Source organism: Pecten maximus, chromosome 6 (genome assembly GCF_902652985.1).
Source record: "Pecten maximus chromosome 6, xPecMax1.1, whole genome shotgun sequence".
NCBI classification, from domain to species: Eukaryota; Metazoa; Mollusca; class Bivalvia; order Pectinida; family Pectinidae; genus Pecten; species Pecten maximus.
In genome coordinates, this window is record NC_047020.1 from 10,775,845 (window position 1) to 11,018,770 (window position 242,926).

Sequence of the window (242,926 nt, forward strand, 5' to 3'; positions counted from 1 at the left end):
AAGATGATGCATCTTGGATCCAAACAAGTGTCATCCTACATCAGCATTATAGTGCGAAGTAATGGTGCTGTTTCCAATAACGCCAAAAGACCACATTCGTATGTGACGTAATACTCAATGAAATATAGATTTTGAGGATTTGCAAAGATCTTTTGATGAATATTTAACATCCGCTTCTCAAGGACCTTTTTCATAATTCATTCTGTATCGAACTTTCTTTTCCAAGAAATTGTCTTTCTAGATGGAGTAGTGACTCAATTCCTGGTTAACAATGTATGTGTTGAGTGTGGTTACAAAATCTTTCAACAAGCTAATGCCATGTCTTGGCCAACTTGTTTTGATATTGGGCTTAATTCATCGAACAACCTATAAGATCAGTTAACGATACTGTTAAGAAGAACGACACATATTACATTCATACAAACATACGTGTACATAGCTATGGGCCGTGGCTTGGGAAAATTCATCTCTCATTGATATCGGGGATGATATGTTTAAGAAATATATTCCAAAATACTACTTTATTTATCAAGAGTCGAGACAAAATGCAGGGCATGTTCAATATATTTAATGTTAGATTATAGACAAAAATGTTGATTTTAAGAAAAACGAAGTAAATTGTTCTTAATTAATCTTTGTATCAACCCGTACTCCTCCGATGTTAAATGTTTTTAGTAATTGTCACATATATGTATTACACGCCATGTTAGAGGACCTCTTGTTACACTCGATAATGTGTCAGTGATACCAATGAAACCTTGAAACTAATCCGAGAAAACTTGCTGCCGAATCCTCTATGTTATTTCATTAGGGACACAAAAAACATGATTAATTTTATCCATTACAACACTAAAAAGCGAGCAACTTCAAGGCTATGGAGCCTTTCTTTCGCCGCATGACTGCTTTTTTTGCTGCCTGTCTTTTGGCACCGTCTCCGGTTTATACCTTGGCTGCTCCAAGGACGCATACCCCTGTACAATACAATCCGTCTGTCTATCGGATTTGTGTCGTGCCTATCGATCCGAAGACAATATGATGCAATTTCTGTGTTTAATTTTCAATGCGAAAAAAAAATATTCCAACTTGTCTTATACAATAAAACAAAGGGAGATTTTTCTTTGTTTTCTACCGTTTATCGATTATCGACACGAACCCACTCAGCTAAAATGCGATTAGTTCGTAATGAGGCGATATGTCAACGGTACCTGTATATGTGATAAAGCTATTATTTCCGACCAAATCTCGCGAGATTTACCTATTGTAGGTTCTCTACCTTCTCTAAGCAACGCCTATCGTCACACGCTCTGTTATATATTGCAATAACGAGAATGATTTAAGGATTGTACCTCATTTTGACTACGTATACGGTAGTATGCCCGCAGTTGGCAACGAATATTTGGATATGTCCGTCGCCAACTGCGGGCATACTAACGTATACGTAGTCAAAATGACGTACAATCCTTATATTTATATCCAACAAATCGTCTAAATACAGTAAGAAGAAACTAAAATAAAGGTTGTGTTACGACGTTGGTAACTACGGCAGCCGTGGCTGCTAAGATAATATAGTTCCCGTGAACCTACGTAAAGACACCAGTACTGTCAACAAAATTAAAAGAAACAACTCAACATTTTTGTTTAATAACTTCTACGTTTTCAATTAATTGATATATTCACAATCCCCAATTTCCACCTCAGACTAACTAAGCACATCGTGTATTGACACAGATTTAGTAGTGACGTGGTCAAGTGTTCTCTAGGAACTGTACGCTTCATCCATTTGTTGTTAGCTTACCTCATGGAGAAGTTACAAGTATTAACCCATTTCCGTTGAAATTGCATTGGTCAGTCCTTTCAAAATGGCGCCGTTTTGTTGACGTTCCGGTAACGTCACAAATCTACGACGTTATATTACCGATTCCCGCACTTATAAATCCGCTGAGCCTTTTTTTCACTGCGTATATGCATAGCTGAAGAATGTTTTTATCATCGCTTAAAGTGAAAATATTCTAAAATAACTAGCAAAGTATAAAATGATTATACGTTAATTAGCAATATAAAATATAAAGTTTTATCAAAATGCCGCCGTTATACGTATAAACTGTGTATATATACAAATTTTGAGAGACGGACCCCGATTTGATTTAGCTTAGTCGGAAAGGTTTACATAGAAGGTTATATTGGCGTTATATGATGTTGTAGTAAGGATGTGTTAACAGTTGTATAGTATTAACAGTATAAGTATATACCGTAATATTATTGACGACACCTTTAATTCCCGACGATAAATTGCATCATGATATCTTGTATTGGACAACAGGATATAAACCACGTATTTCATTAAGACTTATACCGTAATCTGCAACCAGATGTTGTGGTCTGTTTAAAAAAAAAAGTACGAATGGTTAACGGTGGTGTTGGGGTTAGATAATGGTTAGTGGTTATGTTGGGGTTAGGTAATGGTTTATGGTGGTGTTGGGGTTAGGTAATGGTAAATGGTTATGTTGGGGTTAGGTAATGGTTAATGGTGGTGTTGGGGTTAGGTAATGGTTAATGGTTATGTTGGGGTTAGGTAATGGTTAATGGTGGTTGGGGTTAGGTAATGGTTAATGGTGGTGTTGGGGTTAGGTAATGGTTAATGGTTATGTTGGGGTTAGGTAATAGTTAGTGGTGGTATTATGGTTAGGTAATGGTTAGTGGTTATGTTGGGGTTAGGTAATGGTTAGTGGTTATGTTGGGGTTAGGTAATGGTTAATGGTTATGTTGGGGTTAGATAATGGTTAATGGTTATGTTGGGGTTAGGTAATGGTTAATGGTTATGTTGGGGTTAGATAATGGTTAGTGGTTATGTTGGGGTTAGGTAATGGTTAATGGTTATGTTAGGGTTAGGTAATGGTTAATGGTGGTGTTGGGATAAGGTAATGGTTAGTGGTTATGTTGGGGTTAGGTAATGGTTAATGGTTATGTTGGGGTTAGGTAATGGTTAGTGGTTATGTTGGGGTAAGGTAATGGTTATGGTTATGTTGGGGTCCAGGTCCTGGTTCATGGTTCTGTTGGGGTTCGGTCCTGGTTCCTGGTTTGTTGGGGTCAGGTACTGGTTCCTGGTTTGTTGGGGTCGGTAACTGGTTCCTGGTTCTGTTGGGGTTCGTCCTGGTTCTGGTGTGTTGGTTTGGTCTGGTTCCTGTTCTGTGGGGTTCGTTCCTGTCGTGTTTGTTGGGTTCGGTCCTGGTTCCTGGTTCATGTTGGGGTTCGGTCTGGTTACTGGTTTGTTGGGGTTCGGTCTGGTTATGGTTCTGTTCGGGTTCGGTCCTGTTCGTGGTGGTGTTGGGGTTCGGTACTGGTTCTGGTTTGTTGGGTTGGTACTGGTTCATGGTTTGTTGGGTTCGTCTGGTTCCTGGTTCTGTTGGGGTTCGGTCCATGGTTCCTGGTAGTGTTGGGGTTAGGTAATGGTTAATGGTGGTGTTGGGGTTAGGTAATGGTAAATGGTTATGTTAGGGTTAGGTAATGGTTAATCGTGGTTTTGGGGTTAGGTCCAGCCTACTACTTACAACCTTTCTTTCTAATATACGTAATGAATAGAATTTATTATATTTGATTGAGAAGGCTTTTGAGGATGACGAATATAAGTACGATGACAACAGAGTAACGCGGAAAAATCAAAAATTTTAATAACGTTGAACTTTTGTTTTAAACATTCCATGAAAAATACCGGGGCAGAGTTATTGTTTATAAACAGGAGAGGCTAGCTATAATACCCTGTAACTACAGACGGGCTGGAAACCTCAGTCGTGTAAGTCTGATCCTATTTAGGAGATTTAGGTTTTCTGCGTTATTAACGCTAATCCACCCAGGTTGTCACCAGTGCCAGATTACAATAGTGATGAATACATAGTTATACACCCTGTGGGACCACAACTGTTCTCTAGACGTGATAGTGTTGTTTCGTGCTCGCTACATGACAGTACTGTTTTGTGTTCTGTACATTCAAAGTTTGAGATTCTTTGTTGGATGTATATATCCGTCCTGATGAGAAGGTAGGTCGTGTAGTTTGAAATGTTGTCTCTGTCGATAAGATAACTATTGTGTATACCTTGCTATGATTAATAAGACTTATTGACTATAGATTGTTTTATTCCATGCCGACATGTACGTATACACCTAGAGTTGCTCAGTATTATATAAATACACCGTAGATTAATTGCCTGTTATACTGTCCCTGTCAAACGAACCCAGTATTGATCGGGAGGAGCGCTGTACCTGCGGATACACTTTATATACAATGTGTTGACTTTTTCCATTATGTTTCATTATGTGTTATAAGGCCTCGGATATCAACTGCCTTTAGCGGGAGTTTCCACCCGGACGAAATTTCAATTTGTTCACTGTATCGTTGTTGTAATTGACCGGGGAGTGTAATTGATTGTATCCAGGTATTGTGTAGGGAAAATGACAAACACGTGGTACTGGCACTCAGCCTCCGGACCATTACCGCGGCGGGAAGGCTCTAGTCGCTATCTCTCTTAATAGTTCAGTTCTCATTGTTGGGAAAGTGACTTCGGAATTTCAGCTTTGGATTTATAGCACAAGTGAGTATTTCTTTTATATTACTTCTTATTTTCATAATTTATAGAAATGACTGATGTTCAAAGACGGCGGGAACTATTATACGACTTTCTGACTTCATCGATAAAGTTATTCCAGGATAAAACTAATTATCAATTTGTAAATTAAAGTACATTTCAAAGGATTTATCAAGATATTTAGGTTTGATTTGATTTTCGTGTGACGGATAGCCGTTAATTAAACACGACAAAGTGTGTAAGACGTCCCCTTTAAATACTTATATATGCATTAGTGTATATATATGAAGCGTCAGTAATATTTGAATGTGGTACACGTTTTCATTATGGTGGCCGGCTAGGACCACCTCGTAATCTCGCGACCTCGCAGCCATATTTCATTCGTTTAATTGGTTATATATTAATATAGCATGGTAACACAAATGGTGAAGGAAAACAATTGCATGACTCTACATACATGTATATTGGTTATGTACAAATGTATGATTAGACATGATGGATTGTTTGCTCTGTCGATCTGTTTTGTCGATTATATACTGAATTTAATGAAATAAACAAATTACATCATGCACCCTGTTTAAACCGAACCCTCCATAAATTGGAAACTTGTGAAATTTGAGACGTTAACATTCCGTGACAGTGTTTGGTATAAACAAATACTCAGACTCTGCCCGTCTTTGCTTGATTCCGTTAGTCAACATAATTGACGACGCGAGGAAAATGTCTTTAATATTAATATTTAAGTATACAATCATCACTTTCACTGTCCTTTCACAATCATATTAAAGTTTGGATCCTGTTAAAATATTTTGATTATAATATGTACATAGTCTGATGTTATCCGATATCACCAGGCAAAGGATGAACCTTTTTGTTGACTCTTTGAAAAGATTGTCGCGAAAGCTCAACTCAGACTTGTCAAATATCCCCCTGTGTACATACAGAGACGCACTCAAGAACTTAGCTAGTGTTAATTGTGTTAACTAAAATACGTATTGGACTGTCAGACAATAAGTTACACTTATTGTTTACTTTCTTTAGACAATTGTGCCTGTATTGAACGGTGTATGTGATAAACGTGATCGCGGATAGTTGAAGGGCCCTTATCCAGCCTCGACTTCGTTACTATTGATTTTGTTTAGCTAGTATTTGCCTGATGTAGACGTAAACACTAAGAAGGATTTTCTTCTTAGAGTTCATCTGGTATCGACTACTTCAGCATTGTGTTTCATACATCCATGACCCCGTTATTTATAAAATCACCAGTACAGGTGAACGTTACGGTCTTACTTTTGAAATATTCAGAATAAAAACAGTATTTGTCTTTTTGTGATTCCGAGAAAAATGGTATTGAAAATATTGTAAAACTACTTAAATAAAAAGTGATGTTTTAATTACTCGGAGAAAACAAACATAATACATTGAAATGTTAATACCGACAATCAAACGAGACCGTAATTCTACATCAAATAAAATGAGGGTAAAACTATGAACGGTATGAAGGGTAATAGGATCATGTGTTCCGGGAGAATAAGCGTCTTCTGCTTCATCGACGACGCCCGTCATACAAATGTAGGTCACGGCGACACTCGTCACATAAATGTAGGTCACGGCGACACCCGTCACACAAATGTAGGTCACGGCGACATCCGCCATACAAATGTAGGTCACGGCGACATCCGCCATACAAATGTAGGTCACGGCGACATCCGCCATACAAATGTAAGTCACGGCGACATCCGCCATACAAATGTAGGTCACGGCGACATCCGCCATACAAATGTAAGTCACGGCGACACCCGCCATACAAATGTAGAATACGGTACTACTGGGCGATTTAACACCAAACACGTCTGATTGATATCGCACAGGGAAATGTAATGTTTCCCAATGAAATTATGACGTAGACCATACCATTTTCCTACGGTCTCCATCAACATGCATGTCTCTAAATCCGTGTGGTTATTTCCCCCTCAGTAGTTGACACGTCACAGAAATCAGGATAAGGAGAACAAGCCCTTGGACAGGGTATCCACATGGACATATAACCTCTGTTGGTTTTGGAAGCAGGGCATGGTTTTTGAACGTGTACTTAAGGTAATCGTGCTAGACTTGTCGATAGTCTAACGCACGGAGCTTAACCTAAGTGTATGTCTTCAGTGGAACTGGTCCTAGATATTGAAGTGATACCGATAAGCAAACAGAATCTAATTATATTTGTATGGAAATGCTTGGAAAAGTAGGAGAATAACACCGGTTGTTCCGGAAGAGTAACCGTCCTCTGTTGGTTACATGCCTCATGTGTATGGTAAAACCACAGATACAATATATCTATGTGGTGCGTAAGGCGCCTTATGTGTATTATGAAACAAAGGTACAGTTTCGATGTCTTGGTTGACGTCTCTACAACGTCTCTCTGTATTGGACTACGTGTACTATAAAAAGCGACAATGTCTATAGTGAGTAAAACGACTTGTTTTTGCTTTAAAACAAGGGTATTGGATAGACGTTTTATATTTACTATAAAACAAAGGTACACCGTGTACATTATGTCTCTGTAGTGAGTAAGACACATTCGATTTATTATGTAAAAGTGGATTGTCTATGGTCTGATTGGATCAGATATTTACACAATCACATACTTCTCTATATCGTCCCGTACAAAACAGATATACAGCTGGTCATTTATCACTGGATAAGGTTAACTGTTATTAATATAGATTTAACCAATATTTAAAGCGCTTAGCTATAACAAAGTAACTTGTTTTAAAACTGAATCCGATCGAAACAGGAACAAATACGAGTGGCCCAACACTATCCTGCCTTTAAATGGCCTGTATTAACACACATTGGATATTATATTAACAGTAATCAATTCAAAGTTCATATAGTATGTACATACAACTCGGAACGATTCTGATGAAAACTAGAATTCTGACAGGAGATTCCCTCCGGCCCATATCGTATCGTAGTACACGGTGCAGCCGATACCTTTATTAATATTTTCTGCGTTATCTCGATGTTCTAGGGCGATTCTTATCTTTTATTGGTGAATAAGTTATGATGCATGATTGTTTATAAATATTTATAGCACAAACATGTGATCGGTTCTGTAATTGATAGCAAGCGTTACGGTATACAAACGATGATTTGATGGTCGGGTGGCGCAGTGGTTACGTACTCGGATTTTACCTAGGAGACCGGGGTTTGATTCTACTATCGAACCTGTAATATTTAAGCAATGAACAGTGGTTTTAATGTTGTTATAGTCGATATGGCAGCAGGATGTATGGTGGGCAAATGACATGGGACCCATTAGGGTTTCCATGCTACATTTGCCCACCATACATCTTGCTGCCATATCGACTATAACAACATTAAAACCACTGTTCAATACTTATATTGACATTGTCTTACGATTTTCGTCAACTTTGAAAAAAAAACTAAACCAACACAAAAAAAATCCCGCCTTTTTTTAATGTCACATGACCCACTGGGTGTTATAGCCTGAGACACTGGGTGTTATAGGCGTATAGTGGCAACTGCCTCTTAGCATTGTGTCAATGGGGAAATGCGGAGCAAATGTAATATATATATATATATACACGGAAATGATATAACTACCTACATTAGAACATACTGTAGATTATTATGTGTCCATTTTCCATGTTATAACGGAAAGGTCTCCACACGTGAACGTCCGTAACTAAATGAATCATAGGTCTGTATGAAGTATACGTTGCTATGGTAATACACGTCAAAAATGCAGACTTTTCAATAAAACATGTTTAAAAACAAGTCCGACATCTCGATGATGTCCTGTTACAAAATATCAGTGATGCCTTTCAATCAATGCCTCTATATGTATCGACCTGCTTATCACTGTGATCATCTACATTGTCTACACCTGGTATATTACACCTTTGATAAAATATTCATTTATTTCAGTTATTTTACTGAATCACATTTAAATAATATCACCCGACACGGCTAGGGTCTGGCTGAGTACTGGCGTAACGTGACATTGAGGTCAACAGTGGAACTGAGAGACATAGTACATATACTCATTATTATTATTAATAATTGATTATCACCACTTAGAATCCGAAACTATTTCCACTTTCTAATAATGGATTCTCTGATGAGCAGAACACCCAGGACAGTTTGTTTGTTTGTTTGTTTGTGGTTTTATTTCCTCGCAACCGCCATGGTCATATGAAAATGAGTGTCCAGACGGACAAAAACAGCCAGGGTCATACAAAAACTTGAGCCGGACGAATACCAACAGAGAAAATCCGTTACTATAAAAAAAAGAAGATGCTGTCATTAAATTCAGAAGACAATATTCCTAGTGTTGTTAATAGGGTAGTAGGTGGCATGGTATCCTCCTTCATCCCTTTGGAAGTCGACACCAGTCGCCTCTAACGGCCAACATGCATTGAGATACAGCAAGTGTAATCATCGGGTTCTCCAAAGTCCTATTAGTAAAATACATTGGATTTCTCTTACAGCATTTCTACTCTTTCCTTTTGTACATATGCCCACAGTTTGTTTCCATTTGATCAACAATAGGACCAGAATCTCATTATTAATGTGGCCATACTAGATAACCGAACATGCACTTTCCCAAAAGACACAAGAACTAGTAATCATTACATGTATATCACAATACAATCTCTCAGACTACACGTCAAAGATAAATAATCATTCTATTACAATACAATCCCTTGGACTACTTTCAGACTACACGTCAAAGATAAATGATCATTCTATTACAATACAATCCCTTGGACTACTGTAAGATCTGTCTGTCTCACTGAGGTTGCATTCTAGAATATCAAAGACGTTTTCATAATCAATGTTTTCAAGTCTTTATCAAAACTCCTGGTTTCTATCCTTGGAAATATAAAGTCCAGGTAACTATCGCATTACAGTTGTATCGTATGATATGTGGATTTGAATAATTTCAAAAATGAGTTAATCTTGAATATCGGCTCTTGTAAAAGTCAGAAAGTTTTATTTTTCGCTGTATACACTACCCCACTCCATACTTAAACCGATGGAACGCATTCCTCCTCCTATTATATAGCTTTTCCAAAGAAAGGCGAGGAATATATACAGGGGTGTGTTTCGTATAAAACAAAACCACGAACAAGATACAGATATAGTGAGAAATAATGACAACGAAGGAGTTCGAGTTTGATAATAATCATGTTTACCTGGCAGAACGATATTCCAACAGGCGGGTTTCGTCGTAAAGCAGAATACCATTATCCTTCTGGAACGCATGGTCGTGTGCTAATTTTCCAAGTGATTGAATACGAATATATCATTGCACGGAATCATGCTGTAACGTCATCAAAATATAAAGAAATGACGTCATAGATATGATATGATATAGATATCATTTTTGTATTTCTCTGCAACTTAGTTTTAAATAGTGTTTTTCCCGTGTGCGTCTTTTGTATAATCCTTTGAAAGTTGTGAATAGCATAACAGATTTACTAACTGTATTCAATGCCATTAAATATGTATTTGTATATAAGTATTTATATATAAGTATTTACATTTATGTATTTGTGTTACATATTACATTCATAGCGTATAACTATATTATGTCGGTAAAAGAAAACACTGCCATAGCTTACCATGGCTATGTTATAGTATTGTTTATGACAAACAAAAATGTCTGATATAATCAACATACGACCTGAACAACAAGAGTATCATCTCACACATGTTCACAACACACCTCTAACATATCTCACACAGGTTCACAACACACCTCTAACATATCTCACACATTTTCACAACACAACTCTCACATATCTCACACATGTTCACAACACACCTCTAACATATCTCACACAGGTTCACAACCCACCTCTAACATATCTCACACAGGTTCACAACTCACCTCTAACATATCTCACACACGTTCACAACACACCTCTAACATATCTCACACAGGTTCACAACACACCGCTAACATATCTCACACATGTTCACAACACACCTCTCACATATCTCACACAGGTTCACAACACAACTCTAATATATCTCACACAGGTTCACAACACACCTCTAACATATCTCACACGGGTTCACAACACACCTCTAACATATCTCACACAGGTTCACAACACACCTCTAACATATCTCACACAGGTTCACAACACACCTCTCACATATCTCACACAGGTTCACAACACACCTCTAACATATCTCACACAGGTTCACAACACACCTCTCACATATATCGAAAATGATCACAACACACCTCTAACATATCTCACACAGGTTCACAACACACCTCTAACATATCTCACACATGTTCACAACACACCTCTAACATATCTCACACAGGTTCACAACACACCTCTAACATATCTCACACAGGTTCACAACACACCTCTAACATATCTCACACATGTTCACAACACACCTCTAACATATCTCACCCAGGTTCACAACACAACTCTAACATATCTCACACAGGTTCACAACACAACTCTAACATATCTCACACAGGTTCACAACACAACTCTAACATATCTCACACAGGTTCACAACACATCTCTAACATATCTCAAACAGGTTCACAACACCTCTCTCACATATCTCACACATGTTCACAACACCTCTCTCACATATCTCACACAGGTTCACAACACACCTCTAACATATCTCACACGGGTTCACAACACACCTCTAACATATCTCACACAGGTTCACAACACACCTCTAACATATCTCACACAGGTTCACAACACACCTCTCACATATCTCACACAGGTTCACAACACACCTCTAACATATCTCACACAGGTTCACAACACACCTCTCACATATATCGAAAATGATCACAACACACCTCTAACATATCTCACACAGGTTCACAACACACCTCTAACATATCTCACACAGGTTCACAACACACCTCTAACATATCTCACACATGTTCACAACACACCTCTAACATATCTCACACAGGTTCACAACACACCTCTAACATATCTCACACATGTTCACAACACACCTCTAACATATCTCACACAGGTTCACAACACAACTCTAACATATCTCACACAGGTTCACAACACACCTCTAACATATCTCACACAGGTTCACAACACACCTCTAACATATCTCACACAGGTTCACAACACACCTCTAACATATCTCACACAGGTTCACAACACACCTCTAACATATCTCACACAGGTTCACAACACACCTCTAACATATCTCACACAGGTTCACAACACACCTCTAACATATCTCACACAGGTTCACAACACACCTCTCACATATCTCACACAGGTTCACAACACACCTCTCACATATCTCACACAGGTTCACAACACACCTCTCCCACATATCTCACACAGGTTCACAACACACCTCTAACATATCTCACACAGGTTCACAACACACCTCTAACATATCTCACACAGGTTCACAACACACCTCTCACATATCTCACACAGGTTCACAACACACCTCTAACATATCTCACACAGGTTCACAACACACCTCTAACATATCTCACACAGGTTCACAACACACCTCTCACATATCTCACACAGGTTCACAACACACCTCTAACATATCTCACACAGGTTCACAACACACCTCTAACATATCTCACACAGGTTCACAACACACCTCTAACATATCTCACACAGGTTCACAACACACCTCTAACATATCTCACACAGGTTCACAACACACCTCTAACATATCTCACACAGGTTCACAACACACCTCTAACATATCTCACACAGGTTCACAACACACCTCTCACATATCTCACACAGGTTCACAACACACCTCTCACATATCTCACACAGGTTCACAACACACCTCTAACATATCTCACACAGGTTCACAACACACCCTCTAACATATCTCAACACAGGTTCACAACACACCTCTAACATATCCTCACACAGGTTCACAACACACCTCTAACATATCTCACACAGGTTCACAACACACCTCTAACATATCTCACACAGGTTTCACAACACACCTCTAACATATCTCACACAGGTTCACAACACACCTCTAACATATCTCACACAGGTTCACAACACACCTCTAACATATCTCACACAGGTTCACAACACACCTCTAACATATCTCACACAGGTTCACAACACACCTCTAACATATCTTACACAGGTTCACAACACACCTCTAACATATCTCACACAGGTTCACAACACACCTCTAACATATCTCACACATGTTCACAACACACCTCTAACATATCTCACACATGTTCACAACACACCTCTAACATATCTCACACAGGTTCACAACACACCTCTAACATATCTCACACGGGTTCACAACACATCTCTAACATATCTCACACGGGTTCACAACACACCTCTAACATATCTCACACAGGTTCACAACACACCTCTAACATATCTCACACGGGTTCACAACACACCTCTAACATATCTCACACAGGTTCACAACACACCTCTAACATATCTTACACAGGTTCACAATACACCTCTAACATATCGCACACAGGTTCACAACACACCTCTAACATATCTTACACAGGTTCACAGCACACCTCTAACATATCTCACACATGTTCACAACACACCTCTAACATATCTCACACAGGTTCACAACACACCTCTAACATATCTTACACAGGTTCACAACACACCTCTAACATATCTTACACAGGTTCACAACACCTCTCTCACATATCTCACACATGTTCACAACACACCTCTAACATATCTCACACATGTTCACAACACACCTCTCACATATCTCACACAGGTTCACAACACACCTCTAACATATCTCACACATGTTCACAACACAACACACCTCTCACATATCTCACACATGCTAAAATCACACCTCTAACATATCTTACACTGGTTCACAACACACCTCTAACATATCTCACGCAGGTTCACAACACACCTCTCACATATCTCACACAGGTTCACAACACACCTCTCACATATCTCACACATGCTAAAATCACACCTCTAACATATCTCACACAGGTTCACAACACACTTCTAACATATCTCACACATGCTAAAATCACACCTCTAACATATCTCACACAGGTTCACAACACACTCTTAACGTGTCATTTCACCAAGATTCACAACACAACTCTTGCACGTCATAGAACGTATAGATGATGTCGTGTTGCAAAATGTCTGTGGTACCTTTCAATCAAAGCTGCAATGTATTCTAATGTATCGACCTGTTGTATACTAGTTGGTAATTTGTACCTTTGAAATGTTCCTTTGAAGTACTCGTAGTATAACTCTTGTTAATAATATCACCTGACACGGTTAGGTTCTCATGGAGTCGCTGTGATGGCGTAACGTCGAGTTCAATAGAAACAGTGGAGCTGAGAGTAATATTTACTTACACTGGCTGTTTTTATTAATAATTGATCGTCTGCAGTTAGACACCGAACAGCAGTCGATTTCCAGTAATGGATTCTGATGACGTGTATCTAACACCCTGGCGGTTGTTGTATTGGCGTATGTCGTGTAGTGTAAAATAGTACGGACCTTTAAGAATAAGTAGAACTATTTGGTGTGGGCTTTCTTCAGTTTTCTATCATATTTCCGTCATTTTAAAGCCTGATTCGTCTGCATTTGTTTTACTTATTAACAAAGAGAAGCTGAGTAACTTTAACAAAATATTATTAAATATTACTCAGGCATACTATTTTAACAATGACGAAATCAAAGTGAATACATTCTGTAGTACAAGCTTTCAAATTAAGGACACCAATTAAATATAGTTTTGTGGATCTATCTTTTGTTTTATTAGTTTTCTTTTATTGTTCCTTTTTATTACCCGTGGTATTTTAACCAAATAAAAGATATAAACCATCAAGCCTTCATACTACCTTTCTCACTACTATGAGTTCCGGGATACAGTACTGTTGTGATATTTTATACTACAAGAGTGGAATAGCTGGCATGTGGATGTCGAATGGCTACAGCCTGTGTTTTTGATCAACTTTGAATATTTTTGCTCCCGAAAACGTCTCCCCTATAGGAACATTGAAGTGTTTCACTCTGTACGCTACCGTGCGTCAATCCAATTTGATTGACCACCTTCATTATCTTGTCTAGAGTTTTCTTTCCGGGGAAAAACTAACGACGTTACAGCTACAATGTTGTAACTGTCAGAATGTAAATGTAAACAGTTTGGGTTATAATCTCCAGATAGTAAATGTCATATAGTATAACTGGGACCTAAACCTGGTCGGTATGTTGTCATTACATAGGTACTAGTATTATGTACACCTCATAAAACCTCCCTTTACAATGATATACAGTCCATACATATCATGTCGATCCCGCTTATACGGTTTTTACCACATCTCTCCTTAAATAAATATAAAAAAAGTATAAAAGTATTCCTTGCTAAGAACATGTCATTAAAGCTACAATGTTAGATATACCGAAACTCCGACTTTCAAAATATCAATGTTGATTGTAGTCCAGCATGCACTCTTTGGTGTAGTAGAGTGTGAAAACAAATTATTCGTATCTATTCTAATAATAAACTGGATTATTTATATTAAACATTTAATATATTTTATTATTAGTGGTAACATTTTTAGTCATATCTGTATTATTTGCAAGAATTTTGAAACGTATCTTTCCTCAACACTCTCAAATAAGATCGTAATCAACCACGCCTGTATGTTTCCAGTTAGATGTATTCCAATACTGAAGATGTGCATATTATTATATTAGAACATCTGAACATTTAAAAATTAAGTCACTATTAAACTATCAGTATTGCCATTTTTGAAGAATTTGCATTTATTTCATTAAAAGTTTACAGCAGTCGCAGAAATGAATGCTCGCAAAATGGTGTTAACAGTGAATGTAGTCTTCGTATACATTGTACCTGTCTCGTCAAACATTGTGATTGTCTTGTTAAACATTGTGATTGTCTTGTTAAACATTGTGATTGTCTTGTTAAACATTGTGATTGTCTTGTTAAGCATTGTGATTGTCCTAAGACCCTGGCTGTTAATAGGACGTTAAACAAAAACAAACAAATTATTGTCTTGTTATATACCTTTGTTATACATTGTAACTGTCTTGTTAAACATTGTAACTATATTGTTATACATTGTAACTATCTTGTTATACATTGTAACTATCTTGTTATACATTGTTACTGTCTTGCTATACATTGTTACTGTCTTGTTATACATTGTTACTGTCTTGTTATATGCTGCAATTTTACAGTTATAAATTGTTTCTGTATTATGTATATTGTATATGGTAAATATTTGTCGTACATTGTAACTTTGTAAGTTTTACAGTTTTACTAAGCATGGTAACTCTATCGTAACATGTTCTAGCATTTCATGTTGTCTACACACCAATATCGCTGTTATAAGTAAAACGTGCCTCTTTAAAACGTATTACAATTGATAGTTTATTGTGATAAAATATTTCTGAACAATTAGTCCTCCCGGACCTTTTCCATTGTCAGTAAGCAGATTTCAGACAGGTGCCTGTACTGTGTCACTACCAATTTATTCTTGTATAAAGCACGGCGACATTAATTGATAATTGAGCGGAGTACAGCTATATTTATATAAATATATAAAATTGTAATACCTCTATTTGCTGACGCCCAAGTGACGTGCACACACTCAGGTAAACTATAATAGCCTATATATTTATCGATTAAACGAGCAGTTTATAAGTGCAGTTATTTGTACTGATCTCTCCTGACAAAAGGCAGTCACTACATTCACCGGCATAAAACATAAAGGTCGGGACTGAGAAATAGGTTTGATAGTTTTCCTCATGTAAATGGCTAATAATGGGGTCTGGCTGTATTTCTATATCGGTACGACTTTAATCAAATAACAGTGATTACACGTATATAGGTATCAATGGTGACAAAGAGGGACGAATGTAGACATTCCATATATACAAGTGTAAATAAATCTTGGTGTTGGGGTTAAGACACTTGGACGATATTAATTAGGTAATACCCACACACAATCGTTTACGTACACACCTAAAGTTCAGATTATGGAATAACAAGATGTGAATTTGATCAGATTGTCATTCTAAGCCTGTCTACTATTGTTCGATTTAAATACCGAATCGGCGTGACAACAACCTATTCTCATATATGATGAATGACTTTGTTGAAAGCGTCTAACCTAATATGTAATTTTCGCTCCATAGGTTATTGGTATAGTGGACAATCTAATATCGGGTAACAATGGAGGGACTCGAGGATGGGGAGACCCCTGAGGTACTCGCAAGCGAATATACTGGAGTTCCCACAGACGTACATAACGACCAAAACGCTGATATTCCATGTGAGGCACCCGCCGGGGAACTGCACGCTGAAAATACTAAAATTCTCTCTGACATACACATCGAGGAACACACTGAACTTCCCTCGGAAACACTCGACGAGGAGCGCGCTGAATTTACCCCCGAAATACCCGCCAAAGAATGCACTGACATTCCTCCCGAAATACCCGCCGATGAATTCGCCGACGTTCCCCTCGAAATACCCGCCGATGAATTCGCCGACGTTTTCCCTGAAATACCTGCCGATGAACACTTTCAGGAAAGCAGAGGAAGAGCACCTGGATTTCGGGAGAAGAAATGGATCAAACCAGTACTAAAAAAGCCTAATTGCAAGCGAGAGTCGATCAAACTGAATGTGCGAGTAATATCCCCGGGATTCGACAAAGAGGAAGAATTCGAAATTCCGCAAAAAGTGTATCGCGAGCCAAACAAAAGTACTGTGAACACCAGGTGGGCTTCCAGTGAACGGTCTGGGTTATGGTCACGTGAAGGTAAAAGGCAATCACGACCACAGTCCCGGCCGCAGAGACGGCATACCGTATCTCTACCTAACCCGCCTCTAACAGACCACAACGATAGCAAATTTAGGGACTCAGATGTAGAAAGCCGCGATGTAGAAAAAAGTGCTGAAGTTGACAACTCAAATGATGATGATACTACTCCTAAATTTGGAAAGAAACTTCAGAGAAATAGTATTCATTCGATTCATTATACACCTAGATTACCGAAGCCTCACCGGAGGATTGCTCGCTCCAATACGATACCAGATTTTTCATTGGAAAATATAGACTTAAAGAAGATTCACGAAGACAATGTGATACGGAGACAATTGGAACAAACGTTACGACGTAGTCACACTGTGCCTTTTGAGATATCTTCAAAACCTAAAACTTCAATTTCCTTTGGTAAACATATGAACTCTATCCTGTTAAAGGGAAAGGAGCCATTCCTTTTTGAAGAAGGATCGGGTGATGATATCAGTTCATATATCTCAAATGCACGGAGGAAAAGTGTATCTCAGTCAGGGTTGTGGCAGCTAGCGTCGTCATCTGTATATGCATTCAAGGCCAACAAAAGTCACGACTTCAGTGACGTTGCTATGGCATTAGTGACTAAACAAAATGCTGTCGTAAAGATGCGACATAAAATCGAAAAAAAGATGGACCTTCCAGAAGGAAGGTTTGAAAGAATAGCAGCTTTGAAGCAAAAGATGGAGTCCATTGAAAGAAAGTTCAGATCACTGAAAATGATCAATGCAGCTTCTAAAAAAGCAGATGAAAAGATAGATGACTACGACGAAGAAGAGTGTCGTCAACCTAAATTTTCGAAGCCAGGCGAGGTGAGTAATGTTTTATTTTGTATCATATAAGTCTACTGTTTATACTAGATGTCGCGAACTAGGCCTATCTTAGATGTCGATGTACAGTACGTTTTCGTATAAGATAAATTGTGTTTTAATAATTGATTTGGTCGACGTATCGACAAAGGAAACCGAGCACATCTTGCAGCTACATGAGCTGGTGCGTCATATACTTATACTCCCGTTTGTTATTGACTATCAAGTAGAATGTATACTTTTCTTATTGTCCCTGTGTTCTTAAAAATTGATGTGGTATATTTGTGTCTAGTTTACACATGGAAATGTAAAAGGTGAAGCGAACAATAATATTGAAAATGGTGGTTCCACGAACATTAAGGAATGATGAAGAGAAAAATAATCAAAACTCCTATTTTGAAAATTTTAACCGATGTTTCTGTCCTGTCACCAGGCTATGGGGTTTTTCCGTAAGTGCTGCCGTATGATCATGATCGTCCTCAAGTGGATTGACCTCATCATGGAGTAAGTAGATCAAGATTTAATTATAACGCTTCTGTTGGTTAGGACATAGCTCACGCGGAGAACTGCACATCAAGTCCTATCATCATAACTAACCCTTCATATCCTCTTTATACCAAAATAAACCTACATACTGTCTATTTGTATAAAAAAGGAAGAAGGAAGCTGTTCAATAAGAAATACTCGTGTAGTGACTCTTTGTTGGTTCGCATATTTTGATGAATGAATATATTTTACGTTCCTCTAGACCCAGAATAGGGATATATAGACATGAATTCACCTACATATTACTAGTGTAAAATAAGAACTGATGATACATACAAACTAAAGAGATGACGATTTATGTCTCATTTTGCACGCTGTATTCCTGCATTGATAATCCACAGACCCTGCTTAAGATATACATAAACAAGTTTGTTCTTTACATAAGAAGCTTCCGTACGTTATACGAGCTACTTGTACTACTCGGTTTTATTAACATAATATTTCTAATAACATTTCATATATTGTATATTTTTACTCATCGTATTATGTTTGTTCCCGTTAAAAAGTGTTTTCGTGTTTATTTTCGGCCACTGAACGAAAGCTGTAGTTCAACATATATTACGATGGAAAATGGGCGAAAATACTGATGCTTTAATACGATAACAACTGTGCTACCAACTGACTTTATATCACCGCGGAGTTAATATTAGTGTTTCGTCGTTAACATCTATATATCTAGTGTATTAAGTTCAATAAAGTGTTTTCCCTGTACAAAACTTAAACAACTATCTAGGTACGAGTATTTATTAACACAGTAGAGCCATGGACACCACTTGAAGTTTTAACAGAGTGTTAATTAGGTTCCCGGTGTGCCGTTAATTTGTTTATTTGGTATACTTTATGTTGAAATGAGATACGGTTGACCATATCGCGAAGGGTTATGGTCTGTTTGATTTTCTTTGCCTGAAAAAATCGGGACCTCTTACATCTGTCAGTATATTTGAACAATCAGAACTTATGTGACATGTTTTGAGTAGGATATTTGAAGATAAACCATGGATCAAGTCTTTATATTAAAATGAAATGCAAGTGTTGTCCAAATAAACGCCGTTCAAATACCAGACTTCGAGTTTCTGGCGTTTTGCTGTTCATTTCTCAGTCCTAAGTAAAGCCATTCCGAAGGGCATAATTAAGTATTAACACATTCATATTTCCGTCAACAACAGTACTTCAGAGATAACTGGGCCGAAAAGCTAATGTGTGCGTGTATCTGTCAGATAACTTTACAGGGTCATGTAACATGGACATATATCCATTAGGTATTAAAAGTATAGGACCAGCGAAATATCCGCACAAAAACATCGCCCATTCTAATTTATATAACTGTATAATTGTTTTATGAAAAAACATGCGAATTTTTTTTCCTAAAGTTTTTCGCGAAAAATAAGATTTTTGTTTGCTAAAAATCGGTCGGCAATTTGTATGTGTATGATAAAAATAATGAGTTGGCAGAAAACAATCGTCAATATCGCGCTGATTACGGTTATGGCCGTGAAAATAAAACAATGTAAGGTGTAAAGGTTTTCAGTTCATTAATTCAACTTGAGACAGATTTGATACTCCAAGTATATGTTATCTTTAGTTTTAACTAATTGCACTGAAGTATGATTCGGACTGTGTCTTATATAAATAAACACTATATTGTATTGGTGAATAAACGTCGTTGTTACCGAGGGAGTATGTTCTCCTGTCAGATCATAACTACATGTAGTCACGTATTTAAACACTGGGGGGCTTATGACGTAATGAGGATAGTTGTTATACCGTGCAGCGCTTCGCTTACATTTCAATTTGTACTTTGGGTTATACATGTACATTGTAGGATTTGTAGTGGATTAACGGTTACGATACCATATATATTTATAAGTATGTGGTTCTCGTTGAGCATTTAATAAGGGTAATCTATGCTTAGTTCGGATCACTGTCGAACTTTTACAGGGATTACTTACTTTAAAATCATCTTTGTTTTTACATATTATATCGTGATTTGTATTTCAAGGTTATTTCCGAGATTTTTACTCGCGAAACGAATAACAGCATTTAATTGTAATGGGGTGAATGCTATATATCTATATGAGTTCATGATCGGTCATTTGTGCGAACAAGTACGCAAAAAATCAATCTCTCGAAAAATAAACAAACAACAGTTTCACTATGGTAATTTTCTCCAATAGTATACAGTATAGAACGTGTCACTATGGTAATATTCCAAATAGGTTACAGTACAGTGTCGCTATGGTAATAACCCTAGAAGTATACAATACAATACAAAAATCCTGTTAATAACTTTCGTTTTTGAGCGTAGAAATCCTCGTGTAACTGAGCATTTCTAATGTTGGTTAACATAAATAAAAACATGTGTACACTACGCAACTAGAAGTTAAATATATACATACACGCATTATAATGAATTCCTAGTGCTAAAACTAGATATACCGAGTTCTCTGGTTAAACACACTTTGCTACTCTGTAACATATCGTGTATCGTGTTGTCGTTGCCAAGTAAATGTATCAATTGCTACTTTTCATACTCTTGTATTGTATATATCATTGTATTTATTGTATGGACCATGGACATATAATATGAAACATGTATCAATTCAATTTCAATTTCTTTATTAACTGTGGGCCATATTGCCCATTAGCACATGTTATAATATACAAAGTCGTAATATACGTGAACAGCAATAGAAATTACAAAGTGGAGAACGAGTTCAGAGTATCGACACTCTCACAATCGCTTTGTATTTGTGTTGTGACCATACGTCATTAATATTATATTTACTGGTACTTTCACAACCACTTTGTATTTGTGTTGTGACCATACGTCAATATTATATTTATTGGTACTCTCATAATCACTTTGTATTTGTGTTGTGACCATACGCCAATAATATTATATTTACTGGTACTCTCATAATCACTTTGTATTTGTTTGTACGGACCCATACGTCAATAATATTATATTTACTGGTACTCTCACAATCACTTTGTATTTGTGTTGTGACCATACGTCAATAATATTGTATTTACTGGTACTCTCATAATCACTTTGTATTTGTGTGTAGTGACCAGAATCGTCTGGAGAAGGAGCTCAAGTCCTTCGTGGACATAGCGAACGAGGTGGAAGCGTCGACAGTATCACAGTCCATGTTAGACAGTGGGCTCTCCTTTGACAAGAACATGTACAAGGCCAAACGGGAGGTCGGTATTCAAAATAATAAATCATCTTTATTCCAAAAATGTCCATTATTACGCCATCATTTATCAAATCTCTAAAAATTAAATTCAAAAGATCGTCTAAACTCTACAGCAAATATATAGAAAATGATAACTACCCTATGTCCATAACATCGATTCTGGTTATTGTAAACCGTATTTTATTTAACATACTTTCAGCTACAATATACAATCCATTTGATAATTACTCGAAATGTGGTCCAGAAACAAGTTATTAAGCTTACAATCTGTATTCGATTCTAGTTTATAGAATGGGAAATTAATTAGACACTGTAATAAAAGTCTGTTTATAAATGTATGATTTAGCGTAATATACACTCCCATTATAGTTCTGTTTTTAAAAAGCATTTTATTTCTGATATAAACAAAGCTTGACGGCGTTCGTTTAAGTTCGAGGATTATTAACATGTAAAAAGTTTAAACTTTTCGCGATAAACTACCAATAAAAATCAAACCACCATGAGTTTACATTCAATCGTATACTGTTGTTATTGAAAATATTAATCATGATGGTGTAGACTTATTGAAACTTCTCCTACAAGTAGTCGTATATCAATTATTACAGTAAAAATGGCCGTCTGAATTTAAATGAATTCTGACCAATAAAGATTCAATCCACAAGTAGAGTATACAAGGTTTAACCGATATGTCCTGAAAGCCAGATTATTTCTTGGCACCAGAAGTCGTCTCCCTAGGATAAGGTGAATGTTGTCGTTGAAATTCGATATCTTAAACAATACACACTGTGTTGGGACCATGGTATTTCATGTTATTAACAAGTATACAAGTGGTATGGCACTGTAACAAATATACAATACTATCCAGTGACTCTGACGACGAAATCAATTTCCTCGAGCGACAACCCGCTAGTATATAAATTGGACCTGTCTGTCCTATGTTATATATGCTTCATGATCAGTTTCTTATCAAGTGGTACGTTTACGATTGGTCATTTGGAAAAAAAGATAATTTTTTGATGCAATAAATATATATAAATATAAGAGGGTGTCATAAGTATTGCGTGCTATTTATTTGCAAGCATATCCATCAAGAAAAATATTTATTAAATACTGCTGTAGCTAATTCAGCAGATATTTTAAATTAAATATTAAATATTTTTAATTTTTAATTCAAAAATAACAACACATGCATTTTGGTATATGTGTAACATGAATGAGAAAGGCAGGCTCTTGTCTGACCATTCAGATGTCACAATTACCCACAGATAGTACCACCACTATTGTAATCGTACCGACTGTAAAATATCGATATCCTAATGAAGCAATCAACTTGTTCTTGATGTATATATACGTACTACATATCCTGGCGTCATGACGATAATTAAATTCAATAAAAAGATAATGATGTTATTAACTTCATGTTGTATAATGACATTTTTATCCCCGAATGCAAGGACGTAATACCGATTTAAAGTATACCGCAATAGATTTGATTAAAGGGTTTATCCATTAGGGAATCATTTTGTTCGTATTCACAGTGAATGAAATGACAATAAAATCCTTCATTACATATTATGTTTGGTTACTTGCCAGTTGTACTTGTACGTACGTTCTAATAATACTTTTTTGCCTTAAAATGTTGTATCTGATCTAAATTAACCGTTCATGGGGCGATAAACCAAGCAAAAAAGGCAACAAAAATGAGTTTGTAGCGTTGAATTGACTTCCATGATAAAAATACAATTGTAAAATGTATCTTTCCATAGAATGCGTAAAAAATATATTTGATATCAAATTATTGTAATCTTTAATTTACAGTACCGTATCTCCAACGATAATCTGTAAACATATATGTTGTAGATTTCTTTGACTGCTGATCATAGGAAGACTCTCACCACCAGGTGGAACTTCCGTAGTCAGGAAATGATCCAACAGGTAAATAAGCCTAGCCTTACCCATCATCGATAGGACAGAAGACGTTTATCCTTCTGGAACATCCATCTAACTATTCTCAATGTACTTTTGTAATGATCATCGTGCAAATCTATATTTTGTTGCTACATTTTTTGTATTTAGTTTTAGAGTTAGAATTAAGGCTTCGTTCGTGTCTGTATTCGCTGTTTATTTTCTGCCAGCGCAATTTTGATAATTACATTAGAGTATACAATGCCATGATCCAAAAGTAGAATCCTGTCACTAATGTGTTACCTATCCAACATTTACAGGTGATGCATGGTTTACAAACCCTCCGTTCGCTGTCCGAATACCCACTTCACACACAGGAAAAACTCTGCAAGGTGGCATGGTACCAAACGTACGTGACAAGGCTTTCTGTCACCTTCTATACAGCACTACTCTTCCTCGTTAATATATCTTTTATTATGGCTGATGGCTGCCACAATAGTCTCTAATCCAGTCTGGTATTCACCTTCATATACATCAACGAATACTATAGTAGACTTGACACTCAATATTGTGCTGACTCGCTTCCATAATGTTAATCAGTAAATCTACATCTTAGATAATACTGCTATACCTTATTTCAGGTAATCATCCTTCCTTTGAATTACCTGTTATATAACACTGGTATACCTTGTTTCAGGTAATCTCCCTTCCTAGGAATTACCTGTTAGATAGTACTGATATACCTTGTTTCAGGTAATCTCCCTTCCTAGGAATTACCTGATATATAATACTGATATACCTTGTTTAAGGTAATCTCCCTTCCTTGGAATTACCTGTTATATAATACTGATATACCTTGTTTCAGGTAATCTCCCTTCCTAGGAATTACCTGATATATAATACTGATATACCTTGTTTCAGGTAATCTCCCTTCCTTGGAATTACCTGTTAGATAGTACTTATACAAAGTATTCGTTTTCTCTTTCCAGGCATAGGTCCAAAGAAAGCCATACTAAGACAAGGTCATAAGGCCGAGTCGTTTTACTTCATCCTATCGGGTGTTGGTGAGTAGTGTTTATGCCTCTTTAAGAATATACAGACAACATTCCTCTACCACTTCTTCTTATGGAGCAGGCGTGTATCAATTAATTCCAATACCATACATTGGATACTTCGTACTGGTGTTAATTTCATTTCTTATATATGCTGCTGTTAATTTTGCTGTCACTTACTTATATGGTAGAGGCATGTTGCAGTCTGACGAGAATTCCTTAACTAAGACTAAGATTTCTTTAATCCAATAAAATGTTAAGTTAAGATGAAATCGGGCTCTGGTATTATATTACGAGTTTATCTTCTGTATATTTCATCTTGTCCTTGGTCTGCTCGAGAATATTTCACAACCCGATAGTTGTCTCAGCAAGTACAATGCTCACTTTTGATAATGTCATATACAGAAAAATCTTAACATGTCTGAAGGGAACTTGGTCAACGAGGGGTATCATCCTAGACTCTTAAAACAGTACCTATATATAGGTGGTTTTACACCAGTATGGAATCCTCTGTTTAATTCCTGTATCGTAACACCTGTTTATGTACTCAGTGTAATAATTTGTCATATTCCAGCATACGTGAAGAAGATGATTTATGATGAGAAGACAAAAGAAACACGTGTTAACACCATGGCGAGGCTGACAAAAGGAATGAGCTTTGGGGTAAGTAGTGTTGGATAATAGAGGTTTATACATGACGCAGTGAACCATGATACACGTGTATCACACACGTCGAACCATGATACACGTGTATCACACACGTAATCAATGGTAATGATATATCAAATATATTATAATGTTCACTCACACATCACTGATAATATTTGAATGTTTGCTTTCACTGTAGCATATTATATATTTCATGCTAGATATCACATTGATCATAACTTAAATAATGACATTATTTGATGCTAAAGAGTGTGTTCTCGTGACTTACCTGTAGTTAACCCTGGCTACATCACAAGGATAATAACACGACTGTATAATTATGTCATTATTGCAGTTTTCTTGGGAGGACGGGGTAATGTATATACACATTTGATAATACTTGGTTTTACTCATTTTCTTGTCCATCTTTTACTGATGAAGCAGTGCTGATTGATTGTTTAGTGTGTTAGCTAATGTCAAATAGACCGATTTATTCTCTTTGGTCTGATTTTATTTCAACAGGCCTGTCCCGACATTGTAGCCTGGTTTTGTAGCTGATTCTCTACGTTTGGCTACTCACACTGCCGTTCATCATTCTAGTTTTTCTTACTTTATGTAATGTTGTTGTTTTGTAGATTTCTTTTGTTATGTTTGTATAGTTATAAGATATTATTTTAGGTGTCTGGCCGGTTTTCGTTAATACTAACTAAAGTACAAAGGTTATTTGTTCAATAAAATTACAGACGTTTAGAAAACACTTTAAGAGAAAAAATAGGTTCTAGACAAACGAAGTTTAAATTCTACTTCGAAAGAGGTAAATGGTTGTGGATATAATGTGCTGGCTATGTAGATATCGAGGTAACTGGTTGTGGATATAATGTGCTGGCTATGTAGATATCGAGGTAACTGGTTGTGGATATAATGTGCTGGCTATGTAGATATCGAGGTAAAGTCGATTTGGACAACTCTCGTATTTTAAAGTAGACTTATCATATTTAACATTACTCAATTCAATTTCAGTCATGTTTAAATCAATATAAATATAACATAACAAACAAAAAAAATGTCTGGTAATCTGTTGTAATAATCTTATTTATATCTGTTCTTTAAAGTAAACTGATGATTCCCTTTAATCTAAGTTTCCAAGGTTTGCACGTACGAATTTTGGCACCAAATCAGAATATATTTGATGTTGCTTAAAATGCATCCAAAAGTTGCCAATTTGATTGTATTGCGGGTTAATAATCTCCCGTTTTATATTATAACATTTCTTTCGACCAAACTTCACCATCTTCTGGATTTTGGTACAAGTGATTACTAACAAGTTCTAGATCGAGGAAACACTTAAATATACGTCATATATTTCTTTATTTTCTAGTATCCTTTATACTTTTTACGTACTTATGGGCCTCTTTCCTTCTGATCAATAAGTCGTTAAATGTACGAACCTTGAATTGACAATAACATACCCCAAATCAATACATATTCTACGAGAGTTTCTTTAGATATGTGAATACATGTACTTTTCAAAATAATTATTTTTGAAAGTCGATATACTTTATTGGATTAAATGGTCAATAGCGATGTTCCCAACATACCCAATGGCAGTTTTAAAATTCTCTAGACCTGACACTTCACATTCTGAACTTATCACAATTAATTTATGTACGACAGGAAATCGGCCTGATATTTAACACGCTACGGACAGCTACCGTGGAAAGCGCCTCCTCGATGGAACTGCTCGTGATAGGAAAAGAAGACTTCAACAGGATATTCATGAAGGCAGAAAACCCAGATGAGGAAGCTGAACACGTGCAGTTCCTCCGGTACATATCATCACATCTGCCTCAGCCGTATATTATCTATAGTACTGTGTAGCAAAACAATTACAAATTAGTGAAATTGGTTTATGCCATCACCTATATAGAATTATTGTTTATCTACTTTTACTATCATCCTATCTTTCGCAGTCACAGTATATTTATAATTATCAAATTGCCTCGTCATGATGATTCTTATATAAAGTGTTGCAGTGTTGGCTGTTTAAAAGATTATAACGCTGCAAACACTAATGATTATATTGAATTTCTACCATATTTGTGGGATACGGTATTTATTTCACCCATGGTTAGTTAATTTTCAAAGTTACAAAAGACACTCGCTAAAAATCGTGTTTTTGTAACTTTTCTCGCTTACATTTAGTGAAATAAATACCATATCCAGCAACAAATCCTTGTGATACCTCTATACAATTATGTCCATCACAATTATGTCCATGGTATCAGACTATTCATATAACATTGTGTGACATACAGAATAGAAATAATATTGATGTAGAACAACTGAACGCATTATGTTAAGTTTCGTGGTTCCTTATCAAACCAAATGATACAATGCTTATACACAACGAACATTTGATACATTATTGCGATGTTGACTGGTATAATTAAACTGTTATTTTATCGATATTAAATTGACACCTACACATATTGCCGGTATACCATGTTACAAAAATAACATTAAGACATCTTGTCGATACCAGGCAAGTGCCACTGATGCAGACTTGGCCGATAGAGAAGTTAGAGAACGAACCAGGAGCATGCCTCTTACACTTTTTCAAGTAAGTGTTATTGAATATAATTTATTTCTACATCTTATGGGTATTTTTTGAGAGGAAATGTATTGAAATGTATCCGCTATATTGGTGTATAATTCCAATAGATTATACTATTAGCGATCACTGTTTTCTCGTTGGGGACATCTATTACACAATAAACGTGTTGTTTTGTTGCAGAAGAGGCACGTTGATAACAGAGGACGGGAAAACCAGCGAATGGTTGTACTTTATCAAGTCGGTAAGTTGATAACTACAACATTTATAAAACATAGGAGGTAGCTGATTTGTAAATGTGCTATTTATAAACTGTAAACCAAACACAATTAGCGCTATCAACAAACTCGTTAATATCATGGACATTTTCGTTAAAGGGTTCATGCGAAGTCCTTAAAAACCTCAAATCGACAAAAGCTAAAAAAGCTGGTCAAGTTCAAAAGAAATTGGACCCAATGTGTGACGTCATACTTCCAGAGCTGGGTAACGCGCCATGTAAGTATTAACAGTATTAAATAAATTAATAATTTAAATTAAGTTTTCGGATAAGACACACTATGTTCGCATGTCATCAATTTATATATTTATTTTAAGTTGTGTCTTAAGTAAACTTTTACAAATTGTATAGTTGTAAATCTAAGTTGTGTTCTAAGTAAATTCAATTGATATAGTTTAAGTTGTGTTTTAAGTACTTTGAATGTTTTTTGTAACTACGGTTGTATAATCGTTTTTGTCTATGTATATCTATTAAATCTTTTACAATAATAGCTCGTCCTTTAACTAATATGTGCGATATATAGACAAAATTAATACTGCTATAGTATAAACATACACTAATCCACACAAATTGTCACTTACTCTATCTTATCAGAATTTGAATGTTTCTGATATCCATTTAATTTCTAGCACCACGAGTAAATACAGGCCAGACAAAGAAGAGGAGGGAGTTTGTAATGTCGCCCGAAGTGTACAATGACATGTCTAAGTACTACGATCAGCTCAAAAAGGTACATATGGCCTGTGTGTGCTGAATGTGATAGTCTTAGCTGTAGAACGTAGAACATTTTTGTTATTTTTTTCTATTATTAATTTGATTGTTGATTAAAAACTTACTTTTAACCAAGCTTTTAAGTTCGCTTTGTAGTAAATACACTGATAATGTCACGTTTTGGCTGCTATTTTTCATGGCTTTTACAAAATATCCGCGAAAATATATTAAACCAAATGCTTATCATAAATTCCGTGTTGACCATTGCAATAGTTTAAGCTCTTCTGTATTATGTTCCGAATGCTAACATTATAATTAGGGTATTGATGACATTAATAACGTTATCAAATGTCTTAAGGGGTAGCGTCTCCTACCGTGTAAACCTAGATCAAAGGCGGGTCAGTTCTCAAAATGGTACTTTGGCAGTAAAACAGAATAACAACAAATACCTAGCAATAAAACATTTCTCGGTACGATAATGATGATGACAATTATGTTGTCTTTACCGAATGATACAGGTGTTCCATCCTGAGAATCACGATGTGCTAGGGGTCAAATGTGCAAGGGGTCAGAAGTATGTAAGGGTCGGAAGGAATGCAAAGGTTCAAATATGTGTAGGGGTAAATTGTGTAGCGGGTTGCAAAAGGTCAAAGGTGTGTAGGGGTGTAAGGAGAGCAGGGGGTCAAGTATGTGTAGAGGTAAAGATTAATATGTTAAGAGGTAAAAAGTGTGTAGCGGGGTGCAGGGGTTCAAAAGTGTGTAGGGGGTGTAAGGAGTACAGGGGTTATATGTTTGTATGGGTAAAAAGTGTGTAGCGGGGCGTAGGGAGTTCGGGGAGTTAAAGGTGTCTAGATATCAAGGGGTGCAGGAGTAAAACAATTCTGAAAGGGTCAAAAGTTGGGAGATCTAGAAGGAAAGATACGACAATACATCACCCTAAACATTAAACACACTTAAGGGGTGTCTTCTAAGTCCGTTTGATATGTATTATATAATCAATAAGTTAGTGGTTATTCTGAACCCGTGCCACTATTTGCAAGTATCAAATATTGACATTTAGTGCTAAGGTAAGCTTTGTACGGTATAAAGACTTAACCGACCAACAGTTTGAAGATGTTGCTTAAATGACGCTCACACGTGAATTACGCCTTTATACATTTTTGCTAAGACGATATATGCCGAATAAGATATTAAAACTTCATTTAAAAGCTGTCTCGTTCACGTGATTTTGATTTTGAGCTTTTTGATAAACCGAATCTTACGCTCGTGGCTACATTTTGTATGTATGATTTAACTCGGTAAATAGTCTTTAGTGGCATACCAAATTATTGAATTCGATTTATAAAATCCATATAGCACAGCTACTCATGCAAGATCCTCTACATATGAACAGTAATATATAGAATATAAATCATAGTGCGTATCTATGACAACGTTTTTGACACACTTTACACGCAATCATCATTCACTTGATTTATTTATTGTTTTTTTAAATCCTTTGTTTTGAATTTAGTTGATATTATGATTTAGCACTTTAACTGAATCTTCAGAAACTTATTGGGGAACAAGCCCAAGAAAAGATACGACTGGACAGAATGGATGTTCCGACTCCGGACCCAGAGAGGGTCCGATTAACGCTCCCTCGTATCACCGGGACCAACCACACTGGCCACTTAGTGACTCTGTGTGAGGAAGACGAGGACAATGTGGAGAGTCGCGTCCCTAGCGGATATTCTAGTGTCAAAACATCTAATTTGAGGATTCCTCCTTACAAGTGTGCTAAACCTGAGGACTCCCCAGGAGTATCGCTGAGCCCACTGGATAAATATACGAAATTAACTCTCGGCAAATTGTCTGCACATTTTGTATGTATTTCTTTTTTTCTTTAGATTTTCCGCACTTTTTATTTTTATTAAGTAGTGTATTATTTCTGCATTGACGAGAGCATTTTGTTTGAGATCTAAATTACTTTTATGTGTATATATTTACATATTGACATGTAGTATTATGTAGTAAAACGTAATTACTGAACATCAATGCCTATCTTTTGACAACACACTCGAAGACAAAATGAATCCGATGTATGTGATCACTAGTGACAGCATTAACCGCTCTCCGTTGCAGCTTACATTAGAGATATGTCTCGTGATTAGTTTATTCTATTGGCTACAGAATATGTTATCAATCCAAAGAAAGGAAATGACGTCGCTTTTTGTAACGTCGCTTTTCATTGGCTATCAGAGCTGCCTAGGAATTTCTTGAAAGAAAGTTTTGTCAATATAGATCTAATCACTAGAACTAAGTTGAATGATGTTTAACTTATTAGAGGCACACAAATCAGCTACGTTCACTTATAACTCTCAAATGATAATTAAGATGGCTCGCCTAAGGAATTGATTCATATGTCGTGTCGCATTACAATCAATATAGAAATGTTAAAAATATCTAAAACGGATGAAGCATATAAAAGACTGCATATCATTATCATATTATACGTTAAATACATGGACCCTGTGATTTTAAGATAATTAACATATTTTGAAGTGCAGTGATACAACGTACCGTGAACATTATCCTAATCGTTCACAGATAAATCATCAACTATGATTATCTCCTGATGAAAAGTAGATTAATGAAGAATTCAGATGTCGTCATGTTATCAAAACATTTTCCTTACTCGTATCATTGTACTTATAGACTGTCAATTGCTAGTCACAGTTCTACGGCTAATGAAAATGCAGCAAACATTCAATTACAAATTCCATTTAAAACAAACTCCCTAGTGATCATTCACCGGTTACGTTTGTCACAGATGTTCCCGACAACAGACAAAATCCAGTCAATGAAGCCTTCTCCTCGGGACAGCCCGGACTTCCAGGAACAAGTTACCAGTCGGCGTGAAAACATCTTCGTTATGATAGAATTGTTACATCCAAAAGATTCCTTTGTAAGTATTGTCCGGGCTAGCCAGAGCAGTGTAACACCTGGTTGTTGTATTCTGTTGACAATGGTTGTTTACGTTTCTGAGCATTGTAACACCTGGTGATGTGATTATATTCTGTTGACAATGATATGTTGACATTTCTGTGCAGTGTAACACCTGGTGATTGTATTCTGTTGACAATGGTATGTTGACGTTTCTGTGCAGTGTAACATCTGGTAATTGTATTCTATTGACAATGGTATGTTGACGTTTCAGGGAAGTGTAACACCTGGTGATTGTATTCTGTTGACAATAGTATATTGACGTTTCTGTGCAGTGTAACACCTGGTAATTGTATTCTGTTGACAATGGTGTATTGACGTTTCTGTGCAGTGTAACACCTGGTGATTGTATTCTGTTGACAATAGTATATTGACGTTTCTGTGCAGTGTAACACCTGGTAATTGTATTCTGTTGACAATGGTGTATTGACGTTTCTGAGCAGTGTTACAACTGGTTGTTGCATTCTGTTGACAATGGTATGTTGACGTTTCAGGGGATCAACACACTGACAGGATGGGGGAGTGATGATATCGACGACATGCTGAACGAGTCCCCACCTACCGCGTTGGTAAGTTAACACTACCACAGTTGATAAAGCCTGTGTACACGATTACCATTGGTTCGTGTTTGTATGTCGCTTTTCTATTTAATGGTGATATTGTCCTTTAGGTTTGGTAGTTTTGCCACCATAACTAGAACGATTGACACGATATAATACATTGAAGAGGCTTGTCGAAAATTACGTTTTCACTGATTATGCAAAAATTGACATGTTTTACAAAAAAATATGTATTTCTATATTACATTTTATTTATATTGTGCACTAATCAAAATGGAAATCGTTCATTGTATCTGTTGATGGCTTCCAGGTGAGCAATGGCGCGGAGGTGGTTATGTTATCGAAGAAGGTGTTCCTAAAGTACATGAACGATGATGTGCGGTGTATGTTGAGAGAAAACGTCCGAGCATATCCGAAAGAGACTGTGATGCAAGACAATTTACAAAGGAAGCTGGACTGGGACGAATATAAATCCACTGTGATCCATGACTGGGTCTCTACTAGGACAATACTGCGCGAGATCAACACTATAGTGTAACGACAGTGTCCTTCACGTGTGTGGAGGTCAGACAGACATTTGTGATACTGCTGCTAAATGGCTAGTGGAGTTGGTCAAATTCATCACCAGTATTAATGAAGACATTCATTTCGTTTCCTTCCTTTGTGATAAGTATTCGAAAAAAAATCTGCAAATATAAAACGAAAGGCAGACAAACCGAAATACACTGGTGATATAAAGCCAGGGCCCCGACGAAATACATCCCACTGTGGAGGAGTATGATGGAAACAAACACAGTGGTGAAATGACAATGCGATTAAAACTTTTTATATTTTGTTTTAAATCATTTTTATTCTTTACCTTATTTCATTTATTTCCCCATTATTAAAGTGTTGTGGGTAACATATAATGATTTCATCAATTTCATCGTTCTTATGAGTTGGTAAAACGTCCATACCATTACTTCACTTAATAAAGTTTTATACAAATATACAGACAATAGCACAGTATTCTAAGAATAAAGATATCATTTATAATCTTTCAATCAACTGTAATGCATTGTTTCATCCAAACAACGATAACAACAAATTACATAACAAAACATGTTTAAACTTCTTCGAACGGCCCATGCGTTCTGTAAGCCTTTCTTCCTCTGGTCAGTTAACTTGATAATAAAAACACACATGCCCTGTAAAAGTTGTTGGCCGTTAGAAGATGTTTTTAGTACTATATAATCATCGTTACTCAATACAGAAGTATTTTCACCTTGCTGATACAATGTAAGCAGAGTGTAAAATGGTCCTTAAATGGTCCTTAACAAAAATAAATGCTCAAATAGAAACACGACACCAATATTATGTTTTGTGGTTTAGTCACGAAAATATTCTACCATTATCCGAATGTCTAGTAGCAATATGAAGCTTTTTCCGGACTAGTAAAAACATGTACCGTATATCAGACTGGGCCGAGTAATATGAGTCGGACTTAAGGCAGGTAACATAGTCCTTCCCAGAACAGGTGACAGAGACCTTGTCAGAACAGGTAACAGATACCTTGTCAGAACAGGTAACAGATATCTTGTCAAAACAGGAAACAGAGACCTTGTCAGAACAGGTAACACAGACCTTGTCATAACAGGTAACACAGACCTTGTCAGAACAGGTAACACATACCTTGTCAGAACAGGTAACAGAGATCTTGTCAAAACAGGAAACAGAGACCTTGTCAGAACAGGTAACACAGACCTTGATAGAATAGGTAACACAGACCTTGTCAGAACAGGTAACAGAGACCTTGTCAGTATAGGTAACAGAGACCTTGTCAGAATAGGTAACACAGACCTTGTCAGAACAGGTAACAGAGATCTTGTCAAAACAGGAAACAGAGACCTTGTCAGAACAGGTAACAGAGATCTTGTCAAAACAGGAAACAGAGACCTTGTCAGAACAGGTAACACAGACCTTGATAGAATAGGTAACACAGACCTTGACAGAATAGGTAACACACACCTTGTCAGAACAGATAACACACACCTTGTCACAACAGGTAACACACACCTTGCCAGAACAGGTAACACAGACCTTGTCAGAACAGGTAACACACACCTTGTCAGAATAGGTAACACAGACCTTGTCAGAATAGGTAACACCTTGTCAGAACAGGTAACACAGACCTTGATAGAATAGGTAACACACACCTTGCCAGAACAGGTAACACACACCTTGTCATAACAGGTAACACAGACCTTGTCAGAACAGGTAACACAGACCTTGTCAGTACAGGTAACACACACCTTGTCAGTACAGGTAACACAGACCTTGTCACAACAGGTAACACAGACCTTTGGCGATTATCTTCAAAATTATTTATCGTGACGATCGGATATGTACGTCGTATAATATCGTTGATTTTCCAGCATCTCTGCTTCCGATACCTGCAGTATTAATATGTTCCAGTTATTATCACGACTTCTGCGACAAATATGACTACTGGTGGGGAACGATAGTTGGGAAGAAATGTTTTATGGACGACATCGTGTTCTCATTTCGTAATATTCTATTCCATTGTGCGATATGACGTCAGATATGTCCGATACTCTTTGATATGACTAGTGGTTGCGTTGTCATCCCTGAAGTTCTCATTTTAGGACCCAGATTTAACCTAAGAATGGCGGATGACGTCGTTGAAGCAGAGAGCTTTTACCCTTTTGGAGAACGTATCATTATCCTTGTTCTTTTCAACGGCTGCATGAACATTTACATTTTTGCTGAGAGGCTTCCAATATTTTTTTTTAAAATGATCTGTATCAGCCAACGCGAGGCCAGTAATGAAGAAATACTAGCAAAAAGTCTACAAATCCTATTGTCAACCTTAAATGACCTTAGCTGTTGATAGCAAAATAGGTGACTGGTACAGTGCAGAGTATTCGCATCAGCATGTTGAGATTGGGATATAATGCAGCGTCACAGACCTGCATGTCATCCCTGATGGTTACTGGTAGTGCTGTCTCATCGCGCCATCTTCTCCTCGTCATCCTTTCTAACATCCCGGAGGCATTCCTTCACCTGGCTGATTTATTAATAGCTTTGAATACTGTAAACGTACTTATTACAGACAAAACAGGCAAGCACTGACAGACGACCCGTGTTCTAAAATTAGACACCGACTAAACATGCGACCACTGACAGATGTAATAGACGACCCGTGTTCTACAGGTAAGTAACTAGTGAACTGTTTTCATTAATTACATGAGAGTTGTAGTTATGTAATTTATTATCTTCCCAAAGCCGATTTCAGTATTCTGAATTTCACCATGTTGAAAAGATGGTTAGTGTCGGCTGCCCACCGCCATCGGCAACTTTATCAGAGGTGTTGGTAATAAAAGTTGAGTGTCCGTTGAACGCTGTTTCACATTAACAGTAACTGGTTTCAGATACCTCAGACAGTTCTTAATTTAAGAATAATGTCGCCCGTTAGGGCGTTAGCAATCACATACACTGGTTTTTGCACAGATTTGGCTTTGATGTCATATTTCATATACGTTTGTGGATATCGTCAAATTGTTCACAATTGCATAATCTCTGATTGTTTAAGATAAAAGCCGTTTTTCGGCGCAATGATATACGGTTAACATTTAGAAGTAATGCGGCGTTGAACGGGTATTGCACAGGACAGACTCGATTCCTCGGAAACACTTATGTTTCTATCGACTGGATTAACGTTATTTTCAGAGGAATATTAGCTCTTAAATTCTTAATGAAAGTCGTCTTGACAGTAGGTGAAAACGATTCCAAGTACATTTCTTTCGAAATCGATTCCTGTCTAACCAGTCAGTGTCACTAACTTAGCAATAGCAGACGATGTTCAACTTCACAGGGGCTCGATTTTGGAGTAAGGTAGGCATTTGACATCATTGAATAACCACAAAACTATAATTCAGTATGCATACACAACTGGAAACCATGTCGATACTGCCGAATTTCACAAGATATTTTTGTATAAATGCTGTCGTGTCTAAGTTAGCATTTATGAAAATTCGGCAACGAGCCCCTGTGTGTGTGTGATGACATTGACAATTTGATTACTTAGTTCGTATAGATCAAGAATAGCGCCTATAATAAGTTTGTGTCGAGTCGGTCGACTTCATTTTTATATTATTAAATTTTACTCTCATAATTTGTGTTGCTTTACTTTTTGTGGTAGTTTATGTAGATACATGCTAGCATTCGAAAGCTATCTAGGCCGAATGTAACTTGTTTTAACCTACAACACCTGAAGCTGTATATTCCTGCACTGACCGAATAACTGTAAATTGCAGTATACAGTCTCATAAATGCAATTTGGTTTACTAAGGAAATAGATATATAGGCAAATGCAACACAGAATGTAAATATAATGATGAACACAACAAGGAACTCGAAGTTCGGGAGACATACCAACAATCCTCTGGTCTTCACTAAGGTATCAGAGTCCAACATCTTGCTGGTGTCGACCACATCCTCTAAGCAGCTCACAATAACATGAATCAGTTCACTGAAGGTTTCCAATATGTCTCTATCTACGTGTCTTGCACAAGTCAACAAGTTTGTTTTTTCCCAGTGGAGCCTCCATCTTGATAATCTTCTCCAGGTGTCTCGGACGTTTTGGCGAAGCAAGTACTACACCATAAGCAAGTATCATTCATTCCCATTATGTTTCTCATTACAGGGGTCTGGCATGCCTTGATAATGCTAAGGTTCAGGCAGTGTGCTGCGCAGTGGACATCAATGGCCTTGTCGTTGATTGCTAGGATTCGTCCCTGTACACCCTTCACATGCCCAGCCATGTTTGAACCGCCATCATATCTCTGCCCTCTCAAGTTCTAAATAGGGATATCAAGCTCCTGTATGGTGTCGCGTATTCTGGTCGTCAAAGACTCTCCTGTCACAGACTCACAGTTGAGGAAGCAGAGAAACTGTTCCTTAATGGTATTTACTGTGTCCATAACCGCACGACCAAGGAAAGTTGTTCCCAGTTGGAAGAATCTGTAACTTCGTCAGCAAGGATGGAGAAAATCTTGGCCTTTCTTACTTCTTCCGAGATGTGGTCACGAACCTGTCACCAATAATGCCAACCAACTGGTTCTGTATGTTATTAGAGATATATGTTGCCCTGCTAGCTGTCTGTATATGCTTCTCTAGTTGGGTGGCCTCTGTATCTATGTGAAACTGCAACAACTCATGAAAATTGCCTCGGTTGAAAGCCTCGTCGTTACTGGTTCCATCGTCACAGTGGCCACGTAGAGCAATTTTTTTTTTGTTTTCCAAAAAATAGCAAAGTGGAGGCAATGGACTTGATGATCTCTTTGTTTCTGTTGATTAGGTCAACCATGGCGGACTGGCCTCGGACATCTATAGCTAACGTCGGGATTCTATAAGTTGACAGGAAATCCTCGTTCATCTTTAAGGCTGTCCGGTGGCATGGTCACTCATTATGTCATGTTTTTACTTACCCAGGGCTTCAGTCCAATTCTTGACAGGTTTCTTGATTAAAGATCCTACAGGTCCTTTCAGTTATGCGAAAAATACACAATGTTTGCAAAAGATTCCGTCGCATGATGGGGAATACACAATCCGTGGAAAGGTTACCACCAAGGAAGGCTGAAAACTTCGCATCTTCCCATACATTCAGTCTTCGGGTAATCAAATCTGGTAGATACTGTGCTTGTCCTGGTCAACTTACTATAAATGTCATCTCTGCTCGCAGATGTACATGTATCAATAAATCTAAAGATGGCATGGTCATTGATGTCTAATCAGGGAGCACGCGCACCTGCAATAAAAATCCGAATCAGTAAAGATAATTACTCGAGATGTCTTGAGCATGAATGAATCTTGAACTTTGGTCTTTTTATTTATAATTTATGTGTAAAGTATAAATGTAAATATCGTTTTACTCGCATTACATTAATTGATGTGGACTTTGTTTTCAAACATTTAGTTTATTAATTCAATGAATTCACCAATCATTTCAAAATATTAGCTTTCATCTCATTAATTCAAATCACTATGGAAATACATGTATGACTGAATAATGTTTTTTTTTTAGTTGAATGTACATTTTCGTGTAATGTACAATGTGTATAGACCATTGTCGTGTATAGACTATTTCCGCGTACTTATAGTACTGTATCGGCATATACTTAAAATGTGTATCTACGTAAAACAGTAGTGTTATTGGCCGTGTGTAGAGATCGTTACCTTTAGAATGCGTCTATCAGACGAATATCGTTACATGGAGCAGATTGGTGTCGTTTCAGGATTATGCTACCACTGTAAGTATTGTACAAAAGACGACATTTAAAACAAAATGAGATAGTTTTAAACTGCACCATGTAGCTGTTTCATTCTGCTGGGACTCGTCAGCTGTTCTGATGTATCGATGCCTTTGAGGCGACCGCGGAAACTAAAATAAGTCAAAACCTGGATAGAAAGGGGTAATAGCGCCTTAATCCCATAAACAACACATCAAACAACACATCAAACACATGTATATATTCCTAACCGTGCCACTATTCAAAAGCATCAGGTTACAGCACTGTGGACTGCTGTCCACCAGCAGTATCTCCCAACTCCAATCTCAAAGGATAATACAAAGGACAATAAGATGTTAGCATCAATCCGTTCAAATTGAGAGTTGCATACAATAACACGGAAAAACGAATTAAATAGCACCACACAACCGATTTGTCTTTCAGGGACTCATTAGTGATAATAGGTGTTTTAAATATAACCATAAATAGCAATGAATAGTAATGTCCCACATTACATCACTCTAGCAATCGTAATCTATGGAACGTTTGTGGAAGTTACAATGCTGTGTTGTTCAGATCATTATCTAGGGAACGTTTGTAAGAGTTGCGATGATGTGTTGTTTAGATCATTATTTTTTTAGGGAAGGGAACGTTTGTGAGAGTTACGATGCTGTGTTGTTTAGATCATTATCTAGGGAACGTTTGTGAGAGTTACGATGCTGTGTTGTTTAGATCATTATCTAGAGAACGTTTGTGAGAGTTACGATGCTGTGTTGTTCAGATCATTATCTAGGGAACGTTTGTGAGAGTTACGATGCTGTGTTGTTCAGATCATTATCAAGGGAACGTTTGTGTGAGTTACGATGCTGGGTTGTTCAGATCATTATCTAGAGAACGTTTGTAAGAGTTACGATGCTGTGTTGTTCAGATCATTATCTAGAGAACGTTTGTGTGAGTTACGATGCTGGGTTGTTCAGATCATTATCTAGAGAACGTTTGTAAGAGTTACGATGCTGTGTTGTTCAGATCATTATCTAGAGAACGTTTGTGTGAGTTACGATGCTGTGTTGTTTAGATCATTATATAGGGAACGTTTGTGAGAGTTACGATGCTGTGTTGTTCAGATCATTATCTAGGGAACGTTTGTGAGAGTTACGATGCTGTGTTGTTCAGATCATTATCTATGGAACGTTTGTGAGAGTTACGATGCTGTGTTGTTCAGATCATTATATAGGGAACGTTTGTGAGAGTTACGATGCTGTGTTGTTTAGATCATTATCTAGGGAACGTTTGTGAGAGTTACGATGCTGTGTTTAGATCATTATCTAGAGAACGTTTGTGAGAGTTACGATGCTGTGTTGTTCAGATCATTATCTAGAGAACGTTTGTGAGAGTTACGATGCTGTGTTGTTCAGATCATTATCTAGGGAACGTTTGTGAGAGTTACGATGCTGTGTTGTTCAGATCATTATCTAGGGAACGTTTGTGAGAGTTACGATGCTGTGTTGTTCAGATCATTATCTAGGGAACGTTTGTGAGAGTTACGATGCTGTGTTGTTCAGATCATTATCTAGGGAACGTTTGTGAGAGTTACGATGCTGTGTTGTTCAGATCATTATCTAGAGAACGTTTGTGAGAGTTACGATGCTGAGTTGTTCAGATCAGTATCTAGGGAACGTTTGTGAGAGTTACGATGCTGTGTTGTTCAGATCATTATCTAGGGAACGTTTGTGAGAGTTACGATGCTGTGTTGTTTAGATCATTATCTAGGGAACGTTTGTGTGAGTTACGATGCTGGGTTGTTCAGATCATTATCTAGGGAACGTTTGTGAGAGTTACGATGCTGTGTTGTTTAGATCATTATCTAGGGAACGTTTGTGAGAGTTACGATGCTGTGTTGTTCAGATCATTATCTAGGGAACGTTTGTGAGAGTTACGATGCTGTGTTGTTTCAGATCATTATCTAGGGAACGTTTGTGAGAGTTACGATGCTGTGTTGTTCAGATCATTATCTAGGGAACGTTTGTGAGAGTTACGATGCTGTGTTGTTCAGATCATTATCTAGGGAACGTTTGTGAGAGTTACGATGCTGTGTTGTTTAGATCATTATCTAGGGAACGTTTGTGAGAGTTACGATGCTGTGTTGTTTAGATCATTATCTAGGGAACGTTTGTGAGAGTTACGATGCTGTGTTGTTTAGATCATTATCTAGAGGAACGTTTGTGAGAGTTACAGATGCTGTGTTGTTCAGATCATTATCTAGGGAAACGTTTGTGAGAGTTACAATGCTGTGTTGTTTAGATCATTATCTAGGGAACGTTTGTGAGAGTTACAATGCTGTGTTGTTTAGATCATTATCTAGGGAACGTTTGTGAGAGTTACGATGCTGTGTTGTTTAGATCATTATCTAGGGAACGTTTGTGAGAGTTACAATGCTGTGTTGTTTAGATCATTATCTAGGGAACGTTTGTGAGAGTTACGATGCTGTGTTGTTTAGATCATTATCTAGGGAACGTTTGTGAGAGTTACGATGCTGTGTTGTTCAGATCATTATCTAGAGAACGTTTGTGAGAGTTACGATGCTGTGTTGTTCAGATCATTATCTAGGGAACGTTTGTGAGAGTTACGATGCTGTGTTGTTCTTATTAGGGAACGTTTGTGAGAGTTACGATGCTGTGTTGTTTAGATCATTATCTAGGGAACGTTTGTGAGAGTTACGATGCTGTGTTGTTTAGATCATTATCTAGGGAACGTTTGTGAGAGTTACGATGCTGTGTTGTTTAGATCATTATCTAGGGAACGTTTGTGAGAGTTACGATGATCCGTTGTTCAGATCATATCAAGGGAACGTTTGTAAGAGTTGCGATGATATGTTGTTCAGATCATTATCTAGAGAACGTTTGTGTGAGTTACGATGCTGTGTTGTTCAGATCATTTTCTAGGGAACGTTTGTGAGAGTTACGATGATCCGTTGTTCAGATCATTATCAAGGGAACGTTTGTAAGAGTTGCGATGATGTGTTGTTCAGATCTAGAAATGAAAAAAAAAACCCAAACAAACAAAACAAAAAGACAAAAACAAATAAGGATGTTTTAATACATTTATTTCACCATGATTCACTTACAATTTTTTTAAACACAAATAGTAAATAAGTTTGTTTTTTCTCAGAAGTTGGTAGGAAGCCATGTCTTCAGAACTTACAATGGAAAGTACAGCAGGTGTTGTGGCCATATATGTAACAAAATCACGGACAAATCAATATCACGATGTATTTTTCAAGATTCAATTCTTTAAACAAGGTCAAATATACACATTAACACAGCACTTTATGATAATAATAAAACAGTACTGAAAAAGTTAAAACTTAACACTATATCAATATCTGCCTGAACTTTGAAAAGAGTAAAATGAAACACAATATCTAAAACATGAACTTTAAAACCACCAAGGACATATAACTAAAGATAACATATCAAACTGCTGATTCTGAACTTGGTAAATAACAAATTGCAAAAGTTCTTCTTTGGACTAGAATTATTTTGTAACAAAATTATATACAATTCACAGATTGCCAAATATATACATCAACTCCCTCGTGTAGATCTACAGCACATCATCATTGTGACCACCAACAGCCACACAGTGGTGATCACCAACAGTCACACCATCATTAATATTGTGACCACAAACAGTCACACAGTGGTGACAACTAACAGTCACACAGTGGTGACCACCAACAGTCACACAGTGGTGACCACCAACAGTCACACCATCATTAATATTGTGACCACAAACAGTCACACAGTGGTGAAAACTAACAGTCACACAGTGGTGACCACCAACAGCCAAACAGTGGTGACCACCAACAGTCACACAGTGGTGACCACCAACAGCCACACAGTGGTGACCACCAACAGTCACACAGTGGTGACCACCACCAGCCAAACAGTAGTGACCAACAACAGCCAAACAGTGGTGACCACCAACAGTCACACAGTGGTGACCACCAACAGCCAAACAGTGATGACCACCAACAGCCAAACAGTGATGGCCACCAACAGCCACATGGTGGTGACCACAAACAGTCACACAGTGGTGACCACCAACAGTCACACAGTGGTGACCACCAACAGCCAAACAGTGGTGACCACCAACAGCCAAACAGTGGTGACCACCAACAGCCAAACAGTGATGACCACCAACAGTCACACAGTGATGACCACCAACAGCCACAGTGGTGGTGACCACAAACAGTCACACAGTGGTGACCACCAACAGTCACAGTCACATCGACACACCTTTTGATATTTACACTAACACATGGCAAAGTAGAGACACGTGACCCTGGAATGAACACCTTTACACAGCACTTTATGAACACAGATATGGTAACTATGGTAACTAATGTTGGGATATCATCCTTGCAATGATCATCTGTGTCTTACCTAACCAACGTGACCTTGACCATCTCATATGTAAACTCCCAACATAATATTTACCTTCTGTAACCTTGACCTTTATTTACTTTACTTCCATCCCTTGTAACCTTGATCTTTATTTACTTTACTTCAATCCCTTGTAACCTTGACCTTTATTTACTTATACTCCATTCCTTGTAACCTTGACCTTTATTTACTTTACTTCCATCCCTTGTAACCTTGGCCTTTATTTACTTTACTTCCATCCCTTGTAACCTTGACCTTTATTTACTTTACTTCCATCCCTTGTAACCTTGACCTTTATTTACTTTACTGTCATTCCTTGAAACCTTGCCCTGCCTCACTTTGGTTAATAAAGAAAAGTGACCATTTTACTTTGAATCTAATTATTGTTATTTATGTCTGATTCAAATGCCACATTGATTTGGTAGTGTAAAATCAACAACAATAGTATACAAAGGAAACAATAAATGTATCATTTCAAATAATTATGGGCTTAGAACTAGTACAGTATTGTAACTGAACATGGTATTTCAACTAGTACAGTATTATTACTAGTACAGGAGTGTAACAGAGTGTTTTATACCTAGTATAGATGAGTACATTTTACCTCCATGTTAAGCATGACTGGCCTGTAGTATTCTATGTCGATGTATAGGAGGAACGTAGGAGCATTAAATCCTTAAATGTGTAAATCACAGTGATGATTAGAACCTCACAATAAAGCTTTTCATAATCTGGTGATTAGCTCTTATGATGCAAATGTATCAGTGATTTTTTCATGATCCAGACATCACTAAAAGTAACCAGCACATATTGCTACACCGGTATCGCAACACATAAATAAATAGAAATGAATATACACATATACAATAATACAATAGTAATGCCACCTTGTATATAAACATCCATGACATCAAAATCAGTTTGGTGATAAGGTTTGGTGGTAAAGTTTGGTGATTAGGTTTGGTGTCTGAGGTTTGGTCATTCACTACTTTCAATATGTTGCATTTTAAATCATAAATATTTCAGTAATTCAACACAAAATATGAACTTAAACAAAACCATACAAAGGTACAATGCGATCCATACCAAGGTACAATGCGATCCATACCAAGGTACAATGTGATCCATACCAAGGTACAATCCAATCCATACCGAGGTACAATCTGACCCATACCAAGGTACAATCCGATCCATAGCAAGGTACAATCTGATCCATACCAAGGTACAATCCGATCCATACCAAATTACAATCCGATCCATACAGAGGTACAATCCGATCCATACAGAGGTACAATCTGACCCATACCGAGGTACAATCCGATCCATACCGAGGTACAATCCGATCTATACCAAGGTACAATCTGATCCATACCAAGGTACAATCCGATCCATACCAAGGTACAATCCAATCCATACCGAGGTACAATCCAATCCATACCAAGGTACAATGCAATCCATACCGAGGTACAATCCAATCCATACCAAGGTACAATCTGATCCATACCAAGTTACAATCCGATCCATACAGAGGTACAATCTGACCCATACCGAGGTACAATCCGATCCATACCGAGGTACAATCTGACCCATACCGAGGTACAATCCGATCCATACCGAGGTACAATCCGATCCATACCAAGGTACAATCCGATCCATACCAAGTTACAATCCGATCCATACAGAGGTACAATCCGATCCATACAGAGGTACAATCTGACCCATACCGAGGTACAATCCGATCCATACCGAGGTACAATCCGATCTATACCAAGGTACAATGCAATCCATACCAAGGTACAATCTGATCCATACCAAGGTACAATCCGATCCATACCAAGGTACAATCCGATCCATACCAAGGAACATCTGATCCATACCAAGGTACAATCTGATCCGTACCAAGTTACAATCTGATCCATACCGAGGTACAATCCGATCCATACCGAGGTACAATCCGATCTATACCAAGGTACAATCTGATCCATAACAAGGTACAATCTGATCCATACCAAGGTACAATCTGATCCATACCAAGGTACAATCCGATCCATACCAAGGTACAATCCAATCCATACCAAGGTACAATCCGATCCATACCAAGTTACAATCTGATCCATACCGAGGTACAATCCAATCCATACCAAGGTACAATCTGATCCATACCAAGTTACAATCCGATCCATACCGAGGTACAATCTGACCCATACCGAGGTACAATCCGATCCATAGCAAGGTACAATCCGATCCATACAGAGGTACAATCTGACCCATACCGAGGTACAATCCGATCCATACCGAGGTACAATCTGATCCATACCAAGGTACAATCCGATCCATACCAAGGTACAATCCAATCCATACCAAGGTACAATGCAATCCATACCAAGGTACAATCTGATCCATACCAAGTTACAATCCGATCCATACCGAGGTACAATCTGATCCATACCGAGGTACAATCCGATCTATACCAAGGTACAATCTGATCCATACCAAGGTACAATCCGATCCATACCAAGGTACAATCCAATCCATACCGAGGTACAATGCAATCCATACCAAGGTACAATCCGATCCATACCAAGTTACAATCTGATCCATACCGAGGTACAATCCAATCCATACCAAGTTACAATCTGATCCATACAAAGGAACAATCCGATCCAAGGTTCTACAAAATGTTATTTTCTATTTTTTCATTGAAAATGCTAAACTTGTATGATACAAAGAAAACTAAGATCTGGAGTTTTGAGCTGTTTCACTTCCAGGTAAATAATTTAAACAAACCTGATGTCCTTTTGTCCCATCATGTCATTTTATAAATGTCATTGAATTACGCCTTATAGTTCTTAACAAGAAGTTGACATTGGATGCAAGCCAAACGGAAAACAGATGGATAACTAATTACACACAATCTTGCAGGCACTTTATATGTAGTGAACTAAGATCACATTCTGCACTTATGATATACAAAATAATGTATTAAGTTCTTTAAAAACATATGATTAAATTGTTTGCAATTTGAGTGAAATGAGGTAATGATTGATAATATCAGCAGCAACATGTCATTGATAATCTCAAAAAGCGAGAAAACAAAATCACCTTCCCAATGTCTAACTGTTAGAGTTTCCATCATAGTACTTAACAATACGTTATCAATATTACAGCTAGACAAAGAGCTTGACAAAATCATATTGTACATTTAGATAATTAATTTGTGCACAAGTAAGCATAGTTGTGACAAGATCTCAAATAAAACATTAGAAATCTACAAGTTCTATTACATCTACCTTGTACCTGTAAAAAGATACTCAAAGGTTTCTCAGTATCTATCAAAATCAGAGTGATTTTTAGGTGAAGTGGTAAAAGACATGTCTTTGTTTTTGAGGACTACCATGGTGACACATTCTGTATTAAGACACATCTCCTTAACACATAGATATCAGGAATACCAATACCACACACCTGTTGTATTCAGACACATCTCCTTAACACAGATAACATGAATACCAATACCACACACCTGTTGCATTTAGACACATCTCCTTAACACAGATATCAGGATTACCAATACCACACACCTGTTGTATTTAGACACATCTCCTTAACACAGATATCAGGATTACCAATACCACACACCTGTTGTATTTAGACACATCTCCTTAACACAGATAACAGGAATACCAATACCACATACCTGTTGTATTTAGACACATCTCCTTAACACATAGATATCAGGATTACCAATACCACACACCTGTTGTATTTAGACATATAATAATGACAAGATAATATTCCAGACCACATATTCAAATGATAGGTTAACTTAAAAATACAATTTTAAAGATCCTGCCACCACCCTGCATACATCTCGAATCATCTCGCCTAATTCTAAAGACTAGGCACAGGAGAACAGTTCACAGTGAAAGAACTAACTTCTCATTAATTATAGTAACTATTTATATTCTTACTCCTTCTTTTGCATAGTACTAGAAAGCAAACATGAATATATTTACTGTAAAGAAAACAATGATTACCTTCACTTTATCTTTGACAATAAATGGTGGACATATTCAATTTGAAAGTCAATATCATTGTGACAAATCTTCACTACTTCAGTATCTGAAATTTGCACTAAAGTTGTGTGATGCTGTAACGAATGTTTAACTGTCGAAGTGTTACTTAGATCTGTAGTAAATGATAGGCAAACACGGCTAAAACTCCTATAACTACAGATAAAGCCAAATATTTCCCATATTTTTGTACAAATGTCGGTTGCACTGTGACATCATGCTGTTTCCGTGGTTTTCGTTTCTTCCCTCCTTTCATCTTTCTCTCATACTCCTCTATCTCTGCCTGATTCTTCAGACGCTCTTCCTCTATCTTGGACTTCTCCTTCTCCTCTTCTTCCTTAAAAGACAAAGTCCAACGAAGATATCAGCCAAAGAGTACTACTGAGAAAGTGGATGTTTACTTAAGAGTAAAAAACTTAACATTGTATCAAGAATCAATATAAGTTAAACCAAAAATTAAAAACACTTAATAAGAATGAATGTTTCATTTTATTTACCTTTTTCTTCCTCTCTTTTTCCTTCTGACAAGCCTCGTTACATTCCAGCTTTGCCTGGCGGTCTGGCACGTTTTTACACACCAGTTCCTGCTTCCTACTGCGACACTTACATCTCATAGTGACTTTCTTTTCACACAAACCGATCCGTGGACAGAGTCCCGCATGACAGGAGACACCACACACATGGCCACATGGCATCTAGGGGGAGATAATCGGTATATCATCTAGTGATGATGAAGTATAGTATAATAGTCTGATATCAATCCAAAATAAGAGTAATATCTAGATACTCGTTTGGGGTAAAAAACAAATTTATTTATCATTTGCTGTTTTTTCACCGAGTTAACATCGTAAGTCCAGGAGGTTTGTACATTGAATATGGACAAAATGTTATTCATAGAAAATACAGGATTAGCATATATGTTTAGACTTGAAATCACAGCTCTGTCACAGGGGGTAAATAAAGGTGGTATTACAGTGAGAACTTACATTTTTTGGACACGCTCCTTTACAAGACCTCATTGTGTCTTTTGTGGCCTGGTCTGCCTTCAACCACATATCACAGTTGATGTGTTGTACAGTCAGTTCACAGTGGCACCGCATACGGTTCATCTGTTGGCATGGTGGGCAGTCTCCAGTGTGACACTTCAGGAGTGTACAGTCATGAGAACAACCCTTGGGGCGGGGCTTCAAACAGTGAGACTCACAAACCTCACAAGTCTCACCAGCCTGTAGATTAAACAAAACACATAAACTCTTCCTGTTCTAAAATCTCCCAGAGTGAGACAGGGATCGTCAATTTGTCTTAAGACCAGGGACAGATCAACAATTTCACTCTCACTTAACATCCACGGCATGTTGTAACCCTACACCTATATAATCTACCTATATAATCTACTCTGCATGAAGTTTTAAATCAGGGCTCATCTAAATCCCATGAACTCTTCCCGCTGCTAGACTGTCTGCAATATGTTAAAGTAATAGAGAGAAGAAATTTCCCTTTATAAACTCCAATAATGTTTAAAGGATAGATGTTACAAAAGAAATCCCAATTTTAATCCTAGTTTTAAGTTTTTATCTTCCAAGGATGACATTATGTTTATTATATATATATATGTGTGTGTGTGTGTGTGTACAACTTATTCTCTGATTCAAAGTATGCTGTGTGATAATGGTTGACTCCTGATCATATATTCATGAGGAGTAGGCGTTCAAACATTTTAATTCCAATTTAAAGTTATCCCTCTGAGGCCATTTCCAAAGGAAGCTACCCTTTTCTTCCAAACATTACAAATGACTCTCAGGCCCAAAGGATCAAGTCTGTTTTTATTATCATACTATTTATCACCCTGTCTTTACAACTGAGCAGAGGCATTTGTATCAAAGTCCTAGTCAGAGTGTAACCTATGTATCCACTATATATCTAGTTGGTGTGTGTATATCATATATCTGATTATGGAGTAAGATAAAATGTCCTTTGTATACATTTCTCTTCATGTTCATCAGATCATATGGTTAGGAAGTGCATGTTACCTGGAAATAACACCTCACCTGTATGTTGTCTGTCACCCCCTGTACTTGGTGACAATTCAGAGAACAGGTGTGGTTTCCACAAGACAGCTGTCTTCCACAGGGTCTAAGACAAGAATCTGGCTTTGCCTTGAAACATGGAATGTTGCAAGTCTGAAAATCAATCACAAGATGCATAATGAGGAAAGTAATGAACTTGAATATGAGTGGAAAAGTGAAAATAACAAACAGCAAAAACAAACAAAACTAGAATCATAAGCAAATGGCTAAAACCATCTCATTTGCAACCATGCCAACCAAATTTCATCTATTGTCTAAGAAAATGATGACCAATTAGAAGCCTCCATTATGTTTCCATTAGTAACGGTTCTGAAAACACTTGATGTCTAAAGAGTTGACATTAATAAGTTACACCACTTGACCCAAGTTTGAATAAAATTGATCAAAGGACTGATGAGCTGTTGGCCATATTACAATACCTGTGAATAGTGACATGGTTACCCTGGCAACCAAAATTTCTAAAAAAAAAACTACAAAAATACTAATGCATGCACACCTTTACATATTCCTGTATAGTTTTATTGAAGGTGGTAAACTAGGAGTAGCTAGTCTGTAGCTAGTATGTAGCTAGTATGTCTCACTTATTGTAGCATAAAGGGCTATAACTCTGGTATAACACATCATGAATAACATGTGTACATAGTTCCATTGAAATTGTTTCTAGTATAACCCTCCCCTCAAATTTCAACCATCTTCATTACTGTTGGTATAAAGACAAGTATTTGCCTTTGTAAAGAATGTACACATACCTCATGTCCACCAAGGCAAGTAACAGACACAGGGACCAGACATGGAGGACATATTTTCTCCACAATTTCATCCCTAACTGTAGGGCGACCTTCCCAGGGGCCTGCTCTTGGTACCTACAACACAACAGTACAGGTGTGGAAAGCCAGCCATGTCAGCCGACAAGGTTATCTCATGTATTGTATACTCACAGCACTAAAAACATCAAAAATATTTTATTTTTTTTGTAATGTACTTTAGTTATTTTTCAAGAAAAACTTTCATGAAGAAAAGAACAAGTGCAAGCTCACCAGCAGCAGCAATCACAATATGCATTCATATTTTATGTATGTACTTACAAGCTTTTCAAAACTAAGCCCTAAAATCTTTAAAGTGAGTTTTTGTGTCAAAAAACTTTAAAGTGAGTTTTTGTGTCAAAAAAAGTAAGTCCACAAAATGGTTAAATGCAAAAAAATCGTATTCTTTTCGGCATGATTTGCCATAACATCACTCCTAGACCTCTAATGAACGTATAAACCAATTTAGAAGGGCATGAGGTGTATACTTTTGGACTTACAAGCTTTCCAAATACTTACCCCAGAAACTTTAAAGTTTTGGGGTGGGACGCCGACGCCGGGGTGACAGCATTAGCTCTCGGTTACTCGTAACCAGTGAGCTAAAAAGCAATGTCCTTCACTTTGGTAATATTGTACTTACATTATCTTTGACCTTGACCCTGATTGCTGTGTGACAACCTACGGGACAAATATGGCCACATTTATGAACCTTGGCACACATCAAACGGCAGGGTGGACAGTCACCAAAGTGGCAGCGGTGGGGTATCTGCTCGGGGTGATGACACTTTGGAGGAAGTCTACAAAAAGCACAAGTTATTAATAAACTGGCTAGCTAGGGCTGTTTGTGTAGTACTTTAAAACAGTTTGGCCAGAGTTATTGGTTTATGAAATAAGGCCCACTTAATAAGGATCTTATATTATTTTCTCACAAAAACTTTCAAGTCCTGAATGAACATCTGCAGATCCCTTCAGACTAAAGTCTGAAATGTAATACCAGCACTGGAATACCTTACCATAGACATAGCAATTTCTCACCATTTCAATTCTACTAGAAATATCATTATCTAGATTTCACAGACATTGTTATACAGTGGACCCGCGATAATCCGGACGCCGATAGTCCGGAAAACTCGCAGTCCGGACGGAATAGCACGGGAACGGATTTCCGTAACGTTATTTGTACTCACCAGTCCGGAAATTCGGTTTCCGATTCCGGAAGACCATTTTGGGAACGGAAAGTACTTTTCATTAGTAAATTTCCCCCGATAATCCGGACGATTTTTTCACCACGAGGAGAGAAAAATGTCGGGCAAGTCACCCGTGTCGACAGCTGTACAGACTATCGCTTGACACTGCGTAGTCATAGCGACCGCTGCCAGGTCATAGCCCCGGGTGTTTACCTGTGTTACAATGTAGCTCTGTTTTTATAACGGTACATTGCTTTTCCTTACGATCGACCTAAATGCTACAGTATTAAAGGGTTTTACAGTGTAGACTGGTCTTGCTTTGATCAACTTGACGTACAATATCTATTATAGTTATTTTACATAGTGCTTTTTCGTAGTTAGCAATAATTAATTCACTAACATACAGTATGTGATACGATACTTAATCAATCACAAATACATGTAATAAATTTATTATCGGTAATTAACATCACTAACAATTGTATTGGGTAAACAAGGATATCGGCTTGTAACACCGTTACGTGTAATGACGACTCATTGAAAGATGCATGTTATTAATTACACACATGGTACATTTACGTATTAAGCAGTGATCACAAGAACCGGGTTAATTACACACTAATAAGTCGTCAGATACCGCTGATTTACATCAGTAAGTGTCACATTGTTAAGTGTCTTTCATTTCAGGTATTTAACGTTTGTAATTTCTACTCGTTTGTGAACCTCTGGGACGTAACCCATGTGTGTTGTTTGTAGGTCACATATTCCCGCTATCAATAAAACAACTTTCACTTCACATGTTCTTTTAAAAACATTGTTTATTTTTTAGTTTCTACAAAATAAAAGAAAACAAGAATCATATAAAGAACATAAATATATTTATTTTTTTAAAAGACTGACAATTAGACGTGTTTATGAAACGTCATTAAAATGTCCCGTATTGTATAGAGTCAAGGGAGATAACTCTTACACAACAATTTTTTTTGACCTGGTAGACGAAATTCGGTAGTCCGGAAAACTCGTAATCCGGACGGTTTGGGCTGGGAACGAAGGTGTTCGGATTATCGAGGGTCCACTGTATATGGTAGGATAAGAACTAAGAATAAATCTAATGAAACAGGTTCCTACGTGTTTACGTAAGTCCTCTTAAACTTGTGAGTCTTTGGAGAAAGATATCACACAGCTAATAAAATTAACAATAACTTACTGCTGACACAAGTGGTACACAGATTGTCGTCTACACTACTGTCTATATACACATATATACCAGAATCAAAGTTTGACCTGTTTTCCCCATTATCCATAATTAAAACATAAACATAAAAAAACAACTCATAGAAAGTTGAAACATCACATTCTGAATTATCCCTCTATTTCATCTATCATTGTGGTTCAATAGTATTACCTGCACGATTGTTTACACCTGGGCGGCTTAGTAAACTTCTCTCTACCACAGGGAACTGTGATCCGTGTGGCCTTACAGAAACAGGTGATCTCCACAGTGAGAGGACAAGGATAGCAAGCACCTGTAACGAGTTACTTAATAAGTAAGTAATTATGATAGGGGAAAACAAACAGTGGTAATGAGTTACATAAATAAGTAATTACGATAGAGAGGGGATGACACACAGTGGTACTGAGTTACACAGATTAGTAATTATGATAGAGAGGGGATGACACACAGTGGTAATGAGTTACATAAATAAGTAATTACGATAGAGAGGGGATGACACACAGTGGTACTGAGTTACACAGATAAGTAATTACGATAAAGAGGGGATGACACACAGTGGTAATGAGTTACATAAATAAGTAATTACGATAAAGAGGGGATGACACACAGTGGTAATGAGTTACATAAATAAGTAATTACGATAGAGAGGGGATGACACACAGTGGTAATGAGTTACATAAATAAGTAATTACGATAAAGAGGGGATGACACACAGTGGTACTGAGTTACATAAATAAGTAATTACGATAGAGAGGGGATGACACACAGTGGTAATGAGTTACATAAATAAGTAATTACGATAGAGAGGGGATGACACACAGTGGTACTGAGTTACACAGATAAGTAATTACGATAAAGAGGGGATGACACACAGTGGTAATGAGTTACATAAATAAGTAATTACGATAAAGAGGGGATGACACACAGTGGTACTGAGTTACACAGATAAGTAATTACGATAAAGAGGGGATGACACACAGTGGTACTGAGTTACACAGATAAGTAATTACGATAAAGAGGGGATGACACACAGTGGTACTGAGTTACACAGATAAGTAATTACGATAAAGAGGGGATGACACACAGTGGTACTGAGTTACACAGATAAGTAATTACGATAAAGAGGGGATGACACACAGTGGTAATGAGTTACATAAATAAGTAATTACGATAAAGAGGGGATGACACACAGTGGTAATGAGTTACATAAATAAGTAATTACGATAGAGAGGGGATGACACACAGTGGTAATGAGTTACATAAATAAGTAATTACGATAAAGAGGGGATGACACACAGTGGTACTGAGTTACATAAATAAGTAATTACGATAGAGAGGGGATGACACACAGTGGTACTGAGTTACACAGATAAGTAATTACGATAAAGAGGGGATGACACACAGTGGTAATGAGTTACATAAATAAGTAATTACGATAGAGAGGGGATGACACACAGTGGTAATGAGTTACATAAATAAGTAATTACGATAAAGAGGGGATGACACACAGTGGTACTGAGTTACACAGATTAGTAATTACGATAAAGAGGGGATGACACACAGTGGTACTGAGTTACACAGATAAGTAATTACGATAAAGAGGGGATGACACACAGTGGTACTGAGTTACACAGATAAGTAATTACGATAAAGAGGGGATGACACACAGTGGTAATGAGTTACATAAATAAGTAATTACGATAGAGAGGGGATGACACACAGTGGTAATGAGTTACATAAATAAGTAATTACGATAGAGAGGGGATGACACAGTGGTAATGAGTTACATAAAAAAGTAATTAGGATAGAGGGATGACACAGTGGTAATGAGTTACGTAAATAAGTAATTACGATAGAGAGGGATAGTGCACAGTGGTAATGAGTTACGTAAATAAGTAATTACGATAGAGAAGGGATAGCACACAGCGGTAATGAGTTACATAAATAAGTAATTAGGATAGAGGGATAACACACAGCGGTAATGAGTTACGTAAATAAGTAATTACGATAGAGAAGGGATAGCACACAGCGGTAATGAGTTACGTAAATAAGTAATTACGATAGAGAGGGATGACACACAGCAGTAATGACTTACGTAAATAAGTAATTACGATAGAGAGGAATAGCACACAGTGGTAATGAGCTACGTAAATAAGTAATTATAATAGAGAAGGGAGAGCACACTTACAATTGAGAAAGGTTAGCTGTAGAAGGACAGGACTATATATCTTTTATATTTACATATTATAAACATACATTAAATTCAGCTGTTGAATAGTTATCATATAAACTAGCAATAGTTAAAAAATAAATCCTACTGTTATGGATTAATTTTCCTCTTTCCCGTTTTCGACATGCTTTGTGATATTGTACCTTTGTGACAGCGACTGGAACACTTGTGGTTTTTACATCCAAGTAGTTTACCACAAGTTTGTTCACAGGAGGGACAGTTACCATCACAGCACTGAAACATACATAACATAACATACAGTTCTGGTCTTTACATATAAAATTCTATAATAGCAGATACATATAAAAGCCCTAGAGGTCTAGAGAAATGTTCAGTGAATTATTGTATCATTTTCAATAAAGTCCAAGTAAGAATAGTTATATCATAAAAATTTGATAGAATCCAGTAATGGGAAAGGCCAACACACCTACACCGGCAAAATACCTTCACATGAAATTCACATACACAGTAAAGATACATACCTTCCCCATACACTGATGTCTACCACCGATACAAACCTTCCTCTAACACTGATGTCGGCCACAGATACAAACCTTCCTCTAACACTGATGTCTACCACAGATACAAACATTCCCCTTACACTGATGTCTACAACAGATACAAACCTTCCTCTAACACTGATGTCTACCACAGATACATACCTCCCCTTACACTGATGTCTACAACAGATACAAACCTTCCTCTAACACTGATGTCTACCACAGATACAAACCTTCCTCTAACACTGATGTCTACCACAGATACAAACCTTCCTCTAACACTGATGTCTACCACAAATACATACCTTTCTCTTACATTGATGTCTGCCACAGTCTCTTCCGTTACTACATTTTGTGTCACACAGATACTCCTTGCAGCAAGGAATTTCTTTCTGCTTCTGCCCACATCGGCATTTCTTCTTAATCATCTGTCGACACTGTAAAGATAAATCACTTTTAGATCTCCGGTGTAATACAGTAATACTGAGTGTTATATGATATCACCAGTGTAATACAGTAATACTGACCACCAGTGTAATACAGTAAAACTGAGCGTTATATCAGCAGTGTAATAAAGTAATACTGACTGAATAAAAACCTGTGAGTAAGAACATACATTTCAGAATAAAGCCCCCCCCCCCAAAAAAAAAAAACAAAACAAAAACAAAAAAAACCCCACACCAACCTCACATATCCAATTTGAATATTTGTAACTCATACCTTATATCATCAATAAATCCGTTTACTTGAAATTTCAAAATATTCCCATATTCTAATAAATGTTTAGTTCATTATTTGATTACTGCTTAAAAGAACTTTTTTCCAGACAGTCCTTCTATGACAATACATACTGTTCCACATGGGCCTACATGACAGCGTTGTGAACAGTTGTGTATTCCACAGTCCAACATCTTACCACAGGTATCACCACAAGTTGGGACATCTTCTGTACATGGCAACATGTATTCTGCAATGTTGAACAGTTGTTTCATATTCATTCCTCCATTTTTAATCATTAATATTTCAATTTTCTAACAAATGATAACTTGCAGATAGCTACAGATGTTAACTTTCATGAAAGATCAATAAATATCTAATTGATAAGAAAGATATTTTAATTGTCAATGAAGTAAATATAAAACAGTATGTCAAATGACAAATATTTTAAGCGACACAGTCTTTTCAGCTTTTGTCTTCAGTTTTACCTGTCTTTTCACATGGACATGTCCTTGCCCCTGCCCTGGGACATGAACCACAAACATCTCCATGACAACTTCTTTCACAAACATGGCTTCCACAGTTCAGTCGTTTCCCACAAGCCTATTGAAGAGAGCATGGTGTTTTACCATTATCAACATATGACAGACATTTCAAGTGACCCATATGCCATGTCTGATTTGAGAGTCAGGACATTACAACACATGTGGTACAACACTGGTTCTACATATTCAACTCTGATACTGTATCCAATTAATGCTGACATTTACTGCTTCCTTACTCAATAATAAATACTTTTAGTAATTGCATTGGAAGGAGGCTCTTCAAAACTGTTCATTTCATTTCAATTGAAATAGAACAAGACCCTCATTTCTATATTGACTAATAACTGTTGTAAATCCTCTATAGTTCTCTCCTATACTAACTCCTGATCTAGAATATCCTGGTTTGTCTTCTACACTAAAACTCCTGATCTAGAATAACCAGGTTTGTCTTCTACACTAAACTACTGATCTAGAATATCCAGGTTTATCTTCTACACTAAATACTGATCTAGAATATCCAGGTTTGTCTCCTACACTAAAACTCCTGATCTAGAATAACTAGATTTGTCTCCAACACTAAAACTCCTGATCAAGAATACCCAGGTTTGTCTCCTACACTAAAACTCCTGATCTAGAATATCCAGGTTTGTCTCCTACACTAAAACTCCTGATCTAGAATATCCAGGTTTGTCTCCTACACTAAAACTCCTGATCTAGAATAACCAGGTTTGTCTTCTACACTAAAACTCCTGATCTAGAATATCCAGGTCTGTCTCCTACACTAAAACTCCTGATCTAGAATATCCAGGTTTGTCTCCTACACTAAAACTCCTGATCAAGAATATCCAGGTTTGTCTCCTACACTAAAACCCCTGATCTAGAATATCCAGGTTTGTCTCCTACACTAAATACTGATCTAGAATATCTAGGTTTCTACACTAAGACTCCTGATCTAGAATATCCAGGTTTGTCTTCTTCACTAAATACTGATCTAGAATATCCAGGTTTGTCTCCTACACTAAAACTCCTAATCTAGAATAACTAGATTTGTCTCCAACACTAACTCCTGATCTAGAATATCCAGGTTTGTCTTCTACACTAAATACTGATCTAGAATATCCAGGTTTGTCTCCTACACTAAAACTCCTAATCTAGAATAACTAGATTTGTCTCCTACACTAACTCCTGATCTAGAATATCCAGGTTTGTCTCCTACACTAAAACTCCTGATCTAGAATAACCAGGTTTGTCTCCTACACTAAAACTCCTGATCTAGAATATCCTGGTTTGTCTCCTACACAACTCCTGATCTAGAATATCCAGGTTTGTCTTCTACACTAAAACTCTTGATCTAGAATATCCAGGTTTGTCTTCTACACTAAAACTCTTGATCTAGAATATCCAGGTTTGTTTCCTCCATCCCAAAATATCCACAACAAATATTCTCTCTTTAGAACATCCACATGGTGACTCGTAACTACACAGTACACTCACTTCTTTGTCACTATGCCACCCAAACTTCCAGGTAAGCCACCCCAGCCTCCAGGTAAGCCACCCCAGCCTCCAGGTAAGCCACCCCAGCCTCCAGGTAAGCCACCCCAGTCTCCAGGTAAGCCACCCCAGCCTCCAGGTAAGCCACCCCAGTCTCCAGGTAAGCCACCCCAGCCTCCAGATAAGCCACCCCAACCTCCAGGTAAGCCACCCCAGTCTCCAGGTAAGCCACCCCAGCCTCCAGGTAAGCCACCCCAACCTCCAGGTAAGCCACCCTAGTCTCCAGGTAAGCCACCCCAGCCTCCAGATAAGCCACCCTAGTCTCCAGGTAAGCCACCCCCGCCTCCAGATAAGCCACCACAGCCTCCAGGTAAGCCACCCCAACCTCCAGGTAAGCCACCCCAGTCTCCAGGTAAGCAACCCCAACCTCCAGGTAAGCCACCCCAACCTCCAGGTAAGCCACCCCAGCCTCCAGGTAAGCCACCCCAACCTCCAGGTAAGCCACCCCAGCCTCCAGGTAAGCCACCCTAGTCTCCAGTTACCTGTGAAGCTAAGTTATTCCTACCTGTTGACACTGCCACTGCGGGGTAGCACATGGTCGTACTGATGTCAACTTTCCACAATGACATTTCTGTTCACTGGTTTTAGGACATGAGGCACACTCGCCTGTGAAATAAAAAAAATGAAATTGGCTATAAAGCAATAATCATGAAATTGGTATGATATATTGATAAGTATTTTTGGATGTGTTGTCTTCATATTAATTACCTTTAAATAAACCATGTAATTAATAAGAGACTATTGTGTCCTTTTTTATGTTTAAATACTATCCAATATAATTTCAACAATGATCGACGTAAAACAAGTCAGCTGAAAAGTCGAAAACGCTGTTCCACACACTCTCTCCCACATTTCAATTTCTGAAAGTTGACAGGTATAGAAAAGGTTATGTTTTGCGGTCACAAAGTAAAGTTATGATGCACACAATAATTTTCATATTATGATAGACTTCATACTACTTGATTAGTATTACTCTGTCTCTGACAGAACAACTCTTACCCGCATGACATGGCTGTTGACATTTATGCTGGCCACAAGTCAGAGTCTGGCCACAAGGCTGACCACAAGACCAGGTTTTAGCGCTACATCTTCGGACAACAGGTGCCTTCTTACCACAGTAACATGGCGTCCTGACTGTCTTAGGACATGGAGGACATGGACCTGCAAGAAAACAGAAAACAAAAAAAAATATGTATTTCCTGAAATTTGTGTTTTGAACATTTTGTTATTTTGTTTCATAGCAAGGGGTAAAGGATCTTATTAAGTGGATGCTACCGCCTCTATTTTTCAAGGATGGAATAAAATTTCAAAAAATACATACACATGAACAGACAGATGTGTCTACCTGACATTAATTGGATATCACATGAACAGACTGGTGTGTCTACCTGACATTACCTGGATATCACATGAACAGACAGGTGTGTCTACCTGACATTAATTGGATATCACATGAACAGACAGGTGTGTCTACCTGACATTACCTGGATACCACAAAAGCAGACAGGTGTGTCTACCTGACATTACCTGGATATCACATGAGCAGTCAGATGCGTCTACCTGACATTAATTGGATATCACATTACCTGGATGACAAAGAAGCAGACAGGTGTGTCCACATTCTGGTTTTAGCTGACGTCCACAGGTCTGACCACAGGAGTGAGGAACTAGCCAGGGGTCAAATTTGGGGTCCTCTTCCTTCCCACAAAAACACATGTAGCGAGTCGGACACTCGTAAGGCTTGTACTCCAACCGACACTTCGGACTGTAACAGTGAAATGCTATATGTACGCTAGAGCATTTTAGTCTTGTAGATTGAAACTTAACGTATTAGACCTGGACCTGTACCTGGTAAACTTTATGATACAGTGCTAATAACAAATACAACTATAGTATTTTACAGGAGTTACCGATACTACATCGCCGACAAAAGTAATTATGCTTGATTTAAAACAAGAATAGCCTGTGGTATGTTTATATACAAAACCAAACATAACATACTTTATCATCATCAAATATTTGAACTTCTCTTTTCTTCCTCGAAATTCAAAATTGATAAATGATTTATACATCCAGAGGAAAGTCCATCCTGCCGCAGCTTTATATTTCGCATGTATCTTCTGGTTTTGTAAGAGATCTTTTAAATTAATTTCGTTTATAGGGAGCTATATTTCTTTCATTTACCTGTTTATCATATACATTTCTATACAATCAGTGCCATTTTATGTACTTTGTGATTAGTTGATAAACTTCCAGCAATGTAGTATATTTAAACAAGAGGCCCATGGGGCCTGTATCGCTCACCTGGTTGGATTTGACCAAATGTCAAGATATTGTTCATGTTCAATTTGTTAATACACATACTCTCTAAGGGACTGAAATACCCTATGGATTATTTTTACAACCTAATTGTGTTTGAAGAAACTAAGTCCCTAAGGGTGGGGAAAGACCCTTGGGCCTATTTTTACATCAGAATTGTGTTTATCCCTTAATGTCCAGCGATGTTATACATAGTTATGGGATGGAGGGTCACAGTAACCATTTATGCAAAATCTGTTCCCCTTTCACCAAGGATGTTTCTGACCAATTCAAATTCGGTTCAAATCCATTTAAAACTTTATGACTAGGAGCGATATAAAGACAGATCTCTATTTCCCCTATTTGGCCCCACCCTTCAGGCCCCTTGGGGGTCAGAGTCAATAAACTTTCTTTCCCCTCTTCCCCCCAAGGATATTCCAGACCAAATTTGGTTCAAATCCATACATAACTTTATGATAAATAGCGATTCATAGGATAAACCCCTATTTTCCCTATTGGGCCCCGCCCCTAATGCCCCTGGGGGTTCAGAGTAAAAATTTATACAAACACGGTTCCCCTTCTCCCAAGGATGTTCCTGACCAAATTTGGTTCAAATTCATTCATAACTTTACGACTAGTAGCAATTTAAAGGATTAACCCCTATTTCCCCTCTTAGACTCCGCCCCTCAGGCCCCTGGGGGTTCAGAGTAAAATTTATACAAACTCTGTTCCCCTCCACCCAAGAATGTTCCTGGCCAAATTTGGTTCTAATTCATTCATAACTTTATGACTTGTAGCGATTTAAAGACTAATCTCTATTTCCCCTATTTGGCTCCGATCCTCAGGCCCCTGGGGGTTCAGAGTAAAAATGTATACAAACTCTGTTCCCCTTCTCCCAAGGATGTTCCTGACCAAATTTGGTTCTAATTCATTCATAACTTTATGACTAGTAGTGATTTAAAAGATTAACCCTATTTCCCCTATTTGGCCCGGCCCCTCAGGCCCCTGGGGGTTCAGAGTAAAATTTATACAAACTCTGTTCCCCTTCCCCCAAGGATGTTCCTGACCAAATCTAGTTAAAATCCATTAAAAACTTTATGACTAGTAGCGATTTAAAGACTAATCTCTATTTCCCCTATTTGGCCCCGCCCCTCAGGCCCCTGGGGGTTCAGACTAAAAATTTATACAAACTCTGTTCCCCTTCTTCCAAGAATGTTCCTGACCAAATTTAGTTCAAATTCATTCATAACTTTATGACTAGTAGCGATTTAAAGGATTAACCCTATTTACCCTATTGGGCCCCGCCCCTCAGGCCCCTGGGGGGGCCAGACCAACCGTTTATACAAAATTGGTTCCCCTTCACCCAAGGATGTTTCAGACCAAATATGGATCAAATCCCTTTATTCCTACGGAAGAAGAAGGATTTCAAAGAATTTGCTTTATTTCCCCTATTGGGCCCCACCCCTCAGGCCCCTGGGAGACCAGACCCACCGTTTATACAAAATTGGTTCCGCTTCACCCAAGGATATTTCAGACCAAACATGGATCAAATCCCTTCATTCCTGCAGAAGAAGAAGGATTTCAAAGAATTTGCTATATCTCCCCTATTGGGCCCCGCCCCTAAGGCCCCTGTGGGGTCAGACCCACCATTTATACAAAATTGGTTCTCCTTCACCCAAGGATGCTTCTGACCAAATATGAATCAAATCCCTTCATTTCTACAGAAGAAGAAGGATTTCAAAGAATTTGCTATATTTCCCATATTGGGCTCCGCCCCTAAGGCCCCTGGGAGGGCCAGACCCACTGTTTATACAAAATTGGTTCCCCTTCACCCAAGGATGCTTCAGACCAAATATGAATCAAATCCCTTCATTTCTACAGTAGAAGAAGGATTTCAAAGAATTTGCTATATCTCCCCTATTGGGCCCCGCCCCTAAGGCCCCTGGGAGGGCCAGACCCATTGTTTATACAAAATTGGTTCCCCTTCACCCAAGGATGCTTCAGACCAAATATGAATCAAATCCCTTCATTTCTACAGTAGAAGAAGGATTTCAAAGAATTTGCTATATCTCCCCTATTGGGCCCCGCCCCTCAGGCCCCTGGGGGCCAGACCCACGGTTTATACAAAATTGGTTCTCCTTCACCCAAGGATGCTTCAGACCAAATATGAATCAAATCCCTTCATTTCTACAGAAGAAGAAGGATTTCAAAGAATTTGCTATATCTCCCCTATTGGGCCCCGCGCCTAAGGCCCCTGGGAGGGCCAGACCCATTGTTTATACAAAATTGGTTCCCCTTCACCCAAGGATGCTTCAGAACAAATATGAATCAAATCCCTTCATTTCTACAGTAGAAGAAGGATTTTAAAGAATTTGCTATATCTCTCCTATTGGGCCCCGCCCCTAAGGCCCCTGGGGGGCCAGACACACGGTTTATACAAAATTGGTTCCCCTTCACCCAAGGATGCTTCAGACCAAATATGAATCAAATCCCTTTATTCCTACTGAAGAAGAAGGATTTCAAAGAATTTGCTTTATTTCCCCTATTGGGCCCCGCCCCTCAGGCCCCTGGGAGACCAGACCCACCGTTTATACAAAATTGGTTCCGCTTCACCCAAGGATGCTTCAGACCAAACATGGATCAAATCCCTTTATTCCTGCAGAAGAAAAAGGATTTTAAAGAATAAGCTATATTCCCCTATTGGGCCCCACCCCACAAGCCCCTGGGAGGGCCAGACCCATTGTTTATACAAAATTGGTTCCCCTTCACCCAAGGATGCTTCAGACCAAATATGAATCAAATCCCTTCATTTCTACAGAAGAAGAAGGATTTTAAAGAATTTGCTATATTTCCACTATTGGGCCCCACCTCTAAGGCCACTGGGGGGGCCAGACCCACCGTTTATACAAAATTGGTTCCCCTTCACCCAAGGATATTTCAGACCAAATATGGATCAAATCCCTTTATTCCTACAGAAGAAGAAGGATTTCAAAGAATTTACTATATCTACCCTATTGGGCCCCGCCCCTCAGGCCCCTGGGAGACCAGACCCACCGTTTATACAAAATTGGTTCCCCTTCACCCAAGGATATTTCAGACCAAACATGGATCAAATCCCTTCATTCCTGCAGAAGAAGAAGGATTTCAAAGAATTTGCTATATCTCCCCTATTGGGCCCCGCCCCTAAGGCCCCTGTGGGGTCAGACCCACCGTTTATACAAAATTGGTTCTCCTTCACCCAAGGATGCTTCCGACCAAATATGAATCAAATCCCTTCATTTCTACAGAAGAAGAAGGATTTTAAAGAATTTGCTATATTTCCCCTATTGGGCTCCGCCCCTAAGGCCCCTGGGAGGGCCAGACCCATTGTTTATACAAAATTGGTTCCCCTTCACCCAAGGATGCTTCAGACCAAATATGAATCAAATCCCTTCATTTCTACAGTAGAAGAAGGATTTCAAAGAATTTGCTATATCTCCCCTTTTGGGCCCCGCCCCTAAGGCCCCTGGGAGGGCCAGACCCACCGTTTATACAAAATTGGTTCCCCTTCACCCAAGGATGCTTCTGACCAAATATGAATCAAATCCCTTCATTTCTACAGAAGAAGAAGGATTTCAAAGAATTTGCTATATTTCCCAAATTGGGCTCCGCCCCTAAGGCCCCTGGGAGGGCCAGACCCATTGTTTATACAAAATTGGTTCCCCTTCACCCAAGGATGCTTCAGACCAAATATGAATCAAATCCCTTCATTTCTACAGTAGAAGAAGGATTTCAAAGAATTTGCTATATCTCCCCTTTTGGGCCCCGCCCCTAAGGCCCCTGGGAGGGCCAGACCCATTGTTTACACAAAATTGGTTCCCCTTCACCCAAGGATGCTTCAGACCAAATATGAATCAAATCCCTTCATTTCTACAGTAGAAGAAGGATTTCAAAGAATTTGCTATATCTCCCCTATTGGGCCCCGCCCCTCAGGCCCCTGGGGGGCCAGACCCACGGTTTATACAAAATTGGTTCTCCTTCACCCAAGGATGCTTCAGACCAAATATGAATCAAATCCCTTCATTTCTACAGAAGAAGAAGGATTTCAAAGAATTTGCTATATCTCCCCTATTGGGCCCCGCGCCTAAGGCCCCTGGGAGGGCCAGACCCATTGTTTATACAAAATTGGTTCCCCTTCACCCAAGGATGCTTCAGAACAAATATGAATCAAATCCCTTCATTTCTACAGTAGAAGAAGGATTTTAAAGAATTTGCTATATCTCTCCTATTGGGCCCCGCCCCTAAGGCCCCTGGAGGGCCAGACACACGGTTTATACAAAATTGGTTCCCCTTCACCCAAGGATGCTTCAGACCAAATATGAATCAAATCCCTTTATTCCTACGGAAGAAGAAGGATTTCAAAGAATTTGCTTTATTTCCCCTATTGGGCCCCGCCCCTCAGGCCCCTGGGAGACCAGACCCACCGTTTATACAAAATTGGTTCCGCTTCACCCAAGGATGCTTCAGACCAAACATGGATCAAATCCCTTTATTCCTGCAGAAGAAAAAGGATTTTAAAGAATAAGCTATATTCCCCTATTGGGCCCCACCCCACAAGCCCCTGGGAGGGCCAGACCCATTGTTTATACAAAATTGGTTCCCCTTCACCCAAGGATGCTTCAGACCAAATATGAATCAAATCCCTTCATTTCTACAGAAGAAGAAGGATTTTAAAGAATTTGCTATATTTCCACTATTGGGCCCCACCTCTAAGGCCACTGGGGGGGCCAGACCCACCGTTTATACAAAATTGGTTCCCCTTCACCCAAGGATATTTCAGACCAAATATGGATCAAATCCCTTTATTCCTACAGAAGAAGAAGGATTTCAAAGAATTTGCTATATCTACCCTATTGGGCCCCGCCCCTCAGGCCCCTGGGAGACCAGACCCACCGTTTATACAAAATTGGTTCCCCTTCACCCAAGGATATTTCAGACCAAACATGGATCAAATCCCTTCATTCCTGCAGAAGAAGAAGGATTTCAAAGAATTTGCTATATCTCCCCTATTGGGCCCCGCCCCTAAGGCCCCTGTGGGGTCAGACCCACCGTTTATACAAAATTGGTTCTCCTTCACCCAAGGATGCTTCTGACCAAATATGAATCAAATCCCTTCATTTCTACAGAAGAAGAAGGATTTTAAAGAATTTGCTATATTTCCCCTATTGGGCTCCGCCCCTAAGGCCCCTGGGAGGGCCAGACCCATTGTTTATACAAAATTGGTTCCCCTTCACCCAAGGATGCTTCAGACCAAATATGAATCAAATCCCTTCATTTCTACAGTAGAAGAAGGATTTCAAAGAATTTGCTATATCTCCCCTTTTGGGCCCCGCCCCTAAGGCCCCTGGGAGGGCCAGACCCACCGTTTATACAAAATTGGTTCCCCTTCACCCAAGGATGCTTCAGACCAAATATGAATCAAATCCCTTCATTTCTACAGTAGAAGAAGGATTTCAAAGAATTTGCTATATCTCCCCTATTGGGCCCCGCCCCTCAGGCCCCTGGGGGGCCAGACCCACGGTTTATACAAAATTGGTTCTCCTTCACCCAAGGATGCTTCCGACCAAATATGAATCAAATCCCTTCATTTCTACAGAAGAAGAAGGATTTTAAAGAATTTGCTATATTTCCCCTATTGGGCTCCGCCCCTAAGGCCCCTGGGAGGGCCAGACCCATTGTTTATACAAAATTGGTTCCCCTTCACCCAAGGATGCTTCAGACCAAATATGAATCAAATCCCTTCATTTCTACAGTAGAAGAAGGATTTCAAAGAATTTGCTATATCTCCCCTTTTGGGCCCCGCCCCTAAGGCCCCTGGGAGGGCCAGACCCATTGTTTATACAAAATTGGTTCCCCTTCACCCAAGGATGCTTCAGACCAAATATGAATCAAATCCCTTCATTTCTACAGTAGAAGAAGGATTTCAAAGAATTTGCTATATCTCCCCTATTGGGCCCCGCCCCTCAGGCCCCTGGGGGGCCAGACCCACGGTTTATACAAAATTGGTTCTCCTTCACCCAAGGATGCTTCAGACCAAATATGAATCAAATCCCTTCATTTCTACAGAAGAAGAAGAAGGATTTCAAAGAATTTGCTATATCTCCCCTATTGGGCCCCGCGCCTAAGGCCCCTGGGAGGGCCAGACCCATTGTTTATACAAAATTGGTTCCCCTTCACCCAAGGATTCTTCAAACTAAATATGAATCAAATCCCTTCATTTCTACAGTAGAAGAAGGATTTTAAAGAATTTGCTATATCTCCCCTATTGGGCCCCGCCCCTAAGGCCCCTGGGGGGCCAGACACACGGTTTATACAGGCCAGGTGAGCTAAAAATTGTGGCATGTGTTCGGATTGAATATAACCTTCTTTAATTTATGAAGCAACAAACAATGATTTTGTGTTAAATTTTGTTAGTTAGATACTGGTAGAATCACTTATTCTCTCATTCAGTACACACAACTCTACCAATAAACTGAAAAGTCGTAAATATTTCCTGTGGAGATATGATGACATGCATACATAGTCACCTGTAAATTTAAATAGAAAATGATATGGAGGAAATAGGGGCTGCGAGAACTCTACGAAAAAGACAGGTCTGTGCATGTCCTGGTGCTATGGGGATATCGTCCTGGTGCTATGGGGATACCGTCCTGGTGCTATGGGGATCTGTCCTGGTGCTATGGGGATACTGTCCTGGTGCTATGGGGATACCGTCTTTGAGCTATGGGGATACTGTCCTGGTGCTATGGGGATATCGTCCTGGTGCTATGGGGATACCGTCCTGGTGCTATGGGGATACCGTCCTGGTGCTATGGGGATATCGTCCTGGTGCTATGGGGATACCGTCCTGGTGCTATGGGGATACTGTCCTGGTGCTATGGGGATACCGTCCTGATACTATGGGGATACCGTCCTGGTGCTATGGGGATACCGTCCTGGTGCTATGGGGATACCGTCCTGGTGCTATGCGGATACCGTCCTGGTGCTATGGGGATACCGTCCTGATACTATGGGGATACCGTCCTGGTGCTATGGGGATATCGTCCTGGTGCTATGGGGATACCGTCCTGGTGCTATGGGGATACTGTCCTGGTGCTATGGGATACCGTCCTGATACTATGGGGATACCGTCCTGGTGCTATGGGGATACCGTCCTGGTGCTATGGGGATACCGTCCTGGTGGTATGGGGATACCGTCCTGGTGCTATGGGATACCGTCCTTGTGCTATGGGGATACCGTCCTGGTGCTATAGGGATACCGTCCTGGTGCTATGGGGATACCGTCCTGATACTATGGGGATACCGTCCTGGTGCTATGGGTATACCGTCCTGGTGCTATGGGGATACCGTCCTGGTGCTATGGGGATACCGTCCTGGTGCTATGGGGATACCGTCCTGGTGCTATGGGGATACCGTCCTGATACTATGGGGATACAGTCCTGGTGCTATGGGGATACCGTCCTGGTGCTATGGGGATACCGTCCTGGTGCTATGGGGATACCGTCCTGGTGCTATGGGGATACCGTCCTAGTGCTATGGGGATACCGTCCTGGTGCTATGGGGCTACCGTCCTGGTGCTATGGGGATACCGTCCTGGTGCTATGGGGATACTGTCCTGGTGCTATGGGGATACTGTCCTGGTGCTATGGGATACCGTCCTGGTGCTATGGGGATACCGTCCTGGTGCTATGGGGATACCGTCCTGGTGCTATGGGGATACCGTCCTGGTGCTATGGGGATACTGTCCTGGTGCTATGGGATACCGTCCTGGTGCTATGGGCTACCGTCCTGGTGCTATGGGGATACGGTCCTGGTGCTATAGGGATACTGTCCTTGTGCTATGGGGATATCGTCCTGGTGCTATGGGGCTACCGTCCTGGTGCTATGGGGATACCGTCCTGGTGCTATGGGGATACCGTCCTGGTGGTATGGGGATACCGTCCTGGTGCTATGGGATACCGTCCTTGTGCTATGGGATACCGTCCTGGTGCTATGGGGATACCGTCCTGGTGCTATGGGGATACCGTCCTGGTGCTATGGGGATACCGTCCTGGTGCTATGGGGATACGGTCCTGGTGCTATAGGGATACGGTCCTGGTGCTATGGGGATACCGTCCTGGTGCTATGGGGATCAGAGTCATTTCGTTGGTATACAGAAAACTTACCAGTACCATGGCAGATCCTTTGGTATGTTGTTATCGTCTGATCGATACATATGTTGGTACACACCTTCCTTCACCCACTTCTGTATACACTGCATGTGGAACATGGCACAACAGCCACTACAGTTCCATATCTGTAAACAAGGCACAGATTGTGTTGGTAATCTGGTCATGGTTGCTTTATATATAACTGATTGATAGATTTATGGAAAGTGACTAAATATTTACAACAAAGTTCTCAATTCAATCCGATTCTAGTATAAATTGACATAAATAAAATTATTTACACTGCAATAGAAACAAATACACCAGTTCAATATAAACCAACACACAAGGGTTTAGGAAATACATAACGAGTAATAACACTCACGGCTTCATTCTTCTTTATAGTCTCTATACAGACGAGGCAGGCTGACACCCCGGATCTGAAGGAATACATGAGATCCTCCTGGGCTTGGTGGATATCCTTCTCCTCATCACCTGTAGTCAGGGTAAACAACATAATATTACCTATAATCATACATCCTAACAACATTATATTACCTATAATCCTAACAACATTATATTACCAATAATCCTACATCCTAACAACATTATATTACCTATAATCCTAACAACATTATATTACCAATAATCCAACATCCTAACAACATTATATTACCTTTAATTCTACATCCTAACAACATTATATTACCTATAATCCTACATCCTAACAACATTATATTACCTATAATCCTACCATCATCATATAACCTGTAATCCTACGTCCTAACAACATTATATTACCAATAATCCTACGTCCTAACAACATATTACCTATAATCCTAACAACATTATATTACCAATAATCCTACGTCCTAACATTATATTACCTATAATCCTACGTCCTAACAACATCATATTACCTATAATCCTATGTCCTAACAACATTATATTACCTATAATCCTTCATCCTAACAACATTATATTACCTTTAATTCTACATCCTAACAACATTATATTACCTATAATCCTACGTCCTAACAACATTATATTACCTATAATCCTACATCCTAAAAACATCATATTACCTATAATCCTACGTCCTAACAACATTATATTACCTATAATCCTTCATCCTAACAACATTATATTACCTTTAATTCTACATCCTAACAACATTATATTACCTATAATCCTAACAACATTATATTACCAATAATCCTACATCCTAACAACATTATATTACCTATAATCCTAAGTCCTAAAAACATCATATTACCTATAATCCTACATCCTAACATCATCATATTACCTGTAATCCTACGTCCTAACAACATCATATTACCTATAATCCTACATCCTAACAACATTGTATTACCTATAATCCTATGTCCTAACAACATCATATTACCTATAATCCTACATCCTAACAACATCACATTACCTGTAATCCTACGTCCTAACAACATCATATTACCTATAATCCTACATCCTAACAACATTTTATTACCTATAATCCTATGTCCTAACAACATCATATTACCTATAATCCAAAGTCCTAACATTATATTACCTATAATCCTACATCCTAACAACATTATATTACCTGTAATTCTACATCCTAACAACATTATATTACCTATAATCCAACATCCTAACAACATTATATTACCTATAATCCTACATCCTAACAACATTATATTACCTTTAATTCTACATCCTAACAACATTATATTACCTATAATCCTACGTCCTAACAACATTATATTACCTATAATCCTACATCCTAAAAACATCATATTACCTATAATCCTACGTCCTAACAACATTATATTACCTATAATCCTTCATCCTAACAACATTATATTACCTTTAATTCTACATCCTAACAACATTATATTACCTATAATCCTAACAACATTATATTACCAATAATCCTACATCCTAACAACATTATATTACCTATAATCCTAAGTCCTAAAAACATCATATTACCTATAATCCTACATCCTAACATCATCATATTACCTGTAATCCTACGTCCTAACAACATCATATTACCTATAATCCTACATCCTAACAACATTGTATTACCTATAATCCTATGTCCTAACAACATCATATTACCTATAATCCTACATCCTAACAACATCACATTACCTGTAATCCTACGTCCTAACAACATCATATTACCTATAATCCTACATCCTAACAACATTTTATTACCTATAATCCTATGTCCTAACAACATCATATTACCTATAATCCAAAGTCCTAACATTATATTACCTATAATCCTACATCCTAACAACATTATATTACCTGTAATTCTACATCCGAACAACATTATATTACCTATAATCCAACATCCTAACAACATTATATTACCTATAATCCTACATCCTAACAACATTATATTACCTTTAATTCTACATCCTTACAACATTATATTACCAATAATCCTACATCCTAACAACATTATATTACCTATAATACTACATCCTAACATTATATTACCTTTAATCCTACATCCTAACAACATTATATTACCTATAATCCTGCATCCTAACAACATGTAATAATACAAAATAATAATGATTTAGATACACCTTCTTCACTGCTTAATAATGACTTAGCCTCTATTTCTGACTGGGCATATAGATGGCAAATTCTCTTCAATCGTAATAAAACAATAGCTATGAACTTCAGTCGTAGACAAAACATTGATTATCCACATCTTTTGTTTAATAATAATCTAATTGTACAAAATGAATCGCATAATCACTTAGGGCTAACCTTTAATAGTAAAGGAACATGGGCGAACCATATTTCTAATGTGTATCAAAAAGCTAACTCTAGATTAAGTTTACTTCGTGTATTAAAAAAATTAGTTGATAGGAAAACCTTGAAAACTTTATATACTTCATACATAAGACCAATATTAGAATATGCTGATGTAGTTTGGGACAATTGCACTCAAGCCGAATCTGATCTTCTTGAATCTATTCAACTGGAAGCCATGCGTATAATAACAGGTCTCAGAAGAGGTACTTCTCACCATATCTTATATAATGAAACTCAACTAGATCCTTTAAGTAAAAGAAGACAGAATCATAAACTTGTATTAATGTTCAAAATTATTAATAACTATACTCCATTGTATCTCTCTAATATTATACAACCATATTTAAATGTAAACAATATATACACCTTTAGAAATAACAGAGTATTTAATATACCACAGTCACGAACTAATAGCTACATGAAAAGTTTTTTTCCTTCAACTATGACTATGTGGAATTCACTTGATATTTCCATTAGAGACTCTATTACAATTTCTTCTTTTAAATGTAAGTTAAAAACTACTAATGATATAACTATTTCTGAACTTTTCATTAATTCTGCTCCCAGACAACTTAACATAATTTTATGCCAACTTAGAAATTTTAAAAGTGACCTTAATTATGATAAACATTTTGATCACCTGATTGATAACCCATCCTGTGTATGTGGTGCTCCTAGTGAAGAGTTAGTGCATTTTTTCTTTCAATGTCCCATGTATTCCAATTCTAGGCACCATATTCTATCCATCTACAACTTGTTAGGTTATATAAATCTTCAATGCCTAGTGTGTGGCATCATTAATGCTCCTGATCATTTAAATATCTCTATTCTATATCATGTAAACTTATATATTAAATCCTCAAAACGTTTTTCTGTGTATAAATAAGAAACTATATGTAATACTGTCTTTAGTAGTAATACAATTATATACATTTACTCAACTATTATAGCAAGTTTGTTATGTTAAATACTCATCCTTATAACATTCTAGTATGAAAGTATGAATGAATGTGTGTGAGTGAGTTATTGTTGTTTATTACATTACATATAACTTTTCATTTTAGGCTTGGTGGAAATATGTTGTGTCTTCACTTTATCAAATAATAGTTTTGTTTTCTTACTAAGTAATTTTGAATAGTAGTTATCTCTATAATTATAACACCTATTCTATTTAATTTCATGATGAACATATAATTCCTTACAGTAATCCCTTTTTGAATTAGATACTATACATGTAATGATATATAATTTCTGTAGAAATAATAAAGTGAAACATATCATCTTTCTACCAAGCCTAACCGGAAGTAATAGAAGAAGACTGATATAGGCATTGCGCCTGTTGTCTTATTCTTTTGACAATACTTTGTATTTATTTATATTTGTATTGTTAATAAAATATTTCTGAAATGAAATGAAATCCTAACAACATTATATTACCTATAATCCTAACAACATTATATTACCTGTAATCCTACATCCTAACAACATTATATTACCTTTAATCCTATGTCCTAACAACATTATATTACCTATAATCCTGCATCCTAACAACATTGTATAACCTGTAATCCTACATCCTTAGAACATTATATTACCTATAATCCTACATCCTAACAACATTATATTACCTATAATACTACATCCTAACATTATATTACCTTTAATCCTACGTCCTAGCAACATTATATTACCTATAATCCTACATCCTAACAACATTATATTACCTATAATCCTAAGTCCTAACATTATATTACCTATAATCCTACATCCTAACAACATTATATTACCTTTAATTCTACATCCTAACAACATTATATTACCTATAATCCTGCATCCTAACAACATTATATTACCTGTAATCCTACATCCTAAGAACATTATATTACCTATAATCCTACATCCTAACAACATTATATTGCCTATAATCCTAACAACATTATATTACCTATAATACTACATCCTAACATTATATTACCTTTAATCCTATGTCCTAGCAACATTATATTACCTATAATCCTACATCCTAACAACATCATATTACCTATAATCCTAAGTCCTAACATTATATTATCAATAATCCTACATCCTAACAACATTATATTACCTTTAATTCTACATCCTAACAACATTATATTACCTATAATCCTGCATCCTAACAACATTATATAACCTGTAATCCTACATCCTAAGAACATTATATTACCTATAATCCTACATCCTAACATTATATTACCTTTAATCCTACGTCCTAGCAACATTATATTACCTTTAATCCTACATCCTAACAACATCATATTACCTATAATCCTAAGTCCTAACATTATATTATCAATAATCCTACATCCTAACAACATTATATTACCTATAATACTACATCCTAACATTATATTACCTTTAATCCTACGTCCTAGCAACATTATATTACCTATAATCCTACATCCTAACAACATCATTTTACCTATAATCCTACGTCCTGTTAGTGTACACCCCTCACACACAAGTTTAACGTCATATAATGATGCCTTTATTCATCAGTAATATACATGTACCAATGTAGAAAAAGTTATGGATATATGACATACACAAGAAACCCACTCTGTACAGAGAAGGGAAAATTGGAGAACATCTGTCTGAAATCAGTGTAGAATAACAAATTAGATTTTGGCTCATAAATGGCATCTGTGTCTTTATTGAGCATTGCTTACACCTAAACTTTTATCACAGAAGCTGTCACCATAGGCAGTACCTACATCTTAACCCCCTCCCACTGGAATTCTTCTGTGGGCAAGTTATTGAAACTGTAAACACTTTACGAGCAAGCAGCTGTAATAAACATACCAATAGTGGAAGAGTAAGATTTGAAGACAGAAGAGAGGATGTTATTGCCGATGTCATCCTCTTCCTCTGAAGATTCCTCGCCATTAGACTGTGGCTGGTCCTCAAGGAACTGTTGTATGGCTTGTTGGTGCTGTACACTGGCCTGGCGAAACTTCTCATCGCTGTCAGCAGTTTTCTCTTCACTTTTGCCTCCTTTCACTTTACTGCTTTCTCCCTTCTTCCCACGGACATCTTGTTTTTTTCCACCAGTGTCACCCTTCTGGTCTATATAAACAAGAGGCCCAAAGGGCCATTATTTCTCACCTGATTGGATTTGACCAAAAGTCAAAATATATTCGTGTTCGTGTTATCAATAGCTTTATTTGCTGATGTCAAACAATGCTATATATGGTTATGAGGAAGAGATCTCAACAGCTTCAAAGATGCAATCCAGAAATGAACTGCACACTCCTAGGGGTGTGGCAAGACCCCAGGAATTGTTTTTACAGCATGATTGTTTTTAAAGAAACTAAGCCTCTTGGGGTGGGGAAAGACCCCTGAGCCTATTTTAACATCAGGATTAAATATTGTGTTTATCCCTCTATGCCAAACAATGCTGTATATGTTATAGGTTGGGGATCTAAACAGTGTCAAAGATTTAACAATAAAATGAAGTCCCTCAGGGTGGAGAGAGACCCCAAGGCCTATTTTTACATCATGATTATGCTATATATGGTTACAGGATGGGGATCTAAACAGTTTAAAAGAAATAACAAACAAACTAAGTCCCCTGGGGTACATAACAAGAGATCCCAGAGGGATCTTGGTGCCCACCATTGAATGATCTTTATAGGTTCTATGTCAGATTGATCTTCTCTCTACTTTTCCCTTCATTTTACTAATCTGTGCAAATTGAGACATCCCTCCAGTACTTTTCAAACAAGGGAGTCCTAGCTATATAAGAAATTTGAGATTTAACGATAATGGCTGTTTGTTTGCCAGGTTGTTTTCAGGACAGACTGGTCCAAAAATGCAATACAAGGGACCAAGGGGAACCTACTTATGAAATTTGAGAAAGATCCCTTCAGTACTTTGAGAAATAGAGATAACAAACTTCAATTGTCAAAATCCAAGATGGCTGCCTGTCGGCCATGTTGTTTTCAGATTGGTCTCAAAACGCAATATGCATAACTAGGCACCAAGGGAAACCTACATGTGAAATTTGAGAAAGATCCCTTCTGTACTTTTTCAGAAATAGCGACAACAAACTTCAATTGTCAAAATCCAAGATGGCTGTCTGTCGGCCATGTTTTTTCCCCGATTGGTCTCAAAATGCAATATGCATAACTAGGCACCAAGGGAAACCCTACATATCAAATTTGAGAAAGATCCCTTCAGTAGTTTCTGAGAAATATCGATAACAAGAATTGTTTACGGACGGAGGGACGGAGGGACGGACGGACCACGGACCACGGACCACGGACGCAGGGCGATTTGAATAGCCCACCATCTGATGATGGTGGGCTAAAAACCCTTTTTTTACATCACAAGTTTGTTAATCTCTTGTTGCCCAGCATATAAAAAGTCATTTATAGCAGTATAGCCAAATGTTTCCCTTTTGTCCCACTCCTCAGCCCCTAGGGGTCATCCACACAATTTGTAGCTTTTCGAATCCCCATCACATAGAGATGCTTCCATATGCAGTCATATATGAGTGGTATTCATCGCTTTGTTCCAGAGAAGTGGCTTATAGTAATACATTGTATATCCAAATTACTTCCTTTTGGCCCTGCCCCTCAGCTCTCTGGGGGAAAGCTGGTCCATTTGTAGCTTTTGAATCCTCAACCCATAGGGATGCTATCAGTCAAATATGAGTGATATCCATCTGTAAGTTCCAAAGAATTATTCATTTATAGCTATTGAGACAAGTTGATCCCTTTTGGCCCCACCCCTCAAGCCCTGGAGTGGTCAGCCACATTATTTTAATAAATTTGAATCCCAGCCACCTAGGGATGTTACCACTGAAACACTTGGGGCGGGGGTAGGCAATGTCATCCCCACCATTCGTACAATTTCTGAACACCCTGTACACTAAGGTTTGGTAAACTTAAACCATCTGGACATCATAGATATATGGTTTTAATAAATACTTTATGCTTTGATATTGTTGGGTCTTTTCAGGGCCAGGAAATATGTCTCCACAAAATATACCTAAATGTCATGTATTTGAAAAATGAATTTATCCTAAGTTTAATTTAACAAAATTTACCCTTTACTTAATTTAGCAACCTTTAACCTCAATTGTCCCTCTTTTGTCACCTTGGAGTCCATTTGAAGTATTATGGTTCCGGTGTCCATTGGTCCTGTTGTTACTTCTGTTGTCACCGCCCCACAGCTGGGAGCCCCAGCCTTTACCATCAGAAACAGGAGCATTGCCTCTCCCTCTCCCTCTGCCTCTTAGATATGCTGGAACTTCAGACATATCGGCCACCTGAAATAAATAAATCCAAATTGGTATGTTATGTGTGTATAATGATTATTATGTACAAGCATTCATTAGATGTTCCACCGAATGACTTATGGATAATGAAATAATCTAGATATTCACATGAAATTAACAATTTTTCCAGTAATATAATTGTAAGACTGCCTTTTATTTAAGACCATAAAGTGAGTGGGTCTCACATAAATATAATGCATCCCTCACTTCCCTCATCAGTATGCCCTCAACCTGTAACTATTTTTTTCCTTATCAGGTAAGTGTTTGGGGAGGTATAATAATTTTCAATGTCTTTAACATGTAACTGTCCTCCCCTACACCAAAGTGGTTTGTGCATGGACCTGGGACTTCTTGTAGTGTATTAGGCTATTTCAAGTAAATGTGGAATAAAAACTTCTCCAGCTCCAGATAGACAGAAATTTAGGCCTGATTTTGCTGAAATTTGGAACATAAGGAGTTTGAAGGATGTGAAAAATAGAGTGTTATATAAAGCACACAACTAGTCTAATCATTAATCAAAGGCCTCATCTTTCACTCAAATACACTACCAGGTATAATAGACAACCAAGAGACCCAATGGGCATGTAATGCTTACATAGATATTATAAATAAGCAATCATGAAAACACATTTTTACCAAAAGCAATATTGAGGTCCAACTGGATGCTGCACATACATATAGTTAGAAATTGGGGATAACAATGTTTTCAATGTTTTGATTGAGGACAATTAGTCCTAAGGGACAAATTAAAAGCATGTACATATTCTTATCTTCCTTTCAAGTAATTGAACATCATGGTTATGATGGGAATCTCAGTATAATTTCCATGTTTAACAGGACTCGGGCACTAAATTGCAACTCTAGCAGAGCCAGTTTGTTTTTGTTTTGCTTTGCCCAGTAATTCTACAATGGGTTGGAAATCACAACTATTTTCATAACCCAAAGAAGAAACGGATAGAACTTTATTATGTATTTGGTTTGTTATACCCTAGCGTCCTGATTGGCATTTCTTCATGACTTAACTAGCAAGCTGGTATATGTAATATCAACTGTTTCTAGTTCATGACCACTGAACACTGTCTACAGGGACCATGATAGACCACACAGTAAAATCTGTATGCCCAGCAATCAACCCAAAAGCAGAAAAGGTCCAGGGGATTCATTACAGTACCATGATTATGTCTAACTTTTTACAATCAGCAACCAAATATGGTTTTGTCATGATGAATTCTCAATCATGTCCTGCATGTCACTGCCAATAAACAAATTACCTGGTATATGTCCCAATGGCGGGTCGTGGACCCTGCAACTAATTACAGTAGCATGGTGAACTCTTTATCTTAACAGAGAAATTTTAGGAAAGGAATTAGTATAAGCTATTAGCTTGTTTTCCAATCCTATATGTTTATATAATTTGTATTATGATCTGTGTACTTGAATGTTAATGAAAATATTGTTTAAACTAAGACTAAATATACTAAGAATTCTAAAATATAAAGTTGGAAGAAATACTCTCAAAACAATATATATATCATACATTAGACCTATATTAGAATACTCAGATATAGTTTGGGATAACTGTACAACAATGAATCTGATTTACTTGAATCTATTTAACTAGAACCCATAAGGATTAATTATAACAGGTTTAGAAGAGGCACATCTCACCAGATACTTTTCTCAGAAGTAAAATTAGATCCATTACAAATTTAAACCAGAAGACATAATCACAAACTTACAATCATGTACAAAATCATTAATAGAGAGCGCAGCTCGAACGGGCAAAGCCCGTTCGCGTAGCGAACTTAATGGTAGAGATGTCTCGGAAACCCCCCCCTTTTCCCCCAATATACTTAGAGTTCAAAAACTTTCTCAGTAACCAGAAACTGGAAGTCACGACAAGATCCAGTGTTGCGCAAGACTGTATTCAAAGTCACATTCTCGGGAGATTACAAAATATCAAGATTTTAAAAATATGCAAATGTTTGACTTCACACTAGTTAGAATTTGTTAATAAAATTTATCACGAACAAGTTCTTAATTATTTATATAATTATATTTTTCAACGAAAATATTTCCGGTGTTTTACGAGTGCAGCTCCGGTCCGTTCGAGTTGCATACAAGTTTACCAAATATAGCACATAAAATAAAGAGGACTTCCAAATTTTTTTGTTGTCGTCTGCTGCTCATCTGTGAGATCTGCTGTCCCGTTACCTTGTCATCGCTTAATCAGTCTATTTTAAGACTTATTCTACGATTAGTTTTTGTAGTAAGTTATCTAAATCATAATTCTTGTTGATATATACTTTATTACAAACCAGTGTATAGATCTGTTGGCAATATATTCATTTTGTAATGTGGGATTTACTATTCTAGTACACTAGATTATGTGTGCTAGTAGTTTGTTTCTCGAATTCCATGGGCACCGGGATTGCTGCGCTCTCACATAGGCCATATCTAAAATTATATTATTATGTTTGATATATTTTACCCCAGATACGCCCCGCCTGCTGTTTTCGTCAACTGTGCTATTTATCTGTGTACGTTACCTGTCATACATGTATGTTGTGAATTGTAAATGTGGTGTTGGAATGTTTCTTTATATGGTCATGTCCAGTGTCGTCTTGTTCTGGGTTTTGGCGGTCAATTTTATTGAAAATGCCATTCATTTTTTATTCATTGAAGCAGATTTTGATGAAAATTTTATGTTATGCCTGCTAGCAATTTAAAAAAAAAAAAAAAAAGACTCATTAGGGCTTGTGCAAGTCTATAGTAAAAGGGCCTATCACAAAGTTCTGGCCATATTTGAAGAAAAAAAAGAAGATGACTGTGACTCTTTTAAACTATAAGCACATTACTTAAATAAGACAAAAGTTACACTTATGAAGTTATCATTCATAAGACCGCAGATGGTGCATCAGCTGTCAAATGTCTGTCAGTGTCAGTCTGATGTCATCAGCCGCAGACAGTTAGCCGTTAAAAGACTGGATTATTTCACCTCGGAATTCAAACTACTGTGAAGAAAATGCAAAGCAATAACATATCTATATGTATGGTTTCAAATACCTATAACATGCAAGGCTTGAACAATCCCATTACACAGCCCAAGAAATTGAAGAAATTGCACTCCACATAACATTCACTTCCTGTTGCATGGACGCTGACATATTGAATGGGGGTTCATGGGGGAAATAATCATAATTTTTATTTGCTTATTTGTTATTTTACAAAAATATTATTAATTCGTAGTTTGCTTTACTAAGTAACAATAAAATGGACAAATATATTGTAGAAACCTATTGAATTTTCTTCATAATATGACTTCTCGAAGCATCGCGTTTTTGAAAGTCAAAATGGCGAACGTCCGATGAAGGGTTCAGGGTCTCTCGGATTTGGTTTTACACAGATAAACTGCGTAGTTTGGGTATATGGGTTTCATAAGAAAGCTACATAAATCATTCGTATGAACTCTAACGAGGAAAACGAAGAACAGAGCGGAAATCCGACCGCAAGGTATATTATGATCCCTTGTGATCAGCTGTAGTCATATCCTTCTTTCGATTTGTTATGTCAGAAAATGAAGGAAATTATGAAATGAATGAAACACACTTAAAATTTGTTTACATCATCTTATTGTCAATAATATAATTATTTCGGGTAACAGTTAAGGAAATGCAGTTTGTCGAATGTCATTTTTTTACATAGAAATATATCAACAGAAGTAATTATTCGACTGCAGAAATGGAAAAGTGCATGTCATGCTAAAAATCGAGAAAGGTTGATCATCTGCTCCGACCAATGTTCGTGGACATTATTATTTTTTTTTTTTCAAAATAAAACTTGTTTGAGACAAAGCATTTTGTAAAGGACTACCGCAATCTAGATTAATTACGATATTTTCTATTTCAGTATTGTAAAGATATATATACCCCATTTGAATCACAGTTTGTTCATCTTTGGTCCAATATTCATCTGTCATTTAGGTTTGAAATTAAACCCCTTCGGAAAGTTTTGAGTTTTGCAACACAGGTTTTGAATTTTCTGATTCACTATTTACTCCCTATTTAAATCATATAATGAAAATTTAAAACTGTTCTTTGGTGAATGTAGAAGCTGAGAAATGAATAAAAAAAAGACGAGTGTTCACACTAATCAGGAATTTTCCTACAGTAGAATCTTAAGTCCAATAGAAGGACTGATTCCCCTAAAGAAAACCTACCTTGATGACCACATGAAGGACTTTGAACTAAAATACAACCATTAGCCGGGTTATAACACAATATCCGAAAGAGACACTAATATCTTAATTTGATAATTGAGATATGGATATAGAGGCATATTGCATGCATGCATCCATTATTTATCATATGATTATTGTCATATCCTATAAATCATATCATATTGCATCTTAAAGAAAATCATGTGAAAAATTCACAATTCGCCACTACAAATTCCCAAAATAAAGGTTAATTTTTCAAGATTAAATGTACATGATGTGCAAATTTAAAGACCCCAAGCAATTTTGAATGAATAACACAATGGTGAAAATACCAATTAAAATAAAAAAAAAATAAAGGTAACATTTATTGAGAAGAATATGAATTTGTTTAATTTCACTTACCTCTGTTTTCCCAATTTCACATTTTATTGCATAAAAAATCCCCAATTCATAACCCTGGACCAAGATGCAAAATTGTAGGAAAATCCCTGCTAAATGTTTAGGTCACCTGAGACAAAGTCTCAAGTGACCTATTCTAATCCCCTTTTTGTCCGTCGTCATCCGTTGTGCACCCGTAAACAATTTTCATTTTATGATTATAACAAATATGTGTGAAAATTGATCAAATATACCAAAATTAAGAGAGGATGTTTTTAACTTTACTACAAAAAAGAAACAAAAAACCCCCAACATTTTGCACACTCAATCATAGTGCACAAACTGTCTAAAAACTAATACTAAAAATATATTTATACAGTGTAACATCATATGGTCTGTCCAAACATATTTTTTATTAATGTACTCTGATTCATTGATGTCTATGGTGACATTCTAGAAATATCATTTTAATGAAATTGATTGTTAAAAATATTTTGGTATATTTTTGTATATAAATTACTTTACCACAGTACATCACTATGTACTTAAAAAACACATGTCTTTTCTTTTGTTATTCCCACAATATAATTTATATATCTGTTTTTGTATTTCAGTAAGGCCCCATCCACATTAACATCCAACAGACCAGAAACTGGTGACGGAATGTAAGTGATATTTAGTCATATCAGTACATTGCATTGTAGACAATTTGTAGCTGACTGTATGGGGGCCTATATGTACTTATGTGCACATGTTACATTGTAATTTCTCTAGAAATAGTCCAGGTTTGTTGATGAGGCATGATGTCTTTTGTACATAGGAAACCAAACATGATTGATCTATATACGTTTAGCTAACTATCACAAATTGACAAAAATGAAGGTTTTCAATAAGTAGAAACAACCAATTTGATAAATTGGGGACAATATGGTGATGTTTCTGTTGGACATGAAACCATTTAATGTAACTGAAAGCTGTTTAATTTCTGCATGCTGAGAGTTTCAGAAATTTTAATTTTCAAACACAAATTTCAATGTTTACAAATGTTGAATTTTACATACAGGAAGCGGGCTTTAGCAAAACAGCTGATTGAAAAATACTATTATCAGCTGACTGATGGCTGTGGAAATGAGGGATGCGAGAATAAGTCATGTGCATCATCCTCAGATTTCACATATAGAGAACGTAGTCGGAATGAACTGGCTGTGCAGGCAGTGGAGATGTTTAAAGGTAAAGCCACTTTGTGTGAACTACAACCAAGTAAAGTAGCCAAGATGCCGGAGGATTGTGAGCCTAGCCCCTGTAGCAGCCGTGATGTTGCACCTCTCCCTGAGGTTACATCTGCTACAGCCCTACTTCTACCTGGACCATCAGCCAGGATGAATAGTCTCCAATTACCTATGTTAAAAAAGTTATCACCAAGTAGTAGTTCTTCTACACCTGAGAAAGAAGCCCTGTCACCAGGTAAGTTTTGTTGCAAGGGATTAATTCTGCTGTTCTGATAAGAAAGTATTCTGCAAAGAAATATAATTGAAAAGATTTATGTATATATATATAATAAATTGGTAATCAAGCAAATTGATTGTGATTTGAAAAAAAACAGTTCTGCTCTATAAAGTGTTAGACAAATGGCTAAAAACCAGAATTTATTGGATCTTCCTGTAATCATATTTTGATTCTTTCAAACAAAAGCAATATTTGAAATGAATTTGTTAATTTTTTAGCTGCAGGAGAAACAAAGTTCTTCACCGAAGAAATACTAGTTCAGCTTATAGCGGATTGTAAAGAAAACAACAGCTGGTCAAAGTTAGTGAGATTGATTGGTTCTACCTACAACAACACAGACTCACTATTACTCAGTTTTCGAAAAACCAAAGAAACATGTGTGCCAAAAGAAAAAGATGTAGATAAGGATACAGATGAAAAAGAAGAGGATTCTCTTGCTGGTCAAGAGAAGATGATTATTGATGAATCCAAGGAGGAGGATATAGAGGAAGATGAAATATCTGTGGACATTCCTTCATTACGCAGGGCTTATGCTGCTCTGATGGAGATCCAGGACACTCCAGTGAAGGGTGCACTGATAAACGCTCTCATGTCCCTGGCTCGCTCTGTAGAAATGGACTTAAAACACCACAAGGTCATGGACAGGAACCCACACTACATCAATATCTTTATCATTGTGATGGAAATTCCCTTTATGTCCAGTCCAGAGTTCATTGAAGGAGCATTTCCCCAATTCTGCAAAGCTATGAGCCAACTGTCACTACATGGTCAGGCCCGATTGGCCAAGGTGTGGTCAAGGTTTGGTGCTGAACGTCTCCATGAGATGGTGCAGGCCCTGCACCAGCTCATCACAATGAGGATTGTTCAGAGTGAGTCTAGGTGGGGCGGGGGTTACTACATTAATGATGATGATGGTATTACCAGTGCTACCAAAGTCATGAAAATACTTTTCTATGCCAGCATTTATGGAAGTGAAAGAGACTTGCCGGATTCTGTGGAAGAGGAAAAGTCTCAAAACGAAAAGACATTACAGGATATGTTCCAACTTCAAGGTGCATTCAGCAATGAGCCCAAGGAATCTCGGCAACCAAAGGAGGATTCATTAGGTCAAGAACTAGGAGTGTCGCCCTTGGATTCCAGACACCCGTTGGTAGCATATGAAGATTTTGTAAATGAAATACTGAACGAGTATGTAGACTTGGAAATTGACTACAAATACAAATTAGAAAATGAATCAAAGTTTTCTTTCATGAATCACTGTTTTATATTAACAACTGCATCAAAGCAAAAGTGCATGAATTTCGACAACCGAGTGAGAATGTATAATGAGAGAAGGACTTCTATCCAGCAAACTGTTTTATTTGGAATTCCACCTACGCCCTTCCTTCGTCTCAGGGTCAGGAGAGACCACCTCATTGATGATGCTTTAGTTGCTGTATGTATCTGTGTGATATTCAGACCTTAACAATAAGCTATTAATGAAATTCAAAGTTACAACCAGGTGTAAATTTTAAAAAATTGTCAGGAATATAGTGACAGATTTTATGTAATTACTTTTCTGTGTCTTGATTGACATTTTTCATCAGTTTTATTACTTTTCAGGAATTTGACTACATTTTCTGCTTCATTGTAATAAGGAATGAAGTTTTCATTGAGCAAGATCGATACTATTATAAACATATGAATTATGAAATTTTGGTATGCTATTACATATAGTTAGCAAGGGTATATATCTTTTTGATTTCTTTGGTGTTAAAACTTCGAAGTTGTACATGTATTTTTCAACAGCTGGAGATGACTGCTATGGACAATCCACAGGACTTGAAAAAACAGCTCATTGTGGAGTTTGAGGGTGAACAAGGTCTGGATGAAGGAGGAGTGTCCAAGGAATTCTTTCAGCTCGTCATAGAGGAGCTTTTTAATCCTGATTTTGGTAAGTATTATTGTCACGTACATTTCAATAATAATTTTTCTCTGAGACAAACTTTAGGCAGTTGTTATACAATTAGATCATCATGCTACCTGATGATTTTAGTGATTCAGACGTTCATTATTCATCACTTAAAATATCTTTTAAATTAGTGTTGAGTTACAAACCGAAGAATCCACATTTTATTAATACATGTATATGATGATCTTTCTCTAACTTTTGAAATGAAACACTCAAGTCTTTGTGGGCTGTGATGATGTTTGTTTAACCCTTAATCTTAAAAGATGAGAAAACTATGCCATTTAATTTTCAGTATGTTTAATTATTGTAAGATACAGAGGAACAGTAAACATTTACTTTAGAAAAAAAACCTCTCCTGTTACAGGGATGTTTACTCACAACGAAGATACACACTTCTTTTGGTTCAATCCTACATCATTTGAAAACGACGGTCAATTCACCCTGATTGGCATAATGCTTGGTCTTGCCATATACAACAACACCATTGTGGATGTCCATTTTCCGCCAGTTGTCTACCGAAAACTGATGGGCAAAAAGGGTGTGTGGGCAGACTTGAAGGACATTGATCCTGTAAGTAGTGTTGAGGCAATAGAATACTTTTGTTAAAAAATTGTTAGATTTTTAAGATAGAATAAATTTTAAGAGAAAAAAAAATTAAATTACCATCATTTGTATGTTGTTTTGATGAAATGTGAGGATCTGTGGTTGTTATTTAGACGATGGCCAGCAGTCTGAAGCAGATGCTAGAGTACAAAGAGGACGACTTTGAGGAAGTTTTCCCCCAGTCCTTCTGTATTGACTATAAAGATGTGTTTGGGAGTGCGTTAAGCCACGACTTAAAGGAAAATGGTGCACACATCATGGTCTGCCAAGAAAATAAGCAGGTAGGTTTCCCCACAGATGGCATGTTGATTTTCCCCTATGGGTTTTGTTTCACCATCCAAAACAATATATTTTTCCTTTGTGGAATCACGATAAAAACTGTATAGAATTTAAGTTCATTATTGACTTTGTAAATGATGTAAAATGAAAATTATTTTCAATAAAGTATCATATAAGTTGAAAGTAACATGCGTACACAATTATCAAAGTGAAACTGAAAAATGGTAAAGACATACTTAGAAAATTGAACTTGTGAAAATTACTTGTGCAGCCTCCTGTTAGTTACTTCATAGTATGCTCTGTTTGCTGTACTCTTGTTTTATGATTTTTTTTTCCTTCAGGAATTTGTTGATATGTACACTGACTTCATCCTGAACAAAGCCATTGAGAAACAATTCCATGCCTTCAAAAGGGGATTTCACATGGTGACAAATGAGAGTCCATTGAGAATACTCTTCCTGCCAGAGGAGATAGAACTGCTGATCTGTGGTAGTGAAGTACGTGTTTACTCAAGTATTCATTTTTGTGCATTGATATTTTTTTCTTATGCTTGTTCAAGCTGGCTGCAGTGGCCTTTGATTGGCTCTATAAAGATGTTTTGGGTTGTAATTGGAATCTAACGTGCCAATTTGAATGTTGAAAAAAAAACCATCTTTTGAACCAAGAGGGAGTGACTATATTCACAGTCTCTGATTTATTGTCTTCTGCATAAGAAATATTTGGTTTAATAGTTCAAAATAAATTGTAGTACATATGATCAATTTCTAAGACATAAATGTGAATAAGGGTATGTTTGTGTAGGTCTTTTCTGATGACACAATTCTGTGGTGAACATGCAGAATAAATGTTTTTTCTTTTGTAGCAATTTGACTTTCACGAACTTGAAGAAGCTACTGACTATGATGGGGGATTCACTGTGGACTCCACAACAGTCAAGTAAGTTACTGCTATTTGAAGAGCTTTAATAAGTGTTGATAAGTCCACAACTAGGGGGGGGGGGCAAGATAGGTTTCCTTTCCATCTGTCTTGTATGTAACATTGAAGTTTGTCAGCGCTCAGGGCTTTTGGGTCAAGGTCACTGTTGCTATATTTAGCAGGGCCAGTACAGAACATGTATTGCTTTAGCAATACCCAGTATGCTTGTCTTTACATAGAAGTGATTTTGTTGAAATTTGGTTGTAATAAGTAATCAGTTTGTGGTGGGGTCAGATCTGTACCTGAAAAGGGGTTGAGGCTTGGTCTTATTGTACAACTAAATTAATTCAATCCTAAAAAACTTGTATTGTATTTTAGTAATTAATCTGCTCATATGATGGTGTTACATTTACGTGTTTTGCTCATGTTGGTGTTACTCATTTCACCCTATGTAAATAAATGCATTGCATAAGTCTAAACAAGTATCACTGACAAGAATGTTTAACAAAGTAGTATACATATTCTTAAATTTTACCTGAAACAAGGTTTTCAAAATAGGCTAATTTTTTCTTTTTCAGGAATTTCTGGGAAGTTGTCCATAGCTTTTCAGATGACCAGAAACGAAAGCTGGTCCAGTTCACTACAGGGACAGACCGAGTCCCTGTAGGAGGCCTCTCAAAACTCAAGCTCATCATTGCCCGCAATGGTCCAGACTCGGATAGGTATGATTCATTTGTATTGCAGGCTATTTTTCTCCCCATGTCATGATACTATTTTGAGTTTATAAGTGACTGAATCAACTTTAATTTAAAGGAATTTGAAGCTATGCTTAACTGAGTAGTGCAAAAAAAAAAGTATGAAGTTTTTTCAGAATAAACATCTTTCTAGTGAACCTGATGTCAGACATGGAAAGCCGGTACTACATGCTTAATGTTTGGTCATTTCCATTTGTACTATATATTATAAGAAGTTGTAAATGAAGATAAACATTACTTTATGATAATTAAGAATAATCATACTAGAAAGCATTCAAGGTTTGTCCAATAGTTCCTTTTTGACAGAAGGTCTAGAGCGGCATTTCAAATGAAGCATTTTGGCTAAATGCTTAGTGCTAAAGGAGGAAACGCTTAATGCTAAATGCTTTCTGAAAAATGTTTATTTATGAAGTGCTTTATAGACCTAAAAGGTGGGGCAAACGATGGATGCTTTGTTTCATGAATTGTTCTTTTTAGTTAAATTTTCCTTAATTAACAAAGGAATACTTTGCTTCAGCTATTTAACAAAAAGCTTTTTAGAATAAAGAAGACAAAAGCATGTTGTCATTTTGAAAAATCTACAAGAGCCACATTTGAAACAAAATTTCTTTTATATCCTGATATAGAGGAACATGACTTTCATTAGTTAATTTCTTTAAAACTAAAAATTGATATTTGAATTGAGGACCATTCTGTACTTAATAGAGGATGGAGATTTACTTGTAATTAAAATATGACTCCATCCTTTTCTGCACTTAGCCCAAGTAGGTAAATTTAAAATAATCTAATTTTACGCCTATCTGTTTTTTTTCTTCCTGTATGTAGGCTGCCCACAGCACACACCTGCTTCAATGTATTACTGTTACCAGACTATTCTTCTAAGGAAAAGCTCAATGAACGACTACTGAAGGCCATCAACTACTCTAAGGGATTTGGAATGCTGTAAGGACTTAAATTGCAACTCCAAAGGAATGTGATTGCTTCGAAACTTGTGATGGTTATTACTGATGATGTTTACAGCTCACCCATAGAAATTCCTTGTACTGTGTATTTAATATTTGATAGAAATTATTGACATTTTAACTGCTGAATGTAGCAGTATTTATGTTGGGCAAACCCATTGTGATGTGTTTTGTATGATTTGTCCAGAGATCTGTAATTCTTGTTCAACAGGTTTTATATTGGTGTCACCTTTTGATCAGATCCCTGTATAGCCATACTCGTCCTAGTTGAACTCCATATGGACATTATCATTTCCTGCATAGGTTAACACAAAATCTGAAATTTCATTGTAACTACTTTTCCTAACATAATTTTGATCCCTTATTTCAGAGATAATTGAATGTTTTTTCTTGCTTTTTATCATGCAAATTATGTTTTCTTTTCATTAAGTTTTTATTTCATTTCAAAGATCTTAATTTTGTTTGTAACTGTTGCTAAAAAATAATTATGGATTGAAGGGTAAAAAAGTTTTTCAAAGAAATTTCTCGGTAGAATCCAGCAAAGAATGGGGTAGTGATAATTATTTTATGAGGGTATTATAAACTTAAATACATCAGAAATGTGAGACGTTGTGAATACAAAATCCATAATGTTGTTGTGTTACATGTAGTTATCTACTATATAGTGCTAATTCCTCTACTTAGGTTATTGTTTTTCTGGCTCTCTTCTTCCTGTCTCACCACTAGGAAGGCTTACAACCTGTCAACTCTTGTGGGTATGGCTTTCTCATGGTCTTAACTATAACTGATTAAATTGATCATAAGAGTATCGAAATAATGGTACTTTTCAATTGAAGAAAAATATCTGTGATGAATTTTTATGAATAAATAGTCGTTCTTGGATCCAGTTTGTTATATGTAGGAGTATTTATAGAACAGTAGGTAAATAATGTTGATTGTATTAAATGGTAACTTTGTAAAACAGAGACCAGGAATAAACATGGTATGTATTTATCAATACATAATTAATATGTTGTAAATTACAATCAGTTTTATTCAGCATCGATCAAAAATTGATTTAAAAGAAATATTTGTGGAAATTGTTATATTTATTATTTAGTCATTTGAACATTGTTTAGTGCTATTATCAGCTCTATGTATAGCCACTGGCCCGCCTAAAGGTATGTATATTTGATATGATAATCCACTCTATATATAGCTACAGTGGCCCTCCTGAAGGTATATATATTTAGTGTGATTATCCGTTCTATATATAGCTACAGTGGCCCTCCTGAAGGTATATATATTTAGTGTGATTATCCGTTCTATATATAGCTACAGTGGCCCTCCTGAAGGTATATATATTTAGTGATTATCAGCTCTATATATAGCTACAGTGGCCCTCCTGAAGGTATATATATTTAGTGTGATTATCCGTTCTATATATAGCTACAGTGGCCCTCCTGAAGGTATATATATTTAGTGTGATTATCCGTTCTATATATAGTTACAGTAGCCCTCCTGAAGGTATATATATTTAGTGTGATTATCCGTTCTATATATAGCTACAGTGGCCCTCCTGAAGGTATATATATATTTGCTTGTTTGCTGTAGATTTTAATTTGCTGGTCCATGCATATTGAAAGGATTTTTCAGGAAACAAGGAATATCAAAATAACTGCATTGATTAGTGCCCATATAGTGCTAATATTACTAATATTAGAATGAGAAAACAGAATTCACAATTACCTCCTAGCATTTATAAAGCTGGAGACAATGTCATATTTGCAATTTGAATAAGGTCAAGTGCTTTCATTGTACCATACTTGACCACCTTAGTAAGCTGAATAATATGAATCTTGTTTTGTCATGCTATATGATGTATGTTTGTAAGTTACATGTAAGAGAAAGCAAGCAATGTTTTATACCTGATCAACCTAAATGGTAGCAAGTGGGACTCTGTACTTGTCATCTTTGTGAACAGAGTGACAAGTTGGACTGTACATGTCATCTTTGTGAACAGAGCGACAAGCTGGACTGTACTTGTCATCTTTGTGAACAGAGTGACAATGTGGTTGTCATCTTTGTGAATAAAGCGACAAGTTGGACTGTGGTTGTCATCTTTGTGAGCAGAGTGACAATGTGGTTGTCATCTTTGTGAATAGAGCGACAAGTTGGACTGTGGTTGTCATCTTTGTGAGCAGAGTGACAATGTGGTTGTCATCTTTGTGAACAGAGCGACAAGTTGGACTGTGGTTGTCATCTTTGTGAGCAGAGTGATGATGTGGTTGTCATCTTTGTGAACAGAGCGACAAGTTGGACTGTGGTTGTCATCTTTGTGAGCAGAGTGATGATGTGGTTGTCATCTTTGTGAGCAGAGTGATGATGTGGTTGTCATCTTTGTGAGCAGAGCGACAAGTTGGACTGTGGTTGTCATCTTTGTGAGCAGAGCAACAAGTGGGACTGTGGTTGTCATCTTTGCGAGCAGAGCGACAATGTGGTTGTCATCTTTGCGAGCATAGTGACAAGTTGGACTGCAGTTGTCATCTTTGCGTGCTAAGACAAAAATCGGAACTCGGTGGTTATCACTGAGCAACAAGTGGTGTTCTTGGGAGCTGAGTGACACATGGCAATCTTTACATATCATATTTGTGAGGCGAGTTACAGGTGTGGCGTTGTTTACTTGTCATATTTGTGAGCTGAGTGACACATGACGATCTTCATTTGTCATCTTTGCGAGGTGAGCCAACAATTGAGATTCGATGGTTGTCGCTGAGCAACAAGTGGTGTTCTTTACTTGTCATCTTTGTGAGCTGAATGACTCATGGTCTTTACTCGTCATCTTTGCGAGCTTTGACAACATGCTGTACCTGATGTATTTGCATGCTAGGTGATATGATTTATTGTTGTTATTGGATTATATGGCTTTGTGAAAGTGTTCATGGCAGCAGTTTTATTTCAATTTGGATAGATAGAAGGGAATATATTGAAGGAATATTAGATAAATTATGTAGAGATATTACCAAACAAATTTTGTTAAAAAAAGTGTTTCTTTACTAAAGGCATAACAGGAACATGTCATAATAGTTTTTATTTTTATTTAGGAGGAGAGATTTATGCCAAAATTTTAGAAATAAATTAGTAGGTTCTTATATTAATAGAAGTACTTGTAGGTTTTATATTAATAGAAGTACTTGAAAACCTACTTACCTGAAACTGCTGTTGGTATGTATGCATGTTTGTGAATTCCAAGATATGATCTGTAGGCAGTTACTGTCACTTTGGCTTTAACATAGTCATACATCCGAGATCAGAATTTTATATTTTGTTAATGTATTTAGAAGAAGAATGAAGATATGCCATCATATTCTGTGCTCTCTATTTGATAATTCCAATTTAGTATGTACTGTCTGCTCAGTTGACATATATTGTATTCATGAGTTTATGTTGTGTCGTATCATTTCCGCAATATGTTTATATCATGTGATCAGGGCTGGTTTTCAATGTCAAGGGGAAATCTACATTGAAAATAAAGTTTACACGATATCAGTTATTGAGATTCAGATTTGTTTATTTCTATGATTGATGAAGTTCATACATTGATTGACATCAGTCATTGTTGTATTAATATTGCCTGAAATTGTGAATGCAACCAATACAAAGATTTACCCTTCAGTAAGAGTATTTCTGTTTTTACCAATTAGAGGGATTAATAGCTATTAACATGATATTTTTCATCACTAAAGTGATCCCGGTATATGTTCAGATTTTAATGTCAATGGACGACATTGTTTGCCATTATCTTGTGTTAGTTGTTTTGGATCATTTTACCTATTTTACGTTATAACTTCTGACATGAAAACAAATGTTAACAAGCTCAGAAATAAATATATCAAATGCTTTTGACCAGTCGGTAGAGCCTTATTAATGTACAGATTATAAAGAATTTAGAATATTTCTAGGCCAGTCATCAAATTAAAGATATTCGGTTTCCCTGCTTCAGTTGATTTACTGTCTCGCCTGTGACGAAGTCGCGAAGTGAGACTTTGGTGTTCGTTTTATGACAGCGTCATCATTTCACATAAAGTTTTGCATTTAGATTCGTAGGTCAAAACAGTTCCAGTCTAACTTTAACCAAACTGTATAAAAATGTAGTTAGGTCACACAGTGGACATCTCAACACACCCTTCATTTACAGAATATCCAGAACTAATGATTCAGTAACTCTGGAAATTGTTTAGTTCAGTATCAATGATATTCCAACTAAACTTGGATATTTGCATTGTTGTATGGAATCTCAACACACTGTAGATTTTGTGAATTTTTATTTTTTGGTGTGTTTTTGGGTTAAAACTTACCTTGGTAGATTTTCAGAAGTTGAAATAAAATTGTCATTGCTTCTCACACCGACTTACAAATTAGTTTATAGTGAAATTATATATTGGATGTATTATCATGTCACTTTTCAGAGTGATTTGGGGAAAAGAAATGTCATATTTCGGTACTTTTCAGAGTGATTTTGGGATAAAAATGTCTGTATTATAGGTGAAATTGAAGAATAAGTGATTTTGCAATTTGCCAAGTTTTTTTCCAACAGAACAATTGCTACATGTATATAACATGTACAGGGGTTCCATACTATCAAGTGGATGTCTTTTAGTAAAAAATACAAAGTAGTGGATTTTGGAATTTGCTTGAAACTTCTACAATGAAAAAGCAGGACAGACATGAAATTGTGTTCATTTTTGTAATTCATTCCAGTATAAAAACTCTGGATATAGATTGCGGTATATTTAATTGCCCTTAAAATTTTTCTTTGAAAATTTTGTTTTCATGTTACTATGCACCTGTGATTGAAATAATCTGTAATCAGAAAAAAATGAACTGCATTAAAAATAAACTTAAATCTGAATTACAATTGTGATCAAAACAGTGACACCTAATTTGTTAGGTCACCTGATTAATGGTAGGTTTGGGTGATACTGAGCATAGACAGGAACTGTGTCCCTATTGTCTACATTACAAATATCCTTGTATTTAAAACAGACATTTACAAAATTAAATTTTATCAAACGAAAATGTGTTTGTGGATTTATTTTAGTCATTGGTCAACAACATCTATTTTCCAGTGTTTGTTACAGTTGTCTGTCCAAGTTAGTTGACAACTGGTTCTGCGCGGAGGGGGCGATAGATTTGCACTCTATTTGTCAAGAGTTGGCCCTGACAGAATCTAGGACATACTGGTATATACTCTGTTATTATGACAATATCTCGTGGAATATATACTTTGTTATGACAATTCTTATCATGTGATTATCTCATGGAGAGATGGAATTGAATTTTTATATAAAAGTAAAAATGTTAGCACTATTTGAGATATTACCAATTATCGTATACAAAGAAACATATGTATGTAATCAATGATGAATTTTTCTGTCCCACTTTTAATTTAGTTGAAGGTATTAACTCCAAATTCAAAAATGGACAATATGCACCCAGTTCTTAGAATAAAGTAAATGTAACTGGACTTGCGAAGAGAAAGCTTACGGCAAAGCTTGTTCAAATTTTATATGACTGACTCAACATCAATCACCATCATGGTAGATGTTAATTCCATGTTGAGAATAAGTACAAACATTGCTGTACATATATGAATCATGAACTAATCAGAAATTAACCCAGGTCTGTATAATGCTTTACCATACTTGATAAGATATCCTGAGCCGAAGGGCTATCACTTTTTTGGTATCTTGTAATTAAACCTGCATGTAGCCTGAATGAAGGGCAGTACTGGTAAAATGTGTTTAAATGAATAACCTAGGTCTTCATGGATAATATCTATTACTTATGACCTCAATGTCAGTGGTTATATATACATTTAGATCTGTGAATGACTACGGCTGATAGAATGCCTTATGATGCTGACCTACTATTATATTATCAGAGCTGATCGAATGAGTGAACTCAACTTAATTTATTCACCCATGGATAGAATGCCATGGCAACAGTGACTTGGATTATATAAATGATTGCAGATTGCATCTAATTCAAAACTGTATTTGAGAGATTTTTTTTTATATTTTACACCATGAGCAAGATCAAAGTTCATCTTTTTAGGAATCATTTAGCCTAAAATGGTTCATGCTCAGTTGTATGGTTAGCAAGTTTGTTCGAATGAATCATCTTTATCCACTTTCAAAGTCACATGGAATTGTGTCAGATTATTTTAACTGAGAGCTGCCAGACTTCATGACTTAAAAATGAACATTCTGTTATTAATAACCAGTAATGTGTTAGGATGTCTGGTGTGTCTGCCATGGACACTGATCTATAAGAAAAAACACAATGAAACAGAATGTAAAACCTGTCTTTTAATACAATATATTCCATCTCAAAAGAAAACAAGATAAAAATATAAGTTAACAATTGATATCCTAGAATAGAGTATAATGAAGACACTGTAACAAGACAGGTGTCTACAAGGTGGCCTGACTATGTCAGTAGAGGACTGTAAAAGTACAGGTGTCTACAAGGTGGCCTGACTATGTCAGTAGAGGACTGTAAAAGTACAGGTGTCTACATGGTGGCCTGACTATGTCACTAGAGGACTGTAAAAGTACAGGTGTCTACATGGTGGCCTGACTATGTCACTAGAGGACTGTAACAGTACAGGTGTCTACATGGTGGCCTGACTATGTCACTAGAGGACTGTAACAGTACAGGTGTCTACATGGTGGCCTGACTATGTCACTAGAGGACTGTAACAGTACAGGTGTCTACATGGTGGCCTGACTATGTCACTAGAGGACTGTAACAGTACAGGTGTCTACATGGTGGCCTGACTTTGTCACTAGAGGACTGTAAAAGTACAGGTGTTTACATGGTGGCCTGACTTTGTCACTAGAGGACTAAAAGTACAGGTGTCTACATGGTGGCCTGACTATGTCACTAGAGGACTGTAACAGTACAGGTGTCTACATGGTGGCCTGACTATGTCACTAGAGGACTGTAACAGTACAGGTGTCTACATGGTGGCCTGACTATGTCAGTAGAGGACTGTAAAAGTACAGGTGTCTACATGGTGGCCTGACTATGTCACTAGAGGACTGTAACAGTACAGGTGTCTACATGGTGGCCTGACTATGTCACTAGAGGACTGTAACAGTACAGGTGTCTACATGGTGGCCTGACTTTGTCACTAGAGGACTGTAAAAGTACAGGTGTTTACATGGTGGCCTGACTTTGTCACTAGAGGACTAAAAGTACAGGTGTCTACAAGGTGGCCTGACTTTGTCACTAGAGGACTGTAAAAGTACAGGTGTCTACATGGTGGCCTGACTTTGTCACTAGAGGACTGTAAAAGTACAGGTGTTTACATGGTGGCCTGACTTTGTCACTAGAGGACTAAAAGTACAGGTGTCTACAAGGTGGCCTGACTATGTCACTAGAGGACTGTAAAAGTACAGGTGTCTACATGGTGGCCTGACTATGTCACTAGAGGACTGTAACAGTACAGGTGTCTACATGGTGGCCTGACTTTGTCACTAGAGGACTGTAAAAGTACAGGTGTCTACAAGGTGGCCTGATTATGTCACTAGAGGACTAAAAGTACAGGTGTCTACAAGGTGGCCTGACTATGTCACTAGAGGACTGTAAAAGTACAGGTGTCTACAAGGTGGCCTGACTTTGTCACTAGAGGACAGTAAAAGTACAGGTGTCTACAAGGTGGCCTGACTTTGTCACTAGAGGACTGTAAAAGTACAGGTGTCTACAAGGTGGCCTGATTATGTCACTAGAGGACTAAAAGTACAGGTGTCTACAAGATGGCCTGACTATGTCACTAGAGGACTGTAAAAGTACAGGTGTCTACAAGGTGGCCTGACTTTGTCACTAGAGGACTGTAAAAGTACAGGTGTCTACAAGGTGGCCTGATTATGTCACTAGAGGACTAAAAGTACAGGTGTCTACAAGGTGGCCTGACTTTGTCACTAGAGGACTGTAAAAGTACAGGTGTCTACAAGGTGGTCTGATTATGTCACTAGAGGACTAAAGGTACAGGTGTCTACATGGTGGCCTGACTATGTCACTAGAGGACTGTAAAAGTACAGGTGTCTACAAGGTGGTCTGATTATGTCACTAGAGGTCTGTAAAAGTACAGGTGTCTACAAGGTGGCCTGACTAGTCAGTAGAGGACTGTAAAAGTACAGGTGTCTACAAGGTGGCCTGACTAGGTCACTAGAGGACTAAAGGTACAGGTGTCTACATGGTGGTCTGATTATGTCACTAGAGGACTGTAAAAGTACAGGTGTCTACAAGGTGGTCTGACTATGTCACTAGAGGACTAAAAGTACAGGTGTCTACAAGGTGGTCTGATTATGTCACTAGAGGACTGTAAAAGTACAGGTGTCTACAAGGTGGTCTGACTATGTCACTAGAAGACTGTAAAAGTACAGGTGTCTACAAGGTGGTCTGATTATGTCACTAGAGGACTAAAGGTACAGGTGTCTACAAGGTGGCCTGATGATGTCACTAGAGGACTAAAGGTACAGGTGTCTACAAGGTGGTCTGATTATGTCACTAGAGGACTGTAAAAGTACAGGTGTCTACAAGGTGGCCTGACTATGTCACTAGAGGACTAAAGGTACAGGTGTCTACATGGTGGTCTGATTATGTCACTAGAGGACTGTAAAAGTACAGGTGTCTACAAGGTGGTCTGACTATGTCACTAGAAGACTGTAAAAGTACAGGTGTCTACAAGGTGGTCTGACTATGTCACTAGAAGACTGTAAAAGTACAGGTGTCTACAAGGTGGTCTGACTATGTCACTAGAGGACTGTAAAAGTACAGGTGTCTACAAGGTGGCCTGATGATGTCACTAGAGGACTGTAAAAGTACAGGTGTCTACAAGGTGGCCTGACTATGTCACTAGAGGACTGTAAAAGTACAGGTGTCTACAAGGTGGCCTGACTATGTCACTAGAGGACTGTAAAAGTACAGGTGTCTACAAGGTGGCCTGACTATGTCACTAGAGGACTGTAAAAGTACAGGTGTCTACAAGGTGGTCTGACTATGTCACTAGAGGACTGTAAAAGTACAGGTGTCTACAAGGTGGCCTGACTATGTCACTAGAGGACTGTAAAGTACAGGTGTCTACAAGGTGGCCTGACTATGTCACTAGAGGACTGTAAAAGTACAGGTGTCTACAAGGTGGCCTGACTATGTCACTAGAGGACTGTAAAAGTACAGGTGTCTACAAGGTGGCCTGACTATGTCACTAGAGGACTGTAAAAGTACAGGTGTCTACAAGGTGGCCTGACTATGTCACTAGAGGACTGTAAAAGTACAGGTGTCTACATGGTGGCCTGACTATGTCACTAGAGGACTGTAAAAGTACAGGTGTCTACATGGTGGCCTGACTATGTCACTAGAGGACTAAAAGTACAGGTGTCTACAAGGTGGCCTGACTATGTCACTAGAGGACAGTAAAAGTACAGGTGTTTACAAGGTGGTCTGACTATGTCACTAGAGGACTGTAAAAGTACAGGTGTCTACAAGGTGGCCTGACTATGTCACTAGAGGACAGTAAAAGTACAGGTGTCTACAAGGTGGCCTGATTATGTCAGTAGAGGACTGTAAAAGTACAGGTGTCTACAAGGTGGTCTGACTATGTCACTAGAGGACTGTAAAAGTACAGGTGTCCAAAAGGTGGTCTGACTATGTCACTAGAGGACTGTAAAAGGATAGGACATAGGTGTCTACATGGTTGTCTGATTATGTCACTAGAGGGTTCATAGTGGACAGGATTATATCATTGGACAACTGAAAAAGGAAAGGTGTCTATGAGGGACCTCGTAACTGGGTATGTTGGTACAAAGAACTATCATGTCAGATAATGGGTTTCCATAAGAAACCAAACTATGCTGAAAAAGACTGGTGAAAGGATTGGTGTCCTGACTAAGGCAGAGTAGATATATAGGAAAGGACAATTATCCAAGATAGACTTAAATACATTGGAACAGACCAGTAAAAAGTACCAGGTAAGAATCTTGGAGGGATCTGACTTAATGATGATATAAAGAGAGTCTAATGGAATTTCATATATGTCTGTTCTGTGGACGGGGATATCTCAACCCAAGTGTTAGAGTTTGGCTGGTCAGCACAAAGCTTGCCAAGTGCATGCCAGTCAAACTCTTACACAATGAGATATCCTTGTCAATGGAACTGACCCATGTTTTAATTATTTTTGTCACATACTTAGCAATTCAAGTTGCAATAAACATCGATTGAAAAAAAAATCAATCCCAATCACAACAATTGTATGACATCACAGAAACATTACAGTGATGTCACATTGACAAACTATTATTGTGACATCATATTCATGTCATGGGTCTTTCCTTACAATGATAAAAACATAATTCTCTCTTACCCTGGACAGGGATATCCACATTTTTACCGGGGCGAGATTTTTTATTTCACATACACTTTTCACGTTCTCAAAAAGTACATGTTGTCATGGCAACAATACAATTATATCATGTTGGATATGTCCGTAAAAACAAGCGTTTGTGTCTAGGAGGGTCTAGAAGGACATTTATCTATGAGGGTCTAGAAGAAGAGGGTCTATGAGGGACTATGTGGACTAGAAGAACGTGTCTATGAGGGACTAGAAGGACATGTGTCTATGAGGGACTAGAAGGAGAGGGTCTCTGAGGGACTAGAAGGAGAGGGTCTCTGAGGGACTAGAAGGACATGTGTCTATGAGGGACTAGAAGGACATGTGTCTATGAAGGACTAGAAGGAGAGGGCCTCTGAGGGACTAGAAGGAGAGGGTCTCTGAGGGACTAGAAGGAGAGGGTCTCTGAGGGAGTAGAAGGAGAGGGTCTCTGAGGGACTAGAAGGAGAGGGTCTCTGAGGGACTAGAAGGAGAGGGTCTCTGAGGGACTAGAAGGAGAGGGTCTCTGAGGGAGTAGAAGGAGAGGGTCTCTGAGGGACTAGAAGGAGAGGGTCTCTGAGGGACTAGAAGGAGAGGGTCTCTGAGGGACTAGAAGGAGAGGGTCTCTGAGGGACTAGAAGGAGAGGGTCTCTGAGGGACTAGAAGGAGAGGGTCTCTGAGGGACTAGAAGGAGAGGGTCTCTGAGGGACTAGAAGGACATGTGTCTATGAAGGACTAGAAGGACATGTGTCTATGAAGGACTAGAAGGAAAGGGTCTCTGAGGGACTAGAAGGACATGTGTCTATGAAGGACTAGAAGGACATGTGTCTATGAAGGACTAGAAGGAGAGGGTCTCTGAGGGACTAGAAGGAGAGGGTCTCTGAGGGACTAGAAGGACATGTGTCTATGAAGGACTAGAAGGAGAGGGTCTCTGAGGGACTAGAAGGAGAGGGTCTCTGAGGGACTAGAAGGAGAGGGTCTCTGAGGGAGTAGAAGGAGAGGGTCTCTGAGGGACTAGAAGGAGAGGGTCTCTGAGGGACTAGAAGGAGAGGGTCTCTGAGGGACTAGAAGGAGAGGGTCTCTGAGGGACTAGAAGGAGAGGGTCTCTGAGGGACTAGAAGGAGAGGGTCTCTGAGGGACTAGAAGGAGAGGGTCTCTGAGGGACTAGAAGGAGAGGGTCTCTGAGGGACTAGAAGGACATGTGTCTATGAAGGACTAGAAGGACATGTGTCTATGAAGGACTAGAAGGAAAGGGTCTCTGAGGGACTAGAAGGACATGTGTCTATGAAGGACTAGAAGGCATGTGTCTATGAAGGACTAGAAGGAGAGGGTCTCTGAGGGACTAGAAGGAGAGGGTCTCTGAGGGACTAGAAGGACATGTGTCTATGAAGGACTAGAAGGAGAGGGTCTCTGAGGGACTAGAAGGAGAGGGTCTCTGAGGGACTAGAAGGAGAGGGTCTCTGAGGGACTAGAAGGAGAGGGTCTCTGAGGGACTAGAAGGAGAGGGTCTCTGAGGGACTAGAAGGACATGTGTCTATGAGGGACTAGAAGGAGAGGGTCTCTGAAGGACTAGAAGGACATGTGTCTATGAGGGACTAGAAGGAGAGGGTCTCTGAGGGAGTAGAAGGAAAGGGTCTCTGAGGGACTAGAAGGACATGTGTCTATGAAGGACTAGAAGGACATGTGTCTATGAAGGACTAGAAGGAAAGGGTCTCTGAGGGACTAGAAGGACATGTGTCTATGAAGGACTAGAAGGACATGTGTCTATGAAGGACTAGAAGGAGAGGGTCTCTGAGGGACTAGAAGGAGAGGGTCTCTGAGGGACTAGAAGGACATGTGTCTATGAAGGACTAGAAGGAGAGGGTCTCTGAGGGACTAGAAGGAGAGGGTCCTCTGAGGGACTAGAAGGAGAGGGTCTCTGAGGACTAGAAGGAGAGGGTCTCTGAGGGACTAGAAGGAGGGGGTCTCTGAGGGACTAGAAGGAGAGGGTCTCTGAGGGACTAGAAGGAGAGGGTCTCTGAGGGACTAGAAGGAGAGGGTCTCTGAGGGACTAGAAGGAGAGGGTCTCTGAGGGACTAGAAGGAGAGGGTCTCTGAGGGACTAGAAGGACATGTGTCTATGAGGGAGTAGAAGGACATGTGTCTATGAGGGAGTAGAAGGACATATGTCTCTGAGGGACTAGAAGGACATGTGTCTATGAGGACTAGAAGGACATGTGTCTCTGAGGGACTAGAAGGAGAGGGTCTCTGAGGGACTAGAAGGAGAGGGTCTCTGAGGGACTAGAAGGACATGTGTCTATGAAGGACTAGAAGGAGAGGGTCTCTGAGGGACTAGAAGGAGAGGGTCTCTGAGGGACTAGAAGGAGAGGGTCTCTGAGGGACTAGAAGGAGAGGGTCTCTGAGGGACTAGAAGGAGAGGGTCTCTGAGGGACTAGAAGGAGAGGGTCTCTGAGGGACTAGAAGGACATGTGTCTATGAGGGACTAGAAGGAGAGGGTCTCTGAAGGACTAGAAGGACATGTGTCTATGAGGGACTAGAAGGAGAGGGTCTCTGAGGGAGTAGAAGGAAAGGGTCTCTGAGGGACTAGAAGGACATGTGTCTATGAGGTACTAGAAGGAGAGGGTCTCTGAGGGACTAGAAGGACATGTGTCTATGAAGGACTAGAAGGAGAGGGTCTCTGAGGGACTAGAAGGAGAGGGTCTCTGAGGGACTAGAAGGACATGTGTCTATGAAGGACTAGAAGGAGAGGGTCTCTGAGGGACTAGAAGGACATGTGTCTATGAAGGACTAGAAGGAGAGGGTCTCTGAGGGACTAGAAGGACATGTGTCTATGAGGGACTAGAAGGACATGTGTCTATGAAGGACTAGAAGGAGAGGGTCTATGAGGGACTAGAAGGAGAGGGTCTCTGAGGGACTAGAAGGACATGTGTCTATGAAGGACTAGAAGGAGAGGGTCTCTGAGGGACTAGAAGGAGAGGGTCTCTGAGGGACTAGAAGGAGAGGGTCTCTGAGGGACTAGAAGGACATGTGTCTATGAAGGACTAGAAGGAGAGGGTCTCTGAGGGACTAGAAGGAAAGGGTCTCTGAGGGACTAGAAGGACATGTGTCTATGAAGGACTAGAAGGAGAGGGTCTCTGAGAGACTAGAAGGACATGTGTCTATGAAGGACTGGAAGGACATGTGTCTATGAAGGACTGGAAGGACATGTGTCTATGAGGGACTAGAAGGAGAGGGTCTCTGAGGGACTAGAAGGACATGTGTCTATGAAGGACTAGAAGGAGAGGGTCTCTGAGGGACTAGAAGGACATGTGTCTATGAAGGACTAGAAGGAGAGGGTCTCTGAGGGACTAGAAGGAGAGGGTCTCTGAGGGACTAGAAGGACATGTGTCTATGAAGGACTAGAAGGAGAGGGTCTCTGAGGGACTAGAAGGAGAGGGTCTCTGAGGGACTAGAAGGAGAGGGTCTCTGAGGGAGTAGAAGGAGAGGGTCTCTGAGAGACTAGAAGGACATGTGTCTATGAAGGACTGGAAGGACATGTGTCTATGAGGGACTAGAAGGAGAGGGTCTCTGAGGGACTAGAAGGACATGTGTCTATGAGGGAGTAGAAGGAGAGGGTCTCTGAGGGACTAAAAGGAGAGGGTCTCTGAGGGACTAGAAGGAGAGGGTCTCTGAGGGACTAGAAGGACATGTGTCTATGAAGGACTAGAAGGAGAGGGTCTCTGAGGGACTAGAAGGAGAGGGTCTCTGAGGGACTAGAAGGAGAGGGTCTCTGAGGGACTAGAAGGACATATGTCTATGAGGGACTAGAAGGAGAGGGTCTCTGAGGGACTAGAAGGACATGTGTCTATGAAGGACTAGAAGGACATATGTCTATGAGGGACTAGAAGGAGAGGGTCTCTGAGGGACTAGAAGGAGAGGGTCTCTGAGGGACTAGAAGGACATGTGTCTATGAAGGACTAGAAGGAGAGGGTCTCTGAGGGACTAGAAGGAGAGGGTCTCTGAGGGACTAGAAGGACATGTGTCTATGAAGGACTAGAAGGAGAGGGTCTCTGAGGGACTAGAAGGAGAGGGTCTCTGAGGGACTAGAAGGAGAGGGTCTCTGAGGGACTAGAAGGACATGTGTCTATGAGGGACTAGAAGGAGAGGGTCTCTGAGGGACTAGAAGGACATATGTCTATGAGGGACTAGAAGGAGAGGGTCTCTGAGGGACTAGAAGGACATGTGTCTATGAAGGACTAGAAGGAGAGGGTCTCTGAGGGACTAGAAGGACATGTGTCTATGAAGGACTAGAAGGAGAGGGTCTCTGAGGGACTAGAAGGACATGTGTCTATGAAGGAATAGAAGGAGAGGGTCTCTGAGGGACTAGAAGGAGAGGGTCTCTGAGGGACTAGAAGGAGAGGGTCTCTGAGGGACTAGAAGGAGAGGGTCTCTGAGGGACTAGAAGGACATGTGTCTATGAAGGACTAGAAGGACATGTGTCTAGGAGGGACTAGAAGGACTTGTCTAGGAGGGACTAGAAAGCAGGTCTATGAGGAATATGAAGGGTGCGTGTCTTAGAGGGACTAAAAGGATATTTGTCTATGCAGTTCTAAAAGGCTGGGGGTCTATGAGGGATTAGAAGGCTGTGGGTCTATGAGTGATTAGACGGATTTGTGTCTTAGAGGGACTTAAAGGATATTTGTCTACGCAGTACTAAAAGGCTGGGGGTCTATGAGGGATAAGGAGGATATGTGTCTTAGAGGGACTAGAAGGATATTTGTCTACAAGGGACTAAAATGCTGGGGGTCTATGAGGGATTAGAAGGCTGCGGGTCTATGAGGGATTAGAAGGCTGCGGGTCTATGAGGGATTAGAAGGCTGCGGGTCTATGAGGGATTAGAAGGATTTGTGTCTTAGAGGGACTAGAAGGCTGTATGTCTACGAAGGACTTGAATGACAGGTGTTTGTGCTGATCAACACAGAACCATAAGGGGCAGGTGTCTATGGTAGACCTGGTTATAGGATATAACTACCAGGTATGACAGTCTGGGGGTTAATTTCATTTTCTTGATTCTTACATGCTAATTGTAAGAACACTGACCTAATAATCAGCATTAACACTCAGAAGGATATTAAAGTACAAAAGTATCAAAGTTATACAAATGCTGAACTTCACCATTGAACATATTGCTGAGAAATATGCAAATAAAATCAGTGGTCTGACTTCAATTTCTTGAAAAAACTTTAAAATGATTTCATGTGAAACAGTATAAGTTTTGTTCAGTTTTAATAAATGCCTGTAGGTATCGCAGCCATTAACAGAGTACAGTACTGTACAAGTTTTCACATGTATTAGTTCTACACATTTAACATATCATTGACTAATATATATCCAATCAAAATTTACAAATTTATAATGTAAAAATAATCTGAACTAGTTTCGCAGTGAATCAAGAATTTGCAGTCAGCCGTTGCATTTCAGAACATTTTAAATGTAAAGATACAATTAAGAATAAAAAAACTTGAAAGATTGCCATAGATCTATGTTAACACTTTGTAACACTATGATCACCATTTTGACACACTAAGCAACATTTAGCAGTGTTAACAAACAATATATGTCAAAAACAAAGAAAATATTACAAAATCAAAATATGAAGATTGATTTAACTTCACAAAATAAAAACTAAATACTACAATTTAATAATTCAACTTGATATATAATTAACAAATACTGAACACAGACAATAAATTCATCAAGTATAAAGATTAACATCATAACACGTACGGTAATTGAAAAAAAAAAACGAAAAATATTTTAAAAATAAAATTTTGAGTATTTATCTGAATGTAAACAATAAAAACAAATATCAATAAAGTTCAGACTTTGATAATTAACAACTACTGAACACAAGCAATGACAAAATAACCATCAAATAGCAATGATTTACACCAAATCTATCATATAGATTATATTATTAATACACCTACATAATGATATAAACTACTCATCTACAAAACAACATTATAATTATGTAAAATGAAACAACAACATGAGTACCAAAGGGCCTGTAAAATGAAACAACAACATGAGTCCCATAGGGCCTGTAAAATGAAACAACAACACGAGTCCCAGAGAGCCTGAATCACTCACCTGGATAAACACTCTTATTAAGTAACATTACAAATATTTTCACATTTTGGGATCAGTACCTGGAAATACAGTTTTTACAGTTTCTTTAGCTAAATGATGCTGTCAATTGTTTGGTTAAAATTTCCTTTATACCTACAACAATTGGGAAATTAAAATTGTCATACTTATCAGCTCAAATAGTCCCTGCTGGTTTCATTTTAAGTGAAGGTCAAGGTAAGCAGCTGATCTAATCCTTTACAATGCTATTACTTTAATTTGGTCAAAATATCTTATTTCAATTAACGCAAGAAAGGTTTAAAGCTATTCCTCTACTTCCCCTATTGGACCCTACCCCTCTGGCCCCAAGAGTACAACACGCTCCATTCATAAAACACTCAATCTCCTTCACCCAATTTAATATTTCAGACCAAATTTGATTGAAATTCAATCAGTCGTTCAGGACTAATATTGGTTGAAATAAATCTTTGGCGGATGACGGACGTTGCGTCGGAGCATAAGCAGCTAACTGATCTTTACTACCAGGAGAGCTAAAATTATATATATAAGACAACTAGAGTAGTTTTATTTGTGTCCTTAAATTTGAAACAAATAAATTCTTGAAAAAATAGCTAAAATGTTTTTAGAAACATTTGCGTCAGGTTGCATGTATGTATGTGAATAGGCATTCCGATATCACAACAAGTATTGTTTTTTTTTCAAAATGTTTCAGTGACTTTACTTTGTCATCTTCATAGGACAAATAACCAGGGAAGCTTATGTAAAGTGAGATGTGTATCAGATTGTATCAAATTGACATCTTCTTGTGAGAAAAGGTGTGGATTTGATACAAACTTGTACACTTGACATACTTCAATTGTGCAGTTGTGATCAATGAATTTCTATTCACATAACTATCAAAATGATTGAATATAGTTCCAATTAGAAATCGCTTAAAAAGTCCCGGAAACTTTGTCATTTCCTGTTTCAATATTTGAACAAACTGGGATTAACCATTGTTACTGTTTAACATGCTATAGATTTGTGTTACTTTTCAAGTTACTGATGAACTGTATGTGATAAAAAAATGATAATATGTAAGTAATGCAGCTGTGTCTGCTAAATCCATTTATTACAATAGATGTATGGATTTCATTTTAACAGTATCTAATCCATCTCTAATATCTTAATCTTGAATGGCTCATTTAATTCTTAATCAATAAAAAATTAAATAAACAAGAGGCCCAATGGGCCTGTATCGCTCACCTGGTTCTACAGCAAATTTGCAGTTGATTGAGGTCATTTCTACAGATACTATGCTGATAACCAATTTATTCAATGCATATTATTGGCCTAATATCGGGTCTTGGTGACTCTTGGCTATCACAAGATTTAAAAATATTTCACCCCTGTGACCTTGAATGTAGATCAATGTCATTCATTTGAACACACATGGTAGCCCTACACCCCAGCATGCTACAGACAGGCCCAACCTCAAGTGCCTGAGCCTCTTGGTGTTTGAGAAGAAGTTGTTTGAAGATATTAGCCAAATTGACCCATGTGACCTTGAATGAAGGTCAAGGTCATTCATTTTAACAAACTTGGTAGCCCTTCATCCCAGCATGCTACAGGTCAAATATCAAGTTTCGGGCCTCTTGGTTATTGAGAAGAAGTTGTTTTAAGATTTAAGCCTATTTGACTCATGTGACCTTGGATGAAGGTCAAGGTGATTTCTTTGAACAAATTTTGTAGCCCTTCAACCAAGCATGCTATAGGCCCAATATCAAGTCCCTGGGCCTCTTGGTTATTGAGAAGAAGTTGTTTGAAGATTATAGCCTATTTGACCCCTGTGACCTTGAATGAAGGTCAAGGTCATTTATTTGAACAAACTTGGTAGCCCTTCACCACAGCATGATACAGGCCCAATATCAAATCCCTGGGCCTCTTGGTTATTGAGAAGAAGTTGTTTTAAGATTTAAGCCTATTTGACCCCTGTGACCTTGAATGAAGGTCAAGGTCATTTATTTGAACAAACTTGGTAGCCCTTCACCACAGCATGCTACAGGCCCAATATCAAATCCCTGGGCCTCTTGGTTATTGAGAAGAAGTCGTTTGAAGATTATAGCCTATTTGACCCATGTGACCTTGATTGAAGGTCAAGGTGATTTCTTTGAACAAACTTGGTAGCCCTTCACCACAGCATGCTACAGGCCCAATATCAAATCCCTGGGCCTCTTGGTTATTGAGAAGAAGTCGTTTGAAGATTATAGCCTATTTGACCCCTGTGACCTTGAATGAAGGTCAAGGTCATTTATTTGAACAAACTTGGTAGCCCTTTAGCCAAGCATGCTACAGACCCAATATCAAGTCCCTGGGCCTCTTGGTTATTGAGAAGAAGTCATTTGAAGATTATAGCCTATTTGACCCATGTGACCTTGAATGAAGGTCAAGGTGATTTCTTTGAACAAACTTGGTAGCCCTTCACCCCAGCATGCTACAGGCCTAATATCAAGTCCCTGGGTCTCTTGGTTATTGAGAAGAAGTCGTTTCAAGATTATAGCCTATTTGACCCCTGTGACCTTCAATGAAGGTCAAGGTCATTTATTTGAACAAACTTTGTAGCCCTTCACCCCAGCATGCTACAGGCCCAATATCAAGTCCCTGGGCCTCTTGGTTATTGAGAAGAAGTTGTTTGAAGATTATAGCCTATTTGACCCCTGTGACCTTGAATGAAGGCCAAGGTCATTCATTTGAACAAACTTGGTAGCCCTTCACCCCAGCATGCTACAGGCCCAATATCAAGTCCTTGGGCCTCTTGATTATTGAGAAGACGTTGTTTAAATGAAAAAGTTGACGCCGGACGGCCGGACGGACGGACGACGGACGCCGCACCACGGCATAAGCTCACTTGCCCTTCGGGCAGGTGAGCTAATAAAACAAATGTCCAACAATAAATCTAACTATACACATATTGAAACAACTGAATGATAAAAGTTAGTATTACTATAATCTACATGTACTGCCATTGTAGTCACAAAATTATTTTTCTATGGAAAAATAAATATTAACCAGTACTTGTGTATTCTTGTTAGTATTACACAAACATACAATATTATAAAATATACTACAGGAAATACAAGTCATTCAGATCCATGAATGGAATGAATTAAATCTACGAGCATTTAACATTACAGATATCACAGGAATTGTGTACATCATATTGCCAATGTTTAAAGATATAGCAACAACACTATGGCATTTAGGGGGAAAAAAAGAGAAAACAATGTCAAATGCTAGAAAAACAAAAGAACTGATAAACTTATTAATTCACTAATACAAATTTTCCAATGAATATGTAACCTTGAATCACTAAACATTTTTTTGAAAATACATTGTCAATATTGTTACAAAAGACTTACGACTGCAAACTATCAAAATGAAAGACGGATCTTTTCTTGCTAAGGGTATCTTGGTAGATGTTAGGAAGGAAAGCATGAATTGTTACTTTGTCTTCTATGCAAGAAAGAAGAAATAGCTGCATTCTTTACCTTACTGTAACTGTAATTTAATTCTCATAAATATCTAACTTACAAAAACGTGAGAAGAAACAAGGATCCATACTTTGTATGAGTTAATAACTAAATGAGATATACAGGTTTGCCTACATAATTATCAAAGGAAAACACTTTTTCTTTGAATAAGTACATCATCATGTGTATTTTTTTTAAATCAAATACATGTACATGCATATGGCTTATAATTCTTAAAACAGTAGAAAAATAGGTTGACTGTATTTCATTCCTATGAGTTTGAGGTAGGACATGAAAAGAGAAGTTCTGTAGTAAAGGTGCATTCCATTGTCCAAACACTCAAATTCTTTCCTAAACATACTTTCTTAAATTCTTTTTTCGTGACTGATATAATGAAGTTGCATTTTTGCTTGAAAAACATTCTATGAAAAACTCAAATTGTAAAATGGGGTGGTATAGTTGAGTGAATTTTTGTAACAGCACATATTAATGATGAATGTATATTTAATATCTCACAATCCTATCAAGGCAGACCAGCAGTTGTAAGAATATAGGAGGACTTAACGTAAAAATATAAGACTTTTCAAAAGTTTACATTGGACAATTACATGGCAAAATATATCACTTTACAACAATATATAGCATGGTTTTTGTATCATACTGATTAAACAAATCAACTATGTTGATAGTATTAAGCAATCCATGATTTCTCTCTGTTTTCTTAATATAATAATGCAAATTCCGAAATACAAAAATAAAAAAATATCTTAAGAATACTATAAAAAAATACAAATGTACAAAACTCAACACATATCAAGGAAATGTGTTTCTACCCAAAACTGACAATTAGCTACAGTATATTGATAATAGAGAAATATAAATCACCATTCACAAGAGGGAATTAACTTTCTGCATGGCAGTGACCAATCTCTGGCAAGTAAAACATAATCATTAATGACTGAAAGGGATATTTATACCTACTATAATCTTGGAAATGATAAACATATATTAAGGTTTTAATCAAAATGCATGTAAATTTCACATCTAATTACCTGTAACATAATTTTCCCAGGAAAAAAATAATTACATATGTGGTTTCTCAGATATTGTATTGCTAAAAGCAAAACAGTAGTAGAAGTAGTTTTTTCTATTGAATTACATGTCCAATGTATACCAGGAAATGTGCTTTTGATAATTGAAATTTGAAATCAAAATTCCTCCAGGGTTAATTTGCCCCTCACAATGAATAATGCATAGTAAACTATCAATGCATGCTTGTACCACCATGACATTGTCAGCATGAATGGCTTAAGTGGTTGTCATTTGCAGACAGCTAGTATCCACAATATGTGGACAATCATGGAACAAAGTTATAAATATTTTGTTCCAAATTCTGACACAAAAGAAAATATATTTATGTTGACTACAAATTTCAATGAAAACTTGGTTCATTACATTTTTAGACTGACAAAATTCCTCTGCATTTACTATGAAATCTGAGATAAATCTGACAACTCTAAAAAGCTCTATAAATTGAAACTGCTGAATAATCATATAATGGGGAACAAGTTAAAATAACAATGATAGTAAAATGTGCAGGGTACTTTGATGATTATTTAATATTTATTAATATGTAGTTACATAGCAAAGAAACTACAATTCATTAAGTTTACAATCTATCAATAAATTAAATATTTAGGAACATTAGCAAGTCTAAGATACATTGATTATTATTCATTGAAAATACCTTGTTCCATCATATTACTACATGCCATAAAGTTATGCTATCCCATCATAATTATCTTGCTATATATTTTATTCCTGGTATTCTGATCCACTACATCTCAATATTCCTTCAGATGCTGTCCAATCTAGATTGTTTCCTTAGTATTTTACAGAATTCTTCTGTTTGGTGGTTAATTGATCTCCATGTACATTACACCTGACAGCTTTCACAGTTACAATGTTGTGTAGCAGCTGATGATGGTTTTTCTTCTATGCTTGATGTTGATTTTTCCGGATGGACATTTTCTTCAATATCAAATGGCTGATGATCTGGGGTGTTGAAGTCAATATCACTTTGTCTTTTTTTACAACTCTCAAGTTGGCAACACAAACACTTTTTCTTCTGCCAGAAACAGCCCAAAATTCCACAAAGTATTTGCCTTGTCATGTGGTAGGTGACAAGTAATGTGAAGGAAATGGCCAACATGATCGGCACTACAATGAGGCCGACAATCGCCTCACGACTCAGAGCCATCTCACTGGTTCTACAACTAGTTTAGATGAACATCACATGAAGTAAATCTTGAAGCCAACACTGAGACATCAGACTGGACATGGCTGAACTATTATTTAAGAACCATCCTCTGAAAATGCAGTTATCTGAAAGACATAATACATAATAGGCTTAAACTTCAGGTAAGTTAGAGCTGAATCCCACTGGTGGAGCTTGAGAAGAAATTTGAAATAGGTGTTATTCAGGAAAACCATGATTGCATAATCATGTTACAAAATGGTCACCTTGGCTGCCACAATGTCAACATTTTTATGAGGCTGAAAAATAACAACACGTTAATTTGTTGGCACCCCTTCCTTAACACTCTCAACAATTTCCAGCTCATGGCACCAGTGGAACTGGGGAAGAAGTTTAAAATGTGTTTTTCAAAATTGCTGCCATGGTGGCCATCTTGGATTTATGACTGACCCGGAAAATAACAACACTTGGTCAGGACCATCTCAATATCATTAGAGACAAGTTTCAGCTCAATCCCACTGTTGGAATTTGAGAAGAAGTTTGAAATGTGAAAAGTTTACGCACAGCGGATGGCACACGGCACACGGCACACGGCACACGGCGACGGACAAAGCATGATGACTATAGGTCATCCTGACCCTGCAGGTAAGATGACCTAAAAAGTTGTCCAACAGTAGATCAATTTTTGGTATTAAACTTTTTATATATTCTATGCAAAAATGAGCATACCCTACCAAAAGTGTCATTTATTCTACACAGCTTTTACGGTATTGCAGACAACTAACATGAATATTTAATTTGTCAGGATGAAATTCTGCAAAAAATAATTGACATTATTTTGTCATTAACACAAATAATGTCTTAATAGATGAGATCGATGTAGCAGGCTGCCATTATCTAGGGTAATTTCTTTACAGTTTAGAATTAATATACCAGAATAGGGTGTACTAAATAAATTCTGAATCCTATTTTAAGGTTTTAGGAAAGAGGGTAGGGAATTCCAAATGTAACCCTGGTTAATACTATAGCTGCAATATATCCCTCGGCTAGAGAGATCTTCTCTTTAGCTCGATCGGTTGAGCGTAAGACTAGCAAGCCAGAGTTCCCTTGTTTGATCCCTAGCAGAGGAAGTGATTTAAAATGAAGTAATCATGCACTCTATTACAATGGTGTCAATGTAGGGACTCAAGAATGATACTCATCGCTGCTTGCAAAAGCATTGCTTTTACCCCCGGAAAACTCATGGACGAGTTCTTTCCTAGAGAGGGAGTATATGTAACCCTGGTAAATACTAGCCGCAATATACCGGTCGGACAGCTAGAGAGATCGATCATCTGATCTTCTCTTTAGCTCGATCGGTTGAGCATAAGACTATATATCGCAGTCCTGGATTCAATACTAGGAGGCAGTGATTTAAATCTAATTAATCATGCGCTCTGCTATAAACACAAATTAAGAGAATTCCTGAGGAAAAGAGTTTTTCAATAGTATGCATTTTTAACAAGAGATCCCAGAGGGATCTTGGCGCCCACCATTGAATGATCTTCATAGGTTCCATGTCAGATTGATCTTTTCTCTACTTTTCCCTTCATTTTACTAATCTGTGCAAATCGAGACATCCCTCCAGTACTTTTCAAACAAGGGAATCCTAGCTATATAAGAAAGTTGAGATTTAACGATAATGGCTGTTTGTTTGCTAGGTTGTTTTCAGGACAGACTGGTCCAAAAATGCAATACAAGGAACCAAGGGGAACCTACTTATGAAATTTGAAAAAGATCCATTCAGTACTTTGAGAAATAGAGATAACAAACTTCAATTGTCAAAATCCAAGATGGCGGTCTGTCGGCCATGTTGTTTTCCGATTGGTCTCAAATTGCAATATGCATAACAAGGCACCAAGGGAAACCTTCATATGAAATTTGAGAAAGATCCCTTCAGCACTTTCTCAGAAATAGCGATAACAAACTTCAATTGTCAAAATCCAAGATGGCTGCCTGTCGGCCATGTTGTTTTCCGATTAGTCTCAAAACGCAATATGCATAACTAGGCACCAAGGGGAACCTACATATGAAATTTGAGAAAGATCCCTTAAATACTTTCTCAGAAATAGCGATAACAAACTTCAATTGTCAAAATCCAAGATGGCTGCCTGTCGGCCATGTTGTTTTCCGATTGGTCTCAAAATGCAATATGCATAACTAGGCACCAACGGAAACCTACATATGAAATTTGAGAAAGATCCCTTCAGTACTTTCTCAGAAATAGCGATAACAAACTTCAATGGTCAAAATCCAAGATGGCTGCCTGTCGGCCATGTTGTTTTCCGATTGATCTCAAAACGCAATATGCATAACTAGGCACCAAGGGGGCCTACATATGAAATTTGAGAAAGATCCCTTCAGTACTTTCTCAGAAATAGCGATAACAAACTTCAATTGTCAAAATCCAAGATGGCTGCCTGTCGGCCATGTTGCTTTCCGATTGGTCTCAAAATGCAATATGCATAACTAGGCACCAAGGGAAATCTACATATGAAATTTGAGAAAGATCCCTTCAGTACTTTCTCAGAAATAGCGATAACAAACTTCAATTGTCAAAATCCAAGATGGCTGCCTGTCGGCCATGTTGTTTTCCGATTGGTCTCAAAAGACAATATGCATAACTAGGCACCAAGGGGAACCTACATATGAAATTTGAGAATGATCCCTTCAGGACTTTATCAGAAATAGCGATAACAAACTTCAATTGTCAAAATCCAAGATGGCTGCCTGTCAGCCATGTTGCTTTCCGATTGGTCTCAAAACGCAATATGCATAACTAGGCACCTAAGGGAAACCTACATATGAAATTTGATAATGATCCCTTCAGTACTTTCTCAGAAATAGCGATAACAAACTTCAATTGTCAAAATCCAAGATGGCTGCCTGTCGGCCATGTTGTTTTCCGATTAGTCTCAAAACGCAATATGCATAACTAAGCACCAAGGGGAAACTACATATGAAATTTGAGAAAGATCCCTTCAGTACTTTCTCAGAAATAGCGATAACAAACTTCAATTGTCAAAATCCAAGATGGCTGCCTGTCGGCCATGTTGTTTTCCGATTGGTCTAAAATCGCAATATGCATAACTAGGCACCAAGAGAAACCTTCATATGAAATTTGAGAAAGATCCCTTCAGTACTTTCTCAGAAATAGCGATAACAAACTTCAATTGTCAAAATCCAAGATGGCTGCCTGTCGGCCATGTTGTTTTCCGATTGGTCTCAAAACACAATATGCATAACTAGGCACCAAGGGGAACCTACATATGAAATTTGAGAAAGATCCATTCACTACTTTCTCAGAAATAGCGATAACAAACTTCAATTGTCAAAATCCAAGATGGCTGCCTGTCGGCCATATTGTTTTCCGATTGGTCTCAAAACACAATATGCATAACTAGGCACCAAGGGGAACCTACATATGAAATTTGAGAAAGATCCCTTCAGTACTTTCTCAGAAATAGCGATAACAAGAATTGTTTACGGACGGAGGGACGGACGGACGGACGGACGGACGGACGACGGACCACGGACGCAGGGCGATTTGAATAGCCCACCATCTGATGATGGTGGGCTAAAAATTTGATTAATGATATATCCAAATCCCCAATCCCTTGTTCTCATTTTGCTTCATGCATACATATCCTTCACTGGAGCCATTTTTGATGTTGAAACCCACTTCATCAATTTTTAAATTCAACATTTCAGACATAAATCTTGACAACTGGAATGGCAAATGTTAATACAAGTATTGGAGGTCTCTGACAAGGCTCGCCTGATGCAAAGTAAAACCATTAGGTCCCTCCTTATTAAATCATATATGGACATCTCTGCATGCCCAAGTCTGGTGTAAGGGCCAGAGGAAACTATGACTACCATTTGCAATTAATGAAAACGTTCCTGTTAACGTCATAGTCTGGATACCCTTTTGACTGTGATAAATAATGAAAACGTCCATGGTTAACAGGGAAATAATTAATAAGAGATGTAATATGTTGAAATTTATTATGCAGACCTATATAAAGGTTGTGTCTGTTCTTCCTCAAAACAGTTATAATATGCACATATTTTAATTTACTTTTTTAGTAGACATCTATAATATTATTGGAGTAATAATTTAGGTGACAATAGTCCATCCAATAATAACATTACAATACATCGAACGATATATATGTCAGTATTACAGATCTAGAAAAATCTGCAGACACGTCAGCTGAAGAAATATTAGCGGAGCGGAACGACAACCTGTTAGATGATTCGACAGGTATCACTACTGCGTTGGCCTGTCAACAGTCAGTGAATCTGTCCCGTCAACGAACTGTATTTTTATCGAAAAAAGCGCAAAAACATCATTTACATCATCTAAACTTACCTCAAGAGTATGAAGGGAATGGGATAAAATGAAACATTTCGCTAGCAAAATAAACGTATTTGTTCATGCATGAGTGGGTACACACAGCAACACGACGCCAGCATCAGCATCCGAACCCTTTATTTTGTTTGAATAAATTACATGCCGCTTATGTTCTGACAAAATAAAATCGTTGTCACTTCAGCTCTTGTATGGAAAGGCGACGAAGGGTCATGCTCATTCTTGTTTACCTTCACGATTGTTTTGATTTTGACAGCTAACGGTAAGATTGAATCCAGGTAAATTAAGAAAAGTATTTCACTAGTTCCTGCATGATATATATTATGTAACCGTTTTGCACATCGACGTTGAGAGCTCACGTTAAACGTTCGGTACAGTAGCCCTCTCCAGTGGGTTACATATGAAGTCAATTCGTCCCAAGTTGATCTGACGGATATTTGAAAAAAAACCACCAGAGACCGATATGTTAATCTCTAGTACGACTTAGTGTCAATCATTTTACTATGCACATGTAGCTCACCTGATCCAATGGAGGGTGTGGCTCCCCTGGGGATGAAAACGGTCTAGTGTTGTACTATATAAACGGAGAGTGTGGCTCCCCTTGGGATAGAGGAGGTCCAATGTTGTATAAACGGAGAGTGTGACTCCCCTGGGGATGGAGTAGGTCCAGTGTTGTAAAAATGGAGGGTGTTGCTCCCCTGGGGATGGAGGAGGTCCAATGTTGTATAAACGGAGAGTGTGGCTCCCCTGGGGATGGAGTAGGTCCAGTGTTGTATAAATGGAGGGTGTTGCTCCCCTGGGGATGGAGGAGGTCCAATGTTGTATAAATGGAGGGTGTGGCTCCCCTGGGGATGGAGGAGGTCCAATGTTGTATAAACGAAGAGTGTGGCTCCCCTGGGGATGGAATAGGTCCAGTGTTGTATAAATGGAGGGTGTGGCTCCCCTGGGGATGGAGGAGGTCCAATGTTGTATAAACGAAGAGTGTGGCTCCCCTGGGGATGGAGTAGGTCCAGTGTTGTATAAATGGAGGGTGTGGCTCCCCTGGGGATGGAGGAGGTCCAGTGTTGTATAAATGGAGGGTGTGGCTCCCTCGGGGATGTAGGAGGTCCAGTGTTGTATTAACAGAGGGTGTGGCTCCCCTGGGGATGGAGTAGGTCCAGTGTTGTATAAATGGAGGGTGTTGCTCCCCTGGGGATGGAGGAGGTCCAATGTTGTATAAACGGAGCATGTGGCTCCCCTGGGGATGGAATAGGTCCAGTGTTATACATGTGTAAATGGAGAGTGTTGCTCACCAGGCGATGGAAGAGGTCCAGTGTTGTATTAACAGAGGATGTGGCTCCCTCGGGGATAGAGGAGGTCCAGTGTTGTATAAATGGAGGGTGTGGATCCCCTGCAGATGGAGGAGGTCCAGTGTTGTATAAATGGAGGGTGTGGCTCCCCTGGGGATGGAGGAGGTCCAGTGTTGTATAAATGAAGGGTGTGGCTCCTCGGGGATGGAGGAGGTCCAGTGTTGTATAAATGGAGGGTGTGGCTGCCCCGGGGATGGAGGAGGTCCAGTGTTGTATAAATGAAGGGTGTGGCCCCCCTGGGGATGGAGGAGGTCCAGTGTTGTATAAATGGAGGGTGTGGTTCCCCTGCAGATGGAGGAGGTCCAGTGTTGTATAAATGGAGGTAGTGGCTCCCTCGGGGATGGAGGAGGTCCAGTGTTGTATAAATAGAGGGTGTGGCTCCCCTGGGGATGGAGGAGGTCCAGTCTTGTATAAATGGAGGGTGTGGCTCCCCTGGGGACGGAGGAGGTCCAGTATTGTATAAATGGAGAGTGTGGCTCCCTCAGGGATGGAGGAGGTCCAGTGTTGTATAAATGGAGGGTGTGGCTCCCTCGGGATGGAGGAGGTCCAGTGTTGTATTAACAGAGGGTGTGGCTCCCCTGGGGATGGAGGAGGTCCAGTATTGTATAAATGGAGGTAATGGCTCCCCTGGGGATGTAGGAGGTCCAGTGTTGTATAAATGGAGGTAGTGGCTCCCCTGGGGATGAAGGAGGTCCAGTGTTGTATAAATGGAGGGTGTGGCTCCCCTGGGGATGGAGGGGGTCCAATGTTGTATAAATGGAGGGTGTGGCTCCCCTGGGGATGGAAGAGGTCCTGTGTTGTATAAATGGAGGGTGTGGCTCCCCTGGGGATGGAGTAGGTCCAGTGTTGTATAAATGGAGGGTGTTGCTCCCCTGGGGATGGAGGAGGTCCAATGTTGTATAAACGGAGCATGTGGCTCCCCTGGGGATGGAGTAGGTCCAGTGTTGTACATGTATAAATGGAGGATGTGGCTCACCAGGCGATGGAAGAGGTCCAGTGTTGTATTAACAGAGGATGTGGCTCCCTCGGGGATAGAGGAGGTCCAGTGTTGTATAAATGGAGGGTGTGGCTCCCCTGCAGATGGAGGAGGTCCAGTGTTGTATAAATGGAGGGTGTGGCTCCCTCGGGGATGGAGGAGGTCCAGTGTTGTATAAATGGAGGGTGTGGCTCCCCTGGGGATGGAGGAGGTCCAGTCTTGTATAAATGGAGGGTGTGGCTCCCCTGGGGACGGAGGAGGTCCAGTATTGTATAAATGGAGAGTGTGGCTCCCTCAGGGATGGAGGAGGTCCAGTGTTGTATAAATGGAGGGTGTGGCTCCCTCGGGATGGAGGAGGTCCAGTGTTGTATTAACAGAGGGTGTGGCTCCCCTGGGGATGGAGGAGGTCAAGTATTGTATAAATGGAGGTAATGGCTCCCCTGGGGATGTAGGAGGTCCAGTGTTGTATAAATGGAGGTAGTGGCTCCCCTGGGGATGAAGGAGGTCCAGTGTTGTATAAATGGAGGGTGTGGCTCCCCTGGGGATGGAGGGGGTCCAATGTTGTATAAATGGAGGGTGTGGCTCCCCTGGGGATGGAAGAGGTCCTGTGTTGTATAAATGGAGGGTGTGGCTCCCCTGGGGATGGAGTAGGTCCAGTGTTGTATAAATGGAGGGTGTTGCTCCCCTGGGGATGGAGGAGGTCCAATGTTGTATAAACGGAGCATGTGGCTCCCCTGGGGATGGAGTAGGTCCAGTGTTGTACATGTATAAATGGAGGGTGTGGCTCCCTCGGGGATGGAGGAGGTCCAGTGTTGTATTAACAGAGGATGTGGCTCCCCTGCAGATGGAGGAGGTCCAGTGTTGTATAAATGGAGGTAGTGGCTCCCTCGGGGATGGAGGAGGTCCAGTGTTATACATGTGTAAATGGAGAGTGTTGCTCACCAGGCGATGGAAGAGGTCCAGTGTTGTATTAACAGAGGATGTGGCTCCCTCGGGGATAGAGGAGGTCCAGTGTTGTATAAATGGAGGGTGTGGCTCCCCTGCAGATGGAGGAGGTCCAGTGTTGTATAAATGGAGGGTGTGGCTCCCTCGGGGATGGAGGAGGTCCAGTGTTGTATAAATGGAGGGTGTGGCTCCCTTGGGGATGGAGGAGGTCCAGTCTTGTATAAATGGAGGGTGTGGCTCCCCTGGGGACGGAGGAGGTCCAGTATTGTATAAATGGAGAGTGTGGCTCCCTCAGGGATGGAGGAGGTCCAGTGTTGTATAAATGGAGGGTGTGGCTACCTCGGGATGGAGGAGGTCCAGTGTTGTATTAACAGAGGGTGTGGCTCCCCTGGGGATGGAGGAGGTCCAGTATTGTATAAATGGAGGTAATGGCTCCCCTGGGGATGTAGGAGGTCCAGTGTTGTATAAATGGAGGTAGTGGCTCCCCTGGGGATGAAGGAGGTCCAGTGTTGTATAAATGGAGGGTGTGGCTCCCCTGGGGATGGAGGGGGTCCAATGTTGTATAAATGGAGGGTGTGGCTCCCCTGGGGATGGAAGAGGTCCTGTGTTGTATAAATGGAGGGTGTGGCTCCCCTGGGGATGGAGTAGGTCCAGTGTTGTATAAATGGAGGGTGTTGCTCCCCTGGGGATGGAGGAGGTCCAATGTTGTATAAACGGAGCATGTGGCTCCCCTGGGGATGGAGTAGGTCCAGTGTTGTACATGTATAAATGGAGGGTGTGGCTCCCTCGGGGATGGAGGAGGTCCAGTGTTGTATTAACAGAGGGTGTGGCTCCCCTGCAGATGGAGGAGGTCCAGTGTTGTATAAATGGAAGTAGTGGCTCCCTCGGGGATGGAGGAGGTCCAGTGTTGTATAAATGGAGGGTGTGGCTCCCTCGGGGATGGAGGAGGTCCAGTGTTGTATTAACAGAGGGTGTGGCTCCCCTGGGGATGTAGGAGGTCCAGTATTGTATAAATGGAGGGTGTGGCTCCCTCGGGGATGGAGGAGGTCCAGTGTTGTATAAATGGAGGGTGTGGCTCCCTCGGGGATGGAGGAGGTCCATTATTGTATAAATTGAGGGTGTGGCTCCCCTGGGGATGGAGGAGGTCCAGTATTGTATAAATGGAGGTAATGGCTCCCCTGGGGATGTAGGAGGTCCAGTGTTGTATAAATGGAGGTAGTGGCTCCCCTGGGGATGAAGGAGGTCCAGAGTTGTATAAATGGAGGGTGTGGCTCCCCTGGGGATGGAGGAGGTCCAGTGTTGTATAAACGGAGGGTGTGGCTCCCCTGGGGATGAAGGAGGTCCAGTGTTGTATAAATGGAGGGTGTGGCTCCCCTGGGGATGGAGGAGGTCCAGTGTTGTATAAACGGAGGGTGTGGCTCCCCTGGGCCTGGGGATGGAAGGTCCTGTGTTGTATAAATGGAGGGTGTGGCTCCCCTGGGGATGGAGGAGGTCCAGTATTGTATAAATGGAGAGTGTGGCTCCCCTGGGGATGGAAGAGATCCAGTGTTGTACATGTATAAATGGAGGGTGTGGCTCCCTCGGGGATGGAGGAGGTCCAGTGTTGTATTAACAGAGGGTATGGCTCCCCTGGGGATGGAGGAGGTCCAGTGTTGTATAAACGGAGCATGTGGCTCCCCTGGGGATGGAATAGGTCCAGTGTTATACATGTGTAAATGGAGAGTGTTGCTCACCAGGGGATGGAGGAGGTCCAGTGTTGTATAAATGAAGGGTGTGGCTCCTCGGGGATGGAAGAGGTCCAGTGTTGTATAAATGGAGGGTGTGGCTCCCCTGGGGATGGAGGAGGTCCAGTGTTGTATAAATGAAGGGTGTGGCTCCCCTGGGGATGGAGGAGGTCAAGTGTTGTATAAATGAAGGGTGTGGCTCCTCGGGGATGGAGGAGGTCCAGTGTTGTATAAATGGAGGGTGTGGCTCCCCTGCAGATGGAGGAGGTCCTGTGTTGTATAAATGGAGGGTGTGGCCCCCTCGGGGATGGAGGAGGTCCAGTGTTGTATAAATGAAGGGTGTGGCTCCTCGGGGATGGAAGAGGTCCAGTGTTGTATAAACGGAGGGTGTGGCTCCCCTGGGGATGGAGGAGGTCCAGTGTTGTATAAATGGAGGGTGTGGCTCCCCTGGGGATGGAGGAGGTCCAGTGTTGTATTAACAGAGGGTGTGGCTCCCCTGGGGATGTAGGAGGTCCAGTGTTGTATTAACAGAGGATGTGGCTCCCTCGGGAATGGAGGAGGTCCAGTGTTGTATTAACAGAGGGTGTGGCTCCCCTGGGGATGTAGAAGGTCCAGTGTTGTATAAATGGAGGGTGTGGCTCCCCTGGGGATGGAGGAGGTTCAGTATTGTATAAACAGAGAGTGTGGCTCCCCCAGGGGTGGAAGAGGTCCTGTGTTGTATAAATGGAGGGTGTGGCTCCCCTGGGGATGGAGGAGTTGTCCGTTGTAAACAATTTACAGTTTCCACTTCTTCTCCATAACTAAGAGGCCCAGGGTCATGATATTATGATATTGAGCAAGTAGCATGCTGGGATAAAGGGCTACAGAGTTTGTTCAAATCAATGACTTTGACCTTCTATCAATGTCATAACTTAAAGGGTCAAATGTGTTAAAACCTTTCAAACTTCTTCTCAGTAACCTAGGTCATGCTATTGGGCCAGCAGCATACTGGGATTAAGGGATACCAAAGTTGTTCAAATGACCTTGACCTACTTTCAAGGCCACATGGGTCAGAAAAACATCAGCTATCAGTATGTATTTCAGAACTCATGTGACAGTAAAGACCCATGTGCTGCTTGCTTAGGATATTTTTTATTATTTTCGTATTTGATGGCTTGGTCTCTATACAAAATTATCATCAGTTAAACTGTTTCTGTGTAGTGTAAGAATCAGAGATCAGATCATCTAGTCAGTCCCAGGTATATTTCTTAATCAAAATTACTTACTGTTTTGTTATCTTATCTGAAAAATAGATGTATATCAAATAATTGTTTATATATTTCTGGGTACAATGTATTTATTTGGTAGGTAAAACCAGAAATGAAAATGTTAAGCCTGATGTAAAATTATCATTTCAGGATTGTCGTGAAAAGAATATTTGTAATGATGAATTTTGCAAGACCAACACCATCAAAGTCACCAACACCTGCTAAAAATGTACGCCCTCTGGGAATGCCCGTTCGGGGACCACCAAAAGTATCTCCTTCAATGTTGTACTCTTACTCTGACACATTCGATGATTCCCTGTCACCAAGGGTTGTCCAGTACTCGGATACACTCGATGACACTGCACCAACAAAGACAAGACTTTACTCTGACACATTTGAGAGTGAGGACGCAGCTACTTCATACAGTGATACATTTGTGGAGGGCACACTAGCAACAGAACAAGTTGATACTCACTTGTCAGAATATTCCAATTCACAAACTCTTCAACATGACTCCAGACCATATTCCTACACAGACACGTTTGACTCCAGTAGCAGTCATTTTCGTGGTTCCACCACATACACAGGAACACACACAGACAAAGCCAGTGGTCAGTCGGATGATGGGTATACACATTACGAGTCGGCTGACTCTATAACACAACATAGTGAGGACACTTATAGTCAGCCAACCTTCACTAGACGAGTTGAATCAGATGAGGAAACTTATTCAGAAAGGTATTGTTTAATATTTATCAGTACTAAAACGAAAAAGGGGAAAACAATTACCTTGACATACTGGTAATTGATTCATATATGGCACATATTCTAGTATATTGATTATGTTGTATAAGAAGGGTCATCATCATTTTGTAGGTTCTAGGTTTTTACTGGTTAACATGTGTCTCTGTATTAGCTGGAAGGCAGTCATCCTCACAAACATTGATATTTAATAATGCTATATTTAAAGTGATTTCTCAGTGATACTAAACTTTGCCTTTATTAACATCAGGAACATTTAATATAAATTGTGTCCTACAGACAGTCTAGTGGCTCTGATGATGACATGACCTTGGAAAATGACAGCTATGACTACAGTTACACATTTGAGGAAGCTGACACCACAAAGACAGAGGACCCAGAAAAAGTATGTTTTGTATTTGATCAACAATTTTCTTGTATAAATTTCAACTTTTTAATTACCAAACAATACAATGGATGTCTTATGAATTAACTTAAGCAGTAAATTACATCATAAACTTCAACAAGGCTAGCATTGAAATCAGCTTTCATTGAATATGTTTTGCTGTAGTATATTTGACTGCTTATTTTATAGCTAAGAAAGGAAGCTGAGCTCTTCAAACTTGCAGAGGAAGCAAAAACAAACTTTGCAGCAGACATGATGTCTCGGTTAAGACAGAAACGTATCAGACAGACAGATGTATCATCTTTACTGACGCAGGAAAAAACTGACAAAGGTAGGATACCAGTTACATGTATGTTAGTACACAGTATATGTATGTACATTAGTACACATATTAGTACACAGTATATGTACATTAGTCCACATATTAGTACACAGTATATGTACATTAGTACACAGTATATGAACATATAAGATTCTCTAGATTCAATTCTTTCACCCTAACAGTATCTATAGTCATGTACTATATCATAAGTGTTTAAATTTTTAACTTTCATATTACAGAAAAGGAATTAGATTGGCATTGTTCTAGATACATCAAAAAGAAGCTACGCTTGCTAAAACAGAAACACTCTTCCTCAGGTAAGCTATATGTCTGTATAACTACACTTTCTCTGTAATTGTATAGTGACTACAGCCTCAGGTAAGCTATATGTCTGTATAACTACACTTTCTCTGTAGTTGTATAGTGACTACAGCCTCAGGTAAGCTATATATCTGTATAACTACACTTTCTCTGTAATTGTATAGTGACTACAAAGAGGTTGCAATGTGAACTGATAACTCAGCTTCCTTCAGACTTTATTCAGTTATTATTTCCTGTCTCCTTGAATATTTCTCTACAGAGCATTTTCATTTTTACTACTGCGTAAAATGTAATGTATATTATAGTAGGATCAATGTCACTTTTATATATAATTATAGTTGTGTTAATCAGTTATGTAGTAGATATCTTACTCTTTCTATTAATGCCATCCTAAATCACAACTTGAAAACCTTGTTTAGCTATGAAAAGTAAGGGGAAGCCCATACAGAAACAGTCTGAGGCCAAGGCCTCACCAGTGAAGGAGGGAGAACAACTTATACAGGAGTATGGCATTGATCCAGCTCTGATGGACAGACTCAAACTGAAAAACTTCATCAAGAGAATGGAAATGGTAAGATTAAGTGTTGTACGACTGCCTTATCTGGCTTTGAGTAGAAGGTGTGGTGGGGTGTTGCTTGCTTTTACCACATGGATTCTTACTGGCTGAACATCAACCAGACCCATCAAAGCAAGAGGTCCATGGGGTCTGCAACACTCACCTGGAAATTTCAGTGATTATGCCAAAACATTCTTAGTTACTTTACAAATATTTTCCCATTTTGGGATCTGACTCTCCATGTATTTCAGTTCCTCTAACTGACATTTATTTTTCTGGTTCAAATGGACAGGCAAAGAAAATTCAGTCAATAGCCAATTGGGCCTCCTTCTTCTGCCCCAGGGCAGATAAGGAAAATTTATTAAGTTCTTGTTGACCGAGGTTTGTTTTAACCAGATTTGACCTTTATCTATACAGTAGAAAAAAATTCAATTTTCAAATTCCTCTTTTCCCAATTTGGGTCCCTCCACCTCCACTTGAGTCAGAACAAACCCCATGTTTATAAAACATTGTGTCTTCTTCACCCAATAATCCTCCATACAAAATTTGATCAAAATCCATCAGCTGGGTCAGAAGAAGTTCTTGAAAGGATTTATCTCTATTACCGGGTATATAATATTCCCCTAATAAGCCCTGTCCCTCAGAGTCAGACCCCTCAGTCCCCTGGTGGCCAAACACACCACTTACTAGTATACAAATTTGGTTCCCTTTCACCAAAAGCTGCTTCAGAGCAACTTTGGACTAAATCCTTCCATTCCTACAGAAGACAAAGGGTTTTGAAGAATTTGCTATATTTCTCCTATTGGACCTGACCCCTTAGGAAAGTGGGGGCCAGACCTGTGGTTAATATCAATTGGATCCTCTTCAGGCACAGATGCTTCAAACCAAATGAGCAAATTCTTCCATTCCTACAGAGCAAGAATGATTTCAAAGTGTTTGCTATATTTTCCCTGTTGGTCCCAACCTAGACTGGCCACCAGTAGTTTTTTGTTAAGAATGGCTTAGCTAAGTTGTAAGACTAGCTTATCTCCCCCTAGTTTGAAACTTAGAATGTCATGTCTTAGTCATGTCATGTCTTAGAGACCAAAATCATAAAGGTCACCTTTATTATTTACAATTTTAATCTTCTAGAGACAGGGGGCATGTCTAGTCCCCACTCCTCAAGTCCCCTGGGGGCCCAGACCCTCTATCATGCAAAATTGGTTTCCATCATCCAGAGATTCTTTGATTCCTACTGAAGAATAAGTATTTTGAAGAATTTGCTATAATATTTCCCCTATTGAGCACCATCCCTTCAGGCCCCTGGGGACCCTGACCCATGGTTTATACATAGTTGGTTCCTGTTACCCAAGGATGCTTCAGATCAAATTTGATCAACATTTACAATGTCATTCCTGACAAGAAGTAATTTTTAGGTAAAGATGATAAATAGCCAAAAAAAGGAGAAAAGACCTGTAAGGTCCTGAACAAATAATGTTATCCCTTTTGGATGATTGTTGGGGATATCTGGGGGATATATAGCTGCCCTTCACTCACCTGTCTGTGTTGTATCATTGTATATCATGATCTTGTTTTCAGGCCGCCCAGGAAGAAATACACGATCCCAGGCGATGTAAGGATTGCAGGTAGGAACAAGTTATCATCCTTGATAAATCAAATACATACCTGGAGCGGACAATTGGTGTACTATTTAATATCTGAACTTAATATTACGTGATGAATAATCATAATACCCCATGTTTCTCACACCTGGTGGAAATAGACAATATACAATATATTATGATGGGATAACAATTTGTCTATGATTATTAATGAACAGTTCCCCTTTGCTTCCTTTTATTGTGAGTTTTCCTGTTGCTGACAGTTCTAGTTTTTTTTTCTTCCATTGTCCTAGAACTCACCAGCTGAAAATTGATGCTGCTGCAGCTCAGAGAAGCTTTGTGCGCGAGAAGACGAGAGATATCAGACAGGAAATAATAGAGGATAGAATCCAATCACACCTTATACAAATGGTTAGTACTATATATAGTAATGGGGTCATACACTAAACACAATGGCAGTGTAATATCTATTAAAGTGACATCTAGTCCTCTGGCATTGTCGTAACTTAATTAATCTAACAAAAAATAAAATGTTGTTGTTTCAGAGTTCCTTATCGTTGATTGGAGAATTGGCAAGATCTCTACCCAAGCCTACACAAGACCCTGAAGATGTGTTAGAGAAAATGAATAAAGGGCTTATGTTATCAAAGTCCATTTCAAAAACAAGACAATGTGATATGTTTATTTAGTAATTTTATAAATATATTCTGTACAATGTTTAAGATATAAATATATTGTTTATAAGTAATCAAAAATAAATGAAAATATAATTTTCAAAACAGAAGTTTGTGTTATTAATGCTTCAAGATGTGTTCATCTGTTCATCAGCACTTTCTTGGGAATTTCTCTGATCTAACACAATGATAGGTGATATTATATGCAATGACCGATGGGGCTTTTTCTTTGTAAATATAAACTTCTCAAGGTCACTTGGTCAGTCAGAATTTGTATCTTGACAATTAAACATTATGAAGGAGAGTTGGTTGAAATGACACAAACAAGACATAAACAATTAACATTTCTAACTCCTTCTAAATTCCCAACCGGCCAAGAGACCTGATATTGGGTCTGTAGCATGCTGGGATGAAGGTCTACCAAGTTTTTTCAAATGAATGATCTTGATCTTCATTCAAGGTCACATGGGTCAAATAGGCTAAAATCTTAAAACAACTTCTCAACAACCAAGAGGCCCAGGGACTTGATATTAGGCCTGTAACATTCTGGGGTGAAGTACAAGTTTGTTCAAATGAATGACCTTGAACTTCATTAGATACTAGTAACTTCTTCTCAATTACCAAGAGTCCCAGGGACTTGATGTTGGGCCTGTCTGTAGCATGCTTGGGTGAAGGACTACCAAGTTTATTCAAATGAATGACCTTGACCTACATTCAAGGTCACAGGTGTGAAATAGGCTTAAATTTTTAAACAATGATTTTGCGATAGCCAATAATCTACGAGACCTGATATTAGGTCAATAGTATGCTGGAATGAAGGACTAGAAACATGTATTGACATGAATAAACCTAGCCTACTCTGATATTTGAATAAAGTGGTAACCAGCTCTTGTTAATATGTATATTTGTTGATGTCAAACAATGCTATATATGGTTATAGGGTTGGGATCTCAATGGTTTCAAAGATATATAAAAAAAACTAAGTCTGTAGGGGTGGGCAAAGACCCCAGGGCCTATATTTATATCAGGATTGTGTAAAATTCTTGATGTCTAGCAATGCTATGTATGGTTATGGGGTGGGGATCTCAAGGGTTTAAACTAGTAGCAATTTGAAAGATTTAGCTCAATATCCGCTATTGGGCCCTGACCCTCTGGTCCCCACATCCTCTGCCCCTCCGGTTATTTGCGAGTTTGCGGCCTTAAAGATTGGACAACTATAGCGACCTAACATCAATGACTTATTGCTCAACTGATCTGTCTGATCAAAGATACGGAATTCCATTCACAGGCAGATGATTACAATCATATCTATTCAGAACTGAAGAATATCGTACACAGAAGATGTACGATAACAGACAATAGCCAATCATAATACATATCATACCAGAAGACTGATTAATAAAAACTCGAACAAAAATTTATCTCCGAATTTTATTCATATTTAATTACCACAAATTGTGTTTAATTCTGACATTACAAATGATGTATGACCTGAGTGGGGGACATCTGGACAGACAGGATACAATGTCTGTCCTGTTGTCCAACCCTCTGTAGTATGAGCAATATATACACATGAATAACTGTACCAAAGACAAATCAGTGTCTCTGTAAAATGAACATGACTTGTAGACAATACTTTTACTTCATTCACAGGACTGAAGAAAAAACTTATAAAGGGAGATAATTAGATACAATATATGGCAGCCCGTAGAGGCAGGAATGAAATAAATATTGCAAATTTTGAATGTAGCTTACACTAAACTACTCATATAACTTTTTTTTGTAAAAAAAGGTCAGAAAAAAGTCATGCAATTCTAAAAATTGGTATAATTGCACACTCAATTACCATAATTATAATTCATGAATTAATAATCTTAAAAAAGGCCTTTACAAATACTTATCACATACAGACACATTCTGTCAAGTCTGACCACATACAAACCAAATCACACAAGATGGGTGTCCCTATAATCTTGCACTTGAGATATCTCTCTGTCCTAACCAATCGCACAGTATGCCATACATAGTGTTGTAATGATAGTCTGGAGTTTTTGTGGCAGATGTTAAATGAAATTTTTAATATTTTAGATATCTGAAACATTATTCAGTAAATAACAGACCAGCTTACAGATACCTTTATTACACAAAATTTTGATTTTAATTATCATAATAAAATCTATATGTTATTTTTCACACACTTAGCACTGATACTTCTTCAGTGGTTTTCAAAAAAACAAACCGAAATGAAGACATTTTATATGATCAGTGTGTTGAGCATCTACAGGAGAAGTCAATGTATTTTTGGCGAGACATACAACACATGTAGTAACTACTTAATGGCCAACTTGTGATTTTGAACAGTGTGTCGCTTAATTTCCTAATCTATAACTTTGACTAGAATTTAACTTAGCCTACAACTAAATCAAATATCCAGTGGCATATTACAACACAGCATTTCATGCCATAAAAACATTCACACATCGCACATCCTTTCCTCGCTGTAATCATCTTCGCTCGCCAAGGGTTCAAAATCTCATACTCCCCTTGGCAGATTTAGCCTTGTCATTTAATTTCCCTGCACTGCCACCTAGTGAGTTATCACTCTTTACTTGCAAAAACAAAAAAAAAACTTTTATGATTGTTCCAGCACTGGTCACCAATGCATGGTCGTCATTTACATTCATAATATAATCATTTATCTCCATTAACTGACCAAATACAGAAAATGTTTCCCTAAATAGTGCCCTTTGTTTTTCTTTTTCTTTTTGACAGAAACATGACAAAGTCGACAAGATAACTCGGTTCAGAACACCGCAATCACTATTTACAATCACTGGGACTGCAACAATTTCCTATCCAAGGTCCACATATATGTATTATATTATGTATGGTGTCAAGTAAGTAATAATGACAGTCCAATATAGGTACCAGATCCTAACATTAACTCATGTTTGCTGAACGGTAATATATGGACTGTAGATTGGAAATCTGTCCCCATGTTTATTCTTCACTGTCAACCTGCCAGTTAAGATGCAATTTCATTTGAGGTCTTAGAAAGCCAGCGAACTCTAATTTTAAAGCTTAAACAAGGCTAAATCTGCTGAGGGTGAATACTAAAGTATGAACCCTTGGCTAGGTAAGATTGACTGTAATATGCCTGTGACATGGTGGACCAGCGTGAATAATCTAATGTTCATCTAAGAGACCTAGATCTGAACAATGACATTGTAGAAGAGCAATTATGCCAAGGAGACACCATTTTACACCAAATTTACAAGAACTATTTAACATTTCACTACAATATTTTTCTTCTTCAAAAATCATACAACCATAAACTATACATGGAATAAATACTTCTTAAAAGCACTGAACAGTACTCACAAGTTACAAGAACATAGTTGGAAATATTTTGTGTTTAAAAAAATACCTAGACAAAATTGATGAGAGAGTTTGATTCTATCCTAGCCATTAGCGCTTGAGGATCCAATGCAACAGTAAAAGCAATACTTCTACTTTTGACTACTTTTGTTTCACATGAACTGATTGTAGCCGAGCTTGAGGAACAATTAACTGAAAACATATACCAGTAAATCTGGGCAGTAGATTAGAAATACTTCATAATCATAGTTTGTGTCAGCGAGATCTTGTGAAATGAACACATAGAATCATATCATATCAGAAATAATACATCAAGTGTGTAAGTTATGTGGGTCTGACTGATTTTACGTGCAGTTAGGTGGATCGGTGGCAATCACAAGTGATAATGTGTGTGGCTAAGTCTTTAAAGCTACTACTCTAAAACTTTGGTCTTGTGTGTAGATATTCACACAAAAACAGAGAACATATAAATGCCAAGGATACTCTCACATACTTTTACAAATTAAAATATTTCCTAAAAATATAATGCAGCAGATATGTACAGCCCTGCTATTGTCAGTTTTATACTATCAATTATGTTACTTTAAAAATACATTTCAAGCAAAGACAACTTGTATGTTAATCTCAGCTATACATGTATCTCGCTTGGCAATATGGGTCTGAACACAAAGCTACTGTTCTTCTGTTTGTAGAACTTCTTTTACTTTGTAGCACTGGGATTCCCAACTCAACAGTCTATGTTATAATAAGATTCTTGATTATAAAACATGCGTATGGTCTATGGGGTCAGGATATTTTTTTCACTGTGCTATTTAGTGAATCAATGGGTACCTAACAGGCATCATTAAAGTTGAAAATCTAAATACCTAATTCATTTCATGAAGACAGACAATATATGTGCATACATTTATTTTTTTTTGAATAATTGCAGTTTTAGGGGACAAAGTCATTCTTCTTTATTCCTCAAAAGTTCCATTCATTACCTTGAAGAACTTATTCATGAGATTACAAGTCAAAATCATATACACAGGGCAAGCCATTTTCACCGCTCACACCTTTGTCCTCAATCAAACCTCCTTGTACACACCATATAACATCAGTTTCTATCCTTAGATTTCAGTAAATCTCATCATGTCTTAGTATTACTGGAGCTCTTCCGTAAAAGAATACCTAGCACTTCTATATTATCACAATAGGATTGATGGACTTCATTTTCTCTTTAAATAGAACTACATTTTGAAGGTGCATATTAAATTTTTAAGACCATGTTGTGTATGTCAAAAAGCACTTATGACCTGCGTAACATAGAATTTTAGACAGAACTTTGGGGTCAATATCAGTCACCCAAATTAAAGAGCACTCCTTCTCTTTAGAAATTGTAAATATCAATATTTAATATTGGGCACTGTCAGCATGTAATCTCTTCTGTAAATCACATAAAAGGCTGCTTCTAAATAATAATATCCCAATATTATTAACAAGACTATACTCAAACATGCACGATGCCTGTTTCAAGAAGCAAGGAAACACAATTATCACCATTTCCCCACCTTTGAGTTCTAGTCAAAACAAATTTCTCAAGACTAGCATACAAAGGTTGACAAACAGAAAACCAGGACTTAACAGCTGACAACTCATTCCACAACAAAAATTTGTTGCCATATATCACATGAATTTGGTCTTTGCAAACTACCGGTACTGAGATCGCCAAATTATAATTATATATATATATATGTTACCATCATATGAAACACAAATAATTTATAACTTTTGTTTATATACATAAAATACTAGTTTTTGTACAACACACACTGTACAAAATTGGCAAAATAAACAAAATCACATGACAAAATTTATTTTTACATAACACTTAATATGAGTTACAATTTAAAAATAATCCATGCAATACATCTTCCGTTTGTACTCGCAGGGGCACATTTAATTTTTTTAACATTAAGACCTTTATCTTTTTTCATAATAACTTAGGTTTTTATTTCTATAATGGAAATGTATTTATTTGTTAATTGCAAGACTTGTTCGAGTTGTATGATATTATGTCTCCTGTTTCAACCTCTAATTATATAACCTATTTAAAATTGTAACAATTGTAAACTTTCTCATCTTAGCCTAAATAAATAGTTTTCTTCCTTGTATTTTATTCCTTGTTTTTTTCTTTTCATTTTTCTATCTTTCAATAAATATTGACCGTGATAAATATGCCTCTTAATTTCAGAGTGAACCACATAAATATCAAACTGTCACTGGATATCTTAAACAAAAGTGAGGTGGGCTAAAATTTCCTGTTGTAGGAGTTGGATACTATCTAAAGCTACAGAACACTGATGATCTTAAGTCAGCTATTTCAGAATTTTTATTTTCAAGTATTTACTTCCTGCACAAAATCCTAACACAATGGTGCAGACTAAATTGATCTGAGGAAGTTATCCATGTGACATAGCAATCCAACCTGCTGGCCTTGTAAAGCATATATGAGCAGTGCTGTACATCTTTTTTCTGTGAAGATAACATTCTATATATAACAAGATTGAGTATGACATGCTATCAATGAGTCTAAATTTTTCTGACAATTCTATCAACATTTTTTAATATTGGTCTTTCAACAATAATTAAGCTATCAATGAGTCTGAATTTTTCTGACAATTCTATCAACTTTTTTTAATATTGGTCTGTCATCAGTAAGTAACCGACTTATACACCGACTGTCGGATGGAAAGAAAACCTTTCTATAGCCCTGGACCTCCGGTAATGGGAGACAAGGACACACAATGATGGTGTTTAGACAAGGATACACAATGATGGTGTTTAGACAAGGATACACAATGATGGTGTGTAAACAGTGTCTCTGTACTAGTGGAGACTAGTTGATGGAGACTGATCAGCGGAGTGTAAACTGATCTGTAGCTCTGCTGTTAACACTAATGGGAATAACTCAGTAATTAATATATATCTTATTAATAATCAGGACTAACAGGCAATATCTGCACCAAAACAGTGGCTCTATATAAATCCATTGTACATACAGCAGTTCAGGTACAAAAAACTTGGATAATTATGCCATAACTGTGAATATCAATAATATAATACATGTTATTGAAAACATGTTACTACTTAATTCCATCATTCTATGATATAAATACTTAATTCCATCATTCTATGATTATATAACCGAAAGACTGAATAAAATTGTTCTGAAATATTTGGCAAGAATTTTTCTGAAAGTTGAAAGTTATCTAATTGCATGTTCACTTCATTCTAACTAACATTATCTAAAATGACCCCCAATATAAATAATATCCTCTGTGGGAAGACTCACAATGGAGTAACAAAGATTTGGATTTTAAATTACATGTCAAATAATAATATAAATACCATAAAAATCTCTGTAATTTGCAAGTTTTTTGTGGTTGAAATAAATATGAGCAAATTACATACATAGCTATTATGTTTTCAGAATATTTACCAGAAAGTTTCTGGAATTTCTTAAACAAAGTGGGATTTAGTTTCACAATAAATAACACTGATAAAAAGTTAAATGCTGAACATAATATTTATATATTTTGTGTAGTTGTTCATCTTATTCACCATTGACTAATTTGGAATTTTTTGCCCCACTCAAATGTCTACATAACAGTTTAACATTGTCACTAAAATTCGGCAGTCTTCTACACCAAATGCTTTGAATCGGTTATCACAGAGCTTATATTTCCATCTGAAAATGTTCCTAACCACGCTTTCCTACATTAATGCATGTTGTTCTGTTATAACTAACTGTAAACGTCCATATCTTAGCATCTCTTACTTGTCACTGAAATTCTAGATAACTGCTATATGAAATTTTTATCAGTAGGAATCAGTGATAAATCTACATGCAAGTCTCGAGTTCTGTACTCAAAGAATTTTGATGGGGCTCACAGAATTTCTGGAAATATTTTAATTTAACATGGTGGGACTCGGGAATCATGAAAATAAATTGCATACACTCCAATGTGTTAGACCTGTTGCCACACACTGCTGTAAGGAAGAAATAGTCACACACTGCTGTTATAAGGGGAAAAAAAAAATGTGTGACATTTTAAAATCCACTTACATTAATTAAACAATGATCAGCAAAACTTAGGTCTGGCCGCTTTATGATATAATTTAGGAAACAAACTGGTCAGTGTTTTCACATCCTAGATCGAAATCTCTCGTTTAATCAGAAATAGTTATAGTACTGGAGATAGATTTTTTAAGTGTAAAAAAAAAAAGCCTCTATGTTAAATTAAATTAATCTTTCTAGTTGAACAAAAATAACATGTACAGGATGTGACACTATAATGACGCGGCTAATATAAGTTTACAGAAGATACATACAATGTATTTATCTGAAGAAAGACAATCTTGACCATCATATCATGATGCATCCAAATGATGTTAACTTAGCAGTATCATACACTATATAACTCAATGACAACAGTTTGAAACATATACATAAGAATTTCATTCAAAATCTTTCATACATAATTTAAATTTAACACATTTCTTTTGCGAACAATAAAACCTCTGTGATGGTATTTATCTCATGAAAGAATTAAAAATATAACATAAAAACATCATTTAAGTACACGTACATAATAGTAATAGAACAAATTTCTCTTTGTTAATACATAAAGTGACATATCAATGTATATTTTTGTAACAACATAATAACAAGCAAAAGCTGAATATACCAGTAACACAATCTGCTGGGAACACACTGCTCCGCCATGTAGAACAAAAACTATTTATAATAATTTGATAAATTTGACAGAGAAAACACTACAGAATGATTTAAATGTTTGTCCTAGGTGAGCGATACATAATCATCTTCCCACCTAAACATTTTCTTTTCATTACGTTTTTCAAACAGTCAGTACATAGAGAAGAGAAGATAATCTTCCGTTCACGAGAATATTCCTGGACATTTCGGATGATTTTTTGAGGATTGACAAAGAGATAGATAGAGGTGAAGAAATGTCCAGGAGTACTATCTACATGCACTGGGTACAAGAACTATTTTGCTTTGTTTTACTTTTATCACAGACTAGCTATGTTAAAATGAGAACCTCATCCACCATCACATTTCCTGTCCTTGGTCAATCAGTTACTTAACATTTTTTGTATTGTTTTTCAGATCCTGTTAGAACACAATGTTTTTTTTTTTTTTTTTGGTTTTGTTTTGGTACGATGAGACAATATTGTTCTGGACCACACAATAAATGACGGGACATCATTTACAACAGCGGACATCCATGTCCTATCATGACTGGCTGTATGAGTTTGTCCAATGATATCGCTTCAGAGTATAACACAGCAGTTACTACAGTTACTCTCTCCACTTTTGTCCTTTTTTAACTGCCCTGTAAAAATAATAGAAAAAGACTTGATAATGGAATTCGAAACTTTCCGTTAAACATGGATACAGACTTGACTTGTCTTGAATGTTCTATTATCTAAAATTCATCTATTATCTATATACATTAATTAATTCTTTTAAAGTACAACCACGTTTTTTTATTTACAAAAAGAATAGTTATTTCTATCAGTGGAACATTTCTCTTGACTGTTAATAGAGAGATTGTATTTCTATGTCCTCACAGACCATTGATAAGGAACAGCTCTTTCTGTCTCAATTCTGGGTATGATAGCAAGATCTATCACATCAAATGTCAAAGTTCAGCTATGTCCTGTGTAACATAGAAAAGGAAGATCATTTGACAGAAGATTAGACAGCATACAAAATCATCTACCTTGATTGTTTGGTTCTGGTAAGTTCTCTCTTGGCACAAGATGCATCACGGTTGTTTTGCCCATCGGCAGCTGTAAAGCTGAAATAAAAAGATGAAATAATGAAAAGAAATGAATTAATTAATATTACAGAGCAAATAAAACAGACAGATATATTTGATACAAAACAGGAATACACTCGTTTTATATTATGAATTTCTTTACAGAGTTGATAGTGCTTAAGAGCATTTGGATCAAATTTGAGCACAAAAGAAAGAGTAAGTGAAAAAAATATCTAACTTAAACAACATTTTAACTATATTCTTGTTTCAACAGCAGATTCATATTTCTAGTCTCCATTTTTATATAATACAGATCCTTACCTCCTAGCGTGACATTGCCATGTAGAAATCTTCCTTGATATATTAATCTCAGAATATTTGCTGGTGGTAATGGTTCATCTTCCCAATCTAACAATAAATACAAATATAATTCATAAATGATTTCAATTTACATCATGAACACTGTAATTGAAATGTTTTGAAAACAAAAATAAAGAAAAGAGATGTATTTAGTGTAAGTACCTTTGTTATAAAGGACACTGCTTCTGAAGGAGACAAAGTAGCAAAATATACACAATTACTCATGTATGTAGGACTTATTACAAGGTACTACCCATGTAGGTATATGTATGAAAACCAAATTAATTAAATACAGATCTGCAATCTGCAAATTATTTTTTTGGTGCATTTACTGCAAAGACATGCATTTGGATATAGTTAGGTACCCTATTAGGTATGCATACATATAAGTACATGTATAATTTATCAATTAATATTACAGGAAACAAATTCATCAATGAGGTCACTGCTACAAGTTGAATACAGTAGTTTGTAAGTCCCATGCAGAACTAATGTCTTTGCAAAATTGTAAACATAGTCAATTAAATATTATGTTGAAACAGATAACCTATAAATAGTGAAAAAAATATCCATAGATGCAAGTTAATGAATTTTAAAATGTTCAAGAATATAATTTGCCAGTGCTGCAACAGTAATCTGTGGGGCAATTCATCATGTGTAAGTGGTTGGGTTTCAGTATTTTTTTTTCTCGCATCATGGTACGTCCCAAGATTTTCTGGATCAGGCTGTTTCTGGTTTTCTGCACTGTAATTAGTATTGCCCAATACCAACATGGTGTCGGAAGCACTTTTGCTGAATGACTGTTTGATTTGAAAGAACCGTGTGCATGCTTCATTCAAATGAAATATTTTGAAAACATTTTGAATTCTGTGTATAAGAAAAAAATTGGTGTTTAATCAATATATTTTTTGTGAATCGTATTGTGAGGGAAGCGTATCATTGCAGCACTACATTTTGCAGATATAAAATTGATTGTAACTGGATCCCGGAAAGAACAGTATGGTAAATGAAAGAACTATCTTGCAACAACATGCAGGGGACATGCTTGGAGAACAGTGTAGAAATTTAAGGGTGGCATGCCTGTTTTGGTATTTAATTGTAGAAAGTTGGATCACAACAATAGTTTCATAATTCAGTCTAGAAGAAATGGCAATTCAATCTTATATAAGTTTTCTGATTTCTGATCATATATCCTAGACCAGGTATCACTGAATATAACAATTTTCACAGACAATATACAATATATTGTTATACCAACCTGTTGGCCAGTTGTTGTATACCAATTCTGTTATATCTGCTGCAGATTCATTGGGTGTAAACAGGAACTCTTTAGATTTCCCACTTACTAATATCAGCCGTAAGTTAATCTAAAAAAAACAAAAACAAGTGTTGTAGCTATATAAACATAGCTCAGAGTTGGTTGAAATTTGAAATTAGTTTTGTAAATATAGTTCAAAGGTCATGGTCAGCAGGTTTGCAAAAATATAGTACAAATGTAAAGATCTTGTCACAAGGAACATAGTCATAGACTAGGCCAGTAAGTCCGCAAATTTGAGACACGTCCCGGAAGGTAGAGAATTGTAGCAATCCAGACGAATCTGCCTTGGATACAGGTATATACACGAGGTCTCACCAAAAATCCAGGTAATATATGCGTAAAAAAGGTAAGCCCAACATTAACATAGAGATTCATTCAATGGTCTGATTTATTGGAGAGTGTTGTTTACATGTCTCGGCTATAGTACTATTTATTTTGGTATATTTTAACAGGCACCGGACACAAAATCGGTCCAGTGTTCGGAATTCAGAGGGATTGGTATTTGGAAGTTTTTTTAATAATGTAGTAAAGAAGTGCCAATTCCGTACAATATAAATTTGTTCTGTATTCAGAGGTGTTCAGTTTTAAGAAGGTTTGGTTTTCGTAAGTTGCACTGTATTAATTGCAATATGTATATATGTACATACTGTACATGGCTTGTTGATCTGTTTATTTAATTTTCACCATACAAACAACAATGGTCTATCGGATCAGGACTGAAAAGATAATTTTGATAAGTGAAGATCCCCCTTCCCCTTAGTTAACTACAATCTGGTTATTTATAGTCAATTGTAAACCTAGACAGTATCCTTTACAAGGTTTTAAAAAGACAGCCTTTACAAGGTAAAATTAAGTATCCTTTACAAGGTTTTAAAAAGACACATGTTCAGCCTTTACAAAATTGCAAGGTAATATTAAGATGAAGATACAATTGTCATTTTAAAACTCACAATTTTCAAGGACCTTTATATAATTTTCAGGGAACCAATGCAATAGAAATATAAGGATTTTTTTTGTCTAATCACTAGAATAGTGGATTTTTGGTGTCTGGACTTGTAGAAACAATTTAGCACCTCACAACTTTTAGTCATTGGGTTGAGCTACGAGTGTACAAATTGTAGCTATAGAGCTGTAACGATTCACCGGTACATCGATTGAATTGAACCGTAAAGAAATGGCGATGACAGAATCGTCACTTTTCTAAGAATCGCGATGTTAAGAAATGGTGGTGTGAGACCTAAAGTAACGAGTTATTGCCCCTGGAGCCGCTCTTTAGTTCAATTACAATGGCGGCAATAGAAGCAGAAGCCGACAGGTTAGTAATAGAAAACGCGGCAGCCGCATTTAAGTCTACTGTGTGGAAGAGTTTCGGCTTTATAAAAGGAACCAGTAGAAAACGGGTGGCCTGCACGCTATGTCAGGCGTCCTTGTCATACAGTGGTAACACCACAAATATGACAACACATCTTCGTCGGCAGGACTCGGCACCATGGCATAACATCTCCAGGGGTGGTCCCAATACTGGCCACTGTAGAAAATACCCACAGCAGCGCCGATTAATGTTGACAATGCAGCCTTCTAATACCAATGATATAAATTTAGAAAATAAATCAGTCAAAACTTGAAATGAATCTATGTTGCGCCATTCGTTGACAATGAACTACAAATGGCGAATCTGTTTTTTGTGCGGTTTTTCTTGCAGTAATTATGAAATTGATGAATTTGAATCGATGGTGATATAAATGATATTGTGGTTCAATTTGCACTTTCTATTGCTATGGATCCTAGTTTAGAGTGGTCTCTATAGTCATTTAATTTTATTGACATGTCTATTATTAGAGAAAAATCTAATTGAGTTATTTCATCTAATTGTTGTTCTAAATTCTAGTTGAAAGTGTTGTAGTTATTTAATTTTATTGATATATTTGTATCATTTGTTCCTCAGAAAAATGGATATTTTAACTTATTAGTGAAATAACTCGAAGTAGAGATCGAGAATTTTCTTACAGTGGTGAAATGGATATTCAATATTCCATTTAAATTTCCTCTCTGATAGACTTTTTTGATTATTAAATTTGGATTGATTCCATACGTTAAGTATGCATAACATTATACACATTGTATATTAACTGTATTTAATACATTCCTTTTACATCTGTCAGCTGTCAAATAAAGTCATTACCAAATTATTTTTTTGTCTTATTAATAATTCATCTTTTATTTTCTATGTTTTATACATAGTATGCATCTGTTTGAGTTGTTAAATTACATTATAAAGTAAATAAAATCATTGAAACATCACCATCTTTATTGAATCATATAATGAATTATATGATTCAATAAAGATGGTGATGTTTCAATGATTTTATTTACGTTAAAGTAAACAAATTCCATTCCCATGCTTAATATCCTATAGTATAGGAATCACAATGTATCACGATACTTATGGTATCGCCGATCTGTATTGTGATACGTATCGTATCGTGAGTTTGGTGGTGATTCTCAGCTCTAACAAATTGTATATACATTATACTGGTAGCTAAATTGTCCAGTTCTAAAAAATAAGGCAACATGCTCTAACCCTGCATATTCCTATACAAAAGTATATATATATTTGTAATCTGTACAACATTTGCAATAGTAATGCAGTAGTGAAAGATAAGTTAACCTACTTTTTCTCTGCTTTTCTGACCTGTGTAAACCATGGTAAGTTGGGTAACCACATTAAATCAAAGTGCCAACGCCACTCATAGGAGCTGTGCATGAGGGATCGATTTAAAGGAGAAAAGTAAGTAGTATATTAATATAAAATGGCAGGAAATAAGAAGATATTTGTGTTTTTGTGTATTCCTGGATGTTTTACTGATGCTAATCATGCCATTTTCAGGAATTTAATTGACCTTGAAAAGGCTGTTGTTGCTCTTAATGTTCTATTGAAGGATGCAGAATTACTTTTTTTCTCGAAGCTGAATGAATTGGCATTGATACTACGACAAACGGTAGTTTAATTCTTAGATTGGTGGGTTTAAAATGTCTGTCACATTTCCTGATAAATCACATCACCATTCTCTGCAAGATTCACATAAATTACTTTCCCACAAATATTTTCTACGGTCGGTCATTAAATCTAATGCAATTTTTTGCGTATATTAATTCATCTTGATCATGATGAAATTAGATTTGATCTTGATAACTTTCATTAGAAGAATCTTGTGGAGTTGTCATGGAAATTTATTGTTTGTTACTGATGAACTGCCTATCTTATTTATTTCGGTGATTTGTTGAATTGTACATTCATGTTGCATAACAAGCATTTCACTGTTGACTGCTTTAAATAGGCAACCTCTTTATGGCTATCAAAATCTCTGGTGCAGACACCAGCTAAGTTTCACCTAATGTTCATTTTCGTCCACCACAACCAGCATGGCCATTTAGTATTTCTTGGAAATGATGCAAAAACCAATTAGAATCAGCCCAAAAATCAGGGCGGAACTTGGGCAGTGTCAAATAGGGTTCGGTTGCTAAAGGTTGGTTGGCATCAGAACCAAAAAATAGCCAGAGACCTTCAGCTAGCTGAAGTAGCTTGTCGTGTGTAACCGTTGAGTGTACATATGTAATGTTCACATTTGTTGTTACCATCGCAAGTGCATTTCTTAATGTGTTTTTTAAGACTAAATGGAAAATAAATTTGTTAATTGTTTTAAATATTTTTGTTCATTACAGTATTTCCTTAAGCTAGCCATTAGCTTAGAACAACTTCATCTAACCTGGGTTTATCTTATTGCAGCAGAATTTTGAAATGAACATGTACGGAAGTGTTAACTACTGAATATGAATCGAAGTGCATATCAAATTTCAGAACTGATTCATAATTGAAGGTTTCAATTTCAGTGCATAACGTGGGTTAAAAAATTCAAGTCAGTGACCCTTGACTTGTAAATCCTGGGAGTCAAATTCAAATCCTGAGTGTCAAAATCATAGAATGCCAAGAAGTCAGGAGGTTTTTCTCATCAAACAATTTAGTCAACGCCTACTGAACAAGTGTTTGTAATGTTTGTCTCAATGTACACTGGTAACCCTAAAACCTTGAATTTACTCGCGCGAGTTTGAATTTTTCAGTGAAAGTGAGCGTTTTCAACGTGGCGTGAGTATTTTAAGTGTAATTGAGTATTCTCAGTGTGTCGTTTTTAAATTCAGTATGCCGTTTTTAAATTCAGAGTGCCGTAGATCGTTACGCATCAGCGCACTCGACAAGTAGTATAGGATTACCTGTACCGATCGATCGATGAAACGTCCAACACCGCGCGCGACCTCGTGTATCGTACGGTAGAAATACGTGTTCTTGCAAACGGGAAATATTACTGGAAGCAACATTTATTGCTCTCGGATTTGGACGTTATTCTTTACCCCAGATCAATCGTTATCTATTGTAATTACGCCTGTAATTAACCACAACCCACCTATTCCGTTTACTTGCTCCGAGATCGACTGATATTGTCGTGATATTTGATGTACTTGTTTTCGGTAATACGGCGGTGGTGTTGTCAAAAAAATACCCATGTTATGATTTACCTCGTATAATGTGAAGTGTTCATATGAGAAAGTGTATTGAAGCAATAAACCGGTTACGTTGACTACTGTACATCGTATTTTGTTATTTATTTATAATACTTGACCCGGGCGGGATCCATATGTAATCACTGTGTATTAACTGTGTCAATCTTCCTGTTTCAGATATATCCATGACTGAGAAGTATCGCCGTTGCTGTATTACGTGTTCAAGAAACCGTCAACACATGTGATGATTGATAAACATGTTAAATGATACAATTAAATTGTTAAATCGCCAGTATATTGCATTTTGTTATTTATACTTACCCGGGACGTATCGGAGATGACGTACGTACAGTAGCAGGTAAAGTATTCAACGTTTATATTAACTGTTTCAATCTTCTTTTTCAGGTATTCCATGACCCAGGTACAATGACGTTGTTCATCATATTTTCAAGTGGGTTCGAGGATAGAAACCTACATCTCATTTATCAATAAAATAGTCATCAGTATTATAATCTATATGCAGTTATATTCATTAGCTTACCTGAAGCAGATCGACGATCCTATCCATTACTTGGTAACGGGTGTCTTCAGGTAAGATATATCCTATCACAACACACTGCGTTTAACAGCTATTAAAGCAAAACCCTTCCATTTGTTGTATATGCTATCAAACAATATATTTGCTATCAGTGATCCCATGTATGCACGTTGTTGTTTTTTTTTGTAAAAAAAAAAATGTACAAGGGGTCCGCGCGTTAAAAATGACGAATTCACAACTTTAAAACTAGTTTGATATATTAATTATTTCTTAGACCCTTTTATGTCCGATAAAAATATAGCCTGTCAAATTGTATTGCAGTATTTCAAAGTAAGAGCCTGTAAACAAATTGTGTATCATGACACGAGATCCGTATTAAATAATAAAAAAGGTCGATTAATATTTACTGAAATAAATGGTGATAATTCGTGTCGTTTGTAAATGCAGGGACCGTGATACCATACTCCTACATTTGTGTAACCACGGACAGAGCAATTAAAAATCTTAAGTTCCTGATATCTAACATAAAAAGGCCGCTGATTTTATTTTGTATCCGACCTTATTGGACTGATACCAGTGTGATTAGAACCAACTTCTTGGGATCTAGATAAACTCTACCCTACCGCATTGTCCCGACAGTAAACGACCAATACCTCTCAAAACGGCCCTTTTCAGGGCCGACTTCTGTTCATGAAACGCAAAAAAAAAAAAAAATGAAAATGCACAACTCAAATCTATAGAACTAATATTTCAAAAAGCAAATCGTACGTATTACGTAGTTTCACTCGGGCAACAAACGGTCATTTTTGTACACGTGTTGTTGCAGCAGTACAAGATGGAGAATATAACATTTGGTATTAAATTTACTTTATTTTTTATGTTTCTGGTAGCAACAGGATATTTTATATTAGAATAGAAATAAGCAAACTGATGATGTGGGACAAACAGCACGACACTTACTTTGCTAGTTACGTGACTCCGCCTATTGATAGATTTCGTCACCTGTCACCGTCTTCCAATGAACACAAGTAGGCGGAGACGCGGGTTAGTTGACAGGTAGACAGGCGCCAAAGTTATATAAACTAATCCAATTAGACTACACCGCAGGTGGGCGGAGTCACGGATAGATGATCTGTCATGTCAGATGATCACTTGTCTCAATGATTGTTACATTCAATATTAATGCATTAATTGATCACTTAGAAATTGTATGTATGTATTCATGGTTATGATGAATAATGAGTGTTTGTAAGTATTTATTTTTCAGGTTTCAAATTTGAAATTCTGTAATTAACATATCCCACGGACGGTGAAGTGATCTCCAAGGCTGGATTCAGTATCAAAATACATCGATACTCGTCCGATTGCAATAAAATGTTGCACGATGTTAGATATAAGTACAATTTGTATGTTGCAGAAAAAAAAATAAACAAAACATATTAATGAACGAATTCCTTGGCGTGTAAAAGTCACTGGACACCGATATATGTATTTAATTCTATACAATTTTTCATTAAAAGGACGTCAATTTCATTTGAATAATTTTTGTAAGATGGGTACGACTTCGCCTATTTCTCTGGGTACGAGTCCGCCAATTTTAGGTACGATTCCGCCAATTTAGGGTACGAGCTTCTATGAAACATACAGATACATTTACTAGCACCGTGCCAGAAGTGTAATTTTCTTTTTTATACATTTTCCACCTTTTATTTAGTGTTAACTTTTATTCTTTCATACAGACAAGACAAAATACAACAAATATCGCTTCAAGACTGAACAGGATATGGACTGTACCTTTACTGAGGAACGATAACGTTTCAGAAAATATATCAAGTACAATGAATATAACTCTTGTTGCATCAATAATTTATTCTATTGCGCGATAGTTTCAAAATATGGACGATGTATACCATTTCACTGCCTAAATCTTCTGCTGGATTTTATATATACAAAATGAATAAATGTACTTTGTATCTATTGTGATTGTTACCATGCCGCTAACGATTGCTCTTTCTCAATGTTAATAAAATGAAAATATAAATTTTCAAATCTATCATATAGCAATTAAAAAAAAAAGAAAAAGACTTTCCGTGAATACAGCATCCAGATGTGAAAAATTTAGAGGATATTGTTTACACTGACTCTATCTTTGTCTCTATGTTCAATAATTAAAAGCTATTGACGCTATTAGCTTTATTATTATCTAATGATTAAGAAATGATTAACGATGATTAGTGTATTGTTGCAAGATATACAACGAGGACGAGGATATTTTGCAATTAAATTAATAACTCTGCAGAGGATAATTTGCAATTAAACTAATAACTCTGCTTATAACATTAATGTATTACAATGGCCTTACAGACATAAGGGCGTGATATTCTGCAAAGGTAAGTGTGTTTACTCGTGTAACATACAGGTTACGGTATAGTGTACAGGTGACCGCTCCAGCGTCTGACCGGGTCCACCCAGCCAAACTCGGTCAGTCGTCACTGATGTGTGTTTGTGTCCATGTTTCTGGTAACATATAGGTTATGGTACATGTATTTTACAGGTCTTCTAGAAGAACTCGCGCAGTGGGAAGTTCGGTTAGGGGATAAACTTCACTGTTTAAAATGATAATCTCAAAGAAAACAGTAACCACATGTGTCCATGTAATTAACAATGGGTGACTGGACAGGTGTAAAAGAAGACTGGCACTTTCGGAGTGAAACGGAGAAAAGTAACTCTTAATGATGATAATTGCTGTATATTTAAGGAAATCCAAAGGAAGAACGCTGTTATTTTTTTTATATAGTTTGCATTATTATCGTATTTTCTTTCTCTGTATACCTTTTTTGGTAAAGGTGTTGAGATGAGATGAATCGGGATAAGTACAAACTCACACATATGTTATCCTCATATAAAAGTGCTACCGAAACCAGGGACATATAATTTTCTATTATAACAGGCCATATATAACATGTAACATCTTACTATTTTGTTTATTATAACGAGCCGTATACAACATGTAACATCTTACTAATTTTCTTTTATAACGGGCCAAATACAACGTGTATCCTCTTGCTAATTTTCTATGATTACGGGTCATTAACATTAAAAATTGAATAATTTTCTATTTCAACGGGTCGTTGTAGCACTTGTTCATGAAAAATTAGTAACTACAAGACAGGATTCATAGAGTAAATTTTCAACATCGTGGTTATGTGAATGAGCCAAATTTTTGGTTAATTATTCTATAGGCAAACTTTTGAGATACGAATTTGTTTTGCTTGTAGGGAAAACGAAACTCACTGAATTCCAAAAATATATCTTCGGAACTTTTTTGAAGTGCATGGAAACCTCACGTGTGAACTCACAAGTAATTATCGGCATGTGCCGATTAGAACCTGAACGCCAGAAATCACAGACACCTGTGGTGCAGTGACAGGTGTTATAAGCTTGTGGACCGTAATTTCTCACCTGGTAATTGTTTAGCGGTATACTAACCAACCCAAACTTGAGGATTCGTAATTCTCCGAACATGCTGGTATAATTTTTCTAATTCCTGTTTTAAGAGAAGACATGACTTGCGACACACGAATGGAAAGTAAAACACAAGGATCTCAATCACTTCACGATAATTACACAATTACTAAAAGAAAAGAAAGATAAATAAATGAAAAAACGAAATAAAAGGAAAAATACACTTTAACCATTGCGAGTTTAATAATTTTAGTATTAATTATGATTAGTCACGATGAACTAAATTGTATGTTTTTTATCACACGAAAAAACGGAACTAAAATTATGGTTTTAACAAGTCTCTGTGATATGTACCTGTACGTATTGACCAATACTATTATAATTGTTGCCAAGCACTTTTATATAATTTCACTTTCAACGATCGTATATAAATTATATCTTTCTCAAGCATTTAATCGTCGGTAATCCCTGGGACCATGACATGTAACATAAGGGATAAGATCTGTATGATTATAAGCAAGTTGTAGGCTCAAACACTGGTTTTCATACGGAAGAGATACTAGTCTGTTGTAGATCATGATGAATCTATATAAAATTTAACTTTCTGAATTAGGTGTCCTTCATGACTAAAAGCGGGTTTTGCATAGATTATAATGCATAAGTTTACAGTATGTGTGTATCGTCTCACAAACCAGAATATCCAGAACTGTTGTATTTTAAAATGACACATTATTTTATTTAAATAATGTTGATGCCGTGTTCCTTTTTATAGTAATGAGTAAGACATAACCAATATACATTTATTTATGATTGACCGATTATCAGATCGTGTATAACATCTGTATTTCCCTGGTATAACACATCAGTCTGTGTTACCCAAACGGTCATTTCAGAGTCCATTTCACAACAAATTAATCTCTTAAAAGCTCAAATTGATATTGTTGGATTCCAAGTTCTTGTCAGCAATATTCACCAAATTCATCAACCCTAAATCTCGTATCCAGATCATATGTGAAAAGAGAATAAAATGAAGTTGAATTTGAATCTTCAGACTGGTCTGTGTTACTACTGTCCACGCTGTCTATACTGCAGGCCACCATTTCAGTTACTCCGTTAAACCTGTACATCAATCAATCAAACAAAAAACGATGGTCTATTATAATCTGAAATTCTAATCTGAAAGCAGCGCACACGATGTTTTGTCAGTGAACATATTAAATAAAACAGTCAATTGGTCATATATCTATAAGCCTGATCGTCAGAAGAATTGATCTCGTAGCATTACAGCAGTGCTGCTACTGAAACATGTGCACAACATGTGTGTAAGGCTACCTCACGAAAGGTGGGTCCACACACCAAAAGTTAACTGACCCCGTCAGGCACAAGCTTTTCACCGAAGACCTCATCCCCGGGGCATTAATTAGAATATAATTAGCGGCAGTATACCGAACTCGATGAATTTCGTAAATACCTGTTTACCTGGGAAGTGTCCAGTTGACCTGCTGACCTAGCGGTGTCCTGGGGCGTTGATTAATTAGTCGTTGACATGCCTGACTTGCCTATGATTTGTTGCATTGGCCAGTTTACCTGGGTATCTCACCTGTGCACAATATTATCGGTTTCATGAATAAAACAGATCACATGACACGTTAGTCTCTCTGTACTGACACTATGCAGACGAATCTGTATTGGTTTACTTGAGTAATTAATAGCCGTGGATATCGATATTATAAAAACATGTCAAAGTTATTATCAAAACACATGTCACCAAAGTTAAGTTCTTTATTACTTTAAGCCTTTCGGCTCATCCGAAGACATGTGAATATACCTAATATAACAAAAGCATTGATTACTTTCGCACCACACCCACACCGACAAAAGACCTGTCCAAGTACCAGGCAGTCTTCATCCAGGCCGGAGAGAATGATGTAATGGACAGTACATCGGCTGAAATCAAAACAACCACCATTCGAATCTATGACGTTTTGATTGCCCAGGGAGTTAACCAAGTATGTTTCCACGTCATGATCGGACCTTCAACAAACGGGTTATTACACACCTGACTCTAAAGATGGAATTTGCCTTCTCCAACAGCGGATACTGCAGTAACAATGGAAGGAAGATAGAAGTCAGTCGCGTTGATTCGTCTATAGCTACACTATAATGACGGCCCTTTTCAGGACCACCAAAAACACTCGAAAAACATCCAGCACTCGAATTTATGCAATAAAAACAACTATTATATATTTATTGCAAATGTTTATATATATAAAAACAATATATCAATTACCGAGTCGGTATCTATAATTGGGATAATTACGTCCACACATTACAGTTTCTGTAATGGCCGCCTTCCATAACATGATGCGCAGGGATTCGAAATTCTATCAATACTCAAGGTTCATATTTGAAATTTCTTAAAACGTATGAGTTTTCTTCTGCTTGGGGATATAATGAAATATATGAGATATGTTCAGTGGCAAATGTTGTTGTGAACGTGAATTTTGGCGACTTTGAAAATTGACATAAATTCCACACATAGTTTCTGTAATAGCCGCCTTCCATAACATGATGCGCGGGGTTCGAAATTCTATCAATACTCGAGGTTCATATTTGAAATTTGTTTAAACGTCTGAATTTTCTTCTGCTTGAGAGTATAATGAAAATCAAGTATGTAACTGTTGTATTTGTACTTATATTTGGGAACGTTATTTCAACACTGAAGCTCGTACTTTGGAACGACTTCCTAAAAACAGGTTGTTGTGTCAAATTCGAATAATTCAAAGTTGTGATAAACGTTGTCCCGAATCCCTTTTGCCAACACCAAATCTTGATATTCTATATAAAAAGTGTTGCGTTGACAATTAAATACAAGTCCCCGTGGGGTTTACACAGGTCGACAAAGAGACACGACCGCCCATCTTACAAATTCCATGGTACGATTAAATACATTGGATACAAAATATCCGGGTTAGTAGTTGGACACTTATTTCTTTGTATATATATTGTTTGATAACATATACAACAAATGGAAGGGTTTTGCTTTAATAGCTGTTAAACGCAGTGTGTTGATAGGATATATCTTACCTGAAGACACCCGTTAATGGATAGGATCGTCGATCTGCTCCAGGTAAGCTAATGAATATAACTGCATATAGATATACTGCTGATGACTATTTTATTGATTAATGAGATGTACGTTTCTATTCTCGAACCCACTTGAAAATATGATGAAGAACAACGTCATTCTACCTGGGTCATGGAATACCTGAAAGAGAAGATTGAAACAGTTAATATAAACGTTGAATACTTTACCTGCTACTGTACGTACGTCATCTCCGATACGTCCCGGGTAAGTATAAATAACAAAATGCAATATACTGGCGATATAACAATTTAATTGTATCATTAAACATGTTTATCAATCATCACATGTGGTGACGGTTTCTTGAACACGTAATACAGCAACGGCGATACTTCTCAGTTATGGATATCTGAAACAGGAAGATTGACACAGTTAATACACAGTGATTACATATGGATCCCGCCCGGGTCAAGTATTATAAATAAATAACAAAATACGATGTACAGTAGTCAACGTAACCGGTTTATTGCTTCAATACACTTTCTCATATGAACACTTCACATTATACGGGGTAAATCATAACATGGGTATTTTTTGGCAACACCACCGCCGTATTACCGAAAACAAGTACATCAAATATCACGACAATATCAGTCGATCTCGGAGCAAGTAAACGGAATAGGTGGGTTGTGATTAATTACAGGCGTAATTACAATATATAACGATTGATCAGGGGTAAAGAATAATGTCCAAATCCGAGAGCAATAAATGTTGCTTCCAGTAATATTTCCCGTTTGCAAGAACACGTATTTCTACCGTACGATACACGAGGTCGCGCGCGGTGTTGGACGTTTCATCGATCGATCGGTACAGGTAATCCTATACTACTTGTCGAGTGCGCTGATGCGTAACGACCCACGGCACTCTGAATTTAAAAACGGCATACTGAATTTAAAAACGACACACTGAGAATACTCAATTATACTTAAAATACTCACGCCACGTTGAAAACGCTCACTTTCACTGAAAAATTCAAACTCGCGCGAGTAAATTCAAGGTTTTAGGGTTACCAGTGGTAGTTATCTTTTCTTTTATCTAATTACAAGTTTTGAAATTTACCAAAAAGACTAGAGCATCAGCATTTTATAAATACTGCCATCCGATATGTCATATGTTTGTAATTTTTATGAAAATATTTCTTCTTTCATAATTTGAGGTAACATGAGCTGATGATCGGACACTGACCAGAAGTAGACAAACTATTTGTCAGAGCTTCGAATTCCATCTTAGTATAGATGTCTTGTCCGAATCTGTTTATCTGTTGATATCTCGCGGGAAATCTCATTAGCATCAATTTATTTTGATTTCGATTCCTTATAAAGAAATAGACCTTTACGCTTGTATCAAAGATGGCGGTATGTTTGAACTGATATCTCTGTGTGTCTTGCTCGTTTTGGATTTTACTATTTATTGTCAAACATTTGACTTAATGTGCAGGTTTGTGGATTGAATATTGATATTAATAGATACCAGAATCTTCTATTTATATGTGTTTTTTTTATCCAAAAAAATTATAACCACAGCTAAATACTGCTCGATGTGAATCACATCGGCGCTTGCTACACTATCGGCAATGCCGATTATGGGAGGGACTTCATACCCTGTCGGAGAGCAATGTAGGCAGGGTATGAATATTCGTTCTATCTTAATATTAGCCAAGTCAATAATATGTTTTTTTTTTTTTTTTTTTTATAATGACAGAAAAAAAACAAATATTTCCTGCCCCTCTGTTCTCATCACACCCATTTTGATCAGTTACATGATATATAATATACATACATAATGTGTTAGTCTAATTTGAATGTATTTATTTGTTAACATTTAGATATATGGCAAACCCAGGAGTCCTACACAGAAAATTAAGTGACATCTCAAAAAAGTAGGTCAACTCATTCACATGTGTAAATAAACAACGTCAACCGACATAAATAACCAATTTAGAACAAACATTATAAATTATATAATACAGCAGAAACAACATATTTAATTGCTTATATATTAAGAACTGTTCGACATTTACGTTTTTTTTCTAAAAATGAAACCGACTACCGACTCGTTGTTTCCATCTCGTGCTTATCATTGAAGATCACCATAATAACAATATCTGTACACTGCATAGTGTATGTATTGCAATGTGTAAATCTAGTTATCGTATAATAAATATTTACCTTATCACCTGGTATTCCTCTCGATCCCATAGTTGTTGGGAATGTACAATCGTTTATGTACGGTCCCGACTTGGGTCAGCTGATAAGTTGGGGATGAGAAAAATTATGTCACAACAGGCCTCATTTTGAATCAAAATCTTGATGATATGACAACACTTTGTTTGTCAGGCTAAAATCCTCATTAAATTTGGACTACTCGACACATTTTAATGCACCGCTGAGTCTTCTGTATTCAACTACACGCAAGAAATCCTCTATTCAAATTAATGATAATATTCCTCAAAAGCTGCTATGGCGGCGATAAAGAAGAAGCACGAACAGGCTTGTGGGTAATATTTTTTATAAGACTTTACGAAGCATGCGCCATTTTCATAAGTGTTTCCGCTTCCTTTGTACACAGAGAAAATTCTACGTTTTTGCAGTTAATAGTTCAAATATTTTCACTCAGAACTCGAATGATGATAAAAATTGTCTATATTCTTGCTCACCAGTAAGCATCTACTGGTGCCATATTCATGGCAAAAGACATCTCCTCACATGAATGTTTATAGAAGGTAAGTAGACTTTATAGAAGTTTCATTACAGCAAACAGGTATGCTGAAATTCGGCCTCAGTAATTAACTTAAATACTCCGGGGTATGTGTACACACAGACGATGACCAGCCCGGGGTCTCCTAGACAGGAGGGATATTTCACGGCTTGACTTTTTACTCAAATACACTCAAATATACTCAAATACACTCAAATATACTCAAATACACTCAAATACACTCAAATACACATAAAATATACTCAAATACACAAAAATATACTCAAATACACAAAAATATACTCAAATACAAATGTATTTCACACACATAACCTTATTTTGTGCGTAACATGGTCGTTAATATACGATCTTGGTGATTCTTACGAACTATGATAGGCCTGGGTCGGTTGGGATATTTAGGCTTTACCGAAATTGACTTGGAATTATCGAAACGTTGGGAAATGGGACTTAAATCAGCATTTTTTTCAGAGAACAGAGCCAAATATTTGTTCTGAAATGCTCAACTGTATCATATGCAAAACATTAGGGGTTTATTTGACCGAGAAGTCGCGATTCGCGGCCCGATTGTCGTCAGAGTTGAATTACAGAAATGGCCGATAATAGACCCGAAATTGATATTTTCATAAGAGAATGGACTCAATATGGTATTCTTTGGTGTCTATAGAGGGCATATGTCAAATATCTTAGATTAATTTTCACTAGAAGTATTTTGAAATAATTGTCAAAATATCCGATATCCCATTGCCGTCAGAGTTGATTTGTCGAAATGGTCGATAACGGACCTGTAATCAATATTTTTATGATATAATAGACACAAAATAGTATTCTTTGGTATATATAGAGGTCACATGTAAAATATTTTTTATTTATTTTCTCAAGAAGTATTTAAAAATGATAATCAAAATACCCCATTCACGACCCAATTTTTGTTTACGCATTGGGCGCGAATAAAATAAAAAGGAGCAGGAAAACTGAAATCCGGATTATCTACTCACAAATGCAAAAATACTCATACTAGATAGTTATAATTAATATTTATTACAAGAATTTCAAACTGTGTTTGATTCTCTGTATAAAATTGTTGTCAAATTTGTGGTATTTTGTAAAACAATTCATTTTATTGAATTTGTTCCCCTCACAAATCCATATTTCAATCTTTGAGTAATTAATTCATTGAAAATCGAAGTCAAGGCAATGAATTAGTATTTTCCGTAATAATTTTTCGATAAACTGTTAAAAATTTTCCAGATGACTTTTTGTGCCATGCTGTCATAAAATTTCAGTTATAATTTTAAAATTAAATTACATGTAGTATGTTAATATGATAGCCAAGTTGTCAATATCCACAAAGCGAGTGTAGTCTACTGTAATCTCAATCACTGAGTGGATAGCATTACATATGAATATTACTGTAAAATACCTGTAGTATGAAGAGATATGTGACCAACATTAGAATGAATGATATCAAATTTAGATTATATCTCAAGAGCAATAGGTGGATTATTAGAATTGACTTCCAAATGAAATCAACATGTCCGTGTATCTTTAGCAGGATTTCATCATTGTTTAAAATCAGACTTAAAAAAGCATCAGAAATAATCATAAACCATCAGCTGTATAACAAGAGATTCCAGGGGATCTTGGTGTCCACCATTGAGATTGATCTCTTTTCTACTTTTCCCTTCTTTCCCCTATTACTTATTATTCATTTGATTATATTGGAAACCTACATTTGAAGTCTAAGATAGATCTTAAGAAAAACTTTTGGAAATGTATCAATAACAGATTAAACTGTTGAAACTGATGGTGGGCTGGCTGGCTTAAAGCCATTTTGTTTTCCTGATCAGACTAAAAGATAAATAGGAATTGTTGATGTACTTCCATCTGATGATGGCAAAAAATCTTTATTCCATATAGATTTTCATTTTTTGTATAAATAAATACTTAAAACATTTGACCTTTCTTTAAGTTTTAGGAAATACTACTTGTACCGAAGTGCGTTACTAGTGACAGTATGATGATTTATGGATATAATCTATTAACTAGTCCTTTAACATCAACTGATCTGATATTAGTTTTTTGGTTGCTTTTGGGTCCTTTGATCACTGTGTTAAGTCCCTGAGCATCATTCACGTATCCTAGGAACAAACAACTATTATTGGTTTTTGCTATACAGCATCCATCTCTTGATTTATTTTGAAAGATATTAATATCATGTATCTTTTGTGCAATCCTAAATCATGTTGAAGTAGGAGACCGGGTTCTGATGAGGAACGTTGGTATATGTGGCAAGCAAAAGTTGGCAGATAAATGGGCTAAGGATCCCTACATTATCCTTAGTGTGCCAAATGTTGATATGCCTGTATACAAGATCCAGAAAGAGTCGGGAAAGGGACCTATAAAAACTGTACATAGGAACCTGCTCCTCCCTTTCATGTGGTTACCCAGAACAGCGGGTGCCCAGGAACCAAGGGAGACAACCCGAAATCATCAGAATGCCGGAATAGAGTTAGTTGAGAGTTCCTCCTCAACTACTGACTCTGATAGCTCAGATGAGGATGGGAGTCAAACACCCAGATATGTTATTCCTGCTAGGAGACCCAGACGCACTGTTGCTGAGTCGCGACAGCCAGTGCAACCACATACTGTTGGTTCAGGGGATTCTCCGAAACAGGGTAATAAGGGTGTGTGTCGAAATTCCAACACTGCAGGCAGTGAAGGTCAGACACAAGACTCGATACCAGCTGTAAGGCCCAGGCGAGTCTGTAAATCTCCTAACTTGTATGGGGAATGGCTCATGGGAACCTTGGTACCGTCCAATTCTGGAGCTGAAGTCTACGTCTAGATACTCAGAGCAGTGGGAGAATTGTCGTGGTGGACAAAGTTTACTTCAAATTGTGAAATTAATATTTAATCTCTACAGCTACTTGTGTGTATTACCTTATGGTTTACCATTAAATAAGTAGAAACTGTAGCATAATTGTAATTTACATTCAATTATAAAGTAAAAGATTAATATTCACATCAGGAAAGCTTTGTTCCACATGGCAGAGGAGAAAATCTCTAAGTAGTTATGGAATATATAATTATATTACCTTGGGACACTGGCCAAGGTGATAATTTCATTTTATACAGATGTTATTTTTAGATTTTTATGTTGAATAAACTGTGCTTCATTTGAACATTGTTTGTGCATAATTGAAGAAATACCCACATATTATACTACTCGTGTGACATATACAAAAATAATAAAAATGTTTAGAGGTTTCATTCTATTTTTGGAATTTCATATTTTATATGAAAATATACATTTGAAGAATGTGTGTCCTATACTCAACTTAGGCTTGAGAAAATGCTGACCTGCTTTAGATTTCACAGGAAGGACTATAAAATATTCATTTTATCAGTTATAATCACAGTTTCTGTGCTAATGGAAATATAAATACAGTATACTATAAAACACACGTTAGCTTTTACCTTCACACAAACAGACAGAATTATTGTCAAAGATCTACATTGTCCTTCATCTTTTGATCCAAATGACCCTGACCTCTCACCCAGAGTGACCTAAATGTAGCTTTGTCTTGGTCAGGAGTTGGTCATGATCAATAAGTATGAAAGTTAAGGAACTATTGTGGATGGACAGACAAACAAACAAACAGACAGTGATTACTATAGGGCACCTGTATGGACCTGATTAAGAAAAACCATGTCATTCCTACATTAAAGGAAAATATTAAGGAATTTTTCCTATTGGGCTCAACACTAAGGGCTCCATAGGTCACAGAACAAATTATTTGAAGCCATAATTAATTTCCTTAAATTGGCGGCTTTACATGACTCAAAGACAGCTCAGACCAAAGTTGGACAAAAACCTATCACTAATTTGAAATAGAAGGAAATTTGCCCATTAGATTTGAAGAAAATTAAAATCTAAATATTTTACTGAGGATAATTGTGCTACAATATGCCATAAAAATAGATGAGACTGGACAAATGTTTTTGTTCATTCTAATAAAATCCTTGTCATTAATGCCATTAATGCCAGAGAAAATGATAAAACACATTTTGATTTAAACATATTTTATTGTTTCTTGATATATACATGGGAATTGGGCACAAGTTATCAAACTTATATTAAGCCAGCTTTCCCTATATAATTTTACATACATATTAATACATTTATTTTTACAAGATGACATATATAATTTTAAAAAAAATCATTATGACTATAGATTATCAAATAAATAAACAATTCAAGTAAACTATTCCAATAAACTATTCCGATGCCGATAGCAGAAGTTCACACTATTCACTTTTCAAAACACTCTGATCTGCTGTTTCTAAAGTTCATCACATATCCTGTGCCATGGTTAGCTCTCTCCGTTCGCTTCCTATGCCTCCTGGAAATTTGATTCTCTTTTGCCATCGGCATCGGAATAGATATGATAAGCACACATAAATTTACACAGATATAGATATAGAGAGATAAGGGGAATTAAAATCTATAGGATAAAATACATGAACAATAGTGCATCAAACACAGTCATTAGTACATGTATTGTTATATTTTGAGTATAAGTGACACTTGGACAAGGACGAACGGAAACTTTTCCTTTAATCCACGGTAATTCCGTATAATGCTGAAAGTGACTATAACCTGACAAAAAAATTTATTTCCTAAACTAAAAAAAATATTTGTGCATGAGTAAATATTTTTTGCATACATGGCATTTTATAGTTTATGTATTGAAATCTAGAGTATTTTGATTGAGTAACAATATTACATGTAATTTGATATATTTAGTAGAAAGAGACAGGCAGACTAACATCCTTAAAAAAAATAGTAATAATCAAATGTATTTGTAGGAAAGAGTCAGGCCTTAAAAAACATTAAAGAAAACCAGACTGACGTTTTCAATAGGTATGATAGGTTGTATAGGAAAAGGAGTTACCTCCCTTGCAAAGTTGTTTGTTTGGTTTTGGTTTTTATCAGGCCTTATGTCGTAATATTTACAAATTAATGATCACATTACATACAAATTGATGTTATAGAAGTGAATTTTATTTGTATTTGAGTATTTATTTTGTGTATTTGAGTGTATTTGAGTATATTTGAGTGTATTTGAGTATATTTGAGTGTATTTGAGTAAAAAGTCAAGCCCGATATTTCACGATGCAGATACAGAACTGCATCTGCCACAATACCCGTCCCGAGTTATAGAAAATATATATGGTTGTGAGTCACTGATTACAAATCTGACAATCATTAGGTTTCTAACTTCTGTAAATTTAGCAACATCAACAAAGGCAGTAGCAACACCTAGGCAACTGACCTAGATATGCCGATGAGGATACATTAAACATTTAGATAACGGTTAGCAATTTGTAAAGGATGATGATGTTTGATTTAGAAAAGGAAACCTCAAGGACACAAATATTAAATAGACACATTTTTCCAATAAGTAACATGATTTTGTAACGATCAATTTGTTTTTGTTTTGCAGACAGCAGTACAGATTATGTAATTAATTTCCAAGGACAGATATGTCGTCAACTGTTGTTGTAACACAGCTGGAAACAGAGCAGAACTATGAGTTAGAAAATGGGTGAGGCCGAGTATAATGTTTATATAAGACTGATCATAATAACTTCTGGTAGTTTGAATTTTACATATTCAATTTACTGAATTGGAGATTCAAGATTCATTATATTAATAGTATACATGATCATGATATTGTAGCGGAACTGGACTTGACGATCATCGGCGACCGGGTACAATGTAGCTCAATTGGTAGAGCATTTGGCTAGTTAGCCCGAGTTTTCTCTGGCCCGTCACCATGTCTGGTGTAGGGCCAGAGCGCACTACTATATGAAGACGTGGAATTATCCGACGCCGTTTGGTGTCGCTAAGAATTTGGTGCAAATACAATAAAATCGGGTGTGACATAACACCTACCTTACATATATGGATAAATGAGATATTTATGTACTCTAGAACGCCCATTTAGCCCCAACTAGGTGTTTTATTCCGTCCGTATAGACCATCACTTTACGCTAGTCAAAATTCCGTACTGTTGACCTTAAATTATAAGGGGTAAAATATATAAAAATAAATGTTGCATTTTTTTTTCCTTTTCGCTCCATCGTGCACTGATTAGGGTAATTAGGCTGCCCGCGACCTACATAGTTAGCAATATGGCGTCGAGTAAAGTATGAAATTTTGACTAGCGTAAAACGAGGTTCTATACGGACAGAAAAAAACACCTAGATGAGACTAAATGGGTGTTCTGGGGTAAATAAATATCTCATTTATCCATAAATCTAAGGTAGGTGTTATGTCACACCCGATTTTATTGTATTTGCACCAAATTCTTAGCGATACCAAACGGTGTCGGATAATTCCACGTTTTCATATAGTAGTGCGCTCTGGCCCTACACCAGACATGGTGACAGGGCCAGAGAAAACTCGGGCTATTGGCTAGTGTTCCTAGGTCCCGGGTTCGAATCCCCGTCTGGCTGCTACATTTTCTCCTTCTCCTGTAAAATATAATGTTACATACATTTTATTAGATTGATGAAAATCATCCTCGTAATTCATAAACATGTCAGTTTTTGTAATGTGTTTTATTCTAGTGAATTAAAGTGAATTAAGTTTGTTCTGAGTATCATCTATTCTCATTTACAGAAGTGATGAGGAAGATGAAGGAAGGGATGCAGAGTTGATTATTTACAAAGATTGCTCTAAGGGACTAGGTAAATAACATTTACTTGTAAAGATAAAAAATCTAAGAGCTTTACGATAATGTATTGAAGTTTGTAATTGCTATCAAAAGCACTAGAAATTATCAGACAGTATGTTTCAGGGATCACACTAAATTAATTTTTCGAAACTCAATATCTAAATATCCTGTAGTGTTATTGAGACATCACTGCTTTTTTTTATGACTGCTATTATTAGGAAGTAGAGTCAGGAATTCAGGTTGTGATGAGTGAAGAACTATTTGCAAGACCTTTTTTGAACAATATTTACATTGTAAGTCGAAGCATGTCCATATGTTGTACTCTTTTCCCACAGGAATTAAAATCTGTGGAGGATGTAGTGTTGATGGGCGAGAAAACAATGGCATATTTGTGAAAAGAACCTTACCTGGAGGTTTGGCAGATATAGAAGGTATTTACTAAGGATGTAATTGTTAAACAAATTTTTGTATTCAACCCATTTGACCTCCATGGCAGGACTGACTATTTCCATTCAATTCATAATGGACCAAAAGGTTACCATGGTACTACAGAATGTGTCTGAATGTTGATATTCCTTAAAGTTTACTGTTGACTTAAGTCTGTTACTATGTGTAGAGAAGACCAGACAACATCCGGAGGTAGATCTTCAACAGATTTGATGGTTTAAATATATGCATGTTTGGCAAATTAGGTATGCCTTAAAGCTTTTTCAAAACAGTGGAACAATTTAAAAAAATAATTCATAATAAAGAGCAAACAGAACAATTATTAGTTAATATAATTAGTAAAATAAATGTCCCTAAGGTATATATGTACATGTTTATATCCAACATGGTATATCATTACAGTCATCTAGCATAATTCTGCCAAGATGTGTAGATGATGATGTTGCTTACATACTATGTCATTGTAACCTGTGTACTATCTATGACGTCAACGGTAAACAATATGTGTAGTTGCCAGAGAGAGGTACTATATAAGTCCTATATTTTGAATTGTTCTATACTAATTGTTTATAAAGTTTTATGGACCAGACTCGTGTATTCCATTTAGAATCCATCCTAGGGAGACTATCGTACATACAGAACTACCTATACCGGATGCTGGATCTTGTTTGTTTTGTTTAAAATCTGTTCCTGTAAGATTTATTGATATTATCTAGTCCACTGCAATTGAAATGTTCAGTATTTCATCAATATACGATATTCTACCATGATGTAGAAGCTGTTTCTGTTTCCTGGTAGAATGTGAGAAACAAATTTTAAGCACTGCTTTGTCCTTGGAGAACAGCCATTAAAATGTTCCTGCTGGTTTTAACAGGACATCTTCAACATGGAGATCAGATACTTGAAGTGAATGGAGAAAGTCTGGAAGGTGTCACAAATGAGAGGTGAGCTTTCATTTTACATGCAATCAAGGTTTCTTTCTAATACTGTATGGTGTGTACAACAGTTTTTCATTAAACCTTAGGTATACTTATTAAAGATGCAGACTTGTTTGCTTTTTAAAGTAGATAAGTGCATAAAATGCATATATACAATTCTAAACATTTTTAAACTTTCAAACCAACTTCACACATTGGAAGAGAGAAATAATTGAAAGCATAACTACTTAATAAATAATAAAAACAATAATCTATCTAAGAAATGATTCCAGAAAGGATTTCATAATCCTATAACATATGTTATTATTGCTGACACACTAACATCAATCCCTTGTGTTGTGTACATTATAAATCTTGATCTTCAGGGCTGTATCAATATTACGGCAGGCCTCAGCTACAAATAGGGTAGAAATGATCATAACAAATGATGAGCAAGCCAGGTAAGTGAACCACAGATTCTGATATAGTCAGCACACACTGTGGCACCAGAGAAAATGGAGGAATTTATTTATATTTGTATCCGTCATTTATGGGAACTTTCTTTTTCCGTTTAATATTTATGTAAGAGTTTATCTTTCTGTCGAACAATTTTTATGACAATCTGTAATTGTAAATCTGTTTATTTTGAACTACCAATGAAATAACAGTTGATGAACACCTTTGCCTAATTTTGCTATGATATTATAGACATTTACCTCCATAAAAATCCATTTATACAAATGTAACTGTTGCAGACTTGAATTTAAAGAGATTATAGAGAAACAAAATGGCTACAGTTTCCCTAGTACACCTGTGCCGACAGATTCACACAGCAAGCACAGCTCAAGGGCTACAACTCCATCAGGATATGGTAATTTACTGAACACAATCTGTTACTTAAGTAGCCAGGGATACATTTGTGATGTTAAAAAACTTTACCAACAAGAAAATTATATTAATGCAAGTTGCTTTTTTGGTTTGTTCAATTGAACCATTAAGTCAGTGTCCTCTCTTGAAAACTGTTGTTGTAACCTAGAGTGAGTTTGGTCAGAATCCTAAATGTCTATGGTCTTATTATAGAGGGAGCAAATTCACTTTGGTTGCACTTGACTTGCATATAAAGTATAGAGAAAGAAGATGTTATGAATGTGCATGCCTAGTTGGCTATGGCTCTGTCAAAAGGTTTACTTTGGTGCAGCCACAGTCATGAGACATCACCTGCACATACCTCACCATATGGAAATTCACATATGCAATCTTATTAGATGGAAAAGCCAGGCCATAGTAAATGGTTGATGATCCAACTTGCCCTTAAAAATCATGTTAAAGTAACATGTGAAATTCAGGACATTTGTACTTAAAATTGTTTCATAGTAAAACCTTTTGTCATGTTCTGGGACATTTGTTTTATGATTAAAAAAAAACCCATAACAAATAAGACAAGGCAACATAATGTTCTTACAATTTACCACAGGGACAGACAGTTTTGGTATATCTCCAGAAGTGAATGGTGTGAGTGAGTCCAGCAACATCAGCCCCAGGAACTCATCTGGGTCCAAGATCAGCCCAAGGGGACCAGTTCAGGTAAGGGAGGTAATTCAGCTAATATATATAAGTATGACTTGACCAGAATGGGAACCAGTTCTAATGTACTGCCAGAGGGGACTAGGATGCATCTCATCCCTCCATGTTTTTAACCTTACTGTTATTCTAGTTTTTCTGTTGCTTATTATGAACACATTTTACTATGTTACAATGTTTTCAGATGGTAGAGTCTTCTGTTATAGAATTGTTATTTTGCTTTAAGCTTTGACTTCTATTTTGGTCAAGGACATAAACATGGCACATATCCACCTACCTTTATATAGGATACTGTGACATTTTGTTCCCTCTGACATTATATGTACATTTTCTGTGCAACTGAAACATCAAACCTTGGTATATTGATACAGCCTGTTGTACATCATTGATGAATACTGGTAATCTACCATTCGTAAAAGAACTTATTGACAGTGTGTCAATAGCACATTAAAAAATCGTAGACTAAACCTTTCATTTAATTTATCACACATATTATAGTGAGGGTTTGTTTGGTTGTAAATAACATGATTCTCTCAAACGTAAGAACACCAGACTTTCTAATTCTAATTTTTTATCCGTATCTTAAGATATATATATGAAGTAGTGTTGTGTGCCGAAGTAGGACTGACTTTTCCTTGCCTAAATACATGTGATCATGTTTCTACCAGAGATTGAGTGACCGAGGCCATGACATGGTGCTGACAAATGGTGTGGCTCCAGCACAACCCAATGGTTTACCAAAAGCTGTTGCTAGAAAAATGGTTCCTAACATGGCCTCAACGCCACAGGTGAAAGGTCAGTAGAAATTTAGTTTTAATTTTAGTTTTGTTGAAAGTGTATATAATCACTTAATCACTTTTGAAAAAAATATGAATTGTTGTATTGTTTATTGATACAAATAAATGATTATTTCTAGGGATGACTGGCAATGTTGAGTTATCTTCTCTGTTTGGTACGGAGGAGCCCTCTCCTGTACAAGGAACGAGTGCCTTCACCATGCCTGGATCACAGACTGACGCAGGAAACTCTATCTTAATTCTCACGCTGGAAACCATCATGCGATGTCCATGTCTCAGTCTCGTAAACTATCCTTGGATCCCCACGTCAGATTAAAGATAGAGAAACTAGAAGTGGTGAGACTTTCTATTAAAACTTTCTACCGGTTGTCCGGCTTTAAAAGTTTTGTAAGTCCCTAATGTAATGTTGTGAGGTATGGGGAACTCTCTTTATGCTACATATCGTCAGACAAAACCACAAACGTCTTTCCTGTTCCAAGTCTTTATATGAATCCTCAAAATGTATCTCACAAACGAAAAGAATTACAACAAAGGGGAATAACTCATATACATATGGAGTTAGATTATCTCCCTTAGACTGTACAATTATGTGATCTCGTAACACCCATACAACCTACATAAACAACACTAAAGTAATGATGCCAAATTTGAAGTGCTATCATACTGGAATATCAGCTTTTCACTTAGAAGGGCACTGGCATAAGCAGTAAGATAAGAGCGGATTTTGAACTATAGTTAGCCTAAGTGTTTCAATAGGTTCAACACTTATAGTAGGGTGGTCTGTTGGCACGGTGGTAACACTCACTTTTCACCTAGGTGACTGGGGTTTGATTCACCAATTGGTCATGAAAAGATATTTGAGTCATCTGCCGCACCAAGTGATTAAGTTGATAATTTGTTTCACTTGTTTCACCATTTGTTGTAAAATAAATTATAAACTTTATTATTATAATCTTTATTTCTTCCAGAATGAAGATTATTTAACAGAACTCAAGTAAATTACATGAACATAGCTATTTTACAAGTGAAAGGAATTTAATGATTATTCATAACAAAATGGTTCACCCCCCCTCCCCTCCCCCCTCCCTCCAAAAAAAAATCACTCTTACAAAATAAAGTTGAACACTATCATCAGTAGAAGTCATTATCAGAATATTATGTAAGTTATGACTTTCATCAGTGTAGAAAATTTGTGTTACAGGCACTGAGGTATCTAGGTTTGGATCCCACACAGGAACAACAGCAGCTGATGAGGGAACAACTAAACATTGATGTTTCAGGCACTGTCAACTATGGAGGTATGTTGATTATATAACATTCTTACCTGAGGCACTGTCAGCTATGGAGGTATGTTGATTATATAACATTGTTACCTGAGGCACTGTCAACTATGGAGGTATGTTGATTATATAACATTGTTACCTGAGGCTCTGATCAACTATGGAGGTATGTTGATTATATAACATTGTTACCTGAGGCACTGTCAGCTATGGAGGTATGTTGATTATGTAACATTGTTACCTGAGGCTCTGTCAGCTATGGAGGTATGTTGATTATATAACATTGTTACCTCAGGCACTGTCAGCTATGGAGGTATGTTGATTATATAACATTGTTACCTGAGGCACTGTCAACTATAGAGGTATGTTGATTATGTAACATTGTTACCTGAGGCTCTGATCAGCTATGGAGGTATGTTGATTATATAACATTGTTACCTGAGGCACTGTCAACTATGGAGGTATGTTGATTATATAACATTGTTACCTCAGGCACTGTCAGCTATGGAGGTATGTTGATTATGTAACATTGTTACCTCAGGCTCTGATCAGCTATAGAGGTATGTTGATAATGTAACATTGTTACCTGAGGCACTGTCAACTATAGAGGTATGTTGATTATATAACATTGTTACCTGAGGCTCTGATCAACTATGGAGGTATGTTGATTATATAACATTGTTACCTCAGGCACTGTCAGCTATGGAGGTATGTTGATTATATAACATTGTTACCTGAGGCACTGTCAGCTATGGAAGTATGTTGATTATATAACATTGTTACCTGAGGCACTGTCAGCTATGGAGGTATGTTGATTATATAACATTGTTACCTCAGGCACTGTCAGCTATGGAGGTATGTTGATTATGTAACATTGTTACCTCAGGCACTGTCAGCTATGGAGGTATGTTGATTATATAACATTGTTACCTCAGGCACTGTCAGCTATGGAGGTATGTTGATTATGTAACATTGTTACCTCAGGCACTGTCAGCTATGGAGGTATGTTGATTATATAACATTGTTACCTGAGGCTCTGATCAGCTATGGAGGTATGTTGATTATGTAACATTGTTACCTGAGGCACTGTCAGCTATGGAGGTATGTTGATTATATAACATTGTTACCTGAGGCACTGTCAGCTATGGAGGTATGTTGATTATATAACATTGTTACCTGAGGCTCTGATCAACTATGGAGGTATGTTGATTATATAACATTGTTACCTGAGGCACTGTCAGCTATGGAGGTATGTTGATTATATAACATTGTTACCTCAGGCTCTGATCAGCTATGGAGGTATGTTGATTATGTAACATTGTTACCTGAGGCTCTGATCAGCTATGGAGGTATGTTGATTATATAACATTGTTACCTGAGGCTCTGATCAACTATGGAGGTATGTTGATTATATAACATTGTTACCTCAGGCACTGTCAACTATGGAGGTATGTTGATTATATAACATTGTTACCTGAGGCACTGTCCGCTATGGAGGTATGTTGATTATATAACATTGTTACCTCAGGCACTGTCCGCTATGGAGGTATGTTGATTATATAACATTGTTACCTGAGGCTCTGATCAACTATGGAGGTATGTTGATTATATAACATTGTTACCTGAGGCACTGTCAGCTATGGAGGTATGTTGATTATATAACATTGTTACCTGAGGCACTGTCAGCTATGGAGGTATGTTGATTATATAACATTGTTACCTGAGGCTCTGATCAACTATGGAGGTATGTTGATTATATAACATTGTTACCTGAGGCACTGTCAGCTATGGAGGTATGTTGATTATATAACATTGTTACCTCAGGCACGGTCAGCTATGGAGGTATGTTGATTATATAACATTGTTACCTGAGGCACTGTCAGCTATGGAGGTATGTTGATTATATAACATTGTTACCTCAGGCTCTGATCAGCTATAGAGATATGTAAATAACACTAAAATATCTCCTTATCACATATAACAATGTTTCTGGGTGAGTCTAGTGTACTATGATATTCCTAATGTGACATATGAGTCCCATGTCTCCATAATTTGTTTATCTGGTACCAAATATATGCCTCAAATTTGTCAAGGGTTTTAGTATATCATATATAAAAATAGAGTCTAGTGTATTATGATGTTCCTAATGTGGCATATGGGTCCCTGGTACCAAATATATGCCTAAAATTTGTCCAGGGTTTCAGTTTATAGAAAAATAGGCTACAGCTGCTACTGTAAAGAATATGTACTGATTATTCACAGATAAACATGTTCTAAAATAGACTGAGATGATTAACCAGATATATAATGGTAAAAATTGACTAAAACATTTGTTTTTTTGGGTTTTTTTTTTTTAAAGATTTTGTGGTGGTAGCCAGGAACTTGTTCCGTGCCGAGTTGGAAGAGAAGAATATTGGTGCTGGAGTGATGCTGTTTGCTGCCAGTGACATCACTAATATCTTAGAACCACCAGCATTTAACCCAGAGGTATCAGTTTACATTATAACCAGTGTATATACACTAAAACCTGTATACATTTTCATATTAGTACAAGTTACATATTTCTCTGTGCTGTTTTGATGAGTGTGGTGTATGTTACCTGTGATGTGTCACTTTCGCCAGAAAAACAGGTGGTATATTATAAACCTGTACTCTCAGACACATAACAGTTAAAACAATAGACATGACTTCTGGCCCAGTGTCTATAGCCAGTTCAGCTATAACATATGATTAACTTGAACATTTTTAAATAGATGGTGTTGTAACCGATCTGGGAGTCTGAATACTTTCATACACTTAGCATTCATTGTGCTGAATTACTTTCCAGTTGAGCATCATAACAGATTTTGGTGAAAACAACAATGAGGATCTGATAAGTCTTCAACAGGAAAGAAATGAGCTCCGAGAAGAAGTAAAAAGATTGAAGGTAATAGGCTTATATCAGAGGTAATGGATTCGGGATCAAGAGGAACAATTTGTCCATATCAGCAAAGATTTTGTTAAATTTGGTATTTGCTTTACAAGTGTTAGCAATGATTTCCAGCAGCTGTAGTTTTCTGATACATTTGTGTATACATAAATTTTAATTTCAAATGCAATCTTTTCATTTTCACACTCAATATTTTTTATTTCTTTTAACTAGTCAAGATGAATTTCCTGTAAAACATGGCCAACATTTAACCTTTTTTACAGGCACTGTTACAAGAAAAGGAATCCTCCTGCTTCAGGGCAGAAGAGGATTTACAGAGCATCAGAAAGGTAAGACGTATGTCTCTGTACAGTGAAATAATCTACATCAGAAAGGTAAGATGTATGTCTCTGTACAGTGAAATAATCTAGTTATTATTACCTGGTAGTCACATTAAAAAATCTGTAATTATGCTACAGTTTGTAAGAGAAATACTCTGTATTGACTTTCCTTATTTATTACAGAGAGCACAAGGAGCCATAGAGGAGACCAAGTCCCTTAAGACCAAGGTCCAGCTAGCAGAACAGGCCCAGCGGGCAGCTCGAAGTATGGAACAGGACTATGAGGAGGTTGTACAGCTTCTGGAGAGCGAGATTGCCAAACTCAAGGCTAACATCAAAGGTCAACATGTAAGTCATCCAGGACATTGTGAAGGATGATTATATATTCTGTCCACTTTTGAGCACATCTGATACTTTAACTTATTTTTTTTTAAATTATCACTTTCAGGACCAGAGCCCTTCTATGCAGCAGAAGCTAGCAGTGTTAAACTGTCAGTTGAAAAAGTCTGAAGCTGGAAAGAAAGCTTACGAGGTCTCTACAGAAAAACTTCTTCAGTTTGCAGAGGTTTGTGTAAATGTTTTTGGCATACATGGTCATGTGTCTACATCTCTGATAGTTAAGTGACATATTAAATCATTATGATGATTTATTAACACATTTAATCACTTACTGTTTGATTTATTAAATTTCAGGATTTGATACAGTACTGATGTCTTATAATGTTGAGTTGTGTAAAATTTATAACGTTTTCATTCGGCATAATGCACAAAACTAATACATATTTATATCATCCTAATGGCTTGTAACCTTCACTTTGTGAAAGAGGTATATCATACTGTGTTTACACTTGTTAGTGAATGCATTTGTGAGTCTAACTATAGCACAAAGCTTGGGTTCACGATATCTCATGAACTGTGTACTGAATAGATTTAGTTCATATGCATATCCTATCCAGTCTATGTATGATTAGATTTTGGTGGTCATCAGTTAATGGTAAAGGTCAACAGTATTTGAGCATTGTTGAAGGGTCAAGGTTAAAAGGTCAATGAGCATTTAATGCTCATTGACCTTTTAACCTTGACCCTTCAATAATGCCATTATTGAAGGGTCAAGGTTAAAAGGTCAAAGGTCACTTTGCTATTGTAATGATTAGAGGTACTGGAGTAACTTTTAATAGTCACACATGCCTTGTACTGGTGATGTTGGATATATCGTAGTGAGCCCCACTCACTTTGCTTTTATTTATCCAACTGAAATGTTATTCCATCGTCATTTCAGCATGTCCACGAGACTATAACAGCCCAGGGCAACTCTCTTGGAACTAAGTAAGTCACACTTGATCAGCAATTGACAAAATCTTGTTGCAGAAGATATTTTAACAACTTTATTTATTGAACTTTGGTTATTAAATTTCTCATTACTGGGAAAAATAAATACTGGTAGAAAAGAACATTTAGTATATCAATTCAATCATATACAGGTACATCGTACATGATTGTGGAGATATTATTCTGTTCCTTCCCGGTAAACAAACATGTTCTCAGTATCAGTTACCTGTATGAAATGTAACAACTTTTATGGTGTGTCATAATTGCGGCAAGAAAAAGGTCAAAGCAGGTTTAGCTTAAATTATTCAATATTCTATATATACACCGTAGGTCACAAGGGGAAAATGCCAGAGGAAATAGGCCACCTGGCTATCTGGGGAAACACAAAAAGGCCACCCCCAAAACTTTGGCTGCTGAGGCTAAGGAGGTGGTCCAGGCAGTTCGGGCTATCATAGAGTCAGAGCGTAAGTACCAATTGATTAAAATGTATACTTATCATTTGTCTATATCGTGTATTCTACTTTCTCAAGGAACAACTTTTGATGATTTCTTGGTCTACAGTTTCTTATATTCACCAATCATAAACTTAAATGACCTTAGCTGTTGATAGGATATTAAACAATATAAAAGCAAATTACTGATCATATCTCATAGAAATTTGTTTTTAATGAAGAAAATTGCTCAATGATTTTTGGTGCATTTCTTTATTTGGGTAGATGTTTGTGTATATAACTTGTTGGTTATAACAGAATTTTTCAGACAAAACACTTGTTGTCTTTATTTGTGTTTTCTCGGATGGTTAAGTGAGGTATGTCTTGTAACATTTTGGGAAATAAAAGTGTGATAGACACTTAGACAGTATTAAGTTAACATCTCACTGTGATGGGCATCAAATTTGTGGGCATTAGCCTGTAAAATGATCCTAACACTGATCAAACATTCAATTTAAAAGCAAGTAATGATAGGCAGTCAGTAGTAAATGTTTCACTAATGGATCTATACGATGGACCACCATTTAATTCACCTTTAAATTGAACTTCCTGTCAAGCGATTGTACAACTATCAGGTTATTGTATGTGTTAAATCTTCTGTAATTTCTGTATCACCGTATAACATTGTGTTACAGCTTTACCTTACGGTTGGGAAGAAGCATACACTGCAGATGGCATGAAGTACTACATCAAGTAAGTCTTTAAAATAAACAAGGTCTACTAGTTTAGATCCCAATCAACTTCATATACAGGTGTCATTGTAAATTCATGAGTTTGTCCTCAACATTGTTCTTGTTTAGAGAAATTTTATTCAGAGTCAGAATTGCTCATATATCTAGAGCAAAATTTGTATTAACTGCTCATGCTAGTGAGAAAAATACCCTTAAAGTCATAAAGAAAGGTTATTATTGGTGTACTCGTCTGACTGTATGAACTGAGTGATAACTTAAAGTCATTATAAAGAAGGGTTGGTCATTCCTGTATACATTGACATATGTACTACTTAGATTGTATAGAATGAGTGATATCTTAGTATATATTGTCTGTTGTGTATATATCTGAGTGCCAGTACATATGGTCTGTTGTGTATATATCTGGGTGCCAGTACATATTGTCTGTTGTGTATATATCTGGGTGCCAGTATATATTGTCTGTTGTGTATATATCTCGGTACCAGTAGATATTGTCTGTTGTGTATATATCTCGGTCCCAGTACATATTTTCTGTTGTGTATATATCTCGGTGCCAGTATATATTGTCTGTTGTGTATATATCTCGGTGCCAGTACATATTGTCTGTTGTGTATATATCTCGGTCCCAGTATATATTGTCTGTTGTGTATATATCTGGGTGCCAGTATATATTGTCTGTTGTGTATATCTGGGTGCCAGTACATATTGTCTGTTGTGTATATATCTGGGTGCCAGTACATATTGTCTGTTGTGTATATATCTGGGTGCCAGTACATATTGTCTGTCGTGTATATATCTCGGTGCCAGTATATATTGTCTGTTGTGTATATATCTGGGTGCCAGTACATATTTTCTGTTGTGTATATATCTCGGTGTCTATTTAGTTACCTTTATAGTTTCCACCTGTATATTTTCAGTCATATTACACAATTAACTACATGGTCACATCCGAAGTCTGGAGTACAGCAACTGGACCCAATACAGGGAACTAAGGCCAGACAGAAGGCGTCAGAACCTCCTAAACAGTCGTAGTGTCATGGAAACTCTCAAAATTTTGTATCCAAAGACTGCGGAACCACCCAGCTGTCATCAGCCATGGCATTCGGAACTACCCAGCTGTCATCAGCCATGACATTCAAGTCTCTGAATGACCTGGAATCTCCCAAAATTTGATTTGTGTCCTGGAGAAGGTGCTGGCCTTACATTTATCAATGTCCGGTAAAATCCTGTGTATACTGTACCTTTATTATTACCTACATTTATACATTACCAGGTATAAACTTGATATTTATATCTTTCCTCTAAGTCAACTATAACCTTTTGACCTCTAAATGCCATTATCATTTACCTGCAATTATATGTTTGCATAAAATGTATAAGTCTATTGTAGTGACCAGAACCAAAGAGATCATTGTAATTCTACTAATTATTATATACAGGACATTTCTAAGGAACTGTTTAATGGTGCCTATACACAAGCTGGCAGAAAGGGATGTTAGCTGTCACATTGATCAGTCTACTGTATGACATTATTGTGTTTTACAAGGATTTAATTCAGACTTACATTTATCAGTATTAATCATCAAATTAATTGTCTTCCCATTGGTTTTCCCTTTTTATGTATTTTCGTGGTAATCTGTATTTGAAGTTTACTTGTAAGGGGTAAGTCTTAGGAAAGCCAATTGTTCTGACTTCATATTTTATTATGAATTTCTGCATTGTCCTCATTCATAATCATCGAAGAAAGAATCTGAATTATGCCATTTTTTGTGAAAATATATTCTGATCTGACTGTAAGTTGATCTGACAAATCATAGTTTAAACCAATGCATTGGTGTTGATGGTTAATGTGAATGGGGTACTGACTATAAGGTTGTCAGAGGTTTTACTCTCGTTATCAGTGTAAAAGTTTACATTGTTACAACCTGTAACAGGTTCAACATAAAGGTATTGGTTGTGTTGAACACCTGATTCTCAATGGTGAGTTCGGATTTAGGAGATATAGATATATACATATACCTACCTGTATGGTTATGTGTGCTGTGAGGTTGTCATATATGTGTGCAAGTTCTGTGATAAAAAGGCTAGTGATTTCACTTTATTTATATAAACAAGTCCAATATATTGAAGCATATATTTTGTATTAATCAAAATCTTAATATGGTCACTTTTTAATTTTCAGTGAATATATATGGTTTTAGCTGTATTATTTTAGAACAAGTCATTTTGCATGGTCAGCTAATAGTGATGGATTTGATATAATTTTATTGGATTTTGACACAGAATTCACAATTATCAATTTGTAACAAGCCTCTTGCAGGTGTGGTAGCTTTGCCTAAATGTTGTTTCCCTCATAAATCAATGTTTGTCAAATTGACTGTTTTGTACAATTTACTCCCAAAATGTGCTTTTTGTTAATAACGTCTTGTTTTGAAAAGCTTGATGACAGTGTTGTTTTTTTATATAAATTTAGTAACAGTGTTTCTTACAGAAAATTTAATGTAGTTTCGTATAAACAGCTGGTGCTCCATTGTCAAGTTGGGGATTTTACAGGACAACTTGGTCTTTCTCTCACTCTTATTTGTCCCTGTATTCAAGCCCACTTGTAATCCACCCTCACTAGCTTTCAATAAAAGGGATTTGGGTGTGAATTTTAAAAGGATCATCACATTTATTTTATTTCTCCTTTTTTATGCCTATTGTAAATAGGTGATACAGTTCTGCATTGCATCATTATAATTTGATTTTTTCCCTCATAAATCAAACAATGTTTAGAAAGTAGCAGCCAGAAGTGTTAGCAAATATATAATCTAAAAACTTATAGATGTAGATAAATGTATTTGTGCACAGGACACTTTCCATCCATCAGTCACAGAATCAGATGGACACCAGTGGAGTCTTTTCACTCCAGACAGTCCAGAAATGTATGAATTATCAAATTTAGGATTCAACTCCAAACTATGTTTTTCTAACATTGGATCAGAAAATTGATGAATTTTCACTCCATACCTCATCTTTGATTTTCTATTAATTTAATTGTTAATGAAAGTATTTCAGTTACCGGTAATATATTTCCATTTGTGAAACAAAAACAAATTGAAAAAATAAAAAAACCTCTATGACAATGTTTTCATTAAGTTGATGTCAGTAACTTATTATGTGCAGTTTATTTTTTATTGGAATAATAATATACATATACTGGATATCGTAACTTTAGATTTCACTGTCATGATAATACATTTTTATTGATGTAGATCTGATTTGAGTACTGCAATGTAGTAATTATTTTTTTTATGATACAAATATTTATTCCCCCAGCAGGAAAAATATATGTGTATACAACTATGGCAAAGTAATAATTGTATACACACATCCTTAATTGGTAGGAGTTGCCAGGGTTGGGAAGCCCTGGGTTCATCTCCCCTGTCCTTGTACAGGAGGGCTCTCACACAGCATTTATAGATAACTGCAACAAAAACAGGAACAAAATGCTAGCACAACTCTATTTAATAGAGACATAATTATTTTTATTGCGATTAACTTGTTTGGGATCAATGACAACCATTATGTTTTTTTTAATTCAAATATTCTCATGTTTTATTTGGATAATAAATACTAAATATATTAAATAATGCTGATGTAGCTATCTTTCCATTTGGAAAGTGAAGGTAAACAGATCAATCCTGTAGGTAACTTATGGATAAAATGTTTACCATCCCTAGTTCATTCTGTCCTTAGTGTCATATTGATCAGTTAGATACTGATGATGCGGGTAGAGAGCGATTATTTTGTGTTCATAACTGTACTATAAACTTTTACACTCTTTTTATACAAATTGAGTTTCTTTCTCAAGTATTATTCCTGAAATCCTTTGTTCTATTGAATAGAAAATCCACAACTTTTACAGCCTTGTATGTTAACTACGTCAGTAACTTACATCTGTTCAAATCCTTGAGTGTTATACAATCTTGATGATTATCAAGGCCAGTATTATTGCCTACTGTGTGTTGGCCATGTGTAAAAGTTCTGACTAGTAGTTCAGTCCCTGGTTGTCGTCCTGTCTCTCTAAGTGTCAAAACACATATATAGATATTGTTCTGATCATGTCTCCTTTAGTGTCAGTATGAACACATCATTAGTTTACCATGGATTAGATATGGCAAAGTCTACATTTTTGTTTTCCATGGATCAGAGGTAGTTTAATATTTTTCATTCATTTAGTAAACAGCATAAGTGTTATGTGGTGAAATCAGTACATTTGATATGTAGTGATCTTAAATGGCCATAGTTGTCGAATGCAATTAGTTGTTCAGTCATAAAGACACCAATATTTAAATGTCTCTTTATACATACATTACTGGTCTATATATGTAGTACATAATTAATTAGTACACTATATAACTTCGAGGGATTTATATAATTTACTTCATTACATGTCTAATCACTTGTTAAAAGGGAAACAATACCTACTAAGTAATACAATATATACAATCTATTATCATTAATAAGTGTTCTGATCATTGGTGGATGTTTTCTCTTTTGGATTATTTTATGTATATATATCTATGTCATCATGACTGTATCTGTGTTAGATTAAGTCATATTCCATTAAAGTGTAGAAGTTATTCTATAATCATTATCTGATAAAATATTTGTTGTGTTGCTGTCAGAGCCATATTTTGCCATTGTAACATAGGTATTCAGATTCAACATTGCCTGCAATTGTGTGGCAATATATTGATATAGAATACTTGATGTCAATCCAATATGATATTATTACACACTGAATACAGCTATTCAGGATACATTTGTGTTTGATTTACGACTGTTTTCTCTGAAATATGTCAGTAGAATGTTGTGGTGATATTCACCACAATTCATTTAACATTGTGGCAGTTTATACATCTATCAAAGTGCTAGTAACGTTCATAGTTAATTGAAAATGGCCTCACATCCAATTTGATTTTTCATGTTCAAATGAAGAATCTGCTAATGAACCATATTGTTGGTATCAATTTCTTTTAGCTATTGTCATGTCTTGAGTGTCGAATTAGGTTGCACTCTTCCATTTGGATGTTTTAGATTGGTACACCTGCAATCCTTTGCACACCTGAAATCAACGTAGGTATAAGCTTGTCTTGATGGGGCAAATCAAGGTGCGGCATGATTTATCCATCAGTTAATATTTTCATGTCCAATGCATAATACTTCAATCACATTAGTTATTAGGATGTGTCGGAACCTAAACAGTTATTAGGATGTGTCGGAACCTAAACAGTTATTAGGATGTGTCGGAACCTAAACAGTTATTAGGATGTCGGAACCTAAACAGTTATTAGGATGTGTCGGAACCTAAACAGTTATTAGGATGTGTCGGAACCTAAACAGTTATTAGGATGTGTCGAAACCTAAACAGTTATTAGGATGTGTTAGAACCTAAACAGTTATTAGGATGTCGGAACCTAAACAGTTATTAGGATGTGTCGGAACCTAAACAGTTATTAGGATGTCGGAACCTAAACAGTTATTAGGATGTGTCGGAACCTAAACAGTTATTAGGATGTGTTAGAACCTAAACAGTTATTAGGATGTCGGAACCTAAACAGTTATTAGGATGTGTTAGAACCTGATCAGTTATTAGGATGTGTTAGAACCTAAACAGTTATTAGGATGTGTCAGAACCTAAATAGTTATAAGGATGTATTGGAACCTTTGCTTTACGATAAGATTCATGAAATGAACTGAAAGCACATTTAAAATTTTCAGAGCATAAGTAACAATATTTTGTAGACAATATCAATCAGCGATGTTCTATTGATTATCTTCAAGGAAATCACTTTAAGGTTACAAATTGAGATCAAAAATTGAAGTCGGACTTTAAATTTGTCTTCAACTTTTTTTACATGTCACCCTGGCAAAATATGAGCTCCTTCCTACAGACTAGGGAGCATGTCTGTCTAGTTCATTCATTATAGTGTCAGCCAACCCGAAGTTCCAGGGTTGATACCTTACAGTGACATTGATAAAATGTTTCTGTTATATTAGTGTTTGGGTGGTACCTACATCATTGGTAAAACGTCAGACTTCCCAGTTTAAATCTCTAACGAAACTCTTGGTAGGTATTGACAGGTATAATTGGTACACTATATATACTAAGCAGTAGTAAAAAGTAGTCTAATAATAGGAACTAACCACAGTGATTTATCAACATCATATCAATCGTAGAACTCCAAATTTTAAACTCTCAAAGTTAAGCTCAAAGGTGAACTTTTAAATTGATGGTTTATGCATATTTACAGGGGTGTTGTATTAAACCTCATGGCTTACACATGTATCATATTCCATTAATGAAGAGAAGACCAATTATCAACATAGATATTGTATGAGTTATAGAATATATAACTGTATATGAATGTAGCAGGATTGTTTTCTTTTTCATAATCAATACTCAGATGTATATTGTAATATTGGATAGGTACATCTATTCATAACTTATGTAGTCTTGTGCAAAATAATGTCTTCCTTATAGCTTATATGATTTTTGATGGACTGGGTAAACCAGAAAAAAAGAGCCTCTGTTTCCAAGTGTATTAGATGGATCGATAGTGTATTAGATGGATCGCGATTGGATCACAGGTTTCCATATGGTGGTTTTGTAGGTTTCATTTAGCTTTAGGAATCGCATTAATATCCATTATGTAGGGATCAAAGTCTGCACAAGGCAAAACAGTTTAAAATTTCAACATTTATATATTTTGTAATTTTACATACAAGTACATCAAGTGATAATGTTCTGATTTTCTGCATTTCATTACCTTGGTGTTAACTATTCCACAAATGCATTGCTGGTAATTGTACCTATAATATATATCTGTTACATATACCCGCAGCTAGAAGTTAAATGTATTACTGCTATTAAATGTAGCTTGAATTGATTTTGGTCCAAACTTTCTACTTTCTAGAGCTTAAATAAAAAACTTTTTTTTGTTTAATTTCAAATATTGCATTAATCAGAAATATTTAAAGCTTAGGATATCCATATTTATTTGATAGCTATGTCTCTAATGAATAATTTAGCAAACTGAGGAAAAATATAACATTTTCTTTGTTACTAGACTAAGTAAACTAAGTTTACTGATAAGATAACTATTAAACTGTTTTTTATGAAATTATATTTGTTTATCATAATTTATGGAATGAAGTTTTTGATGATTTATTACAGTGCATAACACAAAATTGTTTCAAACAGTACATTTTATGTGGGAGTAAATCTATGACCCAGATTTTTTTTCAGATGCTATATTTTTTATACAAGTCTGGTTGTGCAAAAATAAGAACAAGACTCTTGTCCTAGAAACATTTTGTTTTTCGAAACCTTCGAAAGTTTTCCTGTTAAATATTTACTTTTCTAATACTAACTTGAACTATATCTTCCCGTCCGTAGCTACGCAGGTTGTAATCAGTAAAAGCAGATGAAGAGCAATAAAGTACTTTTGTATGTATATTCATTGTTTTGTTATTTTTTACAGACTGCTAGCATAGCAACTGCTAACTCAATCAGCCTACACTGAAGTCTTGAGTATAGCTTCATCCACAGAAGGGTGAATAATTTAATGACAACAAGAGGCCCATGAGCCTTAAAAACTTTGTAACAACAAGTTGTAACAACCAACAACGAATTTTGAAATATTACTGACCCTTTTTGACCTTGTCCATCAGCCCCTGGGGGTCAGTCAGGGCCATCACAAACTGTTATCTCAACATGCTAACTGGAACCAAGTTAGAATGAATTCCAATAAAAATCAAACAAATGATAGTCAAAAATGTGATTTCCCTATAAACTATGGTAAAGTTTATCCCCTCCCCAGGAGCAAACGTGAGACCTCAGGGTCATGAAATTCACAATTTTGGTAAAGCACCTTGAGACCCTTCTATGAAGAGTACATGTGTATTTGATTCTACTTTATTTTGGTCTTGAGAAGATGATTATTGAAATTTCAGTCAATTTGACCCCTTTTAGCCTTGCCCCCCTAGGTTCCCTTGGGGGTGAGGACCATATAATTCAGTTTTGGTTGACCTTTGGCCATGGAAAGTTTCTGCAAAATATGAAATTTGTCAAATTGTTTATGGTCACACATCGAGAGAGAAAAAAGGCAATCAGAATAGGTCATTTGAGACTTTGTTTCAGGTGACCTAAAAATTCACAGCAGTGGATGTATCGCCTTTGTTGTATCGCCTTTGTGCTCTACATTAGAAAAACTAGACAGAAAAAAAAGAGACAAATGAATTTTGCTATTTTCTAAGAAGAGATAAAATAAGAAGTCATTTTGTATCAAGGGCCATTACTATGTAAAAAAATTGGAGTAGGGAAAAGCCCCCCGGGCTATTTTACCTCATGATTTTGTTTATCTCTTGATGCCCAACAACGGTCATTGGTGGGGATTTCAATGGTTTCAAAAATATAACCAAACCAGAGATCCCAGAGAGATCTTGGCATCCACCATTAAATGATCCATATTAGTCAAATGAAAGACTGATATTTTCTCTTCTTTTCCCATCTTTCAAAATATTTTCTATTTATGATAACTTTATATCACATGCTATAGTAGGAGTAACCTGCAATTATCAAAATTCAAGATGGTCACCTGTTGGCCATGGTGACCCCAGGGCCTATTTTTACACCATGATTGCCATACAATGCTATATACGGTCATAGGGTGGGGATCTAAATGGTTCCAAAGATATATAACAAAGAAACGAAGTCCCGAGGGGTGGGAAAAGATCCCAGGGCCTAGTTTTACAACAGGATTGTCTTTATCTATAGGTGCCCAGCAATGATATATATGGTTATGGGGTGGGAATCTCTTAAACGGTTTCAAATACATGTCGTTTATAGCAATATATCCAAATTTTTCCCTTTTGTCCCCGCTTCTCAGCCCCACAATTTGTAGCTTTTTGAATCCCCATCACCAAAGATGCTACCACTCATATATCAGCATTCATCACTTAGTTCCAGTCTGTTGAGAGAAGTCGTTTATAGCAAAAAATTTCCCTTTTGGCCCCCCCCAAATGTAATATAAGGTTCAGAAATGTCAGAAATCTTTCTTATCGTCAAGATTTCATACTGGTGATGTAAGGTTCAGAAATGTCAGAAATCTTTCTTAGCATCAAGATTTCATACTGGTGATGTAAGGTTCAGAAATGTCAGAAATCTTTCTTATCGTCAAGATTTCATACTGGTGATGTATGGTTCAGAAATGTCAGAAATCTTTCTTATTGTCAAGATTTCATACTGGTGATGTATGGTTCAGAAATGTCAGAAATCTTTCTTATTGTCAAGATTTCATACTGGTGATGTAAGGTTCAGAAATGTCAGGAATCTTTCTTATTGTCAAGATTTTACACTGGTAATTTTATTTTCAGTTGTACTTGTCTTATAATTCCTAAGGACAGTCGGGTGGCACAGTACTAACACACTTGCCTGTGGGCAGTCAGGTGGCGTATGGATCACTTGCCTGACCATGTGTTTTTCTCTGGGTACTCCATATTCTTCCCACAGTATCCTCTTGCACTTCCATCCGGGCCAACAAGAGTGATTAATATGAATTTGTATTACTTATTTTGCAATTGTTGTAAAATAAAAACAAGTTAACAATTTTTTTTATATAATTTTTTTATTTATATTGAATTGAGGATGTAAATTTAAATCTCATTTCCTTTTTATCTCCTCGACAAAAAATAAGTATGGGTGTATTTCATCCTGATCATAGTATGTACATGTATAAACTGGTACATTATTTCTGTCATAAGAGATCCATTTCATTTCCTGAACTTTGTAAAACTTAGTGACAAAAGTAATAGGATGTTTACAGACACTTGTGTCAACTAAAAGTGATCTTTAGAGGCATATTTGGCCAGTATTTTGGCTGTAGTATGTCCATGTTGCGGTCGTAGGACATTTGCATGGCTGTCTCCATACCGTGTACCATTGCTGCTCCCTTTCCATACAACACAAGCATCTCCTGTGTCCGTCTTACACCAGGTCGCTCATGTGGTGCAGCAGTTGTTGGGGCTCGCTTTGTAGCTTTGGCTGTAAAACACAAAATGTTCAGATGAAAAATATTCTAACAGATCATATAAGGTATGTATGATTCAGCAAATGTGTCTTTTAAAATGTTGTAGACTTTCATATATATCCAGGTCCCAAGAAAACTTACAAACATTACTTAATGCAACAGTATTAGTACATTTGTTTTGTTTTGTAATTATGCTTTTAAACATTAACCTCTGTATCCCACGTTTTATACTAGACTCTATCCACAGACACATACCCAATGACTACAACAATGGATCGCTTTACAATTGACCCAATGATATTTAAATATCAACCTCAGGTTTTCCTATTTGTCTTGCCTTCCTATTGATAATTGTATACATGTATTTCATTCCAGTAGAGGATCTAAATTGATTCTGTCCTGGTAAGAATCTTATTAGTTTAGTTTATTAGTAACTAATACTTCTGTGTAAACATCTGTGTAAAATGTATAATAATATTACCAACCTCCTTCCAAATCAAGTCTGTTTTCTTCTTGTTCTTTATGGGTTTTCTGTGCATCTGGGTGCAAAATCAATCATGATTATTGTAAATGAATAATGCATTAATTATTATAAATTTTCAAAATCAATTGTATTAGCAAGAACAAGCAACTAAATCTTCATTATAAATCAATTGTACTACATAAAAGTGTCACAGTTTGTTACTACAATAGTCATTACCTTCAAATGGATATTATATTAATGTATTTTAATTTAAAGAAGCTGGAATGCTAACAGAGTATACACTGCTTGTAATTGTATAAGAATGCATAAAATGGCACCCAGTGTTTAGAAATGTATTTAGTTAACATCAACAAATGACAAGAGGCCCATGGGCCTTAACGGTCACCTGAGATTTGAAATATTTCAATAAATTTAATTGACCCTTTTTAGCACGACCCATCAGTCTAAGGGGTCAGTCAGGGCCAAAATGTGCATACCATTAAGCTGTCATCACATGCTGATAATATTAACAAAGTTGGAATGAATTCCATTAGAAATCAAACAAATGATAGTCAAAAATGTGATTTCCATATATGAACCTATAGTAAAGTTTACTCCCTCCCCAGGGGCAAAAGTGACACCCAAGGGTCATGAAATTCACAATTTTGGTCAAGCACCTTAAGACCCTTCTATCTCTGAAGAGTGTTTGATTCCACCATATCTGAGAGGAGAGAAGACGATTTTTGAAATTTCAGTCAATTTGACCATTTTTGGTCCCGCCCATCAGCCCCTGGGGGTCAATCAAAAAAACCTCATCCTGTAGCATCCTAAAAATGGTCAGTCATATACGCATTCATAACAATTTCACTTTCAATGATAGTGTACCATACCTCTTTCCTTCTTGTGTTGTTCAGATTTTGCAAAAAATTCCACCATGTCATCCGTAATTTCCATTTCAAACACTTCACTTTCACTGTCTGATGCCTGTTTTTTTTCCTGACTTGTCGAACCTTTGTCCTCCGTTGAGACTTGTCCACTATTGGTATTTCTTACACAGCCATGGTGTTGAAGACTCCTATTGCCCCGCCCTCTCCCACTTCCTCTTCGTCTATTCTTACCTCTATGCCTTGCTCCTATGTGGTATGGATTTTCTCGGGGAGTGAAGCCAGAATTTGGCCATTTGTAGGAGGGTGCAGCCCCTGCCCAAGGCATGCTACTCACAGGGAGGTGCCCTCCAAGATGATAACCCCTTGTGCTGTGAGGTTGGGTTAAGTTTTTTGTGACACTGTTATGTCTGTTGAACCAAGCCATACAGTGATAGTAATGTTTCCAATAGGTACGAAAACATGGCTGCAAATACCAATCAGGTTTATCAAATTCTGGAAGGCATTGCTGAAGTCTTTGTGTTTGTCAAAGTATCATCTTTAATATTTTCTTTATCTAAACTTGATATACTCAAGTCCAAATCTTGGGAATCACTCTTTGATAAATCCAATGAAAGCGAATCTTGGTCCATATCATCTTTAATTTTGCTACATCCATTTACTTGACAAATTGTATTTAAATCCTCAAGCTGTGATTGGCTATCGCTCTGCGATGTCACACTGGTAACTGTTGCTGTGCATGGATCAGAGTCTGTACTTGTGATGTCAAATGTTGATGAATCTGTACCAGAATCGCAGCCATTCAGCTGGCCATTCACTTCCTTAGCTGCCATGGCTATTGCTGGTTTACTTTCTCTGATTCACATGTACAGTTTATAAAACTGTCAACAACAATCCTCCTGGAAATTTATAAAAATCAAATTGATCAATTATAAAGATGTCCATTATAGGCAAAAGGCATGAATTGCTCTTAGTCTTAATAATCTAAACTTGAAAATGTTTCTGACAATACTTACACTCTGAATTTCACTCTGTGAGATACTTGAAAGTGCATCAGGTTAAAAAAAATCCCAGATGTCCTAAGATCATCCCTAGCACATTAACGCTTTTATAACCACAATATAGATAGATTTCAATGGCAGTTTTTTTTAAAATGCATAATATACATAAGTTAATATCTGAAGCATATCCTTTTTTCTAATTTTTGTTTTATTCATTTTAAATTATACTACAAGGCATACAAGTATACATGAATTGACTTTCACTTGAGGTTACATGGTAAATGCTCTAACCAACTAACTATCGCAGCCCCCATGATGAGTTAAGTATTCCAGTTTGGGACATGTTAGTGCTTTGAATGCTTGTTTTTTTTATTTGTTGTGAGTTGACCCAGGACTTGCATTTGTTAAAGATGCTACCCCTCCGATAGAGTGTAATAAATTGTTATTATTTTGACAATAAATGAAATTCAGTCCATGTATATATGCCTATTTAATACCTACAAATAAAATCAATAATTTTATACCGTCAAAAATTGTCGTAATGAAGCCAAGAAGCTACAAACTTTTGAACATCATAATCTACTTTGCATACACTTTACCTTGATCTCAGTGCATTCTGGGAGAGATTTACATACAGAAGAAAACACACATGGTGGACTTATTTTTATTCAGCTGGGACAACAATATATTGCCTGTTGCCTATCATAACTACAAATTTTAATTGCGAGCTTTTAATGCAAGCAGAAAATAAAAACTAAACAAACATTTCAATATTATCCGTTGCGAAAAATCACGATCCTGTGTATGTTGTCGCCCACGAACCGAAACGCTTTCTTAGTGTTATCCCCTTCGGACCCATTTTGCTGGATTGATACAAGTGTGATTTATCAACAGGTTTAAGCTGATGAACTATAAATAGTGAATCTGCAATCACTACATATCACAAAAGAAATCTTAACCATTGATTCAATCGCATCATATGCTTACAGTTTTCAGTAAAGATGACAACAGACCGAACGTTACACTACGTACGTGTGTACGTTACACACTTGCCTCTCCAATAAAAACTCAACTGTGTCATTTCCGCATGAGTTCCGATTTCGTTGTCGTTTATAATTCCACCTGTCTGTTCTCCCGATTGAAATCTTCCCTTTCTTCGTTCTCTTTCATAATCTAATTTATTCTTCCTTCTTTCTGGAGATGTTAGGCTAGCACATGTTACCTTCCTCGCTTCGCCATGTGGTTCCTACTCGTTTGTGTTTCTGTTTTCGGCGCATGCGCAATCAGTATTTCATTCAATATGGAGGCGGAGCGAAATGGAATTTCTTCGGGACGCAAATAATTATTTTAATTTTTTTAATTTTAAAGATAAACAAGAAGATGAAACTTTCCGAGGGTGGATATATTGTTAAGTGTGTAACTTTTATTGCTGAAGAAAAATACATACGAGTCTATTCGTGTTTTTAATTGATAAAAAAACGGTCTGTCGAAGGTGTAGCACCTTTAATGCATTGTATGTTTTTCTTAGAAGAAATGGTCATCTGAATCTATTGCACTAGTGTAGCGGAAATGGACCGGGTTGATCATTCGCAACCAGGGTGCTCAATTAGTAGAGTGTTCAACTAGTGTTCAGCGGTATCTGGTTCGAACCCTTGGTCTAGCCGTGCATTTATTCCACTCCTATAACAGATTTGCTGCCGTTGACCACTCCAAGTGAAAGGAAAGCTATTGGAGATTGAGAGGTTTTCTTGGAGATAAAGAACCTGGGTTGTGGTTGTCTTCAGAGGCGAAGACTTTGTGAAGGAAGGGATAGCGTAAAAGTAGAGAGTATAAGGTCACCTTCCTATCTCAGACTAGTGGGGATTTCACTTTAGACTATTGGTAAGATGTTTGCCTAGAGAGTGAAAGTTCGCTAGTTTGAAGCCTGGCATGGGCAGGGTATTTTTCATTATTCCTTCTTATTAATTATTAAACTATTACTTTTGAAACCTCAAGAAATGCAATTGTAGCACAGTGTTTGTTTGCTATATTATATATATATATATGCAATCCATTGTGTTTATCCGCGCTCCGCATTGTTGGTGCTTAGAATCTTATTACATTATGTATGTTCCTATGATCCGCACTCCGTTCCGCCGTACACGCGATGTCACGTGATTGCTACTTTCGTTTTATCTATGTAAGTTATTGTGTGACGTAATGTTTGTGTATCTGTCAATCATGTTGTCTCGTGACTGGACTGACTGACCACGGACACCTCCTGTGTCATGACTTGGACGCATTTCTTTTCCCGCCGTCTTCCCTTCTTTCTTTCCCTCGACTCTCTGCCGCACTTCTCAGCCAGACGTGGAGCTGTCCACATATACATACGGTCTCTGGCCATGGTTACGAAACCACTATAGCTATTTTGTTTACACTTTGTGCCAGGTCCCCAGCACCATATGCAGGGTGAGTACACTGAGTACAGCTGGTGATATTTTGTTAATTATTGCTATTATATTCTATAGGATTTTTATATATTTTATATTAAATAATACCGTATCGGTTATTATTGTATTTTCTAATAATTCTGGGCCGAAGCTAGATATAGGTTCAGTACATTTCATAGCCAGTTTATATACATATTTCTAACTATCCTTATTAGCTAGACCAGTTAATATATTTCTGAACCGTGTAATAATTCAGCCAGTGTGCGCGGGTATGTAAGTCCGTGTGAAAGCCATGCTAGTGTTTTGTATGTGTTTATTGTCTATAGGTCAGGTGCGTTTGTGTACGAAGTTCGTTTATATATACAGGGATCACCCTGGGTTGTAATTGCTATGGGAGAAATATCCCATAGTATTATTGAGAGGGAGATTTTTTTGTGGAGTGTGAGATTCCGTGGGCGCGCAGCGCCCACGGCTGACGAGCGAAGCGAGGATGGGGGGTGGGTTCGGGAGGGGGGTACCCCCCCTCCTGATAGGAAGGGGGGTCTGGGGGTCCTCCCCCAGAAAATTTTAAAACCTAGGTGCAAAATGGTGGCTTCTGAGGCCTTTTTGTCGTTCATCAAGGATTTATTTTTCCTTCAAAAAAACCTTTTTTTTAGTTGACATTTTCAATTTTGTTATTGATGCTTTGATTTTTTAGAGTCTATAAATGATATTAAATCTTAATATTTTATGATTCATTACATGAGTTGAAAAAGTCATATAAAGCACGGGTGGGCTATCCTGCTGGGTACCTCCAGGACGATATTGCAGTAGGACAGCACTTAAATATTATTTAAAAGAAAATTAACAAGAATTTTATTTTCATTATCAGATCTATTTATTTTCTAAAAATAACCCTAGCTTTAGTTGTGCGCCACTCCTTTAGAGCTGATTTGAAGTTGAACTCGGAAAGTGCAGCCCCACCAATCATGACTCTCATCAGCTGGTCACAGTGCTCCCCTGACAGCCTGTTTCTGAGGGGAGTTGTAACAGAATTTTGGGCTGAGAATGCCCGCTCACAGTCACTGGTGTGGACAGGGTGCGCCAATGCAAAAGAGGCCAGCATCAACAGGTTTGGAAAGTCTTCACCATGGTATTCCTTTATCAGCCCCCACAAGTCAGAGATGGAGTGCCTGGGGTAGCCTTGTGTCTTTACAACTTGCTTCAGCTGCAGAGATAATAATTAATATGTAATAATTTGTCATATTACATAAACTACAACTAATCATCAATGAGGTTTATTTTGTGGAGATTGAGGTAAACAATGTACGGACAGCATTACTTACAGCTCAAACAATCTACATGTATTTATAATTATTGTTAATTTTACCAGCACTTACTTTCATCCATTCATCCTGTGCCTTCTCTGCATCAATGATGGCAGGCGAAGTAGTCACCTGATCAACACGGTCAACCTTGTAAGTGTGTGTTTTTTCTTTCCCAAAGTGGTCGAGAAGGACAGCAAGAGACTCGTTTCCCCATGAAGCAAGGTCTTCATCTGTAAGGAGTGTAACTGGCCTCAAACCAAGCACACAAAAGCTGGTCATAATCTGCTTATCAGGAAATCTGTGCAAAATAAAGAAATTTAAACAGATTATAATTTTACACATTTCTTTAAATTACACCATTGATGTATCAATTTTAAAGTCAAAAGAAAAACAAGAAATAAGAGTAACAGACAGTTAATTATAAAATCACCATCTAAATCATAAATCTGGATAAGACGCCAAAGACAGTAACAAAAGGAAAGCATCCATCTGATCAGGATCCTACAACAAAATCACCTGCTGGACAAAGTGAACATGCCTTTAACCATCATTGATCACAGACACCGTGACACATCACCAAACCAAATCTGGACAACAACTGTAAAAATTCTTTAGTAGGTTTGTTTAGTTAATCGTTGACTTCTGACAAAAAAAAATCCTGAAATGTCAGAGCAGGCTCTTGAGTATCGGATTTATCCATTAACTGTGACATGTAAACACCATATGCAAGTCTCACCTTTTAGTGATGTTGTCCACCAATGCATGGATGAAGCGTTGTCGTGTTGACATATAGGAATACTTGGACTGCACAACCTTGTGGTGACTCTTAAATACCCCATCTACCAGGTCTACCTCTGCCTGCTTGGTGAATGTAGGCTTGTCCTTGTCTACAGTCCCATCCCTCAGCCTGATCAAGTCAGCCAAACATGCATCCACAGATGACTATATAAATTATTGAAGTGAATAAATTAAAGTAAATGAATATATCATAAATTTCAAAATGTGCAATATATGTTTCAAAGAATATATACTGCAGGTTGGTTCGGGATTTAGATTTCTGGATATTACATTGTTTTTTGAAATTAGTCATGCCTCATATCGTCTATGTCTGCATTATTTTTAAAAAGTATTTAAATTATTTTTGTGGCAGTCATTGTGCATTGACGGTTAACAAGGTATTAATTCAAAATTCATTATAAAATATTAATTTAGTCAGTGATAACTTATTTACTCTTTTAGCAGCAGATCTACAACTTACCTGAACAAGACCAATGTCTACATCTTTCTTTTGGAAGAAAAGGTTCAGTCTCATGATCGGCTGAAGAATGTCCATCATGGCATATGTCTGTAGGATGAAAAAGTCCTGTCCGATCTTCTTTTTGATGCCAATGGCCTTGGGATCTGTCTGGGTACTGAAGAAGGATATCAGGGAGTCAAATGTGCGGTACACTGCATCCAAGGCCTGGTAGAAGCTAAGCCATCGCACCTGATGGACCTCTCTGTATTTAAGGACAGGATCGTCAAGTAACTTCTGGACTGTGGCCACATCATCATTTCGTTTTGGCGACTTTTTAAAGTAGTAGAAGATGGACTCCAGGATGCCCTGATAATACTTCATGGCTGAAAAATATGAATTATTAAAACTAGAAAATGTTTGTGAAGCTTGTATCTAAAAATTAAACAGTTAATGTTGTGTACACTATTAGCAGTACTATTAGCTCTAAGCTGTCTGGTGCCATTTGATTTATAACATCTTTTTTAATTACCCGGAATATCCTCAGCAGCTTGTTCGGAACACAAAGCGATCCTGTGGGCTGAGCAGTGTGTGTTGATAATATGGGGGTTTTCCTTCAAAAACTGTCCAGTCAGGCCTTCCTTTCTGCCAGTCGTAACAGTGGCGCCATCTGTGCCCAGGCCTGGAATGATTAAGTTAACACAATATTTCATTTTTGGTCTTAAGTAAAATCCCTGATGTCAGTAAATAGAAGGTTGGAATAGCTGTAGGGTACAGTATCAATTCATTTTTACTTTTTAGCATTCTGTATCTATTACAAAATTGATATTAAAGGTGCTATTTACTTTTGTGTATCCCCCATATAGCCTTAAAGTACAAAATTGTTAATTGTGTAACTATAACAAACCTGTGACATCTTTGATGGCAATATTTCTGCCCTGGAGGTGCTTCTTTATTTCTTCAAAAATACCCCGCCCTGTCGCAGACTCTATCCTCATGTCCGTCAAGAAAAGTGTTGATGGCTTCATTGTCAGAGGCTGAACTATTCTGGCTGTAACGCACAATTTGTGATGGACAGCAATGTCTGTACTTTCATCAGTCATTATGGTCAGAACTGGGGATGCTTTCATCTGTTTTGTAACATCTTTGTCGATTGTAGAACTGATGGATTCAAGCAGGTCACATGCAGTATTATAGCTACAGTAGGTACTATTACATACATTTAAGGAATCCAAGTTTGGGGTGTTAAGTTCCTTAAGTAAGTTCATCAAACTTGTATATTTCGAAAGGGGGACACTCTCCTTTGCCATCCAATAAACAACTTTAAGACAGTTAACTATACCTTTCTCTTCCTTGGTATCGACAGAGGAAACAGCGGCATCCAACTGTTGACGACCAAGGGGGGCAAAAATAGCTCTTTTATGGTCTGCAGATTCCAGATGTCTCTGGATGGTTGTGGTTTTGAAATTATTTGTGCCTACAGCCATTGCATTTGAAAATGAACAATCCCTACATAATGAACACCACATCACATTTTCCTTCTCATCATGTTTGAGCCAGGAATGGAGGCTTTTCCACTTATCTTGGAATTTTAATTCTTTAGGAGTAATTTTCTCAGTAACATTTCGGACTTGAGTAAGGCTAGGTTGACTTTCACTTTGGTCCATAGATTCTACTACATTTGCCTCATTATTGCGATCGTGACTTGATACAGTTGAAGGTCTTTTAAAATATTTACCTATAGAGTAAGTATTTGTTTGGGAATCTCCAGATGTTCTTTTCTTGGACATGTTGAAGCAGAAAGAACTCAAAAAAAGCGTCTGCTTTATTTTCAAAACGGCTTCACTAGTTGCAAAAACGAAACTGGACATAATGCAGTAACAGAGAAAAAAACAACAACAACATTTAGGTTTGTTTGAAAGTATATGTTTATAAGTAAACTACATTGGTATTTTGCCTTTAATATGTTCACTATCATCTTTGCGTTAAAAAAACTTGATTTATTCGTACTAAAATGTCGGAATATCGTTCCTAGTCCGTTTACTATACGTTTTGTCATCGCGATCGGAATACCTCGGATGTGGTTATCCGGTTGCTTGCTTCACACAAATTCGAAGAGTTCCGAATGGTCATATATAGATCACTATAGCGCTTCAATTCGATGGGGTTTAACAAGCAAGCGTCCGAGTGACTACGTCAGCGAGCCCAATGGAGTGGTTAGCGATCGTGTAAGATGTCCGACGTGATTGCGGATGTTATTGTCAGTGTTAATGTTTTAATCGCTTATATAAAGAAAGCATGCGATCCACAGACAAAGAGCATGCGATTTTTAATCCCATTTGGAGAAATGAAGCGCGATATTTCTGGAAAATAGGGGTAAATATCGCGATATCGCGGCCCAGAGTGATCCCTGTATATATTTGTATTTTTAACATTGCAGGGACCATATTTGTGAGGAATAAAAGGAATTAGAACCGACGAACGTTTTGGTCATTCTTGCAAAAGAACCCTAATACCACACAATCCCCCCCCCCCCCCCCCCCCCCCCCCCCCAAAAAAAAAATCTAATTGTGCTGTGTAAATTGGACTGGGTTGATCATTGGCAACAAGATAGCTCAGTTGGTAGCTATATAGAGTGTCCGTCTAGAGTTTGGAAGGTCCCGGGTTCGAACCCCATTCTGGCTGCTTCATTTGCTCGTTCTCCTATTACATAATTGGCGAGCTTGCCAACCCTTATTTAAAGTATGGGGAGTATGCTTAGCAAGGGCCGATATTTGAACTTGTGGTCTTTGGTAGCGAAGACTTGAAAAAAGGAGGGAGAAATGTAGCGGAACTCGACTGGGTTGATCATCTGCGACCAGGTAGCTCAGTTGGTAGAGTGTCTGTCTAGAGTTCGGAGGGTCCCGGGTTCGAACCCCGGTCTGGCTGCTACATTTTCTCTTTCCCCTGTTACAATTGTATGTATCTACATTCATAGGTGCTTTGGGTAAGAAATTATATATGTGCATTTTATATGTGTATTGGATAGTCTCTATAATAATTTATTTAAAATGTCTAACACCATCTGCCCAAGCACTTGTGTCTACACATAGGTGCTTAGCACGTTTATAAGTCCAAGACCGATTATAGACTAATATGTAGAGATTCTCTTTATATTAGTCTATATAAGCGGTCTTGGACTTATAAACGTGCTAAGCACCTATGCTTAGGGGAGGCTAGAGAGGGTACTGTAGGAGAGATTAGTGAGGGCAGGAATGATTTGAAAGATACATTGGTATCTATGATATTTGAGGCTTACGTGTGTCACAGTGTAGCATCAGAAGAAATCGTCTTCTTTCTGTAGAACTTGCGAATTGATCAACGTTGTGTGACGTTATGGACGTGATTTTATTACTGACAAACATTCCAGGGAGCAAGATTAGTTTATACCAATGGAGAAACCGATCGATGTGTATATCCGGTAAAAAGAGAGTACAATGCCTGTTATTCCAGTCTAATATTCTTACTGCAATTCCAATTGTTACATTTTTTGATTTGTTATTTTTCTGACCGTACAAATAGAAACTATTAAAATCTGAATTCCTTGCCGATATACTGGTCGAGTGAAATGTAGTAGTCACGTGACCGGCACTAAGGTAAACAACCGGTCTGAGGAACTGGTGAAAGTGGAATGAATGTTAACCGTGGAATGTGATTTTCGACACCTTGAAACAAGGTAAGTAAAACTGCATCAATGCAGTTTTAATATAAATTGTGTACTTAGAAGATATAAAGTTACTGAAACGCTGATCATGTCCACAATATGTTTATTTTCAATCCATGTGGTATATATATACGTCTGTGAGTCAAGGGAGAGAGGGATTATGTATGTAACAGTGTTAAACGTCCTGTTGAGAAGACATACCCTACTATACAAGTAGCATATACATAGATTATATATAAATAAATATCCCTAATAACAATCATCGATGTTGCACATGTCTAAGTTTAATGTAAAATCCGTTTTTGTTTACTCTGAGATGATATTAATATAAAGATGGTTGAGCTACCTGTTCATAAATAAGTTATTTATACCCAGGGCATTCAAAGAAAGTAGACAAAGTTGCAAGTTACATATTTTATATTTATGTTTAACATATATATTGTGTCAAACTTTGAGGGTGGTCATTGTTTATATGTACATATGTGCCTATTACCTGAAGTTTTGTGTCATAGTTTTGTTATTTTGCATCTTTGTTTATTATGTAGTACATTTCTATCAATCTATACAATTATAATTGTATGTATTTTAATAGCGCATCTGTCTGTTGACAGTTGTTAATTAGATTCGGGACGTGCCGGGCCGTTAATCTGTGAAGTATTTAATTCTTCACACACGTGGCACTAATCGTCTGCATGGCTCTCCTTCAGTTTTATTGCCCCCTGTTAGAGAGGTATCTATCGCCTTTCAATCCCATTGTCTACTGCAGATGGGTACACCAATCTGGGAACTCCTGCCATGACCATATCTATACATGTATTACACAAGGTCAATATTTACTTGTCGCTAATTGTTTTTCTTAGTGTTATCATTACTTATGTGTATTATTATTGTCACATTTAGGTAAAAGGAGCCAACTGCTCCTTCACAGGAGCGGGGTGCTCCTTCTATTCCTTCTGCTCCTGTAGGTTTCTGTATAAAATGGGTGAGAACGAGAGCGGAGGGGGAGTTCAAGTTTAGATGCCTAGGTGTTGCTTTGCTGGATTTTTTACTAGTATTCCTTATGCGCTAGCTGTGTTGCAAATTACTCTGTAAACTGTAATGATGTCCTTTGAATGTAGATGTTGCTGAATACAGATAGCCTGGAACTGTACTACGATGCTGAATTGTGTTTTCTCTATGGTTGCCTTGGTTAATGTTCATTGTTCTTTGTATGGTAGCCTTGGTAAATTTTCGTTGTTCTTTGTATGGTAGCCTTGGTCAATGTTCATTGTTTTTGTATGATAGCCTTGGTCAATGTTCATTGTTCTTTGTATGGTAGCCTTGGTCAATGTTCATTGTTTTTGTATGGTAGCCTTAGTCAATGTTCATTGTCTTTGTATGATAGCCTTGGTCAATGTTTATTGTTCTTTGTATGGTAGCCTTGGTCAATGTTCATTGTATTTGTATGGTAGCCTTAGTCAATAGTCATTGTTCTTTGTATGGTAGCCTTAGTCAATAGTCATTGTTCTTTGTATGGTAGCCTTGGTCAATGTTCATTGTTTTTGTATGGTAGCCTTGGTCAATGTTCATTGTTCATTCTATGTTTGGTTGTCCTTAAATTTTTTTGATGTATTAATCATAGGTGACCCAAATGTAGCTTCATAAATTAATTATCTGATCAGGATAATATCTCATATGGCAGAATTACATAAACAGATTTGCGTCACACTTGGTGTTAATAGACTTTTGTATATCACAACCAGTATTGGAATGTGACATTTCGCTGTCTAAAACACTCGGTCACCTTCATCAGACAAATGACAATTCCAGCATGTGTACATTGAGAAGGTAAGTGTAAGAGATTATAATCAAATCAACAGGTCTTTTTTCTTTTGCACTATAATGTTATGTACATGGAGGTGGTAAACAGTAGAAAAATAGATTCAGCTACTCTGGGCAGATGTCAGTTTAACTACTCTGGGTAGATGTCAGTTTAGCTACTCTGGTCAGATGTCAGTTCAGCTACTCTGAGTAGATGTCAGTTTAACTACTCTGGTCAGATGTCAGTTCAGCTACTCTGAGTAGATGTCAGTTTAGCTACTCTGGGCAGATGTCAGTTCAGCTACTCTGGGTAGATGTCAGTTCAGCTACTCTGGGTAGATGTCAGTTCAGCTACTCTGGGTAGATGTCAGTTCAGCTACTCTGGGTAGATGTCAGTTCAGCTACTCTGGGTAGATGTCAGTTCAGCTACTCTGGGTAGATGTCAGTTCAGCTACTCTGGGTAGATGTCAGTTCAGCTACTCTGGGTAGATGTCAGTTCAGCTACTCTGGGTAGATGTCATTTCAGCTACTCTGGGTAGATGTCAGTTCAGCTACTCTGGGTAGATGTCATTTCAGCTACTCTGGGTAGATGTCAGTTTAGCTTCTCTGGGCAGATGTCAGTTCAGCTACTCTGGTCAGATGTCAGTTTAACTACTCTTGGTAGATGTCAGTTTAGCTACTCTGGTCAGATGTCAGTTTAACTACTCTGGTCAGATGTCAGTTTAACTACTCTGGTCAGATGTCAGTTTAACTACTCTGGTCAGATGTCAGTTTAACTACTCTGGTCAGATGTCAGTTTAACTACTCTGGGTAGATGTCAGTTCAGCTACTCTGGGTAGATGTCAGTTCAGCTACTCTGGGTAGATGTCAGTTCAGCTACTCTGGGTAGATGTCATTTCAGCTACTCTGGGTAGATGTCAGTTCAGCTACTCTGGGTAGATGTCATTTCAGCTACTCTGGGTAGATGTCAGTTTAGCTTCTCTGGGCAGATGTCAGTTCAGCTACTCTGGTCAGATGTCAGTTTAACTACTCTTGGTAGATGTCAGTTTAGCTACTCTAGGTAGATGTCAGTTCAGCTACTCTGGTCAGATGTCAGTTTAGCTACTCTGGTCAGATGTCAGTTTAACTACTCTGGTCAGATGTCAGTTCAGCTACTCTGGTCAGATGTCAGTTTAACTACTCTGGGTAGATGTCAGTTTAGCTACTCTGGTCAGATGTCAGTTTAGCTACTCTAGGTAGATGTCAGTTCAGCTACTCTGGGTAGATGTCATTTCAGCTACTCTGGGTAGATGTCATTTCAGCTACTCTGGGTAGATGTCAGTTCAGCTACTCTGGTCAGATGTCAGTTCAGCTACTCTGGTCAGATGTCAGTTTAACTACTCTGGGTAGATGTCAGTTCAGCTACTCTGGGTAGATGTCAGTTTAACTACTCTGGGTAGATGTCAGTTCAGCTACTCTGGTCAGATGTCAGTTCAGCTACTCTGGTCAGATGTCAGTTTAACTACTCTGGGTAGATGTCAGTTCAGCTACTCTGGTCAGATGTCAGTTTAGCTTCTCTGGGCAGATGTCAGTTCAGCTTCTCTGGGTAGATGTCAGTTTAGCTACTCTGGTCAGATGTCAGTTCAGCTACTCTGGGTAGATGTCCGACAGTTTGGTTATGCTTCATTTATAACCTGGTCCAAATGGCTTCCTTTACCTGTCGCTTGAAAATGTTGTTCTCTCTGTCAATCACTGGAATTATTTCATTGTGTGGCATGATCTAGGATTGAGGATTTATTGATCTGGGACTCTGATTGTTTCCATTTTGATTTCTTGGCTTCTTGGGTTACCGGGTGGCTGGTATTCTCGAAAATGGACTCAAAATCTTCTCCATTCACTCTGATATGTGACATCTTACAGTTCTTGCATTTTATACACATTTTGTGGCTTCCTCTTTGGGTATTTTTTATCCTTGGGATATACAAGGATGATTCTGATTTCTGAAGAAAATTTGTTTCTTAGGTTTGTAGCTGTTTTCCTGAGTAAATAACATATGAAATGGGTACTTTATATGTATAAGAATAAAGTTTGGTTTGGTTTGTTTTGTTTAACATCCTATTAACAGCCAGGGTCATTTAAGGGACATACCAGGTTTTGGGGGTGGAGGAAAGCCGGAGTACCCGGAGAAAAACCACCGGCCTACGGTCAGTACCTGGCAACTGCCCCACGTAGGTTTCGAACTCGCAACCCTGAGGTGGAGGGCTAGTGATAAAGTGTCGGGACACCTTAACCAATCGGCCACCGCGGCCCCAAAAATAAAGAATAAAGAGTAGGGTCTTGAGATTTAGAAATCAAAAATATACACTCCTACTAAAAATAGAATGATGTAGGATTCCAGGTGTATAAAGGCATGAATTCCCCAGGAGGGGATTCCCCAGTGCCCTGTTAATGTCAGGGTTACTGTCTTTTGAGTACTGATGTGCTTTTTTTGCCATCAAAACTATACAATAACATCATTTATCAGGTAGCGAAAACTTCAAATTTAATTTGATATAAATTTCATATCATTTGAACTTCAAAGTTTTGAGTGAATGAAGGGATGGAATCACTATTAATAACATATAGTAAAATATTCAGTTGTTTGAGTCCTATAAACAAAGTGTTGTGTGGTATCAACATCTTGACATACTCACAGTGGTCAAATTGACTTCTCTGCCAAAACATCACGCTTAAATCCAATACTTGTTAATTTTGAGTCTGTTCATAGTTACCAACCTGGAAAACATGTTGTGTAATGTCACCTTCAGTGTTGTAAATATTTAGAATATGAAGCAGGTGAGATTTATAAGTGTTAATTTCCACTTATCAGTTTATATTAGCGGGCTAGCTATTCCAGTTTAAATGATGTGGATTTCTGTGATAACATAAGCTGGCTTTTATAAGTCTCTATTATGTATATTCAATTGTGTCATGTTATATTATTCCATTGTGTCATGTTGTAGTATTCCATTATGTCATGTTGTAGTATTCCATTATGTCATGTTGTAGTATTCCATTGTGTCATGTTGTAGTATTCCATTGTGTCATGTTGTAGTATTCCATTTTGTCATGTGGTAGTATTCCATTTTGTCATGTGGTAGTATTCCATTTTGTCATGTGGTAGTATTCCATTGTGTCATGTTGTAGTATTCCATTGTGTCATGTTATAGTATTCCATTGTGTCATGTTGTATTCCATTGTGTCATGTTGTAGTATTCCATTGTGTCATTTGATAGTATTCCATTGTGTCATGTGATAGTATTCCATTGTGTCATGTTGTAGTATTCCATTTTGTCATGTGGTAGTATTCCATTGTGTCATGTTATAGTATTCCATTGTGTCATTTGATAGTATTCCATTGTGTCATGTGGTAGTATTCCATTGTGTCATGTTATAGTATTCCATTGTGTCATTTGATAGTATTCCATTGTGTCATGTGATAGTATTCCATTGTGTCATGTTGTAGTATTCCATTGTGTCATGTTGTAGTATTCCATTGTGTCATGTTGTAGTATTCCATTGTGTCATGTTGTAGTATTCCATTGTGTCATGTGATAGTATTCCACTGTGTCATGTTGTATTCCATTGTGTCATGTGATAGTATTCCATTGTGTCATGTTGTAGTATTCCATTGTGTCATGTGATAGTATTCCATTGTGTCATGTTGTAGTATTCCATTGTGTCATGTTGTAGTATTCCATTGTGTCATGTTGTAGTATTCCATTGTGTCATGTTGTAGTATTCCATTGTGTCATGTTGTAGTATTCCATTGTGTCATGTGATAGTATTCCATTGTGTCATGTGATAGTATTCCATTGTGTCATGTTGTAGTATTCCATTGTGTCATGTTGTAGTATTCCATTGTGTCATGTTGTATTCCATTGTGTCATGTTGTAGTATTCCATTGTGTCATGTGATAGTATTCCATTGTGTCATGTTGTAGTATTCCATTGTGTCATGTTGTAGTATTCCATTGTGTCATGTTGTATTCCATTATGTCATGTTATAGTATTCCATTGTGTCATGTTGTAGTATTCCATTGTGTCATGTGATAGTATTCCATTGTGTCATGTTGTAGTATTCCATTGTGTCATGTGACAGTATTCCACTGTGTCATGTTGTATTCCATTGTGTCATGTTGTAGTATAATATAGCATAGTGTTAATTTCTGGGGTTTACTTAGTGGAGGGTCAGGGTCAACAGTCAATGTAGGATAGTGTTTATGTCTGGGTTAACTTTGAGTTGAGGTCAGGGTCAACAGTCAATGTGGGATAGTGTTTATGTCTGGGGTTAACTTTGAGTTGAGGGTCAGGGTCAACAGTCATTGTGGGATAGTGTTTATGTCTGGGGTTAACTTTGAGTTGAGGGTCAGGGTCAACAGTCGTTGTAGGATAGTGTTTATGTCTGGGGTTAACTTTGAGTTGAGGTCAGGGTCAACAGTCATTGTAGGATAGTGTTTATGTCTGAGTTTAACTTTGAGTGGAGGGTCAGGGTCAACAGTCAATGTAGGATAGTGTTTGTCTGGGTTTACTTAGTGGAGGGTCAGGGTCAACAGTCATTTTAGGATAGTGTTTATGTCTGGGTTAACTTTGAGTTAAGGTCAAGGTCAACAGTCAATTTAGGATAGTGTTTATGTCTTGAGTTTAACTTTGAGTGGAGGGTCAGGGTCAACAGTCAATGTAGGATAGTGTTTATGTCTGGGTTTAACTTTGAGTTGAGGTCAGGGTCAACAGTCAATGTAGGATAGTATTTATGTCAGGAGTTTAACTTTGAGTGGAGGGTCAGGGTCAACAGTCATTGTAGGATAGTGTTTATGTCTGGGGTTAACTTTGAGTGGAGGGTCAGGGTCAACAGTCATTGTAGGATAGTGTTTATGTCTGGGTTAACTTTGAGTTGAGGTCAGGGTCAACAGTCAATGTAGGATAGTGTTTATGTCTGGGGTTAACTTTGAGTTGAGGTCAGGGTCAACAGTCATTGTAGGATAGTGTTTATGTCTGAGTTTAACTTTGAGTGGAGGGTCAAGGTCAACAGTCAATGTAGGATAGTGTTTATGTCTGGGGTTAACTTTGAGTGGAGGGTCAGGGTCAACAGTCAATTTAGGATAGTGTTTATGTCTGGGGTTAACTTTGAGTTGAGGTCAGGGTCAACAGTCAATGTAGGATAGTGTTTATGTCTGGGGTTAACTTTGAGTTGAGGTCAAGGTCAACAGTCAATGTAGGATAGTGTTTATGTCTGGAGTTAACTTTGAGTTGAGGTCAGGCTCAACAGTCAATTTAGGATAGTGTTTATGTCTTGGGTTAACTTTGAGTGGAGGGTCAGGGTCAACAGTCAATGTAGGATAGTGTTTATGTCTTGGGTTAACTTTGAGTTGAGGTCAGGGTCAACAGTCAATGTAGGATAGTGTTTATGTCTGGGGTTTAACTTTGAGTGGAGGGTCAGGGTCAACAGTCAATGTAGGATAGTGTTTATGTCTGGGTTAACTTTGAGTGGAGGTCAGGGTCAACAGTCAATGTAGGATAGTGTTTATGTCTGGGGTTAACTTTGAGTTGAGGGTCAGGGTCAACAGTCATTGTAGGATAGTGTTTATGTCTGGGTTAACTTTGAGTTGAGGTCAGGGTCAACAGTCAATGTAGGATAGTGTTTATGTCTGGGGTTAACTTTGAGTGGAGGTCAGGGTCAACAGTCATTGTAGGATAGTGGTTATGTCTGGGTTAACTTTGAGTGGAGGGTCAGGGTCAACAGTCATTGTAGGATAGTGTTTATGTCTGGGGTTAACTTTGAGTTGAGGTCAGGGTCAACAGTCATTGTAGGATAGTGTTTATGTCTGGGGTTAACTTTGAGTTGAGGGTCAGGGTCAACAGTCGTTGTAGGATAGTGTTTATGTCTGGGGTTAACTTTGAGTTGAGGGTCAGGGTCAACAGTCGTTGTAGGATAGTGTTTATGTCTGGGGTTAACTTTGAGTTGAGGGTCAGGGTCAACAGTCGTTGTAGGATAGTGTTTATGTCTGGGGTTAACTTTGAGTTGAGGGTCAGGGTCAACAGTCATTGTAGGATAGTGTTTATGTCTGAGTTTATAGCTTTGAGTTGAGGGTCAGGGTCAACAGTCAATGTAGGATAGTGTTTATGTCTGGGGTTAACTAGAGATGACTTCAGATTTGTCGAAATTTATATGCATGTATTGTCAATGAAATTTAGTTTGTAGGTGTAGTATGGCACTGCAAAAACAAAGGCTGTGTTTATTTTTGGAAAAAACAAAATGGCTGCCATATCCTGGCCTTTGATTGGTCGAAATTTAAATATTGTCTGATTTTGATGAAATTTGGTATATATGTTCACCATGGAACACTCTTCACTTTTGCAACCTCAGTTTCACATTTTAAAAAAAGGCCACCATTTACTTGCTTCTGATTTGTCAAAATTTACATATTGTTCAATTTCAATGAAGACTGATTTATAGGAGTATTATGGGACTGCGAATTCAATCAACTGAATGGGTTTTGTTGTCATAGTAATCACACAGAGGCCTCTGAATGGTTGAAATTTAAATATTGTCCAATTTTAATGAAAGGGGTATAAGGGGACTGTGAATTCAACTGTATGGGTGTGGCTGCCATAGCAACCACATGGAAGCTTTGATTGGTCGAAATTTAGACATTGTTTGATTTCTGTGAAAATTGGATTATAGAGCTTAAAAGGTTTAAGGGACTGCAAATTCAACTGCATTAGTTCCGTTACCATTGAGACCACATTTGCATCTTCGGGAATATGGGAGATATTTGGGGGACTTCTGAAATGGTTTCCCATCACAATAAGTCTTTGTCATATAAATGCAATGGGATTTCAACTAAACTTACAAACAATAATACTTATACATTGTAGATGTGCATAATCTTTAACAGGTAGAATTTACCTCCCCGTTTAGGAAAGCTAAATTGACCTGGACCCTGTGTTTCAAGACTGCAATTGATTTTATTATATTACAAATAACCTCATGGGTGGCAGGGGCATATGATTTAGCCCCCGGATGACAGATCTAATTTTTATTTAATTGTTTTCAAGAATTTATTTTTCTAATGATATCATGTGAAAAAATTGATACTCCTGTAGATGGTTTCCTGTCAAACCTAACGTTAACCTGCAATGCAGGCATATTCATTGGCGTCTAGTTTATAGAACTACATGTAACAGACCAGGCCAGCGTCTGACTAATAATTGCAATCAAGGAACCTAAACTGTATCCAAACATCTCCATGTGTCTATAGATTCTCCTATGTATGCTTGTTACGTCTGCGACTTCGGAGCGTTCCTTCAGCATCGTGCGTCGGCTAAAGACACACCTGAGATCAACCATGGACGGACATCCTCTCTGGCATAATTTGTTATAACATACGTATCGTGACTACTCCGTAGATTTAGACACAGCAGTGACCAAGTTTCTTGAAGCATAACAACAACAATTGACTTTTGTATCATAAGAAGTCAGGATTGCCATGATAGTTATTGAAGACACTATTAATCCATTGTCTGTTAGGATGCATGCTTTAGTTACCATATACTTGTATATGACATTTGTATGATTTCTAACCTGAATATGTACCGGAATGTTTATAATTATATTATGTATACAACATCATTAAATCACTCTTATTTCAGTGGTTATTTTCAGCTGGAAGTAATAAATAGAAATTACCATGACTTGGGCTAGATTACAGGTTACCATAGTAACAAAGATTATGTTATACTACAACATCAACATGTTTGATGTGATCATAACCACTGCCAAGACATCCAGGCCAACAACTTATTAGTTCATGACAGCATGGTTCAGGAAACTATATATATAAATGCTGCTGGGCGTAAGAATAACATTAAATCAGTTCAGTCACTTTCATCAATTAAGATATTTAGCATTTATAGTGTAAAACGTCAGCTCACCTGGTCCAATAGGCTAGAAAATTTATTCCATGGCTCATCGTTTGTCAGCATTTCCAAAATATCAAGTACTACTAGTTATAAACAACTCAATTGATTTCGACCAAATTTTGTCAGGAGCATCTTGGAGGAAGGGGAACAAATTTTGCATAAATTATGGGTCATTAATTACCATTACCCTACATCATTAATTACAATTACCCAATATTATTAATTACAAAATCCAACATCATTATTTACCATTACCCTACATCATTAATTACCGTTACCCTACATCATTAATTACCATTACCCAACATCATTAATTACCAATACCCTACATCATTAATTACCATTACCCTACATCATTAATTACCGTTACCCTACATCATTAATTACCATTACCCTACATCATTAATTACCATTACCCAACATCATTAATTACCATTACCCTACATCATTAATTACCAATACCCAACATCAATAATTACCATTATCTATGATAATCATCAGACTTAATATCAATTATTTTCAATATCATTAAATGTCAATAATTGTAAATTTGTACATGTATAAATCTCTTTATAGAGATCTGATGTCATAGTTCAACATGGTGAAACAAGTGGGCCTGCTCCCAGCCGGCTGTCAACCCTGGAACCATGATGTTGTCGCTGCAAGTGGAGATCGCTTTGTTTATTGCGCGACGCTGGCTATCTATGTGTACCAGGTAAGTAGTGGCGACAGTTCAGATCAGTGTCTTGACATCCTTCACACTGGTATTTTTTTAATGTTATTTCGTGTCTAGAAATGTTTTTTTTTGTTATTTCCTTCTAACAAAATACAATTTTGTTTTAAAATGATATTCTGTACAAGTTAACAATTTCATATCCTGATGATTTTTATAAAAATTGCACAAAAGCATCTACATTTGTACTTAATGTTCTCATGAAAATTGTATGCCTCAATTTAACATATAAACAAACATACAATACATGATTTGAATATCTACCCAAATTGATTTACTGTTCACATGGCCATGATTGCCTCACAACGGGTTTGCATTTTATAAGCAGTGTGAAATATTTTTGTGCATTTTAAATTCAACTAGAAATAAGCCTAATGAAGCAATGAAATTGTGATCAACAGACATAATACGTGATCAGTGTACAAACCCAAATTACTAAACAATAGATCACTCATCGCATGTATTGGAATGGGATCAATCAACATAGCATGTAAATCTACAATTAGCTGGAAACAGTTTATATAATCAACTGTTTGTACAATTAGCTAGAAACAGTTTATATAATCAACTGTTTGTACAATTAGCTGGAAACAGTTTGTACGATCAACTGTTTGTACAATTAGCTGGAAGCAGTTTGTACAATCAACTGTTTGTACAATTAGCTGGAAACAGTTTGTACGATCTGATCAACTGTTTGTACAATTAGCTAGAAACAGTTTATATAATCAACTGTTTGTACAATTAGCTGGAAACAGTTTGTACGATCAACTGTTTGTACAATTAGCTGGTTCAGCAGTTTGTAAAGGCAGCTGTTTGTACAATTAGCTGGAAACAGTTTGTACGATCAGCTGTTTGTACAATTAGCTTGAAACGGTTTGTATCAACTGTTTGTACAATTAGCTGGAAACAGTTTGTACGATCAACTGTTTGTACAATTAGCTGGAAACAGTTTGTACGATCAACTGTTTGTACAATTAGCTAGAAACAATTTGTATGATCAACTGTTTGTACAATTAGCTGGAAACAGTTTGTACAATCAACTGTGTGTACAATTAGCTGGAAACAGTTTGTACGATCAACTGTTTGTACAATTAGCTGGAAACAGTTTGTACGATCTGATCAACTGTGTGTACAATTAGCTGGAATCAGTTTGTACAATCAACTGTGTGTACAATTAGCTGGAAACAGTTTGTACGATCTGATCAACTGTGTGTACAATTAGCTGGAATCAGTTTTTACAATCAACTGTTTGTACAATTAGCTGGAAACAGTTTGTACGATCTGATCAAATGCTTGTACAATTAGCTGGAAACAGTTTGTACAATCAGCTGTTTGTACAATTAGCTGGTTCAGCAGTTTGTACGATCTGATCAACTGTTTGTACAATTAGCTGGAAACAGTTTTTACAATCAACTGTTTGTAGCTGGAATCCTTTTAAGTTCACCAAAGTTTTGAGATCTTTACTTGCAGGCATAATTAGTATTATTTGGTGATAAAGGCAACACCATTAGTCTATGCTATTATTCCTCAGATCATTCCGACATACAATTTTATTTACTTAAGTAATTGACCACACTATCATAAAACATCGGAGCTCCATAGCACTAAAATAAAAGCTTGACATCAGTGTGAAAATAAAATAATAGAAAACATGAATAAATTCAAAATATTTCCGGAGTATTTGAACAGTAAAGCTATAGGTCCAAATACTTATCTGTTAACAGAATGTCAGTGAGATCAAAACAATCACCTTGACAATTAATGCCTAAGAAATTACATTTTACACTTGCATGGAATAAGATGATGTTGCAGAAAATGATGATTTAAAATAAAGTACAAGTAATGTTATCAGTTAATCTCGAAGTTACAGCTAATTTTTATTTCTCTTTTAGTAATGTTTCACCCTCACTTTGGTGAGGTCATGCACTTTGTGATTAACTGAACAAACAATTATTGACTTGTTTTAGGTTAATACAAGGAATTGTTAACCTGAGAGAGATGATATTTCCCAAGGCCTCTCTCATACTTATTTGAAATTAATACATGTAATAAAACTAAAGCAATACAAATATTGGAGTTTTACATGTATTGGCATTTAATTGAAAAAAAGGAGTTTTCCATTTAGCGTTAGTACTCAAATGATTGCTGTTCATGTACAGTAGTAGTGATTTGCATTCCTCAGCCTCACTGAAAGGCAACAGCATCTGGATTTGATGTCATGACCTTTTCTCCCAAAATAATCCTGGAATATCTTTACCTGTGACTCCTTAGCGGTTTATATGTGTTAGTTTACTATAATAGGTCGGTGTCTGAAATACAGTCGAAATGTTTGTTATTAAGCAACAGTACTTTCTGTTTTGTGTATAAAGATTATAGCTTGATGATCGACAAATCTCTTGTGATTGGTCAAAACTTCTGAAGCCTTAGAGAAATTTCATTACTATTTATAGCCACGTTTTGTGATATTAACCTCTTGTGCAGGAATTCACCAGCTTCAGTCAAATCACATTATCTCAAAGTCATTGGGTCATGAAAAAACTTTTGGAATATATCCAGAAAATTTGAGATAACCAAGGAAAATTTATAAAGAATTTTTATTTTGCATTAAGTAGAGTCTTAATGTGACCAACGTTGTTGATAATGAAGATTGACTGTATAATTATAAGTAATGAAAAACAAACCGATTTAGGCTTATATTCAATTTAAACTCTGCTTGTAAATTAATTATGATATATAAAAAGTTGTAGAAGTCGTTTGATCTGAATGTGTATCTTAAGCAAAGGAAGAGTTGAAACGTTTTTTTATTGAGGTCAAAATATGTTTTAATTTACTTCCAGATGGACAAAAAATTTCGAGAGTTCAAGTTGGTATCTATTATGTCAGAACACAAAAAGACAATCACAGCCATTGCTTTTAACCCAACAGACAAAGACATACTGGCCAGTTGCAGCGCTGACCACAGGGTGATCGTATGGGACTGTGACCAACAGAAGATTGTAGCTCAGCTGGAAAATACAAGGGATATACCAATAGGTATAGGCTGGTGTTTCCATGGCAACGAATCAGTAACATTTACGTCTAGACGAGGACAATTTTTTCGGTGGAATTACAAGAATCCAACAACTAAACTAATGACTGTAAAAGAAGTGACTGGATTCTCATCTGATGTGTTCATTTTCAGGTGGCATCCTAAAAATACCAGTAAGATAGTGGTGGGCCACAGGAATGGCACTATCTCTGTGTGTCATATTGGTAAGTCATTTATGGAGGGGCACCTGTCTCCATGGTGTTCCAGTGTCACAAACATCATAGTCAAATCTCATGAGAAATGTATTATCTTAGTAAAATTTCACGAGAAATGTATTATCTTACTACCTGTGCCATTGTAACCTAATACCCAATATTGCCTAATACTTTTGACATTCGTATCCGATAGGAATGCAATGATCCAGTGTTGGAAGTAGTTATAACTTTATATTGTCAGTATAAAAGTCTAAAAAGACATATTCCACCAATCGAGTGTATTATTCAATGCTGAAATAGTGTAAGTGGGAAACATATTTATTTTGATTTCAGTGGTAAGATCACAATTCCTTTTTTTTTTTTTTGTGGTCTGATTTTTTTTTCTCCATCTGAATGATTCTCTAGAGTACAGGATCAAATTATTTGTTAGTAGTGAGAAATGAGCCATAATCTTTCTCCCTGTATGTATTGATGTTTTAACTTCCCTTCAGGACTCGCACAAAGAAATATTTTACTAAGCTTATGTGTTATTGCTTGTGACTTCATCCCCGCATTTACTCATTTCAAGTTCAAATAATGTGAAAGTTATACAAATTAAAGTTTGAAGTTTTCGCTACCTGATAAATGATGTTAATGTATAACTTTAACATCAGATAACAGGACACAGGTACTCGAAAGACAGTAACCCTGACATTTACAGTGGACGGAAGAACCCAAATCTAGGGAATCCAGCCTTTTTCACCTGTAGAACTACATCATTTTGTCTTCAGTAGGAGTGTATATTTTGGTTTTTCAAGTCTTAAGACACATTACATTTTTATTCTCTAATGTAGGAAGTACCTATTCCATATGATAATTACTCAAGAAAATAGCTGCCAACCTCAGAAACACAATTTCATTATGGGCTTGAAACAGCAGCTGATTTAGTTGTGTGAGCCCTTCAAAGCATTGTTGTTAGTTCTTAGTTTTTAAGAAATATTTTTCAGGCATTAATATTAAAAATGCATTTTACTGTGTACAGGAGGTAAGAACCACAAACATGTTTGTGCCCCGGACGATGACTCTGATAATGAGGATGATGACCCCGTGACAGCCCTCGAGTGGGACCCTTTGTCCACAGATTACCTCATAGTTGCCAACACCTTTGGCGGCATTCGTCTCATTGACTCTAATTCTCTTACCGTCATCATTCGTTTTGTCATGCCGAGTGTTGCTGCCCATGTATCCTCATTGTCCTGGATAGATAGTGCTCCAGGGATGTTTGTAACAGGGGGTAAGTTTTGAAGGGCGCTGTCATGCATAATATGTACCCCCCTACCAAAAGGTATCCGGATACTTTTTATTCCTGCATAAAACGTACCCCCCTTGCATAAAAAGTACCCCCCTACCAATTTTTTTTTAATTTTGACTTATCAATCTGAAATTGTGAAGATATGATAAGAGGACCCAGAGGATGTCATTTTCAATGTTTCTCACCCCATCCCACCAAATCCCCACCCCAGGGCCAAAAAAAAAATGAAAAAAAATTTTTTTTTTGCTCAAACTTCCAAATATGACTTGGAATCGACACTGGAAACCTTCATATGCATAGAAAAAACATCTCGCAACTTCCCCACCCCCCCCGGATACTTTTTATTCTCCTGCATAAAATGTACCCCCCGGATACTTTTTATTCTCCTGCATAAAAAGTACCCCCCTACCAAAAATCTTTAATTTTGACTTAATCAATCTGATATTGAGAAGATATGTTAAGAGGACCCGGGGGATGTCATTTTTAATGTTTCTCACCCCACCTCACCAAATCCCCATCCCAGGGCCAAAAAAATGAAAAAGAAATGTTTTGCTCAAACTTCCAAATATGACTTGGAATCGACACTGGAAACCTTCATATGCATAGAAAAAACATCTCGCAACTTCCCCACCCCCGGATACTTTTTATTCTCCTGCATAAAATGTACCCCCCGGATACTTTTTTATTCTCCTGCATAAAAAGTACCCCCTACCAAAAATCTTTAATTTTGACTTAATCAATCTGATATTGGGAAGATATGTTAAGAGGACCCAGAGGATGTCATTTTTAATGTTTCTCACCCCACCTCACCAAATCCCCACCCCAGGGCCAAAAAAATGAAGAAAAAATTTTTTGCTCAAACTTTTAAATATGACTTGGAATCGGCACTGGAAACCTTCATATGCATAGAAAAAACATCTCGCAACTTCCCCACCCCCCGGATACTTTTTATTCTCCTGCATAAAATGTACCCCCCTGGATACTTTTTATTCTCCTGCATAAAAAGTACCCCCCTACCAAAAATCTTTAATTTTGACTTTATCAATCTGAAATCGTGGAGATATGATAAGAGGACCCAGGGGATGTCATTTTTTATGTTTCTCACCCCATCCCACCAAATCCCCACCCCAGGGCCAAAAAAAAATGAAAAAAAAATTTTTTTTTGCTCAAACTTCCAAATATGACTTGGAATCGACACTGGAAACCTTCATATGCATAGAAAAAACATCTCGCAACTTCCCCACCCCCCGGATACTTTTTATTCCCCTGCATAAAATGTACCCCCCGGATACTTTTTATTCTCCTGCATAAAAAGTACCCCCCTACCAAATTTTTTTAAATTGTGACTTTATCAATCTGAAATCGTGGAGATATGATAAGAGGACCCAGGGGATGTCATTTTTTATGTTTCTCACCCCATCTCACCAAATCCCCACCCCAGGGCCAAAAAAATGAAAAAAAATTTTTTAGCTCAAACTTCCAATATGACTTGGAATCGACACTGGAAACCTTCATATGCATAGAAAAAACATCTCGCAACTTCCCCACCCCCCGGATACTTTTTATTCCCCTGCATAAAATGTACCCCCCGGATACTTTTTATTCTCCTGCATAAAAAGTACCCCCCTACCAAATTTTTTTAAATTGTGACTTTATCAATCTGAAATCATGGAGATATGATAAGAGGACCCAGGGGATGTCATTTTTAATATTTCTCTGGGGAATTTGCGAATTGTCTTTTATATGCATTTGAAGGTTTCCTATGTTGATCCTTAGTCATATTTGGAAGTTTAAGCAAAAAAATTTTTTTTTCATTTTTTTGCCCCTGGGGTGGGGATTTGGTGGGATGGGGTGAGAAACATTGAAAATGACATCCCTTGGGTCCTCTTATCATATCTTCCCAATTTCAGATTGATAAAGTCAAAATTAAAGATTTTTGGTAGGGGGGTACTTTTTATGCAGGAGAATAAAAAGTATCCGGGGGGTACATTTTATGCAGAAGAATAAAAAGTATCCAGGGGGTGGGGAATTTGCGAATTGTCTTTTATATGCATTTTAAGGTTTCCTATGTTGATCCTTAGTCATATTTGGAAGTTTAAGCAAAAAAATTTTTTTTTCATTTTTTTGCCCCTGGGGTGGGGATTTGGTGGGATGGGGTGAGAAACATTGAAAATGACACCCCTTGGGTCCTCTTATCATATCTTCCCAATTTCAGATTGATAAAGTCAAAAATAAAGATTTTTGGTAGGGGGGTACTTTTTATGCAGGAGAATAAAAAGTATCCGGGGGGTACATTTTATGCAGAAGAATAAAAAGTATCCGGGGGGTGGGGGATTTGCGAATTGTCTTTTATATGCATTTGAAGGTTTCCTATGTTGATCCTTAGTCATATTTGGAAGTTTAAGCAAAAAAATTTTTTTTTCATTTTTTTGGCCCTGGGGTGGGGATTTGGTGGGATGGGGTGAGAAACATTGAAAATGACATCCCTTGGGTCCTCTTATCATATCTTCCCAATTTCAGATTGATAAAGTCAAAATTAAAGATTTTTGGTAGGGGGGTACTTTTTATGCAGGAGAATAAAAAGTATCCGGGGGGGTACATTTTATGCAGAAGAATAAAAAGTATCCGGGGGGTGGGGAATTTGCGAATTGTCTTTTATATGCATTTTAAGGTTTCCTATGTTGATCCTTAGTCATATTTGGAAGTTTAAGCAAAAAAATTTTTTTTTCATTTTTTTGCCCCTGGGGTGGGGATTTGGTGGGATGGGGTGAGAAACATTGAAAATGACATCCCTTGGGTCCTCTTATCATATCTTCCCAATTTCAGATTGATAAAGTCAAAATTAAAGATTTTTGGTAGGGGGGTACTTTTTATGCAGGAGAATAAAAAGTATCCGGGGGGTACATTTTATGCAGAAGAATAAAAAGTATCCGGGGGGTGGGGAATTTGCGAATTGTCTTTTATATGCATTTTAAGGTTTCCTATGTTGATCCTTAGTCATATTTGGAAGTTTGAGCAAAAAAATTTTTTTTTCATTTTTTTGCCCCTGGGGTGGGGATTTGGTGGGATGGGGTAAGAAACATTGAAAATGACATCCCTTGGGTCCTCTTATCATATCTTCCCAATTTCAGATTGATAAAGTCAAAATTAAAGATTTTTGGTAGGGGGGTACTTTTTATGCAAGGGGGGGTACGTTTTGGTAGGGGTATAAAAAGTATCCGGTTACTTTTTATGCAGAATAAAAAGTATCCGGATATTTATTATGCAGGAGGTACATATTATGCATGACAGCGGGGATCGGTAGGTGATCAGCAGGAAGATATAGTTGTGATATTAAAAGATAATTAAGCATTCATTGAAGGTATGCTGTTTAGGAATTACAATTTTATATCAAAGAATGAAGGAGAAACACAGACAAATTGTCAAAATTCATCATATTGAGACATTCATTATGTGTTTTTTTTCATGAAAAATTGCTGTGATTTATCATAATAATTTTCCTAAGTGATAGTAATTTGTATTACACTAGATGCTAAATCTGGAGCTCTTCGAGTGTGGAATGTATCCAGACCTTCCCCTTTGGAAACGATCACATTGAAACAAACTGGTATACATGCTCTACAAGCTGTATGCTCCACTGCTATAAGCAGCCGACCTGATTCAGATGCGGCCAGTAAATGTACTTCAACCAATCTGTCTTCCACAAGCCTAGCCCAGCCTCCATCAGCCATCAACAACGCTCAGTTTGCTCTTCCACCGGCAAAGATCCTTTGTACATTTTTAGATGGCGGGGTTGGACTTTACGACCTTGGACAACATAAATGGATATTTGTGAGGGATGAAGTGAGTTACAGCTGTCCTTTAAATGTCTCCCTTTGTTAATTTGTTAATTGAATGATAAAATGTTAATTGATTTGGTGTAACTGTCTGTCTTTGTTAATTGATTAGGTGTAACTGTCTGTCTTTGTTAATTGATTGGGTGTAACTGTCTGTCTATTTTAATTGATTAGGTGTAACTGTCTGTCTTTGTTAATTGATTGGGTGTAACTGTCTGTCTATTTTGATTGATTGGGTGTAATTGTCTGTCTTTGTTAATTGATTGGGTGTAACTGTCTGTCTGTGTAAATTGATTGGGTGTAACTGTCTGTCTGTGTAAATTGATTGGGTGTAACTGTATGTCTGTGTAAATTGATTGGGTGTAACTGTCTGTCTGTGTAAATTGATTGGGTGTAACTGTCTGTCTATTTTAATTGATTAGGTGTAACTGTCTGTCTTTGTTAATTGATTGGGTGTAACTGTCTGTCTTTGTTAATTGATTGGGTGTAACTGTCTGTCTGTGTAAATTGATTGGGTGTAACTGTCTGTCTATTTTGATTGATTAAGTGTAATTGTCTGTCTGTTAATTTATTGGTTGTAATTGTCTGTCTTTTTTAATTGGTTGGGTGTAATTGCCTGTCTTTTTTAATCTATTGGGTGTAATTGTGTCTGTGTTAATTAATTTGGTGTTACTGTCTCTCTGTATTAATTGGTTGGGTTTAACTTTCTGTCTGTATTTTATTGATTGATTATTTTATTATTGTGCCTGATGAATTTTCTCCTTCAATCTGTTTCACAGGGTCACATAGAGACAATCTTCGACTGTAAATTCCAACCTGACAACCCCGACCATTTGGCTACTGCAAGTTTTGATGGGACAATAAAAGTGTGGGATGTGAACACACTCAGCACTGTAAGTCTGAAATCTTCATAACTATGCTTTAAGTAAAATTTAAATATGTTTGACAACTTGAAATCATTTTACAGTGAATTTGTCAAATGAATACACAGTATAACTCATCTTATTGGTCAGACTAGACAGGATGTCAGAAAATTCAAATGTTTATAAGAATATGATCTCCAGGATAATCATAAGGTTGGAGTACACAGAGGTCAAATTGTACAGGTTTTATAGTAATAAACCTCAGCAGATTTGTTCTAATTTCCAGCTGATAATGAAATGAGTGAAAAATTAATAGTTAGCTTTTATTTATGTTACTACATAATCAAATGTTTTTTAAACATATTATTTCAAGTTTATCATTATATTGAAATCAGTTTTTTTCAATGATGCTAATGCTATTTATACTGCAAGCAAGGAGTTACCTCCCTTCATCATGTTGTAGGTTTATGTATCCCCCGGTAACGAGGGTGTCATATACTCTATATCCTGGGCTCCTGCTGATCTCCACTGTATTGTAGCCAGCACTTCAAAAAATGGCCTGTTTGTATGGGATGTCAATAAGAGCAAGATCATCAAACGCTTCACAGAGGTTGGTTTATAATTCATAGATAAATAAATCTTTATTAAATGACACACTTCAAAGATGTCAGTGTGTTGATAAAGATCATTCCCAGATCCCAGTGTGTTGATAAAGATCACTCCCAGATGTCAGTGTGTTGATAAAGATCATTCCCAGATGTCAGTGTGTTGATAAAGATCATTCCCAGATGTCAGTGTGTTGATAAAAAAGATCACTCCCAGATGTCAGTGTGTTGATAAAGATCATTCCCAGATGTCAGTGTGTTGATAAAGATCATTCCCAGATGTCAGTGTGTTGATAAAGATCATTCCAGATGTCAGTGTGTTGATAAAGATACTTCCCAGTTGTCAGTGTGTTGATAACGATCATTCCCAGATGTCAGTGTGTTGATAAAGATCATTCCCAGATGTCAGTGTGTTGATAAAGATCATTCCCAGATATCAGTGTGTTGATAAAGATCACTCCCAGATGTCAGTGTGTTGATAAAGATCATTCCCAGATGTCAGTGTGTTGATAAAGATCATTCCCAGATATCAGTGTGTTGATAAAGATCACTCCCAGATATCAGTGTGTTGATAAAGATCATTCCCAGATATCAGTGTGTTGATAAAGATCATTCCCAGATATCAGTGTGTTGATAAAGATCATTCCCAGTTGTCAGTGTGTTGATAAAGATCACTCCCAGATGTCAGTGTGTTGATAAAGATCACTCCCAGATGTCAGTGTGTTGATAAAGATCACTCCCAGATGTCAGTGTGTTGATAAAGATCACTCCCAGATGTCAGTGTGTTGATAAAGATCATTCCCAGTTGTCAGTGTGTTGGTAAAGATCACTCCCAGATGTCAGTGTGTTGATAAAGATCATTCCCAGTTGTCAGTGTGTTGATAAAGATCACTCCCAGATGTGAGTGTGTTGATAAAGATCATTCCCAGATGTCAGTGTGTTGATAAAGATCATTCCCAGATGTCAGTGTGTTGATAAAGATCACTCCCAGATGTCAGTGTGTTGATAAAGATCACTCCCAGATGTCAGTGTGTTGATAAAGATCATTCCCAGATGTCAGTGTGTTGATAAAGATACTTCCCAGATGTCAGTGTGTTGATAAAGATCATTCCCAGATGTCAGTGTGTTGATAAAGATCATTCCCAGATATCAGTGTGTTGATAAAGATCACTCCCAGATGTCAGTGTGTTGATAAAGATCATTCCCAGATGTCAGTGTGTTGATAAAGATACTTCCCAGTTGTCAGTGTGGTGATAAAGATCATTCCCAGATGTCAGTGTGTTGATAAAGATACTTCCCAGATATCAGTGTGTTGATAAAGATCACTTCCAGATATCAGTGTGTTGATAAAGATCACTCCCAGATGTCAGTGTGTTGATAAAGATACTTCCCAGATATCAGTGTGTTGATAAAGATCATTCCCAGATGTCAGTGTGTTGATAAAGATCATTCCCAGATGTCAGTGTGTTGATAAAGATCATTCCCAGATGTCAATGTGTTGATAAAGATCATTCCCAGATGTCAGTGTGTTGATAAAGATACTTCCCAGTTGTCAGTGTGTTGATAAAGATCATTCCCAGATGTCAGTGTTTTGATAAAGATCACTCCCAGATGTCAGTTTATTAAAGCAAATACTTCCAAGGGGTCAGTTAGTTAAATAAGACACTAAACAGGGGTCAGTTTATTAAAGTCAGTTTATCAAGGTCAATGTATGAAGGTCAGTTTATTCAGGGCACCTTTTCAAGGTCTGTTTATCTAGGTCAGTAGATTGTGAAGGTCAATATTCCAATGTCAATTTTTAAAGGTCAGTTTATTAAGGTCAGCTTACCAAGGTCAGGTTTTAAAGGTCAGTTTATTAAGGTTACTTTTTCAAAGTCAGTTTACCAAGGTTGCTTTATCAAGGTCAGTTTATTAGCTTGCCTCTTGGAGAGGGAGCTTTTGTCGTCATCCTGACGTCGGCGTCGGAAGCCACATCGGTTTCTAATTGCTAAGTTTTGGTGTAAGTGTTGAAAGACAGTTGATAATTGTACTAAGGTTCTAATATTTGGTTTCAAAGTTGTTGTGGGTGTTAATTATCACTTCCCAGAGTCAGGATATATATAGATTTTGGAAAAAAAACCTATTTTAGCTCACCTAGCCCAAATGCCCAGTGAGCTAATGCCATGGTGTGGTATCTGGCGTCCGTTCGGCGTCCATCTGGCATACACCCATCGTCTGTTGCCCGTCAACATTTTCTTTAAATAGCTACTCGTCATGAAGTACTGAATAGATTTTTAACAAATTTGGTCAGAAACATCTTAGGGGGAAGAGGAATAGATTTTGTTTAAATGGTGACTCTGGCCCAGAGGGGCAGGGCCCAATAGAGGAAATATTTGTAAGTCCTTTATATCTTGTCACAAAGTACGGAATGGATTCAAACCAGATTTGGTAATAACATCATTAGTGGAAGGAGAACATATTTTGCATAAATGGTTACTCTGAACTCCCTGGGACCAGAGGGCAGGGCCCATAGGGGAAATAGGAGCAAATCCTTAAAATCACTACTTGTCACAAAGTGCAGAATGGATTTGAACTAAACTTTGTCAGAAATATCCTTATGGAAAGGGGAACAGATTTTGCATAAATGGTGACTCTGACTCCTCTGGGGCCAGAGGGGCGGGGCCAAATAAGGAAAATAAACAAAGTCCTTTTAATCGCTACTTGTATTTTTGAAACCAGTGAGATTCCCAAAATATAACCATATATAGCATCGCTGGGCATCAAGAATAAACACAATCTTGTTGTAGAAATATGCCCTGTGGTCTTTGCCTACCCCTATGGACTTACCCACCTTATAATAATATATATCATTGTTGGGCATAAAGAGATAACACAATCATGATGTAAAAAATAGGCCCTGGGGTCTTTCCTCACCCCTAGGGACTTAGTTTCTTTGATATATCTTTCAAACCATTGGGATCCCCAACCTACATGTATAACCACATATAGCATTGTTTGACATCAACAGATAAAACTATTAGCGAATTGAACATGAACACTATTTTGATGTTTAGTCAAATCCAACCAGGTGAGTGATACAGGCCCTCTGGGCCTATTATTTCAAAAACATTTAGGATTAAGATGTTTATGCCAAATTTGATGTTATACTTTTAGTGCAAGTCATAAAAGGCATCAGTAAACTCCTTGATGATTGTATTAGTCTAGTAATATTTGGTTTGAGGTTTACTGTGGGAATTAACTAATACTTTCCCGGAAGTCAAACATGTTTTATACTTATGATTATTTCAATGCTTTCTGCAATGTGAAACCTGATTTGAACTATGTCTATTTACCTTTATATAGTGGAATATTTCCTGTTGAAATACAATGTATCAGTATTAGGATATAGATTCCAGTTGGGGAACTTGCCCCATAATGCTAGTGTGAGGTATAGTGTTTTACTTTTAACACAAGTATGATAATAGATATGATGTTTAATGTCTGGGAACTTAGACTGAGACAAACACAAAACATAAGCCCCATGATATCTATGCAGTAGGTAGGGAAAAAGTCTGTTTAGAAGATTACCTTTAGAAACTTTGATGAGGTGAATGTTTTCTAGTAAAAAGGGAAATATACTTATGTTTGAACATTTTTTGAACAGCACATAAAAGGGGCAGTGTACTCTGTGGCCTGGTGTCAGAAGGACTCCAAGAGGATCGCATCAGTAGGTGCTGACAGTTACTGGTGAGAGCATTATCTAGATCTACATTGTATGTTAAGCCAGTTTGTTGTTTTGTCTATTGACATAAAGTGTGGATAAGATAGACAATTGATGTTTTTACAGGATTTCTTTAACAACAAACAATGTAGATAATGTACAACACTATAAGTATTTGTAAAAAATGACTGAAAAACAACCTTTAATAAATCAATTGCATCATGTCATGAGTCAAAGGTATCCTGTATAATAATATTGAGTTTATTTACAGTATAGTGCGACTTATCAGTGGAGATGTCTTACAGAGATACAAACATCCTGGGCCAGTGTATGGATGTGATTGGTCACCTACGAATAAGTAAGAACACTTTTCTTCACTCCACTTCACCTCCACTTTCACCTTCCACCTTCTTTCACTTTCATCTCCCTCTTTACCTCTACTTTCACCTTCAACCTTCCACTATCAACTACCACCTTCCACTCTATACTTCCCCCTTCACATTCACCATTCACCATTCATCCTTTACCTTCCCCCTTCAACTTCTACCTTTACCTCCACCTTCCACCTTCCAACTTCCACCTTCACCTTCCACCTTCACCTTCCACCTTCCAACTTCACCTTCACCTTCAACCTTTCACTTCATCTTCCACCTTCACCAGTCACCCTTCACGTTCAACTTTTACGTTCACCTTTCACCTTCACCATTAACCCTTCACCTTCCACCTTTCACCTTCACCTTCCACCTTCACCTTCCACTTTTCAACCTTCACCTTCCACCTCCACCTCCACCTTCCGCCTTCCACCTTCCACCGTCACCTTCCACCTCCACCTCCACCTTCCGCCCTTCACTTTCCACCTTGACACCACCTTCACCATCTACCCTTCACTTTCAACTTCCACCTTTACCCTTCACCCTTCACCCTTTACCCTCCACCTTCCACATTCCACATTCCACCTCCACCATTCACTTTTCACCATCCACATTATGCCTTCACCTTTTACTTCTCCTTTCAATTTCCCCCTTTGGCTCCACATTTACTGATCATCCTACATCATCCATGCTTCCCTTTTTGCTTTTAATTTCTCCTTCATTCCTTTTTCAACTTCCACCTTTCACCCTAGCCTTCACCTTCCATTTTCACTTCCCCCTTCACCTCCAACTTCCCCTTCCACTTTCACTTTCACCTTTACCACTTTCTACGTCCCATGTACACAACACTAACTTGTCCTCTGTTTCAGGAATGCCTTCTCATTTCATCATTCCCAATGCTTAATCCTTCTCTCATACCCCTGACTGAATATCCATTTCCTCATTACAGAGACATGCTAGCCACTGGCTGTGAGGACATGTGTGTGAGAATATTTTATATTGTTTCTTCCTCTGAGCAGGCCATAAAAATATTTAAAGGTAAGTGTTTTTTTATTTCTCTAACAATCTTTCGTATTGGGGTTGTTTTAAGTTGTTTTTTATTTCTCTATTAATCTTTTGTTCTTGTTGTGTCATCTGTCTTAAAGTCCAGATTTTACTCATTATTATGATTTTGTCATGATTAACACACTCCATAGAGAGTTGGAAAAGTTTCCTTTATGACATTATAACTAACACATCCACAAATTATATACATACAGTTTGACATGACAGGACAGTATCATGTGATATCTGGAGATATCATGATTACAGTATCATCATATTTACTGTATTTTATTCCTACAAATGTCTGATTTCAGGACACACATCTAAAGTTTTCCATGTGAAGTGGTCTCCCCTGAGAGAAGGTATCCTGTGTAGTGGATCTGATGATGCGTACGTATCACATGACCTTCATTTATCACATGACCTTCATGGTTACCATATTTACATAATCCTGTTGAACCTCATTACCTTGATATGATTTTTGCCATGAAAAAAGATATCTTGAGTATTCAAGATAACTGGTTATATCTATATAGAATTGTTACTGTTGGAACTGAATCTTGACTTCAAGTTAAGCAGGGTCTTTGAGTTATAAGAGTTTGAGAAAATGAAGTTTGACTATACCATCAGACCTATATGTATCTATGTATCTAAATCATATGACTGTCACATGACTGTCACATGACTGTCACATAACCTACGTTGTGTTGTGTAGTTTAAATGACATGATTTGTCATATGACTTTCATTGGTATAGTGGCTATACCCATCCTGTTTCAGAACAATCCGAGTATGGGACTACACCCAGGACACATGTATTTGTGTACTGAAGGGCCATGAGGCACCCATCCGAGGCCTCATGTGGAACTGGGAGGTGCCATACCTGTTGATGTCAGGGTCATGGGACAGTAGGATTCGTGTGTGGGATGTGAGGGATGGAGCGTGTGTAGAAACCATACTGGACCATGGTGCTGATGTTTATGGTAAATACCACTAGACAATGAATATACACCATCATATACACCATCTTAAGGCTGTGTGTCATACAAGTCCCATATTACAACATTGGTTCTAGCACATACAAGACCACAATAGAGGTCAAAGTTCCAATATGTTCATCTGCCAATGCAAAAACTGCTAAGTTAAATTTATTGTGTTATTATAATGAAACACATTCAGCAAATAAATGACTTTGACCCACATAAAAATCACATTGGCCGAAAAAAACTGTCAAGTAGAGCTATATATGGCCGACAGCATACTGAGTAAATAGTTTTCGTTCCTATTAATGACCCAATCCTCATACAACATCACAGAGGTTACCCTCATACAACATCACAGAGGTTACCCTCATACAACATCACAGAGGTTACCCTCATACAACATCACAGAGGTTACCCTCATACAACATCACAGAGGTTACCCTTATACAACATCACAGAGGTTACCCTCATACAACATCACAGAGGTTACCCTCATACAACATCACAGAGATTACCCTCATACAACATCACAGAGGTTACCCTCATACAACATCACAGAGGTTACCCTTATACAACATCACAGAGGTTACCCTCATACAACATCACAGAGGTTACCCTCATACAACATCACAGAGGTTACCCTCATACAACATCACAGAGGTTATCCTCATACAACTCATATATCTTAATAGGATGTGTTAAGTTAGTATATTTTTTCATTAGCTTGCAACACTGAGGACTAATCAGATTATTCATGGTCACAAGATTTATTTTCATCTTTAAACAACATCAAACAAACCATGATGCCTATGGTTATGAAATTTAATGGTTAACTATTGCTGAGATGAATAGGAAAACAAGTTCATTCAAGATATTTTCTTTTTCACTTTCAAATTGAATTTATTTGAGATTAAGCTCTGGCAGAATTATAAAAAACTTTTGCCTTTTTATTTCAGGTTTAGCATGTCATCCTAAGAGACCATTCCTGTTAGCGTCCAGTTCCAGGGATTCTACACTTCGACTATGGTCGCTTAACTCACTTGTACAGCCTATAGAAATCAATATCATTGCTGGAAAACCATGGTCAGATATCATTGGTACAGTGGGTAAGGACAGCTCTTTGTTGTAGGTCCATTTTGGAAATTGGAAATTAAATATTATAATCCCAGATATAGAATTTGTGTTAAATCTATCTAAAAAAAACAGCAACAACACCAAAAAACAAATAAATTGGTGACAAGTGGCCTACAAGATTATTGGTCTGAATTAGGGAATATGTTTTCTTACATTAAAATCTCTGATATTTGAAAAGCTATTGTCGATATTGATAATTGAAACTATCTGTTATATAAATAAATATGAATAACTTCTCTCACCACTCTTCTTTGGCAGAAGAATGTGCTTTCATTTTTTTCCACTGAAAACAAGATGTTCACAATTCACAGTGGTGTAGAATTTTATTCTCTGTAATTCTGAAGTATCTGAAGTACAAGTTTTGCTTCCTACAGAGGCGGCCATGGACGTTGGTAATCCGCCATTACTGGCAGGACGTGTTTCTAAGGATATCAAACTTGAACTAGAACAATCCAACAACAAAGGCAATATGGCTGCCAAAAAACTTAAACTCTTCTCAGAGTTCTTCTGTGTAAGTGTGTTGTATATGTACCATTGTGAATATATTAATCATCCAAAGAACATTTGTCTGGCATAAAGACTGGTCCCCTGTCTTGAAAACCTAAAAATTACAAATAGAAAAAAATTGAGCTTCATCAATTTGGTCTGTATGATACATCTGATTCAAGATAGACTTTTCAACTATTTCTGAGTTGGTCAATGTAAGACACTTTCAATTTGTAAAATATATTTATGTTTTCCGATACACCTGTTACCGGCTACAGTTATGTTCTAATACTAAGTCTGTCCTTTCTATGCAGCAACCACGTGGTACCAAAAATCTGTGGGAGCTTGTGTCCGTCGTGAAGGGTATAGATGACACCTTCCTTTCTCAACATTACAATAAAGGCATCATGCACAGTAAACATCTCATCAAGTTCAAAATGGTGAGTTTCTCATTATCATAGATCTCAAAGGCTTGCATGGCTCACATCTGTCTTTGTCACCCATCATTCATTACTCTCAACCTCATAACCCGGACAGGTTTATCTACACTTTTACCTGTGTGAGATTTCCTCACCTCTTACCCAGACAGGTTTATCTACACTTTTACCTGTGTGAGATTTCCTCACCTCTTACCCAGACAGGTTTATCTACACTTTTACCTGTGTGAGATTTCCTCACCTCTTACCCAGACAGGCTTATCTACACTTTTACCTGTGTGAGATTTCCTCACCTCTTTACCCAGACAGGTTTATCTACACTTTTACCTGTGTGAGATTTCCTCACCTCTTTACCCAGACAGGCTTATCTACACTTTTACCTGTGTGAGATTTCCTCACCTTTTACCCAGACAGGTTTATCTACACTTTTACCTGTGTGAGATTTCCTCACCTTTTACCCAGACAGGTTTATCTACACTTTTACCTGTGTGAGATTTCCTCACCTCTTTACCCAGACAGGTTTATCTACACTTTTACGTGTGTGAGATTTCCTCACCTTTTACCCAGACAGGTTTATCCACACTTTTACCTGTGTGAGATTTCCTCACCTCTTTACCCAGACAGGTTTATCTACACTTTTACCTGTGAGATTTCCTCACCTCTTTACCCAGACAGGTTTATCTACACTTTTACCTGTGTGAGATTTCCTCACCTTTTACCCAGACAGGTTTATCTACACTTTTACCTGTGTGAGATTTCCTCACCTCTTTACCCAGACAGGTTTATCTACACTTTTACCTGTGAGATTTCCTCACCTCTTTACCCAGACAGGCTTATCTACACTTTTACCTGTGTGAGATTTCCTCACCTCTTTACCCAGACAGGCTTATCTACACTTTTACCTGTGTGAGATTTCCTCACCTCTTTACCCAGACAGGTTTATCTACACTTTTACCTGTGTGAGATTTCCTCACCTCTTACCCAGACAGGTTTATCTACACTTTTACCTGTGTGAGATTTCCTCACCTCTTTACCCAGACAGGTTTATCTACACTTTTACCTGTGTGAGATTTCCTCACCTTTTACCCAGACAGGTTTATCTACACTTTTACCTGTGTGAGATTTCCTCACCTCTTTACCCAGACAGGTTTATCTATACTTTTACCTGTGAGATTTCCTCACCTCTTTACCCAGACAGGTTTATCTACACTTTTACCTGTGTGAGATTTCCTCACCTTTTACCCAGACAGGTTTATCTACACTTTTACCTGTGTGAGATTTCCTCACCTCTTTACCCAGACAGGTTTATCTACACTTTTACCTGTGAGATTTCCTCACCTCTTTACCCAGACAGGCTTATCTACACTTTTACCTGTGTGAGATTTCCTCACCTCTTTACCCAGACAGGTTTATCTACACTTTTACCTGTGTGAGATTTCCTCACCTTTTACCCAGACAGGTTTATCTACACTTTTACCTGTGTGAGATTTCCTCACCTCTTACCCAGACAGGTTTATCTACACTTTTACCTGTGTGAGATTTCCTCACCTCTTTACCCAGACAGGTTTATCTACACTTTTACCTGTGTGAGATTTCCTCACCTCTTTACCCAGACAGGTTTATCTACACTTTTACTTGTGTGAGATTTCCTCACCTCTTTACCCAGACAGGTTTATCTACACTTTTACCTGTGTGAGATTTCCTCACCTCTTACCCAGACAGGTTTATCTACACTTTTACCTGTGTGAGATTTCCTCACCTCTTTACCCAGACAGGTTTATCTACACTTTTACCTGTGAGATTTCCTAACATCTTACTTCAAATAAGTTAATCCACACTTTCCTGTTGTCTTAACATACACATTAAATCCTATTTGACAGGCAGAAGCTCAGCAGTTGGAGATGGGAAGGCTCTCTAAGGGAGGATTTCTGGGGTCATCTTTAAAGGAAGAAAATCTTCGCAAAGCAGCTCAAGTCCATATACGAGTCGGCAATGTGCAACGTTATTGTGAACTCATGGTAGAACTAGGGGAGGTAACTGATTATTCACAGTCTTTTACACTTTTTTTCTCTGTAGCAGATGTTGTGTAGATATTAGTAAGTCCAAGACAGACCTTGAATTTGGAGAATATACTTTTTATTGATGGTCAGGGTCAAGTTTCTAATCCTAGTTAGGTCTGTCATGTTGTCATTACAGGTTGATATTGTACCTAAAGTTAGAATCATTGGCCTAGTAGGCTTACAATTAGTATAGTGACATACAATGTTTTATTATTTTGTATTTAAAGTTGTATAATGATTAATATAGGTCATTGTGACCTGTGTTTTGACCTATCACCTAGCTATATCATAGAATAAGTTTATTTGGAGAATATTCCTGGTATTGTTTCCCAAATTTTCTATGTAGGTTCAACTTGGAGAAGTACGATGAACTAGAAATAAGTCTTTTTTTTTTCTCCTTGATGATCTTCTTGACAAGAATAATTTAAAATTTGAGATTGCTCTCTGATAATTTGCCTGTGATGATCAAATGTTTCAGTGGGAGAAGGCATTGTCGGTGGCCCCTGGTGTCTCTATGGAATACTGGAACAGTCTAGCCAAACGGTAAATCTTCTCTGGGATTATAACCGTCCTGAATATTTCTAGTGCTTACCTCCAGTATTCAATAAAATTTGTTTTAAGAATGTGACAGATTGGGTGCTAGTAGGAAGCCTGAAGAAAAGTCTGAATGCTGTATATGATAGGTGACCAGTCCCTACTGTACTGTATGTGACAGATGACCAGTCCCTACTGTGTTGTATGTGACAGATGACCAGTCCCTACTGTGTTGTATGTGACAGATGACCAGTCCCTACTGTGCTGTATGTGACAGATGACCAGTCCCTACTTTGTTGTATGTGACAGATGACCAGTCCCTACTGTGCTGTATGTGACAGGTGACCAGTCCCTACTGTGCTGTATGTGACAGGTGACCAGTCCCTACTGTACTGTATGTGACAGATGACCAGTCCCTACTGTGCTGTATGTGACAGATGACCAGTCCCTACTGTACTGTAAGTTACAGGTGACCAGTCCCTACTGTGTTGTATGTGACAGGTGACCAGTCCCTACTGTGCTGTAAGTGACAGATGACCAGTCCCTACTGTGCTGTATGTGACAGGTGACCAGTCCCTACTGTGCTGTATGTGACAGGTGACCAGTCCCTACTGTGTTGTATGTGACAGGTGACCAGTCCCTACTGTGTTGTATGTGACAGATGACCAGTCCCTACTGTGCTGCATGTGACAGATGACCAGTCCCTACTGTGATGTATGTAACTGATGACCAGTCCCTACTGTGCTGTATGTGACAGATGACCAGTCCCTACTGTGTTGTATGTGATAGGTGACCAGTCCCTACTGTGCTGTATGTGACAGGTGACCAGTCCCTACTGTGTTGTATGTGATAGGTGACCAGTCCCTACTGTGTTGTATGTGACACGTGACCAGTCCCTACTGTGCTGTATGTGACAGGTGACCAGTCCCTACTGTGTTGTGTGTGACAGATGACCAGTCCCTACTGTGCTGTATGTGACAGGTGACCAGTCCCCACTGTGATGTGTGTGACAGATGACCAGTCCCTACTGTGTTGTATGTGACAGATGACCAGTCCCTACTGTGCTGTAAGTGACAGGTGACCAGTCCCTACTGTGCTGTAAGTGACAAGTGACCAGTCACTACTGTGCTGTATGTGACAGGTGACCAGTCCCTACTGTGTTGTATGTGACAGATGACCAGTCCCTACTGTGTTGTATGTGACTGATGACCAGTCCCTACTGTGCTGTATGTGACTGATGACCAGTCCCTACTGTGTTGTATGTGACTGATGACCAGTCCCTACTGTGTTGTATGTGATAGATGACCAGTCCCTACTGTATTGTATGTGACTGATGACCAGTCCCTACTGTGTTGTATGTGACAGATGACAAGTCCCTACTGTGCTGTATGTGACTGATGACCAGTCCCTACTGTGTTGTATGTGACTGATGACCAGTCCCTACTGTGTTGTATGTGACAGATGACCAGTCCCTACTGTGTTGTATGTGATAGATGACCAGTCCCTACTGTGTTGTATGTGACTGATGACCAGTCCCTACTGTGTTGTATGTGACAGATGACAAGTCCCTACTGTGCTGTATGTGACTGATGACCAGTCCCTACTGTGTTGTATGTGACTGATGACCAGTCCCTACTGTGATGTATGTGATAGGTGACCAGTCCCTACTGTGCTGTATGTGACAGGTGACCAGTCCCTACAGTACTGTATGTGACAGATGACCAGTCCCTACTGTACTGTATGTGACAGGTGACCAGTCCCTACTGTGTTGTATGTGACAGGTGACCAGTCCCTACTGTACTGTATGTGACAGGTGACCAGTCCCTACTGTGTTGTATGTGACAGATGACCAGTTCCTACTGTGCTGTATGTGACAGGTGACCAGTCCCTACTGTGCTGTATGTGACAGATGACCAGTCCCTACTGTGCTGTATGTGACAGATGACCAGTCCCTACTGTGCTGTATGTGATAGGTGACCAGTCCCTACTGTGTTGTGTGTGACAGGTGACCAGTCCCTACTGTGATGTATGTGACTGATGACCAGTCCCTACTGTGTTGTATGTGACTGATGACCAGTCCCTACTGTACTGTATGTGACAGGTGACCAGTCCCTACTGTGATGTATGTGACAGATGACCAGTCCCTACTATGCTGTATGTGACAGGTGACCAGTCCCTATTGTGTTGTATGTGACAGATGACCAGTCCCTACTGTGTTGTATGTGATAGATGACCAGTCCCTACTGTGTTGTATGTGACAGGTGACCAGTCACTACTGTGTTGTATGTGACAGATGACCAGTCCCTACTGTGATGTATGTGACAGATGACCAGTCCCTACTGTGTTGTATGTGACTGATGACCAGTCCCTACTGTGTTGTATGTGACAGGTGACCAGTCCCTACTGTACTGTATGTGACAGATGACCAGTCCCCTTCAGTACTGTATGTGACAGATGACCAGTCCCTACTGTGTTGTATGTGACAGATGACCAGTCCCTACTGTGTTGTATGTGACAGATGACCAGTCCCTACTGTGCTGTATGTGACAGATGACCAGTCCGTACTGTGTTGTATATGATAGGTGACCAGTCCCTACTGTGCTGTATGTGACAGGTGACCAGTCCCTACTGTGCTGTATGTGACAGGTGACCAGTCCCTACTGTGTTGTATGTGACATATGACCAGTCCCTACTGTGTTGTATGTGACAGGTGACCAGTCCCTACTGTGTTGTATGTGACAGGTGACCAGCCCCTTCTGTGCTGTATGTGACAGGTGACCAGTCCCTACAGTACTGTATGTGACTGATGACCAGTCCCTACTGTGTTGTATGTGACTGATGACCAGTCTCTACTGTGTTGTATGTGACAGATGACAAGTCCCTACTGTGCTGTATGTGACAGATGACCAGTCCCTATTGTACTGTATGTGACAGGTGACCAGTCCCTACTGTACTGTATGTGACAGATGACCAGTCCCCTTCAGTACTGTATGTGACAGATGACCAGTCCCTACTGTGTTGTATGTGACAGGTGACCAGTCCCTACTGTGTTGTATGTGACAGATGACCAGTCCCTACTGTGCTGTATGTGACAGATGACCAGTCCCTACTGTGTTGTATGTGATAGGTGACCAGTCCCTACTGTGCTGTATGTTACAGGTGACCAGTCCCTACTGTGATGTATGTGATAGGTAACCAGTTCCTACTGTGTTGTATGTGACAGATGACCAGTCCCTACTGTGTTGTATGTGACTAATGACCAGTCCCTACTGTGTTGTATGTGACAGGTGACCAGTCCCTACTGTGTTGTATGTGACAGGTGACCAGTCCCTACTGTGCTGTATGTGACAGGTGACCAGTTCCTACTGTACTGTATGTGACAGATGACCAGTCCCTACTGTGCTGTATGTGACAGGTGACCAGTCCCTACTGTGCTGTATGTGACAGGTGACCAGTCCCTACTGTGCTGTATGTGACAGGTGACCAGTCCCTACTGTGTTGTGTGTGACAGATGACCAGTCCCTACTGTGCTGTATGTGACAGATGACCAGTCCCTACTGTGATGTATGTGATAGGTGACCAGTCCCTACTGTGATGTATGTGACAGGTGACCAGTCCCCACTGTGATGTGTGTGACAGATGACCAGTCCCTACTGTGTTGTATGTGACAGATGACCAGTCCCTACTGTGCTGTAAGTGACAGGTGACCAGTCCCTACTGTGCTGTAAGTGACAGATGACCAGTCCGTACTGTGTTGTATATGATAGGTGACCAGTCCCTACTGTGCTGTATGTGACAGGTGACCAGTCCCTACTGTGCTGTATGTGACAGGTGACCAGTCCCTACTGTGTTGTATGTGACATATGACCAGTCCCTACTGTGTTGTATGTGACAGGTGACCAGTCCCTACTGTGCTGTATGTGACAGATGACCAGTCCCTACTGTGCTGTATGTGATAGGTGACCAGTCCCTACTGTGTTGTGTGTGACAGGTGACCAGTCCCTAATGTGTTGTATGTGACTGATGACCAGTCCCTACTGTGTTGTATGTGACTGATGACCAGTCCCTACTGTGATGTATGTGATAGGTGACCAGTCCCTACTGTGTTGTGTGTGACAGATGACCAGTCCCTACTGTGTTGTATGTGACAGGTGACCAGTCCCTACTGTGCTGTATGTGACAGGTGACCAGTCCCTACTGTGTTGTGTGTGACAGATGACCAGTCCCTACTGTGCTGTATGTGACAGATGACCAGTCCCTACTGTGATGTATGTGACAGATGACCAGTCCCTACTGTGTTGTATGTGATAGGTGACCAGTCCCTACTGTACTGTATGTGACAGATGACCAGTCCCTACTGTGTTGTATGTGACAGGTGACCAGTCCCTACTGTGCTGTATGTGACAGGTGACCAGTCCCTACTGTGTTGTATGTGACAGATGACCAGTCCCTACTGTGCTGTATGTGACAGGTGACCAGTCCCTACTGTGTTGTATGTGACAGATGACCAGTCCCTACTGTGTTGTATGTGACAGATGACCAGTCCCTACTGTGCTGTATGTGACAGATGACCAGTCCCTACTGTGCTGTATGTGACAGGTGACCAGTCCCTACTGTGTTGTATGGGACAGGTGACCAGTCCCTACTGTGTTGTATGTGACAGATGACCAGTCCCTACTGTGCTGTATGTGACAGGTGACCAGTCCCTACTGTGTTGTATGTGACAGGTGACCAGTCCCAAGTCCCAACCTTTCTTTTGCTTTTATTCACAAATAGCATTTGCTTTTTTACTGCTTTGTGAAAAGTACTTGGACTTTGGGATATCTATTTAATCCATAATTGTACTCCATTTAGAGAGGTTGGTAACGGGTACTCTCTTTGTGTATTCATTTGGACACATTCATTTTAGTGCAATATTGTAGTTTAAAAGATAAGGTTAATGATTAATTGGCACACCAATGATATTAGCTATCAAACAAATACAAAAATTGGAATGAGTGCAGTTATAATTTAGGGTAATACATTTTGGGCAGAAAATTACATGTTGGTAGTAACCTGTAAGATTACATATTGGTAGTAACCTGTAAGATTACATATTGGTAGTAACTTGTAAGATTACATATTGGTAGTAACTTGTAAGATTACATATTGATAGTGACCTGTAAGATTACATATTGGTAGTAACTTGTAAGATTACATATAACATATTAGTAGTAACCTGTATGATTACATATTGTTAGTAACCTGTAAGATTACATATTGGTAGTGACTTGTAAGATTACATATTGGTAGTGACCTGTAAGATTACATATTGGTAGTAACCTGTAAGATTACATATTGGTAGTGACCTGTAAGGTTACATATTGGTAGTAACCTGTAAGATTACATATTTGCAGTAACTGATTACATATTGGTAGTAACCTGTAAGATTACATATTGGTAGTGACCTGTACGATTACATATTGGTAGTAACCAGTAAGATTACATATTGTTAGTAACCTGTAAGATTACATATTGGTAGTAACCTGTAAGATTACATATTGGTAGTAACTTGTAAGATTACATATTGGTAGTGACCTGTAAGATTACATATTGGTAGTAACCTGTAAGATTACATATTGGTAGTAACTTGTAAGATTACATATTGGTAGTGACCTGTAAGATTACATATTGGTAGTAACTTGTAAGATTACATATTGGTAGTAACCTGTAAGATTACATATTGGTAGTAACTTGTAAGATTACATATTGGTAGTAACCTGTAAGATTACATATTGGTAGTGACCTGTAAGATTACATATTGGTAGTAACCTGTAAGATTACATATTGGTAGTGACCTGTAAGATTACATATTGGTAGTAACTTGTAAGATTACATATTGGTAGTGACCTGTACGATTACATATTGGTAGTAACCTGTAAGATTACATATTGTTAGTAACCTGTAAGATTACATATTGGTAGTGACCTGTACGATTACATATTGGTAGTAACTTGTAAGATTACATATTGTTAGTAACCTGTAAGATTACATATTGTTAGTAACCTGTAAGATTACATATTGGTAGTGACCTGTACGATTACATATTGGTAGTGACCTGTACGATTACATATTGGTAGTGACCTGTAAGATTACATATTGGTAGTAACTTGTAAGATTACATATTGGTAGTAACCTGTAAGATTACATATTGGTAGTGACCTGTAAGATTACCTATTGGTAGTAACCTGTAAGATTACATATTGGTAGTAACCTGTAAGATTACATATTGGTAGTAACTTGTAAGATTACATATTGGTAGTAACCTGTATGGGTTAAAGGGTCAAAGTTCACAACTGACTTTGAGGGGTTATACTTTGTTAACTCCTCCTGATTTGTGTATAGACATCTGTCTGTTGACACATTAGCAGTATAAGTCTACTGTTACCAGGTACACTGCCTATCTACTCCGGGATGACAAAGAGGAGATGGTACCCTACAGTATGGCTACAGGTGACATGGAGACACTTGTCAACTACTTCACATCTCAGGGTCAAGCCACAGATGCCATGCTCGCCTCTAAAGTGGCCTGTGAGGGTTTACAGCCACAACCAGCACCCACAAGTAAAGTTAAGGACAACAGTACCACAGAGCCTAGTGCTCAACATTTAAAGTAAGTCACTTCCACCACCCTCTCTCCCCAGTACACCCCACCATCTACCATTACACTACTTCATGTCTCATCCACCACCCTCTCCTCAGTACACCCTACCATCTACCATTACACTACTTCATGTCTCATCCACCGCCCTCTCTCCCCAGTACACCCCACCATCTACCACTACACTACTTCATGTCACATCCACCGCCCTCTCCTCAGTACACCCTACCATCTACCATTACACTACTTCATGTCTCATCCACCACCCTCTCTCCCCAGTACACCCCACCGTCTACCATTACACTACTTCATGTCACATCCACCACCCTCTCTCCCCAGTACACCCCACCATCTACCATTACACTACTTCATGTCACATCCACCACCCTCTCTCCCCAGTACACCCCACCATCTACCATTACACTACTTCATGTCTCATCCACCACCCACCACCCTCTCTCCCCAGTACACCCTACCATCTACCATTACACTACTTCATGTCACATCCACCACCCTCTCTCCCCAGTACACCCCAGCATCTACCATTACACTACTTCATGTCACATCCACCGCCCTCTCTCCCCAGTACATCCCACCATCTACCATTACACTACTTCATGTCACATCCACCACCCTCTCCCCCCAATACACCCCACCATCTACCATTACACTACTTCATGTCACATCCACCGCCCTCTCTCCCCAGTACACTCCACCATCTACCATTACACTACTTCATGTCACATCCACAACCCTCTCTCCCCAGTACACTCCACCATCTACCATTACACTACTTCATGTCACATCCACCACCCTCTCCCCAGTACACCCCACCATCTACCATTACACTACTTCATGTCACATCCACCACCCTCTCTCCCCAGTACATCCCACCATCTACCATTACACTACTTCATGTCACATCCACCACCCTCTCTCCCCAGTACACCCCACCATCTACCATTACACTACTTCATGTCACATCCACCACCCTCTCCCCAGTACACCCCACCATCTACCATTATATACACTACTTCATGTCACATCCACCGCCCTCTCTCCCCAGTACACCCCACCATCTACCATTACACTACTTCATGTCTCATCCACCACCCTCTCTCCCCAGTACACCCCACCATCTACCATTACACTACTTCATGTCACATCCACCACCCTCTCTCCCCAGTACACCCCACCATCTACCATTACACTACTTCATGTCACATCCACCGCCCTCTCTCCCCAGTACACCCCACCATCTACCATTACACTACTTCATGTCACATCCACCACCCTCTCCCCAGTACACCCCACCATCTACCATTACACTACTTCATGTCACATCCACCACCCTCTCTCCCCAGTACACCCCACCATCTACTGGTACACTACTTCATGTCACATCCACCACCCTCTCTCCCCAGTACACCCCACCATCTACCATTACACTACTTCATGTCACATCCACCGCCCTCTCTCCCCAGTACACCCCACCATCTACCATTACACTACTTCATGTCACATCCACCACCCTCTCTCCCCAGTACACCCCACCATCTACTGGTACACTACTTCATGTCACATCCACCACCCTCTCTCCCCAGTACACCCCACCATCTACCATTACACTACTTCATGTCACATCCACCACCCTCTCTCCCCAGTACACCCCACCATCTACCATTACACTACTTCATGTCACATCCACCACCCTCTCCCCAGTACACCCCACCATCTACCATTACACTACTTCATGTCACATCCACCACCCTCTCTCCCCAGTACACCCCACCATCTACCATTACACTACTTCATGTCACATCCACCACCCTCTCCCCAGTACACCCCACCATCTACCATTACACTACTTCATGTCACATCCACCACCCTCTCTCCCCAGTACACCCCACCATCTACCATTACACTACTTCATGTCACATCCACCACCCTCTCCCCAGTACACCCCACCATCTACCATTACACTACTTCATGTCTCATCCACCACCCTCTCTCCCCAGTACATCCCACCATCTACCATTACACTACTTCATGTCTCATCCACCACCCTCTCTCTCCAGTACACCCCACCATCTACTGGTACACTACTTCATGTCACATCCACCACCCTCTCTCCCCAGTACACCCCACCATCTACCATTACACTACTTCATGTCACATCCACCACCCTCTCCCCAGTACACCCCACCATCTACCATTACACTACTTCATGTCACATCCACCACCCTCTCTCCCCAGTACACCCCACCATCTACCATTACACTACTTCATGTCACATCCACCACCCTCTCCCCAGTACACCCCACCATCTACCATTACACTACTTCATGTCACATCCACCACCCTCTCTCCCCAGTACACCCCACCATCTACTGGTACACTACTTCATGTCTCATCCACCACCCTCTCTCCCCAGTACACCCCACCATCTACCATTACACTACTTCATGTCACATCCACCACCCTCTCCCCAGTACACCCCACCATCTACCATTACACTACTTCATGTCACATCCACCACCCTCTCCCCAGTACACCCCACCATCTACCATTACACTACTTCATGTCTCATCCACCACCCTCTCTCCCCAGTACATCCCACCATCTACCATTACACTACTTCATGTCTCATCCACCACCCTCTCTCTCCAGTACACCCCACCATCTACTGGTACACTACTTCATGTCACATCCACCACCCTCTCTCCCCAGTACACCCCACCATCTACCATTACACTACTTCATGTCACATCCACCACCCTCTCTCCAGTACACCCCACCATCTACTGGTACACTACTTCATGTCACATCCACCACCCTCTCTCCCCAGTACACCCCACCATCTACCATTACACTACTTCATGTCTCATCCACCACCCTCTCTCCCCAGTACACCCCACCATCTACCATTACACTACTTCATGTCTCATCCACCACCCTCTCTCCCCAGTACACCCCACCATCTACCATTACACTGCATCTCATCACATCCACCACCCTCTCCCCAGTACACCCCACCATCTACTGGTACACTACTTCATGTCACATCCACCACCCTCTCCCCAGTACACCCCACCATCTACCATTACACTACTTCATGTCACATCCACCACCCTCCCCCAGTACACCCCACCATCTACCATTACACTACTTCATGTCTCATCCACCACCCTCTCTCCCCAGTACACCCCACCATCTACCATTACACTACTTCATGTCACATCCACCACCCTCTCCCCAGTGCACCCCACCATCTACCATTACACTACTTCATGTCACATCCACCAACCTCTCTCCCCAGTACACCCCACCATCTACCATTACACTACTTCATGTCACATCCACCACCCTCTCTCCCCAGTACACCCCACCATCTACCATTACACTACTTCATGTCTCATCCACCACCCTCTCTCCCCAGTACATCCCACCATCTACCATTACACTACTTCATGTCTCATCCACCACCCTCTCTCTCCAGTACACCCCACCATCTACTGGTACACTACTTCATGTCACATCCACCACCCTCTCCCCAGTACACCCCACCATCTACCATTACACTACTTCATGTCACATCCACCACCCTCTCTCCCCAGTACACCCCACCATCTACCATTACACTACTTCATGTCACATCCACCACCCTCTCTCCCCAGTACACCCCACCATCTACTGGTACACTACTTCATGTCACATCCACCACCCTCTCTCCCCAGTACACCCCACCATCTACCATTACACTACTTCATGTCACATCCACCACCCTCTCCCCAGTACACCCCACCATCTACTGGTACACTACTTCATGTCACATCCACCACCCTCTCCCCAGTACATCCCACCATCTACCATTACACTACTTCATGTCACATCCACCACCCTCTCTCCCCAGTACACCCCACCATCTACCATTACACTACTTCATGTCACATCCACCACCCTCTCCCCAGTACACCCCACCATCTACTATTACACTACTTCATGTCACATCCACCACCCTCTCTCCCCAGTACACCCCACCATCTACCATTACACTACTTCATGTCACATCCACCACAGGTTCTAAACTGTTTAACCCGTTCTTTATAGAAACTTCACATATATGTGTATCATGAACAGACGATGTATTACATGGTATGTTTAAGATAGTATCGTTAAGGATATTATCAAGCCAATGAAAACAAATAAAGTCTTGAAGAGGTCATGGTAAATACAGTATTTTGGAATACTTAGTATTTATAATTGTGAAGGCACTCTTAGTACATGAAAAGTTCATCAGCATAGAAATGTTGAGTCCCAGTACATGAAAAGGTCAAGGTCATCACAGTTATTTTGAGTTTTCAGTTCATGAAGAGGTCAAGGTCATCACAGTTATGTTGAGTTCTCAGTACATGAAAAGGTCAAGGTCATCACAGTTGTTTTGAGTTTTCAGTTCATGAAGAGGCCAAGGTCATCATAGTAATTTTCATTTCTCAGTTCATGAAGAGGTCAAGGTCATCACAGTTATGTTGAGTTCTCAGTACATGAAAAGGTCAAGGTCATCACAGTAGTTTTGAGTTTTCAGTTCATGAAGAGGTTAAGGTTATCACAGTAATGTTGAGCTCTCAGTACATGAAAAGGTCAAGGTCATCACAGTTGTTTTGAGTTTTCAGTTCATGAAGAGGCCAAGGTCATCATAGTAATTTTCATTTCTCAGTTAATGAAGAGGTCAAGGTCATCACAGTTATGTTGAGTTCTCAGTACATGAAAAGATCAAGGTCATCACAATTGTTTTGAGTTCTCAGTACATGAAAAGATCAAGGTCATCACAATTGTTTTGAGTTCTCAGTACATGAAAAGATCAAGGTCATCACAATTGTTTTGAGTTCTCAGTTCATGGAATGGTCCATATATATCAGGACAAAATGCAAAAAGAGTTGTATATCTTAGTGAACCTTAGCTTACATTGTTTTCATTTTGTTTTATTACAGATTATTAAACCAGAGTGTCCAGCATTTAGCTAATTGGTATTTCAACAATGGTTTTGCAGAGTTGGCGGCATGTTGTCACCTAGCTGCAAATGATTGTGAGGTGAGCTGTAATTCTTTTACAGGTAGTCATATTCCTTACTTTATTTCTATGTATTCTTTATTGTTGATAAGTTCTCAAATTTTATAATGATAATATTTCTATTTACTCTCTCTAAATGTTGTGTATAATTGATTGATCTCTCTCATATTGAAATATTCATCAGACCTTGGGAAGTTGATGGTGTCACTAATTCTCTATCACTGGTTTATCAGCTACTTTCGTTATGTAATCAATTCAGAGTGCTGTTTGGAGGTTAATCCAAGGTCATGAGCTTGAGCTTGCAGTTTCTGTAGGAACCGTCCTTGGTAACACACCAAAACAGACAAACCTGGCAATAGAATACCTGTCACGACGATGTGAACATTTGTGTAAATGGTAGGTTGTTATGATGATGTAAATATTTGTGTCTATGGTAGGTTGTTATGATGATGTAAATATTTGTGTCAATGGTAGGTTGTTATGATGATGTAAATATTTGTGTACCAAAGTGGTAGGTTGTTATGATGATGTAAATATCAAAATAATACTTCACAGAAACTAACATGATATCGTGCTACTTTGACAGGGATCTGGCTGTTGACATTCTCAAGCTTCTTCCAGACCCAGATCTACTTCTTGCCAAATGTTGTTCAAGATGTGCTGCCAGTATGGACGAGATCAATCTACTTCACACCAGGGTAATATATTCTACATAATTATGCTTCACTCTAGGGTAATATAATCCATATAGAGGCAGAGAGTAGTACTACAGGCTCAGGAGGATGGCAGTGTTGGTGATAATGAGGGCCGGGGAGCTTTGGAGCAGGAGTAATGGAGAGGCTGAGGCATTTATATTAATAGGTCATTAAAAATCTGTTGGAGAAAATTATACAAATATATGATGTAGAGAAAAAAGGAAAAATAACAACTACATACTTTTTATTTCTCAGCCAGAGGGAATCTGCAACTTCAAGTCACTTTGATTATAGATCTAGTTGTTTGACATTTAGCTTGATTGCTTTGTATTATGTAGGCGGGCCTTCCATCTCTTGAGGAGTGCACACACCAGGCAGAGACACTGAAGCTCAAACTTGATACATTCGAATGTGTGAAGTTTTACCTGCTGTCCACTACCCCAGAGGTGGGGTTAGAGGTCGGGCTACAGGCAGTCAAAGGTCAGTCAGATATAAACTCTATTACAAAATTCTGTTTTTATGTATTAATACTACCTGTTTCCTAACAACTTAGCTAGGGAGAGTTTCTCTTTAGCTGATTCGGTAGTGTTAGACTAGCAAGCCAGGGGTTCCTACATTGTAGTTCAATCCCCAGTGGAGATATTGGAAGAAATATAATTTATAAAGACCTCTGTAACATTTATTTGATATACAGTGCATAATCACCACAATGACTTAAGTATATGTTTTCAACACAATGTACTTCTAAACCAACATGTTTATTTAACCATGTGTCTGTCCTGTATACAGGAGAGATGTCCAAACCACACTGGTCAGTAGACACTGTGTTCCCAATGCTACAACTGTTAGGCTGTGTCCGTTCCGACAAGCTCCAACAACACAAGGTGGAAATGTGAGTTCCCTTGTAAAACTAAAGTATTGGTAGCTAGATTTCATTTTCTACAGTTGCAAAAAAGCTGAAAATTCATAGCCTCTGGTAAATTCTTAATTTGTCTTTTTTACTGAAACAGTAAAGTCCTTCTCTGCCAAATTGAAGCAGTATTGTTGGTCATTATTATTACTGAAGTAATATGGATGTATACTCTTAAGTTAGCGGTCCAGGGGCAGACACCTCAGTTGGAGCCGGTCCAGGGTTAGAAACTGGTAGAAACCAGGGACAGAAACCTCAGTTAGGGGTCCAGGGACAGGAAGCTCAGTTAAAAGTCCAGGGACAGGAAGCTCAGTTAAAAGTCCAGGGACAGGAAGCTCAGTTAGGGGTCCAGGGACAGGAACCTCAGTTAAAAGTCCAGGGACAGGAACCTCAGTTAGGGGTCCAGGGCAGGAACCTCAGTCAGGGGTCCAGGGACAGGAACCTCAGTTAGGGGTCCTGGGATAGAAACCTCAGTTAGGGGTCCAGGGACAGGAACCTCAGTCAGGGATCCAGGGACAGGAACCTCAGTTAGGGGTCCAGGGACAAGAACCTCAGTTAGGGGTCCAGGGATAGAAACCTCAGTTAGGGTCCTGGGGCAGGAACCTCAGTTAGGAATCCAGGGACAGAAACCTCAGTTAGGGGTCCAGGGACAGGAACCTCAGTTAGGGGTCCTGGGATAGAAACCTCAGTTAGGGTCCTGGGGCAGGAACCTCAGTTAGGAATCCAGGGTCAGAAACCTCAGTTTGGGGTCCAGGGACAGGAACCTCAGTTAGGGGTCCTGGGATAGAAACCTCAGTTAGGGGTCTAGGGACAAAAAACCAATTAGGGGTCCAGGGACAGAAACCTCAGTTAGGGGTCCAGGGACAAAAACCTCAGTTAGGGTCCTGGGGCAGGAACCTCAGTTAGGAATCCAGGGACAGAAACCTCAGTTAGGGGTCCTGGGACAGGAACCTCAGTTAGGGGTCCTGGGATAGAAACCTCAGTTAGGGTCCTGGGGCAGGAACCTCAGTTAGGAATCCAGGGTCAGAAACCTCAGTTTGGGGTCCAGGGACAGGAACCTCAGTTAGGGGTCCTGGGATAGAAACCTCAGTTAGGGGTCTAGGGACAAAAAACCAATTAGGGGTCCAGGGACAGAAACCTCAGTTAGGGGTCCAGGGACAAAAACCTCAGTTAGGGTCCTGGGGCAGGAACCTCAGTTAGGAATCCAGGGACAGAAACCTCAGTTAGGGGTCCTGGGATAGAAACCTCAGTTAGGGGTCTAGGGACAAAAAACCAATTAGGGGTCCAGGGACAGAAACCTCAGTTAGGGGTCCAGGGACAAAAACCTCAGTTAGGGTCCTGGGGCAGGAACCTCAGTTAGGAATCCAGGGACAGAAACCCAAGTTAGGGGTCTGGAACAGAAACCCCAGTTAGTGTTACAGGGACAGGAACATCAGTTAGGGGTCCAGGGACAGGAATCTTAGTTAGGAATCCAGGGACAGAAACCCAAGTTAGGGTTACAGGGACAGAAACCCCAGTTAGGGTTACAGGGACAGAAACCCCAGTTAGGGTTACAGGGACAGAAACCCCAGTTAGGGTTACAGGGACAGGAAGCTCAGTTAGGGATCCAGGGACAGAAACCTCAGTTAGGGGTCCAGGGACAGGAACCTCAGTTAGGGGTCCAGGGACAGGAAACTCAGTTAGGGGTCCAGGGACAGGAACCTCAGTTAGGGGTCCAGGGACAGGAACCTCAGTTAGGGGTCCAGGGACAGAAACCTCAATTAGGGGTCCAGGGACAGGAACCTCAGTTAGAGGTCCAGGGCCGGAAACTCAGTTAGGGTTCCAGGGACTTGACTGGAACCTCAGTTAGGCATCTGGGAGAGGTAAACTTCAGTTAGGGGTCCCCAGGGGGCAGTGAGGGGTGTAGGGGCAGATATATGTACTTTAGTTAGGGTTTATCAGGTAGAAACAGTAGAACTAAAACTCTTGGATTTCTGACTGACTGAGCTATTCCTATGTTGTAGACTTAAATATGAGCTGTTGTGCCTGTCAGCTTATATAGGTGCACTAATGGCCATAAGAAGAGGCTATAATTCCTTAGTGGCTGTCCTGTTAGGACATGCACGAGATATTCTACAGAAGTCTGAACTTCATCTGCCGATCAATGATACCAGCATCAATAATGAACTGACAGCCTGGAGAAGTGTTGAAAAACATAGAGACAGCAGGTACGACAAACATTCATAAGATAGCACAATATTACCTCTGCTGCTAGTTTTATCTAATCCTTAAAATTGTTACCATAATAATGAGTTTCAGATAAGGCTTTCGAAATATTTTGATAGTCTGATCATTTGAAAATGTTTCATTGGAACAATAAGTTTTTTAGAGTAACTCAACAAATATTCTCTATATTTAGTCCTTATCGTAAAAAGGAAAGACCAATATAATGAAACATTGTCTTTCTAGAGGTAACCTTGACTTGCAAAGCATGATCTTGTCCCCTGAAGTAATGGATGTTTATCAGAGATTTACGGAACGAGCAGGAGTTGATGAGGAACTTCGTGGTCTTGGTCCCGACTGTATGGCTAACTCTAATCTACCTACTCACTCTGACATACATGTCTCCTGTATCTCTGGACAACGAACTCTGGTACGTACCAAAGGTCAAACAACATTGGTGATATTCATAAGGTCCAAGGTCCTACAAATAATCTAAATGGGTTCACAAGGTGACCGAATGTTCAATATCACACCAAAAGAAAATTTAATTCAATTTCAATTTCAACATATTTTATTGACATGATGTTAAGTCAATAGGATTGGACATCAGGCATAGCCTATCTTAGTCCTTTCCTTATAATTAACAGATGGTAAACAAACATAGACCTATATACATATATGGAAGGTTGGTGAGGGTATCAGAAAATTTAATTTCTTGATTATTATAAAAACATCAAAGTCAAACAGCTCTACGTACCATTGATGTTCAAAAGATCAAATGTTATAAGTTTAATAGAATCTTTCCCTGCCTTGGGTGTGTGGTCAAGGCATGTTTGTAAACAAATGCACATGGCAGGCTCATGAATATTCTCATTTGAAGAAGTACCCATCACAACCCCAAAATATCATTACACAAGAAAACATAGGTCTAAAATCAGTTCACAATACTTATTCAAACAGTCACTGAAATAAGGTATCAGTGATACTTTTCTTATGTTAACAACAGTACATCTTGTCATTTCATAAAACTCTGTGTCTTATATGCATATTTAACATTTAAATAACAACGTGGGAACTATTAGTGACGTCACTCAAAAATTACTTCTGTAAGTACTTCAAGTTCAGAAGGTTAGCACATGCCATCTGTCATACCCTAGGTGTTGACAGAGAAATCTCTCACGTATAAAACTGGAGATAAACGGTTAACTGTGGGAGAAAAACAAGTCTACCACTGGTGTTCACAAGGTCAAATGTCGTAAGTCAAACAGCTCTACCACTGGTGTTCACAAGGTCAAATGTCATTAATGATTTTTGTCGCTTCAAGATGGAATGTCAGTTACAAATATGTACAGAAGATGTCACCTTTTAATTTGGCATTAGATATTTCTGTGTTGATCAATATCTAAATATCATTTTCCCTATTTTCCCTTCTGGATCTTCACATTGCCTTACCTTAACTGATAAGACCTATAAGGACAAACAGCTGTACAATCAGTACATTATGTTTTATTTATAAAAAATCAATCAAGGTGCTATTCACTTGTATGTCCTTCGTAGAATCAATCAAACACCTTCAAACCAATTCAGAATAGATTTATTAAATTTGTATTATGTGATAAGGAATTTTGTGACAATATGTTTCAGGGTTTGGCTTATTTCCTAGAAGATGGCAGATCAGCAGTGTCCCCTAATGAAGCACTCATGTGGGCTAAAGTCAACCCCTTCACGCCGCTCGGCTCAGCTCTACGAATAAATCCTTTCTGAACAGATGATATCTCACAGCATTTGCATAATGTAACTTTGGTTGTGTGTGACCACTGTTGTTATTTATTCAAAACTATTTTGAACGTTTTAACTATAACAAGATATAAGATATTCACTATTAACTATGCATTGATCTTATTCATGCTTTGGTACTTAGTATGGTGTACAATAGTTACAGCCAGTGACAGATTTCATTGTGATCACTTATTATGGTTTACATGTTACACCCAGTGACAGATTTCAGTGTGATCACCCAGTATTTACTATGGTGTACAAGTTACACCCAGTGACAGATTTCAGTGTAATCACCCAATACTTACTACTGTACCCAGTGATAGATCTGTTTAGCGCTAAGAATCTCTTATAGACACATATACATTTTCTTTTAACATCAGTTATGTTCCTCATTACAGGGTATATTTATTTTTACTTGATTTTATAAACAAACTAATGTGATATTTTTGTATATTTTTTGTTAGTCATCCAAACATATGCCTGCTACTAATCAGAGTTTACAGATTATATATTGAGGCCACCCTTATAGCATTTTGAAGTATTGAAATTGAAAATGACCCTACTTATTGCAGGAAGTCCTTTCAAATTATACAGAAGGACTCCACTTTATGAAATACATAACACAAAATCTGACTATGTAAATAGTATGACTCTGCTATTAATGGAGCAGATAAAAAAGTTATATATATTAGTATGTCTGTCCTTCCATCACATTTCAGACTCGGTGCTCTTTCATTTTTAGGCCTGTTTCATAGATTTCATTGTCAAATTATCATTAAAAGTTGGCCACAATATGATAATGTATAGCAAATGAGTATAACACTATTAAGACGACATTTCTTGATATATAAAGCATGCTAAGAAATATCTGGTGATCTACCACATGCTAAGATTTTTTTCATACTAATTATTTCTAACATGTACTATACATACCCAGTATATATGTGACCTAATAGTGCCCTTGCCCCTATAAGCACACCCTCAGCTTTTTCAGGAAAAGGGGATGAGTGCACTAATTAAAGCATATAAACCTTACCTAACTGATCTGGCAATATAATCCTCAGTCTTATAACCAGACTCTGGATTGTTTTCACTACATAAATTATGTAAATGAAAACAAAAAAAATCTTTTTTCTTTCTTTGAACATGCATCTATTATGCTCACTCCTTGTGTTTTTGTAAGCACAACGTGTGCTTATTAGGTCGAATACGATATCCACTGTACATCATATGAATTGATGAGGTGTAAAATAGTGCAATATCATGTGCATTTACATTTAAAAGGATTAAAACAGTTCAACAAATCCATCAAGAGCTTAAGAACTAGCTATAGGTCATGCCTTTCATTTGTATTAATTATGATGAACTAAGGTTAGTGGTAATAGCATTTTAGTAAAGGGTAGCACCTAATCATTTAGACCCTCCAGCAGTTGTTAATGCTTGTAATATTATGTGGCTATTTTTAATTGTTTAACTTAATTTGACTGCGTCCAAACTAGTAGTCATCAAAGTTTTACTGCTTCTTGTGTATAGAGCTGTTCTTATTTGTCTTGCACAGGAACGATACCAGAAGTGTTTCTGAATCATGTCTTTTACTAAATATAACTCATTCCGTCCATATCTACATGAAGATCTCAAACATTCCATCAATAATTATATCATTGACTTGCCTATCATTTCATAACGTAATCCAGACAAGCTGGTTTAGTTATAACTCGCTGCTTTTATTAGATATATCAATTTCTAGGTTGCTGTTCAATGAAGGGTGTGGTCTGGCATTTTTTGTCTTTTATCTCCCACGAAAATGTCGCTCTGAATCTTGTCTCTTGCACTTTCAAATAGGCAACTTTCTAACCTGATATTTCTGTGATAATTGGAAAACATTCAAGTTAAAACAAATGTTATTTCATTGTCCTAAACCCTACCCTCAGTTTATATCATGTTTGTACTGAGAATCCCTGGCAGCATATAAATCTGGTACATTATTGTACAAAACTGTATTTGAATTCCCCTTTGGCAGAATTTATCAATTCTATACATATCAGAGTATGAGAGTTCTATAGTTTTGTGTTTCACAGAATATTCAGGCACATTGATTCTACATTTCAATGCGTTGACGTACCTGGACATTAAACAAGGAACTGAAAATGAGACACCTGTACTTGTTGTAGATTACATGTTACTATGCCTACCTCTTTAGTGTTACCAGCACAGAGCCTGGTTACTTGTTTTGCTGGAGTTTCTTTTTATTGTAATAAGGGTTGATACGACCAGAGTTTGACATTTTTTAGATATTATTTCAGATTTCATCTAATATTTTTGTTATGTTTTAGTGTGCGATAACGAAAATATATTCATATATATTTATTGTTTATTTAAGATTTTTATGTTTCCATATAACATTCCAGTCTGTTTTTAGGACAGGAAAACATTCTATGTTCTCCAAAGCTCTAACAAATTGAATATAAAGGCTTTTCACAACAATAGAAGTTATTCTTTGAAATACTGTGTCCTGTGATGTATACGTAATACGGTTTGTTTTTGAGGTTGTGATCGAATGTGGCTTCTTCTTTCTGCCATACCTGCTTGCCAAGTTATTTATGGAAAACCAAAATCTAATGAAATTGTCCGTACATATGTACAGCTATTAAAGTAACAATGTATAAAAACAAGAGATCCCAGAGGGATCTTGGCGCCCACCATTGCATGATCTTTATAGGTTCCATGTCAGATTGATCTTTTCTCTACTTTTTCCTTCATTTTACTAATCTGTGCAAATTGAGACATCCCTCCAGTACTTTTCAAACAAGGGAATCCTAGCTATATAAGAAATTTGAGATTTAGTGATAATGGCTGTTTGTTTGTTAGGTTGTTTTCAGGACAGACTGGTCCCAAAATGCCATACGAAGGACCAAGGGGAACCTACATATGAAATTTAAGAAAGATCCCTTCAGTACTTTCTCAGAAATAGCAATAACAAACTTCAATTGTCAAAATCCAAGATGGCTGCCTGTTGGCCATATTGTTTTCAGATAGGTCTCAAAAAGCAATATGCATAACAAGGCACCAAGGGGAACCTACATATGAAATTTGAGAAAGATCCCTTCAGTACTTTCTCAGAAATAGCGATAACAAACTTCAAATGTCAAAATCCAAGATGGCTGCCTGTCGGCCATGTTGTTTTCCAATTGTTCTCAAAAAGCAATATGCATAACTAGGCACCAAGGGGAACCTACATATGAAATTTAAGAAAGATCCCTTCAGTACTTTCTCAGAAATAGCGATAACAAACTTCAAATGTCAAAATCCAAGATGGCTGCCTGTCGGCCATGTTGTTTTCCGATTGGTCTCAAAATGCAATATGCATAACTAGGCACCAAGGGGAACCTACATATGAAATTGCAGAAAGATCCCTTCAGTACTTTCTCAGAAATAGTGATAACAAACTTCAATTGTCAAAATCCAAGATGGCTGCCTGTCGGCCATGTTGTTTTCCGATTGGTCTCAAAACACAATATGCATAACTAGGCACCAAGGGGAATCTACATATGAAATTTCAGAAAGATACCTTCAGTACTTTCTCAAAAATAGCGATAACAAACTTCAATTGTCAAAATCCAAGATGGCTGCCTGTCGGCCATGTTGTTTTCCGATTGGTCTCAAAATGCAATATGCATAACTAGGCACCAAGGGGAACCTACATATGAAATTGCAGAAAGATCCCTTCAGTACTTTCTCAGAAATAGTGATAACAAACTTCAATTGTCAAAATCCAAGATGGCTGCCTGTCGGCCATGTTGTTTTCCGATTAGTCTCAAAATGCAATATGCATAACTAGACACCAAGGGGAACCTTCATATGAAATTGGAGAAAGATCCCTTAGGTACTTTTTGAGGATTAGCGATAACAAGAATTGTTTACGGACGGAGGGACGGACGGAGGGACGGACGGACGGACGGACGACGGACCACGGACGCAGGGCGATTTGAATAGCCCACCATCTGATGATGGTGGGCTAAAAATATTATAGAGACTAGATTTTGTGTTGTCTGCAAATTAAATTCCATGTATAGGTTGGTGTCCTAAAACTGGTTTGCATACTGAAGAAATTATATTCACACTCTAATGAAACTTGTTGAGGGGATTCACAACTTCCCTCAATTTTTTGTAAAATTGATGTAGTTTTGTTTTAATCATGCTGTCCAAGTGTTATTTTGGCCTCACTTTTAGAAGCCTTTCATTCCTATTTGCCAGTAGATAAACATACAGAAATCCGTGAAATGACATTATAATAAAAATTGTCATTTAAAAATTATACAAAACAAACTGAATATGATGAACAGGCAAAATAAAACTGCAAAGAAAATATTCATGTTTGTTTTCTTTCCTCCAATAAA

General features: G+C 37.7%; 10 protein-coding genes and 1 long non-coding RNA gene across 16 annotated transcripts; 7 read left to right on the forward strand and 4 right to left on the reverse strand.

Moving 5' to 3' along the window:
* Window positions 1–3,903: 3,903 nt before the first annotated feature.
* LOC117328939 lies at window positions 3,904–34,135 on the forward strand. 4 transcript variants are annotated; one of them, XM_033886570.1, is made up of 18 exons: window positions 3,905–4,034; window positions 16,823–18,296; window positions 18,727–18,797; window positions 21,908–22,043; window positions 23,900–23,974; window positions 24,265–24,354; window positions 24,936–25,008; window positions 25,571–25,659; window positions 26,000–26,017; window positions 27,319–27,470; window positions 28,187–28,264; window positions 28,439–28,499; window positions 28,633–28,750; window positions 29,162–29,262; window positions 30,794–31,108; window positions 32,056–32,190; window positions 32,723–32,797; window positions 33,099–34,135. In XM_033886570.1, the coding sequence occupies exons 2-18, from the start codon at window positions 16,860–16,862 to the stop codon at window positions 33,324–33,326; spliced, it is 3,252 nt and encodes a 1,083-aa protein (XP_033742461.1). In that variant the 5' UTR covers window positions 3,905–4,034; window positions 16,823–16,859; the 3' UTR covers window positions 33,327–34,135. The 4 variants fall into 4 exon arrangements, with proteins under 4 accessions (XP_033742464.1, XP_033742461.1, XP_033742463.1 ...); XM_033886571.1 differs by lacking the exon at window positions 3,905–4,034 and adding an exon at window positions 4,309–4,586; XM_033886573.1 differs by lacking the exon at window positions 30,794–31,108 and having other exon boundaries at window positions 3,904–4,034.
* A 4,247-nt stretch (window positions 34,136–38,382) lies between these two features.
* LOC117330032 (sex-determining region Y protein-like) lies at window positions 38,383–43,322 on the forward strand. The gene is made up of 2 exons (XM_033888250.1): window positions 38,383–38,463; window positions 42,900–43,322. Exons 1-2 carry the CDS (start codon window positions 38,383–38,385, stop codon window positions 43,320–43,322), a joined length of 504 nt encoding a protein of 167 aa, XP_033744141.1.
* Window positions 42,165–80,251, reverse strand: LOC117328942 (NF-X1-type zinc finger protein NFXL1-like). Of its 2 annotated transcripts, XR_004533081.1 has the most exons (20): window positions 80,159–80,251; window positions 76,912–77,083; window positions 74,614–74,877; window positions 69,320–69,429; window positions 68,953–69,083; window positions 60,037–60,215; window positions 59,450–59,611; window positions 58,956–59,056; window positions 56,843–56,957; window positions 56,489–56,604; window positions 55,943–56,074; window positions 55,281–55,371; window positions 53,079–53,199; window positions 51,127–51,283; window positions 50,433–50,546; window positions 49,645–49,776; window positions 48,583–48,822; window positions 48,094–48,291; window positions 43,699–47,933; window positions 42,165–43,587 (listed from the first exon to the last, which is right to left on the reverse strand). XR_004533081.1 is itself a non-coding variant. In XM_033886574.1 (19 exons), exons 2-19 carry the CDS (start codon window positions 77,072–77,074, stop codon window positions 47,706–47,708), a joined length of 2,754 nt encoding a protein of 917 aa, XP_033742465.1. In that variant the 5' UTR covers window positions 77,075–77,083; window positions 80,159–80,251; the 3' UTR covers window positions 42,165–47,705. The 2 variants fall into 2 exon arrangements, 1 of the variants encoding a protein (XP_033742465.1); XM_033886574.1 differs by having other exon boundaries at window positions 42,165–47,933.
* Window positions 80,252–80,435: 184 nt separating this feature from the next.
* LOC117328943 (ubiquitin-protein ligase E3A-like) lies at window positions 80,436–89,934 on the forward strand. The gene is made up of 11 exons (XM_033886576.1): window positions 80,436–80,605; window positions 82,304–82,354; window positions 82,753–83,153; window positions 83,414–84,630; window positions 84,984–85,128; window positions 85,511–85,716; window positions 85,863–86,030; window positions 86,370–86,525; window positions 86,891–86,964; window positions 87,522–87,665; window positions 88,524–89,934. The coding sequence occupies exons 1-11, from the start codon at window positions 80,556–80,558 to the stop codon at window positions 88,642–88,644; spliced, it is 2,733 nt and encodes a 910-aa protein (XP_033742467.1). The 5' UTR covers window positions 80,436–80,555; the 3' UTR covers window positions 88,645–89,934.
* A 5,078-nt stretch (window positions 89,935–95,012) lies between these two features.
* On the forward strand, window positions 95,013–98,171 carry LOC117328944. Of its 2 annotated transcripts, XR_004533083.1 has the most exons (3): window positions 95,031–95,111; window positions 95,162–96,749; window positions 96,889–98,171. It is a non-coding gene; the product is annotated as an uncharacterized LOC117328944 (long non-coding RNA). The 2 variants fall into 2 exon arrangements; XR_004533082.1 differs by having other exon boundaries at window positions 95,013–96,749.
* A 17,396-nt stretch (window positions 98,172–115,567) lies between these two features.
* Window positions 115,568–126,326, forward strand: LOC117328945. Its single transcript, XM_033886577.1, has 9 exons — window positions 115,568–115,660; window positions 121,774–122,361; window positions 122,665–122,770; window positions 122,960–123,101; window positions 123,332–123,409; window positions 123,833–123,984; window positions 125,548–125,594; window positions 125,864–125,981; window positions 126,116–126,326. Exons 2-9 carry the CDS (start codon window positions 121,799–121,801, stop codon window positions 126,257–126,259), a joined length of 1,350 nt encoding a protein of 449 aa, XP_033742468.1. The 5' UTR covers window positions 115,568–115,660; window positions 121,774–121,798; the 3' UTR covers window positions 126,260–126,326.
* Window positions 126,327–127,661: 1,335 nt separating this feature from the next.
* On the reverse strand, window positions 127,662–151,369 carry LOC117328946 (ubiquitin-like protein 3). The gene is made up of 5 exons (XM_033886578.1): window positions 151,002–151,369; window positions 137,069–137,177; window positions 135,772–135,858; window positions 135,412–135,489; window positions 127,662–135,021 (listed from the first exon to the last, which is right to left on the reverse strand). Exons 1-5 carry the CDS (start codon window positions 151,029–151,031, stop codon window positions 134,960–134,962), a joined length of 366 nt encoding a protein of 121 aa, XP_033742469.1. The 5' UTR covers window positions 151,032–151,369; the 3' UTR covers window positions 127,662–134,959.
* Window positions 151,370–151,386: 17 nt separating this feature from the next.
* LOC117328947 (syntaxin-binding protein 4-like) lies at window positions 151,387–176,581 on the forward strand. Its single transcript, XM_033886579.1, is given in 21 exon segments — window positions 151,387–151,555; window positions 157,059–157,160; window positions 158,240–158,307; window positions 158,630–158,725; window positions 159,616–159,685; window positions 160,045–160,119; window positions 160,414–160,529; window positions 161,133–161,242; window positions 161,908–162,034; window positions 162,156–162,304; window positions 162,307–162,372; window positions 163,238–163,334; window positions 165,676–165,803; window positions 166,144–166,242; window positions 166,509–166,574; window positions 166,749–166,913; window positions 167,014–167,130; window positions 167,845–167,891; window positions 168,225–168,358; window positions 169,021–169,078; window positions 169,995–176,581. Coding segments are annotated over 20 exon segments (1,965 nt in total). The 5' UTR covers window positions 151,387–151,555; window positions 157,059–157,098; the 3' UTR covers window positions 170,110–176,581.
* A 2,151-nt stretch (window positions 176,582–178,732) lies between these two features.
* Window positions 178,733–189,816, reverse strand: LOC117328950 (gem-associated protein 8-like). Its single transcript, XM_033886581.1, has 4 exons — window positions 189,770–189,816; window positions 180,507–181,399; window positions 179,639–179,692; window positions 178,733–179,167 (listed from the first exon to the last, which is right to left on the reverse strand). The coding sequence occupies exons 2-4, from the start codon at window positions 180,925–180,927 to the stop codon at window positions 178,959–178,961; spliced, it is 684 nt and encodes a 227-aa protein (XP_033742472.1). The 5' UTR covers window positions 180,928–181,399; window positions 189,770–189,816; the 3' UTR covers window positions 178,733–178,958.
* Window positions 184,619–188,548, reverse strand: LOC117328948 (transmembrane protein C17orf113-like). The gene is made up of 6 exons (XM_033886580.1): window positions 187,379–188,548; window positions 187,004–187,153; window positions 186,496–186,857; window positions 185,974–186,179; window positions 185,310–185,535; window positions 184,619–185,137 (listed from the first exon to the last, which is right to left on the reverse strand). Exons 1-6 carry the CDS (start codon window positions 188,340–188,342, stop codon window positions 184,808–184,810), a joined length of 2,238 nt encoding a protein of 745 aa, XP_033742471.1. The 5' UTR covers window positions 188,343–188,548; the 3' UTR covers window positions 184,619–184,807.
* Window positions 189,817–190,082: 266 nt separating the features above from the next.
* LOC117328951 (WD repeat-containing protein 17-like) lies at window positions 190,083–241,195 on the forward strand. The gene is made up of 26 exons (XM_033886582.1): window positions 190,083–190,186; window positions 200,491–200,629; window positions 203,485–203,899; window positions 204,912–205,163; window positions 208,711–209,024; window positions 209,797–209,910; window positions 210,344–210,490; window positions 214,129–214,211; window positions 214,457–214,543; window positions 215,506–215,594; window positions 215,915–215,990; window positions 216,380–216,582; window positions 217,539–217,688; window positions 218,091–218,227; window positions 218,517–218,642; window positions 220,520–220,672; window positions 221,178–221,242; window positions 227,664–227,885; window positions 232,865–232,964; window positions 233,203–233,339; window positions 233,530–233,641; window positions 233,977–234,118; window positions 234,428–234,530; window positions 236,552–236,755; window positions 236,997–237,180; window positions 238,395–241,195. The coding sequence occupies exons 2-26, from the start codon at window positions 200,513–200,515 to the stop codon at window positions 238,512–238,514; spliced, it is 3,852 nt and encodes a 1,283-aa protein (XP_033742473.1). The 5' UTR covers window positions 190,083–190,186; window positions 200,491–200,512; the 3' UTR covers window positions 238,515–241,195.
* Window positions 241,196–242,926: the final 1,731 nt, after the last annotated feature.

Excerpts from the sequence above, each read along its gene's own strand:
- LOC117328939 (XM_033886570.1), top strand. The coding sequence starts at position 16,860 with ATGGAGGGACTCGAGGATGGGGAGACCCCTGAGGTACTCGCAAGCGAA. Across the intron at positions 28,265-28,438 it reads TGCCTCTTACACTTTTTCAA|AAGAGGCACGTTGATAACAG; the intron begins GTAAGTGTTATT and ends GTTTTGTTGCAG. Across the intron at positions 29,263-30,793 it reads ACTACGATCAGCTCAAAAAG|AAACTTATTGGGGAACAAGC; the intron begins GTACATATGGCC and ends CTGAATCTTCAG.
- LOC117330032 (XM_033888250.1), top strand. The coding sequence starts at position 38,383 with ATGGGGAATACACAATCCGTGGAAAGGTTACCACCAAGGAAGGCTGAA. Across the intron at positions 38,464-42,899 it reads CCCATACATTCAGTCTTCGG|TCACACAGTGGTGACCACCA; the intron begins GTAATCAAATCT and ends GAAAACTAACAG.
- LOC117328942 (XM_033886574.1), bottom strand. The coding sequence starts at position 77,074 with ATGTCTGAAGTTCCAGCATATCTAAGAGGCAGAGGGAGAGGGAGAGGC. Across the intron at positions 56,075-56,488 it reads ATGTAGGCCCATGTGGAACA|TGTCGACAGATGATTAAGAA; the intron begins GTATGTATTGTC and ends TTATCTTTACAG. Across the intron at positions 55,372-55,942 it reads GACATCAATGTAAGAGAAAG|TGCTGTGATGGTAACTGTCC; the intron begins GTATGTATTTGT and ends TGTATGTTTCAG.
- LOC117328943 (XM_033886576.1), top strand. The coding sequence starts at position 80,556 with ATGAACTCTAACGAGGAAAACGAAGAACAGAGCGGAAATCCGACCGCA. Across the intron at positions 80,606-82,303 it reads AGCGGAAATCCGACCGCAAG|TAAGGCCCCATCCACATTAA; the intron begins GTATATTATGAT and ends TTTGTATTTCAG. Across the intron at positions 82,355-82,752 it reads CCAGAAACTGGTGACGGAAT|GAAGCGGGCTTTAGCAAAAC; the intron begins GTAAGTGATATT and ends TTTTACATACAG.
- LOC117328945 (XM_033886577.1), top strand. The coding sequence starts at position 121,799 with ATGATGAATTTTGCAAGACCAACACCATCAAAGTCACCAACACCTGCT. Across the intron at positions 122,362-122,664 it reads GAGGAAACTTATTCAGAAAG|ACAGTCTAGTGGCTCTGATG; the intron begins GTATTGTTTAAT and ends TGTGTCCTACAG. Across the intron at positions 123,985-125,547 it reads TCATCAAGAGAATGGAAATG|GCCGCCCAGGAAGAAATACA; the intron begins GTAAGATTAAGT and ends TCTTGTTTTCAG.
- LOC117328946 (XM_033886578.1), bottom strand. The coding sequence starts at position 151,031 with ATGGGATCGAGAGGAATACCAGGTGATAAG. Across the intron at positions 135,859-137,068 it reads ATACAACAACTGGCCAACAG|ATTGGGAAGATGAACCATTA; the intron begins GTTGGTATAACA and ends ATTTATTGTTAG. Across the intron at positions 135,022-135,411 it reads ACCAGAACCAAACAATCAAG|GGCAGTTAAAAAAGGACAAA; the intron begins GTAGATGATTTT and ends TTATTTTTACAG.
- LOC117328950 (XM_033886581.1), bottom strand. The coding sequence starts at position 180,927 with ATGGCTTGGTTCAACAGACATAACAGTGTCACAAAAAACTTAACCCAA. Across the intron at positions 179,693-180,506 it reads ACAACACAAGAAGGAAAGAG|ATGCACAGAAAACCCATAAA; the intron begins GTATGGTACACT and ends TTTTGCACCCAG. Across the intron at positions 179,168-179,638 it reads CAGACTTGATTTGGAAGGAG|CCAAAGCTACAAAGCGAGCC; the intron begins GTTGGTAATATT and ends TGTGTTTTACAG.
- LOC117328948 (XM_033886580.1), bottom strand. The coding sequence starts at position 188,342 with ATGTCCAGTTTCGTTTTTGCAACTAGTGAAGCCGTTTTGAAAATAAAG. Across the intron at positions 186,858-187,003 it reads AGCTGCTGAGGATATTCCGG|CCATGAAGTATTATCAGGGC; the intron begins GTAATTAAAAAA and ends CATATTTTTCAG. Across the intron at positions 186,180-186,495 it reads TAGACATTGGTCTTGTTCAG|TCATCTGTGGATGCATGTTT; the intron begins GTAAGTTGTAGA and ends TAATTTATATAG.
- LOC117328951 (XM_033886582.1), top strand. The coding sequence starts at position 200,513 with ATGGTGAAACAAGTGGGCCTGCTCCCAGCCGGCTGTCAACCCTGGAAC. Across the intron at positions 209,911-210,343 it reads ATGTGAACACACTCAGCACT|GTTTATGTATCCCCCGGTAA; the intron begins GTAAGTCTGAAA and ends ATCATGTTGTAG. Across the intron at positions 215,991-216,379 it reads TGTAGTGGATCTGATGATGC|AACAATCCGAGTATGGGACT; the intron begins GTACGTATCACA and ends ATCCTGTTTCAG.